General features: G+C 32.1%; 3 protein-coding genes, 2 long non-coding RNA genes and 2 other non-coding genes across 10 annotated transcripts; 4 read left to right on the top strand and 3 right to left on the bottom strand.

Moving 5' to 3' along the window:
* Positions 1-124,822: 124,822 nt before the first annotated feature.
* Positions 124,823-124,904, bottom strand: TRNAS-GCU (transfer RNA serine (anticodon GCU)). The gene has a single exon. It is a non-coding gene; the product is annotated as a tRNA-Ser (tRNA).
* A 30,012-nt stretch (positions 124,905-154,916) lies between these two features.
* TRNAS-GCU (transfer RNA serine (anticodon GCU)) lies at positions 154,917-154,998 on the top strand. The gene has a single exon. It is a non-coding gene; the product is annotated as a tRNA-Ser (tRNA).
* Positions 154,999-155,165: 167 nt separating this feature from the next.
* LOC148273932 (uncharacterized) lies at positions 155,166-169,032 on the top strand. 3 transcript variants are annotated; one of them, XM_088237895.1, is made up of 13 exons: positions 155,166-155,323; positions 159,735-159,996; positions 160,362-160,530; positions 160,616-160,770; positions 161,613-161,908; positions 163,399-163,652; positions 164,252-164,453; positions 164,821-165,096; positions 165,180-165,380; positions 165,659-165,808; positions 165,891-166,110; positions 166,283-166,461; positions 167,424-169,032. In XM_088237895.1, the coding sequence occupies exons 2-13, from the start codon at positions 159,749-159,751 to the stop codon at positions 167,567-167,569; spliced, it is 2,496 nt and encodes an 831-aa protein (XP_088094021.1). In that variant the 5' UTR covers positions 155,166-155,323; positions 159,735-159,748; the 3' UTR covers positions 167,570-169,032. The 3 variants fall into 3 exon arrangements, with proteins under 3 accessions (XP_088094021.1, XP_088094022.1, XP_088094023.1); XM_088237896.1 differs by lacking the exon at positions 155,166-155,323 and adding an exon at positions 158,495-158,561; XM_088237897.1 differs by lacking the exon at positions 155,166-155,323 and adding an exon at positions 158,613-158,742.
* Positions 169,033-170,040: 1,008 nt separating this feature from the next.
* On the top strand, positions 170,041-285,549 carry Roc2 (Regulator of cullins 2). The gene is made up of 2 exons (XM_088237900.1): positions 170,041-170,267; positions 285,158-285,549. The coding sequence occupies exons 1-2, from the start codon at positions 170,117-170,119 to the stop codon at positions 285,337-285,339; spliced, it is 333 nt and encodes a 110-aa protein (XP_088094026.1). The 5' UTR covers positions 170,041-170,116; the 3' UTR covers positions 285,340-285,549.
* On the bottom strand, positions 173,844-188,767 carry LOC148273930 (facilitated trehalose transporter Tret1-like). Of its 2 annotated transcripts, none has more exons than XM_088237898.1 (4): positions 188,283-188,767; positions 177,435-177,953; positions 176,550-176,672; positions 173,844-175,724 (listed from the first exon to the last, which is right to left on the bottom strand). In XM_088237898.1, the coding sequence occupies exons 1-4, from the start codon at positions 188,355-188,357 to the stop codon at positions 174,468-174,470; spliced, it is 1,974 nt and encodes a 657-aa protein (XP_088094024.1). In that variant the 5' UTR covers positions 188,358-188,767; the 3' UTR covers positions 173,844-174,467. The 2 variants fall into 2 exon arrangements, with proteins under 2 accessions (XP_088094024.1, XP_088094025.1); XM_088237899.1 differs by lacking the exon at positions 188,283-188,767 and adding an exon at positions 178,156-178,402.
* Positions 181,856-186,485, top strand: LOC148273931 (uncharacterized). The gene is made up of 2 exons (XR_015824423.1): positions 181,856-185,417; positions 185,464-186,485. It is a non-coding gene; the product is annotated as an uncharacterized LOC148273931 (long non-coding RNA).
* LOC148273929 (uncharacterized) lies at positions 242,281-248,656 on the bottom strand. Its single transcript, XR_015824421.1, has 2 exons — positions 248,401-248,656; positions 242,281-242,363 (listed from the first exon to the last, which is right to left on the bottom strand). It is a non-coding gene; the product is annotated as an uncharacterized LOC148273929 (long non-coding RNA).
* Positions 285,550-288,358: the final 2,809 nt, after the last annotated feature.

The following is a 288,358-nucleotide window of genomic DNA, read 5'->3' as shown; positions in this document are numbered from 1 at the left end:
AACATTGACTCTATTTCAGCATAAGAATAATTATCTCTCTCTAGTCTGAGCATCCACGCTATTTTTCGAAGCAAGCGATGTTGGACTGATTCAATGTGATTTATGCGATTGACATAGAATGGAGACCAGACCACTGAGGCATATTCAAGAAGAGGGCGAACAGTTGAGCAATAAAGAGTTTTGATTGTACGGACATTGGTAAAATCAGAGGATATTCTGTTAATGAAGCCAAGTAATTTCAGTGATTTATTTACTGTATTATCTATATGCTCGTTTTATGTCAGTTTATAGTCCAAAACAACTCCTAAATCTCTGATGGACTTGACTAGATGGTAGGTGGAAAGTAGACCTGAGAGTGGCTCGATGATTTGAGGACTGTGTGAGTTGAAGTACTTTCTTATGGTGGGAAGGGTTCAGAAGAAATTTCTTCGGTTGCTCTACATGAAGGAGTGCTGATATTTTACATGGCTTTATCCCACTAAGTTTAAAGACCAGGGCTGCAATTATGAATCATCTTTATGCCCTAAAGCTTTAGAGACTGGTTAATTTGGGGATATTTATTTTTTCGATGCGATTAATTTTTACTTCATATATGGCAACACATTATTACAACCTTAATCATTACCCAAAACACTAAATTTGGTTGAATTGACCAAACTGGATTAGTTTATTTCCGTTTTTGACGCAGTTTTATTCACCATCAGACGTTTACTCATCAGTGTGGCCATAATATGAAGCAAATTGTCGTCGCATTAAAAAAATAAAAATCTTTGAAACAATCACTTTCTAGGGGGTAGAGAAGATCCAGAATACCACCACTGTTTGTTGTAAATTTCTAATAAATCTATTTGAGTTAAAATGATTTACGATGCTTATGTTGATGGATGTAGAAAACGAAGAAGATCGAGAAAGACATGGCATGACTAAATCCAACAAATATCATAAAAAGCTAACGCTAACATGAACTCATAGCATGTGTCCTATCAGCAGCATGTTAGATTCTAAAAGCATGTGTGTAGTAACATTCCTAACGCTGGCAGATAGAGTTGCAGCTAACTTCCGTCGTCATCACCAACTACCTTTGAGATGACCAAAATCTTAACCTACATAGGTTTAAAATTCTAGGCTTGAAAAAATATAATATACGTAACCAACCCAAGCATCAAATGATATACTATTGTTAACAAACTACAACAGGGATGGAAAATACCTTAAATAAGGGAATATGGAAGTCTAGGCATTTCCAGGGCTTATGACCTGTCATTGGCTGGTTTAAGTGGCCACTTTACACACTGTGTAACATTCACCATTTTGCCTATGTTTGAACATCCATATTTCTTCAATTCTTCCATCTGTTGATTTTAGTGAAGTTAAAGAGCTGAAACCTTTATTGTTGTGAAGAGATTCATCTGACTGAATTATTTCACATACTAGGCAACGCCTGAAAACAATTTTCCAATTTTTAAACTTCTTCTTGGACCAGTTGGTTTCATTACAATACTAGCCAATGACAGGTCATAAGCCCTGTAAATGCCTAGACTTCCATATTCCCTTATTTAAGGTATTCTCTATCCCTGTTGTAATTTGTTAATCTTAATGACTCCCGAGGGGGTGAAATCCAGTATTTTGTCTACGAACATTTGGACAAACTCAAATATTGTAATATACTATTGTACTTATTAAGTTGTGACATTAAGTGTCAAAAAAAATTTAACCACTCTCATGTTAAGTTAAAGATAATCATCACATGCGTCGTTGTTCTACAATCATGACGATATACATATTACGAAAGAAGTAATTTTTCAGGATAAGGTATTTAACGTCCAAGTTACTTTGAGGAAAACGAAGATGAGCCTTTAAACTCCTCGTTATCGCTAAAGTCCATTAGGGACTCGGTAACCCACATAGCTATATCGGTTACCGATTACTGAGGACTAGGAACTGAGGACCGGGGACCCACATTAAGTTCCCATCAATGTTTTAGTTTAGTGTCCAAATTACCGCTTCATTGGGTTGCCATTTTTATCCGTAAAAGCATCTGATTATAAATTCTCATAAAATTACGTCAAGAAAATAACTCAAGACCCAATTTGCAACGCTTTTGCACGGCGAATAAACACATTATTGAATAACATCATAATATTTCAACAGGAATAGGAAAAACTTTTGATAAAGGCATATTAAAGTCAAGGCATTTAAAAGGATTACGATCTGTCATTCGCTGGTTATTGTATAACATTTTAAAACACAGATTTTTTTTTTGACTTAAAACTATAGAGTTTATCAAATTGTATCAGTGGAAATCATATTTTTATGATGTTATCATTTTTTACGATCAGTTTTATGATACAGGTGGCTGTCCAAAAACTATGAATTATCCTAGTGTGAAAACACTTTATTAATTAATAGAATGATCGGCATAAAAAAATCTTGAATTAATAAGAAAAAAAACACACAAAGGCATACTCTGTGCACGAATTCTATCAGTTTTAAGTTACAACACGATTGCATGTACAAAATTTCATGTCGACCAAAAAAAATAGAAGTGATATATTTTTTATAATTATTGAATGGATTTAATATTATAACAAAAATACAAAGTGTAACTCAACTTGAATCAGATGAAGGTAGCAACGATCTTTCTATTTAAAAAATTGTCTTAAAAAAAGTTTTCTTCAGAGTATTTCTTTTTGTATATAAGCCAATATTTTTGGTACTAAATGCTAAAATATTTATTTATTTGTCGCAAATAATAAACAAACAAAATATCAATAATGTATGTAAAATACTGATTGGCATGTGACAATAATTTAAATATGAACAAATAACACTACAACCTGTTATTTATTGGCACAGTGCCAATTTCTGATTTTGCACATATTTTTCTTTGTACAGTTGTCACCCATTAAAAATAATAATTTCATAGCAAAATAATCACATTTGATACAAAACTGCTAAATAAACATGTATTCAATCACTGGTAAACATAATATAGTTACCTTGCTGGAAATTAGAGTTTAACACAGATCTATCCTTAAAAAAAGTCAAAAGAAACTCTCGATTTCTCGCACGTTTTAGGAGAGCACATTGACATACGGTTTTAAATAGGAAAACAAACATAACAACAATTAATTTTGGCCAGTATTAAGGAATATAATTAAATTTTATTAAATTTAGTATTTCGTTTTCAATAACAAAATTACTAACCATATTTTTAGAGTTTGAAAAAGAGAGTGCCAATTACCAAAGGAATGCCGATAATTCTCTGGTTTACCCTATCTAATTTATTATTTTACATTGGTTTAATATGTACAGAAATTTTTTCGTTCTCTTTTTTTCTGATTACTTTATACTAGTTATATGACTGGTTGGATATTGCACTACCCGCCCAATCGAGCTGGAATAATAATTATTATTATTATTATATTACTACATCAGTTGATATAAACTTGTAATTTTATTATTATGCTTTTAAAAATTGCAAGAAATTTTAACACAAATGTTTGGTTCACATTTATAAGAATTAATTTATTTACCTTGATGCCATATATTTATTTTTACGTACCGATGTAAATGATTTATTCATCACTGACATTCGTTTAACAGTCAAAAATCCCATTTTCCTTCCTGTCAGCTTCAGTCTATATTGAATTTGGACCGATTTCACTCTAGTGTAGAATCAATGGACGCGGCATTCTTTAATTCAGTTTGGATTTCCCGAAATCGTCAAAGGATTCCCGCTTAGAATTTTCAAAATCTGATCTGATCCACATCAGAGTGGGAAATATAATACGTCCGGCCAGTAGCTACAAACCGAAAAAATGTTAAAACATTTATCGATCTTTGAAAAAACACAATAAAATTATTCGTATTTTAGTTACTTCCATGTGCCTTCTGCGAGATGTCCCATGCGATGAACACACTTTTTATTGTTATTCGATTTAGAAAACTCAATTTTCATAAAAATAAAATATCCGTTTTTTTTAATATGATACTCAATAGTAAAATTAGAATTGTCAGGTAAAACCTTATAATGTAAATTAAAACAAAAACAACCCGAAACAATGAATTATTTTACTGCGATTTTAACAGAATGATTTAATGCTTTTTCATATAATTAAAAAAAACTGCTTTCAAAATTCTATGTTTATCTAAAAATACTAGAGGACCCGACAGACGTTGTCCTGTCCGAACTTTCGTTTACCTGTTATTAGCTGGTCAGCTTATCAAATTCGAATTTTTGATAAACTATATACTAAAAGACATTTTACATTGAGATCGCAAAGTCATCTACCGGGTCCAATTGTAAATCTAAACCATCCCACTCAAACACAAAAAAAAATTAAACGCATTCTCGTCGAATGCAACCCTGGTATATCGATGAATAAAACATTTATGCTACTAATTTATTTTTTTTACATATTATTTTGAAGATTGTAATATCAACGAACACGCGCAACGCAAAGATCTACATTTTGCTGAAAACCGCATGTAAATCGGTTAAGCCGTTTAGGAGAAGTTCAGTAACATCACACGTATGTAAGAATTATATATATATATTAAGATATTATTTGGGATTAAAGCCAAAAACCTAGTATTTTCTAATTACCAATCTCCAAAAATAACATTACTCACATAAATTACAAGTCGTTTTAATAAAACACGCTGGTTTATCTAATTATAAACGAAATTTCTTAGAAACGTTGAATATGATACGTGACGTCATTGAAATCCATTTGGCACAAAATCAATGATTATATTTATAATTAATTCAATCTACTAGAAAAATCTGGGTAAAAATATAGTATCTATAAAACTCATATTTCTTTAAGTAGGCAATCGTTAATTTACTACAGTGCTCCATTTAAGTAAATAATGACGATACTGGTTTGGGATTAAGGAATAAGTTGTATTTTTATATTTATTAAACATTAACCACTACACCTCCTTAGTGTAGTGGTTAAACGGTCCCGTGGCTAGTGTCTCGGACTCACGGCTCAAAGGTCCGTGGTTCAAATCCCACTCTACCCCAACTTGATTCCCATTTTTTAACAGTGAGTTATTTATAACTCGTTGAAAACGGCCCTTAAAATAAAATATTTCGGTAAATAATAAGAACCTGTATATTTAATTTTCCCTTTAAAAAAGCCCTAAATGGTCAAATAAAAAAATGGTTGTGTACCAAGTGCTTTAAATGTATGACTTATATTAAAATATGAGTTATTTTATTGTTAATATATCAAGCACTGGACTAACAGAATTCATAAATGTATTTTGTGAAAACTCGGGCATAGCTTTGAATTATTTCCTAATTCTTTTTTTCAAAATGTTTTTTTCTTAATTATGTTAAAATAATATAGTTTTAAGAGCGAAAATCGGTTAGAAAGTTTGTTTTTTGTAGATATACCACTTTAGTACACTTGATACAACAAATAATGTGCGAAATAAAATATTTATCAACAGTTTTTATGCTGTAGAAATGACTGATGGAATTTCTGAATAAATGTTCGTTGATACACAATATTGAACGTTTTGAAATAAAATACTAGTGTCAGACACATAGAAATTTATAAACAATAATTATAATGCTACGATCGTATAAAATGGTGGAATGGTTAACGCCTTTGTTTCCTGTGTCTTGAGGACTACCATGAATTTCAATGCCCATTTCAGAACATTCTCATTTGTTTAAACTATTAAAAATATTTAAATCTCAATCCACTTCCGAATGCGAATGAATTTCAATACAAAGATCAGATCGTTCAATACAAAGATCAGATAGTGAACGTGTTGTTTTCTGCAGTAAATGATAAATAAATAAAAATTAAAATGTAAATTAAATTTGTTGCAGCAGAGAGGAAAAACATTTTTGCGAAAGGAATTTAGAAGTCTTTGCATTTAAAGGGCTTATAACCTGTCATTGGCTGGTTTATGTGACCCATTTTACACACTGTGAACAATCAACATTCTACCTATATTTGAAGATCCGCATTTCCTCAACTCGTCCATCTTCACACATTCCATCCAACTTGTACAACGATAAACTAATTTTACATTTTAATTTTTTGAAAATACGATGGTTATCGAAAAAGGATACAAAAAACTAATAAAACAAAACAGATGTACATTATAATACTAAGAATTAAGTTAATGTTATTAAAATATTTTATTTTTAAATATTTTAATAAAATATTTTATTTTCAAATGTCTTTTTACACTAGGGTATTTTTTATAGTCCTTGGACTGGTACCTGAAGCGTAAGACAGATCATTTTACCTTTATGTAACAAAAATGATCAAGATACACTGCGATTGGTGTACCAATACAGTTCCCTATGCACCATTAGGTGCGAAAAGGGTATGATGATGATGTTATCAAAGTCTACCATGCAATAAAATATCAATTTCTTTTATAAACATTAAAATTGTTAAATAACCAAAAGCGCTTTACTAAAAATATGTATTTGTCAAAATGTTCTTTAATCGTGTATTGTTCTTTATATCTTTTTCAAAAATCTGTTTACTCTCGATTTAACGCAAAGAATAATTGTCCGCTAATACAGAAATAATTATGTATAAGAGAGAACACGAATATCGGACTCATAACAAGGAAAACAAAGACTCTGTTCTGTGGCCAGTGTTTGTTTAAAATAGATTTAGTGGGTTATTGGTCGGACAGTGGTAGGGGATGCACGAATGTAAAATTTACTAGTTTTAATTTATTTTGCTATACCTGAGGTAAATTAAATGTTTTATAAAATATGGAAAAGAAATTATTTGACAGCAAGTCCCCATGTATTTTTTTAAATGTCTGAACATTAGTGTTGCCGACGTAAAAGCACATACACTAACTTGGCGGCCCTTCCTGGGGCTTTAATGTAGCATAGGGGGCTTCAGTATGTGTAAGCGATGTACCACCTCCTCAATAAATACTAGTATTTGTCACTTTCGGGGGTGGTCATCGCCATACTGAAGCCCACATATAGATTAGAATTTATGAAAATATTTGTATGCCCATAATGTGTTTTTATGTTGTTCTGTATGAGTGTTGATCGCCGCGCGGTCGGCGGGGAACTGCGGCCGGGTAGCGGGAGGGTGGGGACCTTATACGTGGCGCGAGAGAGACCGATAGAGCCGGCAAATGTGCTCGCTATCTCTCTCGCCGCGTGATTGGTCAACCTAGTACCGCCCGCTATTGGCCTAGCCCGCCGCCGCACGGCAAAAAATGTTGTATATATAGCCCCGCCGGGGAAAAATAAAGTCAGTCATCTCGTCACACTACTAAGGCTTTTTACTCTCCACTTCGTCTCCCTACCTCGCTTCAAACCGGACCTCATCGCCACCTGTATTCGAACACCGCTACCCCCCTGGACTTGGAACTCGGATACTCTTTGGACTGGATTTTGGACCCCGGATAATTTGGACCCTTGGATACTTCCCCGGAACACACCCCGCCGTTCCCACCGACGGAGAGATACCGGCCTTACAACCCGGTTGCCTGACTCAGGATTGCGGCCGCCAGCGCTACTCGCTAGCGACCCCGCAAGGGATCTCTAGGCGACGATACCTCCCCCGGAGCTTATCGTTCGTCGGCCGAGGCCCGCCTACGCCCGGCCACTCTGCGTTTGACACCAGCGCCTATAGAAATACAGTTCTTGTGACGGGCGCGATTGCTACGGACGAAGCAGTGATCCGCCGCGTCTGTTACAATTAGAGTATTCCGTCTTTTGCTTGTGATATCACGATGTTACATCACCGCGCGCAAATTATTGACCACAGTCTTCTAAGATTTTACACGTAATAGTTTAAATGAGTGCGTTGGTTTTCACGGTCACCGTTATCGATATGCATATTTTTAGGTGATCCCGTGGAAGTTGGATTCGTTCTGACGTTTTGTACAAAATATTACTGACAGGATATAGATATGTCAGTAAGATGACAAAGTGCTCAAGAAACAAAATATTTCTCTGTCAGTGGTAAAAATAAAAAAAAAACTACTTATTTGATCCGAAAGACAGGAACCTCCTGGAAACTGAAGCAGTTTATAAACTGAGCTGTCAATGATGTGACAAAGTGTACATTAGACAAACAGGGCGCACAGCAAAGAAAAGAATTTGTAAACATAAAAGAGCGTGTAATCTAAGGCACTCTGAATAATCTGTAATAGCGGAAGAACCGAAGATTTTGTATAAACCTAGAAATTACAGTGCACAAATAATCAAAGAGGCAATTGAAATACACAACACCCAAATAACACAAACAAAGACGACGGGCTGAAATTAAACTCGACATGGTTCCCGGCACTACGCACTACAAAAATGACACGGAACATGCCTGCTGCCGACTGCGACACAGTACAAATTACTAGTACATAAACACATATTTTTTTCTCCAAAGCACTCAGTTTACTCCGAAGATAGCTCCTCCAATGTAGCCGAAACGTCGGAACGAATCCAACTTACACGAAATCATCCAAAGTAGAGACATTTTGGCCCAATAGTTTATTTTAATTTTATGCCTTGACAACGAAACAGCCGTGTTTCGAAACTGGTAAGAAAACCGAAGCTTAATAGGCATAAAATTTTTATTCAATGTTTTGATAAGTCGTGTGCGTATACTGTTTAAACCTCTGATGAAACCTCATGCCATTCTGCTCACTAACGAATATCTTGGACATTGACACTTTCAGAATTGTCCATTTTGCTATTTTTTAGTAAGCGGCTACCTGCGGTATAGTATGCTGGGTATGGGGCACGGCGTTTATTATGAATCCCCTAATAAATGTACAAAAAATAATATTTGGAGTGATGCTTCGATGTCCCCTAACTTTTCCATCTGACACATGGTTCCAATTTACGAAGTTACTGGATATTAGACAATAAAAAAAAGAATCATAGACACGATTCTGATCATGCGGTTACAAGAAGAGATCCCAGCACACTGCTCGTACGAGGTTTTCTTGTAATTTGAATGATTTAACACCAAAAACTCGTACGTCTTTCTCTCAGAGAAATGCCTTTTTTGTGGCCTCAATACTTTTTAATATCTAGGATGAAAATATTAAATTCTCCAAAACGAAAGCCATTTTTAGGAGAAGTGTATAAGTTTGGATTTTGTCTAAGGGTAGTGGTCATTGCAGGAGCCTGCTGCGAGACATTGCATAGATTTAAAAACGATTGAGCGTGTTGTCCAGAAGTTGATTACAATTTATATTTATGTAATATTTTTTGTTTTAGTATTCTATTATAATATATATTTTTTTATCAATATTCCTACAGAGATGAGGTAGAATTTTTTTTTTTTTTTTTTTTTTTTCAAATTCAGGATTATCGATATTCGAGCGTTTACAGGGCTTATGACCTGTCATTGGCTGGGTTGAGTGGCCACTTTACGTTTTTAACAACATTCCCCATTCCGCTTATTAGCGAATATCGACACTGGTCTAATTTTGATTCTTGTATATATCTTATTAAATGAGAAAGCATTCACTAGCGTGTTGGAGCACCATCTATGTATTGATATTGAAGTTAAGTATTTTTAATTAGCATATTACTTTATTTTATGTATTTAAGACTCTTCCGAGTTAAATTAAGTACTGATTAATAGGAATTTCCTGGAGAGACTACATCACTAATGACGAGGCTCTCAGCAGAATCGAAAAAGGGAGGAACCTTATGAAAACCATCTTAGAGAGGCGTGCCCAGTGGATCGGGCACATTGTGCGCTATGAGGCTCTACTGCATGACATAAAAGAGGGAATGGCTGAGGGGAAAAATTACAGAGGGCGCCCCCGACGGGAGTATTGGAGCAAGTGTGCAAATATTTGAATTGCGTCTCATAGAGGACGAGATGCGGAACTTTGCTGCAAACCAATCCGCAGGATTAAGACTGCAAAGAAGAAGAATAATATGCATGTTTCTACTTTCTACTATGTTGTATCCCAATTCAACACAGAGCTCTTGGCCTTATATAGTTAGGAAAACGTTATTATTTTTTCATATGTATCTTCTTATGAATAAATAAATAAGTTAAAAGCTGCTCAAGGAACACTTTTTCATGTAAATCGTAAAAAGTACATAAATGCATTTATACTTTTATGTCCGCGCATCAAAGATTTGTGAGTGGATGAATTTAAACAATAATCTTAAACTTAACCGACGTTTGTAAACTTTCCAATCATTGAAGTGTTGCACCTTCTTTAAAACGCCCTACTTGCCATTAAGAGTGGTTAAGAAAAACAAGAATTAACGATTTTCCTCCCTCGTTCGTGCGTCGAAAAACTGGGTCCTTCTTTGCGGTAATTACAAAATTCTGGGTGCGGGACCTATTAATATAATGACCGGGTACTTGATATTATTTGATAATGATCACGGGGATTCCAGGGCTCGCAGTGCGCACGCCCCAGCGTTCCTATAATAAATCGTCTTCACCTGTAATGTGGTGAAACTGGGGGTGAGGTTTCGGAGGTGTTTCGGAAAATGATTACGAATTTAGACTTTAGCCCCGTGTAAAACATGTGGCCTCAGGGTGAAATATAGGGTAGGTTTTGTGGATCAGTAAAGTAGGGAAACGTAATTTTAAATGTTTATTCTCAATAATATTTTGGGTAACGATAAGATGCCTAAAAAAATTATGAATTAAAAAAAAAAAATGCCATGTTTACTGTAGTAATTTAGAATATATGTAAATAGTGCAAATGTTGGTTTATATATATGAATGTAATGAAAAATGGTAACTTAAGAAATAAATAAATGTTTACGTACTATAAGTATAATAATAAATTGGTGGCCTCTGTGGTGTAATGGTTAAGACGCTTTACTTTTTTTTAAGCATATAAAGGTTTTTAAATATATTTTATTGACGACATGTTATAACGCTATTTTATTGAATGTGCGTGCGATATAAACACGTGTAAATTAAAATATACACGTAGTTGTTATTTATAAAATAAAGAAATAAAAAAAAAAATCTGACAAAACTTTAATGAGTAGTATAATTTAATATTCCAAAATTCTTTACCCTTGCTTTTAATATTTCCAATAAATAGAAAAACTCACCATACTTTACCCTCTCAACCCTGCCTTATCCCCTCCAACCAACTCTATCAGTACCTAATTATTACTGTGTATTCTGTACTTTGGTTTAGTTAACAATTACACCTGATGACGGGAAATCAGAACACCTAAAGCTAACAATATTTTAAGTTTGTTCAAATTTTTGGAGACAAGTACTGGATTTAACTCTATAAGTGTTCAAATATAAGCAGAATGGTGAATGTTACACAGTGTGTAAAGTGGGTACTTAAACCAACCAATGACCGGTCATAAGCCCTGAGGATGGCTAGATTTCTATATTATCATCATCATCATCATCATCATTCCATATTCGCTCCCTAGTTGGAGCATATGGTATCCACAAAGAGCCTCCATGCATCTCTATCGGCTGCCAAATCATGTTCTCGTCCCAAAGCTCTGACATACATAAACTGCCGACGAACAGTCATCAGTGGACGTCCAGGACGTAGAGAACCTGATGCCTTGTAAAGTAGGCAAGCGTGGTTAAGGCTCTCAGGAGGCATCCGCATTACATGGCCAAGCCAACCGTATCGCCACCGCTTGATGACAGTTGTCACCGGAGTTTGCTGCATCCGTTCTCTTATTACTTCATTCCGCACAAAGTCAAACCACCGCACACCCAAAATTCTTCTGAGATACCTATTCTCAAAACTCAGTATTTTGCTGTTTTGGGCCCTATTAAGGTGCCACGATGCGGATCCGTAGAGAATAATAGGTATTTTGCAGGCGTTATATAGGCGGCATTTGGTTTTCACTGAGTAAATATCTAATCTCCAGACAGCTTTCATACTGTTGAACTTGGCGCCTGCTACACCTAACCGCACTCCCAGTTCTTTTTGAAAGCTGCCATTTTCTACAACATATACTCCCAGGTATTTAGAACTCTCGGCCTTTTCGATGATTTGGTTTGATAGAGTCAGGGGATTTTGAGCATCAAGGCACGAAGTATTACACAGTACATGGATTTAAGCAATATTGATTTTTAAACCCATGCATGCGGACTACCTATTTTGACTATCTACAGTGGCCTGAAGACCCGTGACTGACTCTTCAATTATAACCGCATCATCGGCATACTCTAGATCACAGAGTTTTCGGAAGGAGGAGATGGATATTCCTCGATCAAGTAGAATTGAATTCTCCAAAATGAAGTCCATAAGGATTATAAAAAGGAACGAAATTTCTATATTACCTTCTCTAAAATGTTCTTCACCTCTGTTGTAATATGTTAATACCTTAAACTAGCTGTGTTATAATAATTAACTTGTGTGAGTATATGCAAAGTGTTTTAATTCAAATACTTTTTATACACGTAGTTATGAATGCAGTGTAGTGTCTCGGGTTCGATTCCCGATATGCTGGATATTATTCTTCTTATCGTTCCTCTCCCCGATGGAGGTTGGACATCATCGTAGCAATTCTCACTTTGTTGGCAGCTACTCTGAACAAGGACTGAGTGCTGCAACGGAACCAGTCGCACAGGTTCTTTAGCCAAAAGATGCGCCTTCTACCTGCACTGCACCTTCAATTCTTCCCTGTAGAATAACTTGTAAAATGTTATATTTTTCGCTTCTCATCACATGCCCAAAGTACTCAAGTTTTCTTTGCCTTATGGTCTTCAGTACCTCTTTTTTTTTCATCCGTCAGAAAACGTCATCGTTTCTGTCTACAGAAGAGATTTTTGACATCCTATTGTAGCACCACATTTCAAAGGCTTCGATTTATTTTGATGTTAGTGGATATAAAATATCACTTGAAGCGTAAAACTTCTCAGTGAGAAGTTTCTGATTGGCCCACTCTAGAATATCCACCCTGTTCCTACCTTTTTAACTAATAATAATTAAAATGTATGAATAATTTATATGGCACCATTTTTGTGAAAATCACCTCAAGGGCGCTGTACAATAAATAAATATCCCAACTCGTCTTGCAGCTACGAGCGCATTGTCGGTTGGGATTCTAGTTCCTCGTCTCCAATTATGATATATAACAATGATGATATATATGAGCTAGATAACAGAACGTCTTGCAGCTACAGAGCGCATGGAAAATAAGAAATCTAGCCCCTATTTACATTTTTATTTTTTTTATTTGACAATGAGTTTAAGTGATATTTTAAAAACGAAATAAAAATCAAATTAATAAAGTTGGAAGTTAGATAACAACAAGTCTTGCAGCTACTGAGCGCACGGATGGTTGAAATTCTAGACACTAAATTAAAAGTAATTTAATTACAGAAAAATCCACTTGTTGAAATATAAACCTTGTATATCATAAGCGAGGTAAAAAATAACGCGACGCCATGAAAAAAAAAGCATTAGACTGATCGTCTTACCTTCATGTAACAAAAATGATCAAGATGTACCGCGATTGGTGTAACAATGCAGTGCCCTATACACCATTAGGTGTGAAAAGAGAATGATGATTATGATGAGTTATGCATACGTTGAGAGGTACACACATATGCTTATTAAATTCAGAGTCTTAAGTTTATTTTATGAATTAATTTATTTTTTATTATTAAATCATGCATTTTTTTGTACTACCAGTAGCTCAATCACAAATAACTATCGACGTGCTAAGCATTTGAGCTATCACAATGAACAATAAAGAACATGCTAAGGTTTTGGCAGTCATAAGTCAACGTGTGTGTAATCTCTAAGTCAATGCTAATAAATCCAGTTCACTGGCGAAAAAAAGACGTTTACTATAAGAAATAATACAATATATTGTATTTGCAAAATAAATGTAGTATCTAATGCAAAAAATTGAAAATTAAATAACAATTACTATCGCGACTGCTTTTCTTGACATTTGGCTTGCTAACCGTCGGCTAAATGCTATAAATAGCATAATAAATTAATTTATTAAAATATTTTCCACATTTACACCGGTGAAATTCAAATATGTGATTGTGCAGCAGGATTATATGTCGCGAAACGTAATAACATTATGTGTTCACGGATGTTCCATTGTGATCACGAATACGATAACAACCATGTTGAGAAATTGTTATCACGTCGTTTATTAGCACGTCGATAGTTATTTGTGGTTGAGCTACAGGAGTTACAACAAACTCAGGGTCGATTTTAAAAAAATATTTTATTAAGGTATAATAAAATTATGGTCATAAGTAATTAAATGTGCTAAAAACGTAAGTAACGTAAAGTAATATGGCAAGTTAAGTATATAATGCGAATGAAATTAAAAAAAAACAAAATAATAAACATTTACATATGAAAAGTATAAAGCCGGTATATTTTCAAAGAAGTAAGGCTCAATCACGCAGCCTGACTAAAATCCGCAACAGACAGTTGCTCGTAGTGCGTGCATTTGTTTCTCATGGATCTCGCGCGAATTATATTACCCTCAAATTCGACAATTTAGTTTGTTGACGAACCCAGTCAGATGAAAATGTACCTCATCGGTGAAGATGATTTGTTAAAAAAAATCGGCATAATCTTCATTTTGCTCCGTCACCCATTGAACGAATCGCCGGCTCTGTGCATGGTCCGCTGGTTTGAGCTCCCGAGTAAGTTGAATCTTGTATGGGTAAAGGTAAAGATCTTTTGTCAAAATTTGCTGCGTGGTGCTTTGTGAAATTTAAAGTTGTTGTGAACGATGCCGAATTGATGTTTCCGGGTTTACGGTAACACTATTGTTTACAGCAGCAATATTTTTAAAGACCGGCCGGTACGTCGACGCACGGTAGACTTACTGTCCATAATCGAACCAGTTTCTTCAAATTTATTGATCACTCCTCGAATTGTTGACACATTAGGTGCACTTCCGCGACCAAAAATTTCGCGAAGTTTGCGAGCGGTTTTAGCGTAACTTTTTACATTTTTGTAACGGGTTTTCACAATGATAACTCGTTGTTCAGTTGTGTAGCGCTCCATTTTTAATGATCGGAACAATCGTTGATGCCAGGTGTCAATTTTCAGAGCTGCAAACTGCAAACTAAAACAATGTCGTCAAATTCCAATCGTGTACTCTTGTTGGGTCAACCTTAGCATGGTGGAGCTACAAATACCCAATTCATAATTCCGTGCTACATTAACAGATAGATATTACCCCCACAAACCATCTGATAAATCACTATCACAATACGTGGCGTCACAGGTAGCTTAAGATAGAGATGGACGATTTACTTTATCCGAGATAGAGATAGCTGAAACAGTGGTGATGTTACAGTAAGACGGCCGTCTTTGGAAAGAAGTTTACAGAGATATGTCGCTACCTTACGACAAAAAGGTTTTATTTTTCAACAACATTTTAGTTTGTCCAAATATTTGTAGACAAGAACTGGATTCCACCCCCTAAAGAGCTATTAAGATTTACATATTACAACAAAGACGAAAACATTTTAGAGAAGGGAATATATGTTTCTACAGTATCTCTCTTTAAATGACGTCTGAAGAAACACCTCTTTTTCTTCCTTGATCTATCCGTCTTTTCTCTTTCATTTTTTCTCTTTATTCCCCTTTCCCATTGAAAAATAATGTTGATTTAAGGTAATTTACGTACAAATACAGTAATAAATATTTTTCTGTATTTTTAGCTTTTTATTTTATTTTCTATTAAATACGTGTTGTAACTTCTTCTTCTTTTCCACATCCGCTCTTAAGTGGAGCATGAAGCCATCACCAGTTGTCTACAGAAGACCCTATCGCTAGCCAGCATTTCGCCTCTTTCCACGTCAATCCAGCGCCCTTAGTTTCGCCGAATAAAGTCGAAAGATCGTCATCGACGGCCTTCCAGGACGGCGAGAGCCCGCAGGTTTAAATAAGAGGCAACTTGGATTTAGGTTCTCCTGAGGCATGCGCAGCACGTGTCTAAGCCAAGTCCACCACCGCATCCTCAAGACGCTCGTTCTAAGATGCTGGGCCTTCCATTCTCGGACTTCATTGTTAGTTAAATCGTAACTTAAATTAAACAAACAAAACTTTTATTCTATTGGTTGGTTGGAAGAAATTGCCCGCCTATGTAAAATTCACATACAAAAATTTAAATAAAAACATTGAAGTCTAGGCATTGACACGGTTTATGACCTGCCATTGGCTGATTTGTGCGGCTACTTTACACAATATATAATATTCACCGTTCTGCCTTTTTGTGCATCAATATTTCTTTAATTTTGACATCTGTAGATTTATTTAAAACTTTTTTTTTTTAGAGTTCTTAAGAGCAAAAACCTTTTTTAGTGCGTTTGAAATTCATTTGACTGAATTAATTCACTTTTTCACTGCAAAATCCAGTTTTTGCCTACAAAAGTTTGGACATACTTAAAATATTGTTGATTAAACCAACTGGTCCAAGAGAGAGAATAACAAATCTTTTTTAAGCGGTGTCTGGCATCAAGGTGTGTATAGTATAAAACAGCATTTATCGATATTATTACTGGCCGATTACCTTTCTTTCTTATCCTTCCTTAGACCCATTCTCATGGTACCTATATTAAATCAAGATAAAAAAAAAACAAAAATTTAATATTTGGATTTGAAATATTAAAAACAAAATTTTTACATAACATAAAATTGGAAAAGAATTCTTGGATTCGTTGTGAAAGGTATCATAAATCGTAACATAATTCTTAATGAGTTTCATCATCAAGTGCCCAAAATTAAAGAACATTCTCAACGTATCAAAGGTAGGTCCATTTCCGTGTTCCTTTCTTTTCTTCGAATATTTTCAATCTTTTTCAAAACTGAACAAAATTCATAAGTTTCGTTACAGTCCGCTTTTCGTTAACATTGTATTGTAACATTGTATTGTATTCAGTTAGATGAATATCACCCGCATCAATAAAGGTTTTAACTCTTTGGCTTCACAAAAATCAACAGATGGAAGAATTGATAGAATACGGATAATCCAACACAGTCAGAATGGTAAATGTTACACCGTATGAAAAGTGGTTACTAATGACAGATGATAAGCCTTGTAAATGCCTAGACTTCCATAATCCCTTTTCTTGTGTGTTTTCCATCTTTTTTATAATATGAGAGTGGCTTTACCTTTATTTTGAAGTATTAATAAAGGATTTTTGACAATAGCCATTCATAAAACTCAAATCAGATAGGAGCAGTAAATTTTAAATGTGTCTGTTAAACAACGACATTTTACCTCCAAATTATTTATTTTGGAGGTAAGTAATGGTTTACTTGAGAATTTCCCTAAGAAATAAAATAAACTGACAGCCTTAAAATGTCTGAGCGTTCTTGATTTTGTTTCATAAAAATACAAAGTATTCTCAGTGAAAATCTATTACACAATATCTGCTTAGAAATATTGTTTTATGGGAGGCTTTAGAACGAGGTTTTTAATTTTATTGTTCTCACGAACAATTTTGTTCTTAAGAACCTTTTTAAAGCAAGGTAAAGCTGTGTCATTGTTACTTGGGTATGTCATTATTGGTTAGGCGGGCCGACTTAGCTACTGAGGGGAGGTTTTTAGTACTTCAGGTCAATAGGCCCGCGCACTTCATCCTTGGGTTCTAGATGTGTTTGATTATTCATGAAACTAACTCCATTGTGCTTTATTTACCCGTATATAGTTGAATCTCGAGAAAAGGGACGGGATTTGATTGCAGTTTGTTTAAAATAGTGGGACCTTCGTGTAAATTGCCATTTGATACATGGTCAATGGGTAACTATGTAATACATATAAATATACAAGCAATAAGAAGGGGTCAACACTGTTCTAGCATCGAGACAACACTATAACGTAGTCAAAAAGGTCCATAACCTTTTGCCAGAATCGTGGAAAGACGGGAGTGTTGTCAAGTTACGGAAGGTGTTGACCTCGCTCTTTCATGACATTGGTCGTAGGGAGTCAGAAAAGTTGATGCATGCCACGGATTGGAGAACCTTACTGGATGTCAAAAATAAAATATAAAAAAAAGGAATAATTTAAAAAATGTATATTTATAGATGACAACCATGAAGTTTCGCATTAATAAATTGTCTATGTTTTTATGAATGTATGTATGTGTATGCGCATGGGTGTATGTACGTGTGTGTGTATGTACATGTGTATATATGTGTATATTTATATATACATGTGTGTATATATGTGTATGTCTGTATGTATATGAATCAAAATGTGTATCCGAATAAGTTTATATTTTGTTTGTCTGTACTCTATATTAATTTGTTAAGTATTATAATATATTAAAATGTAATTGCCTAGCTTGGAACGGGGTATGTACCCTTGTTAGCTGGGTAAAGTGAATATGGAATTGTATTTTGATAAAGAGTGTGAATAAATAAATAAATAAATAATTTATTTTTATTATTAATATCACTATTTTTTTTTAAAATATTTTAAAGTAATGCCTAGTAGAAGAAGACCCGTGCTTAGATAGACTAAAATATATGTTTATTTATGTATCTCCATAAGCATACACACACACGTTTGCACCCTTATAAACATTCATGCAAATACACACATACATACACGTACATACACACATATATACATGCATATATAATTATATTTGAACTTCAAAGGCCGACGGATGCAAATCCAAACGTCAAATGTTCAACAATAGTCTAAAGAATTTACTTTCTCTAAATGATTTCTAATAATTCAGAACATAAATTTTATTTTCAGTATCTTCAAATATTGTTTCTTTTTTTAAGACTTAGATATCTTCAAAATCAATAGACATGATAATAAGCTGGATACGAAAATTTAAATGTCATTTCATCAAATTTTGGATTTGCATCCGTCTGCCTCTGAGATACAGATATATGTGTTTATATATATATATGTATATATATATATATAATTATATACACATACATATACACATACAAATAAATATATACATACATACACACCCTTTCATACACGTACATTCATATATAAACATATATAAATTTTATCCTTCTTTTCTTTGTATTGCATAGTGTATAAATTTTCGTGGATAATGTTAATATTACTTACCTTCCAATGTAGTTAAATAAGCCTACAGTTTTTTTCTTCCTAACTTAATAAGCTACTGGGTTAGTTTATTCTTTGCACGGTAGTTACATCATGTTAGGTGAATAAAATATCTTTAACATTATTTTATTTTATTTTATTTTTATTTTATTTTTTCAAGAATTAACGGTACAAGTACCTTTTACATTAAATACATACATAAGTATTTACAGTGGAGTATATACAGTTACAACTTTTTCAATGCTTACTTAGAAAGAACATAATTAAAATATTGATTCCACACTAAAATGTTTTACAAGTAATTGTTTATGAGCTGGAAATTTAAATAAAAATATGTCACCTAAATCCGAATGTTTATTACCCAGCGCATGTAGACGATTCAGTACTGAATTGCTAGAATATATTGAGATATGATTGTTGCAGTGATAAAGTTGAACTAGCCTAGTCACTCTAACTGGTACTTTAAAACCAATGAGGGCCAAAATTTCAGGGCTGTCCAATACTGAATTAACGATTTTAAATAGAACTAATAAATCAGTAATAGTTCTCCTGTCTCTTCATTTAATCAAATTTAATAGATTTAATAAATAATCATAGTTACGAAATTCATTACGTATTCCTTATTTAAAATTAACATATCTCAAAAACTTATTCTGAACTCTTTCTATGGTAATTTGGTGAGAGGCATAATAAGGGCTCCATATTGTAGAATTATACTCCAAGATGCTTCTCACCAAGGAGGTGTATACATTTTTTAAAGTGTTTATATTTTTAAAGTCCTTAGTGATGCGCAAAATAAACCCAAGCGTCTTCAAAGATCTACTACTAATATCATTAATGTGACTGATAAAAGACAATTTCTGATCAAAAATCACACCCAAATCCCGCATCTCAGTAACTGAATCCAATGCAGTGTTACCGATTGAGTAGTCAAATAAAATATGATTTTTGTAAATTATTGTAAATATTGTAAATTCTAGGAGCCATAAAGCTAAATATAGCATATCTAATATATTTTCTTCGTTTCATAATTTATTTTAACAGTCAGTAAAGTATATATTAACAAATCATGATGGGGAACATTGACCTATTAATACACATAGACGCGCCCTAAAAAATGATGACACTTATCTGTAAAAAAGGATAGCGTAACTTTTCACTGGGAAGTACAGTAAAACTCCAATTCTCCGGATTAACAAGTGCCAGATTTGATTTCTTTTGAAATAATAGAGCGAAATGGAATCGTATTAAAAACTCACTTAAACAAGTCCAGCAAAGTTAATTGTACAATTAAACTAAAATTAAAAACGTCTCCTTTATTTTCTATATCCCGAAAACAATTTTGATACTAGGCAAATTGGATGACTGAAGTTTGGATAAATGGAGTTCTACTGAATTTGTCAATAAGTGATTAAACGAAGCTTAAAATAATTCGTATCGAAATTTAAGTATTATTTATTTAAAATGTCAAACTACGCCTAGTGGCATAAAACCAAAGCTCTTTTTTCCAACAGGGATGCAGTGGTAGGAAATACGGTTATAAAAAAACTATAAATGTGACTTAATATTATCTAGTAAAAATAAATAAATGCGTAGAAATTAAAAGAATTTAAGGAAAGAATCTGATTGGGATACATAAAAAATTACTGTCGTTTCGAAACATTTAATTAAAAACTTTATAAAAAAATGGATGTCCTCCCGGTTTTCGTAGTATATGCATTCTGCTCGAATGTATCCCTTTTGTCAATAAATAAACGCGGTAAATATGAGTACGTTTTTGTATGACTATTTTTTTACTACAGAGAAAAATATATTTATAGAGGGCGCGTCTATGTGTATTAATAGGTCGATGATGGGGACCCTTTTCGAAAATGGAATATGGATTTTTAGCCTTTTTTATATCTTGTCTTTGATTAGTCGAAGTAAACACTGTGTACGTGTACCTAACAATCATAATTTTATTCTGCCTATAAAGGTCCGAGGTTCGGACCCCACTTTACCACAACTTTATGTGAAATTTATAATTTTATTGATAGTTTTTCACATGTTTCACTAGTTAAACATTTTAATTACTTGTTTCAAAGAGCGTTTCAATCTACCGTATGTCAAAAAATCAATTCAATATTATGTGCAAATGTGTAGATGAGAAAATTGCAATACTAAAAAAACACGCTTCGATTCCCAGAAGTGTACCATTTCCAATGTGAGTCTTCTCGTAAATGAATGCGGTTGTAATTTATTTATGTCGTTTATGTATGAATATTGTGCGATCTGTTACGCAGCATATGAAATACACCCCCAGTAATGTCTTGTGAATAAATAACTCAAACATAAAACTCTCGTAAAAGTTCATTCCCTTTTTATGACAATTTCAATTGGGCATTGCATACTGTATATACACTTGAATATTTTATTTTTTTCACAAATGAGTCAGCGTGGCACCCAAAATAATCAATACTCAAATTGAAAATTTGTTGAATATTTTACCTAAGAGAGCGAACGAAAATAAAACAATACGATTTTAAAATATAAAATGTTAGTGCACCAAAAGAAATACCTAAAAACATTTTAAGTAAATGATGCCCATCGTTTTTTACAACTGTTCTCTTATTGGTGGTATGTTTTTAACCAGGTTTATTTATATTTTTATGGACTAGTTTTGCCCATTTAACAATGACATATATTTATTTTTTTATACACAGGTTAAAATACAACAAGAAAATTAAGCTAGTACAAAAGAAGAAGAAAACGGTCTCTAACCTAGATCTCGTCTATTTCAATGATTGTTTAAATCTTAAAAGTCTTACACCGAAAAGTTTAGATGATGTCTCGAGTTTACAATACCTTACATTGGTGCACGAAAGCCATAGTTTGTGCTGTGTTGGTCGAGGAACAGAATTTTTAAGATCTTTATTGCCAAAGGTCTACATATTACAATTTACATATACACCGCAAGACAAATAAATTTACGAGTTCTCAAAAAAAACTAAAATTGACATATAATGAATTATTCTTGATATTTAATTAGTTTTTTTTATATTGTTTGACATATGTGATGACTACTCGTTATTTCAAGGTTAAAATAAAAAATCTTACTCATGAATTGTACTTAGAAATTGCCATTATATATCAGGTATCAGATTACCCGAACCTTAGAGACCCATAACGGTTCATTTATGGTCGAGTGTTTGTGATGGAATAATAAAAGACATGTTATTTTTTAATTCATATTTAAGAAGTAGGTTCTTATCGCTTTATTTTAAATTAAAGTATTTTACATTTAAACATATTTATAACATTTAAAAATATTTAGTACTTAGTGAATTCACCTTTATTTTTTATAACATGTAAAATTCTATTATTAAGATAAGCGTAAAGCGAATCTAAAATTTCTGATGTTATTTCTTCTTCCCAAACTTGAATTAAGTTTTTTTTTAATTCCTCAATGTTTTTTGATTTTTTTTTCCCGACTTTTTTTTTCATAATCGCCCATAAATTTTCTATCGGGTTCAAATCAGGGCTATTCCCGGGCCACGTCAACGATTTTAAGCCAATTTTCTCCTTGAATTCATTGATCTATAAAAAAACAATAAATTATTTATCATGTGGTCACAAAATGCATTTAAAAATATATATATTTGTACTCACAGTGCGGGCTCTATGGCACGGCGCAGAATCGTCCTGAAAAATTGGGTCCGCGGTATACTGCGTAATGTCCTCGATTGTTGGAATAATATGTTTTTTTAACACTTTTTTGTACTGAATGGCATTCATCGTACCCTGTACAAAATTTAGAGGTCCTAAACCGTATGCTGTCATGCACCCCCAAATCATCACGTAGGGTGCATGTTTAACGGTTCGAGTGACGCACGACGGATGATATCTTTCCCCACGTTTTCGTCGAACTATCTTTCTGCCGTCTGGACCAAAAAGGTTGAATTTTGATTCATCAGAGAAAACAACATTTTGCCAATCCTCCAAGGTCCAATTCTGGTGCTCTTTCGCCCAATCCAGTCTAGCCTTCTTCATTTTGTCCGTGAGTAATGGTTTCTTTGCGGGACTCCGTGCTTGGAAACCATGCTCCAACAGCCGCCTGGACACTGTTTTTACTGAAAATGTTGATGTGCTGGTAGACTGCACCTCTGCGTGTATTTCAGGTGCCGTTAAAAATCGATCGCGCATAACAATTTTTTTTATTAAGCGATCATCTCGGGCAGATGTCACGCGCCCCCGTCCGCTTCCTTTTTTCCGTTCTATGGATCCAGTTTCTTGGATTTTTTTTAATAAAAACCTCACTGCACCTTCTGAATACCCAACTCGACGAGATATTTCACAATTAGATATGTTTTCTTGCGACAATGTGATTATTTTGGATTTTATCGCAATCGACATTTGCTTTGCACTTTCCATGATTGTTGTGTTATGTTCACTCAAACGCGGGTAAAACAAGACTGTTGAGACATTTTAAAATGTAAATATTGTAGAAAGGTGACACATAGTGTCCTTAATTTATTAAACAAAAGAAAGAGGTATCGATAAAGGATTTCTTAGAAAAAGGGTTCAGTAAAGTCAAGGGGCGCGGTAGCAGGTAAACTCGTAATTTTTTTTGTCTTGCGGTGTATGTATATCAGTGGCGAACGGTGATTTTTTTTGCAGGTAAGCTATAAAAAATATCATTTATTTGTACCTACATAGTAGGTACATAATATAATGTAAGTTATATATACCTACTATAAATTGTTATTTTTTTCTGTGGTTCTGTGTGATACAACAATTCTCATTTATGAAATCAACTCAAACGATGTAACTTTGTGATATATTATATTGTGTAGCAAGATTATCCATTAAGGTAAATATTTTTTTGTTTTGTACACCATTTTGCGAATAGGACGTAAATTATATTGTTAGGTATGGTATTTGTTACAATCAATTTAGTGTTAAGCTTCCGATCACCAAATTTTGTAAAATTTTCATTAAAAATGGTGAATGGTAATTATATTTATTTATTCATGCATTTCATAATATATACAGCTTTTTGTTCACTTTGCCCAGCTATATGAAACAGTACTTATGATTTTCTTGTTGTATTACTGTAGAATGCTTTATTATTTAAACTTTCTACTGAATATGCTGTATAATTTTTTAAATATAAATCTTGTATAATTTTTAGGTTTAATTTTTTTTTAATAAACCTTGGGTATAAGGAAATTTATGATTTAAAAAAAAAATACTAAGCCAAATATATTAGTATTATAAATGTTTGTAAAAGGCAGATTTGCCGTTTATTTTAATAAAATAAAATAAACTTAAAAATGGCATTTTTCAATAAAAAATGATAAAAAGGCCATCTATAAATAATTTGTTTCATATTTTCGTTTAAAATCACCTTAACGGGTTATTCCTTCTTCAAAAAAAAAGCTTAATATTCTAATTTAAATATAAAATGGTAGTAAACATACTAATACTGTTAAGTAAGAATAGCAGCATTGCCAATTTAATTGTTTCTCGATAAAGCATTTATCTCCAAGTCTACATGTTTTTATAATGTTTTATTTCCCGCTTAGTTGAAGGCTTAAAATCAATAGGTAAGGCTTCTTTGTATACGAGGCAATTAGGTGTAATGATAAATTATTACGTAGCTTAGAAGTAAGCATTAGAGCGATTAGATTATTCTGGATCAATAGATTACTCTACCTACCGCTTTATTCCTATGGTTATTACATTGTGTTGGTAGATGTAGAAAACATTTGCAAATGAACGTAGTTATGCAAAAAACAGCTAGCCATAGAAAAGTGAAACTGACATTTTATCACTTTTGTGAAATTGGTGAATAATCAAATTTATACAATAAGGAACTTCAGTCACTTCTTAGGCGGGGAAAAAATTAAAGCTTTGAGTTGCAAAGCTTCTTGAAAATGTACGAAATATTTTTAAAAATAAAAACGCACTACTTTGAATGACGTCACTGGTTCATATAAACCAACCAACGATATGAGAGCTGTGAAGGATATCCGGTTTACTTACCGTAAACGAAACAATCGGAAGAACTGACAGAGCAGAACCTCTAACGTCACAAGGGGAGTTATTTCAGAAATAGAAAACTTTAAGAAATCATTGCGCTGGTAATACAATATATGAAAACAAAAAAAAAAAAATTGTCTTAGTTCAATAGACAATTAACAAATAAAAAAAGACACTGAACTTCTTCATTTAATTTTAATCATTTGTATTGTTATTGTTATTTAAATTCGTACTTGAGTAATGTTGTATTGTATGTATTTTATATTAATGAATTAATTTTGTAAATTTTGTCTAAATATATATATTTTATTGGTGTTTACGTTTAATAAAATATAATATGCATTACGAAAAACACACAAAAAAAGCTTTACTGAGATGTCATAAACTCAATGTGGGTGTGGTATAGAAGAATATTACAATGAAGATCTATCGGTTTCTGTATAGCGAATTTATTTGTTTATTTTGTTCATTAACGCCCAAAAGGCATTTATGTATATTTTTTTAAAATACATGCTAACATACTAAATAATAAACATAGAATATACAGAAAAAATATGTCAAATTAGTTAGAAAGGATATAATAAAAAGTTTTACAAAGTAAAAAAAAAACAATAATAACAAAGGTATGCAAGAAAAAACAGTAAGCATATAAACAAAAAATGCAATTATATAAGCTTATGAAATGAATTCTGTAAAGCAAACACAATAAATAAAGTGTTACGGTAAGCAAGAAAGACAAATTTGAGTTAAATTATTAAGCAAGCAAGCATATATTATAGCGTAAAAAGAAGAAATAAAAATATGTTTATATGAAATGCGTATTTGCCAATACTACAATGCAATTTGATATAAAAGTAAAAAATAAAAAACAAGTATTAGGTAATAAAAATAAACAAGTAAGTATTTTTTTTAATTTATGGAATTGAATTCTCAAAAATAGTTTGACGAGCAGCTACAAATAAACTTGATATTGTGAATTTATAAGATAATAAAGAATTGGAAAGAATATCTGCAGCCGTTCCATAAGTGTTACCTAACCTATGCAGTCTCGGTATGAATGAATTGTTTTGTTGGTTGGAAGAAGTACTGGAGCAATGAAGCAATAAAGTCCTAGTGTTGACAGCAGGTACTCTAAAATTAATCAATTCAAGTATTTTTGGTACGTCAAAAAGAGAGTTTACAATGAGATCATTAATAGTTCTTCTTTCAGAAAGTGTTGTTAGGTTGAGCAGTGTCAATAATTAGTCATAATTCACATTTTGTATTGGAATGTTTAATTTGTAGTTTATATACCAAATGCCTGTTTTAAAGAAGATAGATAATATAGATTGATTATCTTGAGTGCAAGACTGATCACCTTGCCTTCAAAGTGCATTTGGTGTATCGGTGCAAAGCCTTGTGCACTATTGAGTGCGAAAAGGCGAAATTTTTAAATCGGAAATGCATTTAATTTGAAGTCTCCTACACTCTTCAAAAAAAAATTCTAGTCTCTTCAAATAACGTATTGTTCGTTTTTTCTCCCTTAAACCATAATGATAACTTCAATTTGTATAATATATACGAATTTCAAGCGTCTGGGGTAAGTCTTTATTTACTCGGATCATGTTTCACTTTCCCTCCAATGCCCAATGGTAACCAGCTCCGAAGCAGACTTAAAAACATATTTGTTTTTAAAACAAACTTAAGGGGAGTTCATACAATATTTTCAAATTGTAAATCAAAATAATTATCGTTTCCTACTATTTTTTTTGTCCAGGTAGATGAAGAAAACAGTTTTGTGTTAAAAATTGAACCAGAACCCTGGAAGGGTGCTTTCGAATCGATGACTCCTCTCAAATAAAAATCCTGACTAGGGAAATCGAGTGGTTGACGTGTTCGCTTACCATTCTTTAGGTCTTGGTTTCGATTCCTGGCAGGGTGGAAGTGAAATTTTGATATCAAAGGTTGTTCATACAGCAATATTTCATTGTTCCTGAACTGGCACCTGAAGCGTAAGATTAATCACCTTACCTTCATGTAAACGATGATCTAACTATGCTGCATCTGGTTTACCAATACAGTGCCCTATGCACTACTGGGTGCAGAAAAGGGGATAGGAATGTATTGATACACTGATTTTTTGGTACACAAATACACAATCATCGGTCTTACACTTCAGGCCCAGTCAAGGAATTATGAAAAAATATTGAAGAATAAAATAATAATTTTAAATTAGTGTTTCAAATCAACTATGGCGGGATTAAAAAGACAAGTAAATAACTTTGATGTAAATATCAACCGAGACTGGGGAATTATTTAAAAATATGGAAATTTTTGCATTTCCAGAGTATATAAGTCTAGGCATTAACAGGGCTTAAGACCTATTATTGGCTGGTTTAAGGAGCCAATATGTAACATTTACCATTCTGCCTATGTTTAAACATCTGTATTCCTCCAATTCTTCCATCTGTTGATTTTTGTGAAGTTAAAAAGCTGAAAGAATTCTACTGAATATGCTGTATAAATTTTAGGTTATTTTTTTAAATATGAATCTTGTATGATTTTTAAGTTTTTTTTTTTTAATAAATTTTGGGTATAGGAAAATTTATGTTTTAAAAAAAAAATGTATATATATTAAGCCAAATATGTTAGTATTATAAATGTTTGTAAAAGGCAAATTCGCCGTTTATAATGACTTGTTGGTATTAAAGGAAACGTCAAAGAACTTATTTTTAATGTTTTTTAAACTTATTTTTTAATGGTTTTTTTAAACCCTACTGCTACAAAAAATGTACTAAGTTTTTATTTACGAACGTACTTAAACTCAAAGTTTTTTTATTCTACGCATTTTATGAAATTTGAATTTGAGAAAAGTTGATGTGCACCGAGCTTTAAGTTTTATCAAGAGCCAGTGCTAGACAAATAGCAGACGTAGGCAGTCATTGCATTACGAAAAGAATGAAGCGTGTCTGTTATATGAGTATACTTCAAATACGAGTGGTTCTCCATTGTGAGCATACATTTAAAAAAAAAAATCTTTAGAATATATTTTAAAAAAAAATTTTTGACGGCTTACTACATTAATACACGTGATGATAAAATTAAAATAAAACAAATCACAATAAAAATTATACATTATACTAACCAAATTCAAAAGGAGAACAAAATTAATATGGAAAATAAAAATAAACATAAGACACAAAATACACTTGTATATGAAGAGAAAACTAAATAAAAATAACGGAAAATTATATTCTACAAATGTTTTTGCTTTGTGAATCACTCGTGTTAAAAATATCAACAATATAGCAAATCGCGGCTTCCATATGTGGAGAGACTGAAAACTCTCATCCTCACAACGCTGCGGGAACGGCGAGAAAGGAGTGACCTAATAGAGATACAATATACTCAACAGTCAATATAGCTGCCCAAATTTGGATCCCATGTTCAAGCATAAATAAAATTCTTGTCTTCGAGGCCACAGTCTAAGGCTGGAGAAAACAAGATTCAATTTAAATCCCCGGAAGCATTTTCTGAACAATGGGGTCATTGATGGTTGGAATAAGCTACCAAAACAGCTGATCTTAATGTGTAGTCCCAATGGGTTTAAAAATGGACAAGATTTGTTTCGGAAAAGTTAAAGTATGCCAACGCTTACTTTCGTTAAAATAGATTTGAGCACATCAGCTTTAAGCTGCTCGCTTGAAATTTACAAATTTATTAGAACTAGTTGCCAACTTATTGATAACATTATTGTTATTGACGTCGGTTCAACAGTTTTCTTTCAGAAATAACATTTGTTGCCTTGTACGTTTTTGAAGATATCTTCCTTAAGGAGTTGTCAATATCTAAATTGTTGCAACATAGAGGGAAAATATTTTTGAAAAGAAAACATGGAAGTCTAGGCATTTACAGGGCTTATGACCTGTTATCAGTATGCGAAGTGGCCACTCAAACCAGCAAATGAACATTATAACGTACTCCAAACATTGTGGATTAAACTAATTGGTTTGAGAAATACAAAAATTAACAAAGTGTTTTTAGGCGCGGCCTAGTAAGTCAAATAATTCAGCCTGATGAATCTCACCCAAGTCAATAGAGGTTTCAGCTCTTTTACTTCGGGACTCGAATAAGCTTTCGCTGTTTCCCAGCTGACAGTTTTATCTCAACCTTTTTACATAGTAAAATACTACCAAACAACTACAAACTAACTTCATCGTAAAGATCCACCATTAGGCTCAAAATCCCAGTATATAATTTTCCACCGAAATGTACACAATATTTTTTATCATCTCATTAAACATGTCGAGTTTCGTGCCAACAAAGAGTATTTAAGGGTAATTTCATTGCTTTTTTTTTATCTTCAGCTGAAGCACACAATATTTCTTGTAGAAACTTACGGCTACCATGCTCTGTTGGAAACATTATGCAGGGATTGGTTTCGACGCTTTATTACGACGCATAATGATTTTGATGTTGAAGATAAACAACGCACTGGCGCATCCAAAAAGTTTGATGACTAAGAATTGGAAGCATTACCCGATGAAAACCAATTTAAACGCAAAACGAACTTGCAACATTATTAGAAATTGATCTCACAACAGTTGCCAAACGTTTAAAAGCATTAAGAACGATTTAAAAGCAAGGAAATTGGGTGCCGAGAACTTTTTCAAGTCCCCAATATTTTTTAGACTCAAAATGTATGTCAAAATGTAGCTCAAAGTGCACGAAATTGAACAAAAATTAGATAAAAAAACCGAACTAGCAATATGTGTACTGTGTAGGTATGTGAATTATTTTCTATGCCCCAGTGCAAAAATCTAGTAATACTGGCGATGTGTAAGCTGGTTTTCGACCGTAGGTATATAAATTTTGTTTTGTCACAGCGAAATTGGAATAAGTAGGAAAGGAGTTGAGATGAACTGACTTTTTGTAGATTATTTTTCCTCTGGAAAACAGCAGCAAAACTTTACACTGATGGCCTCTTCTTTATCACATAAATTTAGTTTAAGTTTATTATTAATTATATTTTATCTTTACGCGATGCAATTATACCGAAATCGATTTGGCGATTGACGTGTATATTAGTTGAGTTTCAAGCGGGCACTGACCCCAGGTGACAAAATAATAAATTAAATAGTTTTTGGAACTTCATACAGGTGCGAAAGGGACAGGATTAAAGTTGGCGAGAGAAAAGGAGACCGGTATAGGAATTAATTTACGCTGTGACACCTTACCAAACGGCCTAACCAAATACAATTTCGTATTTGTAAACATTATAGATACTCCACCCTGATGCTGCAAAAAAATAAAAAAATAAATACAACCTTCGGTCAAAGAGGATTGACCTACTACTCAGTTGAAGTGTACAATCTACTTCCAATATCCATAAGGACAATTAGTTAGTTCTCACAATATACAATTGCTATTAAGAAATGGATAGTTGAGGTGGGTTGCGCACGGATCGACGACCGGATCAAGCCAAAAAGGTAAAATGTATGCACTGTTTATGAATTTTTTTCAATTGGTCTGTATAAATTGGTTTTGTTTTTTATGAATATTTTTATTTTTTATTGTTTATTATGTTAATTATAATCAAGTTAGTTGAATTAATTAGGTTTTTTAAAATTATTATTATTTTTATGTTTACTTTGTTAAATAGCTAATCTTAGGCATGTTTCCCTCGGCACGGGACCCCAGTGAGGGAACATTATTCCGTATTAAAAAAAGAATACAAACAGTGTAAAAGTATAAATAAATAAAATATAAACATCAATGAAATAGAACTTATTGAATTTTTTTTGTATCTCTTAAAAAATAATAAATCAAAATAAAAGTTTGAAATTTAGAAAAAATATATTTCTACGTTCCCGTATCTTTGTGTCCTATAATCTGGCCCATAAACCTTATCCCTAAAGTCACCATTTAAACGACCCCTTTTTTCTATATCAAGGTCGAATCAATCATATTGACGTCCCATATATTTTTTTATATTAACGACAATACATGACGCATAACATGCTCAAATTGTTTGAGAAAGCATAAAAGCTCTTATTCACTTTTTTCGAGTACTTTTAACATTCTTTGAAAGCTTTTACCGAAAATGCTTTAGAGGAGAATGCTTGTTCCTTATAAACCTGTTTCTCTTCAGAATATAAAAAGGTTTTAGATTTTATGATTTTTTGTTCCCAGTCGTGCAGTCGTGCCATTATTTCTATTTACAGTTGCTGAATAAACAGTATTTAAATAATATGATGATGATGATTAAAAATATGTAGTAAATTCTCGATTGCAAAGGGACCGGACGGTAAAAGTTTTACCGATGTTCCAATATGATAGATAAACTAGAATTTTACTGGCCAAAATTGTAGTATTCGTTTAGACCTTAAGATTAATACTATCTATGACATATTTTTAAAATTATTATTTTTTTATTTCATTTTATTTTTTAAATTTATACGAAAAATAACAATATCTAGATTGCGCTTTAGTTTACTAATAAAAAATAAAAGTTTATCGGCGCGTTTCTAATTCAAATAAAAATAACAGATTTTTTTTTTCTATGTAGTACTTAACCTACTTATGTTACCATATGCAAATCATAATCATTACCACTACCCTGTAGTACATACTGTACTGCATTGATGATTAGAGCGTATCTTAATAGTTTGATACATAAATGCAATATAATTGATCGTGAAATGTTATGAATTGAAGGGCATATTTGCCCTTCAATTCACGCTATTGCGTTCTCGTTCTCTATCTACAAATTTCTCAGTAAAATAAAGTTCCTTGATTTTAACTCTTAACTGGTGTCGTGGTAAAAAATTACGTTACTGGCGTCCGAGCCCCATTGGACCCACCATTTAAAAAAAATAAAAAATTTTAATGTCTTAAGTTCGATTTTAATTTTTATTTTCGTTAATAATTACATGGTTTATATTCTGTTAATTGGTAAATAAAACATCTTTTAATTACAAAAATATATACTTTAATCAGTCTGAAAGTGGTCTTAAACAACAATATTGACTAAATGAAAAAATGTAAAAACAGTGTTTAGTGATTTGACCGATAAAACATACTCCATTTTTTTTTTCTCAAATTGATCACATATTCTAATAATAGAGAGAATGCTTTAAAAAAAAAACAATTAAAAAAACATAAACATAGAAAAAACAATGGGTAAAATTAACTTTTTTTTACTAATTAGAGCAGATTTTTCATACTCTTGATAGTGTATGTGTTTCAAATGGGATTTTTAAACTTAAAATATAAATGAGTTGTCTTCGCACGCTTGCCAGAAAGACACACGAAACATCTTTTCCTATTATCGCGCTCCAGGATTTGTTGTCGCTCAGCCAATGGTGATGATGTAGGATAATTATTATTGAGTTATTCGAGAAGCCACTGTTCTATTTCGTCTTCTTGGTCTGTAGTATGAGCCCTGGTGCCGCTTGGGCCGGCAACTTGCTTGTCCATGGTGGATATATTACAACTAAAAGTTACGTAAATGACGTCTTAGCCCCGCTGGACCCACTTACTTGTTTAAAATGCTATTTTCACTGGTCCAATCGACACATGCTCTCATTAGTACATTTGCAACTCGACTTAAGGAAGGTGCTGAGGAGGGGGGGTCACTTCCGCAAATAACGCGAGATTAATGGAATAAACAAAAATCAACATGAGTCCAAAGGGGCAAGGACGCCAGTTAAGAGTTAATATCGGCTCCGGCGAAGTTAGCCGCCATTTTTTTATATTTATACCAAAGTAATTTTCAAATATTTAAAAAAAAGTTGGACAGTTACAAATCTATAATAAACTTCAAGATTTACAAACGAAAAGACGGCGTTTTTACTCAAGCAAATTTAACATACCGTCTACAATTTTACAATACCTATATTTCAAGTTGAACTTGTCGTGAATCAAATCCTGGCCTCAGGTATTGTAGATAAAAGTTCTTTCCAAAACCAAAGCCAGATTTCTGCTCGATTTCCCTTTTCAGGATATTTACCTGAGAGTAGGCAAGTAAAACACTCGTCACGTTGACATCACGTATTTCACAATTTATTGTTGCACCACACCTGGCCAAGAGGGCCAATTACAGTGATGAATTGCAGCACCAAACATTTTAGTAAAACACATTTAATAATTGTGATCTTACAGTCCATTATATATAAGAGTCTGAGATCCCTATGGAAAATAATGATTTTCTAATTAAATTTTAAAACATCAATGTTAACACAAGCAGCATCTTCCAATAAAATCAATATGCATGAAGCGTTTAGGTTTGTTAGTGAGCATTTTTGGGAAAGTTCAGAGGAATTTATTAAAGATATAAAAGACGAGTAATACTTCAATCAACAAAATTTTAATTACCAGTGAATTCAATGAAGTCGGCTGGTTATTATTTCATACTTTTAGATTTGTGATCCTTAATTTCAATAATACATTTTAATATGTAAATTTAGTTTGATAAAATAACAAAATAATTGTGATTAGACGATTACGTTAATGTAATAGTTCATGTTATACGTAGGATTTGTTACAAGCCATGTAATAAACTTAGTTTTGAAACGCCATGCTGTAAGCCATAAAATTGAGATCTTGAATTGAAAGTGGGAATGAAATCACCGGAAGTGGAAATTATTTGTTAAATTAAACAGCGGAAATACTTCACGAACGTTTATGCTAATTTAAAAAGATCCCTTTAACAAAAAACCCGAGAAATATTTACAATTACGTTTTTTAAAAAACATTCACATTAGCCTTTGAGAATTTTTGACCAATTGCCCCTTGTTTCCAGTCTGCTTATACTTTCATACTTTGGTTAAATGACCTTTTATTATGTCCTACCTTGAAATCAATTAAAAAAATATTTTATTGATTTTTTTTTCTATTACTATGCAGTTACGAAAAAAGTAAAACGATTCTTAAAATATACGAAATATAAATAGAAATAACTTTTTTAAGATTAAATATCCATTCCAAAACGATATAAACAGCATGCACGGGAAAATGTTTGCATAAATTCTATCATTATCAATCTTCTTCTTCTTCAGTCTTGTTCTCTCTACTGCTGGATAAAGGCCTCTTCCAAACGTCTCCATTTCTTCTTATCACCCGCTTTAATCATCCATGTTTTACCGACTTTCGAGTCAGTGTCATCAACCTCTGTTTTTGTGGCCTTTCAACACTTTTTTCATTTGCTCAATCTCTCCACTTTATTATTCCGGGTGTCCACCAGCCATCATTTTGCCTCACCAAATGTCCTGCCCACTGCAATTTTGATTTTGTTGCACGATCCATGATATCCACGACTCCGGTTCGGCGCCTTATTTCCACATTTCTTATTCGGACTCTTAGACATACACCGAGCATCTGTCTTTCCACGGACCGTTGCGTGCATTTCCGTTTTTGGTTACTTTTCTGGGTCACAAACATGGTTTCCAGTATATAATTTACACGATGCACGTTATTAGTGGTCTAATTAAAACATGTGTTTTTGTCGCAAAAACTGATAGATTTCTTCTTCGAGATAAGCTACGCTAATTATCACATTAAAAAAAAAAAAGAAGTAACTTACTGTATTCATACTTAATACATGTAGGCAAGGTACGTTGAAATCTTAAACTTTTGAGCCAACATGAAAATTCGATTGAGATGACACTAATGTTGTAAAATAATCAAATAATCAAATACTAATTTGTTGGTGTTGACATAAGTCGTGTCCGTTTTTTTGCAAATGAAGAGAACAAGAAAACATGACAAAAAAAATCAAAAAATCATTCAATAATGCATTCTTTTTTATTATTTTACAACAAATTAATCAATAATATCTCGTACTTATATACTGTACAACTATATACTTAAAAACATGCTTGTGCTTAAATTGCCAATGCTTTAAAGATACATATCCTGAATTTTTAGAAACATTGAAATTTATATTAAGAATGCACGAATTTGTTTCGGTTATATTTGATTTTGATGAAATATCTTGTGCAAGATTTCTTGCGACGTTCGAAAAATATTTGTTAAATATATTTGTAATTATTTGCTGGTGTTCATACGCATGTAATTTAGAATCTTCATGTAGTAGTGTCTTTATTCATTTTTTTGCATGTTTTTTTATATATTATTTTATTTATGATATTCCGCACATTCTTGCTATTTTTTTTAGACAACTCTAGTTTTTGCTCATAATAATTTACTTTTGTATATTTTACTTTACAAGAAAGCTTGTTTTTATATATTTTTTTAATATTTGCGCAAATTTTCGTCATTTGGTTTTTTAGAAGTTAATTAATAAAGCATATTACAACAGAGATGAAGAACATTTAAGATAAAGTAATAGAAGTATATAGAAGTCCAGGCATCTACAGGGCTTATGACCTGTCAATGGCTGGTTTAAGTGGCCACTTTACACACTGTGTAACATTCACCATTCTGCCTATATTTGAACATCTATATTCCTTCAATTATTTCAACCAGCCATTGACAGGTCATGAGCCCTGTAGATGCCTAGACTTCTATATTACCTTCTCTTAAATTTTCTTCATCTCTGTTGTAATATGTTAATATTAACAGCTCCCCAGGGAGTTGAATCCAGTCCTTGTCTACAAAAATTTGGACAAACTCAAAATATTGTTAATTAATAAAGCGTTTTCTTATGTCTAACAGATGATATTAGACCATTAGTAATCCGCGGTTTGATTGGCTTACACATAGATTTTTTAGTTTGATGTCGTGTCAGGTGTTAGGTTAGTACACAAAAATACATGTCGATTTAAGCCACAAAACAATGAATGTATCTTAATACAATATCTTTGTTCATAAGGCTTTGTACAGTAACATAATAATTTACTTTCCCCATTGCATTTTGATATAATTAGCACGTTGTCTTATAATAACAGATCTGTATGAACGGCATATAATTTACAACGCATTGACTATGAGAAATTCTGCGAGTTTATTGTTGTGAAGTTATACTGCCGAGAATGTTCTATGCAGTATGCATAAGCGTGAGCATTGAATATTTATTTTACTAAAGTACCTTTACCGCTGTAGGGTTTCGTTGAGTTTGAGAAACACATCATAATACAATATACCTGGCTGATCATGGTGAAGAGCAGATGTGATGATGATGTTTGATGGTGTTCCGACAGAGCATTGTCACTGTAAGTCTTCACAATAATTATATTAGCATCAGCTGCAGATTTTTTTTAAATGCAGTCGAATTCTCGGCAAATATTTTTTTGGTACAAAATTCGACATGTTTAACGCTATGAATAAATATTTGCTTACTTTCGACGAAATAACATATACTGTGATTTCAAGCCTAATGATAAAGCTTCACGATAAAGTTGGCTGCAGTTTTTCGCGATGTTAAAAGGCTATGATAACGCCATCAATCGGGAAACAGCGAGAACCCCTTTAAGTCCCTATTAATTAACAATATTTTGAGTTTGTTCAAATTTTTGTAGACAAGGACTGGATTCAACTCCCTGGGGAGCTGTTAATATTAACATATTACAACATAGATGAAGAACATTTAAGAAAAGGTTATACAGTAGTCTGACATTTACAGGGCTTATGATCTGTCATTGGGTAGTTTAAGTGGCGCATAAATAAAGGTTTCAGCTCTTTAACTTCACAAACTTCAACAGACGAAATAATTGAAGGAATATAGATGTTCAAATATGGGCAGAATGGCAATGAAATGTTACACAGCAAAAGTGGCCACCTTAACCAGCCAATGACAGGTTATAAGACCTGTAGATGCCTAGACTACTTTATTACCTTTTCTTAAATGTGATTCATTTCTGTTGTAATATGTTAACGCTATTAAGTAAATCCATTAGGGTGGATTACTTGGTGTAATGGTTCCGCGTTCGATTCCCAATGAGAAAACAAAAAAATAATGGTATTTTTCTCAAGCCTGGGTGTTCTGTGATGTAATTCATCGCTGCAATTGGGCTTTCTGGCCTGTTGTGATGCAAAAAAATTCAAATTAATTTAATTTAATTTAATTTTAAATCTTAAAGTAGGGCACACAAATCATACATATTGTTATGTGTGTTCTAATAATAACATTGCAAATATATTTAATTTATAAATTGTTTATCACATATGTCTTGACCATTATTTTAAATTTTGATATGTTTTTTTCTTCATAAATATTTTTTTCCATTTCGTAATACTTTTTAATTGCTTTAAATAAAATTGAATTTTGTGACTTTGCTTTTTCCTAAATGGAAGTCTAATTTTGTTCTTTTCTCTAGTATTGTGATCGTGTTCATGCTGGTTCCGATCAATTTTTTTCCAAAATTCTGTTTTTTTATTAGAGTTTATAATTTTATGAACAAATATCATTGTATTGTAAAATATTCTTTGTTTATATGTTAATAATTTCATTTCATTTACCATCGACTTTACCCTCGTATATCTGTTTTTTTTCAAAATGATTCTAAAGGCTTTATTTTGTAATACAGTTAGTTTATCTATGTTTTCTTTGTTTGATAAAAATAAAATGCTACTACAGTAGTTAACGTGTGGTTCAATAATTGCTTTGTAAGATTAAGATTCTACAGATATTTCAATACTGATATAAAACCTCTTTAAGAAAGAGAATATGTCATTTTCAGGTTATTTATAGAACTTCTTATTGACTGAAAGAAACAAAGATGTGATATTTTTAAATTCGCTGATTTATCTGAAAAAAATTATCTTAGATTGATGGAAATTTATTTTAAACAATTAACACTTTGAGCACCGGCCGAATACACATAAAATTTACCCTGTGCCCGACCCATTTCTGTGAAAATTCATGCTTTGTGAAGGGTTTCTTAAAAGTGTCAAATACTCGGTTAAATCAATTGAAACTTGTCATATTAATTTGAAACAATAAAAATAAGTCATTTTTGTATGATAGTTTTGCCAACATTGGTCTTTATGAAGACCTACATTGCAATGTTCGCACACATACAGGGTCTCACTCCTTTTTTTGTTCTTTGTATCCCGAAGCCGTGAAAACATGTAATTATAATAAACACGCGTTGTGTTTCGGTCCCGTGTTTTCACGTTGTTTGCAGCAGCGAAAAAGTACTAATAAAAGTCACAAGATGTCACTAAAATGCACTTTTTTAGACAGCTCTTAAACCACGTGAAAACACGGGACCAGGACAAAACGCGTGGTTAAATAATCACGTGTTTACACGGCTCCGGGATACAAAATGTTAAAACCACAAAATATTTTTGATACTCGTATGTCAAAAAACAAAGATAAATAAAACTCTCCAATTACGGAACAAAATTTATTTTTTATAACCTACGCCAACATTATAGCTGTACAAAGTATCATGACACCTAGAATTTACATATTTCATGGAATAAAATTTAGTAAGATGTTGTAATGCACATTTTATAATATAATTCAAATCAATTTGATTGAAGTTTTATAAAACTCCCTTTTTGAATTAGATTCGGCAAATTAAAATCATCGTGGTGATGTAATGAATGTTTCACAGTATATCGATCGCAGGGCTCAGTGAGTTAGTAGTTACTGCCATGTTTTATAATGACTCAGTGTGTTTCCCTCCGGAGAGTAGAATTAACCCTTTACCGCATGAATTATTAAGGACAGATATATGATTTTTTTTGCACTAATGAATTTTATTCACATTGCGTAATCGATACAAAGATATAAAAAAATATGTATTTTTAACGTTCTGTGTCCAGTCAGATGATGAATACAGTTCTATGTGTGATATAGAACCAGAACCCTGGACGAATGTTTTCGACTCGATGGTTGCTTTTAGTTAAAAATTCTGAAGAAAAAAATTGATTAATTGAGATAAATTGGCCTTTTTTGTAATTTTTGAGGCCCTGGATTTGATTTAACGTTCTGTGTCTAGTCAAATGATGAATACAGTTCTATGTGTGAAAGAGAACCAGAATCCTGGACGAAAGTTTTCGACTCGATAGTTGCTTTTAGTTAAAAATTCTGAAGAAGAAAATTGATTGATTGAGAGAAATTGGCCTTGTTTTGTAATTCTTGAGGTCTTGCATTCGATTCCTGGCAGGGCAAATGTGAAATATTGATTTCAAAGGTTTTTCTAACCGCAATGCTTAATTGTTCCTGGATTGGCACCTGAAGCGTTAAACTGATTATAACTCCTTCGTGTAACGCTTTTAATTGTCTACATATGGTTTATAAATGCAGCTTCCTATGTACCATTAGGTGCGCATAAAGGAATGATGAAATAATCTGAAAATATATCTGTCGTCATATGCATTCAAGCGAATTTACATGTAATCATATATTTCACTACATACCCGCACATACATGCATTCTCGTAAATAGACGCAAATACCATACAATAGGGAAATATAACTTTTAATAATGTTTAATTAATAAAGTTCTATGAAATACTGTCGAGTAAAGAAAAATATTCTAAGGACTATTTTGAATTCCCGCAAAAACAGTTCCTATTGGAATGAGTGTATTGGCCTCGCTCCTAATACGTCACGATTCTGTTAAATTTTGAACTTTGTTTATGACCGTTGAAATTCAAAAAGAACATCGTCACGAATCTGACATCACAATTGTGAAGGTCAAACATGTTGCGTTTTGGTAAAAACCTATTTTTATTTAATAATTCAAAACGTTTCTCCACAATATCCATAATCGTTCCAATTTTTAAAAATCCTTTTAAAATGTTTTTATTGGTATTCTTAGTATGTGAGATTTTTTGACACGCCGCAAACTCACATATGATGTAGTTTTTTGAATTACACCGTTTTACAAAAAACAAAAAAAACATTAAGATTATATCCTATAAAAAAAAATAAGCCTATTATGTATCCATCTAATTTAGTATTTAAAGAGTTTTGTGTAAATACGGTCAAAGAAAAATATGATTTCAATGGTAAAAAAGTTCCGTATTTTACAAAATTTCTGAAAGACAAGATTTGTCTTTTGTATAAGCGTGCATAGTATAAAACAAGTGAAGCATAAAATCCTTAAAAAAAAATAGTTTTAATAAATTACCTTCCGAAATTAAAAGTAAAAACAAAAAAGGATTCAAAACCAAACAAAATAATTATATGTAATCCCCTACATCTAAATTTCTATTCCGTATTCTTATATTCTTGTTAAAAACAACATGTTTTTAATATTTTTGTATTTAAATTTTAAAACACATTCTCAATTTATGTAACTTTTTTTAAAATAATTTATTTATAAGAATATTAAGATATATATATTAATAAAAGTGTTCTTATCTTTAAAACGATCATATGTTCATGCATTTATTACTATTTTTGTATTATTTTTATATGTTAATGAAAGGGAAAAAATGCAGAAAGACTGAAAATAGATAAAAGTTCTAGAGTAGAAAGGAGACACATAGAAATTGACTTGTTCACAGTAAAGCGACAAAATAAAATATAATGAATCTGGTTGTGGTCCCGTGGCTAGTGTTGTGGACTCACGGATCAGAGGTTCAAGGTTTGAACCCTACTCTACCTCGTCTCTCGTGTTCTAAGAGTGAATTATTTACAACTCGTTGAAAGTGGCCCCAAAACGGAAATATTTCGGTAAATCATAATAACGCAAATACTTATTTTTTTTAATAAATCAATTTTCATACATTTTATTTTTTTTTAAGTTTGATTTATTTTAACAAATCAGTCACATACATAATTGTATTTTTGTTCCTGCAAAGCCAAAGCTTGTCTGCGGGTTACATTACATTTTAAAAAAAAGTTTATAAGTTAGTTCATAGTTTCATAATAAATGAAGAATAAAATATATTTATGCACATTTTTTGACTATTTTTTCAAATGAATTTAGATTTTTCCCTCACGATTTTCAGTTACATAACATAAAATGATTAAAGGTAAAAATAAAAAAATACATTATAAAATTTAACCAAAAATGTCGTACATACAAAACACGAGATTAAAAAAAAGATAATGTTAACACCAATAAGGAGAAAAACAGAGTCTCAGAACTCATCGACAAGGGATTAAAACTTGACAATGAATTAACCCAAAAAAACAGAAAGATTTAAAACTAATTAGAAAAAATAAGTTTTTGAGAAATTAAGATAAAAAATTGTAAATAAATAAAGCATAAATAAATAAAATAAATACATGACAAAAAAATGCACAAAAAACTCTCTCTCTAAACACGAGCAACTTGCTCCATCATAGAAGTAGATATGTAATGGATATACTGTAAAAATATCATATTTATGCATGAACATGTTGGTTTCAAAACGAAATGGTTATTTGTTAAATAAACTGTGTCGCAAGCAAGCTGATTTTTAATATTTGTTCATTGATTATGTTACGAAAAATCTGAAAATTTCGGGACCTATATTGGTCGGTATGCGGTAAAGGGTTAATGTGTATGAATGTATAATGTCCACAACCATCGCCGTACTAAGTTCCCAGTCTAATGGGCGCCTTGCTTGTCTAAAAAATGAATAAGTTCGATTTTATAAAATACCGGGGGATTTGAGTTCATTGGCAGTAAAATATATTTTAGGCATTTGTTTATTCAAATGTAGTAAGTAATAAGATTTGTTTAAGGGTATCCGTTGTAAAACAAATAATTTTCAGCACCAGGTGTCCATTTTTTAAATCATTTTATGCTTAGTAATTATGAAGGATAATTGAAATAAGATATAGTAAGCAATTTCATTTTATTATAAAGGTTTGGTTCACCAAAAATAGCATACCTTGATCTTTTTTGATACAAAAAGTGCCAGTTCAGAGACTAGGTAATATTCTGTCGTCAAAATACTTTTTCAAAAAAATAAATAATGTCAGATATAATGTCAGATATCAATTATATTAAAAAAACTATGTCTGGTCTGCCAACTAAAATCATGTAGTTTTTTTTTTTTTTATTTTTAAAAAAGAAATATTTGCGTTCTTATAATTTACCCAAATATTTAATTTTGAGGGCCATTCTCAACGAGTTGTAAATAACTCACTATTAGAAAATGGAATCAAGTTGGGGTAGAGTGGGATTCGAACCACGGACCTTTGATCTGTGAGTCCGAGACACTAGCCACAGGACCACAACCCGACTGTATGTTGATTTTAAATTTTTGTGCAACAACTGTGGTGAATGTGTATAGTGGGTTTCGCATGTTGGTTTAATTGGTGTCCTGACGAAGAGAAGGGTACGTCTCGAAACGGGTAAATATAAAAATATTTTAAAACATTTAGTAAAATGTTTGACCACAAAGTTAATGCTTTAAATATTAATAATACAATTTATTTGACTTATATATTACAACTCACATGAAAAACATTTCTACAAAAGAGAATATAGAAGTCTAGGCATCCACAAGGCTTATGACCTGCCGTTGGCTAGTTTAAGCGGCCACTTTACAGCCTGTGTAACATTCACCATTCTGCCTATATATGAACATTTACATTCCTTCGGCTCTTCTATCTGTTGACGTTTGTGAAGAAGAAATAATTCAATCAGATAAATCTCACCCTCAACAATTAAGGTTACAGCTCTTTAACTTCGTTTCAAATAATCGTTTAAAACTAAGAAACTTTAAACTGAGAAGGGAATTTACAGAAGAAGAGGCCGTGAACGGCTTTGCACCCCCGTTTATGACAGCTGAATTCGCTCTGAACGTATCCGAACATCTCACAAAATTGTTACATTTCGATTATGTATCGCTATTTTTTTGTTTATTTATTTATATATCCGCCCAATGGGCATTTTAAGGGACATATGTATACATAGACAATTATTTTAAAAGAAAGAAGCATTACATATTGGTATATAGTAGACTTGGTGGGAGTAAAAGCGGAAGAGAGGAGTTTATAATTGAATTTGATTCAGTGATCTTTTGAAAGAAGACAACTTGTTATCAAAAAAATCAAGACTGGTTTTGTTGGCAGACCTAAGAGTTCTGGGCATAGGGTAATGAAAACCATAGTTAGTTCTATGGTTATCGGTATGAAAAAGTAAGTTTTGTCTGAGGTTTCTAGTTGGGATATTTAATTTTATGGAGCTCAGTAGTTCAGGCGCATCAACGAGTGAATTGAGCATTTTAAATAAGACTTTAAGGTCGGGTTTATTTAGACGGTCTTGAAGAGAAGATATATTTAAGCTAGTTTCCAACTCATTATACGTATATTGGTATCTGGATAAGCCCAACCTTCATCTTTCCTAAAAATCGATGTTAAACTGATTCAATATTTTTGATTTGAACATCATAATATGGAGACCAGATAACAGAGGAATACTCAAGGTGCGGGCGAACTAAAACGGGCGGGCTATTGTTCAGAAGTAGATACAATATTTGTCGCCTACTCAGACCACTTAATATTTACAATATTTGAGTTTGTCCAAATGTTCGTAGACAAAATACTGGATTTCACCCCCTCTGGAGTCATTAAGATTAACAAATTACAACAGGGATGGAGAATACCTTAAATAAGGGAATATAGAAGTCTAGGCATTTACAGGGCGTGTGACCTGTCATTAGCTGGTTAAAGTGGCCACTTTACATACTGTGTAACATTCACCATTTTGCCTATATTTCAATATCCATATTTCTTCAGTTCTTCCATTTGTTGATTCCACTTCCACTTAATATTTGATAAATTATAGTTCCCAGCAGTGTGGATCTTATAATCTTGCATATCGGAATTAGGCGGAATACCTTCATACGCAACATAACACTAACTTAAAATTAGGTAAATCTTCATGAATGAATATTTGTTCTGCATTAGAGCTTTAAGTGGATATTTTTGAAACTAAGTTTAAAACTGCTTTAAGAGTAAAATTCTTATTGGGCGGAATTAATGTTTGGTTCGAGCCAAGTTTCAGTTGGTATCAAAATGTCACGAGGGAGGGTGGGACTTGTTTATAATATGCAGAGTATCGATTTATGTAATCCCATTTCCCGATGTATTCAAACAAGAAATCTTTAACCCTCGACTAATAGTCTATGGGACAATGCAATTTGCTCACAGCGAAACTATCAGCCTTCAGTTTAGGGGCGCACGACGATTGTCTATAATTCACAGTACCTACATAATACGTAGGTAACGGGTGTTTTTTTTGTAGTTATAGAAATTTCGATTGGTAGAACTGTCTCTGATCAGATCAATTGAACTTAGTTTTGCAGAAAGCAGCCAGTCCACAATTTAGAAAAAATGAGATATTGGTTTTATATTTAGTAAGGTCAATTCTATGTTTTGCTAAAAACAACCAGACCGCTGTCATACAAACAACCGCAATAATCACCTTCTGAAAATAGTGTCGATTACAAAAATGGTATTTCTCGATTTGCAAAAAACACCTACAGGACTAAAAATATCTTACGGTAATTTAAAAATCATTTAAATTTGTCAAATACGTAATTAGATTATTGTTTGTAAAATTGAAAAAAACTCATGAATTCATTGTTTATCATTTGCCAAAGTCAAAAACTTTCTAACAGTTGTATAGATTTGATTATTCACTCTTTTCACAAAGGTGCTATTATCTCCGTTTCAATTTTTTATGGCTAGCTGCTTCCTACATAACAACGTTCAATTATAAGAGTTTTTTTTTGTTAAAGATTTTTGCTCCATAAAAATACTTAGATGAAAAATGGATCGCTTTACACTCGAACACCGCTTACGGTTTTATTATTTATTTTCTTGTAAAAAATAAACGTTGAAGTTCTTAAGATTTACTCAAATATTTTTGTTTTGGGGCTATTTTCAACGAGTTGTAAAAAGCTCACTATTAGAAAAATAGGAATCAAGTTGGGGTAGAGGGGGGTTGGAGACTCAGACCTCTGATCCGTGACTCCGCAACGCTGACTACGGGACTACAACTCGATTCGATTGTAAATCTACTTTAAAAATCAGCGTTCAGTCAGCCAAATGTACCTATAAGGCCGTTCGCGAAATCAAGAATTTACTGCGTGACAAGTTTGGCGACAACATTATTTCAAAAATGGTTATGTAAATCAAACTTCATGATCCGGTAATTTAAAATCATTAAACCATTTCTTATAAGTTCATAACCTATAGAAACAAACCAAAAACTTCAATCTTAAAGCATTGGAAGCCAATATAACACGAACAATTTAAAGAAATGAGGACGAATTTGTTGGAAAAAGTCGGCAAACGTTGGATCGAAAGAATGCGCTACATAACTGCTAGTCGCGAAAAAAATAGTCGTAAGTATATTATTTTCAAAGATCACATTTGTTTTTTTTTATTATTTGGAACACAGTAAAAACATACTATTTGTTTATTTTATTTATATTCAAAGTTCACGCTTAAAAAATCAGCCTGTATACATTCTATATATGGCGTCTATGCACGGAAATCTCATATTCAAGGAATGAAAAATTCAAGAATGAATGAATGCCTTCAGGTTTCCGGGATATATTTCCTTAAAACAAAGCGGCAGTCTCTTTGGAATTCTGATAAAACACCTTCATATATAATAAAGTGGGTAAATATATTTTCTCTCCTGGGGTTGAATATCTAAGATGGCGTCTCTTAAACTGGGAAAGACGGAAGAAATAAATCAATCTATTCGGTTTCTTTTTAAAGTGTTGGGGGCTTATTTGAATATAAATTGTTTTTTTTATGTGGCCTTGTGGATTGACTTGTTACTATATTTATTGTACTTCTAAAACAACTGTTTTACGAGCAAACCCATTTAAAATATTCCATCTTGTTTTGACGTCATTAACACGATATAGGTTGAACACATTCATTTAGTTCTGTTAACTTAGAATAAATGTTCTATACTGCAATATTTCATTTTTCCTAGACTGACACCTGAAGTGAAAGACTGATACTTTACTTCATGTAAAGGATGATCAAGAGACGCACACTGGCATATGAATGCAATGCCCAATTTAAGTTTTTATTTATTCATTGAATACGTTTAGGTACATAATAAAAAATATATTAAGGATATACAAAACGCGAAAAAAACAAGGATTCGATTTGAGGAAATGTAGCTGTCCTCTCCAAATCTTCTTTCAATAACATGTAAAATGTCGATATCCGAAATTATACAGTTTAGTAAAAGACATTGCTCTTCTTACTAGAATTACCATTGGCAGGCTGGTTTTGTAAGCAGGAAGATAAAACAGTTTGAGCTGCCAATGTCTTGGGTAGTCATTAGGAACACACAGAAAACTACTCTCCAATACACCCAAGTTGATCGTTATACCAAATATCAATTGGAAAAACACAAAAATAAATATCAACATATTACAACAGAGATAGAAAACATTTCAGAGAAGGTAATATTGAAGTCTAGGCATCTGCAGGGCTAATGACCTGTCATCGGCTGGTTTAAATGGCCACTTTACACACTGTGTACCATTCACCATTCTGCCCATATTTGAACATCTTAATTCTGCCAATCCTTTCATCTGTTGATATTTGTGAAGTTAAAGAGATGAAACCTTTATTTATTCGAGTGAAATTCATCTAATTTAATTATTTCACATGCATACTAGGCAATGCCTGAAAAAATATTTTTTTTCAATTTTTATACTTTTTCATGGACCAGGTGGATTTATCAACAATGTTTTGAGTTTGTTCAAATTTTTGTATACTGGATTCAACTCCATGGGGAGCTGTTAATTTTAACATATTAAAACAGAGATAAAAATCATTTTAGAAAATGTGATATAGAAGTCTAGGCATCTACACAGCTTATGACCTGTCATTGGCTGGTTTAAGTGGCCACTTTACACACTGTGTAACAAACTCCATTATGTCCATATTTGAACATCTATATTCCTTCAATACTTTCATCTGTTGATGTTTGTGAGGTTAAAGAGATTAAACATTTATTTATGCGGGTGAGATTCATCTAATTGAATTATTTCACCTACATACTAGGCAACACCTGAAAATTTTATTTGTTTCAATTTCTATACAGGTCATAAACCCTGGAGATGCCTAGACTTTTATATTACCTTCTCTAAAATGTTTTTTATCTCTGTTGTAATATGTTGTTATTACAGCTCTCCAGGGAGTTGAATCCAGTCCTCGTCTACAAAAATTTTGACAAACTTAAAATATTGTTCATAAATTAATGCGCATTTACTATTTTCTCCAAACTACTGTAGCCGAGCATTCCTAGTATGAAGTCTGACGGGTACGATCACGCAAAGTATCTGTACTCTCTTAAGCAAAGATACCTCAGAAATGTCGTCTGAACCATCTTCAGCATAACAGACTACTTCAACTAGTGGGGCGCTCAGATCAGAGATCCACACTCAAGTTTGCTTTGCACCGATGAGTTATAAAGAAGCCATATGCACCACTGGATGTGGGGAATGATGATTATATAATAGGAAATAATTCAATAATGAAGGTATTCCTAAACAACATAAATTCTAAATTTTTTATTTATTAATTTGTGCGTAATTTACCTTAATTTAATGTCCTTCAACCGGATTCAAGATCGGGATTTTTTGTCCGCAACGCGCAACCCGACGCAACGTCAACTCGGACAAGTAATTAAACGTCGTGCAGCGAAAGAATATGCACATTTCATCATGGCATTTCGTGTCGCCCGTCCACCAGTTCCTCGCCAGTGTTCGCCTTTGTCAATTCCTTCTGTACAAAATTGTAAGGATGTAACTCGTATGTATCTACTCAATAAATAACTTTAATTGTAATCCATCTTTTTCATTTAACTTAAAATAATTCACGCGCACCCATCCATATAATACTACAAGGTGAAAAATGTTTCTGATATTAATCAAATAAATTTTGATTTGTTTTACGTGCAACTATGTTAACAATGTTTTTAGTACACATAATTACACGTTATTATTCTAATTGATTAATTATAAACGAGTTTAATTGATGCTATTAGGAAATTCTAGGCCATTGAAGTGTAGCCAATAATGCTTAGGGTCCTAACAAATGACCCACTATAACTCCATACAATCGATATTGAGATGAATGTTGAATATTGCAGAAACTCTCTCAACAACAGGGTAATTATAAAGTTTATTCATTCTGAAATACGATAGTAATATTCCAATCAATTTTGTCTCAAATTATTCTAAATAACATTAAATTAACTCTTATGTTAACAGCAACACTTTTTATATAGGGTCTTCAGACAAAAAATGTTTGATTTAAATACCCCTAAATTATTTTTTTGATTAATTTTGAATGATTTATTTTTACTGATTTTGTATTAAATATACGTGATTTTATAATAAAGATACCAGTCTCCAAGACGTCACAAAATCAACAAAAAACGATATTTTATTTTTATAATAATTAATTAAACGTATATGTATTTACAAGGATTAAATCGATATAGACTTTTGAAAAAAAATATTAAAGAACGGTGCGTTTTTCCTGTATGTTTAAGTACTCCATGTTAATGTGTTAGTGTCCGTCGGTGAACCAAGTAAATATTCACATTTCATTTGTTAATAAGCACACTAGAATATTTTATTTGAAAACGTTCTGTAACGCAAGAGTAAGCAAAGTTTATTGAAGATTTGAACGAACTGTAGGTACGAGTAGACATGTTTTAAAGATTTTATAAAACTGAACTTTAGTCAAATTATTTTAAGTCCAAATCATTTACTATTTTTTTCAATTTCAGCCATCTTGTTATTTCATTTAAAGAGTTCAGTATCTCAACAGAGACGAAAGAAATAACTTTGATATAAATCTCAACTTAATGAAAGAATTACAGGAGAATCTGCGTATTTGCAGGGCTCATGGTTTTCGCCTTTGATCATCTATTTATTACATTATTTAATATATTTTATAATGCCTTTTTTTGTAAAAACCACCACAGGGGCGCTATGTGATATTTATTTATTTATTAACGGACATTGTCCATGTATACAGTTTAAAGGGTTTTAATATTATAATAAAAGAATATTTAAAAACATTTAAAAAAAGAAGAAAAGAAGCATTGACAAACACACGGGACATCAAGACAAGATCTGGACTATTTATTTAGTGCTCGTTTAAATCGTTGTAAACTTAAACCAAAAAAGTCCAGACCTTGTCTTGAGTTAACAATACGACAAAGACGGGTCATTGGAGAATTAAGGCCATAGTTTGTTCTATGCCGATCAATGAACTGTACTTCATTGTTTTTTAACCTACGAGTCGTTTATAATATTAAGGTAAAGTGGTCAGTCTTACGCTTTACGTGTCAGTCCAGGGCCTCAACACGTATAATTAAAAACGTAGGTATATGTATACATATTTTATTGCTTCATACGAATTTGATTAATATTCTTCATTAAAATTATCTAGCACCACGTATTCTCTTAAAATACGCTGCAGTTGGTTAACAAATGCTTAACCGTATGAACCTTTTCTTGGGGATGAAAGTAAGAAACAAAAAGCAATAAAACCGAAGGTACAATTTTTCTACAAATCTAATATTAAAAAACAATATTTATTTTTCTCGTAACCCGAGGCTTATTCCAATCAGTCTGTATTTGTATTGGTTGGTTCTTTCTCGAACGAATTTAGCGATAAGGGTAGAAGGGTCGGAACAATAAAACTCCCCCTTTAGTTGTACTGAAATCGATTTACCCACACTCTTAACTAAATATAAATATACATATATACTTACTATAACTGTGTGAAAGCAAATAACAGTAGTGAGAACACATTACTGAAGATTTTTTCTTTTACTTTTTTCTTATTTTATTTACATTTTTTTAGATCTTAATTTAAATATGTACTTTTAATTTTCTTATTATTTTTTTTTCTGTAGATATAAATTGAAATTTTCAATTTACTTTGTTTTATTTTTTATCTTGTTTTGATTACATTTATGAGCACACCCTATTTATATATGTGTTGATTTTTTTTTTTTATATTTAAAATATATTCAAGTAAATTGCTATTCTTTAATTTTAATTGTATTATTTTACTCTATTTTCTTACTCTAAAACAAATAAATTCTTCAAACTATTTTTTGTGTTTTTTATTTTACACGTATACAACATTATGTCTGTACTTTTTTTATTTGATTATTAACTAAAACTAATGTCTGAGCACCCGATGACAAACTATTATTGAATAGTTTATCGGGACAAATTATATTTTAATACTTTGTTTTCTTTATAATGTATTACTATTGTAATAATGTGTATATTTTATTGAATAAAGAATGTTTTAAACAGCACAAGAAATATGTAAGAACTTTAAATAAAGCTAAACCCTCGATCTAGTTAAATCGAAAGTTGACATTTTCTGATGGCATGGCGTAGTGACGAGATGTAGGTATAAAGGTGGTTTTTTTTATTTGAAACTTAACAAATTTTTAACGAGCATTTTCTATTTTTTCCGGATAACCTTAAACAGGGAGACAACTTTAGACAATTTTTCTCTTCTCCAAGCGAATATACCGGATATATTTGAATGGGGAAGGCGAAGTAAACTTAGATTTAATATTTCCACGCATTCGGTCACGTCCTTCACTAGGGCCCAAAAAACTTTATTTTTTCGCTACAAAATGAACGACCAAAATCTGATACAAACATTGAACGTTAAGGATCTAGGCGTTAAATTTGTAAGCACCCTGACACTTCATGGTCACATGGAGGCAATCAGTGGTAAAGCATTGAAGATGTTAAGATTCGTTCTGCGTACCGCCGGGGTTTTCGAAAATACCCGCGTATTGAGAACCCTTTACAACTCCTCGGTGCGAAGTAGACTCGAGAGTGGCTCGATTATTTGCGAGCCACATAAACTGAAGTACACTACCTAGATTGATAATTCAGTGGAGCAAACAAAATAATTTGATGTTAATATTTATGGCACTAACCTTGCTGTCATTTTTTTTCCGCTTTCAAAAGAGACATCCTCCAGTATAGTACTCGATCAAAAAATAACATTTATATTGGACCTGTGAAGTCTGCTGGTACAAGACCTTTGCAATTGGCTTCGAGGAATTTAATAAATTGCCATACACATTTAAAGTACCAATTTCAAAATACAGAAACAGGACGTGCGAATCGAAGAATTATTTCTTCCAGAAGAATTACGAATAAATAATATTAGTTGATCCAAATAATGCACATCGTGAACATATATTTTTTAATACTTTTTAAATTATTTTTATGCTTTTTCATACTTTTTTTAGCTTTTATTATGTAAATGTTATTTTAATACGCATTTCATACTCTATTAGCTTGTATTGGGTATACAAGTATATATTTTGATAATTTCAAAAGCTTTTTATTATTTTTAAATGTATTATGTATATTGTCAATAATTTTGAAGAATTTATCTCATACTCAATCGACCTGTTTTATGAAAAACATATAATATGACTTCATGGACAAAAAAACACGGACTTCTCATAAATTCAACAAAAACCCAAATTGTACTTGTTGGTAGTAAAAAAAAAAGTATTAAAAAGTGAATTTTTCCACACTTCCTCTTTTCAAAAAAGATGGTACAGAAATTCCATTCGTGACTTCAGTTAAAAACCTAGGTATTATCATTCATAAGCATTTAGGGTGGCACGATCAAGTTAACGAAGTTAGTCGTAAACTTTATGGCAGTTTGCACTCACTTAAAAGATTACAGAATTTCTCGCCAATTATTGTTAAGCAAACATTAGTCCAGAGTTTACTTCTTCCACTCATTGTTTTTTTAGATTTTATTATGTACGGAAAAAAATGAATTCATTTCCTTACCTTTTTAGCTAGTATTATTTATATTTTGTAATTGTGATTATATGATAGGTGCACAAATGTCGAGATCCGTGAAGTGTGTAAGGCTGAGACATGCATTATTGACAGAATCAAGAAAGGGGTGCTGCGTTGGTTTGGACATGTAGAGCGAATGGACAGCGAAAGAACGGCTAAAAGGATCTACGATGCAAATGTCGATGGATCCAGAAAACGACGAAGACATGGCACGATCAAGTCCATCAAATACTTGAAGATGGACAAGTCAAAAGTAGGAATAATCGGCGTGCGTGCATGAGAAGATGTATGAATGTAGAGGAAGCGAGGTCTGTATGCCAAGATAGAGTGTTATGGCGTTCTACGGGGAAACGGCGTGATGGTTTGTTGTTGTTGTTGTTGTTGTTGTTGTAATTTATTTAAACTTTTTTATACCCTTTACATTTGTATTATATAGTTAAACGTAATTTTTAATACTTATTCACTTACTTTTAAGCCGTATTACGTTTATGAAATTTTTAATACCTCATTCTGTTAACCTTGTATTATATATTGTATGTACTTATTCATACTCATAATAGTGTGGAAAATAGAAGATAAGTTTGTAAAAATATTTTTTTTGCGATAAGTTGTTGATTTATAAAGTATCATAATTTTTATTCTGCTTTTGTAAATAATTTCATAGTTTAAAATATAAATACGTCTGTAAATAAATATGTCTGCATGCCCCTTAATGAGTTTTTCCAAAAACTCCTTGAGAATAATATATTTTTATTCATTTTACTTTCTATACATACTGTACATTAACTGGCTTATTGCCAAATGGCAATTTCTTCCAACTAACCTATAAAATTAATGTTTCATTTTTAAAATTCAAGTAGCAAAACATATTCAATAGAAAATGTAAATTTATATAAAAATACACATTTATTCTCGTATAAATATGAATTCATTATAAAATTATGTATAATACGTTTTCTAAATGGAAAACAAAAATAAATACAAACTTGTACTAACATATATTTAATTTTGTTTGACTTTTTTTTATAAATGGGAATAAGTCGGAAATAATAAAACAATTTTTTAAAATTTCATTTGGCTTTTATTTTTTGAAGCAATTTTTTTTTATTTCTTGTTTATTTTCAAATCAGACTTGAGTCAATTTTTTTATTAAATGCTGTCATGAAAATGTTTCTGTAAGTATATTTTCTGTTTGTAAATACAAACATTATATTAACAGTATTCCACTTAGTAGTCGTGTATCGATTTTAATTAAACATTAGTAAATACATGCATTAAATAGCCACTTACCGACTTTTCTATGTCTGTTGGTTTTGAGAGGTGCTCGTCTCTTTGTCAGGACACTTATTAGACTAGCATGCAAAACCCACTAAAATAAACCCTCACCATAGTAACATCGTAACAGTGATCATTAGTGATTGCTTCTAATAACGTGTGTTCTATCAGCATGTCTGTTTTATATCTTTGTGCAACTACTATGGTGTAAGTGTATCTTAGTAAGTTTTACATGTTAATTTGACCCTTTACTTTTTAGGACACCTAGAACCGCTTAAATCTTATGACCCCTAGAATCTCGGAACCTCTAGAATCTATAACACCGAGTTATAAGCAATAGACTAAAATATTATACAATGACTTACCTCACAATATTTAAACAGAGACTATACAGAAATTCAAAAGTAAACTAAAACATATAAATCGGGTTGTGGTTCCTTGGCTAGTGTTGCGGACTCACGGGTCAGAGGTCCGAGGTTCGAACCCCACTCTACCCCAACTTTATTTCCATTTTCTAATAGTTAGTTATTTAAAACTCGTTGAAAATGGTCACCAAAATTGAAATATTTGGGTAAATTATAAGAATGTGAATATTTCTTAAAAAAAAAAAAAAAACCAACAAACTTATTTCCCGGTGATATATAAGTATAAACCGTTAGGGTTTTAATCAACCAATAAATAAAAAGTTGTACACAAATATACTAACAGAATTAAGGTATTTGTTAATTCTGTTTGTATATTTGTGTAATAATATGTATTATGTCACAAGAGTATTGTAATTACGAACACTGGTAAATCAGTCTTCCACTCAGCTTTTTCAAATGGATTAAGTTTAACATATTACAACAGAGATGAAAAACATTTAAGAGAAGGTAATATAGAAGTCAAGGCATCTACAGGGCCTATGACCTGTCAATGGCTGGTTTAAGTGGCCACTTTACACGCTGTGTAACATTCACCATTCTGCCTATATTTGAACATCTATATTCCTTTAATTCTTTCATCTGTTGATGTTTGTGAAGTTAAAGAGCTGAAACCTTTATTTATGCGGGTGAGATTCATCTAATTGAATTATTTCACCTACATACTAGGCAACGCCTGAAAATATTATTTTTTCAATTTCCATACTTCTTCATGGACCAGGTAATTTATCAACAGGTAATTTATCAACTTCTCTTAAATGTTCTTCATCTCCGTTGTAATATGTTAATATAAACAGCTCCCCAGGGAGTTGAATCCAGTCCTTGTCTACAAAAATTTTGACAAACTCAAAATATTGGGGATCAAGTTTATTGTCTTAAAAATGAACGTATTTTATGAGGTTTGTACGACGTAAATAATCACAAAATATGTTTACTTCAAAAGATTCATTAGGGTCCTGAGGAAGGGATAAACACGTCCGAACCGGTAAACATAAAAAAGTCGGTATGTGATGTGGTTTGATACAATTATTAACTAACATTTAATAAGTTATTTGAAACAATGAAATCGACAGTTTTTTGTTTCATAGTCCTCTGGTTTTTCCAAGTACCTATGCTCATAAATCGCACTGTAAAAGCATTAAACCCATCTGATGCTGGCTCGCGAATTTTCAGGGCCATTATGCCGCCCCAATGCACTCTGAATCGGGGCTCAAATAATAACGTGTCACCCCAAGCTGTTTAGTTGTTGCGCCTCCTTCCTACGTTCGGTTTGGAACGGGACTGGGCGCGGGGGTGGAGGATCAAACACTCCGATGCAGTGTGAAGGGTCAGTTATTATAACATCGATACATAATTCCTTTGAAAATTCACAAAAAAAAAACAAATTTATCATTTAATATTTTACCCCCATGGGAAAATATCGCATTTTCTACGATTTTAAATTAATGAGATTCTTTAAAAAACAGTCAATTTTTTTTGTAATTAGGAATTCATAAGGATATTTTTTTTTAAATTTATAATTTAAATTCCCGCGAAAATGGATCATTGCATTGGCCAAGTCCCTAATAAGTCACAATTCTGTTATTTTTTTTACTTTGTTTGTGACCGTTGAAATTTTAATGGATCATCGTCAAGGTCAAACATGTCGCGTTTTCGAGAGGCATTATTTTTCAAGAGCTTAATTTATTAAGTTGTGTATTTTTTTTACGAAAACATTTGTCCACAATATCCATATTAATTTGAAAATACAATTAATTTTTCTAAATCCATTTCACGTGTTTTTATCGGTATTCGTAGTATGTGATATTTTCCAATTGCGCGAATTTCGTCCATGAATATTGAATGAAGAAATCACGAGAACAAAAAAATATTAGACAGCCGCTCCCATTAGTATAACACTTTGTTTTTTAACATCACACACGAGTTTATTTAGGTGTAAATATAAAGTGATAATGGGTAATTCTCAATACCCGAACTTATTTATTTAACTTTTTGTACATAATGTTATTTGTACATTGGCGGGCTTATTGCCAAATGGCAATTTCTTCCAACCAACCAATAAAATAAAAGTTTTATTTTTATAATTCAAGTAACAGAACATATTCAATAGAAAAAAAAAAAAAAAGATTAAAAAGTGAAAAATATATAAAAATAGAAATAAACGTATTTGTTTATAAATTACCTTAAATCAAAACTATTACTCAATGGGAAAAAGGAAAAAAGCGGAAAGAGGAAAAAGGAAAGGAGGAGAGATTAAGGAAGAGAAAGGAGATGTTTCTTCAGACGTGATTTAAACAGAGATAATGTAGTAACATCTTTGATGGTGGGTGGGAGATGATTCCACAGTCGAGCCGCATGGACACTATATGAGTTAGAGAAGAAAGAGGAATTGTGTATGGGTATTAAGAGAGTGCCTTGAGAATGAGAACGAAGAGGTTAACCATGAACTGATAAGCGTTGAAATTTTTCACACAGGTATATAGGAGCGTTAGGACTATGAAGTACATTGAACAGAAGTGAGACTTATAGTGTTCTTATTCATCAGAGGTGGGTAAGACCCTGTCACTGAAAAGAAACGTGACACTTGATCTGTATCTTTAAAGTGACCGAATCTTTGAAGTTGTTCAATTGAACGAATGTATCTTTTGTTCATTTGTCTCATTTAGGTTATTATATCTCCGCATCTTTCGCATCTTCGTATCATTTGTATCATCGTATCTTTCGTATCATTTGTTTTTTTTTCAATATGAATAAACTAAATAAGCTAGAGATATAAACGAATGATACAGAAAATACAAAGATTCGAATGATGGAGAATTGCAACTTAGCAATATGATTTGCCTTTTGAATGAAATAATATAAAATTTAGTTTCTTTATCAGCACCGAAGTGATTTGTTTAAAAATACGCAGGAAGTCAAAACAACAGAACACATAATTATGTATACTATCACAATTCTGTTTTAATTTACATTTATAATGGTTTTATTATTATATAACTACGTGTATAATCGCCAACCACTCTTAAGGTCATAGGTTCGATTCCTGGCAGGAAAGACGTGAAATGTTTATTTGACACTTTATACATCTAAATACATATAAAGGCAGGCATATTGCCTTAAAGCAATTTCTTACTACATACCTAAACCGTTCAGTTTGAGAAAATTATAAATACATGGACATATTGAATCTCACAATTTTATACAAAAATTAAAAGCAAAGATTAACAAAATAAATATTTATAAAAAAATTAACACTTTACTATGAATAGAAGAGGGGATGAGAAGGAAAGAAGAAGAATAAAGGAACAATTTTAACAACTTTAAATACTGATTTAAAGTTGTTTAAAACACAATATTTCATGGTTCCTGTACTGGCACCTTTCTTTTACGTAACAGATGATCACAATACGTTGCATTTGGTTTACCAATGCAGAGTCCTATGCACCACTGGATGCAAAATGGAGATTGATCATGATGATAGCTTCATTAGTGTGCATTTAAAATTACATTTTTTTCTAAATATTACAATACCTTTATTATCATAATATCCAATCATTTAACAATGTTTGAGTATGTCCAAATGCTTGCAGACTGGCTGGTTTAAGCCAGCCTGCAAGCATTTGGACATCCTCAAACATTGTTGAATTAACTACCTGGTAAAAGAAGAACAATGAAAATTGGAAAATTGTTTTAAAGCGTTGCCTAGTAAGTGATTTGGTTCAGCCGGATGAATCTCACCCACGTGATAAAGGTTTCAGCTCTTTTTCTTCACAAAAGTCAACAGATGGAAGAGTTGAGGAAATGTGGATGTTCAAACATGGGCAAAATAGTGAATGTTACACAGTGTGTAAAGTGGTCACTTAAACCAGCCAATGACAGGTCATAAGCCCTATAAACGCCTAGACTTCCATATTCCCTTCTCAAAAATGTTTTCCCTCTCTGTTAAAATCCATTTATTTACATATTTTAAAAAATGAACATTTATCAAACCGCGCTAAGTTGAAATGTTAAACAAAAACTATTAGAATGTTTGTTTTACTATAGTATTTCATATTGACCGCAAATGAAACATATTTTTTAATACGGCAAATTTCCACTATTCATTGTTTCAGCATATATTTATTACAAAGTGTTTTATTTTAAACAAATTTACATATATTTTTCACCCTTAATTTTTTGCACATTGAATGTATCTAAAAAAACATTTTGTTGGCGTTTCGATGCAAATATTTGTAACCAGTACGAAATTTTATTAGACACGTGAAATGTATCCTTTGTTTCCAAACCAATGTTCTGCAAAATAGTTACCAGCTGATACGCAAATAAAAAAGGAATATGGTGAATGTAGGTGTTATTTGTTTTCGTCCCTATCTCCACATATTGGACAAAGTGAACTCCCTCCGGGGTCTTAAATACTTCCTAGCACTAGATAGTAGATTCGGGGCTTCCTGTCTTTTCCGCCCCCTATTACTATTTAGGGGATGATTATATGGAGGGCGATTTGCAATAATGTGACCAAGAATACAATATGGTCGCTCATTTTTTTACTTTATTCAGGTGAAAATACACTAGGTTCATTGACAGCTTAAAACGCATATATTCATCGTCATTTTCTTATCCACACTTCACACCCAGTAGTGTATAGTGTAACGATTATATTTCACCCTGCCCCATGTAAGCAGCGCGTAACTAAGCACAGGTCCGAATAATATTTTTTGGTACGTCAAAATTCGAGTATGGCAATACCGCGACAGCCGTGCATTTAGGAAAAGCAAAGACCGCCCGTGACAGGCAAAATTTGTGAATAAACGTGTAACCTAACAAAAGCTAAAATATAGTTTGTTATATCGTGGGAGCATCGCCTTACGGCATGCTTCCTAAAAACCCCATTATATTTTTTATATTTAAAATTTATGTTATATTACCATCTTTTTAACGGATCATTATTACATCTGTCAAAATCTTAACAATTTACGTCAAGTTTCAAATAAAAAACCTGAATTGTTTAACCTGATGCCGCATAAGACGGCAATTAGGTCGGTCTGGGTTTTATTAACAGGAATGACGCGGTCAGCTGTGGCTTGCGCTATGATGTTGCCCGGATGTACCTTTAAAAACTAGAACCTTTCACAAAATACTCCAGTTATTTGAAACAAAAAACTTCGAATGTCTACAAAGAAGATTTTAAGAATTTAACGTCGATGATTAGTGTCAAATATCAAATATTTATTTTATTTTTATTTAATTTCCAAATCATTTGCAATTTGGACTTTGGATGATTTTATATTTAGCTAGGTAAACGCATAAAACTTTATAATTTTTGCTTGTAAGAATAAAATTGTAATTTCGAGAAAATGCCTTTGTTGTTTTGCAATTACCTGGTCTACATATTTAAATTTGCAATACACAGTGATTATTGAGGCTCCGAGATTATTTAAGTTTTGAATCCTATTTTTTTATCTTGATTCTTCACACATCTTGTGTGAAGGTCGGACATAATTATTGTCCACATTTTGGAGAGATTCTCATCTTTACTGGTTGAGCGACACTGGTTAATAGCGTATATTTTTGATGGATTTGATCTGCATTTATTTGTTTGGCTCACTTTTTGCATTATCTCACTACAATGCACAGAGCGAAGCTGTCAACCAATAAAGGCACCATTTAATTTTTCTATATAATTGAGGTTCAATTTTTTTTTGTTAATCTTTGAAATCTGTTGATACATTGAGTGTTGACATTCTTTCGAAGCGTAGAACTGATCATCTTACCTTCATTAAACAAAAATGATCAAGATACGCTGCGATTGGTGTACCAATGCAGTGCCCTATGCACCATTAGGTGCGGAAAGGGATCGATGATGATGACGATGTAAAGAATAAGCACATTGGTGAATTTATTGCCAAAAGCAAAATCTTCCAGCCAACCAAAAAACAGACGGGTAAAAAAAATAATTAGTGAATAATTTGTATAAAAAAATATATCAAAAGATATATATATGAATAAATCTAATTAATTTTAAAAACAGCTGGTTCTTAATGGGGAGATAACATTTGCACATATAAACTCAATAAAAGTGCATTATGTTATACACATTACAATAAAATTTAAAGGATGAGAAACGGTTTAATCCTCGGACCGTGAGTGATCTAAATAAGAGAAGAGAAGAGTAACAGTTTTTTTTATATATAAATAATGGAGCTGAACCCGGCAATGCTTTGCTATTGCTAGATTTGAGTACATACTCGTTTATATATATTAAATGAACACAATCGAAATTTTGCTATCAATTGTTGTATTTAAAAATAGATATGTACATATACTCAAACATTATTGTTTTTGTGTTTCAGATTACATAAATTATGAGGATATGCGGTGCAAGGGAATTTTGATAAATATAAAGTTCAACATTATTTTCTTGTCACTATTTTGAAGATGCCTCCCCGATGCGTTGCAAAAAAGACAACTCCATTTCGTACCTTTTATGCCTAACTAAAATAGATAAAATTGATGTTTTGTTGACATGAAAAAAGATGGTGTAATTTTCGTTGATAAGAAGGAACCTACTCACTTATTTGTGATAGAATTCCAAAACATAAAATAATTAATTTTTAAATATAGAATTATTTTTGCAAATGTCAAACTCTGCTCTTTTCACCAACCAACAGGGGTGTATTGTATATTATTTTGGAATGCGATTTTAAAAATGTATTGAGTTTTAGTTAACATTATTTTAGTATTACCAAAAATCCAGTTAAAATCAATAAATGGGTAGAAATTATAAAGGATTTAAAGGAATTATTTGATTAGGATCCTTAAAAAACAAAAATTGTTTTATAAACATTCAAAAGCTAACTTTTTTTATATGCAAAGATAACATCCTTCCATTTTTTTGTAGATGCATTCTCGGTGAATGCAGCCCTGGTAATGATGAGAAAAACATTTACGCTTTCAAATTTTGTTCTACTATTAATTTATTAAAATTGATTATTTTAGGAGCTATGAATATGCTCATGACAAAGATCTACATTTCACTGAAAACCGAACGTAAATCGATCCACTAGTTATTCAGTCCGTTGAAGACACACACACGAATATTTCCTTTTATATTTATATATTTAAGAACTTTGTCTAAACATACTACGAATATTTATACTGTGGAAAAATATTTTATTTCACGGATTTACATAGATAAAAGGACACAATAACGCTCATATGGGTTAGATTTTGGCAATGACCATGAAAACTTGGCACCCAACAGAGGGAAGAAAGTAATTTGTATAATATCCCAGTACATAAGCAAACATTGCATTGTTCGCTTGTTTCAGTGCCAAAAGTCGTGAACTGAAAGTTTACTTTTATGGTAGGTGCTGTTTTGTCAATATTCCAAATCCGAAGTTTTCTTTGTTTTTCGTGCAGCTCACATGACTCATAAAGTTAATATTTATTTTAAACAAATACAGTCTTTTATCTGTCTTTGTTTACTATCTTACATTTACAGCTACAAAACAGGCCCATTGTAATGTTTTACATAGGTTCATAAAAAAAAATCGTCCATTTAAGTGAGACATTGCTAAGTAGACCGAACTGCATTTAAAAACAGCTGATAGGTTGCAAATGACAGCTTCATTTATAATTTATATCATACTTTATTCCCATACCCAGGATACAAAGGTATGGAAATCACTTTAAACAAATATTCAAAATTTTCAATACAAATTCGGTTAATGAATTGAATTAATTAATTAATCACTGAATCAAATTCAATTATAAACACCTCTCTCCCGCTTCCACTCCCACCAAGTCTACTATATACCATTGTGTCTTTCTACTTTCATTTATAATAATTTTAGATGGATAAATATGTCCTAAAAAATGCACATTGATCGTATATATAAATAAATAAATGTGATCTCACTGGTTATTTTTTGGAAAAGTAATGATTTTTAAAAAAAATATTAAATTAAACTTTGATTCCTTGGGTACGTATTTTTTTATTTATAATATGTATTGTACATTGATGGATTTATTGCCAAATGGCAACTTCTTCCAACCAACTGGTTAAAATAAAAATAAAGGTATTATTTAGATGATTTTAGTTTTCTTATTGCTCTAAAAAACTTCTAATTCATTAAGTACTAATGTAGTATTAATTTTCTTTTTATAAGATTTTTTCATGTTAATTGTTATCTTTTATTTAGAGATGTTGTTTCTTTTTTACTTTTTGCTATTTTTTTAATATTTTGTGTTCATTAAATTGCGTGGTTTTAGTTATTTTTTTATATTTCATATTACGTATTACATAATGAATTGTTCACTGCTGTAAAAGGTTCTTTGAACCGTTGGTGCCTTAATACATTATTCACAAAATCTTTACCCAATGCAATGTACTGGTGGATTTTTATAAGCTGGCGCGTGCGCTATACTTACACATACGCATTGTGTAGTATCCGTGAATAAGCCCATGGTATGACATCGCACGGCATATACATTATGAAAATAATATTTGTCTCTCTAGCGCTCAGACGCGCTTATGAGCGTGACGAAGACAACTATTAATTTATTAGTTGCTAATGCTAATGATATACAATATACACGGGATGATTTTGCGTTCGTCTTAATTTCGCTGCGATTCTTAATAGTAAAAATATAATAATATGTACGAGTATTAAGTTATGGATTAAAAACACTGGTTTATAAATATGTAGGTATTTTCATTTAATCGAATCATGAATAGGTCGATTATGTAGTGATGGCGCTTTCACAAAACTTACACAAAAACATTTTTAATGTACAGAATAGTGATTTTAAAAGCTTTGATGTTATATTAAATGTTTTGGATTAGAGTGGAAAAAAACAATTACTTAAGAAAATTTCATATATTTACGTTTCGATTTTTAAACAAGCGTGTTTTTTATTTAATATTTTGTGTTCATCATAATAATAATTAATATGGTGTAATTAAAATACACAGTACAAATTTTATCGGAAAAAATATGTATTCACACTTATTGATAAACAATAAATCTTGTTATTTATACACTTTAAACAATCTTCACATCTTCGCATTCTAGTTCTAGAATAATTGACTAAATAAAAATACATTTTTTCAAACTCGAATTGCCCCTTGTTCTTGAAAGGACTATAATTAGTAAAATGCAGCATTTAAAAAAATGATTTGAAAAATTAAAAATAATGAAACAAAGTATTTTAGTAAATTAATATTACATTTTCTTAACCCATTGTATTTTTTTTTATATACACAACCCTCTAATCCAACTGACATTTTTTTTAGTTAAAATTTAATACAAAGATTTTAAAATCAACATCCTGTAGATTTAAAATGCGTTAGTGTGAGTTTTCTGAACGCGCCAGCTTAAATTAAACCACCAGTAACGGGTTGGTGATTTTTTAAATAGTGCTAAAATAGTATTTTACATACTGCAGCTTTAATTTGTTTGTAGTTTTACAAGATTTTTTTTTATTCTTATTACTTTAAATCTTTCGAATATTAATATTATGTATAAATACATCATTTATAATTTGTTCAACACATACTCGTATATCTTAAAAAATTATCTATTTTTTATTTACAAATAGCTGTCTACTTGGTGTAGTGGTCAAGACGCTTGACTCACAAACGGAAGGTTCCGGGTTCGATTCCAGATGAGAACGCCAAAATTGTATCATTAAATGACTTATTTTTTATTAAATTCACCAGTTACTCTTATCCAGCGAATTGCAAATCAATATAGCGATGATTCATATTTATTTCATAATGAAATGCAAAATCAATGGATAATTAGATATTTACTGTTGTTTTTTGAATATTTATTATCTAAAACAAATATTCTGTTTAAAATTTCCCAGTGAAGTTGGTAATTACAAAATCAACATCTTCAATCGATTTCAATTTAAATTTTCTGCCCCCAGTAATCCAGTTTGTAGCCAAAATTATAAAATTATCAAACATAAAAACTTTTTTTTAACTAATTCTAAAGAAATGAAAATTTGAATTACAAATTGACCCGGTCAATCAAATTATCATCCCTCCCCGCTGTAATCTCTCGGGGGCGAGGAAAAATTAAACCGTTCCACAATTTCATATCCATGATCCATTAACATAATTAAATTGCCAACTAGGACAGTAAGGAAAGTAATTTTTTACTCAGAGGGTCCTCTGTAAAGTGTGTCATAAAATTTCAATTAAATTACTACCAAAGGGTGACCCGATTGGCACCCGCCTTTTATGCGTTGCTGTATTCCGAAATAGGGGATGATATATTAAAAGATACCCGGAGATAAAAAGATGTCGTAACATACCCAGTGTAATAAATTATTACTGTATAATAAAATCGTAACTAAATAACCAATCATTGATACGTTTTTTAAATGACAGTGTCAGCGGATGAATAATACGGTTCTGTCTGTGAAACGAGAATCCTGGACCAGCGACCTGTTAAATCGCTTTCGCGTCATTTTCAAGACTGATCACCGTCCTTTATTCTTTTAATAAATTAATTTCAATGAACTTCCACAAGAATTCTTACTAATAGACTGAAAAAAGAGATTTTAAGTTAAAATGTAAAAAGGCAAAAACAATTCAATTTAGATTATTATTTTTCAATTTTATTAATTGTAAAGCAACCATAATCCATAATCCGCTGGACCATTATTTGATTCTCATTTCTTAAAGTAGTATTTATGACGCAATAGTTGTAAGTGATTTTTAAATTAAAATTTGAAGGTAAGAATGCCTTTAATCTTTTCACCTGAGAAAAAACATTACGAAATGACAATCAGAAAAAGCTTTAAATTGAATTTACGACCATTTTTTACAACAGCATAAAATATACAATCGAGTTTGTTGAATTCTTAAAATCGATAAAATTTTCAGACAATGAAGCGTCATTCTTGCGTACATTCCTTGGGAGGATTAACTTCATCAGACATTTCAGTACAGGCATATACATCACAGGGGTCATCGCTTGGAGAATCCTCGAGCTGAATGCAGAATAAGGGTCGTATACCCCCGGAGTATTGGCCGTAATAAGGTTGTCTGAGGAGACAGCCTAAAGGAGGCCCTTATTAGATTTGATGTGGTAATTTGCAGGTACTTCAACTCGAGTGAGAGAGAGATAATCAGAATATTTGCCAACGATTGAATTTTTTTTTAAATACACGCCATTTAATTTGACGTGAATCAGCAATAATGTTAGCTTAAAGTACAATTTGGCAATAAAAAAGTAAACTTAAATAGTACATTTAAAACATATATTTTTTCGTGTTTCGTAAAATATATTCCATAGTATTATTAATATTCAAAGTCAAACATTTTACAAACTATAAGTACTCAAGTTTTCTTAAATGTTATAAAATATATTTATATACACTTACATACGTTTCTATGTCTACCGGTTTCGAGACGTACCCATCTTTTCAAGTTTTTTACAAAAACTCCTTGGGAATATTATATAAAATTATGTTTTCAAATTATTTATTTTTTTAATAAAAAAATATGCAAATAATAAACAGTTTTTTTTAAGTATCGAATTACATTATGCTTTATAGATATAAATAAATAGATAAAATAATGCATAAAAGTAGGTACGTACGTAACTAACTCTTCTCAAAAATTATAACAGATTTAGGCAAAAAAAATAAGCAAAAAGTAGTTAGGTAGTATTTAAGTATGTAAAACAAATTGCCATTAGAATAATGTAAGTTATATTGATTTTATCGCCGTAAATTTTTTATAAATGCTTTTTTCTTTCTTTAGTAAAATCATTGATTTCATACATTTATCGTTTTTGAAATTAACGATTCGATTATAAATTCATACACAAGCAGTTCAATTCTGAACGCTTTCTAGAGGGTAGAGAAAGTGTTGCTAGCACTTAAATATTACGTAAATTAAGTGCTGCCAATGCTTTCATAATTAGTATATAAATTCATCATCATTCCCTTTCCGCACCTAATGGTGCATAGGGCACTAAATTGGTACACCAATCGCAAAAAGTAAGATGATTAGTTATACGCTTCATGTACCAGTTCAGGGACTATGAAATATTTTAGTGTGAAAACACCCTTTTAAATTAATATTTCATATCAACCATGTCGGGAATCCAACCCGAGACTTAAATGGTAGGCAACCGCGCTGATCATAACATATATAAAACATAGCTTTGTTTAGAAACATTTTGACATACCCGAAACATTAATATTTTATGTTTAGGTACTCATTTACACTCGTGGAGTTGATTTGACGCCGCGCGAGTTTAAAATACTTGATTTCGAATGAAAGAATTTCAGTATAAAAACCGTGGCATTTCCGGAAGGTATTTCTTGGATGATAAACTCCAATTTTCCCTTGGTCCAGTGGGAAGTATTATGTTTATGTGACTTTTATTGCCAATTCCAAACCTGCGGTTAACCGAACATTTAAAGCCATATTTATGGTCTTCAGATTGCGAAACTGGGGGACCCTTCACCCCCTCGACATAGAAAGGTAACAATTACATATTCTACAACCACAGCGACACAACAAATAAAAAATACCCTTTAAACTATGAGCCGCATAAAATATTTGAAAATCTTTTTATAAAGGACCGTGAATACGAACATTGCTAATCGTAGGCTTCCTGGCCATGGCAAACAGTGGCTTGGGATTTAGAGAAGAATGTTTAAATGTATTGCCTTCACATTTTTTTAACATAGCATTTTATGCGAACAAAGGGTTTAATATGTAGAATGTACATCATATAATAGATTAAATATATCATCATAATCGTTGAACAAAGAGTCGCGTCATTTTCGTCAACTTTACATTTATAATTATTTATTATTATTTATTATTATTATTATTTGTTATGGGCAGGCAGCCTTTGCTGATGCGCTTATATCTCGTGTACCCCTTTTTGTCAGCGGTCTTCTTATTTCAAAATAGCATGTAAACGGTTTTTGAGTTGGTTGGTCGAAATGGAATGGACAATCAAATAGACTTGGCAATTTATTCCGGTCTAAAACTACTCTGCTGGAAAAGAAGTTTACCTTCGGATTAGGAAAGGTACAGCTTCCAGTTATAACTCCGTAAATTTCTGTTGAGATTTAATTGATACATCTCATGCAGAGGGGCAGTCATAGTAATTTTATTATTGAGTATCATATCCACCACGTCTCCTCTCTTCCGATGATGTAAGTCCTTGGGCTTTTAATCTACCATGGTAAGGCATCCTTTTGAGTAATTTGAGGATTTTTGTAGCACATCTTTGGACTTTTACCAATATCTCGATGTCTTTAGTAAAGTATGGAAATGAGAGCGATTATTTTTTTTAAAATCATTTTGTGTCATAACTTGATAAATATATTCAATGCTTTATGTTTCTTTAGATACATAAGTTATTTTCAATATTTATCTTTAATGTATGAAGATCTATCTTTACGTATTACATCATATGGAAAATAAAAAATAAAACTTTTAATGTTTGATAAAGTATATTAAAAAAGACTTATGTATATTTAATTATAGTTATTGGGGATATAAACAGTAATACATATGAAAAAATATAACGCATTAATTCTACAGAGAATATAACCAATAAACGATATCTACAGAAATACACGAAATTGCATGTAAAATATATCAATAGATGAAAAATAGATTATGAAGCTTTCATAGAACCTTTTCGAGATCATCTGTTATAGAAATTCTATGTCGCATTTTCCGCAAATCCAATCCAATGTTCAATTACAAGTTACCAACGAAGGTATTTTAAATTTTCATACAAATTTACACATTTTCGCACCTAAATATCGATTTTACTTTCTTTTTATCGTCTCGATGAATCAAGTAATTGTGGCCATGAGCTCGATCCTTGCAAGATGGACGTAAAATATTGATTTTATGGGTAGTTCAAACTAAAATATTTCATTGTTCCTGGACGTGAAGCGTAACTTTAACAAATAAATAAATAAATAAAATAAAAATAGTATTCAAACGTTTCATTAAGAACACAATGCCACAGGTAGGTGGAAATATTAAAATAAAAGTGTCGAAAAATCAACGAAGAGGGAGCGAGGTTCAGACATTCCTTGATTGTTATTGTAGGGCGGTGCATTCGTTAAGGGGGAAGATCATTTCACCGTAAGTCTCGCTGTCTGCATACTAAAATACAAAGAAATATTATGACAAGATGAGAAATCTACATTAAAGAACATCAGAAAAACTCTGTTTATCCGAACTTCAGTCTTCCGGATCGCCAAATATCTGGATCGCCACCAGGAAATAAAAAATAAAGGAGAAGTTTTAGTGACAAATGATAAACCTCGCTGCTCGTAGACCAGTTTCTTCGTCAAAGCAAGTAATTTTACTGGAACTGGGGATGTGGCGCGATAATACTCTTTTACAACTGCTGGACCAAACAATCCTTTTTTTAACAACTAAAATGAATAAATTCATTCACATGATAACTTACCTCATACAGTATAATAAAAAACCTATCTTAAACATTAAAAAAAGCAATAATAATTTATATTAAACTTCATTAAAAAAAAAACAATAGCTTTAAGTACTATATAATATTGCATTAATTTCTTATTTTTAATCATTTGTATAAATTAAAAAGAATTAAGAAAAAAATAAATAAAAACGCAGGCGACAAAAAATTCGATTGATTGATATTATATTAATAGGGATTGAAGAACTTTTTTAGAAGGAAATTCGTAAGTCTAGGCAATAATGTCCTTATAAACATGTGGCTCACAAGCCAAGTAAACCATGTTCATTCTGATTGATTTTGAGGTAACTGAGCTCAAACATAATTTGAGTGTTTCTAAGCCAATAGGGGCATTAATTTTTGCGTGTAACAACGAACCTAGTCTGTCAATAGTCGCACGGCGGCGGCGCGGCGTGTTGTGGATTTGGTCTGCTTTCGCGTGGAAGGATATTTATTATTTGTTCTGGCCGCTCCGACAATAACTTCCATCTTTTGTCAAACTAGTCAAATGTGGACTTGGTTCCTTTTGCTTTTAAAATTAAAAGCTTTCTGCTCATATTTCATGCAGTGATATCAAATATAATATTTTTGGACTTGGATTGGCTGACTTGGGTCTTGGCTTGACAAAAACATCTTTGAAAAATCACTTTTAAAATTATCGAAAATCAATTTTAGAAAATATACCCGACTGTGCATAAGTACATAAAACAGTTTCTCGATCATGTGTTACATGGAGTAAAGGTCATCAGTCTTCCGCCTTAGGTGCCAGTCCAGGGACAGTGAAACAATACAGTGTTAAACCACCTATAAAATTATTTCATATTCCCTTTTTTCTTTTTTATCATTTATTTTATTTAGTTTTATAGATTACAAAGCCTTATACAATATTTACAACACAATATTCAAATTTACACTTATTCTAAGATTTATCACTATTGTCCACTTATTGTCCCCATTTCTAATATTTAAACTGTTCTTTCGTAATATGTATTCCAGGATCTTCACATAAAAGCAAACAAAAAAAAAGTCAACGAACACTCATCCAGGATTTTTGTCACGCACATACCCATACGGTGTAACGTTAACCATGCTGTCGATGTTTGAACATCTTTATATTTCAGTTTTTTTGTTGATTTTCGCTCTCCACCTCTATTATAACGTCACTCTTAGAAAATTGCTGCACATGACTAGAAAAATTAATGATATGTTCCAGGCTATGCAGCGAATTAGTAATTTTTCTTTTGTATGCCTTTATTATTCACAATCTGTTAGTCTTAGAGTAGGCTATTGTCTAGTTGGGAAACAAAATGTGAATTACAAATGTAAAAAAAATATCCATTTAAATGTGAATTGTTTACTCTTTTTCCTTTATTGTTTCTCTTTTTCTTCAATATATATTAATATGTATGTACAAAAATTATTAATAATAATACAATTTTGATAAATTTCTTGTCTCAATTACATCAATAAACGGTTTTGCTCTATTAAGAAGGTTAAAGTGATTAAGAATTAAAGGAAATGGATTAAAACGTTTGCCAAATGCTAAATATCACATGATGTTGTGAAGGGCATAACGAACAACCGTGAGGTTGGCAGAGCTGAACACCGCTTTGGCTCGCAACGCGTAATCCGATGCAACGTCAGCTCGGACAAGTTATTAAAGGTTGTGCATCGGAAGAACATTCACATTTCATCTTGGCATTTCATGTCGCCCGCCCGTCCATCAGCTTTTCGACAAGTGTTCGCTATTGTAAATTCCTTCCGTACAAATTTGTAAGGATGTAACTCGTGTGTATCTACTCAAAAAATAACTCCAATTGTAATCCATCTTTTTTATTTAACCTCAAATCAATTAGAAAATACAAATCAGTAAAATGATCACTTAAACCACCCAATTTTATAAGCCCTATAAATGCTACTTTATTATTTTTTTAAATCAATAGTTCATGTCAACCGTGTCGAAAATCGAACTCGAGACGTTATTTATCTCTATATGGAGGCAAATGCACAAACCAGTAGGCCACGAGGCGGATTTGAAAATAAATCCTATAAATTAGTTTTACTGTTTAAATAACTATTTGTATTGACTGGAGGGGATATTAACGTCATTCAATAAATTAACAATAAATAAAAACAACCCCCCAAAATGAATTATCTAACGCTTTTAATGGGGCGGCCGTGTCAAGTATTGGGTACTATGCATTTGGAACTAGATCGTAATGGGCCCAACACGCGCCTTTGTAGTAAAAATGCGTTAAGTTCATTGAATCGAATATGGCATAAACCGAAAAATAAATCAACAGTATTTTGAGTTTGTCCAAACGTTTGTAGACAGAGGCAAAACTCAAAATATTGTTAATTATATCAACTGGTCTAAGAAGAAGTATAAAAAATGATAATTATGTTTGGGCATTGCCTAGTAGGTGTAATAACTCAGTCGAGTAAATAATCACATCGCCATGAATCAACAAGTAGAAGAATATAACATATATCCATGTTTGAACATACTAAAAAATACATTCGACCTAGATTACTAAACGTCGCGCCAACCATAACGTTCTTTTTGCTTAAAACTCAAAACTAAAAGGATGATGACATCTCACTAACGAAAGTAACTGACACGCACAACCACGACACGAGAACATGGCATCATTTCCATAATATACATCAGCAAAAACAAAAATAGAAAATTCTTGACTGCTAAACAACGGACTGAAACTGTGCAATTGCCTATCGCACAGACTGAAGTAAACAACCTTAGAGAGATTCAAGGCTGAAGTGAGATACATTTCAAAACCTTCATGAAATCACAGGAATCTATGTATTTTGTTTTAATTTTAATAGATTATTCAACAAATATACATACTTAACAATCGTTAAAACGTGTAACATTTTTTGATACCCGTCACGATTATTGCGCGATTTAAAAAAAACATTCGTTTTAAAATGGCAAAATCGTATGATTTCCTAATTTTGTGTTCTATTATTTTAATAATAGGATATGCTTTTGTGAATTCCGACTGTGAATCTGAGAAGGATAAGTTTTGGATAAGTGTAATGAATGTAATGAATGGAAAAAAAGATACTGAGAAAGTAATACTTGCGGGAGATTTGAATGGGTGGGTGGGAACTCGAAGAGACGGGATGGAGTCAGCCCTAGGCATGTTGGGGGATGGAAAGCAGAATGATAATGGAAGAAGACTGCTAGAGGTATGTCTGGAATGGAATCTTTTTGTGTCAAATACATTCTTTGATCATAAGAAAATCCACCAGTATACGTGGGAGAGAGGCAATGAAAGATTTATTATCGACTATGTAGTCATTGACTCTAGATTGAAGTCTGTGACAGTGGATACGCGGGTGTACAGAGGAGATGAAATGGAAACAGATTACTTCTTGGTGGTATCAAGAGTAATCTTGTTTCAAGGATGGCAGTTCAAGACCCGCAAAATGCAGGCGCCTTCTAGAGTCAAAGTTGAAAAACTCCAAAATGATTGCATAAAAGATAAATTTGGAAGGGCCGAAATAATTGCAACCAATCTTTGTAATTTTGTCTGTGGCGAACGCATCTACGAATGTTTTTTTTCTTCTGACCTTTCTTCCGTGATATAATCTGAACAGCGTAAATGGTTGTATAGCACTCTTCACAATAAGAATCTGCATTGAGTTTAAGTTCCACTGATTACTTTAATTCATGCCAATCCAATGTCTCTAGATATCCTATTAATATTTGAGTGAAATCCACAGAGTCCGTTTTTATTTTTTGACCTAATATCCTATATATATATATTTATAATGAAATATATCTCGATGTGATAATACAGTCACACGGGCAGTGTCACGTCAATGAAGTCTAATTGATTCAATATTAATGGATCAGGGTTCAGATTATAAATTAATTAAATGAAATAATCCATAAATTTACTATTACGCCATACTAAAAAGGCAAAAAAATGGATTTTGTCTCACTGGGAATGAAACGCATCAAGAAACTGTCATGTGGGTCAAAATATGGTTATGTTTTGAAAATCTTTCTGGGCGATGAGGTCTTGGCTTTTAAATGGGAGCATCAATCACTGGACCTGATGACAAATCCAACCAGATGAATCATGGCTTCAAATGGAATACTTCAGATTATTCAAGCAACCGGCTAATACGACATTTATCAAGACTCCGATTTCAACGCGTTTCCATTTTTTATTTTTATTCGTGCAAGATTTCGGTCATATCAGTAATTTAGTATATGTTCAACCAAAAAATGGTTTATCGGTATTGTAAATGGATTCTGGAATCAGGTAAAAATTAGGCTTTACAAAAATGTATTGACGTTATGTTATTAAATCCGTATGTTGTAAGAACCGGTGTTTATTTCAAACATTTTCTCTCTAATTTATTTCTGCGATTCGTGTCCATTTAGCCTGTCATGTTCTAGCCTTGTAGCTTAACCGATTGATTTTATGAATGGAGGATTGCGGGTTTGGGAATACAATTTCGGTTCAACTCTTTCAAACTTCAACATAACTTTTATTTTTTATCGATCCTCCACGAACAAATCGTTGCAACATGCAATTTGTAGATATTCGTCGAAACAATTCTACATCTTAAATCACAGAATTACATAGAAGAAAATTCCGTTTTATATTTTAGTATTAAAAAGAAAATATTTATTGTACGTATATTATTTGTATAAGTGTATTTATACTCGTAGAATATTATTGGTTATGTGAATTTTTAAGTGATTATTCATTAACGCTTGAAAAAGATCTTGAAATACGTCTATCTTGCTATTTCGGCAGTATATTCTATATTCCCGACACATGCGGGCCAAAGGCGTATGGTATGTTGCATTGCTTGAAAACGAACGCAGTTTGAATATATTCTGATATGTGAGTGCTTTTCATCCCGCATTTAATTGCATTTTATTGAGGAGGTGGTATCTCCTTCGTCGTTTATTATTTGAAAGAGAATTATCACGGCGTTTTACAAGGGAATCAAAATGAAAAAACTTCCTCGTAATTTGGATTCGAAACTTATTTAAAATAACTTTTAAATGTACTTACTGTTGATTAATGATAATAGTTTTTAATAATGTAATTCTTAACAAGTTTCCCAATGAACGATAAATAAATTAAAAATAAATAATATTTGCTTTTATAACATGAGACGATATTTAGAACGTACGTCTTTATTTTTCTCCATAATTTCAATATCAGATTTTCAACATTTGAACTAAATATTCTCGGAAATGTTACAAGATTATCCCATTTACATATTTAAGTATCCATAATAACGGGAAAAGGGGACTCCGGGCTCTATACATTTCGCTTATGCTTGAAATAGCGTTGCACGCAGTATCAGTAAGGGGAGAAATTGTAAAAATAAATTCACAAAATAACCGGGGATTGGGGATGAAGTGAAACAATAACAAACACAGCTGCATTACATAAACACTCTGTGTATTTTTACAAGCGTTTTCACATGTTTTAACTGTGAGTACCCAAATAAAGACAAATAACTTCAGCCGCCTGGTTATAATGACACATATTTGACGAGATTCAGACATATTGTATGAATGTATTTTCATGTACCTGTAGGATTAGGGTTATCATGGGTTCCTACCCCAGTTAGAAATTGACAGAGAAGACACGATATTGGTGTTTGATGTTTATTTATTACATGGGAAATAATTAATGAATTGTGTTGCACGAGTGTTACGACGATGATGGGTTGATGAGAATGCACTTGAACAACATGCTGGAACTGGGTGACGTCGTCGAGCTGGGCTGAAGTGAACTGAACTTGTTGGGCTAACTGACCGGCGTTGCATCCTGTGGTCGCTTTATAGACGACGTTCCTTTGTAGTTCATTTCTTCATGGTAAGGACGATGTGAATGTACTGCAGAACGATGCCCTTCGATTTCATGTACAATACTTATAGAGTTGCATTGTACGTATGTATTGGATTCGATAGCAAATGATGACATTGCATCGTCGGTCATTAGTCTACTTCAGGTGAACTAATTTAACACGCGTGTGTCATCGATTATGGACTATGGACCCTACATACCTACCAATTGTTCGCATTTTTATTAATTTTATTAATTTATTGTATTCTGATTAAACAAACTATTTTATTTTCTAATTATCTGCTGCACTTGGTAAGCCCCTAGTAAGGCAGGAATTACGCTTTTATTTTCGTTAAGTTGGTATTTCATATTTTTCTAATCCTTGCCCTCATGGCTGAGGATGGCGGGTGATTTCAATCATTATTTTTATGGTCTTCTTCTAGGTCTTCTAGTCACTAAAGACCCCAGCGTTGATTTCATTAAGTTACTCCATCGGGTAAGCGAGCGACCTTTGAATGAACTTCCCTCTACTCCGCCCTTCACAGCGAGCTTTTTGCGGCTGTCTGGTCTATCTTTCCTGGCGATGAGTCCAAAATACTGTAGGACTTGCTGTAACACATAGTTGACAATCTTTAGTTCATTCAGTATGGACACGTTAAAACACATCGCCGTGAATGGAATCCAGAGCATTTTTCTCCAGCATCATATTTCAAAGGTATCGATCTTTTTTCTCTCTGACTCTCTAAATGGTCATGATTTTGCTCCGTATAGGAATATGGAGAAAACCCTCAGAGTGATAATTCGATGTCGCTTATAGAGTCGCCCAAACAGACATAAACCATTAGATGATTATCAATAACGAAGTTAGCCACAGTTTACAGCAATACAGCGGGCCGTAAGAACTCGGGTCAGAATTGCAAATACAAACAGTTTGTTTTTAAACCAAAAACCAAACAAAAAATTTGGAACGCGGATTTTTTTTCTGCAACTTGCGGGAATCAAACTCACGGCGCTAGTTTCACAGTTATCCGTCTTACCAGCTGCGCCACGGCGCTTGTATTATTTATTTATAATAGGGGAAAGAATATACGTAAAACTTTGGTAAGAAAATTGGTTGTTGAAAAATATGTTTACACATTTAAAACCAATGAATAATAATTAGAATTAAAATTCAATAATGTCGTTAATATTCAATGCATGAACTTTGTAGTTATTTTTTTTACTAAATGTTATTAAATATTTGTAAATAACTACTTACCGACATTTCTATATGTACCGATTAATTTCAGTGCTCCAGAGCAGCGTCGATTCGGTATTTTTAAAAACAGATTACAATTAGTTACCCACTAAGTATAAATACATTTTGGTCGGACATATTTTTTAAAGACCGGTTTATCTTACTCACTTTTATTAATATTCATATTTATTTATAACCTGTTAACAGACCTCAGAGTAATAAAGCATGCGAAAATTTATACGTTAAATTCTTTAATGTCCTGCCGGTAAAACAACTTTATGACTACAAATTGATTGTGAATTACTTTGTTGATCCGGAATATTTTTAGTTTCCTACAGTCAAAATAAAAATAAAAATTAATAAATTCTAGATTAAAACTAAGGGTTCCCTTTGTCGTTCTCCGAATAAGAAATTAATTCGAAGAACAAACATTAAATTGCGTTATTCCAAGGTTATTCAATGATCTCCCGTAAACCACCATCAACATGAAAGTTCTTCAATTGAAAAAAAAGAACTGAAGAAATAACCGCTAAATACTTTATCGTCGCATTAGGGACACAAGGTTTTATGTAGATTTACATTTTTTTTGAGACATGAAAGTTTAAAATGAAGATAATATTTTTTGTTTATATTTTCTTAATAATCTTAATACCAATTACGGATTAATTTAGTTTTTCTCAAAAAAAAATATTCAGATAGAACCTTTTTTTAAATCTAAGTTGAATTAAAGTTAAATGTAAAAGAACAAATTTTGTTTGACAGAACCTTTTTTCCCCAATGCGACGTTATAGTATCTATTACTCTGGGCCCCGATTACAATGAGAAGTAAACAGAGTTATCTTCGACTGTCTATAATGAAAAACCAAAATTTTTGTACGAAAATTAGTATATTTGGATGAACATTGAAAGTATCTTTGTCGGTAACCTATAATTGAACATTTTTAGAAGAAAGAATGGTTTGGATATTTTGCTTTTCATTCAGAAAAAATAGTTTTACTTTAGATTTAAAATTGAAGATAAATGAATTAAAGAAAGAGACATAAGTCATAAGTCCAGTAAATACATTGACTTCCATATTCCTTTTTAAAAAGTCACATTAAAATATGTTATTAGAACGTAAAATAAAATATAAGAAAAACTTATGGTTGTTTACTTCTTTAAGGGAGAAACAAGGAGGGGGGAGTCTGATACACCGTCAACCGCGCGACCGCACCACGTTCGCTTCTCCCCTGCAGAAGTAAGAAAACATTTGTTTTTTAAAATTTTCTTAGTTCTAAATATTTTTTTAAATATGCTAATGTCTTCTTGCCCATACTGATCATCGTGGTGCCATGCTGATCATTCGGATGTAAGAGGGTTTAAAGATTATCCTGTATATACGAGTATGTATATATCAGCTATTTTAATATAACAGCTATCAATATTCTGTTTTTGTTGTTAACAATGCCCTTTTCAGAAATAAGAATAATCAATAAAAATATTAACTAACTAACTAACTAACTAACCATCACGCCATTTCCCCAGAGGGGTAGGCAGAGAGGATAGAACGCCACACCACTCTGTCCTGGCACACTTCCTTTGCTTCCTTCACATTCATACATATTCTCATGCACGCACGTCGATTATTCCGACTTTTCACATGACCACTTTCAAGAATTTGTTGTACTTGATCATGCCATGTCTTTCTCGGCCTTCCTCGACTTCTACAACCAGACACATTCGCATCATAAATCTTTTTAGCCGTTCTTTCATCATTCATTCGCTCCACATGACCGAACCATCGCAAAAGACCTTTCTTAATTTTGTCGATAATGCTTAACTCAGCCTTGCATTCTGCTCTAATTTCGACATTAGGGCACCTATCATACATTGTTTTTCCGCACATTCGCCTGAGGGATCGCATTTCAACAGCATTCAGTCTACTTTCGTCCCTTTTTTTTCAACTCCATGCTTCGCTTCCATACATTAGGGTTGGTACCAGAACTCCATTATGAACTGCTAATTTAGCCTCTTGCGATAGACACTTATTTGCTACGACAGACTTTAAGGCACCATTAACTCTGTTACCGGCACTAACCCTCCTTTCAATATCCTTGTCCATATTTCCATCTCTAGTAAACATAAAAATATTAAAAACATGTAATTATATATAAACCAACAACATTGTAAAACAATTGTTTTATCTTACATGTATTGCATCACCGCAGAAATAGGGTGACATCTGCCCCGTACATTTCAATCCATCAACCCTCGAAAGTGACCCTTATTAAGAATGATCTTCAGGTTACCTGGAATATTTAGGGCAAATGTGAATTATTCCTGAACTGGCCACCGTAACTTTCCCCCCCCCCCCCCTATGAGAGGGCGGAACCCTCGTCACAGCTCACTCCTCATTCTGATGCAAGGAGACTTATTGTTTACAAATAAAAACATGAATGTTATATTGTACGCACGGAAATAATAGTATAGAGCATTTCATAGGGAGATTGGTTCAAATTTACCCCTTTATTTAAACTAAACAACTGTATTTGTTATAGCGTTACAGACTCTAATAACTACATAAATATAATATTCATTCTTCGTCAATTAACTCATGTGTGGCTGTGATGTCACACTAGTCTACATACAATAAAATACTTAATATCTTTCTTATTTGTTTAAATGATGAAGTTGAATTTTTTGTAATCTTCAAATGGATATTTTCACACCGGATGTGGAATTTTTTTTTTGTTTAACTATGCTAGATTTAAATACAAAAAAAATTTGTTCTTGCTACGCGCAGAATGAATGTCCGCTAATACAGCAATAAATCTGTATAAGTGAGAGCACGAAAAAAGAACTCATAAAATCGAAAACAGAGACGCTGTTCTATGGCCAGCGTTTGTGTGAATCAGATTTAGTCGGTTATTGACAGTGATGGGGGGTGCACGCGCGCACGTAAGATGACCGGCGTGTTTATGATTATAAATATATTTTGCTTTAACAGAGCTGAAAGGTGTCATTTCTAGTGTATATATTCCTGAATTAATGCTCTTGTGTTTATGGAAAATTGGTTGAACATATTATATTTTATATTCATAATTTGTTTAGGGCTCAAAAAACAAACTAGCCGGCCGCCAAAATTAGGTATTTTGTATACTTACACAGACACACATCTAAATTTTATAATTTAAACCGACGTGCGTTCAGCTCAAAGTATTTCTACAAACTGAAATCTATTGTTTGAACTATTTTATAAAGCCACGACGTGTCGCGTTTCAAAATATTCTCAAAGTTTGATTGAATGACAGTGAAATTTTCATTAATTTAAAGCAGTTTTAATGCAGTTAGATTATTAACTTTTAAAAGGATTTTTTAATAAAATTTCTGTAATAGGCGCATAAAGCGTGACAGCGAAGACATTTTTTCGTTTTTACTTGAGGACCTTCTTGCATTTATTTCTCATGGTAATTAAAGAAATTAAATTTGAGATTTCAAACACTATACCGAACTTTCCGTCCAAAATCAAACAGTCCAATCAAAAGTATCATTGCTTCTGTTTGAATGACGTAAAACGATGTTTCTCATACCTGACTCTATAAAGTGATAGTACATTATATTTTAATCATTCAAGTGGTGCGTGAACAAAGAACTAAAGAAAAATGGCAGTTATGATAATAAACGGTGGCCTCAACATACAAAAAAACTTGTGTGAAATTACAAAAAAAGTTTTACGCAGGATAAGTTTAGGATAGTAAAATAATATAATATTTTAGTATGAGCTTATCTTGGTTTTTCATTATGTATATTTGTATTATTTAATTTAGTACATACTTTTATTTGGCATATTATTTATTACTCTTATTTCTTATATTTCTTACTATAGTATTGAGTGGGTTTCTAGAAAACATATCTCAATTATCATTTCAGTTATGTTTTTATATATTTATACTTTTTCTGTTTCTGATTTCAATGATGCTCTTATTTTGTTTTTTTAATACTACTATATTTTACTATTATTTGGTTGATTTTAATGATACCATTATTTTGTATTATGTGTGAATCTAAATTTGTATAATTTATATTTAAAAAAATATTCTTAAGTATTCTTTGAAATTTTATTATTTCTTACTTAAATCTTTTTTTCTACATTGTTTTTCTATTGCATCACATGTCACTTTAATTTTACTTTGTATTTTTATTGTTAATTATTATGGCTTGACACGGGCATAGCCTAAAAAGCCTTAGCACTTTGAGCACCGGCCGAATACACATATAATTTACCCTGTGCCCGGCCCATTTTTGTGAAATTACCTGCTTTGTGAAGAGTTTCTTATAGGATAGTTATAAAAATACTGTATTAAATCAATTGAAACTTCTCATTTTTATTTGAAATAATTTAAAACATTTTTGAATGATAGTTTTGTCAATATTGGCTTTTATGGAGAGCCACATTGCAATGTTCGCACATATACAGGGTCTTAGACCTTTTTTTGTACTTTGTATCCCGGAGCCGTGTAAACACGTGAATATAATAACCACGCATTGTGTCCCGGTCCCGTGTTTTTACGTAGTTTACCAGCAGCAAAAAATTACTTATGAAAGTCACTGGATGTCAATAATATGTACTTTTTTAGACAGCTGGTAAACCACGTGAAAACACTGGACCGGGACACAACGCGTGGGTTTATAATCACGTGTTTACACGGCTGTGAGATACAAAGTGTTAATAAGTTCATTAATATTTAAACTAGTGTAATTTTGAAAGAATAATTTAAAAAATATAATATAATATTCTAAGTTTTTTCAGCCAGTCTAACGATTTCGGCCACATTGAAACCCGGTCATTGCAAATATAAATTATATTCAGTAAAATTTTAACTTGTTAGTAATTGAAATGTATTTGAATAATGAAATACTTTAGCCAGATTATCCTTAAAATTGTAGAATGTGTTTATTTATCTTTTTAGAAAAGTCCGTGGGCTCTATTGGACAGAGCAAAAGCGATCCAAATTTTTGGTTTGGTTTTAGTGTGGTATTTAGTTTAACAATTAGCTTGCAATTCTCTACACATATATGGTTTTATTCTCAGTTTAGATATTATGCATTTACAAATTAATGTATTTGATATTTTGTAGTCACGCCACATTTATTCGACAAGGCAAAAAAGGCATTGTAAACTATAATGAAATAAATTATTGTAAAAATTAACCGCAAGATGTGAATTGTATTGATGTAACCGCAGTGAACTCACTTCCCAGTGAACTCTGGAGCAGCTGGTGACAATCTGTGGTCATTGACATTCCTCAGATTAAATTATCATAATTATTAAATTTATATCAAATCATAAACTATTGTAATTTCATTCTTATAACCGAGTGCCATTTTATGCATTTCGTGAGAATCACACACACATACACACCCTCACACTTCCTTTTCACATGTGGACATACACATGAACACAAATGTGAACTCTCTCCTTCTACAATGTTTTAAGTCTGTCTAAATGTTTGTAGACAGGCTGGATTTCCTCCTTAGGGAGTTATGTAGATCTAAATTTATTGCAACAGAGGGGAAAAACATTTTTGAGAAGGGAATATAGAACGACGCATAAGAACATCTTGTCATTACATAAAAAAGAACAAGCAATGTACTCTCAAATTTGTGTACGAATCCAGTGACCCGTGGTAATGAGATGATAATATAAAATGATTTATGCTTTGTTCATGCCCATTGTGCAACTCCCACCCAGTAAGCTACGCCTGACGGATGATGCATTTGATTCCAAAGTCATTGTACAAGTGCATCAATGATTGTTTACGCGTTTACACAGCACTTGACCTTCGCGTACGGGAGGTCATCGGTCATAATGTCCAGAGCTGCATCCGTCCACTAGACCTCACTCATATAATCATCTAATAGGACATAATTAAAATCTCTTGATTGCATTATCAAGCTAGAATATTGAACGCGGTACTTGCTAGACTGGCGTCATCACTTAATTCATTTAAAATTTAGTTCAATCGAAAAATAACTTCAATTTTAGATTTTTCATTTACGTATGTTTTCATATTATTACAATATTAATACATTATAAAAAGAAAACAAAGCATTAAAACAAAGTTTGTCCCGATAAACTATTGAATAATATAAATTTTATATTTTAAGCACTGACTTTGTGGTTATTCATTATAATAAAATAAATAAAACAACTTTGTTTATAACTACTTTTTTTACTCACCGACCGGTTTCAAAGCAAACAAGCCTCTTTGTCAAGGTTTACGTAACCAATTAATTATTTCCTATTTTATTTTATCCATGTTTACTAAATACTACACGTGGAGCTAGTAAATCGAGTTTTTTTTTTCTTTTAAAGGGTGGTAATTTGAGATACATATTTTCGAAACTAGACAGGAGTGGACTAAAAGAAATATGGTTTATTTGATAATATTGATGTTTTTGATAAAATTATAATTACAGTTATCAATAAAATTTCTTGGTTTAGTACGTTGTAAACAATTTATCAGTCTTGAAGATGCCTACTTAGGCGAAAGCGCTCGTTGGTCAAAATAATAAAAAAGTAAAACTAAACCAAGAAGCTTTATTGATAACTTTAATTATAATTTTATCAAAATCATTGTTTATTTGGTTTGTAATTATTTTTTTCTTATCATGAATTTCTTTTTTAATTTCTAAGATTTCCAAATTGTCTTATTTTAATATTACATTTTCAACAGGGAGTACTTTTAATCTAGTCTCTTTATTGAAATTATGATTATTTTCTATCAGCTGGTTTGCGAATTCAGAAAAAGTATTATTATTTAGGCACGCTAAGTGTTCTTTTACTCTAAAATAAATGCTTCTTTTAGTTTTTCCAATGTAGATTGAATCGCAATTATTACAGTTCATTTGGTATTTGTCAGATTAATTATATTTATGGACTTTGTATTTGTGATTTTTAAAAATGTTTCTATGTTATTAGTTGTGGTTTAATGTTTGATGGTAGGGAATTTGATAATTGTTTAGAAAAAAACGAAGAAGCTTGTTTGTTTTAAAACCGGTAGGTGGAAAAAAAAATAGTGGTTAAAAACAAGGTTATTTTGTTTATTTTATTATTAAATAATAGTTTGTCATCGGGTGCTTAGACATATGTTTTAATTAAGAATCAAATGAAAGAGTACAGACATCATATTGTACACATTAAAAAAAAAAAGGAGTATACATAATATTGTTTTTGATGAATAAAAAATAAAAAATATCTTTAAGAAGATTTCTGTAATAAATAAAAAGCAGGCATAATCGGCGGGCATGTTTGACAAAATTTATGAATGTGAAGACGCGTATGGCGTTCCATACTCTCCGCCTACCACTACGGAATTAGATTTAATTTTATTTGGGCTTTTCCAGATATTATACAACTATTGGAATAAATTTAAGTGTGAACAATATTTATTAAAGGCAATAAAAAAACGCTAATAAAACATTACATAGATGTAAATCCTGTAGTAAACATATGTATATATATGTCGGCCTCGTGGTGTAATGGTCAACGCATTTGCCTACCATGCAAAAAATCTCGGGATCGATTACAATATGAAATATTATTTTAAATGGTGTTTTTACACTATAATATTTCATAGTCCCTAGACTGGTACCTGAAGCGTAAGACTGATAACCTTACCTTCATGTAACAAAAATGATCAAGAACCGCTGCGTTTGGTGTATCGGTGCAGCGTAATTAATTAAGTAATAACCGTATATTGCCGATGTGACGGCAATAAGTAACATTTGAAAAAAATATGGAGATAATGAAAACGATGTACGAGGGTCCGTGAAAAACTAATGCCGCCTATTTTTTTCTAATTAAATAAATTTAGTTAAGTGAAAAATTGTTGGCGGTGATTTAGTATTTACATGTTAATGTGGTGAGAGTCCCGACGAAGGGACGGCTTAATATTAAAAAGTCGGTAAATCGTTATATACAATATTCATTAGTTGAAACGTTTAAACGCAAAGTTTTTTTAATTATTTTTAATATCACAAACATTTTTCATTTTGTCGTATAACATTATTTAATTATATTTTTTTGTAAACCACTTTAACTTTTGAGTTATATGTCGACCGGTTTAGAGGATACTTCCACCAGGAATTGAACTTACTTAGAATTACTCGCGTTGCTATTTATAAATTATTATAAAATATAGTAAGAAAAAAAAACGAGGATGAAAGAAGGAAATCTCGAAACCGGTCGACGTATAACTAAAAAAATAAAGTGGTTTATACAGATTTAAAAATAAATAAGTGTGCAAAGTGTATACAGTAAATATAATAATAAAATAACTTATAATTGTGCACAAAATAACACTGGGAAACATACAAAACGACGACATAATATTAGCCAAAAATCCTGACATACACAAATATAACACCAGACAACAACAACACTATTATATTGAAAAAGCAAAGACAAACACAGGACAGTCAAAAATACTACATAATGGACTTGAACACTACAACGACTTACCTTACTACTTGAAAACTTTTACTGGAGACAAATTTAAAATCAATCTGAAAAAGCACATGATGACTGAACTAACTAGACTAGACGAGACATAAAATGACTAGACAATATAAAATTTCTAATGTAACCGTGACGGGTTTTTTAAAATTGTAAATAAATAAAAATAATTCATTTCATAATACTTTGTAATTGAAATTTTAAAAAAACCTTTCGTTTTTTTTCTTTTCAATATTTACATTTTTAAACATTATACCTTGATAAAGGAGTAAATAGTAGCTCAGAAACTGGTCTGCAATTTAAAAAATTATAAGCGGTTAAAAACAAAGTTTTATTATTTAAATTATTTGCTTCTAGCCAGTAAATATGTGGTTGGAAACAAAGTGTTTTTATTTTAGCCTTAATTATATCATAAATAACCACCAAATATTAACGATAAGCAGACTGTATAGTGTAAAAACGAGCAATCATTCAATTTTGTAAACAGTTAGAGTATTTGAATAAAGGAAATGAGCATAGAAATGGACCTACCTTTTATGCGATGAGGATGTTCTTCAATATTGCTGCACTGGATGATGAAAGTTCACTCTGATTATGATATTAAACGATTTGTAATAATAACTTTATTAAGGATTGCGGATGGTAATTAAACTTCAACTATAATTACTTTATGAAACAGTACTTTTTATATTATACAGTAGATTTTCTTGTTATATTAAAATATCTTATTTTTAAATTCGATTTTTAGATTTCATCATCATCATTCCCTTTTCATTAAAAAAAAATCTCAACGACACGCGATTATTCTTTGAATTCTTATCAATGATTCAAATATAATATCTGTTCCTCAGAGGCAGACGGATGCAAATCCAAACGTCAAATGTTCAACCAAAGTCTAAAGAATCTACTTTCTCTAAGTGGTTTCTAATAATTTACCTTTATAGCATTCATTTCTATTTTCATTGTCCAAATACGTTGGTTCTTTCATTATAAGAATTACAGTTCTTCAAAATCAATGGACATGATCATAAACTGGATACGAATATCGAAATGTCATTTCATCAAAATCTGGATTTGTATCCATCTGCCTCTGAGGTACAAATATTTTCTAATTGTTTTATTTTAATTTTATAATGATTTGCCGCAATTTTAGGGGTTTAAATACATTTTATAGCAGTATTTTGTTTGAATTTTAGAAGTTTTTTTTACGGGGAAAATCTCCGAATATCATATCATCACAAAACCTCAGTTTTCAGGATGCTTTCTCTTTGAGAGTAAAACTCGAATATTCTTTGTCTTTTTCCATAATTCAGTGGTTCTGAAAGTGCAACTTTCATACAATTTGTTGCGAACTCGACAGACGGAAAGATGGAAACGGAAAACTGGGTTCCATTCTGGAAATACATTATGCAATAGCTATTCAAAATGCATTGCCACAGAACAAGACCCATAAAGGTTGAACCGACCAAAACGACTGAAATCTACCTTTGAATTTATGGATCCACTGCACGAAGACAAAGATTCACAAAAAAAAATGCTCACAAATACGTACTTCAGAGACAGATCTCAAATGTAATTTTAATTCTACAGAGATAAATTTTTACTTGTTATTATTAAAAACAGTTTAGTTGAAAAACATTATTAATTTAGGCCCAAAATGTTTGTTATATGAACAGTGATCTACGAGATGATGACAAAATAACTCCATGTATAGTTTTAGAGTTATCATCATCATTCCCTTTCCGCACTTAATGGTGCATAGGGCACTGCATTGGTACACCAATCGCAGTGTATCTTGATCATTTTTGTTACAAGAAGGTAAGATGATCAGTCTTACGCTTCAGGTACCAGTCCAGGGACTATGAAATATTCTGGTGTAAAAACACCTTTTCAAATAAATATTTCATGTCAACCATGTCGGGATTCGAACCCGAAACCTTTTGCATGGTAGGCAAATGCACTGACCACTGCACCACGAGGTTGACAAATAGTTATAATTGAGTATTTAATTATAGTGGAAATCTTTAGTATTTCAACGATATCAATATGATATTGCACGATGCCGGTCCGTCCGTCTCCCACGTGACCAGTTGTACTTCTTTTCGCCGCTAGGGGACACTGCAGGCGCGATATATTCTACCACGTGATCCGTAGTATTAGCGTTCATGTATATACTCTAAGTTCAAAACGCTCTAATAATCTGCTCGTAATAATAGTATGTACATATATCCGAAAAGTGCAAATGCAATTTTGTTTGTAGCAGACTCGCTGTACAAATATAATGAACTCATCTACATCATTAAATGACATTAATTAACTTAATGTAGATTGAAGAACGGAAAAAAACCAGAATATTAAATTAAAGGCACAATATTGAAAGTTTTGTTTATTTTAAAGAGACAAACAGTCGACAATGGTATCTTCTTCTTCTTCTGCAGCCTTATTCTCTCCACTGCTGGATAAAGGCCTCTTCCAGACGTTTCCATTCCTTCCTATCCCCCGCTTTCATCATCCACGTTTTACCGGCAATAGAGGCAATGTCGTCAACCCATCTTTCTGTGGCCTTCCAACACTTCTTTTGTTTGCCCGCGGTCTCCACTTTATTATTCTGGGTGTCCAGCTGCCATCATTTTGCCTCGCCAAGTGTCCTGCCCACTGCCATTTCAATTTCACAGCATGATCCATGATATCCACGACTCCGGTTCGGCGCCTTATTTCTTCATTTCTTATTTTGTCTCTTAGACATACACCGAGCATCTGTCTTTTCATGGATCGTTGCGTGCATTTTAATTTCTGGCTACTTTTTTGTGTTATAGACATGGTTTCTAGTCCTTATGTTTACACCGGCAATATGCACGATTCATATACTTGTCTTTTCAAGCATATAGGGACTTGTTTATTTTCAAAAATATAATTTAGTTTGCCGAAAGCAGCCCAACTTAGCCCTATTCTTCTTGGTATCTCCGCTATCTGGTTATCTTTACCAAGTTTGACTTTGTGTCCTAGATAAATATATTCATCAACCACTTCGATTTTATTATCGTTAATGAAAATGTCTCGTTTTGTTGACAATGCTATAATAACCTATAAGTAAATACGATTTTAAAGACAGACCAACGAAGTTTCTAAATAAGAATCATACATATTAAATTGTGGTACAACAAAAGGGTGTGTTTATGTGTATTATGAGATGCGTATTATGTATGAGAGTAAGTGTAGAGGTGTGTTTATGTGTATTTGTGTGGGAATCAGTGTTCAGGTGTGTGTAAGTGTGAGCATCATTAAATAGTAAGTGGGATCGTATCGCAGCCAGAAAAAATGAGTCTTAATTTATTTTTAAATATATTTAAATAAATTAAGGGCATATAAAATATATCAATAGATGAAAAAAAAGCATCATAGTTAGAGCAACTACGATAGAAGAAAAATTGTTGTGCATAGTTAATAGTTAGTACTACAGACTGGCAGATGCAATAAATACTTATTTAACAAAGAATCAAACGTGTAATCCGAATTTTCCATTTGTTTTACGCAAACTATTAATGATAAAAACGAAATTTTTATTACTTATATATAATTTTAGCTCCTCTAATTAAACATTTTTTTAATTCTTAATACATGCTATTTAGTACAAATCATGCTTTTTGTACTTTCAATTTGTTAGTTCCCTAATAAATACCTGAATAAGATGGTAAATACTGATTAAAAATAATAATTCGGTAAAATCTTTAAGCGTACGAAAGCGTCAAGTTGAAAGCTTATGTCTTCCGCTTTGAAACTTAACTTGTTTAAGTGTGGAGTGAAGATAGGTAATAAGGCTTTACTGTCTGTGACTCTTTGAAGGTTTCTACGCCAGGTAGGGTGCGCTCGAAAACTATTCAGAGCTTATATATTCCGCAAAGGAAATGTAGACAAGCTGAAATAATATCGCTGTGCAACTTTTCTCTTTTGTTTATAAACTGATAAAAAAAACATAAAAAATATTTTTTTCTACAACGAAGAATAAAGTTCTATGTGTGAATTAGATACTGGTATTCTGGATGACTGTTTTCAACTCGACTGCAACTCCCAGGTAAAAATCCTGAAAAAGAAAATCGAGTGAAGATAAGTTCACCACTAGAGGCTTAATAAAATAAAAATATAATCAGAGGTAATTTTATTTCAACGATGTTTTCCCCTTTACTTACATTTGGAATAATTTATTTGAACACATAATTTGACATTAGTTTTTTTCAATCTTGCAGATGGGTTGGTTGACCGGTTGAAAAAGGTCGATCAAATGAAATAGTTAAGGAAAAATAAGGGTAGTATAAACAAAAATAAAAGTACTTTTGGTCTAAAACAGCTATTTATCAATAAAAAACTTCAGCCCAATTGGAAATTGGATACAAAAAATGTTTTCTTACTCGCAGTAAAAATTAAAGCATTAAATTGTAATGCAAAGTTTTTTTTAAGAGTACCAAAAAAATAATCAAAAATTATTTTAATTAAAATGAACTAAACGACAATATTTAAGAGAAGGTAATATAGAAGTCCAGGCATCTACAGGGTGTAAATGTTCTTCATCTATGTTGTAATATGTTAATTTAAACAGCTCCCCAGGGAGTTGAATCCAGTCCTTGTCTACAAAAATTTGGACAAACTCAAAATATTGTTGATAAATTACCTGGTCCATGAAGAAGTATAGAAATTGAAAAAAATAATATTTTCGGGCGTTGCCTAGTATGTAGGTGAAATAATTCAATTAGATGAATCTCACCCGCATAAATAAAGGCTTTAGCTCTTTAACTTCACAAACATCAACAGATGAAAGAATTGAAGGAATATAGATGTTCAAATATAGGCAGAATGATGAATGTTATACAGTGTGTAAAGTGGCCACTTAAACCAGCCATTGACAGGTCATAGGCCCTGTAGATGCCTTGACTTCTATATTACCTTCTCTTAAATGTTCTTCATCTCTGTTGTAATATGTTAATAAAATGAACTACTTCGAACGCCGTCATTAGTTCATATAAATCAACCAATGGTAAGAGAGTTGTGGAAAATTGCCGGTTTACGGTAATTCAACGGACCAATCGGCAGAACGGACCGAGAAGAAACGGAAGAGAACTTGATACGTCACACAGTAATTTCAGAAAAACGAAGCTTTAAAAAAATCATAGCTCTGATGCGATTTATAAAAAAAAAATCGGTTTGGTTTAATTGTCTTTTAACAATTAAAGATATTTTTAATAAACTACTAAACTTCCTCATTTCATAATATAATGAATGTATGCTATATGGGTAAATTATTAGAAACCACTTAGAGAAAGTGGATTCTTTAGACTTTTGTTGAACATTTGACGTTTGGATTTGCATCCGTCTGCCTCTGAGGAACAGATATTATATTTGAATCATTGATAAGAATTCTCAGAATAATCGCGTGTCGTTGAGAATTTTTTTTAAACTTCACAAACGCCAAAATTGCATTTTACTAAACTTAAAATATGAACATATTTGGTTAAATTATTTTTTTTAAAATAGACAAAATAGAAAAACCTACCGCGTAATTCAGAACCATCTCTAAATCTTGCGAAAACAGATTTCAATTATACTACTTGACAACGCAAAACTTAGCATTCTCCATCATCGGGTGTAAATATAAACTGAACCCGATAATGGGTAATTCAGAATACCTGAAACTAGTTGTAAATATTCAGTGTTTCATTTCAAATAAATTCAAAAAATTGTTCCTCAAAGTAAATGCTGAAATAATAAATAATATAATTAACACTCTCCATTCTCCGTTAAAGCATAATTAGAAATCAAACAATTCTTTTTTTAACGTTTTTCGCAAATATCTCAGTAGCTCCTTTAATGGAGATTTCAAAGTTTGCTTCCAATACTCTCAAATGGCGAATGACATTAATCATAAACAGAAGAAAAGTAAAACGCCAAGATAAAATGTTAGTACACTAACTAAAGCTTATCCCATTGAAGCAGACTATCACGAAACTCTCCTGTCTTACATTTAGAATTCAAAATACAGCTTTTCATTTTCCATCTCTAAACACAAAGCCAACCAAAAACTTTCCTCTCAATATCATCTCCTATACACGGTATAGCGTTTGCATTTATATTTCTACTCTTGTCTACCGCAAAAGAACATTTTCCGTCTGATATTTCTAGTTTAGAATTTTATTTTGTCGCTGTTTTCTTTGCAAATATGTATACAGATTTTATAATGTATTGTTTTCATTAATTAATTAATATTGTTACAAAAATGACACTAATACAATTTTTATTTATTTTTTTTTTTTTTTACTGTATTATTTATTAACTTATTTATTTATTTACTGTGACTTACCAAAAAAGAGACTAGCTCTTGTGACTTGCTAATTAAAAAATAATGCGGTTTTTACTCGGGATCAAAAAATTTCTATAAATTAACATTAAATTCATTTATTTTCTATTATTTTTTTTAGTTATATATACGCCCAATGGGCATTTTTATGGACACATTTTTACATGGAAAATTATTATAAAAAAGTAGAAAAACTCAATGGTTTATGGTAGATTTTGTGGGAGTGGAAGCGGGAGAGAGGTGTTTATAATTTATTTTGATTCAGTGATCGTTTGAAAGAAGACAACTTGTTATCAAAGAAATCAAGACTGGCATGTTTGTTGACAGACCTAAAAATTCTGGGCATAGGGGAATAAAAACCATAGTTAGTTCTATGGTATCGGTATGAAAGAATAAGTTTTGTCTGAGGTTTCTAGTTGGGATATTTAATTTCATTGAGCTCAGTAGTTCAGGCGCATCAAAGAGTGAGTTGAGAATTTTAAAAAGACTAAAAGGTCGGATTTATTTCGACGGTCTTGAAGAAAAGATAAATTCAAGGTAGTTTCTAACTCATTATAAGCATTTATTGGGGAGATTTATGTAATTTTTTATATATTTAAAAACAAAACTATTTTGACCGTGACTGGTACAGAATTGATGGATTTGGATTTCAATTTGGTATCTGAGTGACTTATTCATCTCTAATTTGTTTATCTTTTACTTAGTTAATTTGTATAATAGAATTTATTTTGTAAGTAGTGTCTACTGAATGAACTTTAAATACTTTTTATAGGTTTTCGGTATTGAATTTTGCGGGTTTCTTTAAAATTACTTTGATAATTAATCTTTTTACTATTTTAAGAGCGTTTAATATATTGGCATATGCATCACTGCACACAACAATACCATAGTGTAATAAATATTTCACAATTGAGTAAAAAACTATTTTTAATGATTGATTCTTAAATTCAACAATGTTTGATTATGTCCAAATGCTTGCATATCCCCTTCTCAAAAATTTTCCCTCTGTTAAATTTAAATATGAACAACTTCCTAGGGAGGAAATCCAGCCAGTCTGCAAGCATTTGGACATAATCAAACATTGTTGAATTACTACCTGGTAAAAGAAGAAGTATAAAAGTTGGAAAATTGTTTTCAGGCGTTGCCTAGTAGGTGATTTGGTTCAGCCGGATGAATCTCCCCTTCTCAAAAAATTTCCCTCTCTGTTGAAATAAATTTAAAGATTCTTAAATTATTCCTTAATCTAATAAATATGTACATACCTTTACAAATACGTTTAATTAGTTCAATAATATAGTCTTTCCATTTTATGTTTTGGTCTATGTATACACCAAGAGAATCAATTTTATCTGTTGTATCTTGAATAACATTAACAGTTAAATAACATTATTTAGCTATTCACTATGAATATTGATATTTGGCAAGTACAGATGAACCCGAGGGGGTATTTTGCATAAATTTGCATTTTGATGTTTTAGAAATGTGTTATGCAGTTGAATGCATTTAAAACTACGTGCACGAGTGGAATTTTTATCTGCTGACTCAACTATCGCATGATCTAAAACAGACATTTTGGTTTGTCACTTGAAACTAATAGATACCGAGGCTTCCAGATTACTCAGAGCTCTTTGAGCCGCTTGATTTTGATCAGATCGGCATTTTTTTTTCCTTTGTATCCATTTTTTTTACACCACAACATACCAGGAGGCTCAATTACATCAGTGAATTAGAGCACAGAACACCCAGGCTTTTTCTGTTTGCGTTCTCACCGGGAATCGAAACAGAAACCATTCGTGTGTAAGTAAAGTTTCTTAATCACTACGCTACGGAGGCCGCTGGTAAATGAGTACCGTCATGATACTTATGTTCACAGATGCAGTATGTAGCAGTGGCGAGCAGTGATTTTTTAAATGGGTAACCTACAAAAAATGTTCATCAATTTGTACTTACATACACGTACATACACTGTAAAATTACATTATATCATATATAAGTAATTTGATTATATTTAAAAAAAAATTCTGTGGATTTCTGAAAATCCACTATAACATCAGTCATTATTCTACACTATTTTGTTACAAGACATATGCAAAAGTTTATTAAAAAATACCTTAAAAACAAATAATGCCAAAAACGGCCACTTTGAACGCGACATGTCCCATGTTATCGGTATTTTCTGTGTCCTATCAAAGAAAAATAGTATTTCGGAAATAATGTTCGAAATACTAGTTTCCCAATAGAGAATCTTCAAATAATATTTGTAATCTGCAAGCTTGTTTTAGTATTAAAATACCGCGACTGGGTCAAAGATGTCAAACATAATGTAAATGTAAAGAAATAGTCCGACGTGCAGTTGTCTTTTTCACGCAGTATCGGGGAGGCATTTGCAAGAGTGACAAAAAAACAATATTCAAATAAAATGGCATCGCATTTCCTCTTAATACGTTTTAAGGAATTTTATCTAGTATTGTGTACAATTTTTCTCTTTCGTGTGGTCAAATGAATATTTCAAAACGACGCGACTCTAATGCCACGCCGACGAGACGTAATCGTGCGAAAGAACTCTAATAAGACACGAGTGTCTCTTCGGATCGTAAACGTTGAGAAATATTCAAATATACATATTTCTGGCAACTTGCATAGCAAATTGTGCAGACTTGGGCTGTGGATCTGGAGCGCTTACAATACAGGACGAATAATGTACCATCTAAAGTTTAGTGACTCGTGGCTTTTCCAATCGACTACTAGAAATGTAATGTTTTATTTGAATCAATGTAAGTCACACTTTTGGTGATTTGGATATTTTTATGTAAGATTATTAAAAAAAAAAAATTTTTTTAGTCCTCATTCAATATCTAAAAAAATGGCTCTAACCTAACAAATTACTCGTAGAAAATTGTTAAAGCTTTTTTTTTTTTCAGTTCAATTTCATATATTTTTATCGGTATTCGTAGTTTGTGATATTTCCCTATTAACAACACTCACTGGCCAAAAGCCGGAACATAGTAAAGATCAATAGGCATAGTTTAAACGGCCAATCGTAATCCGACACATCCCGACCGAAGGTTTCAGCCAATTTTAGCCAAAATCAAAACTTCGGTATGTCACTACTCGATATGTACCGAGGAAGATAGCGTTTGTAATCGCGGCCCTGGTGTAATATTCAGTAGAATGTAATACCATTATTTTTGTCGTGTCGAATTTCAAGGTGTTTATTTCTGAGAAATTTAAAATAAATTTTTCAAGATTTTCGCAATGAAAATTCTCTCTTTTAGTCTATAGTACCAAAAAGCTTTTAGTTTAATGAGCTTTCTCAAGTGTGAAATGATCTGCATTCGCTAAACAATGAGTGAACAGCGCGGAAACGCGAATTCTCCATGTTTTAATCAAGGTAAAATAATATTCCGGTTTGAAAATGTCGGAACATGATCAGTTGAAAGATCATCCTGATTTGGAATGAATTAATTACAGTTACACATTCAAAATAAAATAAAAATCAGTGCTACAGGAAATTGGACATAGAGATAGTTTCTCACATGCGGTAAAAACTAGAGCAATATGTTTGGGGGTTAGATTTTTCATTTTATTGTAACTGTATCTTTCCATTTTAAATTGAGCATAAATAAGTTACAAATACAACAAAAAAACCATTCGATTAACACCAAAAAAAGAACCTACAAAGGCGTGGCCTGTGTGTGAGTATACATTTTATTTGAACAAACAAACCATCAGGCTGTTTCCCCGAAAATGTAGGCAGAGAAGATAAGGCAGATCTTGCTCCTTCAACATTCATATCTTCTCGTGCATGCGCATGCAAATTTTGTAGAAAACAGCCAGCCCTAGTAAAACCCTGATGTATATATGTTCTTTATTTTTTATGTGGGAGTTGCTTATTTTTTGCCTTGCTCATTATGTACAAGGCTTATATTAACTGCAAGAGGTATGACTATAGTGTGAGAACCTGGTGGGATAATTAGGTGTGACCTTGTTTAAGAACTTCTCCGCATTTGCTTTAAGAAGAGGAAACCACAGAAAATTCATTCAGGAGAAAACGGATTATTGACAGGCATCAACAGACGTTCCGTTCCACTTTGAGAGCGTTCGGCATTTTGTGTCCTATTTTTATTTATTTCAACCATCACCTTTTCTTTTTTTATCATGCATGATATACTGTAACGTTGTAAAAAACAAGTCCAACGTACCCCGTTTTGAAAGCATTTTATTACTGGATTATAATTCTAAGTTGCCTGATTTAGCGCCATCTGACGGCCGCAGTAGTAACTCATCCATACGATATCCGTGCATTAGAAGTAGATTTCTTTCCATTTGAAAACTCGGGACGAACAGTCCAATTGTCGCGCAAGGACTCAAAGAGACGCGACCGCACATTTCAAAAATGTAGTCCTTCAAAAAAGGGAACTTTCAACGTAACGCAAGCCTATTTTTTAAAAATTTATTACCAAAATTCTTGTAGTGAAAGATATCATATTCCAATGAGATTGTATTTTTCCAGGTACTTTTTTTCTCTACCTTTTTTTCTACCTATTTAGACCTTTTCTATCTTTTTCCATTTTTTCACCTTATTCTATTTTATTTACTCTACCTTTTATCTACTGTGTCTGATGATAAAGATTTTACAATGTAGTATATTGACTCCATAATTCGAATGGATCACTAATTATTACGAAGTTTATTCGTAAATACCTGGAAAAGTCGATGTCAGATTTTAAAGTTTTCTTCAAGATCATGAGACACAAATTTACAAATGCAACGAAGCAGACGATCATTTACTGAATTAAAATGTCGACAAATAATCTTCTAGGAAATCATCGACTGAGCCAACCACGAGTAAAAATACATCAACCGAAGACATCGTAAATCGAGTTCCATCTGCGGATTTTATTTTGTTAAATCAACATTATTTCATTTCATCTCGAGAAGAAAACAATCAAGAATCTATTTCACTTGTCATTATTACTGTTACGAATATTTATTTCTTAGATAAATTTACTGTCAACCACTTACTCATATTAGCTAGGCAGAATTCTAAATATTTATATTAACTCATCTGGGTACATTTGTAGAGAATTGCTTCTTTTATTAAAATTTTGTGTTTCACTAACGAGTGTTTTATTTCATAAAATCCAGATCTTTTAGTCATATTTGTTCCATTTTACAGTAAGGTATTTTATTTATAACGTTTTTGATTCGGTTCATACAATTAAATTTACACAACATAATCTTATTCTTTTGGAAAATTCTCATATTCTTGCCGATTTAGCGAAACTGGTGAATGGTAAGTGTTTGTAGGTACTTTATTTGGTTATCTGCATTATTCTTCTTAATCTTAAAAAATTGCTTATTGATTTTTGATAATCTATCTCTATAATGTCGCCCACCTGGGACCAAATGATTCATTTCAACCTACACTGACCGTTTACAATACCTTATGCGATAAGTCCTTATGACTTACTACTGTTACCATATCTTATAGGTCCTCATCCAGACTTCTAAATCACGCCTCTAGCTGCATTCGCTCTAAGCTGAAAATGGGGCAATGCATCAACAAATGAGGGACATCTTGGGGTGTCTCGTCATCACATTGACAGCTATTGATTTCTGAGAGCTTAAAACGGCAAAAATAGCTCATAAAACCTCCGTGGCCTGTAAGGATTTCAGTCAGTTCGTAGCAAACTTGCTGCGTTTTCCTTAAATCAAAGACATGAAAAAATGTTGGCAAAAATATTTTAGTTACCTGTCCAGTAGTTTCACTTAAATACCGGTCGTTCTATGTGTGTCGTACATGTATATATGTTGTGTCATTATGTATTGAAGATACATTATTTTATATTTCTATTAGGGTTCTCAATTGTAAAGAATTACCTAATTAACTTGTTACAATAACTTAAAAAATAATTTATTTACGTGTTAAAGGAATTTTGGTATTTTTTTAAAGTCAGACTGACCCTACAACTTAAAATATGCATTGATAGAATTACAGATCTAATATTGAATAATACCCCATTCAAACTTTTAATGAGGTGACATTCTGTATTAAAATGTGTTTTTTTTATTATATGTGTTTTTTAATTAATGAATTAATATGTTACAAATCAATATACTACCAAATACTTTACTGAATTTATCTACTTTAATTTATTTAAGAGAACTTGATTTCTGGAGGCATTAACCTTTCCATCAGCATTTATATATACTGGAAGATTTTTTTAATACTGTAAGTGTTTTCTGCAAATTAAGTCGTTTTGGTGATCGACACTATTTTCAGAAAATGTTATTTTAGTTTAACTTTGTGTATGAAAGAGACCTGGTTGTTTTTGGCAGTACACAGAATTGACCCTACTGCATCCGATAACACCAATATTTCATTTTAACAAAATTGTGGACTAGCTGCTTTCTGCATAATTCCGTTCAATTAATTCGGGTCTGAATTGGTTCATAGATTTCATTTTATTTTATTCGGTCTACCAAAAAGGCTTCCAAGAATTTCGGATATTATTTTCAAAGGTATCGTAAAAGCAGGCGTATATTGTCTTCTATATAACCATAAGAAAAGAAAAGAGTTTTGTGAAGAATTATTATAAACCACGTTCTAAATTAAATTAAACTTTTTTTCAGAGCACTTCAAAGCTGAATTTTTATAGAGCTTTACTGCCTCAAAGTCAAGCTTATGGATGGACGTAGGTACCTCCGAAAACGGTTCCTTCCTAATAAAATCAATCAAAGATTTCAAATCAGTTTCATAGATATTCAAGGCCTATCAGATACACTGAAAGCGATTTCATTTACGGGTTCTAAAGGTACCTACTATTCTATTATCATATGAAATAACTTTACGGATTAAATTTAAGCAAAAGAAAATTAATTAGAAATTAGTAAGGAGGATATGCGATGCCAGAAAAGATGAATCAGTATTTTACACAAAGTTTTTCTATCACTCTCTCGCAGACAACTGCATGTCGGACTGATTATGCCTGTCTGCAAAACCGAGATATTGTTGTCTTCTTTTTTTCGTACGGAAAATTGAACATACTTTGTTTTATTTTGAGAAAAAGTATCAGAATAAAATGTTTCGTGTCAGTATTTTTTAAGTCAAGTTTTACCAAAAAACCGAACGTCCAAAGACGGCAGATAAAACTGGGCGCTTTTAAGGGTTTCTGGATAGTCCTAGCTCCCATAAGAAGAATTCATCAAAAAAGTAAAACGAGCAAGACGCGCCAAAGATAAATATCTATAGTATGTAAAAAAATCACTGCTGTAGTTCCTAAATCCAGGCACATAATATGGGAATACGTTTGTATGAAGAAAAATCATTTCGCGTTTCCTCTTAATGCGTCTGATATTTCGATTTACCTACAGGGCTTATGACCTGTCAATGGCTGGTTTAAGTGGCCACTTTACACACTGTGTAACATTCACCATTCTGCCTACATTTGAACATCTATATTCCTTCAATTCTTTTATCTGTTGATGTTTGTGAAGTTAAAGAGCTGAAACCTTTATTTATGCAGGTGGGATTCAACTAATTGAATTATTTCACCTACATACTAGGCAACGCCTAAAAATATTATTTTTTCAATTTCTATACTTCTTCATGGACCAGGTAATTTATCAACAATATTTTGAGTTTGTCCAAATTTTTTTAGACAAGGACTTCTATATTACCTTCTCTTAAATGTTCTTCATCTCTGTTGTAATATGTTAATATAAGCAGCTCTCCAGGGAGTTGAATCCAGTCCTTGTCTACAAAAATTTGGACAAACTCAAAATATTGTTGACCATTTTATTTATTTATTTTTTCATTCAAAATAACAAATTTAAATATTTATGAACTTATTAAGGCTTTTTAGGCTTTGCCCGTGTCAAGCCACAATAAATAACAATAAAAATACATAGTAAAATTAATTAGATTAAATTATAATGACAAAGAATAACAATCTAGAAAAAAAGGTAAATTTAATAAATAATCAAATTCCAAAGAAAACGATGCAAAAAAGATTATAAGAAATAATTTTTTAAATATAAATTATACAAATTAAAAATCACACATAATCAACTATACAAAATAGAAGAAAAATCATTTCGCGTTTCCTCTTAATGCGTCTGATATTTCGATTTGCCTAAATGGTAAAACGATCGCTGTATACTTATTTAAATTTAGTAAAGTAATTAAAAACATACCACTTTTTCTGTTTAACGAAATACATCAAAAAATGGTCAAGGATTTTGCATTATGGGTAAATATTAAAACATTCAAATTTGTAAGTGGAAATTCTCGACGGAGTACATATTACATATTTAATACGTACATTAAATACAAACACATTTACATTACATATCATCATCGTCATCGTTTCCTTTCCGCACCTAGAGGAGTATAGGGCACTGCATTATTATCCTTGGCTTTACCCGACCGAGTTTCTCCCGGGTATGTATGCTTGGCTGCAACAGTTTAGAGACTAAAAGGAATGTGTATTTGACTGTACATTTTTATCGATTGTTGCGCGGTATGATCGATAATTCTGAGATTATGATGAGCATTGGTTTGTATGTTCCTGATAATTACCTAAGACAGCGTCAGCATAGATTGTTTCATATTCCGATATACAGGATCAACCTACCGATGGATATGCCCGATAGAAGGGCTACCGCTATGCTAAACAACATCGCTCTGGATGAAGATCTGTTTCATGTATCCGAAGGGGTTTTCCGGAGCAAGATTTTCCTACTATTTTGACAAGAGTGTCTTTGTGTATTTTGTGCTTTTTATAATATGTACGTTTTAAATATTAGTTTGTAATGAATGTATTGTAGTTTGTAATGTATGCTGTTCCAGTTGGCGCAGGACTGGAATGCCTACTCTAGAGTGATCGCCAACGTCGGGGAGACCTGATATGGCACAGAAATAAGAATGTATGTATTATTCAAAATAAATTTATTTTATTTGTACACTAAAGAAGTACATATTATTAAGTAAAATCATTTGGTATGTCTTGTGGTGATTAGTTATCATGTGCCTTTAAATTTCTATTTTATCCGATTTGTCTCCGATATAATCAAGTCGAGTCAAGTAAGTCATTGTTATGTTGTTGAAGTTCATTGTGTAAGGTTTCTTATTTTCCTGCATTTGTTCTTTCATTTAAAAGTGCTGTCTGGTATTATATTTGTGTTTGTCAGCATTTTTAGTGACTGTTAATGTTTGATCTTGGAGTGTGGAAAACGAAGAGTTAGATAGCAGATTTGATTTTGCACAAGTGTCCACTGTTGACAAAGCGTTTCCCTATTATTTGAAGAACGATGCAGGTTATTATACCGTGTGCCAATTAGTCCGAATGCTAGACGCTGCTTTACAGTTCGAAGCGTAAGCAAGAAGTACTATTTAAACGATACACAAACCAGAAAACCGATTTTATTTGCTCTTATGTTTTATTTTTACTTTCCCTAAAATGCATTCCTTTAGATCAGCAAACCAATTGTAAACAGAAATAAAAGTAAGCATTTCTTCTGAATTACGCTTTGGACAGGTATAACCCATGTTACTGGCCATCACTCGGAGTGCAGAATTTACCAACAAAGGGTACTGTCAAACATTATAAAATAAATAACACTAGACAGACGCCCAACAGCTCTCAGCGAATACGTTCCGTATAATTTTTAAGCGCTTACCTTGTAAACTCACTAAAAAATAAATCTCAAGTTAGTAATTATTAAGGCGTATCATTTAAAATTCGTGACCTTATTTAAAATTCATTAAAATTCTAAATAATTATAGTTAACTAACCTTAAATCGGAAAAATCTTCCATCGGATCACATTCCAAAACCTACAAATTTACCACTTTTCTACAAATAATAGATTGATAAATCAATAGAATAATTAATGATTTTTTTTATTTTTAAAAGGAATGTTTTTATATGGGTATATCAACTGGGCTTGTTTCTTATCATCGGCTAGTTTAGGTCATAATTTTAGTCACTGGGTAAAAATTATCATTCTGCCTATGTTCAATACTATTTCTTAGGTGTGTTAATTTTGGTAGTCAGTTTTTTCGTTCTTGGATTCAAAAATAGCAAACTCCTATGCGGCATTCAGTAATGTCCGCTTTTTATATTTTAGCGATTGTGCCTCTGTCTTAGATTGTTTATACAAAGCGCCTCTATTATATAAAACTTACCGTAAAATGGAGAAAAATACTCAGTACAAAAAAATCAAAGGAATTCACTGTAAATTTTTTAGGTGTTAAAATAAGTTTTGCCCGTTTTTTACCAAAATCAAAAATGAGCACCAAAAGCAAAAAAAATGTTTAAGGTTTATACATCATTCGAAAGAAAATTTTCTGCTGCAAAAGATATTGTTTTTACTTTACATTTGTTATTTTATTTCACTAAAAGCCTTCAAAAAGAAATGTACAGTAGACGAAGTAATCATATCCGAATATAAAAAAATGGATACAACTTATGTTAACTATTAACATATTACAACAGAGATGAAGAACATTTAAGAGAAGGTAATATAGAAGTCCAGGCATCTAGAGGGCTTATGACCTGTCAATGGCTGGTTTAAGTGGCCACTTTACACACTGTGTAACATTCACCATTCTGCCTATATTTCAACATCTATATTCCTTCAATTCTTTCATATGTTGATGTTTGTGAAGTTAAAGAGCTGAAACCTTTCTTTATGCAGGTGAGATTCAACGAATTGAATTATTTCACCTACATACTAGGCAACGCCTGAAAATATTATTTTTTCAATTTCTATACTTCTTCATGGACCAGGTAATTTATCAACAATATTTTGAGCTTGTCCAAATTTTTGTAGACAAGGACTGGATTCAACTCCCTAGGGAGCTGTTTATATTAACATATTACAACAGAGATAAAGAACATTTAAGAGAAGGTAATATAGAAGTCCAGGCATCTACAGGGCTTATGACCTGTCAATGGCTGGTTTAACTGGCCACTTTACACACTGTGTAACATTCACCATTTTGCCTATATTTCAACATCTATATTCCTTCAATTCTTTCATATGTTCAATTTAATTCGTTGAATCTCACCTGCATAAATAAAGGTTTCAGCTCTTTAACTTCACAAACATCAACAGATGAAATAATTGAAGGAATATAGATGTTCAAATATAGGCAGAATGGTGAATGTTACACAGTGTGTAAAGTGGCCACTTAAACCAGCCATTGACAGGTCACAAGCCCTGTAGATGCCTGGACTTCTATATTACCTTCTCTTAAATGCTCTTCATCTCTGTTGTAATATGTTAATATAAACAGCTCACCAGGGAGTTGAATCCAGTCCTTGTCTACAAAAATTTGGACAAACTCAAAATATTGTTGACTTATGCTAACGCCCAATATTTAAAAATAAATTTTTTGCTGTAAAATGACTTAAACTGATTGGCAGACCCTCGATCTTTAAAACGATTTCGGTTACACGGAGAGAGCTCTCAAAGTTCAATCATATTTCAATAAACATGCTGAATCCTTTATTAACGTACTCTGTATCTAGTTAGAGATTCTGCACAGATTTTCATACTCGTATGTCTATTTTCAAACAAAAAATACCTCATATAACCCAGATGCTCGCAATTATTATCATCCACAAAGTATTTTTTACTAAAATAAAATTTTGCGTCGCGAATAAGCTTTGAACCTGGTCGTCATTTTGCTTCCGAATCGCATCATATGTTCAGGGTAAAAATACTGTTGGTTTTTGCATAATTAAATAGCAACATGCTGGAACTGGAGTGCAGCGAAGCGGAATTAAAATCAGAGTCGTTAGGGTTTTCAGCAGTCAGAAAACGGTTTGCAATCTGCATTTTCAAATACGTCGCTTTTTTTATGCATGAAACAGATTCACCATAAATTTGAAATGTATGAGATCAAAATGGAACATAGTTCTGAAGTAGATCAATTCGTGTTTTAATAAATTCGATGCGTAGAAACGTACGAAAAGACGGGTAGGTCTATTTAACTTCATTTTTTAATTGACAAAACACAATAAAAAAGTGATTTTCTTTACTACCAATTTTTTTTTCATATATCAGTAGTCATCATCAAATTTCTCTTTCCTCAGCTTGTGGTGCATAGAGCACTGCATTAGTACTGCAATTGCAGATAATTTAGATCATTTGACACACGAAGGCATCATACTCGGTTACATAAATTACTCATCAGATCAAGTCCAGAAGTATTTATTTATTGTATTTTATACGGCTTATGCCAATTACAGCAGTTACGCGAGGAAACATTTGTATCAGAAACTGAACAAAAATAACATAAAACTATGGAGCAAAGACTAACAAGGGCAGTAAAATAATGGTATACAATATATTCGGCCTTCGTGGTGTAGTGGTCAAGACGCTTGACTCACGCACGGAAGGTTCCGGGTTCGATTCCCGGTAGAACACAAAAATTAAAATGTGATTTTTCTCAAGCCTGGGTGCTCTGTGATGTAATTCACCACTGTAATTAGGCCTCCTGGCCTGTTGTGGTGCAAAAAAATGTATGTAAAATGTATGTATTCATAAACACGAAAAAAGTACCCATATAAGACTTTGAGCTAAACCATGCTATTATATCTTCGTCCCACACTGTTTTTAGTGGTGAATATATCTACAAAAAGCTGGAAAATTTATCCTAAAGAATTCTAAGTCGTTTGACGAATTGACTAATCTAAGCATTCTGGACATTGGGGCATAGTAACAAGATTAGATAAATAGCAAATTTTGACTTCTAGTGACATGCAAAGAAATTAACGTTTATAAGTGAAAATTCTTGATGGAAGTTCATTGTAATATTATTGTGGCAATAAAAGACGTAGATTAAATTATCACTCGTTTTTTTATTTCTGTAATGAAAAGAAATTTATTGCAGCAGAGATGGGACATTAGTTATAGCATTAAGTATTTTGTAAATGTATATAAGATCCACCTCAGTTCTACGTTTCTCCAATGAAGACAGATTAAGAGAATGCTCTATTTCAAAATAGGAATCCCGTTACCCTTTTGCAATTCGAGCAACCATGCCACTTTTCTTAGAAAACGGTGTTGAACAGACTCGATATGGTCAATATGTGTCCTATAGAATGGAGACCAAATTGGAGAAGCATATTCAAGATGGGGTCGAACTAGTGAGCAGTAAAGAGTTATAATGGTATTAATATTTTTTAAGTCCTTCGTCATTGTATTGATAAAACTGAGAAGTTTTAGAGATTTGTTTATGAAGTATGAAATATTATTATATTTTGATAAATATTGAATAATTTTGTTTTTAACCAGTTATTTTTATTTTTTTACGAACCGGTTTCAAACCTGCGTTCTGCTAATTATAAAAATTGTTAAAAAAACACATTAATAAAGTTCTTAAATATAATATATACAGCATATACAAATTAAATTGTAAGGATTGTGATTCAATCTACATTGGAAAAACTAAAAAACACTTTAATATTTGAGTTAAATAACACTAAAGGTGCCTAAATACTAAAACTTTTTCTAAATTCGCAAAACTATCTGAAATAAAATAATCATTATTTCAATAAAGACACTGGATTAAAAATTCTTCATGTTGAAAATGAAATATTAAAATTAGACAACTTGGAAATTAAAAAGCGATTCAAAACAATAAAAAAAAATATTACCAAATAAGCAATATTGTGTTTAGTCCACTCCTGTCTAGTTTTAAAGACTGTATTCATTTCACTTTACAATTTCCATCTTTACAAGAGCAACATGACAAACAGACTTGATTTATTAGCTCCATATAATCTATGTTTATTCGATTATATTTATTTATCACTGTTAAAAAATAATAGCGTAAAATTAATAAGTTAAGTATCACATGATAAAGATAGTTTTTAAAACCAGTCAATCAAAAAAAAATAGGGTTAAAAAGAAAGTTGTTTTATATTTATTTTATTACGAAATATTAATTTGGAAATTTTCTTTTGGAGTTTATAATTTATTTAGACCCTGCCGGGAACCAATATCTTAAAAACAAGGTGGACTAATTTACACTCGATTTTCTTCTTTATGATTTTTATTAGAGATCTAAGATAAGCCAACGAAGCAAAAACTTTGTCCCGGGTTCTGGTTTTAGTCCAAATATAGTTTATTTTTAAAAATAAATAGTTTGAGAAAATTGTTTTTATTATTTAAGATTTAAGAATGATATTATGTCATAGAAGAGAAATGAACGATTTTTCAAGTTGCCTCACCCCCTATCGTTGACTTTTTGACATAAAAAATAAGTTATTAAAACTTACAAAAAGCGCTCTAAAATCGTAGCCACAATATGCAAAAAGCCTTTTATGAAAAATTCAAAGCTTTCAGCGCTTTTCCATGGCCCCAGGAAAGTTACGGCTTCGGAAAATCCTAAACGTGGTTCGGTTTATTCACGAAATAAAGGCATATTGTTAAGAAAATTATCCAAGTGAAGAAAAAAACTGGGTGAGCAAGAACAGACAATATACTAGTAAAAATTTAATCGGAATCGAAAACCTTAACAATTATTCTTATTTTAAATCGAGAAAATTTTGTTAAGATTTTCAATTTATGAAGTGACTATTATTATTTTCAATTTATGAAAGACTATTGTTATTTTCATATTATAATAGATGAAAGTCACATGTTTGTTAGTTTTTAAAAATTATTTTTAAGATATTTATGGCCAATTTTTAAATAGAGTTAAGAAATAACAATATTTTGAGTTTGTCCAAATTTTTGCAGAGAAGGACTGGATTTAACTCTCTGGGGAGCTGTTTATATTAACATATTACAACAGAGATGAAGAACATTTAAGAAAATGTAATACAGAAGTCTAGGCATCTACAGGGTTTATGACCTGTCAATGGCTGGTTTAAGTGGCCACTTTACACACTGTGTAATATTCACCATTCTGCCTATATTTGAACATCTATATTCCTTCAATTCTTTCATCTGTTGATGTTTGTGAAGTTAAAGAGCTAAAACCTTTATTTATGCAGGTGAGATTCATCTAATTGAATTATTTTATTTATTTTTATTTTATTTTATTTGGAACTTTTACAGCTATTACATAAACAAAATAATTAGAAAAATCTTAACAATACTAAAGCCAATTTAAAAAATCCACTGTAAATATAATGACACAAAATATATAAGAAAAGAAGTTTAGTAATTGTATTTGTGTGACGTTTGTATTCATGTGTATGTAAATGTGTGTATGAATGAGGGAGAGGATACATGTGCGTGTGGGAATGAATGAGGGAGAGGGTGCGTGTGTAAGGGTGCGTAAGTATGAAAATAATATATTTGCTTAAAATTTGTAAATTGTATTAAAATGGTACAATAAAGAGCTTAGTAAAAAGTTAGAAATCTTTTTGTTAAAATTCAAATAACGAAATGATATAAATTGTTTTTTTTTTTTTTAAGTATGTTAAATTTCAAAACCGTATTCTGAAAAAAAAAGCTTTTTTTTTTTTAAATTTAACTTATACACATCGAATGAATAATGTGCGACGAGTCCTATACAATACGGTAGGTAACCACAAAATGCAGTAAATACGAAATAATGACAACAATAAAATAAGGTTTGACAATACGCGAACGTTGATTCAAAACGAACACACAAATGCATATTATATGCACCTACATAATATATAAATAAGAATAACATATAAGTTTAATAGAAATGATTCGGATTATAAAAATCAGGTGTCACAAACAGTTGGCCTATTTCACCTACATACTAGGCAACGCCTGAAAACGTTATTTTTTCAATTTCTATACTTCTTCATGGACCAGGTAATTTATCAACAATAAATTGAGCACGACTTATTACAAAGTTTATTATGAATAAAAATATTAATGTCCTCTTATTTTTAATTGATAAATGTTTGTAGGTTCTATTTTTAAATTAGTAAATTACTATTATAAATTAAACAGAATTAGTAACAGTAGTATTAATACATCAATATTTTCAGTATTTCTAAATATTTATAGGCTTGCTCGTAGTTTAGAAGAGAAATATAAAAAAAGGATATCCAGGCGTTGCCTAGTGGGTGAAATAATCCAGGCAGATGAATCTTACATCAATAAAGGTTTCTGAAAACAATTTTCTGCAAGCATTTGGGCATACTCAAACATTGTTGAATTAACTACCTACTAAAAGAAGTATAAAAATTGGAAAAATGTTTCCAGGCGTTGCCTAGTAGGTGATTTGGTTTAGCCGGATGTATCTCACCCACGTGATAAAGGTTTCAGCTCTTTTCCTTCACAAAACTCAACAGATGGAAGAGTTAAGGAAATGTGGATGTTCAAACATGAGCAGAATGGGGAATGTTACACAGTGTGTAAAGTGAGCACTTAAACCAGCCAATGACAGGTCATATATTTGATTATTGAGTACATGAAAATAACATTTTCATATGTATAAATTGAATGTATTTATTTGATATGTAATATATTTTCTCTACTAACTTTGTATACTATGTGGAAATCTGTTATTAGTTCTGAGTTTATACACTTTATCTGTTTGTTTACTATAAATATGTATGTAGAACTGTTAATTTCCCAAATAAAATAAAATTAAATAAATTAAACATTACTTTTTATATATACAGATGGACCTTAAATTTATTTGAATAAATCACACGAACACAAATATTTATTTATTTAGTTTTCTTACATTTAGTACAGGAACATGTACACATCTGAAAAGAGTATTGTATACCCCTCGCAAATGAACATGATCGTTTTATTTTTAAAACGGAAGTGTGTTTTAACACCCTGTTCGACTTCTTTGTGGATAGCACCCTTGCGCTGTTGAGTATTCCTTTGACTTTCTATAGATTAGTGGGATAAAATCATTGAATAAAAGGTTATATACTATGTGGATAAAAATGATATTCAGGTCATTCATTAAAAAAGGATTAAGGGTTTATTGACAAACTTGTTTTTCATATTATCATAAACATTTGACGGCTTAGGCCTGAGTATTTAATTATTAGTAATAGTTAAAAATAAAAACTAACAGTAATTGTTTTAAAAAATATTCCTACAAATTAGATTCGGCTTATTTTTTTTTTGCTAATTCTTTTGATGTTTAACTATTCCTAGTGATCAAACAATCAGGTCTTAATATATTAGTTTAACAACGGAGAGAAATCAAATTTAAATGCAAAAAGCATAAATTTTGTACACTTAAAAAAAAAATATTTGGTGTTGTTAAGTAAATAATAGCATTTATCGATATTATTCCTGGCCGATTACCTTTCGTTCCCATCCTTCCTTTGACCCATCCTTATGGTACCTACCTAACCTTAAGATAGAAGATATTCAAAATTAGAAGATTCGGATTTAGAACAAAAACCAAACAGCATTTTTGACTTGACATAAAATCGGATAAAAAGTGGTTGGAATCGTCGCGCGTCGTGGAAAACATTGTTATATTTTAAAGTTTATTTTGTGATCCAGTGCCATAAATTGAAAAACATTCAGACCATATTAAAAGTAGGTATCTATTCCATATTCCTATCCTTTCTCAAATATTTCCCAAATCACAAAACTGAATGAAATTTCATTTTCATTTACGCCTTTTTGTTAACAGGTGTCACTTCAAACATAATAAAAAATATTAGTTTATCGTATTGAAAAACAAAACTTTAAAAAATGATACAGCTTACTACGCGATAAATGTTTTTTATAAAACTTTTTTGGCTTTGTTTAATTGTCTATTAACAAATAAAACTATATAATAAAAATAATTAAAATTCCGCATTATTTCAAAAATACATTTGATTAAAAAATATTTTGTATAACTTTTATGAAATATACTTTAATGAAATAAAGTTTCGCTTATTCACGTACTCGTAAATATTATATTTAATGTTATTTACTGTGTTTACAGACAATTGGTATAATTCCATATTAAATTTAGTAATGTATCCAAAATTAAATAATTATTCAAATCTGAAATAATTAGTTCCAACGATAGTTTTATGGACGACCTAGAAAAGATAAACGTTACCTATAAAAAAAATTTAAAAAAATAGGGAAAAATTGTAAAGTAAATATAGAAATTTTGGACAAAAGTGGCATTTGATGCCATTTATATTGGTCAATCAAACAGATCTTTCAATATTAGATTCAAAGAATATAAAAGAGCGTCCATTAAACAAAAGCCCGAAAAATCACGATTCGCAAAACACCTCGTCAATAATAAACATAATTTGACAAACAACAATACACCCGAACCATTACACATTGAAAATAAATGTTAAAGATTCAATCTGTTAGAACAATTTGAAATAAAAAAAATGACAATAATCCAGCTAATATACTCATAAATAAACAGTTAAACCTAGTTATTTCAATTATAATAATCAAATAAGTATAAGTATATGGTTTGACTCCATTTTTATTGTAAATAAAAGTGGAATAAAACTATATACGTATTTTTATATTATTATAATTAAAAATGCAGTTCCACCAAAAAATGTCAGTAGAAAAACTCAATATACTAGTTAATTCACTTTAGCTGAATATCTTCAAAAAATGAAAACTACATTATTTGTAATTGTATTCTTGTAATTGTGAATTTGTAATTTCATATTATGTACGAGTATAATACATTTATTATTAAATACCTTCTCAATAAATATCGTGGTGTAATGGTCAGCGCGTTAGCCTGCCATGCAAGAGGTCTCGGGTTCGATTCTCGACATGGTTGATGTGAAATATTTCTTTAAATGGGTGTTTTCACTCTATAATATTTTATAGTCCCTGGACTGGTGCCTGAAGCGTAAGCCTGATCATCTTACCTTCATGTAACAAAAATTATTTAGAAACGCTGCGATTGGTGTACCAATGCAGTGCCCTATGCGGAAAGGGAACGATGATGGCTCAATATATAAAAATTTGTCATGTTCCCAATCAATTAAATTAAAGTTAAATAATTTTATCAAATCTGAATATATTTTTACCTTAGTTGACATTGAACATAAATCTTAGTTTTATAATGAAACCCATATAAAACACCAATGTATAGTTTCAACAATATTTTTCAAAATATCCCTAAATTAAATCAAAATTACATAATTATTATATTAATATTAAAGTCATACTATTACAAATATTTTTTAATAATAAGCGGCTTTCCCTAATATAGCCAAAATATACTTCTAAGATATACTCAGTATACCCTAATAAATTTTTAATTACTTTACTTATTTTGGCTTGTATAGAAATCCACAATCATGAAACAGCAATTATTTTTAGTATATAAGGAAACTTTGTAAATAAGTTAGTTTAGTTGAAAATGTCCTTACTAAAAAATAAAGTATAATTATAATCCAATAAACTTGTTTTGTTTTGGATTCACTACCAAATTTAATATTATACTCAATTTAACGGTCTTTTTTTGTTCCCGGAAGACCACACATAGCACGTTCCACTATTTCACAGATAATTAAGTTACTTGTAACACTTGCTTCCTTCTACCTTAACTCGTGAATAGTGTGCAGTGTATTCGTAAGTAGATACACAATAACCTGGATGTCGATATGGGTACTGAGAAGCGATATAAGTTCATGCTATTTTTATTTCATTTCATTAGCATTTAAAGCCGTTTAGCGTGATATGCGAAATTCGCTATACTTAACAGTACAAACGATTTTTACAAAACTATCATATTCCACAGGATTACTGTATCTTGCAATCATCATTATTATCATTGGGGTTCGAACTGTCAGTAGGGTCGCAGTGAGTCACATCTTGCTGGAGGGTGTGATTCTATAAAATGCTGCGAACGCCCAGTTGCATTCCACCGGCAACACTACTGACTAGTCCGACTCGTTAGCGTCCACGTCGCGAACCCGGGCAATGGGATTACACTCAAAACGGTGTGATCGCAGCAGATAACGAGAGGATGAAAGCCGAGTTTTGGCGCCCAAAACCAACATCAACCAGCTAAGGGAAGGTAACCCCGACAGAAAATCCACCAGAGAAGGCAACGGGAAACCACTCTGGTCATCTTTTCCCAGGAATCACTGCGGCGAGTACATCAATAAGCAGTCGTCCTGGCTGCGAAATGTAAAATTAGCGCAGGACAGATACATATGCTTTCTCTGTAGTGATCGCCAACATCGGGGGGGGGGGCGACATGGCACTAGAAGAAGAAGAAGAAGAAGAAGATCATTAGCATTACCTTTCCGCACCCAATGGTGCATAGGATCAGTGCCCATTGGTATACCAAACGCAGCGTATCTTGATCATTTTTGTTACATATAGGTAAGATGATCAGTCATACGCTTTAGGTACCGGTCTAACGACTATGAAATATTCTAGTGTGAAAACACCCTTTTAAATAAATATTTCGTTTCAACCATGTCAGGAATCGAGCCCTAGACCTCTTGCATGGCCCTATTTTATATTATAGTGTTGCTTTTCACGCACATTGTTGCATTGCTAGATGCCTGCGTTCGAGGTGATTAATTTATCATTTTTTATTAAATATTTTTTAAATTTATTTATTTAAAATTGCACTCATTTACATATTTATGAGCTAATTAAGGCTCTTTAAGCTGTGCTCGTGTTAAGCCATAATAATTAACAAGAATAAAAAATACAAAGTAAAGTAAATTAAATTCTGTGATGCAGTAGAAAAATAATCCATTAAAATTAAGTATAAATAACAAAGAATAAATAAAAAAAACAATAAATAATAATAATCCAAAAAATATAACATAAAAAAATATCAGACATAAATGTTAAAATATAAATTATACACATTTCATTACATACACGATCCAGTATACAAAATAATAAAACCATTAAAATCAATAGAAAATAATACAAAAACACGATTGAAAAAATAATTGAGATATGTTTTATAGAGTAAGAAACTGAAGTAATAAATTATGTGTAATATTTTTCAACTTTAAATTGTTTGTTTATTGATATTTTTTTATTTGGTATGCATTTTATTTCTTTTTTATATTATTTTATATACTAGCAAAGCACAAGACCTTGACTCTTTTTTAGCGAGTTCAACCTGAAGTTTTCTATTATTTTTTTGTATTATTTTCATGCGAATAAAGATTTAATAAAAAAATAATAAAAAAATGCCAAATAACAGTAAGTACTAAATTAAATGATAAAAAAATTAATTATGAAAAACATCAAAATATCAAGGTATTTAATAAGCAAATAAAAGAATGGAAGGAAAACACATAAGTAAATTTTTACTAGTCTTGAACTTCAAAAGAATTGTATACATTTTTCTTATATGTGGAATTCTTTATGCATGTCGAAAGATGATTTAAAAAAATTACTCATTTAGCAATTGATTGTGGAAATGAATTCTCTCAGATGCAGTTACGTAGTGTAAAAAGTATTGATCAATTTATATGATAAATAGAAATGAAAAATTCATTTTATAAAAAAAACACGTTTCCACAAAAATTAAAACAATTTATTGATAATATTTTGAATTTAACATGTGGGGTTTGTCTTACGACTTTCAAAGCCATTATCATCACAACATACACTCAACTTTTTCACTTTAAGTATGTACGCAATCAACTTGAATTCACTTCTTTAGTATGGTCCCGTATAATGTTTGTATAAATCATCAGCCTTGAATATCGTTTTGGTTATATATACATAAATTGATTACAGCGAATATTTGATTCAGTTTAATATGGATTCATTTCAAAAATGTTCGTTTTACATGTGTTCGGACCAACTCATCTATGTTGCTCAATATATCTACCTACCCATCATTTCCATTTTTCGTAGCGTAGCTCCACACAACAATAATCACGTATTTACGTGCATGTCAAAAAAACATAATTAAACCAGTGCCAAACAACATCGAACAACCGAGCTGTGCCAGCGTCCATCTAGACCGCCAGCTCTACACAAGCTGTGCCAGCGTCATACGACTGCTAGCTTCTCCACCAGGTTCCAAAATCACGTCACGCCTCAACACAAAATTAGGTATGTGGACTTCCGCAACTTTCCCCTTCCATTCATATAACCATACAGTCCACTATAAAGTTTCCTCCTCCGGGACGAAATGTTACTTCACACCTCGTCCACTCCTCAACAACATGTGATTTAAGTTTTATTTTTAACCTCCATATTCTAAACCAGTCAATGAATGGCCTTGTAAATGCTTAGAGTTCCATTCCACTTCCATTCCGTGTGCTTTCTAGACCAACAAGACAAAATCTTCAGTTTTACACAGACAACGCGTCAACAAACTATTTAAAACAATCTACAATACCTAGAATATGCGAGCAATATAATAATAAATTTACCGAGGCTGATATTTTCATGACAATGTGTGTTATTTTAAGTAAAAAATCATAGAAATATTAAGAGAAGCAGATTTTTTATTATTTTTATTTTTATGAACATGTTTTTCATTTCTTATCTTTTATATTTATTTTATTTAACATAATTTAAATTATTTTCTTAAGTGTAAACAATTTTTTGGTGTGTGCATCAGTGTCCTACATTAATATACAAAGAAATAGTTGATATTTCTGTAATAAAATAAAATAAAATACTATCTTTCTGTGTAGATAAAACTTATTTTCTGCTTAAACATAAAAATGAATTCGCGATCATTTTGTAAGTATTTATATTTCGCGATGATAATAATTGCTTCATTTGAAGTGTCTCTGAATCTCGCGAAATTTTGCTTTCGGAAAAATCAGCAGTTTTTATCATTTTTTTAATATTTTTTTTTATTATTTTATCAAAAGCATACAAAAATTAACTTATAAATTATCAAGTCCTACTGAACTGCATAAAATTCAGTTCGTCAGCAGGTGCTTATAGTTAAGTTTTAATGTATATATATACATAATCTTATCTCTTAAATTCTATAAACATATAAAAACTCTTATTACTAAAGAAATAAAGAAAAATATTTACGTTGAAAATAAAAAATTGGCCAAAGAAAAACACTAAAACTTTAATATAAAAAAAAACACGTTCTTTAAGCCAGATTCTCAGCAGACGTCTTTCTCTTGAGCCAGATATTTTTTTGATATTTAATGGAAGCATATTATACATTTTTGGTATATTGTACTCTAGTGTTCTTTACCCATATTTATTGATGAATTTAGGGAGTGCTAGTTCATCTACATTAGTGAACTTAGTATTATATACGAGTACATACTCCAATTTATTTCTATATTCAGATAGAGACGTATGCTGAGAAACCAGCTTGGACCATAATAAAGCTGTAACGGATAAAATATTTATAGATATATACAATAAGGATATTGGAATATCGTGTAGCGAAACTGTCAGCGGACAGTACAATTAATTTTTAAATTAATAATTTGGTCATTTAATTTTGTAAGTTCTGAACAAAGTGTATGTTTGTATTACTGGAAAAAGCCTATTAGGTAAAATCGTATTTCAATATTTACATTTTACCAACCATTTATCTAAGTCTATTACACAATTTTTGTACGTGAGCATCCCATTTAAAACGGCAATCGATAGTTAACACTAAATAAACATACTCACTAATATTTTCTAATATATCACAATTGCAGGGTTCTATAATATTCTGATGAATACAGTGAAAACCATGAGAAATTATACAGGGCTTTATATCAAATTTGGCATTTGGTGATCTAATGTGCTAATGCTAAGTTGCTAATGCTATTAAAAATTCAATCTTATTTCACTCTGCTAAAGCAATAATTCCGTCACTACACTAGATACAGTCCCGTCCCTGTGACAGGATGATCTCTGTAATTATTTCATTAAAGCTCATCAGGCACGCTCTCGGCTCCTCAGATTTATTGCTAGTAATACTGGAATACCTTTTCCTAAGAATACTCGTACATTTAAGTCAATCTTAGAATCAAATTATACATAGAATATTGCCCTGTAAAGCCCAAAGAGAATATGGTAATTGTAATTCAGTAATAGATTTCGGTAAATCTTTTGTTAAATTGAATATAAAAATAACTAGTGATATAAATGAAAAATAATTTAACACAAGGTTTTATTTAATTTATTTTTTTTTATTAGGGAAATCAACAGTTCTACATACATATTTTTAGTAAACAAACAGATATAGTGTATAAACTCAGAACTAATAACAGATTTCCACATAGTATACAAAGTTAGTAAAGAAAATATATTACATATCAAATAAATACATACAATTTATACATATAAAAATGTTGTTTGAATTTAAAGTGTCTTTTTTCATTATGTAAGCTTTTCCAAGTAAAAAAAATCATATATATAAATAAATTAAATGCTAAAAAAATATGTTGTCTTTTTTGGGTGATCCCGTGTAGGTTGAATTCGTTCCGACGTTTTGGTTATCGTTACAGGAGCCATCTTCAGGGTAAACGTGTTATGCAGAAAAAAAAAACGTGTTTATAAACTAATAGTTTGTTCCGTGTTATTATTATTGGGTCCCAATTCCACACGAGGCTTTTAGTATCATAAAGCAAAGAATACGTTTTACTTTTATGTAGGTTATATATATTTATTCATTTTACAATTTATATACATATAAGGGCGGGCATATTGCCTTTAAGGAATTTCTTCCTACCTACCCAAACCGTTCAGTTTGAGAAAGTTACAAGTACATCGACATATTTAAACAGAATCTCATAAATTTATACAATTCAAAACAAAGGTTAACTAAAAAGTTTACACTATACTATGACGAGGGGAGAGGAGAGTTGAAAGGATGGAAAGAATAAGGAGAAAGAAACAAGTCAAATATTTGGATGATGGCATTTCAATATTGATTTAAATGTAAATAAAGAAAGGCCATCTCTAACATAAGTAGGTAGATTATTCCACAATAGAGCAGCTACTACTGTAAAAGTGGAGGCAAGAAAATTATAGATAATAATAATAAGGGGTATTAAAGGGGTTCTCTCATTTCTAGAGCAAAGAGTTAGTCCCTGTAGTGATAAAGGTTGGAAGAGCTCTCTCAGATAAAACGGGGAAGTGGGATTATTCAAAAGAAAAAGATACATACAGTGCAATTAAAAAAATAGTTCTTCTTCTTTTTTTTGACTCTTTGTCCCATTTACTTGGGGCCGGCCCTCCTAGTCTACACGCCAGAGTAGGAGATTTGTTGTTTGGTTTCTGTTTGATGGCAGGTTGCCACCTGACACCGATACAGGAATCCCTCTTGCCAACCGGGGCTTAGGAAGCCACCGTTGACTATTCCTCCGCTGCCATCCTCGACACAACGTCCTGCCGATGCCGCTGTCTTCCAACAGCCCGTAGCCCGAAGTATGTCTGAGAGGCCTGATAGAAGAGTTGTGCCTCTTTCGCCTGTTCCGCCGTACTGATGCGCTTTATCTCCGCCATCACAGCCGTTGAGATCTTCACCGTAGCCCCGGGCAAAAGATCGCGTTATACTCAATAATACTAGGTCCTTACACCTAAACACGTCGGTCTACTAAAGTGAAAGATGCCCACCCCCGCGACGTGGATGCGCTGAATGAGAATTACTAAAATATTTTATTCTCACTTCAATGGGAACTAAATATTATAGAATAATTAAAAATACTTGCTGGTAAAAAATGTTGCATTAACCTCCATTTAGAGTACTATGATTTGTCTTTGAATAGTTCAAGTGATATCTTCAATAATTAATACGAGTAATTGGCCGCTTCATAAACTTTTTTTTGATCCACGACATTAAACGATTTATTTAAAAAAATAAAAACTTTATTTTTGGCGCAATCTAATTTTATTATATTCAAGGAATTAGGATTGAAGAATATTAGTCGACGTCGACAGTTATTAAAACGTACAAATTTTTTATCATAAGATACACTTATTTATACCATTTTCACTTCTCGGTTAAAATTTCGTGAAGAAATAAGATACAAATTTTATCGACGAGTGCTGATGAAATTCTTTCGAATTTTTTGTCTATTAGAAAACTTCAGAACCATTTTTTTTACTTTTTACCAAATAAAAAAAAAAGTGTATTTACATATAAAATATACATACAAATTGAAAAATTATAAGTATATGAGAAGCAAATATTCGAAAAGTGATAGGTCACAAAAATATACAGCTTGAAAAATGAAGAAAAACTATGTTTTTACAAAACAATTTGTGTAAAAATATGAATTCTACGACGTGTTTTATTAGAAAAAAGCCTATTACATTTTTAAATTTCAACAAAATCACTTTTTGGATATTTGCTCCTAAAACTCTACAACTTTAAAAAAACTGTATTTACAATATGGAATGTTTAAACATTAGGCAAAATAGTGGATAATCTGCAGTGTAAAGTGATCACTTAAACCAGCCAATGACAGGTGATAAACACCGTAAATGCCAGACCTTATGATTCATTCTTCGATTGAGATATCCTTTGAAAATAATAATATCGTCTCTGTTGAGATTCTTGTATATTTTGAAAGGTCTTAACAGAGTTAAACACTGGTACCTGTCTACTAAAATTTGAACATACTCAAAACACTATTAAAAAACAAATGGATATAAATGTTGAGAAGACCCCCGGGACCATTCTTTAGAGATGTTATCACATCCGCGTATTAAATTTCTTTTCTTAACCCGGGCACATACATATTATAAACAGCCCCCGCACGCGACTACTAAACTTGTCTCTGAAGATATTCTATGTACAATGAGCGAGAAAACGGGAGCGGGAAAAACAAAAGGCAACCCCGTTTTGCCTATTATATCTTCGTACGATTTTGTTCCGGGGATGTGTTTATTTATTACTTAGCTAGGGTTGACACAAAAAACTAAAAAAATATTTTCGATTGAAATCTTAAAACATTTTTATTTTCCTAATAAACTGTATTTATTGGACTGGTTGTTGATATTAAGCTTAGGACATATGATATTTCAAGTGATGCATTGAAAAATTATATGTTGAGATTAAAAAGAATAGTGATATTCTTGTTTTGGTAAATAATAACAACTCACCGACTTTTAAATATCTTCCGGTTTCGAGACGCACCCGTCTCTTTGTAAGGACCCATACTAGTTATTTTTGGAATGTGTTTATGCAGCACAAAATGTCAGGAGACCCAAACACAGTATTGAATTACAGCACAAAACACCCAGGTTTGATAAAAACCGCATGATTTTTTTTTGTGTTTTAGCCGGAAATCGAACCCGGAACTCTGCCCGTGTGAGGCAAGCGTATTAGACATTACATGTTAATACTAATATAGACCGTCACTTTCCCAATCACCGCAATATACATACATTATATATGAGGCACTGCATTGGTAAACCAAATCAAGCGTATTTTGATCATCTGTTACCAGAAGGTAAGGTGATCAATTTTACGCTTCACGCGCCAGTCCACGAATAATGAAATATAACATTTTAAATCTGTATTTCACGTCCACTCTTCCAGGAACCTCTTTTCTGGGGCCTCAAGAATGTAAGGCGAACACTTCACAATGAGGCGGACTTATCTTTACTCGATTTACATATTTAGGATTTTTACCTGGGAGCAGCCATCGAGTCAAAAACACACACCCAGAGTGCGATACTTATACTAACATATAATCACTTAGCGAATCATCAGATATCCAAAAACCTCAATTTTAATTATGAGACAGGCGTAGAAATTGTGTATTTAAATAAAGTGCTCTTCATTAAGACAATCTTAAAGGATTATACAAGTACAGCTATAAACTAAAAATTTCTTGTACTAAATAATCAATTTCAATTTTAATTCGAGTCCTCTTTTAAAAAAACACCTGTTATAATTTATATTTTCTTCTCTCTCTCTCTCTCTTTTCATTTTTCTGTCTTTTCTAACAATATTTTAAAACCCCGAAACTGGTTGACGCACTACAAAAAAAATTACACATTTTAAAAAATAAATTGCTTTACTTAAATTTTAAGTCAAATTAAAGTCAGTATTCATATAAACACTTTGGAAAGCATCTTCAAGGTATTATGTTTCAAAATTGGCGCTGTGTAAGTAAGTTATCCATAAAAATAATATATTTCACTAATCATTCTTTATATTTTTATATTTTATGTCTTTTGTAATTCATATTATTGTTTCATTAATTATTATTATTATTATTATTGATTCGAATTGTTTAAGCATCAAACCTAAACACAAGAAATTCCTAGCTAGTCGGGGGCTGAAACAAGGAACCTCTTTATATTATAAAACAGACGAGCAAAAAATAATTAATAACAAAACTTGCTCAACCCTGTTCGGAATTTAGTATCTCCTCCTCCAACAATCTGTCACAATAGAAGTCCTTCCGATCCTCCTTCACATCTTGTTCCTACTCTCCCACACTTGTGACACCTGACACGTGACAAGGAAGTCCCGGGTGGGAGTTTCCTGCTTCGCTGGACATCAATGGGGCAGCATCACAAAGGGTTCAAGGATTCTATGGAAAAGTATTTACAACCTTACACTTTAATAATATGGTGGCAATAAGAAAACGGTAATGGCGACATCCAATTTGTACCTAAAACAAGACTTAACTGTGACAAGGAAGTTCAGTGATATTTTTTTAATTTTTTTTTTATTTGTCAATATTTCAATGGACTGTCAAACTGAGCCATTTTTTGTATCGTATAATAATCGCTATGACTTTGTAAAGTTTTGTTATTTTGAAATTACACTACCTGTGACGTCACGAATTCAAATTGGAGAGTTTTCCTGACATTAAAAATAAAAACCCCATACCCGTCAAAACGTTTGACGTCTCAAATAGATCATATTTTTTAAAACCATTTTGATAACTTTTTTCATACATTTTTATTTATTTTATTAATTCATTTATTTATTTATTAAAACATTTCATCAAAAATACAATTTTATGTTCACTTTGCCCAGCTAACAAGGGGACATACCCCGTTCCAAGCTAGGCAATTACAATTTAATACATGATAATAGTTTACAAGTTAATAGAAAACACAGACTAATAAAATATAAACTTACTTGTTTTCACATTTTGATACATATACATACACACATACACATATATACACACATACATACACACACATGTACATACACTCATGCGCATACACATATATACATTCATAAAACATAGAAAATGTATTTATTCATAAACACTTTATATACGTACAAATGTTATATGTGTTGAGGAGTGGACGAGGTGAGAAGAATACCTCGTCCTAGGAAGAAGACAATTTAGTAAGTGGACTGTATTGTTAGGAAGGAAGGTTGCGCAACTCCACTAACCTGCTGATGATGAGGCGTGATGAGTGTTGAAACCTGGCTGTTGAAGCTGGCGGTCGTGAGACGCTGGCACAGCTCGCTTGATGATAAATTAGTTGAGCACTTCACTCGTTAATGTTAAATTTTGTACTGATTTTTAATGTTGTTACCGGCACTCACAGGTAGTATTATTGTTACATTGAGTGCGCTAGGAAATAGGTAAGACGGGTAGGTAGGTATAGATTTGGTCCGAACAATATGTAATACAAAAACATTTTATATTTTATACAAAAAAATGTACAGTCAGGAATACAGTATATTTAAGAAAGAAGTAAAAAGTTACATTTATAATTCTTCTTTGTGTTGCACTGATTAAAAACATGGTTAATTTTTTTTTGTAATTTATATATGTTATCCTAAAAATATTAATAATTAAAAATAGAATAAACAAACTTTTATTAGACGTCACTCCTCATTATGTATACAAGAATTGTTTTTTTTCTTTTACGCAATGGAAAACTTGAATTTAAATATATGTATTTAATAAATTTAAAGAATGTATTTAGTTGTAAATGCACATATTTCAGGTTTGTTAATACATATACACTATTTTTTATTGAAACGAAAATTGACTAAGAATCTTCACTGTAGTATGAAGAGTTTATTTATTTTAGTGAACTTCGTAATAAAATTAAATGTTCTATTTTTAACTACGTATAGAAAAACATTTATGCACTATTTTTATTGTTATTTTTAATTCGACTCAAAAGGCAAGTATTAAATTTAAAGTAAAATAATTGTTACATTTTAGTCACACTGAAAAATCCCAGTCGTTCAAAGTATGTGGTTCGTTTTAATTAAAATCATTTTTGTTATTTTTTGCTTTATTATTATATTCTTAAGAAACTTCGTCGTATAACTTAATGCTTTAATTTTTACCGCGGGTAAGAAAACATTTTTTATATCCAATTTCCCGTAGCAATGAAGTTCTTCATTATGGTGGAGCAGGTCAGTGATACTAAAACCGTTATTTTTGTATTATTATTGATCTTTCATTTTGTTGTATTAAATTAAGTGCCATTGATTCGCGAACTGTTATTAGTAACTGTTTTTTTTTTTTTTAATTTTGTGTTATTAATACAATATTATTCTGAAAGTGTTTGTTCTCTTTTCAAATAAATACGAGATTCAGATAAACAAAAAAAAAATAACATGAGTAAGAATTAATATTACAGATAGATACAGTATTGCCTACATACCTATCAATTAATAATAATAATAAATAATAATAATATTATTAATCATAACGTTGTGTATACATAGTGCGGTGCGGAGATAAAGCGGATATTTATGAAAAACGTTTTGAGTTTGTCCAAATTTTTGTAAACAAGGACTGGATTCAACCCACTAGGGAGCTGTTAATATTTACATATTTATTTATTTATTTATTATACGGCAGTAGTGCCTTTTACAATATAACATATACAAAATAATGAGTTAGTTAGATATACAACAATTTTAAAACATAGGTATAAAAAGAGAAATAAAAATAACAAGAAGTTTATTCATATACATGTATGTATGTCAGCATACAAAAAATATAAAATGAATAAACACCAGATCATTAGCATAAGTATCTTTTGTAAATAATTCGTTACAACAGAGATGAAGAACTTTTTAGAAAATGTAATATAGAAGTCGAAGCATCTACAGGGCTTATGACCTGTCATTGGCTAGTAGAAGTGGCCACTTAAAACACCGAGTAACATTCACCATTCTGCCTATATTTAAACATCTATATCTCTTCTAATCTTCCATCTGTTGACGTTGGTGAAGATGAATGTAACACAGTGTGTGACCACTTCAACCAGCCTATGACAAGTCATAAGCCCTGTGGATACCTAGAATTCTATATTCCTTTCTCTAAAAAGTTCTTCATCTGTGTTGTTATATGTTGAGGATATTTATGAGTTCATTTGAATTTTTGTATTTTTACAAAAAACATAGGCTTTCACTTTCCATTATGTTGTATCCCAACTCAACATAGGGCTTTTGGTCTTATGTAATTTGGAATATGTTACTATTTTATAACATGTACAATATGTATTGTTATAATAAATAAATAAATTCTTCATCTAATTTAAGTTAGCTGGTTCTTGCTAAAAAATATTAATTTTCAGATTTGGGATTTGGGAGCGAAGTATGGACTTGGAAAAACAGGGATGAAAGTAAGCTGAATGCTGTCGAAATGCGATCTCTCAGGCGAATGTGTGGTAAAACTATGTACAATAGATGCACAAATGTTGAGATCCGTACATTATGTAAGGCTGAGACAAGCATTATCGACAAAATCAATAAAGGAGCTCTGCGCTGGTTTGGACATGTAGAACGAATGGACAGCGAGAGAACGGCTAAGAATATTTACAATGCGAATGTTGATGGATGCAGAAATAGAGGAAGACCGAGAAAGACATGGCATGACCAAATCCAACAAATACTTACAGATGGACATGTCAAAAGTCGGAATAATCGGCGCGCGTGCATGAGAAGATGTATGAATGTAGAGGAAGCGAGATCTGTATGCAAAGACAGAGTGTTGTGGCGTTCTATCCTCTCTGCCTACCCTTACGGGGAAACGGCGTGATGGTTTGTTTGTTTGTTTGAGGTCAGAAGGAAACAGCTTTTCTGGCTTCGAAACATCCGAACATGGACCAGGATTATAACTGTGGAGGAGCTGTTTCGAACTGCTCAGGATAGGGAAGCTTTCTCCTAAGAGATCGTCAACGTTGAGAGGACCCGACATGACACGAGAAAAAGTTTTAATAAAGATTTTTTGTCTGAATAACATTATTTTGTTCTTGATATTCATACCTCCAAAACACCTGTTACAATAGCGTATTGTCAAGTTGAATGATTTATTTCAAAAATAAAATGAAAAATGGTGAGGAAAATTTTCTTCCATGTGTTATAATAAACTACAAGTACATATTGGTGTTCACACATACGTATCATCATTCCGCTCCAACATGCAGTGCTCAGTGGCGCATAAGGCACTACATCGGTACTCTGATTGCGCTGCAGCGTGTTCCAATCATCTGTAACATGAGGGTAAGAGGGTAAATCTTAAGCTTCGATTCCAGTCCAGGAACAATGTAATATTGGAATATATTCCACCATTTATAAGAAAATGTTTAGTCCTTGATAGGAATCTAACCTGTAGCTCAATCACAAATAACTATCGACGTGCTCAAAAACATGCTAAGCATTTGAGCGATCACAATGAACAATAATGAACATGCTTAAGTTATCGCAGTCATAAGTCAACGCGTGTGTAATCTCTAAGTCAACGCACGTGTCGGTTTATTTTTTGTTTTTCTCGTAAATAAATACAGTTCATTGGCGAAATATCGGCGTTAACAATAAAAATTAATACAATATATTGCATTTGCAAAATAGTAAGGAGTAACTTATAGAAAAAGTGAAAATTAAATTACAATTACTATGATGACTGCTTTCCTTGACATTTGGCTTGCCAACCGCCGGTAAAATGCAATGAATAGCATGATAAATAATAAAAGAATAAATAAAAATAGCAGTTTCGAAATATTTTCCGTATTTACACCGGTGAAATTCAAATATGTGATTGCGCTGCAGGATTATACGTCGCAAAACGTAAATATTTTGACATATAATATTAGGTGTTCACGGATGTTCCATTGTGATCGCAAATACGATAAACAACCATGGTGAAAAATTGTTATCGCGTTGCTTATTAGCACGTTGATAGTTATTTGTGATTCAAAGCACGATAGGCAAACGTTCTAACCACTAAACTACAAGACAGACTTATTTCCCCTCGATTACTTTTTTCATAATCGAAACATTATAATGGGAAATTATGAGAGTTATCTTCAATTTGTCTATAAAATATAGTTGACTTTTTAATACAAAAATGTGTATATTTGTTTGGAAATTTAAAGTGTTGTCGTTGGAAACCTGTCATTTGATTAATTATGTTTAATTTTTCATAATGAAAATTCGATTTTACGCTATAGACGACTGAAGATAACTTCCTGTTGTAGTCGAAGCCCGGGGTCCTGGTTCTGTTTTAAAAAAAGATTCTCTATTCAGCTAATACAACGATTGTATATTTGCTTACCTTAGATTTTCACTACCTTTGAAATCAGGCAATGACAGGTCGTAAGCCATATAAATGCCCAGAATATATTCCCTTACTAAAAATGTTCACCAAAATCTCTTTTTATATAAATTTAAATGTATATGTAAATTTATACAGTCGGTTTCGGGTTAATAAACACTTCCTCTAGTCCAATATCTAAAAATGAATTTATAATTATTATCGAAATTTATTGTTAACACCATTTCCTCATTCGCACCTAATGATGCATTAGAACATAGGATACTGCATTTGTACTCCATGCCTAGTCTATCAACGATCATTTATTATAGACACAAATGCAAGCTGATTAGTCGTACGCTTTAGTCCCAGAGACTATGTCATATTAGGTTTGATGTTTCCAAGTGTTCGGTCGCGTCTTTCACTAGGGCCCAAAAAATATAAATTTTGCTACAAAATGAATAACCGAAATCTGATACAAACATCAAATGTTAAGGATCTGGGCGTTAGATTTGTGAGCACCCTAATATTTCATGAACACTTAGAGACAATCAGTGGTAATACATTGAATATGTTAGGATTCGTTCTGCGTACTGCCAGGGTTTTTGAAAATACCCGCGTACTAAAAACTATTTACAACTCTTTGGTGCGAAGTAGACTCGAGAGTGGCTCGGTGATTTGGGGGCCACATGAACTGAAGTACTCTCTTATGATAGAGAAAATCCAAAAGAAGTTTCTGAGATATCTCTACATGAGAAAGTGTGGATATTATCCTTGGCTCTACCCGACCGAGTTTCTCCAGGGTATGCTTGGCTACAACAGCTTAGAGACTAGAAGGAATGTGTATTTGACTACATATTTTATCAATTTATTTTTATACACGATATTGCGCGGTAAGGTCGATAATCCTAAGATTATGATGAGCATTGGTTTGTATGTTCCTGATATTTACCTAAGACAGCGTCAGCATAGATTGTATCATATTCCGATATAGAGGACCAACCTGCTGATGGTTATGCCTGTAAGAAGGGCTACCGCTATGCTGAACAGCATCGCTCTGGATATTGATCTGTTCCATGTATCCGAAGGGGTTTTCCGGATCAGGATTCTCTTACTACTTTGACATGAGTCTCTTTCATGTATTTTTTTCTTTTTTATAATATGTACGTAATGAATGTATGTTTGTAAAGTATGTTTGTAATATCTATGTTATTTTTTAATAAATAAATTTAATTGAATTGAATTACAGTAATGAAAAGTTCATTTTTCAAGGCTTTTACCTGAGCCTTCAAGTCAAAAACACTCATGCAGAATTACCTTAAATTAAATTAAATTACAGATCTGCTTTTTTCATTTCACACGGGTAATTTAAAAAACTGATTAAGGTAAATAACGAAAGATATAGTTTGAAATATCTACTTTACGCTTTTAAAAACTCCTTACATAAATACGACTTATGTGCATAATTACTAATCGCATAAAATAAAAATAACATAACATTGCTTTCTTGAATTCAGTGAGCGACCTTTTGTTGAATGTGTAAATATTTAAACTATTTATTATATTAGTTTTTGTCTAACAAAACTATCAAAAGTGTATTCCCGACGAGGATGGGATTCGAACCCACGCGTGCAGAGCACATTGGATTAGCAGTCCAACGCCTTAACCACTCGGCCACCTCGTCTGATAAGCGACGCGCCAAATTAGGTGATTATTTTATCAAAAGATGAGCAAAACGTTCTAACCTATGACGTAATACCAACTGATTATACAAACGTAATGAGATCGATGAAATCGTGACTTTTAATGAGGCCACTGAATATTGAATAGACAAAAAGATATTCGCATTATTCCTTCTTCTTATAGTCTTTGTTTTCTCTACAAATATAATAAATAAAGTACACAGGTAGAATGTAGACAGTATAGGTACTAAAAATTTTGATGATAAAGATCTAGGAAGAATTGTTTTTTTATTCGTCTTAACTTTTAAAACACGTTTTTTGTAGTGGGCTTAATGTCGTGTGATATGTGACAATTTATTCCAACCATCTTATAAAAAAATATGTATTAGTAAAGGTTAACAAATAATTCCAATTATCTAGTCGAAGAGGTTTGTTGTTTTTACTTTATAATATTTCATGATCCCTGGACTGGTACCTGAAGTGTAATACTGATCATCTCACCTTCATGTAACAAAAATGATCAAGATACACTGCGATTGGTATACCAATGCAGTGTCCTATGTACCTCCCGAATTACAGGTAGTTTTTAATACACTGACAAGGAATACTAGTGCCGACCTTTGAGTGTAAAGTATTGTGTTAGTTAATTATTTATTTTATTTATTTACATTTATTTTTGATACATTTGTTACATTTAATATAATTAGATAGTTATGTAATTTAAAGTGAGTATAATACTATGTTTTATGTTTTCTTATTATTTTGGATTGTATTAACTGATAGTATCTATTGTCACAGAGATGTTTTCTTTTTATGTACCGTCCCAAATGAATTTTCTTTTAACTCCAGGGAGTATGATATTTTGTTAATGCATTATATGTTTTATTAATAATAAAAATAAAAATAAATATTAAATACGAAAAACAAGGATGAAAGTAAGCTGAATGATTTCGAAATGCGATCTCTCAGGTGAATGTGTGCTAAAACTGTGCACGATAGGTACTCAAATGTCAAGATTGTGTTATTTCATGACTATTTCACAAATCAAGAAAGGAGTATGCGTTAGTTTAGACATGTAGAGCGAATGGACAGCAAAATAACGGCTAAAATTATTTTTGATTCGAATTTTGGTGGACGCAGAAAACGAGGAAGACCAAGACCACATACCGTGACCAAATTCAACAAATATTTGAAGATGGACATGTCGAAATTCAGAATAATCCCCACGCGTTTGTGAGAATATGTATGAATGTAGAGGAATCGATATTGGTCTGCAAAGACAGAGTGATATAGCGTTTTATATTCTCTGCCTACCCCTATGGGAAATGGAGTGATTGTTTGTTCATTTGTTTGCCTAAAAACCTTTTTTTTTCATTGATTTTTTTTGTCTTTTGAAAAGTATTAGATATGCCTAGCATTAAAAAAATTATCATTTATAATTTAAAAAATATTGCCTACTGAATAAAAACTTTGAACAATATTTACTCCAAATTTTATCTTTGTTAAACAATTTATTACACTTTAAACTGTCAGTAAGGGTACGATGTTTTTAAGAGTTCCAATAAACTTTATAACACCTAAGGGTATTTCATTATTTGTTCTAAGTTCCCACCCTCACAGGCGTATTAGCAATGGCGAATCAGACTGTCGAAAATATTGACAATTTCTACATACAACATACCTTGCCTAAGGGGAGTACGGCCACGCTCTGGCAAGAGGTACCTAGCCCAAAGAATGTCAAAACAATTACTGATTTTGGAAATAATTCAGCTATTTATGGAGGTTTTTAAAACAAATAAAAACATTTATTTCCAAAAAATTAGATATAATAAATATATAAGGTGGTAAACCTTCTGCTACAGGGCTGCCAAGTGATAAGGTGGAGTTGTTTGCCTTTATTAAAAAATATATTAACTCGGAGTTTGGCAGTCTTGACCGGTGTCCACGTATGTTAATCCATTTTTTGTTGTAAACGAATAAATAAATAATATCCCTGATTCTCGGGATTTATTTGCGAAGAAAAAACTGGCGAAAATTGGCAAAATTAAGTTATTTGAATTAAATTGTGCAATTCAAAATTAAATGTTCGCACTAACCCTTTAAATCAAATGTTAAGTTTTTAGAATTAATAAATAAGAAACTAATAATTAAAACAAATAGATCTATTTCAGTAAATCAGATACCGAAAACAATACTTAGAATACCCAAAATACGATAGTTAAAATCTAACCAATGCTAAAATTCGCTAGTATATACTATACGAGTACATAGTGACAAGATTATTTTACATATTACAAAAATAATCATTTTTATTTCTTTATCTTTTAAAAACGTGTAAAAACAAAACGTCATCATGCTGTTTCTATGTAGGGGTAGGCAGAGAGGATAGTACGCCAATCTCTCCGTCTGCATACAGACTTTACTTCCTCTACACTGATACATCTTCTCATGCACGTGCGCCGATTATTCCGGCTTTTGACATGTCCGTTTACAAGTATTTGTTACATTCAGTCAAGCTATAATTTCTCGATCTTCCTCGTTTTCTGCATCCGCCAACATTCGCATCGTAAATACTTTTTGCCGTTCTTTCACCGTCTGTTCGCTCCGCATGTCCAAACCAACGCAGCAGTTTTTCTTGATTTTGTCGATAATGCTAGTGTCAGCCTTTCACAATGCACAAATCTCGACATTAGTACACGTATCATACATAATTTTACCCCACATTCACCTGAGAGTTCGCACTTTGACAGCATTCAGCTTACTGTCATCCTTGTTTTACCAATTCCATACCTCACTCCCATACATAAGGGTTAGCACCAGGAGTCCATTGTGAACTTCTAGTTTTGCCTCCCGAGACAAACATTTATTTGCCAAGGTTGATTTTAGTGCTCCATTCACCCAGTTTCCGGCATCCACCCTCATTTTATTATCTTTTTCAGTCATTCCATCCCTAGTAGACATACTTCCTAGGTAAAGAAATTCCTCTATCTGTTTCAGTATAACCCAATCCACATTTAGTCATACTTTCATCTCTTTCAAAAACCATCACATCTGATTTACAAACATTCATCTACAAATCACTTTATTTGGCATTTATGCGGATGTTGGGCCACCGGGCACTGACAGTAGCTTGTTACTTGACCTAATGTCTGCACAGTAGTTAAGTATGTGAGCTGTACTAATAATATAATTTTGTTTTTTTTCTTCTTTTCTTTTTTTTTCTTACTATTATTTATGTATATATATCTGTGTGGATTAAAGTATGAACATGTATTATTTTATCTTTATTTTTTAGACACCATAAGTAAATATGTAATCATGTAAATGAATGCCTCGACATGGGTTTTGCCTAGTGAGGTATTCATATTTTAAAAAAAAAGTGTTTTGTAAAACTTGAATTAAAAAATATATATATCGTAGATTTTTGTTACTAATAATAATTAACCATTATAGTAAGTTACCAAGGATAATTTATAAAATTAATTGAAATGCGACAAAAATATTTTTGAAAATTTATTTATAATTTTTCAATAAAGATGAGGCAAAAAAGTATTTTATTTTATTTTATTTTATTTTAGTTTATTTTATTTTATTTTATTTGGGAAATCAACAGTTCTACAAACATATTTTTAGTAAACAAACATATTTAGTTTATAAACTCAGAACTAATAACAGATTTCCACATAGTATACAAAGTTAGTAAAGAAAATATATTACATATCAAATAAATACATACAATTTATTAAAAAAAAAATGTTATTTTCATGTACTCAATAATCAAAGATTTTTTAAAAATTTATTTTAAGAACATTAAGTTACTGTAAATTGGGCGGGATAAGGACAAAATGCTTGAAGAGAGGATAAGGAGGGGAGGGAAGATGTACATATTTATTATTATAATGTCTACTAAGTTACGTAAAACATTTTTAGTGTAAATTTTAAATCTGACAGCGTGATGTTTGTGTAATCTATATATCTATATTACGATATTCACATCAACCCTGTCAGGGAAAAATCAAAAAAATTCCGCAAAGTCAGTCATCCTAGTTTGAGCACCGCGGTTAAGTTCCCGCATCGTTGCTAAGCAACATCCACCCCTGCTTTATGATCTGAAGGAAACTCTTACAAACCACACGCAGCATATTTACTGCACTCTATTCTGATATCGATATCCATATAAATTCTTTAACTGTCAATAAATAAATGAAAAATGTAACTTTTAATTGGCCATGTACATTCCTGATGCTGTTTTTCAACTAAAAAGAAAACCACAAATTAAAACATTGTTGGCAAAAATCTTGAAGAGATAGTAATTAATCATCAAAATTGGATATCTTTCAGATTTATTGGAGGGTGTTTAGGATATATATCGAGCCATAATCGTCAGAATAACGTAAACGACAAATATTGAGTGCAAAGAAGGTTTTTTTAAATATTTTTTCCATGTTTATTTTTAAAAATAATTCGGCATATGGGATATATTTATAATAGTTGGTTACTAAATACCAAAATGACAGCCAAATTGTTTAAATATCTTCCGCTTTTAATATTAATTGATTTAACATATTACAACAGAGATGAAGAACATTTAAGAGAAGTCTAGGCATCTACAGGGCTTATGACCTGTCAATGGCTGGTTTAAGTGGCCACTTTACACACTGTGTAACATTCACCATTCTGCCTATATTTGAACATCTATATTCCTTCAATTCTTTCATCTGTTGATAAATTACCTGGTCCATGAAGAAGTATAGAAATTGAAAAAATAATATTTTCAGGCGTTGCCTAGTATGTAGGTGAAATAATTCAATTAGATGAATCTCACCCGCATAAATAAAGGTTTCAGCTCTTTAACTTCACAAACATCAACAGATGAAAGAATTGAAGGAATGTAGATGTTCAAATATAGGCAGAATGGTGAATGTTACACAGTGTATAAAGTGGCCACTTAAACCAGCCAATGACAGGTCAAAGGCCCTGTAGATGCCTAGACTTATATTTTACATTATATTAAATATTATTAGAATATTTCATTAGTACCTTATTAATTTTTTATTTTTTTTACGATATACATAAGAGGTAAAAAGAGTATTAAAAAAATAAAGGATAGTTATATAGCAATGAAATACATATTAACAGTAAAAATTGAAAACAAAAAATCCCACAAAGGCATGGCCTGTTCGTGGGTATACAAGAAATGTTTATAAAGTTTCGCTCTTATAATAAATAGACAGTTATAATATTTTTGTATAACATAAAAAAGAGAAAAGGAAATATTCTGTAAAAGATTATAACCTGAAGTGGAATACTGATTGACCTTTTTAATTCATTAAAAAAAATATTAAGATACGCTGTAGTTGGTTTACAAATGTATTGCCATATGCACTATTCGGTGCAGAAAGGGGGTGATGTTTTTTTTAAAAATTTAAATTTTATCAAATTTGGAGAAATAAAATTAAAATTTAAATTTTATTGATAAACCCTTACGGATTACATACATTTAACAAAATATTTTTACTTCAAAAATTCATATTCTACCGTTAATGATAATATATTTTTTACATCTTTTGTAAAGGTTGTCTGAGTCTTTTGTCTTATTTTGTCTGGTAATTTATTGTATAATTTCAATCCCTGGTTTATTAGTCTCGACTGTCCTTGTCTCATTTTAAACGGTTTTCTCGTATTGTGTCCACGTTTACTACAACTTTTTTCAAGTTTGAGTTCTTCCTCTACAATTACATCAGTGGCTAAATTGTAATTACATTTTAAGGCTTCTAGTTCAAAAAGTTCAGTAACATTTAATCCCTTAATTTTTTTAAAGAGTTCTTGAGTTGTTGTTAGATAGGGAAGGTCATATTCTAACTTTAATATTTTATTTTGCTGTCTTTGTAGTCTGTTTATGTTATTTTGATTTCCTGTTCCCTATAGTAGTTGCATATAACAAATTTTAGTTTTTACATAGGCTTCATACATTAGATTTATTTCCGTTTTTAGAACAAAGTTTTTGATTTTTAAAAAATTTGCTAATTTTTTTAAAATCAAAAACTTTGCTAATTAAATTATTGATATGAATTGTCCATATCAATTGTCTGTCTATTGTTAGTCCTAAGTATTTAACATGTTCAATTTCAGTTAGTCATTCATTATTTATGTAAGCATCTACTTCATGACATTTTTTTCTAGATTCAAAATGGATAATATTGCATTTTTTTTCATTAAGTATAAGTAAGTTTGTGTTGGTCCATTTAGTCAACAAAGTAAGGTCTTCGTTTATGTCATTGTTTGTTAATACGTCATAATATACATAATAATAAAAATTACATCTCCAGATTTCTAAATAAAGTATAAGTTTTTTCCTAAAAGATGAGTTTTGCGCTGGGTATGTTTATAGCTCAATAAAAAATATATAAAAAATTTAAAATATTGTATTATTAAAAAAAAACATACGCAGGTATCCCGTTTCTTCCTATAAATTAAAGAGCAAATGCCATCCATCTTTCTGAGGTGATTCTTTCCCTTAGTTCTCATTCTAGGGGAAAATTTATGTGGGGAAAGATAGAGAGATAGAGTGAATATAAAGTAGAAAGAAATGGGTATTGTTTTTCACTCATGAACATTCATTTGCTTTTACACCTATAAATGGTACTGGGAGTATTTTTTAAAGCAGGATCTAAATCACGAAAAGTACCATTTTGATACATATTATTATTCGATAAATTTACTTTTTTTTAACTTCCCTAAAGCTCTTTATGATATTTATTTATTAGTATGTTAACAATTCAAAGAACCCTTTACAAAAAAATATTTAACAGAAATAATCACAGCAGTGAACAATAATTATCTAGTAAGTACATTATATGAAATACAATATAATAACTCAAACTTAACAATTAAGTGAACTTAAAATCTTTGAAAAAACAAAAAAGTAGTAAAATGTCAAAAGTGGTATAAAGCCGATATACGTTACACATTAAAAAAATATGTATTGAAAATATTTGAATAATTTAAATCAATAAATTGAGTAATAAATGAATCAATGTGATAATGATAAAATAAATCAATAAATGAGGGTACTACTTGCAAACCCGGCAAAATCCATAATCTAAAAAAAGTGAGACATTAATTGAAACTCATTCAGAATACATTTTTTTTCAATAATTATAACATTGTCAGTTAAAAATATAGCTGTATTAGTAAGAATTTGACTTTTAAATTATTGGGTTTGTTGCAAACATGGCAACCTCTACTAAAGTATTGTAAAGTTGAAATGTATAAAATTAAATGTATTATTTCACTACTGTTCTTTGACAAAATCATGCTTATGTCATCACTGCTTACGTATAAAATATTTACTGATTATAATAAAAAAATTGATGTTTAAAAAATAGTTGAAGTTAAGTATTGTGACATTTTTTTGTGATTTGCTTAAAATAAAGAAAGATGGATTTTGCCGGGTTTGCAAATAGTACCCTCAAATGTGAAACTTCAGCCCTCCGGGAAATTGGATACAATAAATGTTTTCTTGCGCGCGGTAAAAATTGGAGAATTAAATTATACAGCAAAGTTTCCTGAAAACATACGAAAAAAAATAAATATTTTAAGCAAAACGTACTACTTTGAACGACGTCACTGGTTCATATGAATCGACCAATGATAAGAGAGTTATTGAAGATTTCCGGTTTGCTTGCCGTCAATGGACCAATGGTCAGAACTGATCGAGATTAAGTGTAAGGGAACCACTTAAACACATAAAATTAATTTAAGTACTATTAGTAACGCATCAGATGAAATTAAAAAAAAAACATAAATACGTAAGCTGTACCAAATATTTGACACTTTATGTCACAATTTGACAAGTTTAGTACAATGGTATATTTTGTAGACAAGGACTGGATTCAACTCCCTGGGGAGCTGTTAATATTTACATATTACAACAGAGATGAAGAACATTGTAGAGAGCAGTAATATAGATGTAATATGGGCATAATGGTGAATGTTACATAATGTGTAAAGTGGCCACTTAAACCAACTAATGACAGGTCGTAAGCCTTGTAGATGCCTAGACTTCTATATTTATTCATTTATCAATATACACGGCGCAAAAATACATATTGTGTAGAAACAAACACTTCAAATAATATACAGTAGATAAACGAGGAAAAAAAAGCATAAAAAGTTTAAATGTACATATTATACCACAATGGTTTTATTCAACGAACACGCTAACATATTATGCAAAAAATAAAAAGTCACTATTAGGAATAAAAAAAATCATTAAAAGAAAAAGTATGAAAAATATTTTTTAATTTATTTATTTTTAAGTTATTTTTTTTAAAAAGGACAGGATATTATCTTATCTAAAATATTATTTATCTCTTTTGTAATATGTTAAAATGTATTTTTGTAAAAAAGATTAAATTAAAAGATTAAGTCATAAAAGAGCGATTCGACACAAAAACAAGAACATGAGTGAAAATGACAAAGCTATTTGTAAAAGTACGTTCATAGCTGTAGGGTGTAATATGAACCTTTTCACAAAAGTCGAGATGATGCGAATACATATTTTACAATCTGCGGATCACAGTCCCCACCCCTTATTCTGCAACAGGATATCCGAGTAAATATTTATCTTCAAAGGCGGAAGATTGATGAAAGCAAACATTTCATTGTTGCGCTTTATTTTGCATCGGTCGAGACTAGATGCGTGCAAGTGTGTCAGTACGCATCCTGGAGCGTAGTATGAATAATCCAATGATCATCAAAAAGTGGGGATAGCAAATCATTTTCAAATTATCGTCATCATCAAACCCCTTCTACACCTGAGGGTGATGACGATATCCTATATTAAGGCTGGAGTCTGATAAAAAGTAAGGAAATCATTCGATTTGCCATTTTAAATCGCCGTTAATTCAAATTCACGCTCAAATCATTTTCTATGGTGATTCTGATAAAAAAATACACTTTAAAATTGTAGATAACTTATTTAACAAATTACAACAGGGATGGAGAACATTTTAGAGAAGGGAATATGGAAGTCTAGGAATTTACCGGGCTTATGACCTATATGTCTTTGGCTGGTTTAAGTGGCCACTTTACACACTGTGTAAAATTCACCATTAGGCGTATGTTTAAAGGTCCATATTTCTTAAAGTTTTCCATCTGTTGATTTTAGCTAAGTTAAAGAGCTGAAACCTTTATTGTTGTGAATTTATTTATCTAATCAAATTATTTCACATACAAGGCAACGCCTAAATCTATATAAAATATATTTACTTTTCGGCTGGGTTCGATTTCCGGGGAGAACAAAAAAAATGAAATGTGATTTTTTTAAAACCTGGATGTACTGTAATTCGCCACTGTAATAATTGATGTGTTTCTTCCTAAGACACAAAATTGAACAGGAGAGTTAATGAAGAAAAAACTTGAGTTTTTGTTTTTGAAAAGTAATTCAAGCATTTTAAATCACAATAATTATGTAGTATTTTTCTTAAATTTTACATTAAATTATGATTATATTGATTAAAAATAAATAAAAAAATGCTTTTTTCAAACTCTTTATAAGAAATAAAGTTTTTTGTTTGATTATCATCATCATTCCCTTTCCGCGCCTAATAGAGCATAAGGCTTTGCATTGATACACCAATCGCAGCCTATCTTAATCATTTTTGTTACATGAAGGTAAGCTGATCAGTCTTATGCTTCAGGTACCAGTCTAGAGACTATGAAATATTCTAGTGTGAAAACACTATTTTAAATAAATATTTCGGAGTGAGTTTTGATACTCTATTTTAAAAGCCATCTTATTTTACTGACGTTAATCGACATCTAATATTTCACAGGGCACCGCATCCGCACATTAATTGTAGGCAATATTATCAATTTTACGTTGTTTGACTCTAAAGCTGGGAAAATTACAACTGTAAAATCAATACGAAGAGGTGAGAAACACTTTGAGAAACACTGTGTAGGGAAGAAGGGGTAAAGAGAGGATTGCCTGTCACTGCATCAAGGATTTCATTCTGAATTCGGTTTCAAAGGATTTACCACCAACTTGACGTACTACATTGCTTATAACGGAACGAAATTGCTTCTTCAGATCCGTTCAATGTCACACTATCTAACTACTTCCTATATCAACAATGTTTTGAGTTCGTACAAAATTTCGTAGACAAGGACTGGAAACCAGCTAATGACAGGTTCTAAGCCCCGTGGATGCCCAGACTTTAATGTTTCTTTCTCTAAAATGTTTTTCATCTCAAGATCATAAAGAATGTTGGGTTTCATTATCAGAACCACTAAAGATTTAAAAGATATTGGTGCACTTAAAATAATGTACACGCCACTTGTAAGAAGCATTTTGGAGTACAACTCTACAATCTGGGCTCCTCATTATTCTAGGCACCAATATTGTATTGAAAAGGTCCAAAATAAGTTTTTACGATTTATAAATTTTAAATTAGGTGTTGGTATTGAATTTTTACATTATAATTTGTTACTGTTTATTTTGAAATTATTAAGACTGGGCGATAGGAGAATTATAACTGATTTATTAAATTTATATAAAATAATCCATTCTATGTTTGACACCCCCCTATTTATTTATTTTTTTTATACGCCTCCACTCCCCCTGCACTTTTATCACTGATCAATTTCAATGTACCAAAAAGGACAACTCGGCAAACCTACCAATACTGTGGCAACAATACTTCGACATCATATGGTAAAAATGCAGTCATCAATAGACTTCACTCTCTAGGCAATAAGTACCAGGACGTTGGTGACTCATTTCACATGAAATTTAGTACATATAGAACGGCTCTTCTTTATTTCATTGGTAATAGTTCTAGGTAACTATTTGTTACTATTGTTAAAAATTTGTTTTAAACTTCTATATTAGTGGTTTTTTTTTGTTTTTTCGTTTCTTTTCTAGAATTAATTTATAAGTAAAAAATATTTCTCTTTATCATTTTTTTACATCATTACATAGTTTTATACATAAACATATACTATTTACCTAAATATTATTTTTAAATAATAATACAATTATATTATTTTAAAATTAAATTCAATTTTGTTTTCTTAGTTTTTTTTTTTTAAATTTTTTTTTTACTGGTTCAAAGTATTTCTAATACCAAATTATCTTTTTTTTATCGATAATTCTATAACTGGTAATATTTTATTCTTTTATATAGTTTATATTTCTTAGACTTTCTTAATTTGTTAATTAATAATATTGTTTTAAATGCTCTGTATTACTTATGCTTACATGTATGTATATTTAATTGTATTTGTAACTAATATGTAAAAGGCACTAAGTGCCGTTTATTTCAATAAAATAAACATAAAATAAATATCTGTTGTAACATTGTAACATGTTAATATTAACAGCTCCCTAGGGGGCTGTATGCAGACTTTGTCGAAAAAACATTGTTGATAAATGCATATGGTTCAAGAAAAAGTATAAAAATGGAAAAATAATTTCCGGCGTTGCCTAGTATGTAGGTGAAATAATTCAATCCAACGAATCTCGCCAGCAACAATTTATTTATTTATTTATTTCACGTAAAACATTATATTTTTTCTTTTTTTATATAAACACCTCACTGGGCATAACCCGTGTCGAGGCATTCATTTATAATATTTAAATTTCATGTTCTAGTGCATGATAAATATAATATAACATACTAAATAACACTGTAATCATAGAGCTAAGAATAGTCCAGAAAGAATTCTAGAATCATATCTGAATACATCTGACTGTGTCCAATAATTCCCCCACTACGCTCCACTTTCGCCACGCGCATTTGTGACGTCGCCGCGTAATGTTGCACGATGGGGAAAAAAGTAATCATAACACAAATTTAAGGTACAAAAAAGGCAATCTGTTAATTTCTCTAAAATTTTATTGTGCACGTAGAAATATTTATTCACACAACAGACTAGATAAGTAAAGGGTAATTTAATAAGAGTAATTGAATTAATGAACTTTGAACTTAAAATATAAAACAAATTTTATTTTACATAAAATGAGAGTTGTTTAATCCGAGGTCAAATTGTCATTAGTTCTCTTATTAGATGAGCAAAGTAGGGTAAAAAAATTACTACCCTGGCAACACTAACGAAATTTCCATTTCATTTTTTCGACAATCTGACAGATGGAAAAATAATTCAATTTTAAAGTAATGCATTTGCTACTTAAACATTCGTTTGCTAATTACACATGAAATGTGATACTATCCTATTTCTTTAAGATCCTAGTAGTATTTCTACCCGTTAAAAGGACACAACACGGCATAGCTAAATTCAAATCAGGAGTTGTGTACTGAGCGACGTCTACAAAGACACTAATGGATCAAAACGTAAACCTACTCATTTATGAGTAGTTTAGTCGCCTTCTGTTTGATGTGCGTATGCGGTTTCTGGACTATTCTTAATTCTATGACTGTATTGATATAAACACAAAACATAAATAGCAGACATGCAACAATAATTCCGAGTTCGAATAGACTACTCTTTTGGTGGGGTGACCATCTCAAGACAGTTTTCAGGATCCAAATCCGGAAGCCATTTTTCAACAAATAAATTAAACTTCTGTTTATTTGTATTCAATTTTCAATCAATAAAGGTTTCGGCTTTTTTACTTCGCAAACATCAACAGATGGAAGAATCTATGTTTATGCGCACGTGATTGACAAATTCAAATAATATTTTAGTATACATACCTACGTATATTTATTTATGTATGCTTATTTCCCATTTCAATATTCTGAATATCAAGGTACCTTGGCCTTAATAGTATTTGTTATATACGCTGAAATCTGGATACTACTGTTCATTTTGAGTCCAATCGTAATGCAAATGTTTGAATTTCCGCGCACGCGTATTAAGGTTCGTAACGTTGTCGTATTGCTATAAGAGACTCATAGAGATAAGAGCATTCAACTCGTGTAATGCAAAGAAAAAATTCTTATAACGTATTTCATAATGTTTAAATGGCGTATTATTGTAATTTGGCCAAAATTTTAGAACATCTCGAGTTTTAGGTACTGTCCTTATGTGTACAGCTTCACTGCTGGTGCTGTGCTCCGTTAATTAATAGATGATAAACTATCAATTATTATTATTAAAATGGAAAACTTATAAAGCAGTCATTCGACTAGATATTATGTATGGAGCTTTATGATGCTAAAAGATCTCACGGTGGTCAGCGATTGCGATTTAAAGATGTCTGTAAACGTGACATAAAGACTTTTTGCAGTAACACCGATCATTGGGAAGATCTCGCCAGAGATAGAGATGTGTGAAGAGGTCCCGCAAAGGAGGGAAAAGCGGCACACGACGACCTCTGGCTGGAAAATCTGAGGCTTAAAAGACTGCGAGGAAGGCAGCTACCCACTGGAGCCCCCCCCCCCACAACCTGGAAGGGTGAGAAATGTGGCCGACTGTGCTGGCCCCGTATAGGACTTTACAGCCACCAGAAAAGCGGTTTTTCCCAGTCTTCAAATTAAGTTTACATCACCATCGTCTTTCAAAGACTAACGGTTACAATAAAGATATTAAGCACCATATTCGTAAGGTAATACCTCAAGCGCACTTTACAAAAGTAATTACATGCAATACTGATTTAAATTAGATGTCTATTTATATCTACTATCATATTTACTAAAAGTAAGAACATGTTTTTTTGTTGTCAGCATCCCATAATATTCACCGCACGCGCCTGGTACCTACATGCTGAATAGCTCAAAATCTAATTTAACTAGCTTATGAAATTTTTAAAAAGTATTTCCATATATACAAAAAATACTATTTTTTAATCATCCAAACTTGATTTTGATAAATACTAATTAGTTAGCTACCAGAGCCGCGATTATAAATGGTTATTTTCATCGGTATATACTGAGACGGTATAAACTAATATCGATATTTATGTACGAAAATGTATACGAGTATATCTGTAAAAAAAATCAAAGTATCTTTGTCGGTAACTGGTAATTAAACATGTTTAGAAAAATGAAAATGTAAACATTTTCTATTTTTTTATACAGAAAACTTGATTTTAATTTGTTGATAAAATTGAAGATAAATTTTAAATTTCCACCAGAATACGTACCCAGGCCTTATAAAAACAATATTTTGTGACTCACCGGTTTAAATCGATCTTTATTGAATCCCACACAATGGCAACAGCTAGAACAAGCCAGCAACAAGTAGTGTATTGTTCCTACACCGTGAGACGCAGGTCTCTACAAATTAGATTGACTTGACCATTCGGAAATGCCCACTTCCGGTCGCTGGAGTCGGTACTCACCGGAAGTGCTCCAATAAAATTGTTTCGACAAATCTCCACACATATGGCTGCATTCTGTTACTCTGGCGGATGTAGGGTTAAGCTTTAAATTGACTTAGTGCATTTCGAATGTCATTTGTTCAAAGCTCCATTGATGTGGTAATTCGATAAATCAATGTCTAAACTAACTAATTAAATTCTAGTATTCAAGCTACTTTACATAATGCTGCCTTCATTTAAATGGCGCAAAATTTAACAAAAAATCACCAATTCACATAATATTGAAACCTGAAACATTACTATACATCCATAAAATCCTAATCACCCTTAATTTTTTTTATTAAAATTTTTATTATTTCTCTATCCTGGTTCCTCTTCCTGTCCCCTTTCAAACTCATTACCAACATTTCACGGACAAACGAAAAACTATAACAACTCAACTAGTAAAATACATTAAAAATGAACCAGAGCTATAACTAAAGGTAGTTTGGCGGATCCACATGTGAAGAAATTACTTTAATTTTTTTTTTTTTTTTAAATTTTGAATTTGAATTTTAATTTTAGTGTTGGCGATAATTTTGTTTAGCAGCAACAAAACACAGCCAGATTGGTTAAAACGTATTTGACCTACAAAAAGGATGCAGGGGAAATTCTATTATTCGATTAGCCACCTCTGATCCCAGACTTATATCTAATGAAACATTTTTGGGCACATCTTGATAGGAAAAAATCTGAAAAGTGGAAAAAAATAAAGGTTGTACTCAGTGGCGGCTTTCCCTTATGTCCATTGGGTCAATGACCCCCAAAATTTGCCACCAATCAAAATAATTTACTTAAAATACATCATAAAGAAAGTATCTAATATAATGCAATTAGGATTTTTGATATTTTTCATTAATTTAAAATCATTCATTTAAATATATGTAAAGACTTATTATTAAACTTCATGTTTTACAGATTTTATCTAGAATACGATTAAGCACGTGCGCCGTCAAATATTCATGTTTTATCGAATGCGCGGGTCATTTTTGTAACTATCCCAAAGCGTATGTCTTATCTCTAGATTTTCTCACAAAAAAGAAATTGATGAAACGTCCCGTGCGTACATGAACATCGGAACATTTCGCCCAAAATTAATTCGAACGGGGGCATTGTCCCGGTAGAGATAACAATATGGTACGATGAAGATAAGAATAAGATTGATAATAATAATATAATATTGGCATTTGTCTAGACTGGAAGAGATACCCTGATAAATGAATACCTACACTTAAAAAGAACGAATTCATAATGGAAAGGATTATCATAAGTTTATATATTCTCGTCCCTTTTTACGAGATTAAAATGAGCTTTGTGTATGAATATTAATATAATATATGGTTTCTTGTACGTGTCCAATTACCTAGTGATTGTTAGGATCCTGTTTCGTATGCATTAAACTCATATTGACTTGTAAAATTGAAATCCTGTACATTTTTAGTACTTTGTTTGAGTTTTAAAAGTTAAATGGACTTGTAATTTTTATTTGTAGAATTATGATGACGAAAGTTGAGAGTGAAAGATATTTTTCGTCGCCAGAGCGAATTAAGACCTTTTTAAGAAACTCTATGTGCCAAGATAAAGTACACTCGCAATGTTAGGTATTTTGTAAATTTGTGTAACATATTAGAAAAATTGTATTTCTCAATTTTTATTTAAAAAAACCTGCATGAAAATTATTGTAAAATACACATGTATCTATTTCTATTTATTAAAAAAAAATTACACCCCCATTTTTAACCACTTCAGCCACCACTTCAGCCACCACTGGTGGTATTTGAAAAATACCTTGAGAAATCACAAAAAAACTTATTTTGAGCATTCTAAAAAGTTTCAAAGAAACTATTAAAAAAAAGGGTGGGCATATGAAATGTTAAATAAACAAATATTTTTAAATATAAACTTGAATATTTTTATGTAGGTGTAATATTATTTCAATGTGTACGTTTGCCTCAGTAAACAGTATGTGTAATTGATTTTTTTGCTCCCAGAAATCTTTATTTTTTCCCAATAATATTTTTTTTCTATGACTTTTCCTCACCACTGAGCGTTATTAATTTGAATTTTTCTGATAATATTTCGAACAATGCGTAAAAATATCGTTTTACACGTGTCTTTTAAAATACATACGTGAATAAAAATAACGCCAGTAAACATGTTGTTGTTTTGTTTTGAATCCTTTGTGCGTTTGAATATAATATGTAGGTTATCCTTAACTACGCGTCGTAGCAACGTGAGAAGAACCCAGAATAATATCTACGCAGTATTCCGTACAAATCAATAGTAAACCCTTTACTGAATGTAAATATTTAATGAACTATCATCCTTGGCATCAAATATAATATCTACAAACCATATAGAAAATTGACGCAAATATATTATTATTAACACTAGTAGTCATTTTCATGTGATCAAAATGATTTCAGATTTACTGAATTACTTTATTACTGGTAATAAAATAACACATTTAAAATGGTGGCTAACTTCTGGGCTAATATTTTAAACCCAAGGAACTTTAGACTGATAAAAGAATCTGCAGAAAGTGGCGTAAACGGAAACGGCTCTGCGCTCGTTTTTATGACATCTGAATTCATTCCGAACTTAGCCACGAATCCGATGTTACCAATACAAGAAAAACTTATATTAAATAATAAAATTAGTTCTTCAAGATTCGTTATAAAAACCAATCTACATAAATATTATGAAAACGTAATTTTTATTAATACATAATTTTTATTCAAAATCGATATTTTGAAAAGGGCGAACCTTTTTTATCTACTCATTTGAATGGAAGCATCGTCAAAATGAGTTAATATTTCGTTGGATAGGGGTTTTCAGAAAGGCGCGTTGTGAATCGTTTGGTATGAGCACTTAAATAGATGAAAGCTTTAAGCTGACTTATATGTGGCAATCGTTTTAAGCTTCCATTTGCTTTCGGAAAGGCTTCGTGTCAATCATTTTCCTCCCTTTACTATCTCTTCAAAGTAAATCTGCATTGTCTTACTAGTGTGTTTGAATTATGTATTTAAGCTTTATTAAGTCAATTCGTACCATCATAGGAACTGGATTGTATTATTCGAAAATGTGTTAAGCCACACCAACCTCAAACTGAGATAATAATTATTGATGTTAGACATGGCGTATTTAAAAAAAATACAATTTATAATTTAGCTTGGCTGTTAAGTTTAATATATAAAAAGCACTTAATAGAACAAAAAAGAAGACAACTTTTTTATATTTGTTATTTTTTCTAATAAAAATTTAACAAAAAGTGGGATAGTACATTTTTACAGACTACCTTTAAACTATTAACTTTGAAATTACAACAACGCAAAAATGTTTTAAACAATGTTAGTTCACAAAAAGAAAATATACGTTTGTGAATCTATAAAAAAAGGTGATTCATTAAACTGTGATAAATACCATGGTATCATGCTGCTTAGTGTACCGGGAAAAGTACTTGCATATAAAATACTGCAAAGAGTTCGAGGACCCATTATGCGAATATTAAGGGAGAACCAGGTGGGTTTTCTACCTGGTAGGTCATGCGAGGATCATATCCACAACATACGCTGTATTCTACAGGAGAACAAAGAACTAAATAGTTCCTTGGCTATGTGCTTCGTAGATAATGGAAAAGCGTTCGATTGTTCGCACAGACTCACACTCTGGAAAATACTAGAATCATATGGCGTGCCTATTGAACTAGTCGAACTTATTAAAGCCGTTCACTCATTCGAATCATAATAAACGATGATGTCACAGATTGCTTTGAGGTCACCGCCGGAGTTCGTCAAGGTTGCGTCCTTGCACCTTTCCTTTTTATAATCCTTATATACTTCATCTTAAAGAAATCAATTCCACTAGATCGTAGAATATCTATCTCCTCCTTTCGAAAACTCTGCGACCAAGAGTATGCAGAAGATGCGGTCACAATTTACGATTTGGTCAGGGGTCTTCAGGCTACTGTAGATAGCCTAAATAGGTACTCCGCATGCATGGGTTAAAAATCAATTTTACAAAAAACCATGTACTGTGTAACACTTCATGCCTTGATGCCCAAAATCCCCTGACTCTGTCAAACCGAGTCATCGAAAAGGTCGTGAGTTTTAAATACCTGGAAGTATATATTACGGAAAATGGCAGTATTCAAAAAGAACTGGGAGTGCGGCTAGGAATAGCAGGCGCTACATTCAACAGTATGAAGACTGTCTGGATATTGGATATTTACTCAGTGAACACCATATCCGAATTAAATAAGCGAATGAATCATTAATTGAATCATTCATTTCCGGTATACCATAGACAATAGACAGAAATTTATTTGGAGACAAACATTGTTTTTCGAGAGAAATATCCGTGCTTACTAAAAAGTAAGTACCTTTATTACTCATATTACGTGAAAATGACAAATTAGTGACATTCTAAAAATACGTGTTATTTTTTTTTTTCAAATATGTCATCCTCATGGTGTAATGGTCAGCGCGTTTTCCTATCATGCCAGAGGTCTCGGGTTCGATTCCTTGCATGGTTGACATGAAATATTTATTTAAAAAGGGTGTTTTTACACAAAAAAATATTTTATAGTCCCTGGACTGGTACCTGAAGCATGAGACTGATCATCTTACTTTTATGTACGTTCAAATTATCAAGATACGCTGCGATTGGTGTACCAATGCAGTGTCCTGTGCACCATTAGGTGCGGAGAGGGAATGATGATGATGATTTTTTTTCGAAATTACTATTGTTTTATATTTTAACATGTTGGAATGGCGAATATTGTAGTGGGGATGGTTTCATTCACGTTATCGCGGGGGATCAGACGCACAGGGGTAGCCGGTCAGCTGCGATGTTAGAAGAGTAACGTTGCGGGACCGAGACAACAAAACATGGGCAATAAATCGTAGGTACCCGTTTCGGCCACACGTTGCAAGTGTTTAAATAAATAAATTACCAATTTTTAAATAATGCATGAAAAAACTTTCTTTGTGTATTATCAGATGATGTCTGTCAGCTTCATATTACCACGCTAAAGTTTCACAAAAATGTATTAAACTTTCCACGCTTTTCGCTTTGAGGCTTTTGAAAAATTGACTGAAACTACATTTCATCGTATGTTATTATAAAACTTTCAGGCGAAAAATGTATAAGCAGTGTTCACGCTTTGTGTTGTGTGGATTTTTTGTAAATGTAAAGCCAGGTTAGTGTAATGTACTCAAAAAATAAATTTAGCAGCAAAAGGGGGATGATTTTCAATCAAATCAATTAAATGCTCAAATTTTCAATGCGTATAGGAAAACATGTTTTTTATACATTTTTTCGTAACACTAAACTTCTTCATTTTCAAATAAATAAATAATGTCCCATTACTATAATTATCACAATTTAAAAATTTTCACTATCATCAAAATTATTTTATAAAACTTTATAAAAGTAGACATTGTATTTATTTTATATTATGAAAACAAAAAGGTCTCTTTTCTATACCATTATTTCGAAAATAAGCGATCAATTTTTATGTGGAATTTTCAGGAAGGTACAATACAGCCCCATAAATAAGGGAAATTCTCCCCCTAAAGAAACTTTTCCTTGAACACACAATATTCAATATTATTTATGAACAATATCGTCCCATTATTAGTTTGAAATTATTTTACCGAAGATAATAACTTTTAAGCAAAATTTTGTAATTTACCCTTTTAGGCACTCTCTCATATCATTTATATTTAAAGTACATTTAATAATACAGTTCAGTGTGTGAAATAGAACCAGTACCCTAAACGAGTGTTTTAAACTCAATGACTACTCGCGGGTGAAAATTTCGATAAAAAAAACCCAGTGGAATCAAGCCCGCCTCGTGGTGAAATGGTTGAAGCTTTCCCTTGCCATGCTTGGGATCCTAGGTTTTATTCCTGGCCGGACGGAAATAAAATACTGATTTTGAAGTTTCTACACTACATTGTTTCATTGTTCCAGGACTGGCACCTGAAGATTTAAACTGTTCGCTGATCTAAGAAGTGAAAATTAATCGAAAATATTGTTGTTAACTCTTGTGTTGCTGTGATAAAACACGAGTATACATAGGATACAGGATATGATAAATATATCTCTTTTATTTATTTGAATGAAGAAGTTGTATTTTTTTAATCTTCAAATTCGTCATTTTTTCGTCGGATGTGGAAAGTAAAATTTGTATAAATATGCTGAATTTAATGCAAAAAATATTTATCCATACGCGAAGAATAATTATACGAATGAAAGTTATAACCAATACCACAATAATAAATATGTTTTACTGTATAAGAAAGAGCACGAGAATAAAACTTATGATAAAAAAGACCGCGACGCTGTTCTGTGGCTGGTGTTTGTGTGAAAAGGACAAAAACAAAAAAAGAAATTCGTTTAATCAGTCAGTTATTGGCAGTAGGTGAGAGTGCACGCTGGTTAAATGACCGGTGTTTTTATGATTTTTATTTTTTAATTGTATCCTTATTTTATATAAATTATGGGAAAAGAATTATTCAACAGTATGTCTCTATGTTTTTTTAAATTTTAAATGCCTAAACTTCAGAACATTCTGTATTTTGTTTGTGATAACACGATGTTACATCACCGCGTGTAAAGGAATTTCGTAGCAGAGCCTTTTAAGAGTTAAAATATATATGTTTCGAAGGTTGTAAAATCATTTTTTTTTTCTGTACTTCTGATGTCACTGAACATTTTTCCTAAACAGCTTAACCGATTTACGTGCAATTTTCAGCGAAATGTAGATCTTTGCGCTGCGTGTGTTCGTAGATACTAAAATTTTCAATCTAATCTGTAAAAATAAAGTTAGGAGAATAAATCTTTTTTCATCGACCTACCACGGTTGCGTTCGACGAGAATGCATGCACAAAAAAATTTAAGGATGTTGTTTTTTGTGTTTAAAAAAGTTTGTTTTTGAATGTTTACAAACAGCATTCGCTTTATATGGATCCCAATCATATTCTTTCTTTACACGCCTTATAATTTTTACCCATTTAATTTTTTTTCATGGATTTTCAGTAATGATAAAATAATATTAACTGACATTTAATACATTTTTAAAAATCACATTGCTACCTTAAGTAGACCCCCTTTGGTAGAAAAGCAGAATTTGACATATGAAAATGAATTATTTTAAGTTTTGTAATTCAACCATAAACAAGTATCTAGGAACCTACTTAAATGCAATGTTTAAATATCAATAATTTTTAGTTTTAGAATTAAATCATAAACAAGTACCTAGATACCCACTTATCAATGAAAAGGCTTTTTTTTTCATCTGAACCCGAGCAGTTTTTGTACGCTTTCACAACACAACCAGTCATTTTTATTTTCATTTCTTTTAGCTTCGAATTAAATGTCAAGATCACGCAAAACCAGTTTATCCTAAAATTCGAATATCGAAAAAACGTTTGTTGAAGCAACTAATAGAAGGCAAGCAAACGTTCGGGCAAGACAGCGTCTGTCGGTTTCGCTAGTAGATAATATTATATAAATAAAAAAGTAAATAAAATCTGGGCGTTATTATTCTCTCCAGAATCAAGTCGTTAGTAAGTTATCTTATTATAATTATATGTATACATTTTTTATTTCTTTTATTGCTTTTTGTCCAGAGATATCTGTATCGGACTTTTTTTTCCAAGAAACCAATTAAATTTATAGTGTACTAGCCATTTGTAGAAAAGGAAAATAAAGGACAGGAAAAGAGGAGAGATTAAGGAAGAGAATGAAGATTCTTCATGTGACAGAGCTACTGTAGAAAGAGATTTGTAAGTGTCGAGCCGTATGGACAGTATATGATTTAGAGAAGAAGGAAAAATTGTGGAAAGGAATTGAGGCTGCTTTGAGAATAAGAACGAAGAGGTAAACCATGAACTGACTTTAAATTTTGTAATTGAAAAAAAACTATTTAAATTAAGGAAATTTTTGTCAATAATTTCAGTTTTCGCACATGATATGAATAGGAAAAACAGGAATGAAAGTAGACTACACTGAATGCTAATCGCTTGTCAAAATGCGATCTCTTGATTGCAAAATCTTAGAGTAATAGAGCCCCCATACGGAGATAAACCATTCTATGATTATTGACCACGAAGTTAGCCTCAGATTACAGCAATACAACGGGCCTAAGGTACATGGGTTGAGAATTGCCCAGCGCTACCCAAAACCGCCTGTTACACGCTTGTTGTTGAACTAAAATCCAAACTAAAACCAAACCAAACATTTTAAACGCTTAAGGGCTTCTCTTGAGAATTATTACTCTGAGGGTATTACTCTGAGGACACAACTATGTACGATTGGTACACAAATGCCGAGATCCGTACATTATGCAAGGCTGAAATAAGCAATAACGACCAAATCAAGATAGTAGTTCTGCGCTGGTTTGGACATGTAGAGCGAATGGACAGCGCTATCGCTTTACCGTTCAATAACGGTAAAAAAATTACTATGCGAATATTGATGGATCCAGAAATCTTTATGATTTTTAAAAGATTTATGAATGTATAGGAAGCGAGATCTGGATGCAAAGACAGAGTGATATGGCGTTCTATCTTCTCCCTACCCTTGCGGGGAAACGGCGTGACGATTTTATTATATTATGAAGCTATTATTTAAAATTATTAGCAGGAAAGAACATTGTTATTATTATATACACGCTTAACCCTTCAGTTCTTCTCTCGTCTGTCATTTGTCACCCCACTTGCAAGTTGCAAGCAGTCATCCCTTTCATCGCCCGACGCCAGACGGGGTCCAATTAACCCGATGGGTAATTATCACCCCGTAAGAACGCCGTCTTTATGGAACTTTGAATGACTTTCGTTCCGTGAAGGGTTATGCACATAACTCGAAAGATCGCAAAAGGGAAACCCTTAATTAAGTGCAACCCCACGACCGTACCTGTGAATACTAATATGAGAATAATTTGTTCAATTTCGTGCGAGTATATTAAACATAAGCCTCGGTTTAATTTCGGATGTTAGTTGTGCAGCGACCTTTAGGTGATTTGTATCAAAAATGGCGCAACTTAATAATAATTGCAATCTGTCACGATCTAATAAATGTCTACTAAAAAACGCATGTATTTTTTGAACACCCATCGAAGAAATTTCACCTTTTTTACCATTTATTTATTACATACGCCCAGAGGGCTTTTACAAGACAGGTTTAAAATTAAAATGCACGTGTTTCATGATATGGCAAGACAATATTTTCATGTTCCCAACCATGTCACCAGAAGTCAAAAGTTGCTATTTGTTTAATCATCTAAGAGCAACTTTTGTTTTAGTGCCCCAATGTCCAGAATGTGTAGATTAGTCAATTCGTCACATAACTTGGAATTCTTTGGGATAGATCTTCCGGCTTTTCGTAGATCTCTTCGTCACTAAAACAGTGAGGGATGAAGATGGATTAACATGGTTCAGCATGTTTATCGTGTTTGTGAAAATATTGTATACCATTATTTTATTGCCCTTTTTTGTTTTTTGTTATTTTGATTCAGTTTCTTGTTTATATGTTTCTTCATGTAACTGTTATAATTGGCTTAGGCCGTATATATCGAGGCTTTACTGACATAATGCATTAAGTCATTAAAACAAGTTCCGAGATAATGTTTAAAGCTATTTTATTCTTTCAACGCATTATTTCTCCCACAATTTTTTTATTTTTTTATTTTTTAAGCTTTGAAAGAGTAATTTATATTCTAGGCATAGCAGAATATTTAAAATCAACATCTTGCACCTATATTTTAAAATACATAATGACTGTTGACTTAATGCATTTTGTCAAGTATAGCCTCGATATGCATGTATATAATACGTATATAAAAAACAGTTTTTTTTAATGTATCGAATTACATTATGCTTTATAGATACATACATGCATAAAAAAATATAAAATACTACATGAAAGTGGGTACATACGTAATTAAATGTATTAAAAAATTATAACAGTTTTCAACAACAACAAAAAAAAATACAGTAGATATTATTTAAGTGTCGGTAAGAAAAATACAAATAGTCAAAGTCATTTTTACAGCATTCGAATAAATATGTTAATTTGATTTTATTGCCGCGAGAATTTTAAATCTCAAAACTGACAATGAAAAACGGAACATATCAATTTCTCCGTGCTGCTTTCGGAGCCGAGATTACAAAATAATTATGTCTACCAGACGCCACAACAAAGGTAGATTGCAATCTTGTACATCTATTTGGTACTTTGATATTTATTAGTCCTGTCAAATCAGGGACGTCCAGTGTACAATGCGACATTTTATAAAAAAATATTGTATCATTAAAAGTTTTTCGCTTGGAAAGGGATGATAAGTTTAAAAGGTTAAGTAAAAAGTTATTTAGTTTTTATGTTACGTATTACAATATGTCAATTATTCTTCTTTTTCATATCCGCTTCTAGTTGCTAAGCAGGCCAAGTGGACATCATCAAACGCCTCTAAGAAACCCTGTTGCTAGCAAGAAATTGTGCCTCCTGTGAATAAAGACGAAATATACAAAATATGGATGTTGATAATTAATCTTACATAATCATACCATATTTCTTTTTAGTTTTAGTACGCAACTGAATAAACAAATTATATTAAATTAAAAATCATTGACGCTACGTTACGTCTACGATGTTATGAGTATGTCCAAATGTTTGGGGACAGGCATTTCGTCCCTGAGGAGTCATTAAGTTGTTTATTTGTTGCAACAGAGAGGGAAAACATTTTTGAGAAGGGAATATGGAAGTCTAGGCATTCATTAATAACACTCACTTTTAACACCGTGTTACATTATGGAAGAGTTGAGGAAATGTGTTTGTTTAAACATAAGCAGAATAGTGAATGCTATTTACTATTTTAAATTTAAAGTTACTACTTTAACCAGCCAACGACATGTCATATTTTTTTTTTTTTAAAGAAAAAAGAAATATTTGCGTTCTTATGATTTACCCAAATATATCATTTTCAGGGCCACTTTCAACGAGTTGTAAATAACTTACTATTAGAAAATGGGAATCAAGTTGAGGTTAAGTGGGATTCGAACCACGGACCTTCGAGCCGTGAATCCGAGACACTAGCCACAGGGCCACAACCCGATTTCAATGCTTAGGCTTCCATATTTCCCTTTTCCCTCTCTGTTGCAACAAATTTAGATCTGCACCTGAAGATCCCCGGTTTTAAGAGATAGTGCGGTTTTTTGTAGTCTCTGGTCCACTATTTTTTTTAATCAATCACTAGTGAAGTCCGGCTTGAAGTATAAGATTTTCTACTTTTTGGTCGACAAACTCTTTTATGTATGTTAATAAATGGATCACACTTCATTCGGTCCCTTTTTAGCTTGCTCTTCGTGGTAAAGGAACCAATTAATGTTTCTCCCAGTTCGATTCTCGGTGAAAACACCACAATAAAACAATGTGATTTTTATTGAGTCTGGGTCTTCTGTGCTTTAATATGATTTTACTGCGCCCCCTGGCCTGTTGAGATACAAAAACAAATAAATAAATTAATTAACTACCAAATTATTACTCCTGGCAAAAAAGTATTACCATGAGTGTGACTGTAAAAACGTCCAATATCCGGGATAAAGGCGTTTTTACAATCACACTTTAATTTAGCCCCTATAGTTTTGGGTATAAATGAAGTTTTGGATTATAAATCAGTGTTTTTTTTACACTCAAACAATGGATCTAACTATAATAATAACTTTTTATAAAAAAAGTTACCTTTGGTAAAATGTGGTGTTTAGGCTATTTTAACAATCATGCATACCTGTTGGGATATACAAATTACCCAGTATGCGTTTTTCAAAAGTATTTTGCTACTTGCGTAATAAAGTGCGTTTCAAGTCACCTTCGCCAAAAACCTGACTTGTGGGGTTTATCAAACGACCGATTAAATTTTTAGGGAGTTCCATGAAGGACTGAAATAAGTAAAACGTTGTCGGTCGACAGATTTTGTGAATCTGAGTATTGCATCTCCAGTTGCAGTGTCATCTTAATCATTTAAGGTAAGGAAATCAGTTACACGCTCAAAAAAATTACTCTGGATCGAGTCATTCCAATCCAAATTTGAACCCTGGACCTCATATATGGCAGCCTAATATTCTATCTTCGCAGCAGGAAGTGGACAATGATGGTGATGAACCTATTTAAAAAAACATGTTTTCGATACATAAGTACTAAATTATTTATTTTATTTATTTATTCATATTTTTCGCTTACAAACTATAAATTAATAATAAAAATAATGTGACCTCACTGGGGTTTCCCGTGCCGAGGACACTTAACAATTTAGTTTTTTTTTTATTACATTTGAGAATAAACAAAGAAGACTCACTTAAAAAACAAACATAATTAACAAATATTCAGACAGTTTTAAAAACAAGGTATTTATATACATCTATATTATTTATATTACAAAACACACAATGAAAACAACAAAAACCTAACATAAGCCATACAGTTGTGGAGCAGTTGATTCAGCATTGGTATGGGCGAATGAGACAATCCATTTTACTTCTACCTAGCTCCACTATCCATTTTTTTATAGCCTTTTTAAACATTTTCTCATTACTAATTGCTTTAATAGATAGTGGAAGTAGGTTATAGATTTTAATTGAATAATACTCAAAATCCCTTTGTCTGAAAGTGGTATTAGTTTGTATTTGTTTAAGTTGTTTATGTGTTGAGGATCTAGTTATTATATTATTTGTATGTGATGTATTGTGGGGGTTATGTCTTTCATTTGAGTAAGAGTAGTGTTTGAATCTATAAGTGAGTATTGTTTTAGCGTATAATTGTTTTGGTGTCATAAGTTGTGATTTATGGAATATTTCTTCAGTAGATGTCTGTATCGGGACTCTTGAGTATCATTTTAATGATGGATTTTTGTGCAACCAATACACTATTTAAAACTGTGTTAAACTGTGTGTATATTTTATATTTATATTCTCAATGGCATAAGCAGGTACATAGGTATTATATAAATAAAATACGCCTTACAAAGTTCTTTAGAATGCTTTTAACAAATGTTCGTAAATTGTCGTAACAGCATTGATATATTTTTCAAGTCAATCCTAAATAAACAGAATTTGTATTTGGTAATGGCTAGTTAACAAATGAATACAAATGCTTCCGGTCGTTCGTCACAGAGCCGGAAATAAGAAAAAAATGTACAACTTGTTTCAATGTGTTTTGGGATCTTGTAGGTGTGTAGAAGGTGGTCAGTCAAAAAACACAATGGGATTTGAGATTTCTATAATCTATAACAAAAGATGTCATTTTTAAAAGAAATCATTAAGTAAAGTGTGGGTAAAGGTTGGAAACATATTTATTTATTTAAACGCTTTGTACACGTATACAGTTTACATACATATGCATAAACGCGGGCTTATTGTCTTAAGGCAATTTCTTTCTACTTACCAAACCGTTAAATTTGATAAAATCAGTAGGATCGCAGTGATTCACATCTCGGGTGATATTCTATAAAATGCTGCAAACGCCCAGTTGAATCCCACCGGCAACACTACTGACTAGTCCAACCCGTTAGCGCCCACGTCGCGAACCCTGGGCAGTGGAATTACACTCATAACGGTGTGATCACAGCAGATAACGAGAGGATGAACGGCGTGTTTCTGGCGCCTTAAAACCAAAACCAACCAGATAAGAAACGGTAACGCCGGCGAAAAAATCCACCAGAGAAGGCAACGGGAAACCACCGGTTATCCTTTCTCAGGAATCACTATGGTGAGTACGTCCAATAAGCAGTTGTCCTGGCTGCGGAATATAAGAGTAGCACAGGACCGAGATGCTTTTGCTGTAGTGATCGCCGACGTCAAGCCGACCTGATAAGGAACCGCAAGAAGAAGCGACATATGAACATATTATAGTATTTTCATCATAAAACAAAACATTGATAAAATAAATTTTTTTTTTCTTTAGAAATAAAAATTGACTAAATGTCTACACTTTACTATGAAGACAAACAAACATTCTTCCTATCATAAATATTAACTTTTAAGACGGAAGAAAAAATCATACTGTCTGGTTTATCTAAAAAAAATATGCACGTTGACTGTTCCACATTCCAATATACAGGACTAACCTGCCAATGGTTATACGAGTACATGTTAGAACGGCTACCTCTATACTAAACCATATTAATTTGGACATTTATATTTTTCGCGTCTCTTAGGGTTTTTTGGTGCAAGATATTCTTGCCTTTAAAACTTTTTCTGAACATATTATAAATTGAACGTAGTTATGCAGAAAGCAGCCAGCCATAGAAAAGTGAAACTGAGATAATAGCACCTTTGTGAAAGGATCTGCAATTTAATCTGCACAACAGTTGGAATGTTTTTGACTTTAACAAATGATAAACAATGAAAACATTCGTTTTTTTTAATAAAACAAACAAGGGTTTTAGTATGTAATTGAGCAGTTTTAATGATTTTTAAGGATCGTAAGCTTTTTTTAGTGCTGTGGGTGTTTTTTGCAAATTGAGAAATACTGTTTTTGTAATCGACACCATTTTCGGAAGGGTATTATTTTAGTTTTTTTTTGTATGAAAGCGGGCTGGCTGTTTTTAGCAGAACATAGAATTGACCTTACTGCACCCGATAACATCAATATCTCATTTTCACAAAATTGTGGACTGGCTGCTTTCTGCATAACTACGTTCAATTTACCCGTCTGTTATTTTTATATATACCCGATTTTTAATTATATGTATGAATTTGAATTAAGATGCAATATTTTGTAATGTACTATAAAAATAAATAAATTTGAATTAAAATAGTATCGTAATAATAATACGCATGCTACCACTATCTATTATGTTGTATCTCATAGAGTTAGGTGTACATAATATATTTTTTTGTAATATGTATCTTTATATGAATAAATAAAAAAAATATATTAATAATAAACTGATTACTGCCAAACAATGGATAAAATCACAAATCTGGAAAACATGAAATAACTGTGCTGAATAATTTTTTTTTGAACTAAACTGTTTTTTGTTAAAATCCATTAAACCTCGTTAATGTCATAAATTGCCTACCTACATATGTATTTATTATTTTAACTCCCTTGACACTTGTTTTGAGAACGTATTTTTCATTTTCATTATTATTAGTAATTATAATATCTTTATATTCGTACTGATTATTGCCACAATAATAATTATTATATTCTTAATATAATCATTACTTATATTTTCACCATTATAATAAAACTACTAATCTTTGTGGGTTGAATCCCGTTTGCAAAATTTCTTATTTTACCGCAAACGTTTGTTGGCCGCTACAAACATATTTATGTGTTATTATTATAAAATAGTTTGATTTTTAAGATTAAATATTTTTTTGAGTAACTGTTTTGTTTATGTTAGTTTTATTTTCATCTATGTTATACATTTGGTCTTTATACACTCTAAACTAATGATGTTTTAAAGTGTTAATTTCGTGATTCATTATACTCGTACATATTTTAAAAACTTTTATTATCAATTTGTCACCTCCAGTCAAAATAGTTAATAGTGTTAACTAGCGCCACCTGGGGGAAAACGTCTCGAGGCTCTTCAATTAGTTCCATCATAATGTTGTAGATGTCACTAATAATTTGATTGTATTTATATTTATTAATTTCGACCATCTGGCGATATGACGAGGTGGCCGAGTGGTTAAGGCGTTGGACTGCTAATCCAATGTGCTCTGCACGCGTGGGTTCGAATCCCATCCTCGTCGGTATAGTTTTGTTTCTTATCGTTATTTTCTTATCTGTAACTTTTTTATCATTGATGAAATTTTGGAATCCGTTATATCCAGACTATATCTATTTCATTTCCACTTTGGGTAAAGTAGAGACAAATTATTTGTTATCATAACTGCCTTTTGTTATCTTATCTGAAAACTGTATAGGTGTGTTTTAAGCTTTTATTTTACTCATATACGTTTTTAGCCTCATATTTGGGAGAAAATACTTATTCCTCGTGTTTTAAAATAAAATTTGGTGTAAAAGTGATGGTTTTGTGTTTTGAAAAGTAATTTTTTTAAATAACCAATGTGTTGAGTGAGTAAAATATAGTAATTTTGAATTATTCGAGATTAGGAATTAATGTTTTTTTTATTTAGTCTTGATCTAATTTTCCAATAGTTCCCACATTTTTTAGTATCCTTATCATTTTATTAAAAACCAGAAATTTTACATTCTCTTACGTCATTGTTTTTTACAATGTATTCAGAGATGTAACAAAATGTCAACATGTTGTCTTACAATTATTTAGACATTATTTTGATGTCGATATTACCAATCAATTTAATTTTAACTGAAATAAAAGCAAAGTAATTCCAAATGAAGGAACCTACCAGAGAAGGTATCCCATTGCATTCCTCATGGCAATGCTGGGGACCAAAAGTTTGCAACTTAGAAATTCAAAAATCAAACTGACCCATTTTACAGGCTGATAAAAAGTTAAATCGAGAACTCGGCCATTTTGTAGAATATAATTTGTATGTTCCTTATGGATATCTCCGACAGCGTCAGCACCAACTGTTTTACCTCCCGGCTTCCAAAACCAACCTGCCTCTCTCTGGTTATGCTTATTGGAAGAGCCGTTAGGCAGCTGAACATGATCACTTTGGAGATCGACATATTTGACATCATTGAAAGCATGTTTAAAAGGAAAATACTCTTGCTGTTTGAGGGTATTATGCCTTCATAATATCGAGCTATGGCTCAAGGGTTCCTGGCCCCATATTTTGTCCTAATTTAACGCTTTAAATATTTTGTTTTATTTGAAATGTTATTTGGTTCAATGAATTCATTTGAATTCGAATAAATTCATATAACACATCATATAACTGTAGGTTGTTTCATTTATTATATTGTCGGTCGGCGTGCATCACTGCCAATCTATCAAATGAACTTTTTCTAGGAGACAGTAAAACCTGTTGTTAAAATCAAATGTAACACATTCCGCGGTACTGTTCTTCCTCAGAAAGCTCTCCTTCTGTTGGTCCCACGCTTATCGTATGATTAGGGAACATCTAATAAGAGTTAATGGTCCCCTCATATGAAAATATCATTTTTGACAAAATTGTAGTTTGGCGGTAATGCATGCCGACCGACGATATGGTGAAACTCTCAAGTGAACTCATTTAATTAGGTACAGTTTTCAATGAATAAAGAATCTTGAAGGTATCTTTATTTGAAGCCATTATTTCTTAGTATCTTATCTCATGATTGAGCAATGTTTTCTAAAATTCTAGTAAATGAACAATCATGGTGTTATCTAGATGATTTCACGTACTTGCTTATTCTAAACCTACTTATGTAGTTCCTATACTTATATAGTATTTTAGAAGCCATTGAAATGTATTAATTTATTCTAATACTATTTATTTCTAACGGATATTTTCTAAGTGAAAATCAAATGCCTCTTATATAGCTCATACCAAACACCTAATTTCCTCGACAGATGCAAATCGTGGCACCTCACTAGGGCCCAAAACAGCAAAATCCTGAGTTTTGAGAATAGGTGTCTCAGAAGAATCTTGGGTGTGAGGTGGTTTGACTTTGTGAGGAATGGCGTAATAAGAGAACGGATGCAGCAAACTCTGGTGACAATTGTCATCAAGTGGAGGCAATACGGTTGGCTTGGCCATATACTACGGATGCCTCCTGAGAGCCTTAACCACACTTCCCTACTTTACAAGGCATCAGGTTCTCACGTCCTGGACGTCCACTGCTAACTGTCCGTGGGCAGTTTATGTCAGAACTTCAGGGTGAGAACCTGACTTGTGAGAACGCAAAGAAAATGGCGGGCGATAGAGATGCATGAAGGCTCTTTGTGGATACCATACGCTCCAACTAGGGAGCGAACATGGAATGATGATGATGTTGATATTTCCAACACCATTAGCAAATTAATAACCCACAAATATTTTAAATACTACTCTGCTCTGTTTAATAGCATCAGTCCAAGAAGACATGTTGGATGTTTATACGACAGCAAATTTGACAGGTTTTGGGCTCATTCACTTAGTTTAATTTATAATAATTATTATTATTTTGATTGGCTAATTTATATTGCACGGTTTTTGTGAAAATTTAACACTTGTAACACTCTTCAGAAAATTGAGAATATGATTACCCGTTTTTTTTTTTTTTAAATAAATTTTTTCGTTCTTATGATTTACCCAAATATTTCAATTTTGAGGCCATTTTCAACGAGTTGTAAAAGAACTAACTATTAGGAACCAAGTTGGGGTAGAATGGGGTTCGAATCTCGGACCTCTGATTTCTGAGTCCGCAATACTAGCCACGGGATTACAACATGATTCAATTCTTCAAAATCAGTTTATCAAAAATAGTTACCAAGAGGTGTTTTAAATATCATATTTTAAATCACCACTGTAAAATTAATGTAAAACATGAAATATTTGTTTTGAAATTTGTGAAAAATGTAAGGCCAGATTATCTCAGCCATGCACACAAAATTAGTGAAAGATATCTTTGACGGTTTGGGCATGTGGAGCATAAGTAATCAAAGAATAACTACAAGTTATTATTTTGATTGTAGTCAAATTGGTCGATAGGTGCTAATGTTTATTGTTAAGATGCTACAAAAGTCATGCCATGATCAAGTTCAATAAATAACTGATTGAATGAGTTTTCAAAAGCTAACCTGCATGCTTAAGGAGACCTATAAATGGTAAAAAAGAAGCAAAGTCTTTGCGTAAACATTTTCCTTCCTAATGTTTGAAAAAAAAACACTGCCATAGTTAATTAATGATTCAATATTCATAATGTATTTTTTCTCAAAAGAATGCCTAAAAATGAATCGTGCTTATGATTTTGAATAATTTCCTTTGGTACATGCATGAAAAAAAACGAAAATGTATGAATACGTTTGAAAAATGATTCATCTTTGAAAGAAAAACATAATTACGCTCATCTCAATGAGTTCGACTAACATGACTAATTTCTTTAACTTCTAAGAAGATTATTCATTTAACACATTCACAGTTGTATAAAATGTGATAATACATGGCTTTTTTGTTGATGCGTAATATATTGTTTTCATAAAATTTGTAATACGAATAACAACCATATCACTGTGTATATGGCTATGATGGCAGGTTGTATCGAAAAATGTGACCACTCCCTATTTCCAATATGGTGAGTCAAGCAGGGACCTTATCATTTCTTATTTATCTGTTTTTATACACATACCTAATAGATAAAATCTATCATTAGCAATAGGTTTTACTCCAAATTATGTTAGTGGAAAGGTAAAATTTTGCAAGTGAGTCAGTTACTCGTATTTACAGTTTTTTTAAATAGTAAAATTCATAAAATATTACTAAAGAGACGTTTTTTAAGGAATTGAACTAAACCAGTAGGAACTGTAGAATAAGCAATAATCAATTGCAAGGCTTTCTCATGAGAATGGATTAATAATTAATTGCGTCATGTGTTTATTTTAGGTATATAGAAAATAAAGTCGTTTGTTTAAGTTATCAATTTGTATGATCTACATAAAAATGAAAATCTGTTTTGTCAGAACTCAAACCTAAGTTTTGTATATGTATTCTAATATTATTATGTTTGAATGACTAAAACTACCCGTGTACCACTATTAATTCTTTAGTACAAATTAATTTATTACAACTTCCGTAACCTGGTTTGACAATATAATATTTTAATTAGCTTAGAGAGTAAGTAAGAAGCTAAGATTATATGTCAAGATTCAAGATAGACATATCGAGCCATGATTGCCAAAACATTGTAACCAACAAAAACAATATTTGACAGCGCGTTACCAAAGTTTACTACCACTGTGTGATCTCCTTGTTTTGACAAAGGAGAATCAACTTCGCACTTAGCAAGATATTGTGTAGCCTCTTTCCAAGCCAAGAAAAGGCACCCTTTCCAACTGAAACCTTATGTAACAGAAAAGCCTTGGTTTTCCAAAGTGATTCTGAACAAATTTGAGACATATTCCACGTGCAGAATTTGATATTGCTGTATTGGGTACTGCTGTAATGGTTCTCACTTGTTTACAATCCATGTCTGGGACTCTGCCATGGGACTCTGCCATTTAAACCATGTTTTTTGATGCTCCATAAATGATTGTTATCCTGAGTTCCTATCTGACATTAAAAATAGTGATAATAATCTCGCCATAATTAATAACCAAATTGAAGATGTAAATAACAGTTGTTTACTTAAAAAATCTCAATTAAAAATATAATTTAATCTTATACTTACTATTTACTCCTTTTTCCTTTTCTGAGAATCTGTAGCCTGGGCTTAAAACACCAAACACATGTAGCTGGTGTATTTTAGTTATCTACTTATTATTTCGTAAGATTTCAAATCTTAGGTGTTACTGAAACCGGTCAGCATATTAAATTTATTTGAATGACTTTAGGCAATTATATTATTTTTAACATTGAAAATCATAATTTTATTTCAGAAACATTTTCCAAAATGTATTCACTCAAGGAATTGCTATTTTTTGTGATGTCAATTGTTGCTTTCACGCAAGCACAAGAAAATGCACAAACCGGAATCCCCGATTCCCTTATTGATTGTTATGTCGATCCTTTGTTAACACAAAGAGATTACAGACTTCCTATGACTATGAATATGCTGATTGATCTTATAAGAAAAGCAGAAAACAACAATTTTGGGAAGAACATGGACATGAAGAACATAGTCATTAGTCTTATTCACAGGTAAGAGACAATATTGTTAGATTCATATATGTCTAAATAATTATAAATAAAGACCATAGTAATAAAAATACGTATATGGTATTATTCCACATTTATTTACATTTTTTTTGCCAGTGACCAGGTTTCATCGTGACCGACATTGTCAGACTGGTCTGACGAAACAGATGTTGGTCACTAGTAAAAAAAATATAAATAAAATTGAAATAAAACTATACGGAATTTTATTATTATGATTAAAATGCAGTTCCACCAAAAAATGTTAGTAGAAAAACTCAATCTGACAAATTAAGTCGTATTATCGTCATCAATCTTAAATAAACTTTTTATTATTCCTTTGTTTATTTAATTTTTGCATTTGCTTACAGGTTTCGATTGGACGGCATTGTTCGAGCTGACAACATTGCAGCATCTTCTAATTTCATTCCCTATAGCCCTCAAGGTTATCAATTCGATAAGCATAGAATACTTTTAATGAATCTTGTTCCCGGAAGTGGTTCTCAATTTCCAAATGCTTCTTTGACACCAATTGAAATTGTAAATATACTAGAGTCTGTTTCAAGTAATTAATAATTTAACAGATATTTTATTAGGTGATTTCACATGGTAATATTTTTTCCAGTGCTCCCTTCATCATATGATGTCTAGCACGATTGAAAAACAAATCCGTGGAGATGAGGGAACAGTGTGTAATAAACTTTCTCAATACAGAACAGAGCGGTTACCTAGACAAGTACGTCAACATTCTGATGTCGAGGTGATGGATCCTAATCTTGTGTAAGGACAATCCTCTTTACATTTTCGTAACTCAGTATTATTTGTTGTATCAGCTTATACTTGAGATTAGTGGTAATTCTATTTTACAGAAAAGAAAAGGGTTTTTACAAAGAGATGTATATATATGTCAATCCCAAAATAATAGGTGAAATGTACACGAAATGGCGAAAATATTTTGTTCATCTTCTTTGCACAACTCTCATCGTCATTTAACGCTAATCCATACCTGATGGTGCATCAGGCACTGCATTGATAAAGTACAAGCAGTATATCTCGATCATGTGTTATAGGAAGGTAAGGTGTAAAACGAGCATATAAACAAATATTTTATGTTGACCCCAGCATGAATCGAACTCAGGATCTCAAGCATGGTAGGCGAATCTTCAATTACTACATGATGATACGGACATTTCTCCGCTCAAATACCTTTTTCAGGATTTTTGCCAAAGAGTAGCCATCGAGTCGAATTCAGTCATCCATGATTCAAGTTCTATTTCACACAGAATTGTGTTTTTTATCCACCTAGACAAAGACAGGACACAGTACACATTTAAATAAAAAGAATGATCCCAAAACCTTGAAATATCTATAGTGTTATAAGCTCAGTGCCTCTTCAATGTCTCAATAAGTTATTTAAATAAATTATTAACCATTGAGAATTATAGAAGTTAAAAACAACCCAGATTTTATCGCAATATTTATTCAATTTGCAAGAGAAGTTTTAAGAAAGAAAATAAATGTATTAAACTAAATATAAATATTTCAAATGCATTTTTTTCTAACATAATGAATATGTTTACATTGTATGTAACAAAAGTAAATTTAATATTATTATTTTTCAGAGAGCAAATTAATACACGAGGTCATCTAAGAATGTCGTCTGATATCTCAATCGATGACGTAAGTGTGGATGTTTTTCCTGGAATATATGCAAATGGTGACACTCCAAAGAGCCAGTGTCCCGTTGAAGATGGGGTGGTGCAGACGCTTTGGGGAGGTGTCGCAGTCGGACCTCTTTTAGCAGGAATAGCAGCTGGATTAGAACCACAAAAAGTCACTATGCGGAACTTAGTCAAAGGAGACATATCAGATATTTCAACCATAAGTGTTGACAATAAATTTGCTGCCACTCTTGCTGGTAAGTGTAACATCAATTTGAGATATTTGTGTGTTTTTCGTTATTTATTTACAACAAAAAAGTATGAATGTACAATATACAAATTTTTTTTAAATTTACAATTTATGTGGATGTAGTTACTCCACTGGCACATTATGAAGTGCCAAATTTACTATTTTGAATTATCAATATCAAAAACAGTCCCAATGATGAGGTAGTAATTTCGAAACCAGTCAAGATATGACTAAAAATCGAAGTGGGTTGTACAAATTTATGAAATGAAATGATTTTATTCATACAAATACATATATATTTTTTAAAAAAGGTACCCTCAACTCTATAAGGCCAAAAGCCCTGTGATTTATTTAGAGAGATGTAAAAAAACTTAAGCAACTAGTTGTAACCTACATTGTAATCAATATGTACAAAAATAATTTCAGTTACTTTTATACAAGTTATTAAATTATTTTTCCTAATTTTTCCTAATTTCCTCTTTCCTAATTTTATTTTCGTATTTACCATACTTCATTTAATTTAATTCTTTGTGGAACTTTGTATGAGTCCTTGTTTATGAAATTCACGCAAGGGTTGTTGTACACTGTTATTGGTTACTTTTCTTATATATTATTTATTTGTAGGCATGTTGTTATTTACTTTTATCACAAAAAGATATTTTCCATCATTTACTTTGCATATAAATTTTTAAACAAATAAGTAATTTTATTTTATTTTTAAGTGTACATATCTCTCACATTAATTATGAAGTAGTTTATGTGTGCCCTATTTCGAGATTCAAAATAAAATAAAAAATACTAATATGAATGAAAAAAAAAAAATTTAGTGCATAATTATTTTTATTATATCGTCGGTCAGCGGGCATTACCGCCAATCTCCTAAATTGACTTTTTCCAGGAGACAGTAAAACATGTTATTAAAATCAAATCTAACACATTATTTTCTCTCATCTGCGGTACTTTTCTGATGAATCAGAAAGCTTGCCTACTATTCGTCCCAAGCGTTAGTATGATTAGGAAATATCCAATAAAAGTTAAAAATCCCTCAATATGAAATAATTACTTTTGCCAAAATTTTAGATTGGCGGTAATGCACGCCGACTGACAATATATAAAAATACATTTTGGAAGATTCGTGATTTTGACATTAACTTGGTAGTATATGATAAACTCCCTAGGAAGTAAAATCCAGCACTTGTTTAAAAACATTTAGACATGCATAAAATATTGTTGATGATACATATTTCATAAATAATAATTGTTTCGTTATAATTTGTAATGGTGTTGGCTAAGGAGACTCTTTAATGATAACCAGAGTATTAGATACAGTTTATTAGGCTGTTTATTAATAGTTATTTACACTATCGTAGTCTATTGCACAATTCCGGTCCTTGCCGCTGCAGAAAATGCAGACTGCCCAACCTATCTCACTATTCCCTTCCTCTACACATACTTTATATTTTGTACATGATACTAAAAAATCACTTGTAATTCCAGGTGACTTGGCAGAGGTTGCACTGAGACAAGGCCCTGTAAAGCAGAAGGTGTTTAACGTCGGTGCTGCCGGAGGATGGAACAGCACCCAAGCCCCCAAATGGTATTTTGTCAACCAAGCCTCAGACCATGAAATGACAGATGCTGAGATAAGAGGCGGTCTGGATGGCCTCATATTGGCCTCCAACATACAATCATTTATGAACAAAGCACCATCTATGAAGTTATCTCAACTTTTGGATAGTTACTACTCACAGGTGATTGAAAAATATTTATATTTATTTACAATTTTTTTGTTTACATTTGGAACATTTTTTATTACATAATATATCACTTAATTCATGAAAACAAAAAATCCCACATAGGTACAATGATATGATATATTATAATACCTCTATGCATCGGTATGGCCAGTAAACTAAATCTAGAATACATTATGAATATTATAATATTTCTTTCATATAATACCCTTTTGGTGAAACAATATTAAGCTAACTATGGAAGGAATGGAAATAAATAGATAATAATGACAAAATAATGCCTTTTATTCTTAGCAAAACATTGTTTTTAAGCAGCAACTGTCAAATAATAATTTATTGTTGAAAGTTTAGAGTACCTACCTATCTTATATATAAAAGATATGACAAATAGAGGGTCAACTTACTGTTCAGTACCCTCTTCAAACTCAATTGTCTGTTTTTTGAGCGAGTATCAGTGGCAGTAAGTGGTCAACAGTCAGTGGTCATGCGTAGAACAAATTTAGTGGCATGTGATATAAACTTACGCTACGAATTATGAATGAAAGTAAGTAAATGTATATTTTCAACTTTTTCAATACCCATAAATATACTTTTAGCGAGGAGTATTCACAGATAAAATACGAGCATGTAATCGTAAATCACTTATGACTGAAGTTGCTCCAACTGAAACACTCCTCAACCAAGCTATTGGTTTCTCATATGTACTGGATAAATCTATGGTACACCAAGGCACTATACAAAAGACTGGATTTACAGAATATTCTACCACTGCAGTTGAAAATCTTCTCGCCTATATACGTAAGACTATATCCTTAATATGTATTTTACTTCAGCTCTCATATTCACCAAATTTATTTAGAAATTAATGAACTTATTCAGTCTATTCAAAAATGGAAGACACATTTTCTTATAATACATACAGGCACAATTGAAATAAAATACAACCAAAGAAAATTAAACCTTGATAAAAAAACTGAATAATAATAACCACCTCAAGACAAGATCTAGTCTATCTAAGTGATTGTTTAAATCTAGAAAGACCATCACCAAAAAAGTCCAAATCTTGTCTCGAGTTTACAATGCGGCATAAATAAACATTATTGGCTGTGTTTAATTCTACAATAAATATACAAATTTGGCTAAAATGGTTTTGTTTAATTTTCAGCGAGCAAGTTGAATGATTTGACATGTTCAGCCTCTGCTACTACTGATCTCAATAATAAAGTAGAACCATCTACCGACTTGTATTTGGTATTAGATACTTCTTGGCCCTTCGTAAATATTTATCCATCAATCACCTATTTGTTGGAAAATTTAAATATTAGTCCAGTTGGATCAAACGTTACCTTACTATCAGGGAAGGAGGGAAAAGTAATTGTTAATTCTACTAATTCCCTGGCAACATTTCAACAGCAGTATAATGAATCAGTTCATCAATTAGGTATGATTTCAATAGTAAGCTATATTAAAATAATTTATCTTGTTTTATCTTAACAGTACATTATATCTTATTCATATTTTTAGTTCCCGTTGGCTTAGATATTCCAAAGGTACTGGCTTCAGTTAAGGATCTTGGTAAAGCAGAGCTAAATAATCAAACTGTCACTAATGAAGCCGGAGGTAGATCATCAATAGTACTTATTATCACTGGATCATCAACTGTTAGCGATGCTGATGTTAATTATGCTATCGATCAACTGCGTTTAATAAACCAGGAAATTCCAGGTAATTTGGAAATATTTTAATGTAAAATCTTTAATAAACAATTTTGTGTTGGCTATTTTTTATGATGAATATACAATATGTTATTGTCTTAGTTCAATCAAATAGGTTGCATGAAAAACGAATGGCAAAACAACCATTTTGAGGAAAACAGAACATTTATTTGAGTCTAAACATCTTTCAACTTAACTTTTTGTGATGCAACTGGCTCTTATTTACTAATTTTATTTAAAATTAATATTCTTATTTTTTTGTAACAATATTATTGGTTCTCTTTTTAGATCTGAATTTCTTTTACCTTGTGTCTGGTTCTAAGGACAGATTTAATCTTTTGGTAAAGAACCCGACAAACGATATAATGTCCTTGATGGTAAGCGGGACGGATAGCACTGCTTCACAGATAAATGGGGTTGTCAAGCGAATCAAAGATGGTAAGAAAATTAATCATTTTGAATGTTGGTTTTTGGGATAACAATGTTGACTCTTCATTCAGGATTTCTTGTAAACTTTTAGTCCCACGCCGTTTGACAAATCACCGATGTGGTGAAAACTGGAAAGCAACATCCTCTGGAAGCAGTGTTCATTATGGTTATGTTACTCCCGGTAATGTTAATTTCTACCGTCTTGTATCCAATTACTTCTTCCGCCCTGGAGGTAATGCAATGGTTAAAGTACAAGGAATGGGATATGGATCATTAACAGTCTGTCATTCAAGAAATGTTGAATTGCCTAGGTACTATTTTCAATAATATAAATCTAATTATGACATATAATTTAGGTATTTATGACACACGATTATTACTCTTCTTTCTTGCGCAAAGATTTTTTTTTACTCTTTAATTAGTTATACTTTTTACTAGTTTTCAATAGTACCTAACTAAAATATTAAACTTTTTTTTTTTAAGGGCTAACTCAACGAATGGAAATGATGGTGTTACATGTGTTCCTGTAACAAGTAATACAGTAGAGATTCCGTTACAAAGTGCATGCTCCAGTCATGACTACATTATGAACTGTCCCCCTCTATACATATCTGTGGAAGCGTCGACAGCTGTCGATACATCACAAAATAGCAGATGTTCTGGTAAGTCTCTATTAGAAAAACGTATTATCTTTTTAAAACATCAAAATCACAGGCAATAGTGGCATTACATATATAGTATTTAATGTAAAGTTAATCACTTTAAATTATATTCAATACCTACCTGATTAAAACAAATTAATGTGAAATTATTTTTAAACAAAATAAATAAAACAACTTTGTTCTAGTGCTACAAATATAAACTTAATATATTTATAATTTATTTTTTATTAATAAATTTCATAAAAGGCACATGTTTTAAAAAAAATTCCATACAGATCTATTTTTATACATCTAGTAAATGTTATCACTGTAACTCTCAAAAAAAGAGACTAACTTTTGTGCTTGAGAGTGACTAACACTGTTGTAGTTGTTTATTTATAAGAGTTCACATAATTTTAAATATATAAGTACATGAGAAAAAAAACATAGGATATATAAAGAAAGAAAAAAAAAACAAAATAAAATATATATTTCATGACATATTAGCTAACGAAAAAAAATTATACACATAGTTTAAAATAAATCAGGCATAAAAAGTTTTAAAAATGCCACGAAAGAAGTCCCGCAGACTCAGTGCAGAAATCGCCTAACTAAATGTTGCTATGGTAAATGATTTTATTCTCCTAATAAATGACCCATATTAATTCATTTAATATTTGCAGGTATTTTTATTTGTCATTTCCTATAAGTTACTGAAAATACAATAGAATCATTTGAATGAGGGATATGCGAGTTTGAATAATATATATATTGCAAGATTATTTTTTTTGTATTTACAATAAATTATTTTACAAATAACCTGGAAAGTTAAAATTTATTAAAGAGTAAAGAGTTACAAGTCACTATTAGCTAATTGAGCAGGAAAGCCATTGAAATTTTCCCATAGATTTAATTCTCTAAAATTTCTGAGTTAATATATTATATTATATTATATTTTTAAAAACATTTCAATTTATTTCTAGATCGTGACTGTCGTTATGTTGACAGTGTTAAGTTTACTGTTAATCTTCAGGAGTTGGGATGCTTCAGCGGTTCAAGTCAACTGGTCATTAACTTAAGTTTACTATTTATTTCACTTTCAATAATGTTCAAATCAGTTTTCTTTTAAAGAATAAACTATAGAATAGATAAACAATTAAGCTGTTGCTACTGATAAGATCTATAGTATTTCATAAACTTAAGTTAACTTCATATATTCTGCATTCCGTATTACTTAGTAATTTATGACATTAAGTGTAACACAGTGTTTGTGAAAATCAGATAATATTGTGCTCTAGAATAGGCTATGGCTGAGAGTATAAATAAATCATAAAATGGGATTGTAACAAATATAAATAATTTGTAATTAATTATGAATATAAAGAAAACTAAGTATTGTAGTGGTTATATAATTTAACAGGTTGACTGTTGGTTACATGTTTGTGCATGATGAATTTTTCAGATGTTTGATTTACGCGTTATAACAATGTATTATTTTTATTTGTCAATATTCTGTCAGCAATTGTTGTAGTAAGATGTTTATTTATTGGCACTGCCCTTTAACATTGTTATATTACATTTTTTAAATAAAGTTTTAGCAAATTATATGTAGATAGTGAAGAGAGCCCTTCAAGACCTAAGAGAATAGAAAATTATAATAAATTATTATATTGAATTAAGCAAAATATAAACAACCAACGTCATAAATATGGTATTAAACTAAATGAATATGTTGACTGAACCATAATTTACATGGTCTCATTCTAAAGTTTCGTTTACCTATACATAGGTTGAATAAATGATAATTTTCACACACTTTTTAAATAAACATTATTTTATTTCATTTGTAATACTTTAGATATTAACTTATTTAAAAATTTCATCTTTATACTTATTTCTTATAAACTTTTTTCTTTTTTTACGGTGCTACTACACAATGGAGATTGGCTATCATCATGGCAATTTTTATTTATCCGATCTAAATAAGGATTTGCAGCTGCAGGGAAACCACTAATTTAAAACGGGAAATATGCCGTCTTTGTACATTGCCTTTTCCTTCAACTTCAACCTTGTAATATGATAAGAACTATTTTGTACTTCTCTCCGCACATAAAATGTTCAAAGTACTCTATCTTTCTTTTCTTATTGTATTTACTATTTCAAAAACTACTTCTCCGTCAAAATATTTTTATTGTGAAATAAATCATCACGCGTAAGTGCGTAATTGGCACTGTGAATGAAAATTTCAATCCCAATCACGCACAAATGCATAATTATTTTGTTTTGTTTTCTGATGATACATTGGAATATTTTAAATCATAAAATACTTTACTAAAAGTATAAATAAAAGTCATAGAAAGGATTTTGCTAAAACATTAATGTGGCATTCCCTTCACTTTAATTTTGGCATAGTGGCAGTCAACCTGTTGAATTCACAATGTAAATTGCGAAGTTTTTTTTATATTACACCTATATCTCGCTTAGTATGTTATTTTAATCAAAAATTGATGGTATCAAAATATAATGTATTAAATATATTTTTTTCTTCACACCAAATGCATTTTTTTCTGATGTTTACATTAGGTTTATAATATTTTTTATACTCTACCATTTTAAAGTATTAATAATATAAATAAAAAAAAATAAATACATTTATGCATTTTTAATTGTATTTTGTGTTGTGAATAATTTAGGGTAGGTAATTGAAATTGGAATTAATTGCAATTGCACCTTATAATTACCTATCTTTGGACTATGTGCTTGTAATCATGTTCCTTTATTTATTTTCCGATAATAAGGGCTTTTACCATTTTGAGGTAAAATTGGCCAGATTTATAAAAAAAATTCAGAGGGAGCAAATAATTACTACAGCAAATAAAAATACATATTGGTATTTGAGAAATAATATTTGAAAAACGCTGTGCGAGAAGAATTAAGAAATTCTGTGCATATATGGAATAAAAATAACATAATTTAGAAATAAAAAAGAAATCAAAGAATACATATTATCTAGAAAAAGAACCAAAAACTTGGACATACATTTAACAGCGAATGGTATTGTAAACTTATTTGATATATTAAAACAGAGATGGAGCTCGTTTTTGAGAACTTTTTCTGTCATATCAACCATATTATCTTTTACAATAAATTTTAGCATGCTATGAAATAGTTAATTAATATTCACAATAAAAAAAAAAAACAGTAAAACTATTTACTTACTTCATCAACATACCAATGACTTACTACAACAAGAAACATATTTTTCAAAATTACAACATCATTGATTGCCCAGCTCAATTTTCTGAACAGCATTGATTTGTACAAAATTTTATATGATATTGTTTGCTTTCCATATTTGAGTTATGCTCACCAACAGTCACTTGCACATTTAGAGCCTAGCAACAGTAAGTAATAGCCTAGTAGCATCTTTCTTTTCTAAACAACTAAATACAATTCATGCCTATCTATATTTTAGGTGTCTACTTTTTTATTAAATAACTATTGTTTATTTACAAAATTACCACGATAATATTTATTTTATTTAGAGACATCTGTTGATTTGTTCTGTTATATTTTTTTCTTGGTAAAAGTGCACACTGCTTTACCAACACAGGTAAGAATATTTTTGACACTTGTTTTGAGTTTATAATTTTGACATAAAGTTGTTGTTGCAACAATGTCAGATGATTTGGAAATTTACGATCGAGGGGATGGAGACGGCCAAAAACCCGAAAAAATGTTTACTCTAAAAAAATGGAACGCTGTTGCTATGTGGAGTTGGGATGTAGAATGCGATACCTGTGCAATTTGCCGAGTTCAAGTCATGGGTAAGTGTCTCATATAATTTGAGGTTATGAATTTTAATTGAAGTGTTTTTAAAATTGTTTTTTTTTTACGTTTATAACATCATATATAATTATTTTTTTTAATTAATCTCACGATTTCTTATCTCTTATGAATCTATGTAACATCTCATATTTTTATGGTCATGTTATTCCTCCAATTTTCTTTCTGTTAGCATTCTAATAAACATATTGTCGGGATCGTAAAACAGCGACAACGTTTGAAAAAATATAAATGTATGACTTACCCAAGTATCAAATGGCACTTATCAAGTTATGACCTAAAGTGTCGAAAAAATTCAAACCGCTCTCATGTAAAGTTGAAGAAAATTACATGCGTCGTTGTTCTATGATCCCGACGATATTATTTGTTATTTAACCTTGAAATGAATCGACAATGTTCAATAACGTTTTGTTGTTCAAATGGTTTTACATTTTTATGTTATCAAAATGAATTATGTTTATGGTTTTACATATATATATTCTTTTTAATTAGGTACTCTCATTCTTATTTGTTTTTTCTGTAACAAAAACAAAGCTTTCAATAATATCTGTAAATTTTCAGTTCTTTAAATACATGATAATTTTAGTTTTTCACTTCAACACCATTAATATATATACATTATGGTTAAGTATACATGTTCTTTTAACAATGTTAAAGTCGTAGACAATTTATTTACAGTTTTTATCCGCCTCGTAGTCTAGTGGTTGGCACGTTTACCTATCTCATGCATGAGCATGATCCGAATGGTGAGACATTTACAATTTGTTTAAAAGGCCCCCCAAAATTGAAATATTTGAGTAAATCATAATTAAGCAAATATTTATTTTCTATTATAATAAATTAAAAACTTTTACTAAAAAACCGTTACTTAGTATTTTTACTTTTATTATAATTATCTTTCTTTTTCATTGCTTTCCATATTTTTAATATCAACAATTTAGTCCTCGGAAGTCCCTTCATGGGAAAATCAATATATTTATTATATTGTTGTTTTGCAACTATATAACTTTCTAATTCTTAAACTGTCAGCCCATGCCAGCTGAAACTTATAAAAATCAGACATAATTTGAAAGAAAATTTAGACCCTACTTTTCTTGTTTCATTATTTATTGAGAATTTAGATCCCTCTTGCGATTGAAAAGAAAGCAGAGCTTCATTTAAATCAATCTGTTTACCAAGAAATTGTAATAGAAAAGGAAAATGAGTTTGATAAAAGTTTTCAGAACTCACAGCTCACAGGAGCTGGACGTTACAGTTTGCGTTTAGCTATTTTATTTTTATTTTTTTAGATCAAATCAGTTTTTTTGTAGAAATACAAAAATCTGAGATCAAAGTCTTAAAACATTTGGTAGTGTGATGGCAAAATATACTTTTTTGCATAAAATGTGCTAAAATCTAATGCTCTTTCATAACAAAAGATTATATATCTCTCCAGAGCTTCTTCAAAATGGCCATTTTAAAATATGAGATTCAACTGTTCTTTCCAACACTTTAAGCCATGTGAAGGTAGGAATTATTTGCTTGTTCTGTACAGATAAGAAAATGACAAGATAAACCCTTTTGCCAATCCACTCGTCATCATCTGTAGCACTGGGCTCCTCCAGAATCTGTCTCCATTCCTCCCTGCACCCTTCGGCTCTTCTCCAGTTCGTCAGGCCAATTTCTCTCATTTTTCTTTTCACATCCTCTGCTTTCCGGAGTGGTAAAAAGAATCTTATTGGGGGTACGATTATTATTCATTCTGTGCACATGGCCCAACCATTGTAATCTTCTTATTTTTCTGAATTGTACATACAGTGCCTCTAATGGGTGAGTAAACTGTTTTCTCCACACTCTTTTTTGGTTAATAGCACCAAATATCTTCTTTAATATTTTTCATTCAAATACTAGTACCATATTTTCATCTCCTTTGGTCATAACACAGCATTCGGCAACATATGCTACCGGTTTGAGGAGAGATTTGAAAATAATGGTTTTTTGTTTTTCTGGGGAGCAATTTGAATCCCAGATGTTTAAGTAATCCATAATAACTTTCGTTTGCTGCCCATAGCTGTGCTCTAATTTTGGTACGATAATTGTTTTTATTAGAAAATTTCAGTACCTAAGTATTTTAAGGAGTTGACACTGTCTATGTGGTGTGACCCAACGTCAATTGCCTGCTTTGCATAATTTATTTGTAACTTTATTGCTAACATATATATGGTGTTAGATTTATGTATTTTAAGACCCATGTCACTTGCAGCCATCTCTAGCTTTAGGAAATCATATTTTTATCCAGGAATAGTTCTGGAGATTAAGTCTAGGTTATCTACATAGGCTAATAATATCTGAATGGTATTTCTAAAAATAGTTCCTGTTGTTTCTGCTCCCACATCTCTCATAAATTTTTCTAAGACAATATTAAACAACAGACATGCCAGTGCATCACCTTGCCTTAGATTTAGACCGTTGTACGTCTGAAATAGATCTGATTTGCGGTTTTAGACCGTCACCAAGTATTGTGTTTTTGCATTCATCCCTCTACCGGATTGTTATATCAAAATGGTATCAACTTTCATGAAAATCATTTAGTAAATTTGGATTATTGATATATTTATTAAATTGCTACCTTCTCTTACATAAGTACCATAATACACATACACATATTATTGAATTTTTCTCTATTTATTCTCTTTTAAATGCTGTTTATAATGTCTTTTAATAAGTAAACACACATAATAATATGGACCTATTTTTCTGTACATTTTGGCAGTTCAGCTATCTGCTTTCTATTCATTAACTTTACTTCTACAACCCGTAAAGTAATGCAGATACAATTTTCAAATAAATGCACAAAATACATACAAATGTACGACCAATTTACTTGGAATGTTCTTACTTTTATTTTATTTAAAATATTTGTGCTCTAAATAAATTCTAATATTGATGTTAAAGCCTTTTCAACATTTATATTGTTGGATAAAAATAAAAAATAAGTAAATTTACATATTTTTTAATTTAATATATTTTTTTGCACCACAATTATGTAATTGGGCCCGCAGGCCCAATTACATTTATGAATTACAGTACAGAACACCCAGACTTAAGAAAAATCACACATTAATTTTTGTGTTCTCACCGGGAATCGAACCCAGAACCTTACGTGAGTGAGTCAAGCGTCTTAATCACTACACCACGGAGGCCCCCAGAGTATTAATTACCATTTATCTATTTTTGTTTGTAATACAGTAAAACTCACATTATCAATTAATTAATGAGTGCCATCCGGATTAATAAGTGCCAGATTTTATTGCTTTAAAAATAAAAGAGCGTATTGGAATCACATTAAAAACTCACTTAGACATTTCCAGCAAAGTTAATTGCACAATTAATTTAAAATTATAAACATCTCCTTTATTTTTTATTTCCTTATAACGATTTGGATATTTGGCAATCCGGATGACTGGAGTTTGGATAAACGGAGTTCTACCATATTTAAATGTATAGATACTGGAAGGATGAGGAAGTACGTGGTAGACACAATATTCATAGTTAGGGTAAAATAACAACGCAACAAAGAATTTTAGGGACTACTCATTTATTTGCGAAGTCGTTTTTCATTATTATTGCTCACTCATAACGTATGAATGATATTTAACATATAAAAATAGAATCACTTAGAATAATTACATCCTATATAAAAATTTACAGCCTTAAATTATAAATATATAAAAATAAGATTTGTCATGTAAAATAATAAAATATGTTTTAACATTATAATAATTAAATATCTTTCAACTTATACAAATATCTAACACTTATAACGAATAAATTGTTGAGTGGGTTGATGTTGACGAGTTTCTTATTCTTAATCTCCAAAGTTAGGGAAACTCAAGTCTGTATCATTGTATCATTACTAATACACTTAAAGCTAATAGTATTGCGAGAACTTTTACTATTGTTTTCGCCCTAATCTCACTATTACAGTTACATTATAAAAATAAGCGTAAAATGGAATAAATAAAATGACGTATGAAATGCAGAGATTCATTGGTGGTATATTGAGGGGAATCGGTTCAGCGTGGAAACATAATTTTTAATTCAAAGTTTAGATTTCAGCAAAGAATGATGTAATAATGATTAAAAACCTTTGTACCATTCAATTTACCACTGTTTACACTGAGCCTCACTAAAGATGTAACTTAACAACCAATCGTCATCTTTTTTATACTGGCCAGTTGGTCTGCCTTACTCTTTCTTCCAGAAAGTTTCTTTTCAATGTCTTCTAAACTCTTTCCTTTCGTCTCCGGTACCCAGATGTAAGTGAATACCATCGCAAACATGCAGATAACTCCGAACATCCAAAAAGTACCGTGGGTTCCGATGCTCTCAATGATATCCGCGAAGGTCTTAGTGACGATGAAAGTGCAGGACCAGTTGAAAGCTGTAGCCACCGATGCCGCTGTTCCCCTTATCCTGCCGGGCAGAATCTCACCCATCATCAGCCACGGGATGGGGCCGAACCCGAGAGAAAAGCCGATAACATATACCACAAAACTTACAAGAGGAATCCAACCGTAATCGGTCGTGTCGTAGAAGTTTCTCAGATAAAAGAATGTACCCAATGTCATCAGAGTGAATACCATCGCGGCACCGGAAACGAAGAGTAAAATTTTCCTTCCCAAACGTTCGATCAAAATCGTCGCTACGAAAGTGGAGGCAAAATTAACGATCCCCACGATAATAGTGCTCAAATTCTCGTCGATCGTGCTTCCGGCGTCCTTAAAGATGGACACAGTATAGAAAATTACAGCATTGATACCACTCATCTGTTGGAAAAACATAAGTCCCAGAGATATGAGTATAGCTCTGGTGTGTTCCCGTTTGAAGAGTTCTCGGGCGACAGATCCTGTGGCATTCCTTTCGGCGTCTGTGTGTGATTTGATGATTTCTCGAAGCTCTTCTTCCACGTCTGCATCGCTGCCTCTCAGCCAGCGCAGGGCCTGGGCCGCTTGCTCTCCGCGGTCGTGAGACACGAGCCAGCGGGGAGTTTCCGGAATCAGCATCATGAGCACCATGAAGGGAACTGGGAGAGCGGCTCCGAGCCAGGCGAGGCCGGACCAATCCAGGTAATTGCCAGCTACGAAGCATACGAGGATGCCTATGTTTCCGAAGGCCGTAGGGAGCAGACCGAGCTGGCCCCGAACTTCGGGTTGAATGATCTCCCCCAGGTAGACGGGAAAGGACAGAGAGCCGATGCCCACGCACAATCCTCCGAAGATACGCCCTACGTACACAATTGCCACACTGCCAGCTGTGGCGATGATGATCCAGGATATAATGAAAGGGATGCTGATAGCGAGAATCGTATTTTTTCTTCCGAAATGCTCTATTAACGGTCCCCCTATTACTCCACCGACCAGTGCTGCTAGGGGCATCAAACCTCCCACCCACGAACCCTAAAAACAGAAAAAAAAAATATGTAATCATTTTAACACTTCACTCAATTAATAAATAAACTAAAATAGTTCGTCGGTTTATTTTCGTAGCCGATTACAATAAGTATTGTTTTAATTAAGATTTTCGTTCTGCTTTGTGTTAATTTATGCCTAGATAATAGATGTAATAATTCATATAACGTCACTGCATAGAAACCAGAACTCATTAGGCGATTTAAAAAAAATAGTCAAATGAATTTCGAGTTTAATCAATACTTTGTTATCCGAACCCATTTTAGAATATGTAAGCGGTGTGAGGTCTCGTAATCAGGACTTTGAACGCGTACGTTTAGACCGGTTGGCAATAATAATTAAATGCGTACTTTGTATGTTATACAAACGCTAAACGGAGAATTTATTAATGAGTAACAATTTTCGACATTCAAGATTTTGAACTAAAAAATCCGAAATTCAAAAAAATATATTTTAAGTATTTTCTTGATTTACATTGCTTTATGAGCATACATTTTAAACATAGATTAAGTACCTACATAACTTCCCCTTTTAAGTTTCATTAGTGCACCCATTAGCATCTTAGTCATTTGCAGTAAGATAATTAGGTGGCGCATGCCCAGCTCGGGCCGATACCATAAGCGGGCAATTAGAAAAGCATCGAAATTATCACCAATCATACTAAAAATACATTCTAATTCTGAGTCTTTCCGATAGTCAATTATTTTTGTACTTCTCTCTGATTGTCACCAAAAAAATTAACCCTTTTCCGTTTTTATATATATAAGTTTAGCGGTTAAAATATTTGAGTATTTTCTTCTTCGGTCAACTTACCTCTGCTTTAGTAACGGATATTGTGCTGTTTTCGTGATACATAGTCGCCAGAGCCGGGGATGTGTATGCCGTACAATATCCCACAACCAATGACCCCAGAGATACCGCTACAGCAGCCAAAATCTGAAATAAAGAAATAACGTAATGAAATATGGATGTTCAAACATAGGCAAAATGGTGAATGTTACACAGTGTGTAAAGTGGCCACTTAAACCAGCCAATGACAGGTCATAAGCCCTGTAAATGCCTAGACTTCCACATTCCCTTATTTAAGGTATTCTCCATCCCAGTTGTAATTTGTTAATATTAACTATTGTTTTAATGAACTTCCTGATAACGGAATATGAAGTGTAAGGTACATACAATAATATAACTAGGCAAACACCAATATCACCTTAGTGTCAATAGCTCCTGTAAATGTTTTTATGAGTTTAATATTCAAGAAACGGACCAATATTTGCTCTAGCACTCATAGTTGTTTTATCTGTACTCCGATAAATATTTGGCTTATAAATCTTTGTTCAAAAGTGATAAAATTGTGTCCTCATTTTGCCGAACTGGCATAAAATTCATGCGATTCTCAAGCTGAAATTATCCTTTAATTTACACTGTTGAATTATACAGTGCGCACCCTTTAATCGAATAAGAAAAGGACAATCTCCATGCTTGCAGCACATTATCAATCGGAGGAATTGACCTGCCGTGTGAAGCTTTTGTGATATTCAATGGAGTTTATATTCTTTATCATCAAATTGAACATATCATCGTGTGTTTAAAATTAATGAGAAATGTACTCGATAACACGCTCAATTCAGGTGACGGACCGTATTTATAAGTGGTTTTGGAGATTTTTTTTACAAGACCTACTAAATCAATGCCACATACCTGCATTCCAATATTGAGTTTCTTCGTTGTTGGCAAATATGGCGAGGAATCCGACTTGCTGGAATAGTCTTTGTTCTTCCCGGTATCCGAGAGCGCCTCCACAAAAGGCACCGCATTCCGCAGGTTCTCATCTTTGATTCCCTTGATTTCCATCTCCATTTTGTACTTGCTTCCTCCGCCCAAACTGATTTGCCTTTTCTGCTGGAAGTGTTGCCTTATCTGCTCGTAGTCCTCTGGCTCCAGCCCTCCGTGTTCCTCTTGCGTCAACGAGCGTTCCTCCTCGTCGCCCTGCTCGTCCTCCTCCAGGTATTCTTCCTCGTAAGGCTCGTGGGAGAAGTCGTGGGGAAAGAGGCCCCTCGGCAGGTGGAGTTGGGAGCCGGAATAGTCTGTCACGAGACTGGTGCTGGTGGTGCTGGCGGAAATGGTGGCCTTGGATGGGACGCGGGCGTACCCTCTCCCTGGACCGGAGGAGAGCGCCAGCAAGCGGCTCTCGGCTCCGCGTTGCTTTGAATCGTTCCCCTAAAACAAAAAAACGAACACGGTTAACTAACAAGTTAACTTACAAATTGGCTTATTTGTATACGGACGATCCTTGAAATGAATTCTCCTTACTATGCAGTTTTTTTTTTGCATTTTTTGGGAAAATTTAAAATATATATATATATATATATACAAATCGATACCATTTTTCTCACGTATTTAATTGTGTATTTTTTTATACCTTTTTCACTACTTTTTATCCAGGAGCAAAATTACGCTTTTTGCAAAATCTTTTCTCTAAAATCACTACACAGTTTATTAACACGATCAACCCTTAGTATTAACGCGGAAAAGCTAACTGTCAAAGTGACAGCTGTCAAGTGTTCGCAGATGATTCAATCGAATATGTATAAGTACACACTAAAATGTGAGATATTTGATGGTTTTATGAGTGAGACGTTGTGATAAATGTCATATTATTAAGTATTTGCTCGTATTTATAATGTTATCGTTATTCCAGGCAAGGTCATTATTTTTAATGATATCTCTTGACCGGCGGCTATACTCTGAAAAATGTAGTGATGATCGCTAGGAAACGTCATTTTTCCCCACAAGCGTTGACTTGTTGATAACCCCTGACCGGAGACTCCCTAGAAAATACACAATATTTGCAAATCGTTTATTGATCACGTGTTTCCTGGTTTAATATTGTATGCACCCAGAATTTTATCAATATTTCAAAATAATTTTATAAAATCTAAATCCAGCCTGAAATGAATTATGTATTTTGGACACCTTTTTCGCAACGTCTCCTCTAACTAATACTATCTCATATATTAACTAGAGAAGACGTTGCTACGCTGGTTCTTAGCGTAACAGATTTTTTTTTTAATTAAAAAATATGACTATTCGTCAGTAAAATCTACCTTTATTATGTATTCAAACTTCAAACAAGTGATTATAGTTGAGTTACTTACGACAATTATTGTTATTATTATTATGATTTTAGTTTATCTTATATTATTTAGTTTATAATTAATTTATGATATTACGCAAATGTTCACAATTCAATCATCATATATTTTAGTTTAGAATAACATGAAATGTTAAACCTAAGATTTACCGTAATTAATTAATCGCAGTGTTTACAAAATTTATGAAAAACATGAATTATTATTAATATTATTATGTCTGCCAAAACGAATGAAAGACTTGAATTAATTGCAAAAATATTAGGATAATCAAAGAACATTTAAAAACCATTTGGTATATTAGTACTAGGTAGATAATCGCAAAAAATACTTTGTTTTATGCATTTTTTAAAATTTAAGAGTTGCATGCTTATACAAGATTTATATTTACTTTTAAAAAAACAGTTGTGTATTTGTCAATATCATGACGATGGTGATGAATTACTAGTAATACATTTAGTTATTGTAATCTTACTAAGAATCCCGGGACCCTCGTGATTGAGGCAAGCGTCTCAACCCTTAACCGTTACACCACGAAACCGCCATTTTACGATTGTATAGACATACTTTTGTCAATTTTGACAATAACGGTAATTTAAGTACTGAATTGAACGTTCCGGAGATTTTATAAAGATATGTTGATCTGGGATCAGCATTTATGAAAAAGTAACTGAGTTGGATGTTCGAATATATGCTGAATGTTGAAAGTTACACAGTGTGTAAATTAATCATTTAAACTAGTTAATGTCACATCCCTGTGAATTTTCAGACTTTTCTCAAAAAATGGTCTCTGATAGATATATACATTTATTGCCTATATGTCATAGCTTTCGTTAAAGCTCTAACGCCCGTGACACCCTACAATAAGATGTAACGGATCTACCAATCCCAATTCGTTAACGACGCCGACGGCGCCGTGTGCTTATTACAAGTTAATATAGTTTTTATTCGTATGAAGCCGAAACGAGTGCGAATACAATTTCGTTACGGAGTGAGATAGTTATATGGGATGCGAACGAACTTTCGAAATGAAGGCAATACAATGACATTTTAACTACTCTTTTGCATCGGCGCGGTGCCCCATATTTTCGTTTTCGTCATTAAAAATGCAGCGTCGATAACGGCTGGATGTCATTTTTTCTTACACAACGTCCTTGACACTGATAACTTTTCGAGTATTTTTTACATTGCATCTCTTTTGTTTTTTTTTATTTTAATATTTAACTTCTTTTACACGCATATTTGTACGTTGGCTCTCAGTTATTGCCAAAAAACTGTCAATTTCTTACAACTTATGAAATAAAGGGTGTTATTTATACTTATTTAATTTTGGTTTCAAAACGTATGCGAAAAAAATCAAACAAAATAGATACAAAAATAGAACTAGCATTACGTGTATATAAATTAATTTATATCGATGCTAGTCTTCAATGGAAAGGGGAATAAATAGAGTGGAAAAGAGGAAAGGTTAAGGAAGAGAAATAAGATGTTTCTTAAATAGTGTACCGTACATTCACTGAGACTGGACCGCTGTGCACGTGCAAACCACGAGCCCACTGCGTGATATCGCATGATTGGCCCAATTCACACCACGGAAAAAATCTTCACGGCATGATAAAATACAATACGGTGGAGCGATATTTGTTGTTTTACAATTATTTATTTATTTAATACCCGGCAAACGCAATAACCAGAACACCATGAGACCGACTAATCTCCAGTCGATTTTCTTTTGCAGGATTTTTACCTGAGAGTACTTGCTTAATTTAAATAATTATTTCGATAAAATGATCATTAAAATGTGTTTGGTTAAGTTGTGCTATATTATTTGAATCGAGTTGTGGTCCCGTGGCTAGTGTTGCGGACTTACGGATCAGTTTGATTTCCATTTTTTAATAGTGAGTTATTTACAACTCCTTGAAAATGGTCACCAAAATTGAAATATTTGGGTAAATTATAAGAACGCTAATATTTCTTTTTTTTTGCCGAGGCGTTTTTATTGATTTTTTTATTTAAGTCATTAACTATTTAGTTTTATAAAAAAAAATATATGTAAATATTATTAAATCTAAATAGGTACTAACGAATCTAATAAATGTCAACCCACTATAATTTTACCGTGCCGTTTAGATTAAGATGATAGGTGTGAAATAGGCTATTCTCCATCGGGTATCACGCGGCTGGTTTGTTTACTTGGAAATTCTTGTAATAATGAACAGACCTTAGGAGCATCTTCGATAGTAGATGGGAGATGACTCCACAGTCCAGCCGCATGTGTACTATATGAGTTGGAGAAGAAGGATGAATAATTATTGTGGATGGGGATCAAGAGGTTGCTTTGAGAATAAGAACGAAGAGGTAAACCATGAACTACTGATAAACGTTGAAATTTTACACGGAGGTATCTAAGAGCGTTAGGACTACAAAGTACAGTGAGCAGAAGTGGCGGGTGTGATTGTCTCTCAGCTGTCTAATTTTAAACACTTTTGCCTGGTGAATAATTTATATATATATATATATATAATATTTAATATAATATTTAATCACTGCATTGGTTTAAAAAACAAAAAAAATCATTTCCGTCATTCCCGTATTCACCTAATGGTGCAACTATCTCTGCATTATTGTACCAATTACAATATATTTCAAAAATTGGCTTCATAAAGGAAAATTCAGTCTTCGCTTATGTGCTAGTTCGTGGAATTTGAAATTGCGCTGAAAAGACTCCTTACCAAATAAATAGTTAACGTCGACTTGTCTGTAATCTAACCCAGGATCTCATTTATGGTAGCCAAATGCGCCAACCACTATTATAATGACCAGAAATAATAAGTTTTTACATTGTATGTATTCTCTATTATCAATCTATTATTTCTATATTGATTGTATGACAATTAAATTCATTTTACTTGGCGTGTTGTGTAATACTTTGGTAGCAATGAACCCTAGTCAAATAATATTCATCATCGTCATAATCAAACCCTTTTCCATACTCGACGATGCATAGGGCACTGCATTAAAAAAAAAATGCAGCGTATCCCGATCGTCTGGTACAGGAAGGTAAGGTGACCAGTATAACGCCTCAGGTACAAGTCCAGGGACAATGAAACATTGCAGTGTAAAACCACCTTATAAACAAATATTTCGTGTGGACCCTCCTATGAATCCGATCCAGGACCCCGAGAACGGTAGGCCAACCACTATATTACGAGGAGGACTTTTCTCTACTCGATTTCCCTTTTCAGGATATTTAGCCGAAAGTAGCAATCAAGACGAAAACACTTGTCAAGGATTCTGATCATATTTCACACACAGAACTGTATTGCTAATCCGCCCAGACACATTCTACAAGAATATAACTGTACAATGAACCTTTATTTTTTTACTAATCTCAAGATTCGGCAAACATTATCCACAGATTCTGTACAAAAAAAGCTTATTTACAGATTTTTTCTCTTGCAGTATCGGGACTAATCGTATTTACTCATTTGGATAAACATTTGATTTTCTTGTTGTTGTAATATTGAAAGCGATAAGGAAAGACGTCATTCGTTATTGGTATCCTTAGTTGGAGTAAGTAATATGGAGATTTGTCCGGAGTCGTCCGGAAACTTTCTGATAGTTAACAGAAGTTTAAAGGTTATATAGATCGACAGACTTTTGCAGACTGTTCTTATTGAGCCCGATCATAGAGATCAGAAAATTGAACAAGAAATTGATCGTACGGCAGTATGTCAATATTGACGCATGTGGCGTTCTATCCTCTCTGCCCATATCTACAGAGAAATGGCGCGATGCAAGTAGGTGTAGGTGTTGATTCAAATAATAGGCATGTAAAAAATGCAAAATTAGCCAATGTACTTACTAAAACTTCGACACGAAAGACGAATAGCAGACGGCATAATATGTTAAAGCTAAACTATGTCATATGATCCCATTATGATGGGGTATAGCAAATATATTATACATAGACTACAATGCCAACAAAACAAAATTTCAAAACTGACAACCGGCTTACCATATTAAACTCCAGCGGTAGAAGTATACGAGTGTAAAATCCGCAAATTCGTTTCAAAAATCATTCGTAAATAGAACCTGCAGTATGTAATCCATTTAATCATACTGATATTAATAATATATCTAAAGTTGCAATATAGGTGGAAAACATTTTTGAGAAAGAAATATGGAAGTCTAGGCTGATTAACGTGGCCGTATTCACCATAAGCTAGACTTGCATTTAATAAAAGGTCAAAAATAATTGAATCAAATAATATAGACCTAAAACTAAGAATACTCCTAATCAAGACCTATGTATGGAGTATCTTGATGTATGGCTGCGAGACATGGTGCCTATCCGAAATAGATAAACGGAGACTAGAGGCTTTTGAGATGTGGTCCTATAGAAGACTACTAGGTATTTCCTGGAGAGACCACATTACAAATGAAGAGGTTCTCCAAATAATCGAAGGTGGAAGGCACCTGCTCAGGACCTTGTCCGAAAGGCGAGCGAGATGGATCGGCCATGTGATACGTCAAGAAGGCCTCCTGCATGTCATAATGGAGAGGATGACCGAGGGGACAAATTCTAGGGGACGCCCACGCCGAGAGTACCTGGAGGACCTATTAGAGGACGTGCGCTGCTCATCATATGTTGACTTTAAAAGAGCCGCACAAGACAGGGAGGAATGGAGGAGAAGAATGAATGTAATTGCTGCCAGCCAATCCCAGGACTGAGACCAGAGAAGAAGATTCACCATTCTGCCTATATTCAAACATCCACATTTCCACAACTCTTCCATCTGTTGACTTTTGTGTTGACAGGTTATAAGCCCTATAAATGCTTAGACTTCCATATTCCCTTCTCGAAAATGTTTTCCATCTCTGTTGCAACAAATTTAGATCTAAATAATTCCCTAGGGAGGAAATTCAGCCTACCTCCAAACATTTGGATATACTCAAAACATCGTTCAGAACAGAAATCAAAATATGTTATTTATCAAATCTTCTAAGAACAACTTTTGTTTTTTTGCCACAATGTCCAAAATGTGTAGATTAGTCAATTCGTCAAATAACTTTGAATTCTTTGGGATAGATTTCCGGCTTTTCGTAGATCTCTTCGCCATTAACACATTGTGGGATGAAGATGGATTGGCAAGGGCTAGCTCGAAGTCTTACCTACATGTTGTGATGCTTTTGAATATATTGTATACTAATATTTTACTGCCCTTGTTTGTCTTTGCTACGTATTTTTATGTTCTTTTTGTTCAGTTTCCTGTATATATGTTTCTTCATATAACTGTTGTAATTGGCTTAGGCCGTATATTTGATAAATACGTAAAAAGGTCAGTTTTACTTCAAATAAAATAAGATTTCTTATTTAAAATTCTGACCCATTTCTTATTCAACTTGATCCATTTAAAACGGACTTCAATCAAGTATTTATTTGATTACGATGGTTATAGTTTACACGCACAGATGTTCCGACAATAGCGTGTTTCTTGTTGCGATGTTTCGGCCATGATCTTGGATCTTGACCACTGTCTTTTACTATATATGAATGAATTTTTTTCATTGATGATATTTTTTTGATCAATGTTTTATTAGATCTGCGTGCCAGACATTGTCACGTGTTACTCATTATTTACCTTTAAGCAAAATAACATTTTAAAGCCTGTTTTAGATCTCTGTTAATAAAACTTAATATGGTTATACCTATCATAATTTACGATAGCTAAAATCGCGTTTTTCTTGCTTTGACAACTTTACTGTTTACTAACAAATGTTTTTTTGTCGAAATCATTGCATTAATTTATTTATTTACAAAACAGTTCACAAAAAAAGTATACAGGTAATCACACGTAAATAATATAATAAAATATTTATTTACTTATAAACAGTTTATCACACATTTTTTAAAACATAGTTCCCAATGGGACCAAAATAATACAAGCAAAGAGCATATTATGCAACCATTATATCTATGTATTTTTTTTTATATTGTATTATTGCCAGTCTAACCAGGGTCATTACCCCGTACTAAGACCGACAAGTGTTTTTTTTTATAAACATAATAATTTATTTATTTTTAAAAATTAAGTCAACATGAAATACCACAATTTTTTATTTTTACTTTTATTGTTTCTTCGAACTTTTTTCAGACTTATTTTATCAACAAAAAAAGTTTTTTTTTGCAACACGACATATTTCTATTACACGTAAATATTACAAGCGCTTAGACGTGAACTGATGTATTTGTTGCGACAATTTTTGTCTTCCATCAATAGCCATTAGTTCCTCCAAATTTTCCCAACCAATGAGTTTATAGTTCATTCTAATTATTTGCAGTATTTTGGGTATGTCCAATTTTTTCTAGACAAGGCTGGATTGCTCCGCGGTTTATGGTATCGGGTTTACCTTTGTGTTTCCACGAATATAAAATCTACGCGGTGTTTCTGCAATCTATTTTTCAACCAAATTTCATAACGTCATAATCGGTATAATTATTTTATAATAAAATAGTCTTCAAAAAATAGTGAATAATTGTTCAAAATATTTTTAAGTTTTCAAAATGTTTGTAGATTTTTACAGAGCTTATGACCTATCGCTGGCTAGTTTGAGTTTCCACTTTACGCATTGTGTAAAATTCACTTTAATGTATATGTTTAAACATCCCCATTTCCTCAACTCTTCCATCTGTCTCAACAGCTGAAACCTTTATTGATGTGGATAGGATTCATCGTGCTGAATTATTTCACTTAACAGGCAACGCCTGAAAACTATTTTTAATTTTATACTTCTTATCCAGGGACTGTCCATGAATACTTCTAAAATATTATTATTTAAATATGTCTATAATTATGTCTACCAGAGTTGACCTAATATAATGATATCTGTATTGGTTATTTTGAAAAAAAAAGTTATTGGGTTATCTGTACAGTTCATTGCTAAAAAATAATAGTTTATCCTCGAAAACTTTGTTTTCAACAAATTAATGTAATTACCATCATCCTTATCATACCCTTATCCCGACCCGATGGTACATAGGGTACTGCATTGGAAAACTAAATGCAGTGTGTCTCGGTCATCAGTTAAACGAATGCAAGGTGATCAGTCTCGCTCTTCAGGTTTCAATCCAGGGAGAATGAAATAGTGCAGTGTAAAACCACCTTCAAAATAATTAGTTTACGCCCACGCTGCCGGGAACCGAACCTGGTACCGCAAACATGATAGGCAATCTTTTTAACCAACATTCCGTGTAAACCTTGCCAGGAATCGAACCCAGGATCTAGGCGACCGCGCCAACCTAAAAACTTCGAGGCGGACTTGTCTCCATTCAACTATCTTTTCCAGGATTTTTACTTGAGAGTAGCCATCGAGTTGAAAACACTCTGTTAGACTTTTTGAGTATTTTCAAATGGTTCATCTCATTGTTTCCCTTTGATTGAGGAAGTTCAGTGCTACGGGAAATTGGATGTAAAAAATGTTTTCTTACACGCGGTAAAAATTAGATCATTTAATTGTAAAGCGAAGTTTCTCTAAAATATATTTTAAATAAACTTATTTAGATGACGTCACAAGTTAAGTTAAATCAACCAATGATAGAGTCTTGTGATAGATTTCCGAATTTCGGGAAGCCAACCCGCCAATCAGGACAATTCACCGAAGAGAACTGGTGACGTTATGTGCGGAGTGATTAAAAAATTAGAGAACTTAAAAAATCAAAGCGAAGATTATACGATACATAAAAATTTTTTTTTGCTTAGTTTGATAGTGTATTAACAAATAAATAATAATAAAAAACACTGAATTTCCTTATTTCCTTATAATCTATTTTTTTAACTTTATTTACCTTTTCACACTATTAAAGTATTTTTAAATTATTATCATGTTTAACCAATTCTACTTAAATGTATGTTTAATGGATTATTCTCCTACTTGTAAAAGGCACACTACCATTTATATTATAAAATACAATAACATGTACTCAACACTAGGCTTTAAAAAAACATGATAAATTGAGATAAAGTAAAATATACAAAAGTATAAAAAAGACGTATAGAGATACCTATGAAAAGAAATAAAATTAAATTTAAAAAAAACATTAATCAAATTTACTATGCATTAGCGTCATCTGTGGTTCATTTTCCAAATTAAATAACACTTACTATTTTCGTTATATTTTAATTTGATTAGTCAACTATCAATCAGAAATAAATCTTCTGGTTTGTTTCTTTGATGAAAGCAAAGGCACGCGCGCCCTCTGGTTATGATTTCCATTATATTTATTTTCTATAGTGACTTAATTAAAGCATAAAATAATGTTAATTAAGGGTAATATTATTATTTTTTTATTCATTATCATATGTTGACTTATGTATTTTCATGATATCATAATACATAAACTAATGTTTACATTGCGCTTGTTACATTTAGGCAAACTTAAATCTTCTCCTATTCTCCTAAAACTTTCCTTTAATTTATCTAAAACATAAAAATAGTTTGTTCTTTATTTTTTTTACGCATAGTAAATATGTATACGGTTTAAAATGATTTTTAAATAGAATTATTTTTATTTTCTATTGTTTTTTTTGTAGATACTTACTGCTATTAAAAAAAACTCTTATAATTTTAGTCAAATTTTCTACTTTATTTTCTAAATTATGTTTGTAACTCAGTATGGGTAATATCCAATATTAAAAACAAGTATTTAATGTTTTTTTGGATTGCTACTGTATATGTTATTATTATTATTGATGTTTTTTGTTGATATTTCTTGATAAAACTCCATAGTTAATGATTATCATAAAATTATAAATAAACTTATCAATGAAACTTCTTGGTTTAGTTTTACTTTTTATTATTTTGACCAACGAGCGCTTTCGCCTAAGTAGGCATCTTCAAGACTGAAAAATAATAAAAAGTAAAACTAAACCAAGAAGTTTCATTGATAAGTATATGTTATTGTTTCTTCTAATTTATTATATTTTTTTCCTTCAAAATTATTAATAATAATAAGTTCACAAATATATTGAAATATAATGTAATTTAATTTAAAAATAATAAAATCATTTGAATAAAATGAATAAATTACAATATAAAGAAAAAGATACAGAAAATATATTGCTTGGAATAAATTATTTTTAATAGTATCCTATGTACGTTTGGGACATGTGCCTTAGGGGCATTTCGCTATATCTTGCAATTAATTTGACGTGCACATTGACATTACCCGTATATTGAGTTTTAAATGCATCCACGGCCGAGGAATTAAAACTGCATTCACTCTCATTTCGAACAGGTACCTCAATGCCGTAAAGGTTTCTAAATCTGTAATGGTTCTAGAGAAGGACGCAACCGTCCACAGGGCAACAACAACATATCCTCATTACCACCTTACCTTTTCCGACGACATTTGCCGGAGCATGTCCATAAACTTGGCCATGGCGGACGTGTTCTTCTTATTGAAACTCATCTTGAACTGGTAATCAAAACACTAGCGTAGTCTTTAAAATGTGGGCTAATTATTGCCTCCCACAAAAATGTCCACACACTTTACGGCACGTTAAAACTGTAACAGTTGTAAAAATATCCCTTTTGTATCGTATACTTTTCACACCGCACTCCCGGAATGGTAAAAGCCAGGATAATTGGCTCCTTACTTTGGCAAATAGTCCAACTTTTTCTAAAAATACTTAATTATTATCACAGGATTCTTAAATTATCAGCCCTTGCTGAAATTAATGCGTTTTAAAAAAACTAGCCCGATTTTTCGTCTTGCGCTAAAAATGAAATGTTTGGTCGCCTTCTAGATCCTTCCAAATCTGAATTTCGCGCCGTATTACCCTGAGAAGAGGTCTGCCGTTTGGCGGTTGTGTTCCGTTTAAGTTCTCGCAGATGTCAGTCGTGTCTTATATACTAAACCACCTACAGCCCCCCCCCCTCCCTCTCCCCTTCCCCGCCGCTTCTCTGATTACCATTTTCAGTTTGCTGGTGTGAGTGTAACTAGTACATAGGCATACTTCGATACAAATTTTAGGAAAACTAAAAACTTTTCACTTTTCGTGAATACTATTGAATAATTTAACTATTTTAAGAAGTTTCAAATATAACCCGCTTGTTATGTATGTTTGCTGTTGTATTCGAACATTTATTTGTTAACGTAAATTATAAACGCTTGCTTTTTTCCGAGGGTCAAAGGTTCGAACCACGACAAGTGTTTTGTTTTTCTTTAGTTTACTGAGTTTTTTTTTCGAAGTTCAATATTGTTTGAGAGTTGACTTCACCAGAGAACGATTATTTGATTGCTTATTGTATTATTGTGTGTAAGTATTATTCAAATTGCTAAGTATTTTATTTACTTACGTTATTATATAAAATGTAAATATCGTTGTAATATTGTTTTTTTTACAATAAATCTGCTTTTTTGTCATTCTTCATACATAATGCAGTTATATACAGTAAAATTTATATTATCCGGATAATTTAGTGCCTTATTTTTCTACTTTTGAAATAATACGACGAATTGAAATCACATTAAAAACTTACGTAAACATGTCCAGTTAAGCTAGTTGCACAATTACATTAAAATAAATAACCTCAACTTAATTTTTTATTTCCTAATAACGATTTGAATATTTAGCAATCCGGAAGACTGGAGTTCAGATAAACGGAGTTCTACTGTACATATTTATACTTTTTTATATGTACAGTACTTTGTTTTCCCTTAGTACCAAACAAATTTCATAGATTTAAAACACAACTTCCTCAATGAGAATATTTTTAGTATAAATAATAAGGATCGTCATTATATATTATGGAGAAGTGACTCATGTATGCAGGTTTACTACAAATGGTACTACCCGCCTCCCTTGACCATACTTGTAAAATGCTTCTTTCTTTATTTTACTTTTTTATTGAGTACTTTGTATGTTGGTATTCTGCATAATATTAACATCCCATGTTATTCTTTAAACGTGAGAAATGTTATAGCTTTTTTTATTTTTGTTCATTTTATATTGTCTTTTTGTCAAATAAATAAATTGCTAAATTTACCTCTTTAAAAATTTGTTTTTTATATTGGAATGATTTAATAAGAGTGTTTCTGTGTGTGAGCCGACAAAGAATAACTAGAACCCTGGACGAGCGCTTTCGACTCGATGGCGGAAAAAAATCCTGTGAAATAAAATCTAGTGGAGACAAGTCCCCTTCGTAGTGTAGTGGTTGGCGCGATGGCCTACCGTGCTATCCTAGGTTCAATTTCTGTCAGGGTGGACGTCATATATTGATTTTAATAGTCGTTCTACGCTGCTTGTTTTATAAGCCCTTCATATATTTGTAATTGGCCAAACTCAAGGCGAACACGACACTGAAAGCAGTAGTGTTAATTAAATTAAAATCGTGGTTTACGATTTTAAAAAAAAAAGTTATTTGGTTTTTGACGGAAAAAAATGTTTTTTTTTTAGAATTAGCCAAATAATAAATACCTGAAACTAGTTGTGTTATATTATTGAACTCGTGTGTGGTCTATATTTACAAAGTGTTTTATTTTTAATTTATTAAAAATGTTATTCCACAAAGTAGATGCTGAAACAATAAATAGTACAAAAGGAAGACCCTTGGTTTTTACAACGGGTTTCGTGTATGTGGAAGGAGTGCTTTCACCGTTGTGTTTCATAGTTCCTGCACCGTCATCTGAAGCGTAAGACCGATCACTAGAGACCGGATTCTATGCAAATGCATATTTTACTGAGTTGATAGGGCATATTCGCGCATTTTTTACAGATCTTAATAGTTGTAGCCAACTTAGAGAAAAGTTTGAAAATATTTTAAAAAACAACCCTGGCTGCGAGCGATTCTTTATGTAAAATGCGTAGTTTTATTAATGGCACGAGAGAAGTCATGAGGGTAAGTGCGCTAATGTAGTACCCAAGTTTAAGCACTGCTCAGTAGCTTCGATGGACGTAGATTGTTCATTTTTAGTTTGTAAAAATTCGTCGGCCTTGTAGTGTAATGGCCAGCGCGTTTGCCTACCATGCAAGAGGCCTCGTGTTCGATTCTCAATATGCTTGATATGAAATATTTATTTAAAAAAGTGTTTCTACTCAATAATATTTATTATACAGACACACCTATAATCTTATGAACTATATCATGTAAATTAATCATAATTGAGGGAAAACCCAACGGTTAAGATTATTTTTATTTTCTACTTAAGAACCTTGAATTATAAAACTATATAAGGAAATTCAACCCATCTAATCTTCAAATTCGTTTGAAAATGCCCTAACAAGGCGAAACAATTGTCACGAAATTTTTGTTTTCATAATTTTTATATTTGTAAAAATAAAATAAAGTGTTTAGTAGACTCAAATCAGTGTTTGATTTCTTATATTATAAGTTTAAATATAGAGTTCTACAAAGTAAACACCAAATCAATCAATAATTCAATAATAAATGTAAAAAACAAATTAAATAATAAAATATTTTAAAGTAATTTAACAAGAAAATCATAAGTACTGTTTCATACAGCTGGGCAAAGTGAACAAAACGTTGTATTTATTACGAAATGCATAAATAAATAAATATAATTACCATTCACCATCTTTGAAAAAGTTCAAAAGGTTTGTTCTATAGGAACCCATACACTAAATATATCAGATACGTGGGAATAACTATTGCCAAGTTCATCAAGTATGTTTAATACGGCATTACAAGTATACACTGTCCGTGAATTGTTGCTACAAAACGGTGGCACCTGACTAGTCATTCTTCCAGGCACCCTGAAGTTGATGAGAGATAACAGTTCAGGGCAATCCCATATTGAATTTACAATTTTGAATAAATTAAAAAAGGTTTATAATTTTTCTTCTATCGTTAAGTTTTAACAAATGGTACATTTTTTAATATATATATATGTACCAATGCATCATAATTTAATATGTTTGATTTTTATTTAGAGACTTCGCTGATCAGTCTTTAAACCTTATCTTTACTATGTAATTTAATCATTGTTGACTGTGTGTTTCTGTAAAATAAATAGTCCCTGCACTGGTACCTGAAGCGTAAGACTGATCATCGTACCTTTATTTGACGAAAATGATAAAGATGCACCGCAATCGGTTTACCAATGCAGTGTCCTATGCACCATAAGTTGCGCAAAAGGAAATGATGGTGAATTTCTAATAATATTTTGGCTGATAGAAGCACAATCTTAGAACAGAAAATTGAGAAAAATACAAAATTGTTTCTATTTTTACTAATAAAAAAAAATGAAAACATCATTTTTATTATTCATTTTATGTTGCGTATTTTAAGCATTTTTTATTCATATTTCACCCATTTTATGCTGCACATAATGTCTACTATTCATCTTACCTCTTTCCACGATCTGCCAATAAGTATGTTTCTTAAAGATAAACACGCATCTAATGGTACCGACATAGCTAATCTTTTTGCAACGCATTTTTCTTCAGTATATGTTAATAATTCTTCCAATGTTAATTCCTTATTTAGCTATACTAATACTGTAGACCTGAATAATTGTGAAGTGTCAGCTGAGGATGTCAGAATCGCTCTAAGTAAACTTGGTAATGGTAAATGTATTGGTCCAGATGGTATTCCTGAAATACTACTATCAAATTGTAAATCTAGTCTTGCCAAGCCTCTGTCTTTACTGTTTAATATGTCTTTAACAACGAGTGTATTTCCTGATATTTGGAAAATTTCTATAATAAGACCGATATTCAAATCTGGTGATAAATCTAACGTAACTAACTATAGACCCATTTCAATGATATCTCCTGTACCTAAACTATTCGAATCAATTATTACAAAAAAAATAACACCTATATTTAAAAATGTGCTGATTGAGGAGCAGCATGGATTTAGGACAGCCAAATCAACGACGACCAATTTGCTTTCTTTTACTGATACTATTTTTACAGCGTTCGAGAATAATCTTCAAGCTGATGTACTGTATACAGACTTCTCCAAGGCCTTTGACAAAGTTGATCACAACATTTTATGTGCTAAACTTCGTGCTGTAGGCATTAGAGATCCCTTTTTATCGTTTTTAAAATCCTACCTCTCACATAGAAAACAAAGTGTAAAAATCAATAACTTCATATCAAATAGCTTCCTAGTAACTTCTGGTGTACCACAGGGTGCCCACTTGGCCCCTCTTCTATTTAATCTGTTTGTTATTGATGCTGCTAATGTTTTTTCTTTTACAAAATTCTGGCTTTTTGCTGACGATAACAAGATACTTAAGCTAATTAAAAATATTGATGACTGTGTCAGACTCCAAGAAGACATAAATGCATTTCATACTTGGTGCAAAACTAATAACATGGAACTTAACATCGATAAATGCAAAATTATTTCATACCATAAATGTAAACATCCTTTTATTTTTGATTATAAACTTAATGGCCAAGTTCTTTCGATTGTCACCTCTATAAGAGATCTTGGAGTGATCCTAGATAATAAACTAACTTTTCTGGAACACTTTGATAATATAGTAAACAGATCCTTAAAAATTTTAGGCTTTATTAATAGAACTACGTCTGATTTCCAAAGCATGCTTACACTTAAAACACTTTATTGCTCTTTAGTTCGCCCTATTCTTGAATATGCATCTGTAATCTGGTCCCCTCATTATGCTGTTCATATCAAGCGCCTTGAATCAGTTCAACATCGTTTTATAAGAAAAATTGCATGGAAGATGGGATTGGAAAGAGGAGACTATTCATATTCTGATATGGAGAGGTTTTTAAGCATATCAAGTCTTGAAAAACGCAGATGCATTGCAGATATAATCTGCATGTATAAAATTATGAACTGTCTCATTGATGCCCCTGAAATTTTGCAAAAGATTCTTTTTAACGTTCCCACCCGTAGACTAAGAAATAATGAAATGCTTTTCCTCGGTCACTACAGGACCAATTATGGTGCACAGTCGCCTTTGCCCAGAATGATCAGGCGGGTGAACGATCATCAAGATCTTGATTATTATGGTGTAAGGATGTCTTTCTTTACAAATCAGCTAAAGAATCTGTATAGTTAGCCTATGCTTTTTACTTAATCTAAAAAATCTATCATCTGTCTTTGCTGCTTATTTCTGTTCCTTATATTTTTTTATTCCTTTGTAAAAATTTCTTTTAATTGTAATGTTTATAATGGACTTTGTCCGTAAATAAATAAATAAATAAATAAATAAATAAATAAATATGCAAAGAAATTATCAAGAAACGCTGAACGTAAAAAATCCGTGTCCTATGCACCACTAGGTGCGAATAGGAATATTATGATGATGAATAATAGTGTTGACCCTAAAATTTATTTTTTATTTTTTGATATGTGTATTTTAAGAATTGATTGCACTTGATTAGAAAAGAAAAAAGAAAAAGTTTTATGTAAAATAAATAAATGAATAAAATTTCCACAAAGCAACATAATTTCCGCGTATGTAGTGTTTATTGCCTTTCTTCGATTACTTTTCTTTTATATGCTTTTTTATTGTAACTATTAATAACGTTTAACATTTATTGTTTTATTTTACGTTTTTTTTTATTGGTTTCCGATGTTTGCTCAACGCAATGGTTGCATTAAAAAAACGTTTTTCTGGAGGTTCGTGACAGAATTATTGAAAAACATTATAAACACTTTATTTTATGACAACTTTACTTTTGTAATTATAAAACAGGTGATTTTTTTTTTTAAATATTGGAATAAAAAATAAAAAAATCAAATACATTCTGAGCATTTTCAAATGTTTGTAGACTAGGCTTAATTTCATTTCCAAAGGAATTATTAAGATGAATATTTACTGCAACAGAAAGGGAAAATATTTTAGAGAAGGAAATATGGAAGTCTAGGCATTTACAGGGCTTATTTTATTTATTTATTGAGAAAAACAAAAAAAGTTTTTTAAACAATTCACGTACTAATAGTAATATATTAATCTAATTAAAGTTTTTCACAACCATACAACATTTTTTGTGAACAAAAAAATCAATTATATATCGAGTTACAAGATAATAATTACGTTCCCAAGGCGTTAGGAGAAATGTAAAGGATTTTTATGACAAAAATTAACAGATATAAGAGTTAAGGAAACGTGGATATTCGAAAATACGCTGAATGGTGAATGTGGCCAATTAAACCAGCCAATTTACGGGTAATAAGACTTGTAAATGCCTATTCCATTCCCTTAAGTGTTTTTTTTCTGTTTGTAATATATTACAATCTCGAGTACTCTGTGGAGTAAAATCCAACTTTATCTACAATCATTTAGACTTACTCAAATTATTCTCGATTAAACTAACTGATATAAAAAGTAATAAAATAACTGTAAAGTATTGTATTTCAGGCGTTGACTAGTTCGTGAAATAATTCAGCCAGATTAATCTCATCCGCGTCAATAAATAAAGGTTTCAGCTCTTTTTCTTTACAATAGTCAACAGATGGGAGAATTTGTGAAATGTGGACATTCACAGTGGGCGCTTAAACCCGTTGATGATGGATAATAAGCCCTGTACATGCCTAGACCTTCATATTCCCATTTCAAAAAAAAAATCCGCTCTGTTGCCATCAAATAGTAGTTTATTTTTTTCTAATGTGTATTTTTAATGCACAACAGATCACTGGTTTTACATTTTAATTTTCCGGTTATTTGTATTGCATCTAATAAAAAAATTATGGTCAAACTTTATATCGTTAACGTCCGTGATACCAGTGGCACCTATAAAATTATGTATAAATAACCTAGATGACGTATTACCTGACGTACTTCATTTACCTTATTACGAACCTTAATTTAGTGGCCTGCACCTTGAAATAATAACCTTCTGACAAAAACAACAGCCTGTTATATATATATATATATATATATATATATGCCAATTTACATTTTACTCATACCCCATAAGAACAATAATCGAGGCTCAGACTATATCTGTACTAGTGATGCAACAGACGTCTGCTTCTGCTTCCGCAACTGCGGAAGTTCTGCACGTTTTTTGACATCTTTGAAATTTAAGCGGAACTTCACGCGAATAACGAGAATAGCAATCTATTTTTGGAGACAAAGTCACAACTTCAGGAGTAAAAAAAGAAACCCGATTGGCTTTACACGAGGAACCCCTTATGTGGTGGAAATTAAATTCATGCAAACATAATAATGTTTTGCCATTAGTGCGCCAATATTTATCAGCTCCTCCCAGCAGCGTTGCTAGTGAGCAATCATTTAGGGGAGCTGGTCTTGTATATGAAGAACACCGGAACAGGTTAGGGTTAAAAGCGGCCAAACTGCTTTTCATAAAATGTAATTTACCACTACTTAATTTTGAATATTATTTTCACTAAAAATTGTATTTGTAAAACATGAACTTTTTTACATAGTATTTACACTCCGCTTCCGTTTCTGTTTCTGTTTCCGCCAAAATTTACTTTTGACATCTGTTTTTGTTTCTGCTGACACTTCCGTTGCACCACTAATCTGTACCTTAGAGGATAAATACGGGAGTTCACTTTTTGCCGGTTTAAAATTAAAATGCAGAAATTATCGCAATAAGCTATTTTATACGTGAATATAACACCAAAGTCTAGAACATTTCGTTCGATGTGACTCCCGCTATCCTTCAAGGTATATATGAATTTCCATTCAAACAAATTTTGTCTTTTTCGTGATGTTTGACCATCATGCACCTTTGTTCCTGAATTATATTCCTGCTTAGACTACACGAAATGTTCATTCAAGCGTAGTTTTTCCACTACAAGATTTCATTACAGTTTCCTTCACCCTAAAGCATAAGACTGATCATTGCTTTCGGTCATGATAATTTTCTTTCCACACCCAGTAGTGCACAGGGCACTCTATTTGTAAACCTAAAGCGGCGTATTTAGATCACCTGTTACATAATGGTAAGGTAATCAGTCCTACTTTGCAAGTGCAGTCCAGGAACAATGAAATATAACCGTTTAAACAACATTCAGAAATCCATATTTCACGTTCACCCTGCCAGGGATCTCACTCAGAAGACAGTAGCCGCTGAATAAATTTTAGATAAATACCAAAGAATATTTTAAATATCAATTCACCCTTATTTTACCGTGCCGTGTGGATTTAGACAATACGTGTGGTTACATACTTGTGTATTTTTTTATAATACATATTATTATTATGCGTACTGATGTACAAAGCTATCTTTTCATTATGTTTCATATCAAACACAAATAATCAGGCGAGTAGTATGTGTGTACCATTGAATAAAAATAGGGTGCTTTTTGCGTACTACATTCGCTCTTTATAATATTTATGTTGGATTTTGCGTTTCTTTTTGTTAGTAAAAAAACTTGGGAATGTACCAGTAAATAAATGCAGGTATGCCTCAACGGGAGTTAAGTGAAGCTATATTTTCTCAATACTCTGTCGGTACGAGTACTAATGTTTTAATAACGGGTAACCGGTTTTATATTTATAGGTATAAAAATAACTCACAATGTACTCATTTTGCGTCGAGACGTTTTTTGTCACCTGTAGATACAATTTTATTTAATTTATATATTTATTAATTTATTTTTAAATAAATTAAATGACATTAAATATTTTCTTAGTCAGTCTCGTGATGTTAGCGAGTTCGGCTATCAAATATTTATTTATATAAACTCATTTTTAAAAGCAACAACTTTCGGCAAATTAAAAAACAGATTCGTAAAAATTGCTCTTAATTTGTACTTAATTTAAAAAATATATCAATAAACCTTTTTTCGAATTACAGCTGTTTTTTTAATGGGCAGATAGAGCTTGTGCATATGCATTTATGTATTAATAAAAATACTTTCGTTATATGATAAGGAATGTGAGATCATATGGTCTGGATTTGATTCCCGATAAGGTTGGCATAAAATATTATTTTAAAAGGTTGGGTCTTTTAGTAAAAACAATCTTACATTCTTGACTCATGCACGGAAGGCTTCTCGTCAAGAACACGAAAACCAATTGTGATTTTTCTCAAGCCTGGGTGCTCTGCTCTATGATTCACCACTGTAGTTGGGCCTTTTGGCCTGTTGCGGTGTAAAAAGTATATCTGAACAGGTATTTTTAGTGTTTGTTTATAAATCTTGCCTTCACAATTATTTGCGATTAATAAAACCAGCGCATTGTCCCAAGCATTCAGTTGCGGTTAAGAATAATATAAGAAAATATTTTCACTTTCAAAATATTTATTTTTATAGAGCAACAAAAACTACTTGATCATGCTAGCTAAAAAAAATGTGGCAATTTTTATCTTTAGAGAAAACTGTGCAAGCTATGAAAAGCTGGAATTTGAACAAATAGAAAAGTGACTCATTTTAACGCGAGTTACTTCGTTACTTTTATGTATGGATTGTCACACGAAAATACGATATTCAGTCCTACGATTCGGATAAGATTTGAATACGGGGTTTCATATACTAAATAATATTTTTAATTTAACGCTTAAATTATTCAATGTGAATCAAACTCTGAACCTTTCTTTTCATTCCGATTGCATCATTATTTTTCGATAAAAACATTTGCGATTCTTATCATTTTGCAGGAAACGCTTAATTCGTCGGTTTTATTGCATTACATATCCGATAAAACAGGTTCGCTTTATCTTTTTTACAAATAAAATATTTTCTCCTCTACGTCACAATACATCATCCCAGGAGGTGTGTCATGACGTCAAGTCAATTTATCAATGAATGACTAAAAACTGCGACTCTTATGCAGATTTAACCATTTTTTACATTGAAGGCGATTCCGTGACTGAATATTGTTTTAGTGTCGGTAGCGAATTCCTAAGGACAATCTAAAACACCTTCGTTAGTGAATACCAGAAATATAGAGATAACGGCCGCGAAAATATTATCAATGCATAAATGTTAACCGCATCCTATAAAATATTACTTTATAACATCGATCAAAATTTTTCAAAGTTGTTTTCTTTTGAATGCAACTGTAAATTTTTGCATGAATTTAAGTTTATTTTATCTAGTTTTTTTGGCCCGTTTAATTAACACGAAAGGTTCACATTGCCCAAAAAAAAAATGTTAAAAACTAAGTTATCTATCGCAGTTGCTCCAAATTGAACTTACCGTCCCGTCCCCGTTTAGAAATTTTTTACTCTAAATTTTGCGAAAAAAAAACTTTTTTGAAACACTCTAAAATGAAACATTTATCTTTCCTCATCCCCAACTTTCTTACAGTGCTGTACTTTTCTTTTCGTCTTTAATATTTTATATTTTCTCTTTATTTTGTATCATGATTTATCATCATTTGAATCGGGTTGTGGTCCTATGGCTAGTGTCTCAGACTCAAGGATCAAAGGTCCGCGGTTCGAACCCCACTCTACCCCAACTTGATTCCCATGATCTAATAGTGAGTTATTTGCAACTCGTTTAAAATAGCCCTCAAAATGAAATATTTGCGTAATTCATAAAAATGCAAATATATTTTTTTTAAATATTTATTTGTGAAAAACTTGATGTACTATTTTTTTATTATTAATATTAACATCTGTTGTTTTTCCCCAATAAAAAAAAAAAGAAAAAAAAAATTGTAATGTTTCTTGGTGGAACTGCATTTTAATTAATTTGTATTAACCACTAGACTGTAGCTTTGACCACTTGTTTATATTTTTTTATGTTGCCCGGGACTCAAATCAAAAGCGTAAGAATTTTAATTTTAACTTAATTTTATTAATATTTATGTATCGCGTACGTTACATATATGTAATTCTTGATATTTACCGGCTTTTTAGCTTGTATTATGTATAATATGTCATTATCAATCCTTTTTACTTACTTATACAGCTTAGAATTTTTGTTTCGCGATTAAGTTTTATTTATGATATATTTTTATTCTGCTTTTGTAAATAATATTATAGTTTGAAGCATAAATACTTCTGTAAATAAATATTGTTATCTGCATCTCCGAAATGAGTTATTTCCAAAAACTTCTTGGGAATATTATATCAAATTATAGTTAGTATGTTTTCTAAATGAAAAGCAAAAATAAACACAAATTTGTACCAACGTATGTACGAGAAGGCATATTTGATTTTGTGTTACTTTGTATTTTATAAAAGGCAATAAGTCGTATATAATAAAACATTTTTCTTTTTCGAAGCAGAAATAATTTGAGTTTTTGTTTATTTTTAAATGAAACTTGAGTAATTTTTTGTATTAAATGCTGTCATGCAAATTTTTCTGTTATCATAATTTCTGTTTGTAAATACGTGTGTTATATTAACAGTATTCCAATCGATGTAGTCTGGTATCGATTTCATGGCAACGAAATTTATCTCGCCCTATATTATCATAAATATACACATAGTAAATACAACATGGCTATTTTTATTTGTTGTCCGTTTGAAGTATCAGCTAACGTCACACCCCTTTAAAACCAACAAAGCCACCTTACCTTAACCTCAAATTAATCGAATGTAACCGGCTGTAAATAAGCACAAATCATGTTTTACATTTGTTTATATTCACCAGTGCATTGTAGATTGTCTTCATTTTCTTTCCCACTTAAGTAGATATAATTTAACACTGCTTTTGAAAATTGGCCCAAAAATCGACATTTCAGCCATAATTTTCACGTAATATTCACCACCCTTTATTATTGTATTGCTTCTACGTTATGCACATTAAATTCAGTATCGTATATTAAGTATTATACCCCTGAAATTCATGCCGGTCCACACGCCTGCCTCAATACGAATTTAGTTTTCAGGGGCTTGACCTGCGCATAACCTTCCGTCTCCGAAACTGATAGAATGTTCTACGCCGCGGAAATCGTCTCCACCCTCCACCTCCTTCATATTATAATAGGGTGGTGATTTCCACGGAGTGTACTGACCGCGGAATAAACATTAAATTATTGTTGAGTTCAGTTATTGAGAACAGAACTGACGTTGTGTTATGTTACTAAACTTCTTCTTTTTCTTTTGCCGCTCATAGCGAAAGTTGGCGACCATCATTCTGTATTTATCACGATCCTGGATCAGTCTATCAGCGCTGCTGCATCCGGCACACCGAATCGATGTCTAAGATTTCTGAGCCACGATGCTTAAGTGTCAGCTGGGGGTGTTTTGGTGCTCCAGAGAGTAGTAACTAACGTTTCCTATCACTGTCGACATAAGGAGGTTTGAAACGGGTAAAGGATTTATTTATTTATTTTATTTATACTTCCCTTTGCTCCTACCTTGTAGACGATGAGGGGTGGTTTTAGAGCGACAGTGAAAGGGATATTGAAAATTGTAAATGTAAATATTTTTTCGCACTTTTCCTTACTGAATTCGGTTAGTAAAGGATGAAATATAATCAATTCGTAATGGAAAAAAATAATTTCTTGCTTGTATGAGTGAATTCGAAGACAGACATGTAGTCTTTAAAACGGATTCGGGTATGTGGTGGATGCTTTCAATGAGCCATGATGCTCTTTTCCGTCTCATACCCCGCTTGCCCTTTATCTTTCTTTCCATTATAATTTGGATAAGGACATACTTCTAATTGCGGAATATGCGACCAAAATATGAGGCTTTTCTTCTTTTGACGGTGGTCATTAACTCCCTTTCTTTGTTTATAATGCTTAAAACCGCTTCATAGGAGACGCGATCAGTCCATGAGATTCGAAGCATTCTTCTGTACAACCAAAGTTCGAAAGCGTCAATTCTGTTCATCTTTGAAACTTTGGGAGTCCAACCCTCCACTCCATGCAGCAACACTTACTTACTTAATACATAAGCTTTTATTGCAGTCCATATTATGCTTAATCTCAGATCTCAGTTTCACAAGAGTTTCTGCATTTTATAGAAGGTTGATCTCGCAATCTCAATTCTGGTCTTTATTTCTGAGTCAGGATTCCACTCATCGTTTAGCCAGAATCCTAAATATTTCAAACGGGTAAACTGTTCTATCCCACTTCCGTCTAAAGTGAAACGGATTCAATGCCTCTCCGTTTGCCGGCCACCATAGCTTTAGTTTTAAGAGCGTTCATTTTGAGTCCAAATTCCTTGCCTGCATTATTTACCTTGTCGACAAGTTTCTGTAGATGATAAGCAGTATCAACTATAATAGCAGTATCATCAGCGTAACTTATGTTATTGATTATTTTAACATTTATTTTAATTCCTATTTCAACATCTTGCAAGGCCTTTCTAAATACAAATACGAAGTATAAGTTAAAAAGCATTGACGAAAGTATGCAACCCTGCCTTACACCTTTCGGGATATGTATGTTATCAGTTTCAATGTCATTTAAACGGACGTGTGCAGTTTGAGTCGAATAGAGGTTATAGATAACTCTTATTATATCTTTCCCATCCAACCCAAATATGTTTAGAAGATTTAACAACTTATCGTGTCTTACATTATCGAATGCCTTCTCATAGTCGATAAAAGACATATCGACATCGCTTATATGGAAGTCTAGGCATTTACAGGGCTTACGACCTGTCATTAGCCAGTTTAAGTGGCCACTTTACACACTGGGTAACATTCACAATTCTGCCTATGTTTAAACATCCACATTTCCTCAACTTTTCCATCTGTTGAATTTTGTAAAGTAAAAGAACCGAAAACTTTATCACGCGGGTGAGATTCATCCGGCTGAACCAATTCACCTACTAGGCAACGCCTGAAAACAATTTTACTATTTTTGTGTTTCTTCTTTTGTCAGTTTTGAGTGCTCTAAATAACTGCCTATGAAGGTAATCCAGCCAGTCTGCAAACATTTGGACATGCTGAAAACATTGTCGTCGAACGCATTCAATTTCTAAGAAAGAACACTCACGAATAACTGTTACATTTTTTCCGTATTCTGTTGTTTAATTTGAAACCTTGAGATTGCGACTGATTCAACAACAAGCCAATGGAAAATTTCCGTTTTTTGCTTCACCTATTATGCTGCTACTTATCTTTCTGGTACCTCCGTCTCGTTCGCTCGCATAGAGGCCGATGCGGGAGCGGCAGAGAAGAGCGAATGTTTTTGGTTTGACTCGCCGGTATGACCGTCTGGCTGACTTGAGTTTTTTCAACGGAGTTGATGCGCGAAAACATATTGCAAAACGCGTCCTAATTCGCAGGCCTTTGCAAACATTCAAAACACTTAAATGATGGTGAAGAAAGTCTTAGATGGTAGCGAAATGTATTACGGCAATAACATAATATTATCGGAATGGATAGCAACTTTCTCTGCGATTGAGTTATCGTTAAGCTGGGTGGCTTTTCTATAACCTGCATCAAAGTTTTAACAACACTTATGAATTAATTCTTCATTGATGTTAAAAAAACACGTAATGAGGAAGTTCAGTGTCTTTTTAAAATTGTTTTATTTGTTAATAGACTTAAATTAGGCCAAAAAAAAAAAATATATTTTTATACATCGTATTATCAGCGCTATGATTTTTTAACGTTTTGTTAATCTGAAATAACTCCGCGAGTGACGTCAGAGGTTCTCCTCTGTCAGTTCTTTCGATTGGTTCGTTTACAGTAAGAAAACCGGATATCCTTCACAGCTCTCACATCATTGGTTGGTTCATATGAACCAGTGACGTCGTTCAAAGTAGTGCGTTTTTATTAAAATATTTTTTATTATTATTAGAAAATCTATTTTCAAGAAAGGAGTTAAGGACTTGATTTTCCTTAGTGGGAAAGGTTTGAGTAGGAAACTCCTTGATGATTTTCCGAATGTTTGAGTTTACTGTTTACCATATTGATGGCCATATATATGTTTTAAAAAAAATAAATTGAAAAAGGTTTCTGATATTATATTTGTGGTGATATACTCATGTGTCTATGTCAACTAATTGCTCGTCACATCTTAACACAGGACTTTTAGTCCCATGAAGTTGGGACATATGTCTCAAACAATGTACAATTAACTTATGTATGTAAATAAATAAATAAAAATAAAAATAGATGCGAAGGTTTTCACGGTCACTGTTATCAATATGTTTCTTTACACACTCAGTTTACTCTGAAGATGGCTCCTGCAATGGTAGCCGAAACGTCGGAACAAATCCAACTCATACGGTATCACCCAAAAAGAAACATATTGTTTAAAAATAAAAATATTTTTTTCTTTCATTTTCAAGAAATTTTGCCGTAAAATTGAATGCTCTAATTTTTACCGCGCGCAAGAAAACATTTTTTGTATCAAATTTCCCGTAGGGCTGAAGCTCCTCATTAAAATAATGTTGACGGACGGATGACGAATTCAGTTCTGTTTGTGAAATAGAACCGGAACCCTGGACGAGTGTTTTCGACTCGATGGCTATTCTCAGGTAAAAAAACTTTAAAAGGAAAGTAGTGGCCGGTGCGTTCGCCCACCGCGCCATCAAATATTGGTCAAAACCAAAAAGTGTTTTTTTACTGCAATATTTCATTGGCCTCGTGGTGTAATGTTCACCGCGTTTGCCTACCATGCAAGAGGTCTCGGGTTCGATTCCTGACATGGTTGATATGAAATCTTTATTTAAATGGGTGTTTTTACACTAGAATATTTCGTAGTCCCTGGACTGGTACCTGAAGCGTAAGATTTTTTTTTTTTTCGTGCAACAAAACTGATCAAGATACGCTGTGAAATGCGATCCCTCAAGCGAATGTGTGGTAAAACGATGTATGATAGGTGCACAAATGTCGAGATCCGTGAAGTGTGTAAGGCTGAGACATGCATTATCGACGGAATCAAGAAAGGGGTGCTGCGTTGGTTTGGACATGTAGAGCGAATGGACAGCGAAAGAACGGCTAAAAGGATCTACGATGCGAATGTTGATGGATGCAGAAAACGAGGAAGACCGAGAAAGACATGGCACGATCAAGTCCATCAAATACTTGAAGATGGACATGTCAAAAGTAGGAATAATCGGCGTGCGTGAGAAGATGTATAAGGAAGCGAGGTCTGTATGCCAAGATATAGTGTTATAGCGTTTTATCCTCTCTGCCTACCCCTACGGGGAAACGGCGTGATGGTTTGTTTGTTTTTGTTTTTAACCACTAATTTTTTATTTTTGTCCATTCCTGTCTAGTTTCGATAATACGCATTTCAAATTACCTCCCTTTTAGGAAAAAAAGGCTTGATTTATTATCTCCACGTGTAGTATTTAGTAAACATTAGTATTTAGTAAACATGGATAAAATAAAATAGGGAATAATTCATTAGTTACTACGTAAACCTTGACGAAGAAGCTTGTTTGCTTTGAAATCGGTCGGTGAAATAAAAAAAAAAAAGTGGTTGAAAACAAAGTTGTTTTATTTATTTTATTAAAATGAACAACCACTAAGTGAGTGCTTCAAATATAAAATTTAAATTAAATGTGTATTTTTTATGAAATCAAAATTTACTAATTATCTACACTATACTATGAAGAGAGGATTTATGTACCATATGTATCATTAGCTGTGGAAAATGGAATGATTGTGACCTTTGCTTTACTAGGCAGACAAAAACGAACGAACTCACCTTTGTTAACATTATGTTTCCCATATAAATATATTTCTTTTTTTTTTATTTAACTTTAGCACATAATTTTAATTGTACATTGGCGGGCTTATTGTCAAATGGCAATTTCTTTCAACCAACCTATAAAATCAAAGTTTTATTTTTATAATTCAAGTTCAAACATATTAATAGAAAATAACGATAAAAGAAAACCTAAAGATATATAAAAATAGAAATAAATGTATTTGTATATAAATTACCTTAAATCAATGGGAAAAAGGGGAAAGAGGAAAAGAGGAGAGATTAAGGAAGAGAAAGGAGATGTTTTTTCAGACGTGATTTAAACAGAGATACTGTAGTAACATCTTTGATGGTGGATGGGAGATGATTTCACAGTCGAGCAGCAAATACACTATATGAGTTAGAGAAGAAATAGGAATTGTGGATGGGTATTAAGAGAGTGCCTTGAGAATTTTTTTTTATTTATTTACAATTTTAAAAAACCCGTCAGGGTTACATTAGAAATTTAATATTGTCTAATCATTTTATGTCTCGTCTAGTCTAGTTAGTTCAGTCATCATGTGCTTTTTCAGATTGATTTTAAATTTGTCTCTAATAAAAGTTTTCAAGTAGTAAGGTAAGCCGTTGTAGTGTTTAAGTCCATTATGTAGTATTTTTTACTGTCCTGTGTTTGTATTTTCTTGCTTTGAACGAAGAGGTCAACCATGAACTGATAAGCGTTGAAATTTTTCACGCAGGTATATAGGAGCGTTATTACTATGAAGTACATTGAACAGAAGTAAGATAGGGTGTGTACTTAGGGTGTATAATTGCAGGGGTCCAATCAATATGTAAAATCTAAATTAGGTATGATAACCAGTTGCAATTAGTTAAGTCAGTCGGTCCGCTTACAAAATTGAGGTTAGATTGATTTTCCTTACGATTGAATATTCATATTGTATCAAACTAAACGTCTACTGAACGCTTGATTTTTCTCTGCTTATAAAAATATTTTAACTATACGCACTACATTTAACTTAAAATATTTTAAATAACTAGTCAAAATGATTACTCAAAAATACTTACTATCGAAAATTACTAACATGCGCAATCACGACACGAAAACGCTACGTCATTGCCATACACAGAGAGCAAAAACAAAAAAGACCATCTCGACTGCTTAACAACGGACTGAAAATGTACTAGTAACCTGCCGAACATACTGAAGTTAACAATAACAGAGATTCAAGACTAAAGTGAGACATATTTGGAAACTTCCTGAAATTACATGAATCTACTGTAAATCTCAAATCATCCAGATTAATGAGAAACCGATTTTATTGTTTTTGAATACAGCGAATTGGATTGCGAGATGTCTAGATTGTACAATCCTATTAAAAATAAATACTTCTCCCTTATTTTTTATTTCCCGATAACGACCTGGGTATTTGGCAATCCAGATGATTAGCGTCCGGATGAACGGAGTTCTACTGTATTTAAAATGTTTTTTTTTACAACATAAACCTTATTATTAGTCCAGAGCTTACTTCTTCCACTCCTTGACGACGCGGATGTATGTTATCTAGATGCTAACTCTGAACTACTTGATAAGTTAGAACGATTGCAGAATATTTGTCTACGTTATATCTTTGATCTTCGCAAATTTGACCACATTTTTTTTATTTTTGATTTATTTACAATTTTAAAAAACCCGTTAGGGTTACATTAGAAATTTAATATTGTCTAGTCATTTTATGTCTCGTCTAGTCTAGTTAGTTCAGTCATCATGTGCTTTTTCAGATTGATTTTAAATTTGTCTCCAGTAAAAGTTTTCAAGTAGTAAGGTAAGCCGTTGTAGTGTTTAAGTCCATTATGTAGTATTTTTGACTGTCCTGTGTTTGTCTTTGCTTTTTCAATATGATAGTGTTGTTGTTGTCTGGTGTTATATTTGTGTATGTCAGCATTTTTGACTAATATTATGTCGTCGTCTTGCATGTTTCCCAGTGTTATTTTGTGCAAAATTTTTAAGGTCTCAATTTTAGTCAAGTAGTTTATGTCAAACTGGTGTGTTTTTTGTACAGTTCAGTCGTAGAAGTCAGGTCATAACCGAGTATCGCACGCAACTACACTGGCTCAGTATCAGCATAGAAGAAACATTCACATTCTATCACTTCTTCGCAGTACCTTAAATAATCCCACTTCGCCTGTTTATCTGAGAGAGCTCTTCCAATCTCTTTCACAACACGGACTATCTCTTCGTTCTAGTAACGAGATCCCTTTTAATACCCTGTCACCGCTCTAATTTTCTTCTCCCCTCTTTCACAGTAGTAGCCGCTAGATTGTGGAATAATCTACCCACTAATGTTAGAGACGCCTTCTTTATTTACATTTAAGTCAAGATTGAAATGTCACTATCGAAATATTTAAATTGTTCCCTTATCCTTTTTCCTTCCCATCCCCTCTCCTCTCTTCATGGTATAGTGTTATTTTTAATAATATATTTTTATTTTGTTAATCTTTGTTTTTAATTTTTGTATAAAATTGTAAGATTTAACATGTCCATGTATTTGTAATTTTCTCAAATTGAACGGTTTGGGTAGGTAGGAAGAAATTGCCTTAAGGCAATATGCCCGTCCTTATATGTATATATAAATATATATTGTATATATATATATATAAAGTGTTAAATAAATAAATAAACCTTAAAAGGTTTCTATAATATAAACCTTGACAGTATTAAGCGATTTTACTTTTCAATAATGTTTTGAGTATGTGCAAATGTTTTTAGACAGGCTGGATTTCTTCCCTAGGGAGTTATTTATTATATTGGTTCAGCCGGATGTATATCATCCACATGATAAAGGCTTTAGCTCTTTTATTTCATGACAGTCAACAGATGGAAGAGTTGAGGAAATGTGGATGTTTAAAATGGGCGAAATGGCGAATATTACACAGTATTAATGTGACCATTTCAGCCAATGACATGTCATAAGCCCTGTTAATGGCTAGACTTCCATATTCCCTCCTCAAAAGTGGTTTCTTTCTCTGTTGCAACAAATTACGATTTTAATTTTTCTTGATCATTTCGCTTTTTTTCTCTTGACTAAATGAATACCCAATTAAAACTGCATTCAGTTAAATCATCAATTTTCTTCGTCAACAAATTGTTACGCATTCATTAATCCTTAAGATTGTTGAAGTAACGCGAGTGATTTATTGCATTTAATGGTGCATTTTGCAAATGAATAGACGGCTATATTTTTTGTATTAATTATATCGTAACGTTATAAAGCAGACGACCTTTCTTTTCATCTTAGTGACGTCAAAGCTTTGAAATAAGATAGCTTTGTTATTGATCCTTCGCCACACATAATTACCTGTCGGATTCTGTTACACAATCAACATCCAAGGTGCACTGCAACACTCCATAACTTCTATTTCAGTCTCGCCATATTATAATATCTTACTATTCCCTTAGCGGAGGATATGCTCAGCTTGATATAAGAACGGTGACAAGTCGTTGAATTTAATTTAAATACCCACAGACTTGTTTAAAAACGTATCATAAATTTAAAAATAGTTTGGAATAAAAAAATAGTAATATTTCATGAAAAGCGATGTACAAAAACGTATTTTTAGTTGCCATTGCTGACGATGCGATGTTTTGGGATGGTTTGCAATATATTTTAGACCAAATAGTATACTTTGGTCCAAGTAATGTTATCCAAACGGCAAGAAGTACAAACCATAATATAAGTATACAGTATACATACGTATTTGAATAGTATTTTTTGTTAACTAAATCCTGGAGATATTTATTATTTTAAAGTGTAAATGTTACCACCATTTTATAAAAACATTGTTTTTTTTGCACCACAACAGGCCAGGAGGCCCAATTACGTTAATTACGCACATTGATGAATAACAACACAGAACACTCAAGCTTCAGAAATCACATTTATTTTTTGTGTTCTCATCGGGAATCGAACCCGGAACCTTACGTGCGTGGCTCAAATATCTATCAGCGATTACACCACGAAGGTCGCCTAATTCTCGTTATAAATTTTCTTTGTTTGTTTTTGATTACTGTTTTTATATTGTGACTGTCTTAGAACGTGGTTTTTTACCCTAGTTAGACAGTCAAAGCAGGTAGGAGCAGATAGGTAGGAACGGAGACGTTTGGGAGAGGCCTTTATCCAGCAGTGAAGAGAATAAGACTGAAGAAAAAGAAGAAAGCAGTCAAAGCAACTTTATATTAATGTACAGTTTTATGCGTATAGTGTGAACAAATAAATAAATATATGGATAGAAATAGAGAATGGTTAATAAGATGTTTGTTCATTTAGAAAATGGACTGTTTTTAATATTAGTTTATATTTGAAGCCCCAAAAAGAAGGAAATTATAATTGAATCAACTGTAATTCAGTGATTTGTTGTCGAGATTTTTATATTAATTTTGCAATTGTTGGCTACGTCATTTGATCAATGACAAAAATATCATATTTGAGGGAAAAAAGTCTCCGCGATTTAGTTATATAATTTTACACGGGACTCCTTAATCCGACTGCTTTCCTATCGAACCTTCTCCTACACTAGTTTTCTTTACTTTCCTTCCTTATAATCATGAAATTTATCTTAAAAAGAACTAGTGTATAAAATATATATGATTTCTATTTGATGCGCATTTTATATTTTTGAATAAAAAATCTTCTACTGGTTAGAATACGAGTACATTATGCAGCAACAATCCCGCCCACTATTATTACGAGTACCTTCTTTGTATGAAATTGCTCATAGTGAGCTTTTAAAATAGTTAATTTAAAAATAAAATGTGACCAGCTTTTCGCGTGGGCAATGAATTTCTATTCGGAGCCGTGTTGAAGTACAATTGAAGAGTCATTTTTCAAACAGTCCTATGTCAAAGTTTATGAATTTTAAATTAAGAATGCCATTGTAATCACAATAGTAATTATAAGCTGCAAATTTAGCAAGAATCCAACAAGGTTCCCATCTTGGTCCATTAATTTATATTTTATATATTCATGACATTATTGAAGAACTCAAACACTCATCTATATTACTCTATGCTGATGACGCCAAAATATTTAAACCGATAAAATCACCAAGCCGATGAAATCACCAAACTATTGTATGTGTCTACAAGAATATTTGGACCGCGTTTCTCTATATTGTACTCGTAATAAATTATATTAAAACATATTCAAATGCTTTCATGTCACCTTTACTCGAAACATTAATATCACTCGTCATCAATATAACCTTGTTACCAAATCTTTTAAGAATGTTTAAATAATTCGGGATCTCGGTGTTCCTTTAAATAGTAAACTCGACTATATCGAACATGTCAGGCATATTACGGGTGATGCATTCAAAATGTTAGGTTCTGTCACTAGAGTCACTAAACTTTTTAAATCTATAAATACCCTAAAAATTTTGTATTACGCATTTGTAAGAAGGCGTCTTGAACATGCAACTTTAATCTAGTACCCATACTATGAAAGTCATTAATATAAAATAAAAAAGTTCAAAATAAATTATTAAAATGTCTATTATACAGAAATTATGACGAATTCAATAATTATAATGAAGCGAGAGTACATTTTAAAATAAACTCTTTGGATAATAGACGACCGATTGCTGACTCAATGTTTCTATTTAAGCTTTTAAATTGCATTACCGACTGCCCCAATTTACACAGTTTAATCAATTTCCATGTACCTTTTAAACGTACCCGTTACACCAAATTATTTTATTGCATTGATGTAAACACTAATGCAGCAAAAAATTCAAGCATACATAGAATTTGCAACTTGTATAATGATATTATTGGAGTGATATATTCAACTTGAATAATAATAAATTCAAAAGGGAAATCAGCGACAGCTGCAGGCATTGTCGTCGCAGATGAGTAGAGATAGGTAAATACATTTTTTTTTTCATTTTATTTTAAGTTTACAAAGGTAAACATGTACAAACATTTTATTTATGGCTTGCCAAATTCTTTTCTTGTATAATATAACATTATTTATGATACATTGCGTATATTGTTAATTATAAGTTTGAAATCATTTTTAGTCTAGTATTAAGTATATATTATATTATAACCATATTATTATATATATGACTGTAGATTTTAATAAATATTTTTTTTTTTAAAAGAAAATTCATTCACTTGCTGAACTACCTACGAAGTCCGATCCTATAAAGCTTTAAAATCTTCCATTTTCCCTCAAAATTGCTTTTTATAATACGCATTTTAACGATGAAAAATAACATAATTAAAATATTAAATATAAAAAAAATACATGATCTGATAAAAACAAAAACGAACAAAACACGAATAACTTTCTCTAAATGATATTTTTTGACTTATGCCGCTTTGAAAAATAGCTCTTCAATTGTTCAAATTCCACGATGTTTTAAGGTCACATTTTGCTGTTTTTCTCTTAATTCCAATTGCGTATTTCTCTTTGAGTCCCAAGTCGCAACGTTTCAATAAATATGGCGTGTCCCTTACAATAAAGTCAGTAATCGCGTGATGTGCATTTGATTACTCTTCTTGGGATTATATGTAGCGACCGCAAACAGCCTTCACACACCCCCGGATATGATTTCTTGTGACGATATTAATATTGTTATTTATCAAAGCTGCTCTGATTCTAGGTAACATAGTTATAATTACATTCTTCGTGTCGTATATATTTCATTGTCACACGTGTTTCTATTGCAACCGTCTTCGCAAACATAACAAGTCGTAAATTTATAATGGAATTGAATTATTTTTATACCACCTCGTGATCGTATGTAATCAAAAATGCATTCCAATAATCGGACTTTGTAATCAACAAACTTATTAATTTTAAGGCACATAATTAAAAAGCGCTTTGTAAAATAACATTTTTTGTTTGTTTTATATTTTTTAAATATTAACACTTAATAAAATAATATTATAGTCAATATGATACCTGTTAAATAATCACATTTTTTTAAAATTACTGTTTCAATGATTAAAATAATTTATTTATTTAACACTTTATAAAAACAATAAAGACTGTGGACTTAATGCATTCTATCAGTATAGCCTTGATATATTTCAAATATTTAATATATGTGTAAGATGTTGATTTAAAATTTTATGCTATGCCTAGAATAAAGATTACTCTTTTAAAGTTAAAAAAAAATAGAAAAAAAATTGTCGGAGAAATAATGGGTTGAAAGATTAAAAAGGCTTTAAATGCCATTATCCCGTAACTTGTTCTAATGACTTAATGCATTCTGTCAGTAAAGCTTCGATATACTACAATTTATATACGTATAATGGCGTGCAGATTGCCTTAGGTCAATTTCTTCATACCTACCCAAATCTTTCAGTTTGAGAAAATTACAATTACATAGACATATTTTAGTAATTATACATTTTATACAAAAGTTTAAACAAAAATTAACTACAAATCTACACTATACAATGAAAAGAGGAGAAGGGATGGAAAGGAAAGAAGAAAGAGAAAGGAACAACTCATTTAGATAGTGACATTTCAATCTTGATTTAAATGTAAAAAACGAAGAGGCGTATCTAACATTAGTGGGTAGATTATTCCACAATCGAGAAGCTACTACTGTGAAATAGGAGCCAAGAAAATTAGAACGGTGGATGGGTATTAAAAGGGTTCTCTCGTTACTAGAACGAAGAGATAGTCCATGTTGTGATTGAGGTTAGAAGAGCTCTCTCAGATAAACAGGCAAAGTGGTAATATTCAAAATATTGTGAAGAAGTGATAGAATGTGAATGTTCTTCTATGCCTGATGCTAAACCAGTGTAGTTGCGTGCGGTATTCGGTTGTGTGATCAAATTTGCAAACATTTAAGGTATAACGTTTAAATTATAACTGAATCATCGGATAAAGTTTCGGTACTCCAGTGGTATAGTGGCTAAGACGTGTATTAGGGTTCCGGGTTCGATTCCCAGTAAATTCACAATAATTACATTAGATTTTTTTCAAGTCTTAGAGTTCCGTGCTGTAATAAATGCCAAAATAAAAAATCTATTAGAAGATAAAGTTTTAATTTATGCTATCACTTTTGTAAGCAGGGTGATAATATATAGATTTAAACAAATAAAAATATCCAGATTCCTAAACAATAGTTTTGTTTCTACAATGTTTTGAGTTTTAAAACACTTTTGCTAGATATGTGCAGCGTTAAGTCTTCTCAAGTTACCAAGACATTGTCACACCGGCTTAAGCAGTTAGTTTGACAATAGGGAAATATCAAATACTACGAATACCGATAAAAGTATATGAAATGGGCTTAAAAAAATTAATTATATTTTTAAAATCAATATGAGTATTATAGAGAAATGGTTTCATACATAAATGTCAAAAAGAAATTTCATAAAAATATGTTGCTAGAAAAACGCGGCATGTTTGGCCCTGGTTGTTGTGACATAAAGATTCGTGATATTGTTTTAAACAAATTATGAATGACCTTTTTTTCGGAATTCAAAAATACAAATTTGAAAATATTTGTTTACTGTACTAAGAATGGCATTTTATTTTTTACTGGACATTATTTCATAGACTTTTATTACTTTAAAAATTGTTTTAAAAAAAAGTGATATTTCCCTGTAGCGCCACTGCACTTCGGCGGCGCTGCGCGACAAAAAAAATTATGGAGTGCCGCGCATGTAGCGCAGCTGTAGTACTCAACAGTGTTTGAGTACGTCCAAATGCTTGCAGACTGGCTGGATATCCTCCCCAGGGAGTTATTTATATTTGAATTTATTTCAACAGAGGGAAAAAAATGTTGAGAAGGGAATTTTTTTTTATTTTTTATTTTATTTTCTTTTATTCAGGAAACATACAGTACAGTTACAAAGTTTAATATTTTACACAATTGGACTTAATTCTAATGGACCAGTGAAGTTTCCATATTAAAAAGCAATTAAATCTAATGTTAATTATGAAAGTATAAAAAAGAGAAGGAAAAAGAAAACATAAATGAAAGTTGTTTAAAAATTTGAATTTAAGTGAAAAAAAAAAAAATATTTTAAGGTTTGTAGTTTGTAGTGAGTATTTACAAATGGAAATAATATTAAAAATGAAGAAAACTTGTAAGAGTAATTAAGAATTAAGAATGGAAATAAAGAATGAAAAACATACTCAGATGTAAAAATAAAATAAAATAGTAATAACATTTTTTTTTAAAAAAGGAAAAACATAAACACATATTTATTTTAAGGGATTCAAAGAAACGATGAGAAGAATCTTTAAGTGAAATATAAGACAGTAAATTTAAAATTAGGTCAATTTAAAAAACATCTTCAAAATTAATGACATATTATAGTAAGAGCAGCAATATATTGATTTTATTAACATATATAATATAAGTAATTAAAAGTTGTTTAAAAGTATAACAAGTATAAAAACATGCCAATGGCAGCAGAGAAAAAAGAAAAAATAAAGAAGGAATAACAAGTATGGCAAGTAATCATTTAAAATTTGAAAAAGCAATATAAGGAGAAGATTTTAAACCAAGAGAAGTCGATAAAATTTCATTAAAGCGATTTTAGAAGTAATACAAAATTTCAAAAGAGAAATTTAATTATAATAATAATATGAATGTATGTAATTTGAGTGATATAAGAGAAAAAGGGACCAACCGGAGTTTTATTCAAAAGTTTTCAATACACTATTTTTAAATAATTGTAATCCTGTATGATATATATCTATATGGTTAAAAAAGCTGTTAAAAGTGGAACACGATCTGTGTAAAAACGAATTCTGGCAATAGTTCGTATTGACACTAGGTATTCTAAAGGTTGGGTGATTTCGTAGGGCACGTGATGGACAGTTAATTTGAATTTTATTTAGGAGCTGGGACGAATCAGCTAGACTGTTAATAATTTTATAGAGGAATGTGAGGTCCATTAATGTTCTCCTTTTTTCGAGGTTAATCAGTTTGTGAAAACGTCTAGATAAGTCATGATTTGGAAATATAAGAGAGCATCGGAAATTCAAATGTTTTAAAAATTTGTTTTGTACTTTCTCCAGCCTGTCAATATAAGTAATGTATTGTGGATTCCAAACGATAGACGCAAATTCAAGATGGGTTCTTACATAACTATAATAAAGATTTTTTATTGTTAGATCATTTTTAAAAGGCTTAGATACTCGTATAATAAAACCTAACATTTTATATGCTTTTTCAATAATTTTATCAATATGTGATTGAAATGTCATTTTTGAGTCCAGAACTACACCTAGATCTCGTATTTCTTGGACACGGTGCAAGACTGTACCCGATAGAGAATACGAATAATCTATCGGATTTTTTATTCTCGTAAAGGTAATTGTTTTGCATTTAAGCGGATTTAATATGAGCTGATTATTTACACAGTAAGTAGAGAAGTTTTCAAGATCTTCTTGCATATCAAGACAATCTTGTAGGGAAGTAACTTTCTTGTATATTTTTGTGTCGTCGGCAAATATTTTGTATTCGGAAAATTTAAAGACGTTACCCATATCATTAATATAAAGAATAAACAATAATGGACCCAAGTGGGATCCCTGGGGTACACCGGAATAGCATTGTTTAAATGAAGACTGATAGTTTAATAGTGCAACTGATTGGAGGCGATACTTTAAATAAGATTCAATCCAACGTAGTAGATTACCGTGAAAGCCATAACATTTTAATTTGTGAAGAAGGATTTTGTGACTGATTTTATCAAAAGCCTTATAGAATATGGAAGTCTAGGCATTTACAAGGCATATGACCTGTCATTGGCAGGTTTAGTGGCCACTTAAACTGGTCATAAGCTCTGTTAATGCCTAGACTTCCATATTCCCTTATCAACAATGTTTTCCCTCTCTGTTGAATTATATTCAGCTGTAGTACTGTTTATTTCATCCAAAACAGTGAAAATAATATTTCGGTTTGGCCCGACGCGCCGCACAGAGCCGCTCTAGTGCTGTTTGACCTAAAGCCTAAACTTCGTATCGTTTTTGCGGTTTGGTGCAAAATCGGTAAATGAATTAAAATTAAATAGAAAACCACAATGTTTATGTTGTTTGTTGCAATGTTGACACCTTGTTGAATTTATCGCATAGTTTTTTTCTTAACAATAACACCGATTTTTTAAACGGAATTCTGAGGTCCGAGGCCTCAAACCCTACTCCACCAGAACTTGTTTCCTATTTATTAACGCGGTTTTTATTCGATCGTAAATATTTACCTTTCTTTTAAAAAAAAAACATCCGTGTTTTTCCGATTCCTCAAATAAAAAAGTGTATCGGTGTGTATTTCAGTAGATCTCCGTTTTATCCGAACTCCAGTTATCCGGATTGCCAATTATTAATATCGTTATCAGGTAATAAAAAATAAAGTATTTAATTAAAATTTAATTGTGCAATTAAGTTTTTCTGGATATGTTTGAGAATTTTTTTAATGCGATTCCAATTCGCTGTACTGTCTCAAAAGCAATCAAATCTGGCACTCACTGATCCGATAATTGGAGTTTTACTGTATTTTTCTCCCACTAGGAATCGCCTAAGATGCTTTTCATTTCTGAAACTTTATCCAAACAATGACAAGAAGCCGCGCTTCGGCCTTCATATACCCTTCTTAAGTAGTGTCTTCATTTTTGTTGAATTATTTGTAAATAATAATTATTTTTTGGCATCTCAAAAGACCAGAAAACCCAATTACAGCAGTGAATTTCCCATAACACCACGAAATTGACACACGGTATCACCCCAAAAAGAAACATATTGATAACATGTATATAAAATTATTTTGACTGTCTAACTAAGGTAAGTAACTTTGTTTTAAGACGGTCGAAAATATATTGTTTTATTAGCCAAAAGCACAATACGTTATATACATATTAGTACGCATGGATGTAAAAAAGAATACTTTTATAAAAAAAGTGGCTACATAATATAAAGGACCTTACAAATAAATTAACAAACAAAAAACTATTTAAAATTTAGGCGGCCTCCGTGGTGTAGTGGTCAAGACGCTTGACTCACGCACGGAAGGTTCTGGGTTCGATGATTCCCGGTGAGAACACAAAACTTTAAATAAGATTTTTCTCAAGCCTGGGTGTTCTGTGATGTAATTCACTACTGTTATTGGGCCTCCTGGCCTGTTGTGGTGCAAAAAAATAAAAAATAATAAACGAACACATTAAGTTGACCATTTATCAGCTATCATCAACCTCTTAGGACTCTCTGCGACTAATTTTACTAAGGAAAGCAGTAATCTTTTTTGTTTGAGGCTCTAACAAAATTTCCACGGCTTTTGCATTATATTGTATACATATTTTGTGTCCAATGTAAGAGTATTGTCTCTAACCATTGTTGATAACTATTTACGTTGATAAGCACTAACTATTGTTGATAATATGACGTATTTGTGTGTATGCAAGGTGCTAGATGAAAATACCCATTTTCTTTTTTTTTATTCATTTATTTTCATTGAATTCATTACGTCAAATGACGCCCGACATTTTTACAATATGCTGTACGTAAATGTCTCATAGACTAGTTATTATGGAGTTGTTACAGATTGAAATCACGTTGTTGAACACAATACGATTTATCGACTCGCGAACTCGTAGCATAACACAATAATAAAGTCGTTAATAGTATTCGACACTAAAAAATATTGATTGTAATCAATCAAATAAATAACGTCATGGTGAATCGAATATTTGCATGTCCACCCAACTCTGTATTTATTTATTTTTGTACATGTGTATAGTTATTGTTTTAATAAGAAATATATCCATTCTTATGACTGAATAAAATATTTATGTTTTGTATAATTCCCGATTTATATATTTTGACGTTTCGTTCTATACAAAAAAAATATGTACCGTTATTTTCGTGCATTTTTGATTACTTAAATTTACACTTTATGTACCAGATATAAATTATTATAACAATCATGTTTTTGTAATATATTATAATGGTTATTATTTTGTATACTGGTTTATGTTTGTTACTTTAAAGGTATGATTTATATTCTATTAGTTTTTTAAAGTTTTTAATGTCTAATTGTTAAATTATTATTTTTTATCAATTAATTTATTTATTTTATAAATTGTTTGCATAAATGAGTATACATATTTAATACCAGGGAATCTATATAAAACTTGTGGATTAGAAAGTGAATGATGATGATGATGATTAATAATTTAATTGTTATTTTTAATTAAGTATCATAAAATATATTAATTTTAAACTTCATATTCCTGCTGCTTTATTTAATTATAATCAATTGTTGTCTTCAGCAAATCTTTTAAGACTTTCTGATAGAAGAATCCTAACTGACCTAATATTACTTTTTAAGGTGATCAATTCATTAATTGACTGTCCAGATTTGCTGGAGTTGGTGTGTTTCCGTGTACCTGGTCGACATACCCGCCACAGATCTCCTTTTTGTTCTGCAAGTTCTAGAACCAACTATCACATGCACTCGCCTATCCCTAGGCTCCATAGATATGGCAATCAGTATGAGGACAAGGCTGATATATTTGGTTCTGGACTTGATAGTTATAAAACGAGTCTGATTTCTTTTTTTCTCTCGCAATATTTTTCTTAAACTTTTCTTTTTATTTAAAAATGTTTTTTACTTTTTTGTTTTTTCATATTTATGTATTTATTTCGTTATTATTTTTGGTTGCTTTTGTGTATTTACCTGCTTGTTACTATTGTTATAGTTATGCAATTTTTATAATTTTTTGTTATGTTTCTATATATGTATTTTTTAATTTTTTTTTTCATATTTATGTTCAATATATGTTAAAGGCAATTTCTGCCGTTTATGTAAAATAAATAAATAAATAAATAAATAATATGTAATTATTATTATCAAAATATTTCATGTTATTTCTTGTATTTGGATTGTTTTTTTATTAATTTTATATTGTATCATAAGTAATTCTCAATTATTTTAATGTACTTTTATATTTTGTTGTTGTTAATTATTATGGCTTAACACAGGCACAGCCTAAAAAGCCACAATATATGAATGAATTAATAAAAAATGGTGCATCAAATAATTACTTTTCGACCGGCAGTATAATTAAATTACTTTCAGTCAGCCTCGTGGTGTAATGGTCAGCGCATTAGCCTGCCATGCAAGAGGTCTCGGGTTCGATTCCCGGCATGGTTGATATGAAATATTTATTTAAAATGGTGTTTTCACACTAGAATAGTTCATAGTTCCTGGACTGGTACCTGAAGCGTGAGACTGATCATCTTACCTTCATGTAACACAAATGATTAAGATACGCTGCAATTGGTGTACCAATGCAGTGCCCTATGCACTATTAGGTTTGGAAAGGGATCGATGATGATGATGATTACGACCGGCAGATTACGCCTCTTTAAATTTAGACTAAACTTAAGAATGTACATTTGTACTCACAATATGAAGACAGAGTATTTAACTAAAATTTAATCTAATAATTTGAAGATAATGAATCCCGTTTTTTTGCCTTAAAAATTGACCAAATTTTAGAATAGAATTTAATTAAATTTAATGCATTAATTTATTTAAAACTTCACGTACAAAGAATAAGTAATTTGGCGGACTTATTGCTAAAAGCAATATCTTCCAACCAACCAAAAAACAGATTGGACAAAAAGAAGAGATTGGTCAAAATTTTGTACTAAAAAAAAACATCGATTTTTTACCAAAGATAGGTTCATACATAAAATAAATAAAAAAAACTAATTAATAAAAAATTACCTCTGTTTTTTTATTAAAAGATAAGGCTTGCACATATTAACTTTAATAAAATTAAAATAATACATTATGTAAACAATATTTTGAGTTTGTCCAATTTTTTTTAAACAAGGTTTATTATACATGTTAAATGATGAGGAATGTGGGATCAGATTGTGTGTTTGGAAAAAGAGAGAAAGAAGAACTTAGGAAAGAAAAAAGGGATAAAAATACATATTTAAGAAAAAAGACAAAAAGCAGTAAAACTCAGGGCGTTCAGGATTCTGGGGGTATATAATAATGTTTCAGGCGTTTTTTGAAAGAGGCTAGAGGAGGTGCATTTTTTATATGAAGAGGTAGCTCATCCCAAAGTCTGTAGTTGGACTAAAAAAGAATAGCTGAAAAATGATATGCTGTGTCGACGGATGGAAAGTGTTCCCTCCTGAGAAGAGCGAAGCGAAAGACCATGATCAGGAAGGAAAATGAAATTCTCCACAAGATATTTTGGAGCGCAAGGATTGTGAAGAATATTATGAAGAAGTGAGAGAGATTGAAAGTTTATGCGCCGATAAAAAAATATTTATCAAATTAGCGCAAGTTGTTGCATCCTATAAACGATTTATTTCTTTACTTTGTAATAATTGTAAAATACATATATTGCATTTATAAAGTCACAACGAGGAGATCAATAATCCACAGTGCAATAATTACACGATCTTATATCCACGGCAACAAGATAAACATGGTGCATTATTGTTTATTGCCTGTAATTCATAAATCAACATATGTGTTGTCATGACCCTTATCAAGCCTATATTAATGTTACCTTAATTCCACAGTCGAGTGTAAAGATAGGAAAATATTTTGTCACAAAATTTTATGCAAATACATCTGTGGAAAATTTTATATAAAGATGCATCAAAACCTCACCATGTTACATTTTTTAAGGATGGGATTTAATTTTCGTAATGATTGCAGTTCGGTTGTTATTATATTTATAATTTTACTAAGTATTAGCTTCGATTTATATTCTCTCAGACAGTCAGGCTACTCTAAAAGCACTGAACTGTCGTCTGCCGAGATCAATTCTAAATTAACTTTGAAATGCCTGCGGGCGCTTAATTGCGTCGGTGAGTGTAACAGCATGACGTAATTTGGGTACCTGGGCACTCAAACATCGACGGTAACGAGGCAGCTGATGAATTAGCAAGGCTGGGAGCTGACACAGCCCCAATAAGCCCTGAGCCCTGCTGTGGGTTGCCCAAATGTGCTCCTCGTAACGAGCTTAGGTCACGGGCCATTGCTCTGGCAAAATGAACTTGGTCAGCACCATGGGAAGGAACTGATAAAAGGGTACTCGCAAAGGTTTGTCTTCGACCTAATAAAGATCAGTCGAAATCAAGTGAGGGTTATCACTAGAGCTCTTACAGGGCACTGCAGATTAAACAAACACCTTGCTAGAATAAACCTTTCTGAAACTTCTAGATGTAGGCTCTGGAGTGCAGATGAGGAAACACCTATCCACATTCTATGCGAATGTGATGCTTTACATCATTAAAGGAGCCAAATCCTCGGGGGACCACTGGTTAAACCTGAGGATATTAAATAGCTCGCCCCCTACCTAATAGCCCGATACTTTACGTATCTGAGCATAGAAGGGGAGATTTCCAGACAGTAACCAGGCTCTTTATAGACCTGGGCTTAGAGGACGAGAACTATTCACGGGTACCCGTCACAATAGATCTTCACAGGTCGCAGTGACGTCAGGAGCTTGAATAGCACTGACCCCCACCTCTAAGAATAAGCTTAATATCATTTCAACAACAACAACAACAACAAACCATCACGCCGTTTCCCCGTAAGGGTAGGCAGAGAGGATAGAACGCCACATCACTCAATCTTTGCATACAGATCTCGCTTCCTCTACATTCATACATCTTCTCATGCACGTGCGCCAATTATTCCGACATCTGACATGTCCTTCTTCAAGTATTTGTTGAATTCGGTCATGCCATGTCTTAGCAGCTCTCTGCATCCATCAGCATTCGCGTTGTAAATATTCTTAGCTGTTCTTTCGCTGTCCATTCGCTCTACATGTCCAAACCAGCGCAGAGCTCCTTTCTTGATTTTGTCGATAATGCTTATCTCAGCCCCTCATATTTACGTATCTCAACATTTGTGCATCTATCGTACATAGTGTTACTACACATTTGCCTGAGAGATCGCATTTTGACAGCATTCAGCCTACTTTCATCCCTGTTTTTCCAAGTCCATTCTTTGCTTCCGTACATCAGGGTCGGGACCAGGACTCCAATGTCACCAAATGGACTCCAAATCAATCAACCTTGGCAAATAAAATGCTTGTTGCAAGAGGCAAAATTAGCAGTTCATATCATTTCAGCTTTATGTTATTTGGATTCCGTACATTTAAATTACTTTTAAGGGTGTGTAAATAATAATAGCTACTGTGATAATAAAAGTAAATCTTGTTATTTTTTATTTTGTTTTAATCTTTAATCCATTGCCACTTTTCAGTGTTGTGTTGAGATGAAACAAACGAGATATTCAATAAATCTATACTCATGTTTTTCGTGGTAGTAATAATAATAATAACCGATTATAATCGAACCCGACTCTACCCCAACTTGATATCCATTTTCTTATAGTGAGTTATTCACAACTCGTTGAAAGTGGCCAGTAAAATTGAAATACATGGATAAATTCTAAGAACGCTAATATTTCTTTTAAAAAATAAAATTATAATATACACCCAATTGTATATATTTTTTTACATTCCTTTCATAAGTTCATTTAATTGCGTAATTTGTACACAAAATATTCGTGATGCACTCATTCTTCGTTGATTTTTTTGTAATTATTTTTAAAAATTATCACATATACATAATATCTAAATTATATCAAAAACACAAAAACGAAAAATGCTACACGTTGGTTCCAACGCACCAAGGCGTAAAACCTGTTCATCATCATAATTAAAGTTCTCAGTCAAAAGTTTTTTATGCCTGAAGGACCAATACTTTTGGGTATTTTCTTATATCTGCTATCTTTTTTTAAACATTGAAAAAAATAGCACTGCAGTATTGCTTTTTTTAACTTATTGTCTGAATGAATCGTTATGCAGTCTTGTCATCGTTTTGTTTCATTTGTATGAAAATTGCACATTGCCCTTCAAATTTATTCATTTATATATTCATTAACAATTATTTACATTTTTTAACACATTCGCTAACTTATTATGGCATTTTAGGCTGTTCCCGAGTTTAGCCATAATGATTAACAACAAAAATATAATAAGGTAATTAAAAATAAGTCATAATTACATATGACAAAATAGTATACTTAAGAATAATAACAAACCGAAAAAAGTAGTACAGATTAGAATTACGATAAAAAATTACATTATAAAAATTCAAGGAGATCCATAATACCCATTAAATTGTCTTTGGAGTGGTATATTTTTGTAAAAAATATCAATGGGGTGCAAAAAAATAATTTTATTCATACCATGATCAAAAGATTCTTCCTCTGGGTGCCTTCCAATAATTCCGTCTTTTCTCCCGTTCCGTTAATCTTATTTTCAGGCTGCTCCATCGTACTCCTTAATATTCACCACTTTGTAAACGAAAGAGTTTTTAACTATAAACACTCTCCAATTACCGAATTTTCAAAATCCTTATTGAGTCTTGATACTTGTTTATGAATTCGCACTCTGTGATTGGACAGTACACTTTTCACTTAATTTCTTAACGACTGTTTTTAGTTTTATTGTAACTGATTTTCATCATGAGTACTTTTTTTACTCGTCTATACTGACAATTACGTTATGCGTTTTAGGGCGTTTCAATAAGTTGTGCGTTTATTATCTCTGAATCCTCCTAGAACTCTAGTACGAGAACTGTAGTTATGATTATAATTAGTTTGTGTACTATTAAAACAATTTCACCCCTTTTCACGGATCGTTGGTAAAGCTTTCGCAAACCAGTTCAGGTATAGAGGTTCACTTGTTCTGCACGTTGCACTTGCTCCTCGCGTCTCATACAAGATTCTCAACATCTTTATCTCTTATCGAAGATGCAATAAATAAGCTATCATCGTAAGTGCAAACTTGACTTTTTATTAATTATTGCTCGCGAGTGATATTTACGATAGGTGTTTAGTTTGGAGAGTGATCACCGCATGAACAACTGACTTCCTTATTACCGATGTCTAGTGAATCGCAGGCTTTTATGTGCCTTAGGTAATGTCACCTTGATGCTTTGGAAAAGCGATATGTATGAATACAAAGCAGGTACCTACGCTATTTTCCGATCCAATAGTTTTCCTCGGTGTGCACCTACATGTTCACATGTCTTCTTGTGTGTTTACACAAAACAAGTACTTACAAGTATCTACTATTTGAGTACATAGGAGCAAGAGTGTACAGCGTATACCATATTTTTTTATTTACACCGGAACCTCTTTTTACACGGGGGATATGTTTCACGCAGTACGTACCGTGTTAAAAAGTATTCCAAAAAAGAACCATGTTTGATACGTTTTCTTGTATAAAAATGATTTCAGGATTTAAACAATATTAATTGCTTACTATTAACTGTACTTTAATTTGATTTGAATATATGACACAACAACAAAATACCGTATTATACCGAAAACACGCGGCCTCCAATACGACGCGAACTAAGTATTTGAAGCAGGGATGAAAGGAAAAATTCACTAACCCCAAATATAACGTGAATGTTTTTTTTTCGAAAAAAAAACATTTCGAAAAAAAAAATCGCGTTATATTCGGACTAATACGGATCTTTAAAAAAGTCGTAACCATCCACTATCACCCTTGCCTTGCGCATCCCTGTCTACGCCTATTAAGTAAAAGAGATATATATACATTATATATGTTAATAAAATCAATATATTGATGCTCTTACTATAATGTGTCATTAATTTTGAAGATGTTTTTTAAATTGACCTAAATTTAAATTTACTGTCTTATATTTCACTTAAAGATTCTTCTCATCGTTTCTTTTAATCCCTTAAAATAAATATGTGTTTATGTTTTTCCTTTTTAAAAAAAAAAATGTTATTACTATTTTATTTTATTTTTACATCTGAGCATGTTTTTCATTCTTTATTTCCATTCTTAATTACTCTTGCAAATTTTCTACATTTTTAATATTATTTCCATTTGTAAATACTCACTACAAACTACAGACCTTAAAATATATTTTTTTCATTTAAATTTTAATTTTTAAACAACTTTCATTTATGTTTTCTTTTTCCTTCTCTTTTTTATACTTTCATAATTAACCTCACATTTAATTGCTTTTTAATATGGAAACTTCACTGGTTCATTAGAATTAAGTCCAATTGTGTAAAATATTTAACTTTGTAACTGTACTGTATGTTTCCTGGATAAAAGAAAATTAAAAATAATTTTTTAAAAAATACGAAATTCCAAAAACGAATAACGTAATATTACATTACTATTTCCCCGCTATTTCGAAACCTTGTAAAAAGAGATTCCGCTGTATTTACAATTTTCACATAATTTCAGCAATAAAAACTCCCTGTAAATGTATCAAATATCCATATTTTTCTATTTCTATCAAACGTGTACTTTTAAAATAATGTAATCTATATATTTAACATAAGTTCTTCCGTTGTTGGATGAAGATGTCCGGTATTAGAATTCGGACAGGAACGCGTCACAGTATTGTCCTTTTTACTCTGTTATTTCTTTCCCCGATGTTCCCCGCGAGGACAGTAAGTTGTCATTGAAGCTGTCTAATGCTCGCAGCATATTTGTTTTGTTTATTACGCACCGGAGTACCTAACTGCGACAAGATTCTTTACCTACATTGTAATACCATAATAATTTCTATTAGATGCAGAAATATGCACAATGTCCGATACACCTTACAACTAACACTCGTATTCTCTTTGGGAATTTTCCATTGGACTAAAAATTCTATACACGTTTACCCAGCCTTCGTACGTTTGCATACTTTCAATCGTGCAATGTTTTAATTTCCGTTGACCGGTGCATTTTGCACTATCGTAGATTCTAGATTTTTTTGACGAGTATGAAACTGAAATACTCGTAAATAATATTAAACGTCTTTTGCTTTCAGTTTCGTCGTTTTATGTTCGTCTTGTTTTGCATAAATCTAACATTTTATTCACTGGTATTCTTCTGTGGAGACATTTGCGGTCAATAAAATATACTGCCAAAGTGTCTTGTATTTAAAATGGGCTATTGTGCTGGCTTAACAGCTTGTGGGGAATTTCATCTGGTCTATCTATATATTTAAATAAATCACAAAAAATATATTGGATACCACCATGGGAGACACCGCATTATTACTCAGACTGCAGCGTGTCTGATATATTTTTGTAATGTTTCATTTAAATTTTTTATTGACAATTCTCGATGGAATTCCATTGTAATGATGTAACAACTTATATTTACATATAAGTTATTAATTTAAAATATACTTGGTGCACTTCCACTTATTTATTTTGACCAATTAGCACATAAGATAATATTGAGTTTTATATAAATTATCCTTATACTGTATAATATTCACCAGTCTGAAGATGCCCATTAGAGGATGAAAGAACTAATTTGTCAAAATAAATAAGTGGAAGTGTACCAAATATTTTTTAAACTAATAACTTATATGTGAATATAAGTTATTACATCATTTTTGTAATGTATTGAAGCTCTTTCACTTACATGAATCTGTTCTAGACGTTTTGTGGCCTGTTTTCAGATCCGCACTTTGCAAAAACAAATTTTAAGCTTCGACATATGGTTAAATACTTTAAAAAATATTCTTTGTTTATAAAATATTCGCTTTTTTATTAACATTTACTTCTTTCAGTGACCCTGTCACCATCAGCGCACCTCAGTATGCACAGTAAATCTGTCTGCTACCATCAATCTCATTTTTAAAAGAAATTATTCATTGTAGTAACATATTTGAAACCTGTATTTCACGTCCACCTTGCGAGAAATAAAATCTAGGACCTCAAATATGGTAGGCGAACGCGCCAGTCGCTACACTACGAGGAGGATATATCTCAACTCCGTTTCCGTTTAACTGAGAGTAGCCATCGAATCAAAGAACACTCGTAAACATTTCTTTTGGTTGACAAATTACAACAGGGATGGAGAATACCTTAAAGAACGTAATATGGAAGTCTAGGCATTTACAGGGCTACCTGTCAATGGCTGGTTTAAATGGCCACTTTACACGCTGTAACATTCACCATGTTTGATCATCCATATTTCTTCAATTCTTCCATATGTTGATTTTAGTGAAGTTAAAGAGCTGAAACCATTATTGTTGTGAAAAGATTAATCTGACTGAATTATTTCACATACTACTGAAAACAATTTTCCAATTTTTAAACTCCTAGTATGTGAAAAATTGGAAAAAGTGTTTTTTCTTGCAACTGGCCGGAATCGAACCCGTGACGCCAGTTTTATAGTTGGCTGCCTAACCAACTGCTCTACGGCGTCTTTATTTTTTCATTAAAGAATTCAAAATACTGATAAGTTTACTGTGCCTGTTTGTTTGCTTTGTTTTTGTACCTATACATATATTTTTTAATTGGGTCTGTCGATTGATATTATTTCTGATTGGGCACATATTCCATATAATTCCGGCACAATGTTTTATTATACTTCCTCTATCAAATTGACATTAAGTGAATGTTTTATTTTACTTTAAATTATCTTTGATTTTTGTCAAAAAAATATAAATTTATGTTGAACATTTTCATCAAATTTTCTGGAAATTCATTTTAGCACTTAAACAAAAAGTCCCGTTGTCATAATTTTTCCATGACATTTTTTTTTTCAAAATCCAACCGTTTGTTTTTCACGGTATAATGTGTTATCATGCATTCGAGTAAGGGTTTTACGGACCAGTAGATAATTATTAAACTGATAATAATGATAACATGCTTTTTTCATTTTCAAGTTCAAGAAGTTATTTACTTAGTGTAAGAAACTGCGATGCATGTTTCCTATAAATGAGCGCATCCAAAGAGTTTACTGGTGCACTTTATAAAATAAATATAAACAATTTACTATTTTATTAATGAATATAAATAAATCGCTTTTAAAATTTGTGCTCGCGGATCGCACAGCACATAACCATAACATTTTTTTAATCGTATTTTTTTATTTATGTTTTTATTTTATTTAATTTGGAAAACAAACAGTTTTGCATACATATTTATAAACAACGGATAAATTTTATGAACTCCGAACCAATAACGGAATGCCACAAATTGTACATAGTTAGTAAAGAAGTTATACTAACAGAATGCATTGAGTCAACAGTCTTTATAGAGGTCAAATATTTTTTTTAAAATAAAATCAAGATGTTGATTTCAAATTTTATGTGATGCCTAGAATAAACGTTACTCTTTCAAAGCTTTAAAAAACATTAAAATACAATAAAATTGTGGAAAAAAAAATGCGATGAAATAATTAAAAAGCTTTAAATGCTATTATCTCGTAACTTGTTTTAATGACTTAATGCATTCTGTCAGTAAAGCCTCGATATATAGTTATAATATGACTTTTTTCTTTTTTTTTTTTTATAATGACAAAAGATATGTATTTTTTTTTTTAATGAACTGTAAATCTATTACTTACTACTACCATCACGCCATTTCCCCGTAGGTATAGGCAGAGAGAATGGACCGCCACATACGTCTGTCCCGGCAAATATTCCTCCTAGCTTTTTCCACATTCATACATCTTATCATAAATGCCCTCTGGTTCTGCGTGCTTTTGACATGACCCGACTTAAGATTTTGGTTTACATGATCACGCCACGTCTTCCTTGGTCGTCCTCATCCCACGTTACCGTTCATTCTCGCCATATGTGTTTTACCATTCTTTCGTCATCCATTCGTTCTAGATGACCAAACTATCTCGGAGACCTTTTCTTAATATTATTAATTATACCCGACAAATTCTGCCTTTTTCGTATAATATCGACCGTGAAAAGGCTAAAATTACTAAGCGATATGTAACAACTTCTCAGAAGAGCCAATTACAATTTGTTTTTTGTTTATTAATAAAAAAAAAATCGTTCTTTTAGATTGCAAATGTAAGTATGAGAATTCGCAAAACACGCGAAACCTACTAAACACATTTACCATAGTTGTTGCACATAAATATAAAACCAACATGCTATGTTTTTTGTTGGCAACACTTACATGCGTTGATTAGGTTATAAAAAAGTTTTGGTGGGAGAAATCGTTGAAAACAGAGGGAGGGAATGAAGGGAAGGGCGTGAGTTTAATAAGTATAGGGTGACCATTGCATCATCATCAACATCGTATAATGGGCTATATTGAAAGGTTGTTTGATTATTGATCAATTGAATGTTGGTTTAATTAATGTCCTGACGAAGAGACGGGTACGTCTCGAAACCGGTAGACATTAAGAAGTCGATAAGTAGTTATATACAAATATTTAATAAAATGTTTGACCGCAAAGTTAATGCTTTAAATATTAATAATGTATTATTAATTATTTAGTTTGGGTGCTAAGTTTAATATTTAAAAAAGTACTTGATAAAACAAAAAAGGTATTTTTTTTTATTTAATATTTTTTACTATCCAAAATTAACAAAAGAGTGGGATAACACATTTTTACAGAACGCCTTAAAAAACTACCTTTGTAATAACAATAAATCTTTTTTTAAAACAATGTTACTTCCCAAATTAAAACAAATAGATATCCATAGTTTTTATTTTTTTTTTAAATGTAAAATTAATTATATTTTTATTTTATTGTGATGGAAAATTTTGAGTAAAAAATAAATAAAAGCTTTATGTTCTAAACCCGACGTTAAAATACCTTGGGATTTACTTCCAATATTTATTATTTATTTATATATTGCAAAAAAATTATGTACGCCGATGTACGCCGATGACGCAGTCCTCCTAGCTGACAGCGAAGAGGAACTGCAATCCTTGGTTACAAAGGTTTACGAAGTGTGCAAGGAGAGTGATTTGCTAATGAATGTGCAAAAGTCGAACGTCATGGTCTTTGAAAGAAATGTAACTATGACTGAATGTAAGATTGTAGTAAATGGAGATAGTTTGAAACAGGTCGAAGAATTTGTATATCTGGGTAGTATGTTTACTAGAGATGGAAATATGGACAAGGATATTGAAAGGAGGGTTAGTGCCGGTAACAGAGTTAATGGTGCCTTAAAGTCTGTCGTAGCAAATAAGTGTCTATCGCAAGAGGCTAAATTAGCAGTTCATAATGGAGTTCTGGTACCAACCCTAATGTTTGGAAGCGAAGCATGGAGTTGGAAAAAAAGGGACGAAAGTAGACTGAATGCTGTTGAAATGCGATCCCTCAGGCGAATGTGCGGAAAAACAATGTATGATAGGTGCCCTAATCTCGAAATTAGAGCAGAATGCAAGGCTGAGTTAAGCATTATCGACAAAATTAAGAAAGGTCTTTTGCGATGGTTCGGTCATGTGGAGCGAATTAATGATGAAAGAACGGCTAAAAAGATTTATGATGCGAATGTGTCTGGTTGTAGAAGTCGAGGAAGGCCAAGAAAGACATGGCATGATCAAGTACAACAAATTCTTGAAAGTGGTCATGTGAAAAGTCGGAATAATCGACGTGCGTGCATGAGAAGATGTATGAATGTGAAGGAAGCAAAGGAAGTGTGCCAGGACAGAGTGGTGTGGCGTTCTATCCTCTCTGCCTATCCCTCCGGGAAAATGGCGTGATGGTTAGTTAGTTAGTTAAAAAAATAATTTACATACTTAATAACAGGGAATCTATATAAAACCAATTAATGTAAAATGAAAACGGAGTGTTCTCTGTTTATGATAGTCTCCATCTAACATGGCACAGCCTGTTCTAAGATGGAGATTTTCTATCTTTAGAGCGTACGTAGTCCTATATTAATAAAACAATAACATAAAAAAGAAAAAATAAAACTACTTAATTATAAATGCCTAGCTAATCAAATGTAAGAAATCAAAAATCATTATTATACAAATATAAAGTAAATATATGTGCAAAGAATACATGTTACTTAAACATAAATAATATAGTATAATATATAATAAAACATTAATCAATGAAATACATAAAAATATAAATAATATGTGTACCAATTTATATAAAGTACTACGTTTATTGATTTACATATATTTTTCAAAAAAATCTCTCGCTTCACTATTTATACGTGCAGTTATTTTTATTTTGAAATTTGTTTTACATTTTGAGTCTTTTATATTTGGCAATAAATCATTAAATATTTTTGGAGCAATAACATTGTTTTGTTTTTTACCAAAGGCGGTTGATAGAAATGAGACAATACAGTTAATTTGTGTTGCTGAACGAATGTTTATATTCTGTTGGGTTATTTTGACCTCACTTAATTTATCATAAAATTTAAGTAGTAGGCACCTTACAAACAATTGTCTTACATCCAATATATTTAACTCAGCGAATAGATCTTCCGTTGAATACCTAAAGGGTTTTTTGAGAATATGAATCCCCATATAACAAAATATTAGTTTTCGTTTGTAAAAAAAACTTTTTTTCAAGCAATATTGTTATCATGTTAGCCCGAATCGATGTTAATTCCCAACAATACGTTTGCATTTTCTTTAGTCCAGTTGCATGGTTTTTGGTTAACACATAAAACTTTTACAGATAATTTGCAAGTTTAAACTCTTCTTACTATTTAAAAAAAAAGAATATCACATTTTAATTAATATTAATGCTTGAACAATATGTTGCCAAATGGATTTGCATGTATATTTGATGAGTTTAGCATAAATCTATTATGCAACTAATGACAGATCATACGCCCTGTGAATGCTAAGAATTCTACAATTCCTTCTCAAAGATGTTTTATACCTCACTGTTGCAATAAATTTCAATCTTGATAACTCCTTGAGGGGTTGCATCCAGCCTTGTCTACAAACTTTTGGACGTATTCTTGATTATTTATCAGTATTTAGCTTCAGATGCTAGCTTACGTATTATTTTATTCTATAATAGTTGTCACTTCTGCTTATTATTTTGATACAATATAAAATTTAATACGCTTTGTTTTATGGTTAACGATTTATTTTATTTATTTATTTTTTTCACATTTTAAACAATTGTTTATAAACAATAATCAATAATTAAAATATTGTGACCTCACTGGGGTTACCCGTGCCGAGCACACTTAAAATCTACTTTTTTTTTCCTGCATAGGATAAATAGATATGTAAGTATTATTTTATATTATTATATCGGTACCTATTTATATTTCCGGACATCACCAATACCAAAATAATCGTTCTAATTTTAAATGGGCAATGACGATATGAAAGCCCTTTAAGAAATTCTTCCTATGTGCGTCAGGATTCCGCCCTCGCAAAACTAAAGGCTCTTGAGAAAAATATGCGTAACTTTTCGTCAATTTGACGTAGTGTTTACTCGTATTTCAACGTTTCAAGTATCAGGTACATAATTATATATCTTTTTAAATGGCAAAATTTATGCCAAGTAAAAAAATCACAAATGCAAATATTGACTAAATGTGTTTTGTATAAATTATTTAATTTAATAAAAAAAGTACTTACGCTAAATTTTGTAAACACCTTTTTGTATTGAAAACATATAAATTTATTCATTTATTCTATTTTATTTCCATTATAAACTATGATTAATAATAAAAATAACCAAACCTACATGAAATTAAAATGTATCCCAAATTCTATGAAACTAAAAGCAGAAAACGAAAAATATAAAAACCCTGTGTTGAATTGAGATACAACGTAATAAAAAATGGAAGCATGAATATTATTTTTTTTAAATTAAAAAAACTGTAACAAGAAAATCAACATGTTTTTGCATCAAGACGTCTTGGAAATTGCAGTTCTTGGATAATGCATGTTTTATATATGTTAAAATATTACAACAGAGATGAAGAACACTTAAGAGAAGGTAATATAGAAGTCTAGGCATCTACAGGGCTCAGCTCTTTAACTTCACAAACATCAACAGATGAAAGAATTGAAGGAATATAGAAGTTCAAATATAGGCAGAATGGTGAATGTTACACAGTGTGTAAAGTGGCCACTTAAACCAGCCATTGACAGGTCATAAGCCCTGTAGATGCCTAGACTTGTATATTACCTTCTCTTAAATGTTCTTCATCTCTGTTGTAATATGTTAATATAAACAGCTCCCCAGGGAGTTGAATCCAGTCCTTGTCTACAAAAATTTGGACAAACTCAAAATATTGTTTTATATATGTTGTAAAAAAAACAATACCATAAGTACAATGTCAATTTAAGCAAAAGTCTATTATGTATTAATATCTACTTCCTTCAAAAAAAATTTTTTTTTTTTATTTTTCACTCTCATTTTCTTTCCTGATTCTACTGGCAAAATTAAAATAAGGGACGAAGAAAAACAAATCTTATGAAATAAATAATACAATATTTTGAGTATATCCAATCTCTGAACATTTTCTGGATTTAAACCAGGGGGTCGGTCGTCTGTACTGTAAATGCCTAAACATTTGAATTCTCAGTGTTCATTGTTTTCAGTTTTTTTATTCATTTTATTCGGACATTAGCATCACACTCGGGAACTACTTGACTCTTTTCTTTTACAAAAACCTGTTCAGCCCGAGTGTAAACTGCCCCGTCTAGAATATTAAACTCTTAATTATAATATTTATTGCGTGAAAATTGTAGACTAGTTTTGTATGAAAGGTCTAGAAATAATTTCGCAACTTAGTAAAGAAGTTCACGTTATGTAATATCGCCACGTTCATCAAATCCTATTTGCCATATCTGATACGCACATACTACATATCTACCGGGGGATTACTAATCCGATCGTCATTCGTTCAACTTTCGATATTCAATATTTCTTCCATTACTTATTAATCTTCGTATCTTTATGTAGGTACTATAAAAATTCTATAATTTAAACTCTTGGAAATAAATATCCCAAATGTTTTACTATTTTTGTTTAAAAATGTACTGAAAAATCGCTAAAATTTTATTAAATTAATGCAATCTACTTTGGCAAACAAATGTTTGTCGTAGGAGCCAAAACTAGCAGTTCTTAATGGAGGAGCGCCAACCCGAATGTATGGGAGCGAAGTATAGAATTGAAAAAAAATCATGAAAATAGGTTAAATGTTGTCAAAATGCGACCTCACGGGCGAATGTGTAGTAAAACGATGTATGATTGTGCACAAACGTCGAGATCCGTGAACTATGTAAGGCTGAGACATGCATTATCGACAGAATCAAGAAAGGGGTCCTGCGTTGGTTTGGACTTGTAGAGCGAATGGACAGCGAAAGAACGGCTAAAAGGATCTACGATGCAAACGTTGATGGATGCTGAAAACAATTTCAAAAAACAATATCAATTTTTTTTGCTACGTTTTTTTACTACATTTTTACTATGTTTTTACTACATTTTATTATGTTTTTACTACATTTTTACTATGTTTTTACTACAATTTTACTATGTTTTTATTACATTTTCCTATGTTTTTACTACATTTTTTACCACGTTTTTACTCCATTTTTTACTTTGTTTTTCACTTTGTCCTGTATCTTTATAACTGTTTCTATAAATTGATTACTGTTTTTTATATTTTTTTGACTGTATTAGAACGGGGTAAATAACCCTAGTTAGACAGTCAAAGCAACTTTACATTTTAATATAATTTTGTGTATGTAATATAATGATAATAAATAAATAAATAAATAAATATTGACCCTTTATCCATTTTTAAAATACGTTTCAACCGTGTCACCAGAAGTCAAAATCTGCTATTTATCAAATCTTCTAATAGCAGCTTTTGTTTTTATGTGCCAGTATCCAGAATGTGTAGATTAGTCAATTCGTCACGCTTGAAATTTTTTGGGATAGATCTTCCGGCTTTTGTAGATCTGTTCGCCTCTAAAACTGTGTTGAATGAAGATCGATCGGTATAGTTTAGCTAGAAGTCTTATATGTTAATCGTGTTTTTGAATAGATTGTATACCATTGCCTACATAGTTTTATGTTGTTTTTGTTTAATTTATTGTACATATGTTTCTTCATATAAATGTTACATAATAAATAAATAAATATTTAAAACAAAAATACAAACTTTTTTTTGAATAACGAAATATCACACCATAAGCGAGGAAAGCTCTTGTGCTTTGTGTGGGATTACATCGTTGGGATCGTAGAACAACGACGGATTTGCGAAAAATGGGATATTGACATTCTTTTATATTTGATATTGAAAAAGTTATACACAGTGTTTCAGGGCCACACTGCGAAACTTCAGAGGATCATTCCTCACAGTAAGATTTAAAACAAATCATTATATTTTTTTTCCAAATATTTAATTAAATTATTTTTTTTAATGTATTTTTTTATAATCTCAAAATGAATTAAATCTTTAATTTTTCGAACCAGCATCCCTTCCGCAAAAACACTTTTTTTTAAAGATAAAAACGTATTTGACCAACGAAGCGATACGCACCAGACGCGGACAAGGAAAGCGGCCGGGTAGGAGAGGGATAGGGGATTGTGGAGTCCATTTTGAGATTGTGAATTATGATTCATTTTTGAAAATTCTATTTGGAAAAATTTCAAAAGGATTTCTTAAAAGCTTACCATGAGAAATGTTCCTCTGAAGTTTCACGGTCTGGCCCCGAAAAACCGTGTGTAAAGTCTTTTTTTCCAGGTTTGAATATACATACCTATATATATATAAATTTATTTATTTATTAACAGACATTGTCCATGTATACAATTTATAGGGTTTAAATATTACAATAAAAGAATAGTTTAAAACATTTAAAAAAAGAAAAGAAGCATTGATTAACATAAGGGACATCGAGACAAGATCTGGGCTATTTATTTAGTGCTCGTTTAAATCGTTGTAAACTGAAACCAAAAAAGTCCAGATCTTGTCTTGAGTTAACAAATCAAATGTATACTTCTGCTCTTATCAAGTTGTGACATAAAGTGTCAAAAAAGTTGTAATTGCTTTGGCCGTATATAATATATTAATAAATGAATAATAAAGGCAGCATTATTTCCTTTGGTTTTTGTATTCTACGAGATCCTATTTTGTTTTCTACTGGGTAGACTATCGAACAAACGACGATAAGATTTGAACCAACCCCCTGAGACGATGTGTCTTGCATCCAATGCGCCGCAAATGAAGTATTCTAGAGCCATTTGTGTTCCCAATGAACAAGTCCCTGGCCATAATAATGTGAAGTTCTAACATCACCTATGGCGATACGCGCCTTCTTCGTAGCGCGATTATTGCTCGCGGTATTTATATCCTTCTGGTTTTACCTATCGTTTACTTTCTACATTCCGCTTACAACTTTTCCACTTATTCCGTAACTTGCCATCGGTTTACTTTATTGTAAAAGAAAAGGCATACGACACTTTACATAATACAATGATTTATTTATAAATACTCGTCACGGTAATACTGGGCGAGTCCACAATCATTTTCTAACTGTTGTATTTATTTATTAATGATTAAATAAAATAGTAATGATAAAGTTTAAAGACAGACCAGTTAAGTTTCTAAATTAAAATTATACATTTTAATTTATGGTGCATTTTTAAATGTGTTCGTGCGTATATATATATATATATACAGGGTGTTCTTTAGACCCTGTCACATCCAAAACCACGATGATCAGTATAGGCAAGAAGACATATTAGCATATTTAGCACGAAGAATTTTTTTTAAATAAAAATATTTTTAAGAAACAAATGGTTGCTTACTTCTGAAGGGGAGAAGCGAGAGGGGCGCGGCTGTGCGGTTGACGGTGTATCAAACTCCCCCTTCCCCCCTCCTCGTTTTTCTTCTGCAGAAGTAAGAAACCATTTGTTTTATTCTATATTTTATTTTTTAAGATTTTTGTTGTTCTAAAAAAATATTTTTATGTGCCAATATGTCTTCTTGCTCATACTGATCATCGTGGTTTTGGATGTGACAGAGTTCAAAGAACACCCTGTATATATATATATATATATGCAAAAGGGTGTTTGTGTGTATTTGTATGAGAATAAGTGTAGAGGTGTATTTGTGTGAGAGTAAGTGTTCTGGTGTGTGTAAACGTGGGGATCATTAAAAACAAATGGGAGAGTATCGCAGCCAGATAGGATAAGTCTTAATTTATTTTTAAATCAATTTAGGGGCATGTTAAATATATCATTAGATACCATGATAAACCAGCCAATGATAGGTCATAAGCCCTGTAAATGCCTAGACTTCTATATTTCCTTCTCAAAAATATATTCCGTCTCGGTTGCAACAAATTTAGATTTTAAATTTAAAGTACCTTAAGTACCTAAGTAAAATACTTAAAGTACCTACAAACAATGCAGTTAGGATATTATACTTCGTTACGATCGTAGAACAACGACGCATGTGATTTTCTTCAACTTTTCATGAGAACGGTTAATTTTTTTTTGTCACTATGTCATAACTCGATATTGGGGAGTACCGCTTTACCCACCGTTAAACTACTGGGAGTCTTACTTAATTCTGACCTTTCTCTTGACGCTCAAATCAGTAAAACGATAAGTTCATGCTTCTACCAGCTAAGACAAATTAAATTTACACGCAAAAATTTGCCGGTTGAAGCCGCCCGTCAATTAATAAATGCGTTTGTAGTGTCTAGAGTAGATTATTGTAATGGTATCTATGCAGGTCTACCAATTAACAAAATGACTCGCTTACAGTCTGTATTAAATGCTGCAGCGAGACTTATTTATGGAATCTTTAAGTGCAATCATATCACTCCACCACTTCGGAAATTACACTGGCTACGTTTTTTAACAGAGGGGGACTAATAACTCTGTTGGCTTATGTATAAATCACTGCACAAATCTGCTCCGGAATATCTAAGGGAAATATGCATTCCAGATGCACTAGCTGACAGGCGTCTTACGCTTAGATTAGCTACGTTTTACGCGAGAGAAAAGGTTACTATACCTCTACGCAAACAGCGCACTAAGTTCGGTGAGCGCGGATTTGCGGTCGCAGGCCCTATGGCATGGAATGCTCTCCCAGCAGAGGTGCGAGGCTGTGAGAGTGAAGTGATGTTTCGGAAAATCCTTAAAACCCACTTGTTCTCTAAATCATTTGAATAAATCCGTAGCATGTGATAACAAAATAAATTATTTTAATTAAATGACAAATTTAAAAAATTCAATTAAATTCATTAATCTATAGAATCACTTTGTAAAGCGCCCCTGGGGTATTATATTTCAAAAATGGCGCTTTATAAGTTGTCCATAATAATAATAATATCTTCTGATATTTGGGTTAGTTATATACTGTCGGCCTCGTGGTGTAGTGGTCAGCTCGTTTGCCTGCCATGCAAGAGGTCTCGGGTTTAATTCCCGACATGGTTGATGTGAAATGTTTATTTAAACGGTATTTTAACACTAGAATATTTCATAATCCCTCGACCGGTATCTGAAGCGTAAGACTGATCATTTTACCTTTATGTAACAAAAAACCAATAAAAAATTATCAAGATACGGTGCGATTACTACTTCAATGCAGTGCCCTATGCACCATTGATTACGTAAAGGAATCATGATGAAACTATATTTTTCCCCATCACTTCGAAATTTCAATTTAGATTGAACATTTTTTTGTATTTTTTTTATTTATATATATATATATATTATTGATATAGAAATATAATTACAAAAATACGCTTTAGAAAAAAAATATCTCAAAATGAATCTATAACATAAATTGAAAAAAATGTCCACAAAGATTTCAGCGTCTGAGCGTGGGCCATTCCTTTTTTAATTATTAAAAAGTTTATAGCACATAAATTTGGTATGACATGACCATGAAAAGAAAAGAAAAAGGAAAGAAAAACTAAACTAACATATGCTGATATTACGAAAACATGATTTATTTGCGGTATGCATATATTTTTAATTTAATTTCTTTTTTTTTAAATGTGTTTATCTGTTCCTTATAAATACGAGATCTCAAGTCGATTGGAAACTGTACCAATTATCCTCAATTTAAAATATTAAAATAATATCTTCGTATTTTTTAGTGTTGTAAATCTTATTTTGGAATAGATATGTATATTTCACGCCTTTCTTCTTCTTTCTCTTACCTTATCTCTCCTCCTTTTCTCTTTCCTCTTTTTTCCCGTTGAGTAATAGTATTGATTTAAGGTAATTTATATACAAATACGATTATTTATATGTTTGTATATCTTAAGCTTTTTTATTTTCTATTAATTGTGAAATAATTAAACTTTTATTTTATCGGTCGGTTAGAAGAATTTGCCATTTGGCAATAAGCACGCCAACGTACAATTCACATTATGTACAAAAAGATAGAAAACTAAAAAATACATTTTAAATTACTATAAATAATTTCTGAAAGATGTTAATCAGCAGATAAAATATATAAGTGTTAAATGATGAGTTTGGTGTTATGGATTATGGATACATTTATATAATTGTGAAATTTTACACAATAGACTTACAATTAACAGCTCCAGATTTCAGGATTTCATTTTTTTCCACTTTTGAAAATCACTTTTTAATCGCAATTATCCGAAAATGCTTAAAATCAACCTTTAATTAATTAACGTTACCCATAAGCGTTTACGTATTCCTCAAAATTCATCTAAAACGTATTCGCACTGCCTTAACCAAAATCAACATTTTTATGGTAGTTTCTTAAAATATTGTCTATTTTTCTCGACCACTCCAACGCGTTCCAGGCTCCTTATACGCCATTTTAGTATAGAGCTTTGTCCACCCCGTGCCGGTTTTTATAAGCAGACTACCGTAAAAATCTCGCTGCCGGAAAAGCCCTTGAATCTAGCCGGTAAATATGACCCATATTTACCCACCACCCCAACGTCAACCAGTACTGAAAGCTTATTAAAAACGCATTTTTCTTTCTTCTACTCCTTCAGGCACAAGAAAGGAAAAAAATGTAGCTTTTGATACAGTGGTCCATTGTTACCCGCTGGTAGAACATGGTATTTTGAATTTCAGGATAAGCGTCAATTTATCCGTCATACACAATGTCAAGTTCGCGTCTTCTCATATTTGCTATGCAATTTCATGCACCGTTTAATCCAGGAGTCAGCAACTTTACTATAGGAATTTATTATATTTTTTAACTTCTAGATTAAAACTATAAATAAATGGAGTCTTCTTCTTCTTTTTCACATCTGCTCCTTAGCGGAGCATGTGAATATCACTAACGCCTTCGGGAGACCCTATCGCTAGCAAGCACTCTCGCCTCTTCTTACGGCAATCCTTCTTCCCTTACTCCTGCCGAATAAAGCCGAAAGGTCGTCATCTACGTCTTACTGGACAGCGGGAGCCTGTAGGCGTGAAGAGTTGAGGCTCGGGTTAAGAAAGCACGTGTTCGAGCCTGGTCCACCACCGCACCCTTAAACGTTCGTTATGGGAGTCTGTATGTATTTTATCTCTTGGAGTATTAGTGTACCAGTAGTTTAAATAGAACATTAATATCAAAAATAATGTAGTAATTTGTCCGCCTGTTATTAATTATTGTAAATAAATAGTATCTTAAAACCTTTTCAACACCAATATCAATAACACCTTCCCTTTCACTTCTGGTCTAATATATAGAATAATGTCCAGCACCATCTCAATACAACCGCTAGCGCTACTGGCAATGGTCCAGTTAAGAGATGAATCTGTACCTACCCATGTTTGTTGAGTGCACTGTGCAACTTGCAATGTCAGTTAACTTCTGGTGTACAAGATAGACTTGTTTTCCTCATTTATTTTCCTTTCGTCAATCACCTGGATCGTCAATCCTTTTATGCGTGTGAGAATTTACACTGTTTCATATCTAGATTGGTATCCGTAATACGAAGTAGCAGTAACTAATAATAATTATTTGATAAATTGCTTACTGTAACTTCAGACATTGTTTTAAAATCTCAAATGTCACAAACCGACAATTTTTCAGGAGAGTGTTTAAACTGAATACTACGATTTTCCTATGGTTTTTATGTATTTTAATTAATTAAAATCATAGATATATTTCTAAAGCAGTGTGCGGAGCTTGAAAATTTTATAAATATTGCGTGTTTATTTAAATATTGAATAAAATGTATTGTGACACTTGCTGTTTAAAGACAATTTTTGGACTTTTGTAGTCCAAACCACGAAGAAATCAGTATGAATGAATGAATTGAAATAGCTGTTTATGAGAAACGTGTTTAGTCGATGAACTCTTCATATTTAGATTTGTAAAAATATACTTGCTAAAAACGTATATAATAGACTATCCAAAACACCTTTTGAACTGTAAAATAATAAGTGATAGTGGCGCTATATAGTGGTAGTAATGCTAATTTTTGGACATTTTCTGTTTTCAAACCAATTGAATATGGACAATTGGGGTTTTTACAAAAACATCGTGTTTTTAAAGGTGAATTTAAGATACATATTATTTTTTTGGAAATATTTGAAAAGAACAATGGTATGTACTCATACACAGTGAGTAATAATATCCATTGATATCATTTTAGAAATTTTTGGACATTCCATGTTTTTAAAATGAGGTCTTTAATTTTTTATTGAATTTGTCTTTGTGTCCTTTTTTTATATGACAATCTTCCTTCTCACACGTTATAACGATTTCTTTTATTCTTTTCCCGCTATTCACCTTGTCATTAGAAATTGCAGTCAACGTCAATAGTTCCAAGCTCTGACTTTGTCAGCTATATTTTTTCAGCTCCCCTCGACTTAAAAGTCTGTTTCCTACATGTTATGTTGTAATTTTGCACACTGTGTAAAGTGGCCAGTTAAACCAGCCAATGACAGGTCATAAGCTCTGTAAATGCCTAGACTTCCATATTTCCGTCTCAAAAATGTTTTTCCTCTCTGTCGGTTAAAGTAAAGAGGTTAATTTACACGTAAAAAAAGGTTTTAGGATTTTTTTCACGTTTTATTATAAATTTTCTTTCATCCTTTTACCAGCAATTTCTTCGCTGTTTTCGCTATTACTGCATTCTTATTTTAAATTGTATAAAATAAAATCATACAATACTTTCATACTATATCCTCAGAATTTAAGTATTTTTACCTTTTTCCATCTTGCTCTCTTCGCTTCCCGTTTCTCATCTCTTCTTGACCCGGCGAATCTAAAATAAAAAAAGCAGTTAATCAAAATATATAAGTAATTCATTGATATTAGTAATTTATCGTGGTTTTGATTGTTTGAGTTTGCAGTAAATACCGGATTGTTTAATTGTATCTTGAAGTGATCAACTAAATGACGGTAAAGCGTTTTAACTTTGGGTATGCTGTGTGGCACGTAGCGCCGTCCTGCTGAAACCACATGTCGTCTAGGTCCATATGTTTCAATTTGGGCCATAAGAAATCGGTTATCGTCGTTCTGTAGCGCTCGCCGTTGACGGCAACCGCCTCACCAACGTCGTTTTCGAAAAAGTACGGAACAATGACGCCGCCGGCCCAAAATCCACACCAAACGGTTACGTTTTGAGGATGCATTTTCACCTGGTGAACCTCGCGTGGATTGGTGTTGTCCCATATACGGCTATTTATTTATTATACAGCCATTCATCCAAAAATGCACCTCGTCGCTAAAAATTATTTTTCGGCATAAATTGGGGTCGTCTTCCAAACCCGACGCAATATTCGCCCAGTTGAAGTCTGCGAAAAGCCGAGTTCTTGTGCACGGCGAAGAATCGACTGCCTCGGGTTCTGCTGTACACTTTCTCGGACAGCGGCGATGTTCTCGGCCGATCTTGCGTTCCTTGAACTCACGAGTGTTGGCTAATTGATTACCGAAGCGGTCGTCTCAAATTTGGCTACCAAACGTTGAAGAGTTGACTGTGAAGGGTCACTACGTCTACCGTAAAATGGGCGCAATGCACGCAAAGTTTGCACTAACGAACACTCATTTGATAATAAAATTTTATCATTTGAACGTGCTGTTCAATTTTGTAACTTGCCATGGTGATTTGGCATAAGTAACTAAATAATAAAAAAAATATTTGACAGATGTCATCAAAACAAAATGGCCGCCACGGGCCGTCAAAATCTACCCGCGCAAATTGAAAAACCCTTCTTTGAGATAGTGTAATTTCCACTTGAAAATTTCTAATGATTTTCTTATTTGAAAATGTATATATTTACCCTTACGGATTATTACATTCATTTAACAAAAATAATACATAATTTTTTATTCATACTCTATTGTCGATAATAGTATTTTTTACGTCTTTTGAGAAGTTTGTCTGTCTTTTGTTTAGTTTTGTCTGGTAGTTTATTGTATAATTTCAGTCCCTGATTTATAAGTCTCGATTGTCCTTGTCTCGTTTTGGAATGTTGCATGTGATATTGTTCTGATCTTCTTGTATTATGTCCATGTTTATTACTATATTATTAAAGTTTTAGTTCTCCGTCTACAACGATATCAGTGGCTAACTTATGAATAAATTTAAAAGATTCTAGTGGAAAAGGTTAATTAACATTGAATTGTTTAGTGTTAGGAATTAATCTCATTATCATTTGTTGCATACAATTTGTTCATATATTTAGTTTGTTGTTCTGACTAACAAGAAGTTTCTTCTGTTAGGTAAAGACTTTTTTTAAAGACGATAAAGATTTTCTGCAAAAGAAGATAAAAGTAAAAGCAAACCACATAACTAAATATTTTTACGATTACGGTAGTCTCTTGGTAAACCGGCAAACATCGGACCAGACCACTGCCGGATTACTGGAAATCAATAATAATTACGCATTTAAACGGCATAAAACATGTTTTATTGTATACATATAAATATGTTATACAGTATTATACACCACATTAGTACATACACGCAATTGAAATTTGACCAAATCGGGGCGCATTAGGGGCGTGGCTAATGCCATGAACCGTTTTCGCGGGAATTCAAAAATATTTTTTAGGCTACTAAAAAGTCATCATCATCATTCCCTTTCAGCACCTAATGGTGCATAAGGCACTGCATTGGTACACCAATCGCAGCGTATCTTAATATTTTTTGTTACTTGGAGGTAAGATAATCAGTCTTACGCTTCAGGTACCATTACAGGAACTATAAAACATACTAGTGTAAAAACACCCTTTCAAATAAATATTTCACATAAACCGTGTCGGAAAAAGACCTCTTGCATGTTCTTGCAGACGCGCCGACCATTACACCACGAGGCTGACTAATAAGTACAATCAAAAATATTTTTTTTACTCGACAGTATTTCATACACCCTTTTTAATTTAAAATTGGTTTATAAAAATCTGATGTTTCACTTTTACCGAGCTACTCGCTTGGTAGCTGCCTGCGTAAAAACGCCGGATTACTGGCAGCCCGGAGAAATCAAGTGCCGGATTATAGAGGGAGTACTGTACTTCGCTTTCTCCACTATTATTAGACGTTTGACGTGTCGATTTAAAAAAGAAATGTGTTGTCAATATTCCTAAATACAATTATAAAATATTGTAATAGCATAATCGGCGTAAAATATTATGCTGCACCAGTAAAATTATCAATAAATTTGTGTCTCACCTGCCAAAGGTTATAATTTCGCAGAGCAGCGTAAAGTACCCCAAGTATTTATGGTGCAGCTCGTGTGGTGTCAGTATTTACCCATCTGATATAAAGGGTAATTTGCAATGGCGTGCGCATTGTTTTATCCTTTGACAAATTAACTTTTATGGCCCTCGCAAGTATAATCGATTCTCAATAATAACGTCATGTAATTGCTTTTGTTAAAATTGAGCTACGAGTATTTCAACTGAGGGTACGTGTCGTGTCCGCCTCGAGGTGCGTTTGCCTACCATGCAAGAGGTCTGTGGTTCAATCCCCGACATGGTTGACATATTTTTTATTTTTTTTAAGGAATAACACGCTAAGTCTCTATTTAGAAGCTTGGTCAGCAGGTAGGATAGGGGGAATATGAAAGGAGGTAATTAAATATACATCACAACACCCTGACCGATTGAAAAAATCTTTCTTGGATTATTTCGTTGCAACTGGCGGGAATCGAACCTGCGACGCCTGTTTCATAGTTGGCCGTCTAACCAAGAACGCCATGGTGCCGGTCGATTTAAAAAAAAAAGTTTTTATTCTAGAGTATTTCATAGTCCCTGGACTGGCATCTGAAACGCAAGACTGATCATCTTACCTTCATGTATTAAAAAATGTGCAGTACCCTATGCACCATATCCCTTTCCCTATATCTATGATTACCGAATGGAGCTTCTCGCTACTATCCGTGGCCCTGTTATAAGTCCTGTTGGATATACAGATCTGGTGGTTTCCAAAAAACAATTTCAACGCTTTTAAATAGTTTTGTAATCATTTTGGCGAATTGATCATGTCCAATCAGTTTAATCCCAGTCAGTGATGAGATCACTTTCCTTTTTTCTCAATCTGATGAAGTGCATATTATATACTTTTGGATTTTTAGCACAAATATTCTAAGGCTGCTAGAATTACAAAGAGCTCCTTCGGGCAGCTTAAGCAAACAAATAAGTGACATACATAATTGTATTTTTGCTCCCGCAAAGCCGAAGCTTGTCTGCGGGTTACATTACATTTTTTTTTAAATTTATAAGTAAGTACATAGTTTAATAATAATTAAAGAATAAAATATATTTATACACTTAAGTTTCACTTGCTGTTTAATAATTTTTTGACTATTTAAGTGCCCATTTTACACACTGTGTAACATTCACCATTCTGTCTATGTTTGAACATCTACATTTTCTCAACTCTTCCATCTGTTGACTTTTGTGAAGTAAAATAGCTAAAACCTTTATCACGTGGGTGAGATTCATCCGGCTGAACCAAATCACCTACTAGGCAACGCCTGAAAACAATTTTCCAATTTTCATACTTCTTCTTTTACCAGGTAGTTAATTCAACAATGTTTGAGTATGTTCAAATGACTGCAGACTGGCTAGATTTCCTACCTAGGGAGTTATTCATATTAAAATTTATTACAACAGAGAGGGAAAACATTTTTGGGATGGGAATATGGAAGTTTAGGCATTTACAGGACTTATGAAGAATTGAGGAAATGTGGATGTTCAAACTTGGGCAGAATGGTGAATGTTACACAGTGTTAAGTGGCCACTTAAACCAGCCAATGACAGTCATAAACCTTGTAAATGCTTGGACTTCAATATTCTAATCTCAAAATGTTTCTCTCTGTTTTCCCCCTCTGTTGAAATAAATTTAAATATGAATAACTCCCTAGGAAGGAAATCCAGCCAGTCTGCAAGCATTTGGGCATACTCAAACATTGTTGAAACTATGTTTGTTCATATTTATTATACCTATAACTATTTGTTTTATTTTTTACAACTATCTAAATAAATACATTACAAATATTTTAATGAACTGTAAATATTTATGTTTTTACTAATGTTTTATTTATTTATAAAAAAAAAATCGTGCTTCTATAATACTGATATTTCCATCTACGAGTATTAGTTATATTATAATAATCAAAATTATTTTGTTTGATGTTGTTCCACTATTAAAAATAAAATATGTCAGTAAAAATACTCAATATGTTAGTAATATTTGTGAATTTTTTGTTTTATGTTTAAAATTTAAGTCACGGAGTTATTACGTTACTATCACAAAAAGTGTCTTGGTGGGATTTAGTTTTTAAAAAGCATATCTTAATTTGTATTTTAATGTTTAATAAAAAATAAACAAATTCAAAATAAATGCGTGTAGCAAAATGGTTAAAGGACATCGGCATCTTAACGCAAGTGTTGCGAAAAAATCAAAAATTGAGACCGGTGTTAGACTTGCAACCTGCAATTTATTTTATTTATTTATTTATTTATTTATTCACACTCTTTATCAAAATACAATTCCATATTCACTTATTATTGTGATATCTGGCATTTATCCTTCCGATGGCAATGCTTAGTTGCGTGCTGTAACGCCATTTAATATTTATTTATTAAAATGAGATTTGAGATAAACCCTCGAAGTATTTATGTAAGTACCTTACCTATCCAGGTACTTCCTATCTTAAAATGATTCACAATACCCGTCGGAGGTTTTGTTTAAATCATGCAACGCAAAATGTCGGTTATCCAACATATCGTGGGGTAATTGTGTATGGGGAGCGCCAGATTTCGACAAGTTTTTATCTGCCTGAATCGAATGATGATCCAAGAGTAGATTTTCTTTCACATGTATTTCCCCTAATACAAAGGTCCAATAGGTATCTTGGAACCATTTCATGAAGGGATTTGAATACTGTCCAGCAAAGCTTGTATTTTATTCTCTCTGGGCTTTTCAACCAGTGCAAATCTCGTAGATGTTGTGAGATGTGAGAATATTTTTTTACTCCCGTAATAAGCTTTGCTGCTGCATGGAAATTTTAATTTAATCAATTAAGAAGATTTATACCAACTTTTACAACAACGCTCGACGATTCCAAAAATACCTATCCAATGTGTTTTAATGTCAAACTTTTGTTTATAATGTTCCAAATCCAAATGTTATATTTTAGTAAATCTTTTCTTGATGTTAGGTAGGTACTATAAGGGTGGCTCAAGAGATAACCGGCCAGGAATAATATCGATAAATGCTGTTTTATACTTAACAGTTTCCCTATCTGCACGGCAGAACCTTTATTTAGAAGATTCGGAAAGGTTTTTTTTTGTTTTTTTTTTAAATGAAAAATTAATGATTTTTCATTTTGGGGGCCATTTTCAATGAGTTGTAAATAATATACTGTTAGAGAATGGGAATCAAGTTGGGGTAGAGTGGGATTCGAACCACGGACCTTTGAGCCGTGAGTCCGAGACACTAGCCACGGGACCACAACCCGATTCATCGCATAACACGTGTAGCTCTTTTTATTGTGCGCTGTAAATAATTAAATTAATTAATTAGAACAGATGTTACTCGTCTCGAATCCCGACTCAAGGCCAGCAGGTATAATACAAAAAAAAATACCATGTAATAAACATATGGATTTTCTGAGCGCCATTAGTTATTTGAAAAACAAAACCTTATACTTAGGGAGCTTTTGTTAATAATACCGCATGTAACTTTAACTAATACAACGTAGATGGAATCAACAGTGCACACTGTGAACTAAAAACGTGCCACTACATATTTATTAGTATTATAATAAATTAAAAATAACTTTTAAAAATACCTGCAAAACGCAGCATCTGCAGTGAGTATTGTAAAAAATAAAACAACGTATGAATCATTGCTTTTACCAATAAATTCTATTTACCCCCGTCTTTACAAGGACGCAGATGGTATTCATTATTCAAAAAGATCACAGCGAAAGACTCGCGTTGTTATTTGGCTGCATCATTTGGTAGAAACTTTTTTACTTTCACGTAACTTTTCCCCGCATTTTTTTCGGCCTTTGCACTCGCGCATCCTGATTTTTTCTGCACCATACATACAATATGCCCATGTCGATGTTTAATTACGAAATTATTTCTATAAATAGCCACGCGAAACCGAGTGTGAGTATAAATATCGGGTTCGGGTGTGTGCGTAGAATATGTATGCGCCAACACTCACGCACCTCTCATCATAATAAAGTTATTGATAGGCCCGCGGCCCGTCGCTGCTATCCAGACGGAGAGGGGACGGGTGCGGTGAGGCGGGCGCGGGGGGTGCGGAGGTGGGGTGCATTCCGCGGCCAGTGGAAAAGTACTGGCTGTAACGCGGCGTTAGCAGGCTTAATCCAATCGCGAACCGCGGCCCTAAATAATAATTCACGTATCATTTTTATTTATTTTAGAAAACATAATATCTACATAAACCTGATTTCACATTTCACGTCCTAAAGTTTTACCAGTGGTCCTCCAGAAATGCGGCTTTTTTGTAACTTAAAGCATCACATTGACATACAATGCTATAGGTTTATCATCGGCTGCACTGCAGATTCTACATCTAGAAGTTTCAGAAAAGTGCATTTTAGCAGGGTGGTTTATTCAATTAACCCTCACTTAGTTTCGGCTTAGTTTCATTAGGTCGAAAGCAAACCTCCGCGAGTACCTCCTCTTTCAGTAATTCCTTCGCATGGTGCAGGTGCTTTTTGCCAGAGCATTATAATCTGCATCCGGACCCACGACCCAATTAATTCATTAATAGTAGCATATTTGGGCTTCATTATTCTTAGACTAAAATTAAAATCGTGTGAACTGTTTTATGATAGTTGTATTTATTGATTCAATAATTACTTGACATCCTTAAATATAATTTCATCAACGACCTTTACTACCCGTGCATTAAAATATATTTATCTATATATTTATTTACAATCCGTCTTCATAAGAACGGTTCAGTATAATTTTCTAATTAAATGTAATTCATAAATGCAAATATCGTCGGTTGACAGGTAAAACTCATTAAGTACTGATTTATGGTAAAGCGACTTTATGTTACCTAGTTCTATGTTTTTCAACAATCTCTTGCATAAAAAAGTCCATTGAGCGATCCGAAACTGCTGTTTGTGATCGTATAATTTCACTGCGTAACATGTGATGTTAACGACCATATCTCCCTTAGTCCTAGATTTGACACTACCTTTATTCTTGAAAGCGTTTTTATTTATTTTGTTTCTGTAAGACACTGATCAATGTTTTTGGTTTATGTTTTGTTGTGATATATTTAGTTATAAAAATGTTTAACTTCCTGTGTTTCTTTGTTGTTCTGAGTATGTACTCGTACTTCAAAGGTATCAAAAATTACAATAATCTACCTAATGAACTAAAAACTATTAAAACTAATATATCAATAAACAAATTCAAAGTAAATTTAAAGAGATTTTTTGAACCCGTGTAAAAACTGCATTCTATTTTAATTAGTATTGATGTATTATTATTTTCTGTTTTTCTTTTTATATTCTGCAAGTTTTTTTTCTCGCATGAACTCGTATATTCAAAACTATATAAATTCTAATAAATAAATAACTATAACAGTGTAAGTCAATCTCCAAGCACAAGAGCTAGGCTCTTTTTTGGGAGAGTTACAGTTATAACATTTACTTGACAAAAGTAGATATGTATTGGAAAAAAAACATGTAGCATTTATGAAAATATATTCATTCATATATTTTTTTTAAAGTTGTGAGTATTACTTTAGTCCCTACTTGACTTGTAGTAACTCCGAGGAATATATAATTAATTAGTATTATACTTTGCAATAAAATTTGTATTATATGCTTAGTAAATATATTTTTTTAAACTCCTATAGTTTTGCAAGATGGTTGAAAAATATAGAACTTGGTGATATAAAGTCATTTTACTATAAATCTGTACTTAAGTTTTACCTGTCAACCGACGATTTAATCATATGTATTGCAAATTCAGCGAATAATTATTGGTAAGGTGTTCACAAATAAAATTTTTTTTTTGGATTAAATCGACGTTTATTATTTTAATATACAGGAGTATGCTGTGTGATGCGTGACGCGTTTTTATAATTCCCTAATACGACGAAATGCTTCAAAGTATGCAAGAGTTTACCAATTAATGAACGTTGTTAGTTAATGAACGTGGAATTTAGTCCAGTAATAATAGTTTAACCCTTAAAATTTAAAAAAAAACTCCGTGTTTTAACATCCGCTATAGCAAAATCATTGTAATCTCACCTTGGAGGCTTGTCTATTATCCAAGCTTTGAAGCTTTCACACGGGCTTAATTTTATTTGAGTAATCTGTGATACACATATGTATATTTATATATATGTATAATATTTGAATTATTTAATACCAAAAACACGTACGACTTTCGGAAGTTAGGATTTCCTATTTGGTGGCCCCAAGAATGTTCAATGTCCTGAATTGGAATTCTCTAAAACGATAGCCATTTTCAGAAAGAGTGTACACGTTTGGATTTTTTCTAAGGAAAGAGACCATTGCAGGAGACTGCTCAGAGATTTATATACTATTAAGCGTGTTGTCCATATGTTTATTGAAATATATGTTTATGTAATAATTTTGAATTTTTATTTTTGCTATTATTTAAAAATGTACATGCTTCTACTTTCCAATATGTTGTATCCCAACTCAACACAAGGCTCTTGGCCTCATAGAGTTTAGTATAAGTTTTTTTTGTAATATATATGTAATTGTATGAATTAATAAAATACGAAACATTAATATAAATATATATTTATATATTTACCTTCAAGATTAAACAAAAAAATATAATATCAACTCACTTAAATGGTTTTGAACTCATGATGTAACTTTTGTCAATGCGTCCACCGGCTCTTACAGAATATTACCATATTATTTATGACTTTCGGTAATTTTCCACTCGTCGGAATAAACGAAACCATTTAGTCCCTAAACCAAATACCATACCTATGTAGACTGTAGACCGCAGACAAAACTTCGGGCGATAAAGTTTCATAGATTGATGTTTTTTAATGCGGCCATAATGTAAGTCAGTTATATTAACAAATAATGCTGCCATCTAATCGTGGTACAGATAAGCAAATGATAAAAGTTCGAAATGAAATCATTTGCACACAGTAATTGTAGGTATTAATAGATTTGCTCCGTGGTTTGTCTTTCTATTCATAAATTCATACTATTATAACTAACGTACGTAATCAACCCATGTGTATCACGTAATATAAAAATGATTAATGAAATCATATATTTCAAACAATAATTTTGCTGTCAAACATTTTACTAAATGTAATTAAATATTTGTATACAACCACTTACCGACTTTTCTGTGTCTACCACTTTCGAGACGTATCCGTTTCTTCGTCAGGACACCGTTAGACATAGACATGTCGGTAAGTGGTCATATACAAATATTTTATAACTGATTTTGATAAAATTATTAATAAAGTTGTCAATAAAACTTTTTGTTTAAGTTTTACTTTTTTATTATTTTGCCCATAAGCGCAACCAGTCTTGTAGATGCCTACGTAGGCGAAATCGCTCGTTGGTCAAAATAATAAATAATAAAACTAAACCAAGGAGTTTTATTGATAACTTTATTTACTATTTTATCAAAATCATTAACTACGGAGTTTTATCAATAAATATCATAAAAAACATCAATATTATCAAATATTTAATAACCTTTAAGAAAATTTTACGTCATGTCTGACAATTTTATTCATATTCTACTTACTAAGTTTGCATTTTCCACGTGAACGAATTTGAATTGATTTATTATATGTATCAGCATCATCCCCTATCCGTACTCGATGGTGCATAGGGCGCTGCATTCGAACACTAAATGCAGCGTACCTTGATTACCTGTTTCATAAGGGTCAGGTGATCAGTCTTACGCTTCAAGTACTAGTCCAAGGCCGCTATTACAAACGCTTTCTTTACATATCGAGACGGTATAAAGTAAAATAGATGTTTATGTACGAAAATGTGTATATTTGCATGAAAATTTAAAGTACTTTCTTCAGTATCTTGTCATTTAACATGTTCAGAAGAAAAAATAATATGTATATTATATTTTTCACACAGAAAACGTAATTTCACTTGGTAGGTAAAATTAAAGATAAATGCTAACTCCCCATTGTAATACAGGCCCAGGAACAGTGAAATATTGCAGTGTTAAACCACCTTTAAAACAAATATTTCGTGTCGACCCTGCCAGAAATCGAACTCGGGACCTCAAGCGCGGTAGGCGAATGCGTCAACCATTACACGAGGCCGACTTATCCTCATTCGATTTTCTTTTTCATTATTTTTACCTGAGAGTATCTATCGAGTCGAAAACACTATTTTAGTTCTGTTTTATTTCACATACAAAACTGTCACGTCTTCATCCGCCTGGACACAGCTTTATGTGTAATATTTATTTAAATGCCTTTTAGGCTTTTACATGTTTTACATACATATATACAAATAAAGAGAGACATGTATTTTACTCAGAAATAGCAAAAGAATATATAAATGATTTTTAGAAGAAAAATAAAAATATTAAAAATATCGTTTTTACATATTAGTATAAAAGTGGAAAGAACAGAAATGCATTTTAAATATAAAGACAGAAATGCATTTTACACAAAAGAGGAGCAAAAAATAAAAATGAATTATGAAGAGAAAAAAAAATATTAAAAAAAATATTAAATAATCATCATTATATATTAGTAGAAAATATATGGGGATACATAATAAAACATACATATATTGCAGTAGAGAACAGAAGTACATTTATTCGTATAGGTTATATTAAAATAATCTTTAATTTAGAAGAAGTTAGAAAAATACTAACGAAGTATACAGATATAAGTCAATAAACGGTAAAGAATTGAAATCAACATAGTATTATTTAGATATTACAATTTGAAGATAGTAAATTGATACACTGCCTTTTAAAATTCGAAAGTGTTATATTAAATATATCTACGTTATTTGCGTATTCATTCGGGTTGTGGTCCCGTGGCTAGTGTCTCGGACTTACGGACCGAAGGTCCGTGGTTCGAATCCCACTTTACCCCAACTTGATTACATTTTCTAATAGTGAGTTATTAACTCGTTGGAAATGGCCCTCAAAATTTAATATTTGGGTAAATCATAAGAACGCAAATATTTCTTTTCCACAAAAAAAAAAGAAAATTGCAAATGTATGAATTCTTCTTATTGGCGAGTGTGCACTGTAGTTTGTTGTAGACACATTTACAAAGAATAGTTTATGACATCGGGTAACCCGGCACCCGGCCCGGAACTCGCAAGGTTATAAGTTGTAACAGTTCGGAACAATCAAATATTGAATTTAATATTTTAAATAAAAATAACAAATCATTCAGTTTTCTTATATTTTCTAATGTTTGTACATTTAAATACTTATTTAAGGATGAGTAATTTATATGTTCAACTGAAATACCTAATTTAAAATTAACGAAACATAAAAAATTATGTTGAACTCTTTCAATATTATTTATATTTACTTTATAATATGGTGACCATATAACCGAGTTGTATTCAAGTTGGCTACGTAATAAAGCAATATATACAATTTTCATAACATAAACCGAGTCAAAATCTTTGATCGTTCGCAACAGAAATTCCAGAGTTTTCATGCTTTTATTAGCTATGCCCTGTATTTGTTTAATGAAGTTTAATTTTTTATCGAATATATTAGTAATATGTATATTTGAATGTAATATTTTATTTCTGTGACCTGAGGGTAGTGTATAAAGATTTTATTTTGATTATTGAATTTTATTTTATTCAAATACAGACGAGTTACACAGGGGATACCGGGGCGGGCTAGTTGACACACTTTTAATCGAATGATTTATTTGTCAATTTTTATATATATATATATTTTGTCACACTAAAATATTTAACAGTGTTTCGTACATATGTTAAAACCATACAATGTGCATTTTACAGTGGATTTAAATATGTTATAACCACGTTTAAAACAGCTGTCTCACGTGTCAACTGACCCCGCTTCCGGGGCTAGTTAATACATATCATGCGGTTACTAGACACGGGCAATGAAATAGTTTGAATTGTTGAAATTTATTTCAACAGAGAGGGAAAAATTTTTTGAGAAGGGAATATGGAAGTCTAGGCATTTACAGGGCTTATGACCTGTCATTGGCTGGTTTAAGTGGCCACTTTATACACTGTGTAACATTCACCATTCTGCCTATGTTTGAACATCCACATTTCCTCAACTCTTCCATCTGTTGACTTTTGTGAAGTAAAAGAGCTGAAACCTTTATCACGTGGGTGAGATTCATTCGGCTGAACCAAATCACCTACTAGGCAACGCCTGAAAACAATTTTTCAATTTTTATACTTCTTCTTTTACCAGGTAGTAATTCAACAATGTTTGATTATGTCCAAATGCTTGCAGACTGGCTGGATTTCCTCCCTAGGGAGTTATTCATATTTAAATTTATTTCAACAGAGAGGGAAAAAATTTTTGAGAAGGGAATATGGAAGTCTAGGCATTTACAGGGCTTATGAACCAGCCAATGACAGGTCAGTCCATTAAAAAATGGCAAATACATACCCTTATAATACACAATTGAAATAAAGTACAAATAAAGAAAATCAAAGCTAGGACAAAAAAATAAATCATAATTACTAACTCAAGACAATATCTGGTCTATCTTAGTAATTGTTTAAATCTAGAAATACTGAAACCAAAAAAGTCCAGGGGTGGTATTTCAAACGCTCTCGCGGCCGTATTATCTCGTGAATTTACATACAAAATACACTAGAAAAACTGTTTTCTCGTGCCGCGAGAGCGGGTCAGAATAGCACCCCAGATCTTGTCTCGAGTTTACAATGCGACACAATCGTTCTCATGTTTTTTGTTGTTATGTTGTCGTTCATATGTGTTTTTTAATTACATATTCATAATTAAAAATTTACTGTAGGTAAACCTATCATAAATTAACAAATTACAACAGGGATGGAGAATACCTTAAATAAAGAAATATGAAAGTCTAGGCATTTACAGGGCTTATGACCTGTCATTGGCTGGTTTAAGTGGCCACTTAACACTCCGTGTAACATTCACCATTTTGCCTATGTTTGAACATCCATATTTCTTCAATTCTTCCATTTGTTTATTTTAGTGAAGTTTAAGAGCTGAAACCTTTATTGTTGTGAAGAGATTCATCTGACTGAATTATTTCACATACTAGGCAACGCCTGAAAACAATTATCCAATTTTTAAACTTCTTCTTGGACCAGTTGGTTTCATTACAATATTTGAGTTTGTCCAAATGTTCGTAGATTATTTATTTTTCAAGATAAAAACGGCCTCCGTGGTGGAGTGGTTAAGACATATTGACTCACACATGGAAAATTCTGGGTTCGATTCCCGATGAGAACACAATAAAAAATGAAAAATGTAATTCACTACTGTAAGTGGACCTCGAGGCCTGCTGTGGTGCAAAAAATATTTTAAAAAACGTTATTAGACGCACTTTTATATTTTGGACAACACCATTAGTTAAACTGTATGATGAGATGCCTGAAAGTATGAAGAATGAAAGAAAACTTACGGATTTAAAAAAAAAATGTTATGTTTATTGTAATAATGTAGTTGTGTAAGAAATATTTAATAAGTATTTGTTATAATTGTAAATATATTAGTTAATATACAATGTAATATTAACTAACTTAAGTAAATAAATAAAATAAAATAAAATAAAATAAATTAGTTCACTACAAAAACGAATAACTTAAATATAAACTATGAACATTTTTAGCTAATTAGTCAAATAAATAAGTCGAAATGTACCAAGTCGGCCTTGTGGTGTAATGGTCAACGCATTTGCCTGCCATACAAGAGGTCTCGAGTACGATTCCCTACGTGGTTGATGTGAAATATTTATTTAAAATCAGTATTTCAACACTAGACTATTTCATACTCCCTGGACTGACATTAGTTATGGTAGCAGTTTTAATGCAGATTTAATCTGCATCTTTAAAATACCTATTGGTTTATTTAGTATTCTTAAACAAATACTGCTTCATGTTAGCGTAAGACTTATTATTTTATTTATTTATTTTATTTTTATTTATTTTTCTTTCTGTTGACGCCCATGGGGCTTTTACATTATACATACTATATAATAAGAAAAAGTTACACATTAAACATAATTAACATTTTTTCAAATATAAAAATTTAAAAAATATATTTTTAAAATTTAAAAATAAAGTTACATAGTTAACATAATACACTATTAAGACATAATACATACATTATATTATGTTTATAATATAAGGCATAACAGGATTCAAATAAAACATAATTATTTTATTTTTTTCCACCGTTAAACTAAACTTTAAAGTCAAGTTATTTAAAATGTTGAAAACTGAAAAGGGTTTTATAAACTAAAAATATAAAACATAACACGGGCTAACTTTTAAGCATACATAAATACGATCGAAGATTTATTGACTAGACTCCGTCGCGTCGGTCGCCTGTAGTACTTTGGTCTTGAATATGCTCATGTAACAAAAATGATCAAGATACGCTGCGATTGGTGTACCAATGCTGTGCCCTATGCACCATTAGGTGCGGAAAGAGAATAAAGATAAAAAAGTACCAAATATTTAATTTATTACTCATAATCATCATCATTTCCTTTCCGCACCTAATGGTGCGAGGGGCACTGCATTGGTGCACCAATAGCAGCGTATCTTAATCATTTTATATTACATGAATATAAGGTGATTAGTCTTACGCTTCAGGTGCCAGTCCAGGGCTATGAAATATTCTAGTGTAAAAACACCATTTTAAATTAATATTTCATCTCAACCATGTCGGAAATCGAACCAGAGACCACTTGCATGGTAGACAAACGCACTGAAAATTTGACAATGAACCGGATTAAACAGAAAATTAGTACGCAAAGTGTGAACTTCGTAATTTAATAGTCGTAGTTTGATTTTGTGTTGTATTGTATTTATTTTATATAGTTGAACAAATAAAATTTGAACTTCTAGTTATACCTTAACCAATAAACAATATACGAGTAAATAATACATATTAAAAAAAAAATTGTCTACAAACATTTGGACAAACTCAAATATTGTAATAAAACCAACTGGTTCAAGAAGAGGTTTAAAAATTGGAAAATTGTTTTCAGGCGTTGCCTAGTATGTAAAGTTATTCAGTCAGATGAATATCTTCTCAACAATAAAGGTTTCAGCACTTTAACTTCACTAAAATCAACAAATGGAGGAAATGAAGAAATAAGGATGTTCAAATATAGGCGAGATGGTGAATGTTACAGTGTGTAAAGTGGCCACTTAAACCAGCCAATGACAGGTCATAAGCCCTGTAAATGTCTAGTCTTCCATATTACATTTTCTAAGTTATTCTCCATCCCTGTTGTAATTTGTTAATAAAAATAATTTCAAAAACAAAACATTGTTATAAAATCCAAACGCTTTCAGACTATTATTACAAGTTTGAGCGTATGTTACCGAAAACCTGCAAATGGGGCATATTGGCACCATTTTAAGAAATCTTTAAAAATATGGATGTTTGTTTTTAACAAAAGTCATCGCCATCTCACCAAACGATGCAATAGACCCAGCATCCCTAATCTAGTATTTCTTTAATAGTCCTTTTTATATGAGAATATGCAAGTTTATGCATTTACAGGGCTTACGACCTGTCATTGGCTTGTTCTACATTTTCCTCCCTTAGGAAGTTTATGAAGATTGGTTATACTCACCATTCTTACCACGTCAAAACATTTTCTTCTTCTTTTCCACATTCGCTCCTTAGTGGAGCAAGTGGGCATCACGAGACGCCTCCAGGAGACCCTATCACCAGCCAGCCTCTCGCCTTCTCTCGCGTCAATCCCGCGTCCCTTGGTTCCGCCGAATAAATCCGAAAGATCGTCATCGACGGCCTTCCAGGACGGTGGCAGCCTGCACGTGTAAAGAAGATGCAACTTGAGTTTAGGTTCTCCTGAGGCATACGCAGCACGTGTCCAAGCCAGGTTCTCCGCCGCATACTCAAGACGCTCGTTATAAGAGGCTGCTGCGTCCGTTCCTGGACTTCAATGTTAGTTATGAAATCGAACCCGATTATGCCTAATATTCTCTCCTCGAGCATTTACTATCAAAACTTAGAAGCTTGGTGTTTTGAGCTTTGGTAAAGTGCCAAGATTCGCACCTATATAGGAGTACCGGCTTTGTACAAGAGTTGAATAATCGGCATTGAAAATAAACTCTTTGTCATCTATTAATTTTTCGGCTTAACTTTTTTCTAAAAAAATTGACAAAGTGACGAATTTTGGATGCTCAACATGGACAGAATAGTGATTGTTACCCAGTGTGTAATGTGATCTATACTTAATCTTAAACTGGCCAGCAATAGGTTATAAGCTTTGTAAATACACAAATCTACATGGCACGGTAAAATTAGGGTGGATCGACAATTGTTAAATTATTGTGTATTTTAAAAATATGTTCAGTGGTTATTATCAGGTAAAAATCCTTTGAAAAGAAATCGAGTGGAGATTAGTAGCCTCATGGTGAACTATTTAGTGCGTTTATTGCCATTAAATAAATTAAAATAGTAAAAATGTATTATAATTGAATGAAAATCAATCCTCATTATTTTATTTTATCGTGACGTGTGGATTTTGACACTCGCTTAAAATGGCTCGAAGAGCTCATTGTCATTTGCCAATATTTGTAAAAAAATATTTAAGTCTGTTAACCCTTTGCTCCCTGACAGTACAAATTTGTCTAGGTGTAAAATAACTCCTATATCTTTTGTACGAGATTGCATTTGATGTAACTGATCACTGTCGGTACATATTTGGACATTTTTTAGTGGTTTTGGCTATTTTAAAATAGTTAATTTTAAAAAATGACTCCAGGGGATCAGTTTTGCGCAGAGCTCTCACCCGTTTGGCTGGGTGAAATTACTACTCTTTTACACTCTTCAATATTATAATTATTATGGCATTCTCTTTTTGCAATATTTTTGTTTTTTTATTACAATGATGGTTTTTTTTTAATCTATCGTATTGAAAAAATATTAACTTTTTGTATTGCAATTTCTTGACGGTTCAAATTCGTAAAATCATTTAAATTTTTTAAAGAAAAATATGTAATTAATAAGTGCGTAGGTTTTCTTTCTTTTCGTTTCATTCTCTCTTGGACAAACTATGTGGCGCACAGTTTACCCTGAAGATGACCCCTACAATGGTAACCAAAACGTCGGAACAAATCCAACTTACACGGGATCACCCAAAAAAGATACTTAATGAAAATATGTAACAGTTTTCAAGCTATAAATAACATCATTCAAAAAGAAAAGGTTCAAAAACTGTACTAAATCTATGTTCGGGGATCGAAGGGCTTATAAATTTATTTATTTTTCCTTCTGTAAAATTGCAAATTGCAACTTTGGCGTAGACTCGACCATCCTATGTTTATATTTCAAATATGTGTTCTATGCGCGGTCAGTCCATGGATTGGATGAAACCAATGCTTCCTTAAAATTTGATTTCTAAAAAACAAGTCTCTATTTTTTTTATGTTTTATAAAACCGGCTATAAGTTAACTTATCTTTTGAGTAACTACAACTAATATTTTGTCAATTAGTTTTTTTTTTTAATCGTAGCGAGCCTACACTCAACCTTTCGACCTCGCAGTTATGCGCTTACTGAAGTAAAATACACTTACGCTCCGTCTAATTCTGGAACATGGAACTGCGCAAGTCTTTAAGTTCCTTTAAAGCGGTCGCCCAGTACTGAATTCACAAGTTCGTGCATGCGCAAATTGAGATCTTTAGTAAATCATCATTTTTCCCTTTCCGCACGTAATGAACTGAACAAACCAATCGATTTAAATTTGTTTCAACAGAGAAGAAGAACATCTTTGAGAAGGGAATATGGGAGTCCTGGCATTTACGGGGTTAATGCCTTGTCATTGGCTGGTTTAAGCGGCCACTTACACACTGTGCAACATTCACCATTCTGCCTATGTTTGAACATCCACATTTCCCCAACTCTTCCATCTGTTGACTTTTGTAAAGTAAAAGAGCTGAAACCTTTATTATGTGTGTGAGATTCATCCGGCTAAACCAATTCACCTACTAGACAACGCCTGTAAATGCCTGGACTCCCATATTCCTTCTCAAAGATGTTTTTTGTCTCTGTTGGCACACATTTAAATATGAACAACTCCCTTGGGAGAAAGTTCAGCCAGTCTGCAAGCATTCGGACATACTCAAAACATTGTTCAACTAACCGACGTTTAATTTTCATATATTCCGACGGTTTTGTAACAAATTTAGCACTTAAATCGGTTAACACGATTGTGTTATAACACTAAACTATGAAATCGTGGGTATGCTGGCAAAAACATTAACTCTCAAATCCCTCTTTCGAGAATTCAAGCATTTAAGTTTTGTTCCAATTTTATTTTGTTTAAATGTAGTAAGATGATAACAACCCGATTTTAAAAATATCCCCATAATTATTTTTTTAAACTACAGATATATGAAATTGAATATGACTTAGTGTATTTTTCCAGTTTGTAGAGCGTTAAAAACTATACACTGTTATGCTATAACTGCATCATAAGGTCAAATCCGCAGATTTATAGTTTTCAGAACTTACAAAATTCAATGATCAGAGAATTAATTAAAATAATATTGTACTATCAGCGACACGATATTCCAATATCCTTATTGTATAAATCTATAAATATTTTATCCCTTACAGCTTTATTATGGTCCAAGCTGGTTTCTCTGCATGCGTATCTATCTGAATATAGAAATACATTGGAGCATGTATATAATACGCGGTTCGGTGTAGATGGACTAGCTCTCCCTAAATTCAATTATATATACGGGAAAAGAAAACTAGTGTACAATATACCAAAAATGTATAATCTGGTCCCATGAAATGTAAAAAATCAAAAAAACTTTTCTGGCTCAAGAGAAAGACGTCTGCTGAAAATCTGGCTTTTAGAACGTGTTTTTTGCATTTAATTTTTTTTGTGTTTTTTTTTTTATTTAGACATTTTTTTCAATTTTTATTTTCGATTTACGTGGGAATATGTATATATATAATTTTTTTCCATAGTAATAAGAGTTTTTATATGTTTATTGTATTGTTGACTCCCCTTCGTGCTGCTGCAGATATCCTAACCAATCTTCTGAACATCCTGTGGTCTTGTCCTTTCCCCTTCTCTATGATTACCGAACGGAGCTTCTCGCTACTATCCGTGGCCCTGTTATAGGTCCTCTCGGATGTACAGATCTGGTAGCTTTCAAAAAGAATTTCAAGGCTTTAAAAAGTTTTGTAATCATTTTGGCGAATTAAACACGTCCGATCAATTTAATCCCAGTCAGTGAAGAATTCACTTCCCTCTTTGCTCAATCCAATTAAGTACATATTTTGTACTTCTGGATTACTTTCTTTCAGCACAAAGATGCTAAGGTTACCGTATTTCAGAGAGCTCCTTCGGGCAGCTTTTCTCGTTTGACAACGAACAAATTTTTCCGTGTATGTGGGCACCGCAAAAGAGACTTATGTCCTCAGATGCGGTGTGTGGTATGTGGTGGGCAAGTTGTTTATAGAATTTAAGGGTTAAGATTATGTAAATATACAATAACAACAACAACAAACCATCACGCTGTTTCCCCGTAAGGGTAGGCAGAGAGGATATAACGCTACATCACTCTATCTTTGCATACAGATCTCGCTTCTTCTACATTCATACATCTTCTCATGCACGCGCGCCGATTATTCCGACTTTTGACATGTCCATCTTCAAGTATTTGTTGGATTTGGACATGCCATGTCTTTCTCGGTCTACCTCTATTTCTGCATCCATCAACATTCGCATTATAAATAATAATAATAATAATCAAAGTTTATTAACAAAAATAACAATTACTTTATCTACTACAGTACTTTTCCGATTTTTCGACCTAAACCCAGTAACCAATTTTTTACAAATTTAATAAATTGAATCCGGGTAATGGTTTTGCAATCTTTGGGTAACATATTGAATATTTTGGGGCCCAGAAACCTGAAATTTCTTTGACGAATTCAGAATTTGTGATAGACCCCATGACCCATCCTCTAGTTTGATTTCTGGTAGTGTGGGAGTGTTCCTTTTGGGATTTGAAAAAATAATTTACTTTCACAAATATTATTATTTTAAAAATATGTAAATATATTAGAACTTAACTATAAGCACCTGCTAACGAACTGCATTTTATGCAGTTTAGTAGGACTTGATAATTTATATGTTAATTTTTGTATGCTTTTGATAAATAAATAATAAAAAAAAACGTCTTTTGCCAGTATACCCACGAAATATAACTCTTTTATGCCGAAATTACGGCATAAAATTGCTTTTTAGTTTATTTCAAAGCACTTACTCGAATTACTGTAGTAGGTACATATTTGACCTGTGTACCTAGTACCTAGCGACTGTTTTCCTGATTAAAAACCTCACCGCACGCAAATGATGTGTTCGTTACCGCATCGTTCTGATTTTGTACATTTTTTCCATTCATATTTCATCATACATTGTTGCTATCTTTATTGCACTGTTATCTGCTCTCGTGCATATAATGTTAAAGGCTTTAGTCTCTAGTGTTAGTGGGGATACAAATACACGTGCATCGAATACATTAGATACATACGCATACGTTCGTACGCCACAATGTTTGCATCCAAAAATAGCATCCACGAAAAGGTTCCATTTCAACTTTGTTGCGAGGAACTTGCTCCAAGGAGCATTTTAAAATCGAAAATATACCTCGACGCCGACGGCTCGAATTCAGTGATTCTCAATTTTTTTGGATAAAAGCAATTTTTTGTTTGATTGAATTTGACGTATTAGTATGTATAAAAAAATATTTTTGGGTTTATTATAAAAAAATCACCACTAGATAACTTAATTTAAAACAGTCTCGAGGCAGCAAATTACCACGAAGCGAGAACCTAAACCATCTTCAAAATATGCTGTGAATCAAAATCTCGCCACAAAATAAAATTCTTTAAATTAATCACTCTCTAGGGGTTGAGAAGATCCAGAATATCAGCCCTGAGATGGGTTCGACGGTCATTAATAACTTCCTAAAAATTACGACAACCTCACACACAATATTTCGACCTAGTATGATATTGCAGTCTTTTAACAATATGACAAAAATGAAAATTAATTTTCCTGTAGCCATCTCCGTCGGCTGCCAGCTCCTGCGCATCTTCCCAAGTCAGGTGCGCGTCCCGTAGTTCTGACATGAACTGCCCACGAACTGTCAGCAGTGGACGTCTGGGGCCTCGAGAACCTGATGCCTTGTAAAGCAGGCAAGCGTGGTTAAGGCTCTCGGAAGGCATCCGCAGTACATGGCCAAGCCAACCGTATCGCCTCCGCTTGATGACAGTTGTCAACGGAGTTTGCTGCGTCCGTTCTTTTATTACTTCATTCCGCACAAAGTCAAACCACCAAACACCCTAAATTCTTCTGAGGCACCTATTCTCAAAACTCAGTATTTTGCTGTTTTTTTTTGGGCCCTAGTAAGGTGCCACCATTCGCATCCATAGCGGAGTATAGCGGGCGCGTGCGGTGACTTTTATCAGTAAGGATGCTGACAAAAAATCATATTCTTAATTTTAGTAGGTTTATTCAGAATTATTTAATACGCTATATTAGTTGTTCATTAGAAACTAATAATTACTAGTTCACAAACAATAAATTGACGGAGCACAGGCGCGTCTAGAGGTGAAGCTGTAATTTTTCTTCTTTTTTTCTTCTTTTTCCATTCCTAAGTGGAGCATGTGGACATCACCAGACGCCTCCGGGAGACCTTATCGTTAGCCAGCACTCTCGCCTCCTCCAACGTCAATTCCGTGTCTCTAAATTTCACCGAATAAAGCTGAAAGATTGCTATCGATGGTCTTCCAGGACGGTCCCCGTAGGTGTGAAAAGGGGGTAAACAATATAAACATCAAAACACCTAAAACAAGACCCGAGACAATCGTTCTTAAATTCGGGCCAAGTGTCGATAATGCGCTACTTCAAACTTTATGATAAACGTTATTAGAGTCGTTTTTTCTTTGAACTATACAAATTGGATGCTTCTTATCTCTCGGAGTCTCAAAAGAGAAATCTAAAACATTATGAACATAAAGCGCGTGCGCGAAAATTTGGACAATTGCTATGGGAACTAGACGCAACTCGACAAGCAGCATCCCGCGTATACAAGAAATACTATCAAGAACAAGATACGTAGATATTCAGTACGTACGTTATTATAGGAAATACGCATAATATGTCGCTGGGTATGTATACTGAAGATATTGTTTGAATCGCGTGCACCCGAACGTTCTCAGTGAGAATTTTAGGAATACATATTTGAAGGTTTTATTTCGTATTTATAATATATTTTTTGTAAATGTCATGTTATTTTTTAATTTTCAAGGGATGCGCCGCATCCACAGTATCTATGGACGGGACGCGCTTAGAGTATAGGTGTTATATCTAATAATAATATTATGGCGACCACAAATTCTTTCTGATTTCTCTGTCGGCGGCAATTTTCCTTCACTTAACTTAAACGCCATGTATAGCAAACAAATGTATTTCAGTTTAGTTACCTTTCAGTTTTTTCTCAGTCTGAGTTGACAAGGCCTGGTCCTGACCATACCACATAATATTGACACCGAACTCCGAGATTGCGATCTCGCTGACCGGGTCTACGTACCGAGTACTCTGTAGGTACTCCGTAGGTACTCTGTAAAGTATAGCACGGGCGTAAAAGGCGTCTCGGTTTACCTTATCCATCAATCTTCGCCTCCATTAACTGATTTAAACAGATCACTTAGCGTCTCAACGCGTCACTCGCTTATACTATACAGTATTGTGGGAATTAATGTAAGCACAGGCAGATAAATTTTAAATATAGCTTTTTTAAAGAAAATGTGTATGTTTTAGTGTTATTCAATGGAAAATTTGTTAATACGTCTGAATAAGGAAGTTCAGTGCTACGGAAAATTTGATTTAAAAAATGTTTTCTTACTTGGGGTAAAATTAGAGCATTTAATCGAAAATGTATGAATAAAAGTCGAATAGAAAATCTAAAAGTGTCGCAATTCAAAAATATTACTTAAATCTTTTTGATAGTGATAGTTAATTATGTAACTTATATAGATGGTGTAAAGTACTGTGTTTAGTGTTTCTTATATAGTGTTTTCTTACTATTTCGGATGTATTAACTATGTATGATATTATGTATTGCCACAAAAATGTTTTCTTTTTATGTACGGTTCCAAATGAGTTTTTTAAAAATAATAACTCCTGGGAGTATACTATGTAATTTATGATATTTTTTTTTATTAATAATTAAAATAAAAAAATAAAAACTTAATTTAATTTCGTTTTAATAAAAATGAACTACTTTGAAACATCACAGGTTCGGGTTAATACTTCTGTAGAATAGCCAATAAATTATCTTCGGCCTCTTGGTGTATTGATCAGCGCGTTTGCCTGCCATGCAAGAGGTCTCAGGTTCGATTCCCGACATGGTTGTTGCGAAATATTTATTTAAAATGGTATTTTAACACTATAATATTTCATTGTCCCTGGACTGCCACCGGAATCGTAAGACTGATCATTTATCCTACATGTTACAAAAGTTATCAAGATATCTTGCGATCGGTGTGTCAACGGAGTGCCCTATGCACCATTAGGTGCGGAAAGGAAGATTGCGAAATGTAATAGATGTAAAGAGTAGTGTTCTTATATATAAAACAAGCATATGTCCACACATAAATTACTGTTCTTCTATTCTTTTTTTATGTAATGAAGGAGAAATTCAAAATATCCAAATTCTTTAAAATAGAGCGATGAGGATTATACTCAAAAGAAATATCTATCCTAATGTAGAAATAATGCACAGATAAATTGGCTTGCTCACAGTTAAGCAGCAAATTAAATATAAAATAACAATTTTTATCCATAAAATAATTAAGCGGATGAATAAAATAAAAACAATAATAAAATTTAACCAAAAATGTCATACATATGATACAAGGGATAAAAAAAATAAAAAAATACCAATGAGGAGAAAAACGGAATCTCAAAACTCATTGTACAAAGAATTGAAGCTGTACAATGAGTTACCTGAAGGAATAAAGGAGATAAAAAAGATCGAAATATTTCAAATTAATTTGAAAAAATATGTTATTGAGTAATTTTGATAAAAAAAATTGTAATGTTATTAAAAGTTTATATTAGTTCTTAAGAACTATAGATGTTATGAACTAACTTAATAAAGTATAAAGAAATAAAATATTAACTTTTAAAAAGTACGTTATGTTATACATATTAAAGGATGAGTAATGTGGAATCAAGTAATGAGCATGGACGGGAGAGAAAGAGGAACCAAGGAAAGAAAAGGGATAAAAATATATATTTAAAAAAACATCAAAATACAGGAGTTCAGGATTCTGAGGATATATATAGTACTATGTTTCAGGCGTTTCTTGAAGATAACTAATTTTTAATCTACTTCAAATATTAAAATTTGACAGACCCTTTGCGCACCTCAAATGTCTGATAATCTCAGAATACGATCTTCAGCGATACCTCACTGTTGCTTTGGACCAGCGATATATGAGTAAATAATTAGAACCAAGTACATTGTGGTTCTTAATTGAAGTATTTCATTGCCCCTGGACTGCATCTGTAGCGTAAGACTAATCATCTTACCTTCCATGTAGTAAAATTCTTCCAGATACGATGCAATTGTAGTCCCAACGCAGTGACCTATGCATCACTGGGTGCGATTGGTGAAATGACGATGATGATGTATTATGATTGACCACAGTGTTAATAAAATTCTCATAGATACCAAGTTTCGATAATATTGACATAATTTTACACATTTCACACAATATGTAAAAATATAGAATTTCTATGTTGTGTGCTAATGGATTCTGTGTTTACATACACAATTATCGATATCTACCCGCCACAAACACTTATCTCGGCACTTATTAGCCAATTATTCATAAATTTTCTTCGCCATTACACTTTTTAACACATTTTGCGTGTCCTACGTCACTAATTACCGTATTTTATATGTTTATTTATATCTCTACATGAGAGAGTGCGGGTATGCGGGCTTTAACCTGGGTCCATTGTTGTTTTCATTTTTCATTAATAATATTAAGAATGTAATTTTGAACTCGCGTTTTCTGTTGTTTGCGGATGGCTTAAAACTATTCTCAAAGGTGACAACTTCTGCAATTTTGGTTTTCTCCAAGCGGATATATCTAATATATCTGAATGGGGGAGGCGAAACAAACTTAGGTTTGTTTTCAAGTGTTCATTCACGTCCTTCACTAGGGCCCAAAAAACTATATTTTTTCGCTACAAAATGAATGACCAGAATCTGTTACGAACATCGAATGTTAAGAATCCGGGCCTTAGATTTGTGAGCATCCTGACATTTCGTGAACACATAGAGACAATCAGTGGTAATGCATTGAAGATAATAGGATTTGTTCTGCGTACTGCCAGGGTTTTTGAAAATACCCGCGTAAGAGAACTCTTTACAACTCCTTGGTGCGAAGTAGACTCGGAGTGGCTCGATGATTTGGGGGCCACATGAACTGAAGTACTCTCTTATAAAAGAGAAAATCCAAAGTAAGTTTCCGAGATATCTCTACATGAGAGAGTGCGGGTACTATCCTTGGCTCTACCCGACCGAGTTTCTCCGGGGTATGCTTGACAATAACAGTTTAGGAACTAAAAGGAATGTGTATTTGACTACACATTTTTATCGATTGTAGCGCGGTTTGGTCGATAATTTTGAGATTATGATGAGCATTGGTTTGTATGTTCCTTATAATTACATAAGAGAGCGTCAGCATAGATTGTTTCATATTCCGATACACACGAGCAACCCGCCGATGGTTAAGCCTGTTGGAAGGGCTACCGCTATGCTGAACCACATCGTTCTGGATGTTGAACTGTTACATGTATTCGAAGGGGTTTTCCGGAGCAGGATTCTTCTACTATTTTGACGAGTCTCTTTATGTATTTTTAGCCTTTTTACAATATGTACGTCTTAAATTTTAGTTTGTAATGTGTGTGTTATTTTTAATAAATTAATTAAATTGAACTTTTATGTATGATTATATTTATTTATTAAATGTTAGAAAATATTTTAGTATATAGTCGGCATCGTGTTGTAGTGGTCAGCGCTTTTGCTTACCATGCAAGAAGTCGCCGGTTTGATTCCCGACACGGTTGACAAGAATATATTTTTTGAAATGTGTTTTTTAACTAGAATATTACCCATAGCGTAAGAACATCTTACGTTTATGTAACAAAAATGATCAAGATACACTGCTATTGGTGTACTAAAGCAGTGCCCTATGCACCATTAGGTGCGGAAAGGGAATAATAAAAAATAACCACTTACCGACTTTTCTATATCTGCCAGTTTCGAGAAGTAACCGTTTCTTCGTCAGGATTTCAACTACAGTAACATGCAACTCTTCCTGTTTTTTAAATATTTTTATTTTATAAATTTATTGCATAAATAAGAATACATAATTAATACCAGGGAATCTATATAAAACTAGTGAATTAGAAAAAGAAAATGAATTCTTTGGTTAGAAAAGTCTACATCTCACATGGCTCTGCCTGTTCTAAGATGGTAAAAATAGGCCTTTACCTTAGTCATCGTCATCATCCCCTTTTCCGCACCCAGTGGTGCATAGGGTACTGCATTGGTAAACCAAATACAACGTTGTTTCATCATCAGGAGGTAATGTGATCAGTTTATTTATTGTGGATAACTTATATAGCGCCATTTTCGTAATAAAATACCTCAAGGGCGCTTTACATGGTGATTCTACTGTTGATTCTACATGTGATTCTACATGTGATTCTACTGTTGATCTAATGGTGATTCTACAGTCTTACCCTTCAGGTGCCAGCCCAGTAAAAATGAGGTATATATTTGAAATTAATATTTTCACTTCCACCCTGCCAAGAATGGGAATCCAGTTGTGGTAGAGCAGGTCGCGGAGCTCGAACCTCTGATATGTGAGTCTACGACACTTACTTATCATGGGACCACCACCCGATTAAAAATGACCATATTCATAGTGGCTAATATTTTAAAGTTCTTTGAAAAAATGTTCATATTTGTTTGATCCTAGTAATTTTGTCAAAACAGAACCAAAACTTTGGATGAGTATTTTCAACTCGATGGCTGCTCTTAAGAAAAGTCCTGAATAAGCCAACTCGATGGCTGTTCTTAGGAAAAGTCCTGAATAAGATCGCCACGTTTTGTAGTAGTTGACACGTTCAACCACCATTTTTCAGGTTCCTGGTTCGTGGACATGGAATGATGATGATGATGATGACTTTTGGTAGATTAACTATCAAATAATTAGTAGAAAGTTAGTGCTAATAGCGCTTTTCCGCTATTTCGATAAAATGTATTTGATGTTCAAACGTGTATCTTGGAAAGTATTGATCCTACGAAAAAAAAAATAAGTTCGATTTTTAAGTAAATTTAATTTTTTAAGACTTTCGTATATTTTTTTTCTATAAAACCTTCAGGGACGTAATTTTACACAAAAAACTGATTTAAAGCACCATTTTTTCAAAATTGCGGCACGAGCGGTGTTCGTTCAAGGTCACAAACTTAAGGTTTTACCAAGGACCCTATGTCTACCGATCCTGTTAAGTTTTAAAACATAAAAACCCTTTTTATAAAAAAAAAGTGAAAAAAGTACATACCGAATGACCTTGAACGTCCCATACTTCTAATAAATCTCGACAACCACTAGATGGATCTAAACCTGGTTTTTGCATGTAAAGTTTCCTAAAACAAAGCTACTCGTATTTGTAATATCTTTCAAAAATAAAAATAAGTACGTCAAATTCGTTTCTTACCGAAAATTACCGTAAAATACCGTAAATTACGGTATTTTACCGCGACTTTTGGTAAAATTACGTAGTTTTACATCCATAGTCACAACTCGATAAGTACAGAAGTATATCCCTTGATACTTGGATTAGTTATATATACTTAAAACTTCTTGGGTTTATTAACAGAAGCACAGCTGACTTAAACAATATCAATACCCTTAAAACTCTCTTCTGTTCCCTAGTTCGCCCGCACCTAGAGTATTCTTCTGTTATCTGGTCTCCATATTATGATGTTCACATCAAGAATATTGAATCAGTTCAACATCGATTTTTAAGAAAGATAGGCTGTAGGTTGGGCTTATCCAGAGACCTATATACGTATAATGAGTTAGAAACTACTTTGAATATATCTTCTCTTCAAGACCGTCGAAATAAATCCGACCTTATAGTTCTATTTAAAATTCTCAACTCACTCACTCTTTGATGCGCCTGAACTACTGAGCTTAAAAAAATTAAATACCCCAACTAGAAACCTCAGACAAAACTTACTCTTTCATACCGATAACCATAGAACTAACTATGGTTTTCATTCCCCTATGCCCAGAATTCTTAGGTCTGCCAACAAACATACCAGTCTTGATTTCTTTGATAACAAGTTGTCTTCTTTCAAACGACCACTGAATCAAATTCAATTATAAACACCTCTCTCCCGCTTCCACTCCCACAAAGTCTACTATAAACCATTGAGTCTTTCTAATTTTGTTATAATAATTTTCTATGTATAAATGTGTCCATAAAAATGCCCATTGGGCGTGTATATAAATAAATAAATACTTTAGTTTTTTCAAACCTGTAATATAAAGCCTGTGTGAAACCTCTTCAAGATCAAATATAAAAGAAAGTCAGCGTCGCATTTTTCGCACATCCGTCGTTGTTCTACGATCACGACGATATAAAAGATCTGTTATAAAATAACCGTAAATATTGGTACCTTTCGTGGTTATCACGGGATAAGATCAATTCGAAATTGTGTTGTTTTAATTAATTGCAAGAAGCAATAGTCCCACGGTAGCTCTTGACACAATATAAACAATTTCGTGATAATTAAATACGAATATAATTAACATCGTATCATATAAATAAAGGATTTATCGTTGGGTATGTACTGCCTTTAAACGAGTTATACTAATTGGAGATTTTAACTACACAGCATTATAAAGTATTTGGCTTACCAGAGTCGGTACGTTTATTAGTCAAACGTATAAATAATGGCGAAACTTAATAAATTGAATCCATAAAAAAAACACATCGTAATTGAATGAAATCTTCTAGAGACCATTGATTTATGTCTTAGTTAGTGGCCTTACAAAATTATGATTCAAGATGTTTTTGATGTGTTGATAGGCACGGCTACACTACGAAATGGTAGATAAGTTCCTATAAAATGCCGTGTTATAAAAAACTCAAAGCCAGTATAAAAAGGGGGTTTAGTTCCCGAAAAACGAAAAACATTTTTTTTGTTAGTAAAAAATATTGTACATGTGTTGAATCTTGAGTAAACGATTGTCTTTCTCATTGCTGCTCGATTCATTTAAATATAATCGATTTTTAGATTCCACAATGTTTGTGTATATCCAAATGCTTGCAGACTGACTGGATTTCCTCCCTAGGGAGTTATTCATATTTAAATTTATTTCAACAGAGAGGGAAAACATTTTTGAGAAGGGAATATGGAAATCCAGGCATTGACAGGGCTTATGACCTGTCATTGGCTGGTTTGAGAAGCTACTTTACACACCGTGTAACATTCACCATTCTGCCCATGTTTGAACATCCACATTTCCTCAACTCTTCCATCTGTTGACTTTTGTGAAGTAAAAGAGTTTAATTTAGTTTAAAGTAAATAACAGCATATATCAATGTTTTTCCAGGCCAATTACCTTTCTTTCGTATCTTTCCCTTGACCCATCTTTATGGTACCTACCTAACATCTAGATAGAAGAAATTCGAAATTAGAAGATTTGTATTTAAAACAAAACAATATTTTTGACAGTACATTATTACAATTACAATTGACAGTACAATTGCATAAAAATTTATTGGATTCGTCGCGCGTCGTTTTAAACATCGTTACAATTCATAGCAGAGATAATGTAGAACTATAACTAATTCATAGTGTATTTCATCATCCAGTGGTTAAGATTGAACAACATTTACAAAATATCAAAGGTAGGTATCTATTCCATGTTCCTATCCTTTCTTCAAATATACCCAACCTATCACGAAACTGAATGAAATTCGTTTTTCCATTACAGTCCGCCTTTTTGTTAATATTTACAATGTCCAGAATGTGTAAATAAATCAATTCGTCACACAACTAGGATTTTTTTGGGATAGATCTTCCGGCTTTTCGTAGATTTTTTCGCCATTAACACAGTGAGATTAAAATGGATTGGCATGGGTTAGTCTTATATTATGATCATGTTTATTGTACACCTTTATTTTATTTATTATTTCTTGTACAAATGTTTCTTCATATAACTGTTGTAATTGGGTTAGGCCGTATGTATTATTAAGAAATAAATCATCTTTACTCAATGTTTTTCTTCATTTGCGCTTTCCGCCATATTTAAAACGATGATTTTGGTTTGCTTCCTGCTCCTTAAAAGATCCTTGTAGAATGTCCTGTACGAAAAAAGGCACTCTTTTAACTCATTTGGTTTATTTCAGCGGAAAAATAGTATCTATTTTTTTTGCAAGGGTGGGCCTTTTTGCGATTTCTTTGAAGTTTTTTTTTTATTTCACAATCTTCATCACTGATTTTCTCCTCGAAATGATTTTGTACTTCTGAATCCATTTCCAAAAAATCTACTGCGCCAATTTAATGTTCTATCAATATAAATATTTAACGTCCTGAATACTCATGTTGCCAAAACCGTCACCTCCGATCCATTTCCCAGGTTCCAATATGCCAATAATTTAATTTTTTGATGATGTACAAACCTATATATGCACAAACGTGTTACAAGAAGCCGTGTTGTAGGAGAGTTTCCGCAAAATGTTAATAGTGTTAGAGCGAAACTGTGTTGTTAAAGATCGTGTTATCGGAGGGTTACCTGTACTCTTTAATAATATTTCAATTATTTTATTAACATAATCGGCAAATCTGCCTTTTACAAAAATTTATAATACTTACATATTTGGCTTAGTAATTTTTTTTGTTTTTAAAAACATAAATTTCCTTTTACCCAAGATTAATAAAAAAAAAAACCTGAAAATTATACAAGATTTATAAAAAAAAAAAAAAATATTTTAAAGTAATATAACAAGAAAATCATGAGTACTGTTTCATACAGCTGGGCAAAGTAAACAATAATATGCTTGATTGTTTGGTGTTTTTTTTAAATTTTTTTATTTTGTCTTTAAATAGTACAAACATAATAAATGAATGTCCTAATATTAACTTATATCTAATTATTATTAAAACGTATACTAATTATTAACATTTTTCAAACGATATACGTGCACTTAAAAAGAAAACTTCTATAAAGCTAACACGAATAAGATTACTTTTTAAAACTTATCTGCTAAACACATGTTTTTTTAATTGACATTTAAATGTAATTTTTTTTTTTGCTCTCTTATTTCTAATGGTATTTCCTTATAATATAACTGTACAGCTCGGTGCATCAACGAGTTCCGTGTATTTGTTTTCCTACGAAATGGTAGTCTTACTTCATGTTTATTTCTTGTTTTATATACGTGTTCACATTGATTAGAAAAAACCTTTTGAGTCAACTCTTTTGATGTATAACCATTAATCATTTTATGAACAAAAAACATTACATTAAAATATATTAGTTGACGTACTGAAATAATTTTTGCTTGTTTCAGCATCAACTTTATTCTGGTGCATTTTATTTTTTCTCAAAATTACTCTCATTCTGCAGAACAGTAAGTTTTTTTTTCCCCTTCAGTTGCCAAAAACAAAATACTACTACAATTATTTATATGAGGTACAATAATGGAGTTATAAATCATCCTGCACGAATTTGCAGTTATATATCTTTTGATTCTTCCCATAAGAGAAACCTTCCTTGCTATCTTATTTGTCACATATCTTGTATTCTGGGAAAAAGTCAATCTAGAATCTATTATAATCCCCAAATATTTTATCTCTTTCACTTCCTTTAATATTTCTATGTTGATTTTTATAATATATCTTAAGGAGTCTTACTTATTAAATTTCCTTATACTAAAGAATGACTATACCTGGTGTAACTATTTATACCCGGTATATGAAAAAGGTTACTAAAAAAAAAACATTTACGACGTAGTATAACTATACTAAGCTTATTCCATCGTTTATTTTTTGACCATGCCACATTTCTACGTATATTTATAAACAAGCTGCACGTGTGCATGTGCAGCTACTAATATTAACGCGTTATTTGTATTTGTATTAGTATCTAAACAAAACGAACTAAACAAATAACATACGAAATCCAAGTAAATAAAAAACGCTAACGAAATTTATTTATTTATGTTTTATTTTATTATTGTGGTGTTTAAGACTTAGAATTCCTTTTAAAATAACAAACTGTAAATAAGCTATATTTTCTGGCATTATATATATCTTATAGACTTTTCTGAATAATTTTTACAGTCATATTTCACTTTAAAATCTCTAAAAAAACGGCATGTTTTCTTAATTGTTTAAATTGGAGATAAATGATCGATTTTACTACTGAAAAGTGCGACAGATGACAGATCTCAGGGTTGTTCCAGTGTTATACCATGTTATATTCAGGAAATGACATTTCATACCTGATTTAAATGTAAATAAAGAAAGGGCGTCTCAGACTTTAGCGGGTAGATTATTCCATAATCGAGCAGCTACTACTCTGAAAAGGGTAACGTTTTGTCAATAAAGTTACTCGTTTATTGACAAAACGTACCTTTTTGTATGAACGAACCCGATAGAAATACCTTCGGTCCTTAAAACGGTTTTGTCTAGTGTGTGGAGTGCGTACTTTTACTGCAATATTTTATGCTCCTGGACTGGCATATGTAGCGTAAGGCTTATCGCCTTACCTTAATTTAACATATAATCAATATGCGCTGCATTTCAGTGTACCATTGCAGTGTCCTATGCACCATCGAGTCCAGACATCGATATGATAATGAACTTTGATTTTTTGACATAAAAATGTTTTTAGTTTGGGAAACACCAGTAGGAAGAAGACCCTTACGTTTTAAAATGTTTTTTGAGTATTTTAAGGGAATGCTTTTCACAGACGATAAAGAATACGATAATTTAAAAAAGGGTTGCAAAAATTCCTACGATTTAAGTCATCCAAACGTAAGTCACATAATATTGTTTTACGGATAATTATAATAATTTCTACCGAGATATAATTAAAAGCTTATTGTTTGATTGCTTTAATTTTTACTTTGCAAAATAAATACGTTTTTCTAGGCGAATTTGATTTTCATATGTTGAAGTTCGATAAACCCTGTTTGAATTGGGCAGCAAAATGCATCTTTGGATTTATTACGAAAAATAAATATAAGATATATTATTACTATAATCCGCTTATTTGCCCACTGCAGCTTTATTTAAAAGCTTGTTTGAAAGAGACTCGCTGATCCCTTATTTTATACACAGTGTTTAATCTGTTATATACTAGCGGTGGCCAACTGCTCGATCGCGATCGTCTGATTGGTCGTCGCTATTTGGACTGTCAATTGCGAAAAGACAAATAGGTTTGGTTAAAAAATAAGGTTACAGAGAGATGAAGACTTACACGCTTTTTTAAGCTATTTATTCATATCGCATAAGAAACAAAATTGTTTTTGTAATCAAATGTTTGTTAAAGTTAAAAAATATAGTTCATGTATAGAGTGTGAAAATGTCGTCGTAATCGTAGAACAACGACAGATTTGCGAAAAATGCGATTTGACTTTCTTTTATATTTTATCTTGAAACGGTTATATGAATCTAGAAAAAAATGTCATAAAGTAGAAATGACGAACGACTAACTGAAATCGAACATGTTAAATATTCAAAACTAACAATAGACAGACAATTGACATAGACAATTCATATCAACAATTTAATTAGCAAAATGGCGACATTATCGAGTCTTTTTTAAAATCAAAAACTTTCTTCCAAAAACGGAAAAAATCTTACGTACGAAGCCTATGTAAAAAGTTAAATATGTTGCATGCAACTACTGTGGGGAACAGGATATCAAAATGACATAAACAGACTACAAAGACAGCAAAATAAAATATTAAAGTTAGTATATAACCTCCTCTATCTAACAGCAACTAAAGAACTCTTTAAACAAACTAAGAAATCAAATGTAACTGAACTCTTCAAACTAGAATCCTTAAAATTCATTCATAAATTAGCCACTAATGTAATTGTAGACGAAGAACTAAAACTTGAAAAACTTTTTTTTAAACATGGACACAATACGAGAATATCAGAAAAATATTATAAACAACCTTCTAAAACGAAACAAGGACAGTCGAGACTAATAAACCAGGGACTAAAATTATACAATAAACTACCAGACAAAACTAAACAAAATACTCAGACAACCTTTACAAAAGATGTTAAAAATATTATCATTAACTTATGTTAAATATATGTAACCCGTAAGGGTTTATCAATAAAATTTAAACGTAAATAAAAATAAATAAATAAAAAAATTAAAGAAAATAAAAAAAATGCTTAAATATATTCCAGGTTTGAAAAAAAAGTCTGTGTAACTTATCTTAGTATCAAATAATATGCTTTTAAGTTGTAACATAATGTGTAAACAAAATTAAACCGCTCTTGTGTAAAGCAGAATTAAATCACATGCTTAGTAGTTCTACGATCATGATGATATAATATTTTCGACTCCTTGAGTTTCAAGGTTCGAATCCTAGTATAGTGGATGTGAAACATTTGATTTTACAAAGCAATATTCCATAGTCCCTGGACTGGCACCAGAAGCGTACTGATCACCTAACCTTTTCTGTAAAAAACATTATCTAGATACGCTGTAATTGGGGATCCAATGCAGTGCCCTATGCACTGGGTGCTGATAGGGAAATTATGATTGGTCGAAGTTAAGATCGCACGTACACCGAACATAAAAATATGATCTCGCGTGTGATCTAGTTGGCCACCTCTGATATAATTACAACACGGGTATTATACATTAGAAAACCATTTTCATACAATGCCACTAAAAAAAAACATTTTGATACGTCAAATGGAAAAAAGTATTATCATTAGTAATTATAAATTTTAACTAGAAATATCGCAATTCGTTACGTGTGTTTTTTTTAAATAATGACGTTGCACAAATCACTCTTTTATTACGAAATTTAACGTTAAACGTCACTTTATGAATTTAGCGAAGCAGGTGTTGCTCTATTCAATCAAGATTGCATTAAAATTCATAAATTACTACTAAAACTTTGACCAAGTACAGTCACCAAGAAATTTCAAGAACCCATTTTAAATTCATTGCCCATTTCAAGAAGTGTCGAGTACACGATCTTATTTTATCTATTCTTAGGTATTCATATTAAAACCAATGTATCCCCTATAATCTCGCACATGTGCAAAGTACATATCGCGCCTTATATGGATTATTGACACTACTGAAAATTTCTCGTTTTATGATAAGATTAATCATTAAAAATGGTAGTCAAAGGTTCATATTTAATATTCATATTAATGTATTTATTTGTACAGAAACAAAGACAGATTTACTGAAATGTTTTTATAGACGCATGTATGTATGCAACATAAAACATTCATCATTCCCTTTCGCACCTAATGGTGCATAGGGCACTGCGTTGGTACTGCAATCCCACCATATTGATCATTTTTGTTACATGACGGTAAGATTATCAGTCTTTCGCTTCAGGTACCTGTCCAGGGACTATGAAATATTCTAGTGTAAAACACCCTTTAAATAAATATTTCGTATCAAACATGTCGGAAATCGAACCTGAGACCTCTTGCATGGCAGACTAACGCGCTGACCATTACACCACGAGGCCGAAAATAAAAAATAAATAAAACATTACTCGGTCAGTAATCCTTCATAACTGTCAACATCATGCAAGTTACAAGGAAGATACGGAAATGGATCATAAAAATATAAATCTCGAATATTCTAAATAAAAAAATTTAAAATTCGCATTTCAGGAATAACAGTGCCACATTTAAAAATAAACTGATCAGCAATTACAAACGCGAAGCTTGTTCAATCTATTTTTTTATGTTTTCAGGAACATTGATGGCATAATTATTGTGCCGCTATTATTTCTTGAATTTGATCAAATATTATCGTATAACTTTGACATTTTTTCTTTTCGGGCCACATACATATTTTAAAGTATTATACTGTTGATTGCGTGGATAGAAAATATATTCAGGATCATTTCTGCATACTTGACTCAACATCGTCGCCCAGGTGCGAATTATGCATACATTTAAAAATGTGAACACTAACGCAATAATGCTGAAATATTGCAAAGATATTATTGTTTCTCTTTGTTTGACTTGTACCGTTTAAACGTACGAAATAGAGGATTATAATTGTTTATATTCAAAGAGAAATAATAATCACAGATTAGTCAATTATTTGTGAAAATAATATTCCCTTTTTAAATGTGTATTCACCCGATGCAATATTTCGATTGGCTGGTGGGAAGGGGCATAAAAATCCTTGAGCACCTTTTTGCCGCCAAAATAAAATCTTTATTACCTGACCTCTTCCTTTTTCTGTACATATTTGCACTGCTTGTCAACTTGTGCACTTATGATTAGTGTATGTTGACAATATGACGTATTTATTATCTTCAATTTACTATAATTTATGAAACTTGAGACGTCTCGCATGCACGAATGCGTGATGTATTATTGACACACCTGGATAAATAAAGAATACACCATTTCATTGATTTGAAATTTTTGCTCATTAATTCATCAAGTGTCGTGTAAAAAATCAAATGGATGCCGGTAATAGCATTTTATTGGTAAACTATAACATTTAATGGTAGAAAGCTTAAGGCTCGTAGTGTAGCTGTTTCCCGTTTCAGCGTGCATGAGGTCCCGTTTTCGATCCCTGTTAAGAGGTTGTCCTTGATTTAAACTGTCCCTTGCTGTTCTTCCTGCCCTTGATTCTGCCATTCTGGTCACCTTTACCGTCTCCATCTTCCTATGTCCCCTATTTCGTTTATCCTTCAAATCTCTGTGTTTCGTATTCCGTCTGGTAATATGAAATGAAATAATGAAATATTCTAGTGTTAAAACACCCTTTAAAATTCAATTTAATTCAATTAATTTATTTAAAATAATACATACACTACAAACTAAAATTGAAGACGTACATATTACAAAAAGACAAAAAATACATATAAAGACTCTTGTCAAAATAGTAGGAGAATCCTGTTCCGGAAAACCCCTTCGAATACATGGAACTGATCCACATCCAGAGATTTTTTTTTCAGCATAGCGGTATCCCTTCCAACAGGTATAACCACCCGCAGGTTGGTCGTGTATATTGGAATATGAAACAATCTATGCAGACGCTGTCTTAGGTAATTATCAGGAACATACAAACCAATGCACTGTATTCCTCCACTGTCATACTGGGAAATTAGAAAAAGGTGATTGTGCTGACCATGTGTATTTGATTGATCACAAACTGACAATACTGCAGTGAGGGGTACAATGAAAGTTTTTAAAGTTTATTGGTTTTGTTATTTTCGTGGTTTGATTGTAAAGAAATATTAAATTTTCGCTTAGTTAGTTTTTTAAAAATTGATATTGATATGCGAAACTGAAGAAAGACTCAAGTCTTTATGAACAGTTTCGGGAAAGGGGTGGATGCTTTCATTGTAAACCAATGCTCATCATAATCTCAGAATTATTGATCATACCGCGCAACAATCGATAGTAGTCAAATACACATTCCTTCTACTCTCTAAACTGTTGTAGCCAAGCATACCCTGGAGAAACTCGGTCAGGTAGAGCCAAGGATAATACCCGCACTCTCTTATGTAGAGATATCTCAGAAACTTATTTTGGATTTTCTCTATCATAAGAGAGTACTTCAGTTCATGTGGCCCCCAAATCATTGAGCCACTCTCGAGTCTACTTCGCACCAAGGAGTTGTGAAAAATTCTCAGTACGCGGGTATTTTCAAAAACCTTCGCAGTACGCAGAACAAATCCTAACAACCTCAATGCATTACCACTGATTGTCTCCATGTGTTTATGAAATGTCGGGGTGCTCACAAATCTAAGCCCAGATGCTTAACATTCGATGTTCGTATCAGATTCTGGTCATTCATTTTGTAGCCAGAAAATATAGTTTTTTGGGCCCTAAATAAATATTTTATATTTACCATGTCGGGAATCGAATTGCATGGCAGGCAAATGTGCTGACCATTTCAACACAAGGCCGACACCTTAATGCAAATCGGTTTGTGTTACTATTTTTGGTTTTTTCATTATTCCTGGACTGATCACCATATCTTCGTTGTAGCAAAAACGATTTAGTTACCCTGCAATTCCACTGCCGATGCAACGGAGCCAATGATGTTTCATTTTCCTCGATCATTGAAATTTCTCTGCTGCGTACTTTATTGGATGAATTTGTCCTTGATAACAATTTCCAATCAATAAAATACTTTATGCTGAATGACACCCAACTGACTGTCGATCAATAGCCATAACTGAACTATGAAGTTATTTTCCTTCACTCCATTAAAACCGTGATATTCGCGATAACTCGACAGGTTTATTGCATGGCAAAGTGCGCCTTGGAAACTGCGGTGCACGGGTCACAATCGCAATTAGGAATCAACGTCACCACACACCCACCGATGTGATAAGGTTTTACGTAATGCATGCATAAATGTATATTTATAGTTAGCTGGAATGTAGTTTCATAGGTAAATCAGCTTGTATATTTCAATTGCAACTTACTTCCACTGTGATTGTATTAATGGGATGCATGCATAACTTCGAATAGATTTTTTTTTAAACTTGCTTTTAATACGACAGACCAGACAGGCAAAACGTTTCAAGAAAGGTGTATGAAAGACTAGGCATTCACAAAGTTTAATTTATTTTATGTTTTATTTATTTAAAGAAAATAACAAAAAAATATATGTAAAATGTATATGGAAACCTAAATTAAGTTGGAAAAAGATGTATGGATCAAATATTTGCTCAGCAAAATATGACAGAAAATTTTCTGGCTAAACACCAGAAATTTTTCCAAGCATTTGTCGATCTGCAAAAGGCATTTGATAGAGTTGACAGAGAGAAATTGTGGAAGGTTTTATCGGAGTATGGAGTGAATGATAACCTGACAAGGGCTATTGCGTCTGTACAAGGACAGCACAGCATGTGTGAATGTGAATGGGTCATTCACATCGTGGTTTAAGGTGACTAAAGGAGTCAAACAGGTATGTGTAATGTCACCATGGTTGTTCAACATATACATTGATAACTGTATGAAAGAACTGATAGATTTAAGAATCGAAACAAAAATCGGTGATATAATTGTTACTGTCTTCTGTATGCTGATGATGCCGTGCTTCTTGCTATCAGCAAGGAAGACCTTCAATTTTTGGTAACAAAAGTCTACGATGTATGCAAGAAAAGCGATTTGCTTATGAATGTTGATAAATCGAAAGTTATGGTTTTTGAAAGGGATGAAAATATAACTAAATGTGAAATCAGTGTGAACGGAGATATTCTGAATCAGGTAGAAGAATTTGTGTATCTAGGAAGTATGTTTACTAGGGACGGAAAGACTGAGAAAGATATTGAACAGAGGGTGAGTGCCGGGAACTGGGTGAACGGCGCACTGAAATCTACTTTGGCAAACAAATGTTTATCGCAGGAGGCAAAACTAGCATTTCACAATGAAGTTCTAGTGCCAACTCTAATATATGGGAGTGAAGTATGGAATTGGAAAAACAATGATGAAAATAGGTTAAATGCTGTCGAGATGCGATCCCTCAGGCAAATTTGTGATAAAACGATGTATGATACATAGGTGCACAAATGTCGAGATCCGTGAAATGTGTAAGGCTGAGACTTGCATTATCGACAGAATCAAGAAGTTAAAAAACTTAGGTAAAAATCCTGAGAATGAAAATCAAGTGAAGATAAGTCCGTCTCGTAAGTGTATTGGTTGGGGCGTTCGTCTACCACGCTTGGGGTCCCGGGATCGTTCCTGGCAGGGTGGACGTGACGTGAAATACTTGTCTCAAAGATGGGTTTACCCTGCAATATTATTTATTTCTTTTTCTATTTCTTTGCACCACAACAGGCCAGGAGGCCCAATTACATTGGTGAATTACATCACAGAACACCCAGGCTTGAGAAAAATCACATTTATTTTTTTGTGTTCTCTCCGGGAATCGAACCCGGAACCTTCCGTCAATATCATTGTCTCGCGTAAAAAGGATGCAGATACGCTACAATCGGAGTACCAATCCAGTGCCATATGCACCACCATAGAGACATTACGATGATGATGATGGAACGCACCCAAATAAATTAGAACTTATTTCCATAAAGTAAGTAGCTTTTTTAACGTTTTCTGCATCTCGTCTTCATCAAACCTTTGGCACCGATTCGCCTTTTTGTCGAATCACTGGTTCTAATTTTTATGTCTTATTATTTTCTATTAACAACGCGTTCATTGTGTAATATTAATTATTTGTGCCAACAAATCTTCACCGACATATTCAATATATTTCAATTTGAGTTCGATTTGTTCTGAGCAAACGATAATTGGCTACCCATTTGCGTGCTAGAAAATAATTTACATACACACATGTGCGTAAAAAATGTAATCATCCGATACCATCGCAAATCAATACCTTTTTTTACAAACGATACATTGGTAATTTTATTTTAATTCAATTTTTTTATTTAGATTTTTTATTTTATATATGATATGTAATTACTTTACACGTATTACAGTTTTTATAACTTAATAGTATTTTGTTTCTTTTTTTTAATGTTGTTCTTCTCAAATATGAGACAAGCGCTTGTGCTAGGAGAGGGACTTATTCTGAGTTTATAGTAAGTACGGGTACATCGACATTTTTTATAAGTCCTTTTTATACCATCAATTTTGATAAAAAAGTTGTTTGATACAAATACTGAATTTCAACCTTTAGGGAGTTATACGAGTACAGAGTGGCCGGAGAAGTGACGTTCAAAGGTTAAATCTAGGTGCTTCATATTGAGAAGTATCCGAATCACCCCACGTATGTTCCGCGATTTTGCGTATTTTTGTAATCCATTATTTTTCATAGGTTACAAAAAAAATCTAAATTGCTAATTTAATTATTTATGCCCTTCGATTCTTTTAAACTTTTGACCTGATCGTAGTTTAGATTCATCTGATCCTGTCAAGTCTTCTTTAGCTGTCCACGTCCTACGTTTCCATTCGCGTTTCCTACATATCACACATGAGCAATAATAATGGCACAAGTACAAAATTGTTTTGAGTTAAGTATACAGAAATGTTCCTGGATATATTTCCTATCCGCACTATTAACGGCATAATTCTTTAAAATATTTATGCGACCTTAAAGAAAAATGAAAATTGAGACTTTTTGTTTTTTTTTCATATTTAAGAAATACTAATGGCACATTTAAAACTAGATAGCGCAAGCGAGTAAAGATTACGTTGTTCTTTTGTTTTTGCAAATAACGCTGGTGTTGGTAAAACTGCTCTCCTGTAAAATTGAGTTTCTTGATTTGTGCCACTAGTATTCCGGAGGCGCGATATTTAAACTGTCTAAAATATTATTTTATTATTAATTTGTTCCGTAACATACTTATCTTAGTGACCTTTTCTTAACATTTCTGTATTTACATAATTATATCCGTCTCATATTTGAACTCTCTTCGAATTCATTATTTTAATCCATTCATATAAGTATTGTAATATTGACATATCTACTATATCAATGTCTTCTTGGCAGAAATGTCTAGTCTTAAAGGCCGTTCACACGTGGACAATACAATAGATATTACAATATAGTCTTTTCCGAGCTTTGTGAACTGCCTCGACCGCGCAGTTCAGAACGCTGCGCTGGGACAATACGAAAATTCGGTCTTCGTTCACACGTGAGGGCTGCGAAAATGGCGTTTATTACGAGCGAGTTCATGCAAAATATTATTTATTTTATAACAAGATGTATTGCAATTGTCAAAGGACAAACTAAATTTTAAAAATATGTCTCCATTTTCGCCAGCAAAAGTGCGCGGGAGCGACATGTACTTGTCGAGCAAATCGCTATTGTCATAAGGTCTTGTCCGTGCGCGTTCACACAAAAATAATACGACCGCGTGCGATGGTGGAGGCAATCATTGTTCCCCGGAGATAGCCTGCTCGTCCTGGGATAGGACAATTTTGTATTGTCCACGTGTAAACGACATTCGCGGAATTGAATGTAAGGTATTAATTTATTTTTTGTTTTGGTTGCAGATGCTTGTCTCCGTTGCCAGGCTGAGAGCAAGAAGGATTCCTACGGCAAGCAGGACTGCGTGGTTGTCTGGGGAGAGTGCAACCACAGCTTCCACTACTGCTGCATGTCCTTGTGGGTCAAGCAGAACAACAGGTGCCCCCTGTGTCAGCAGGAGTGGTCTATCCAGAGGATGGGCAAGTAAGGAACGACGAAGATGGAATACCATGGAAGAAGGAATCGGACTGAACTATTAGGAAACTCCTGGAAGGGATAGAAAAACTTGCAGGTCTTGATGTTCAGTACCATCATTGGAGCACTCAAAAACCGAGTCGTAGAATATCATTCAAGAAAGAGTGCTGAAAATGGTAATGTGTTGTACTTTTACTTGTAAAATAAAATCATTTTGGAAAAAGCTGTGTAATGATTTATGTAAATAAAATGCTGATTATTCAACTTTTGTATGATGCCAGTACAAATAAACGTCGTTTTGCGCCGGTTCGATTTACGCCGATTTACAACTACGCCGGTTGGTGCTGGCGTGGAATTCCCCAGTCCCCCCGACACCAGACGACAGTGTAGGCGCTGCGATTCTAATAGCAGACACACTTTTACACGTTGTTTTATTCTATTACCGTTTTCGCTAGCAGCCTGTTTTGTGTGTGAAATTGTTTCTGAGTTTTTTTTATTTATTTTTATTTCAAAATACACAAATGTACAATAACTTAATTGTATTCCCATGAGTTAGCAAACTCATTCTGGGATAGATACAATTAAAGATTATCAGATAAAAACATATTTAGTAAAACATAATTAAAACAAAAATGTACAAAGCGTTAAATTTGAGTTTAATTTATGTTGCAATATTTGTAAAATAGTAAATGCTTTAGGAGAATATTAGGCATAATCTGGTTTGATTTCATAACAAACATTAAAGTCCGAGAACGGACGCAGCAGCCTTCTATAACGAGCGTCTTGAGGATGCGACGGTGGACCGGGCTTGGACACGTGCTGCACATGCCTCGCGAAGACCTAAACCCATGTTGCCTATTCTTTACACCTGCGGGCTCCCGCCGCCCTGGAAGGCCGTCGATGACGATTTTTCTGCTTTATTCGGCTGAATTAAGGGACGCAGGATTGACGAGGGAGAAGGCGAGAGTGCTGGCTGGCGATAGGGTCTCCTGGAGGCGTCTTGTGATGTCCACATGCTCCGCTTAGGAGTAGATGTGAAAAAGAAAGAAGAAGTAAGAATTATTTAAAGAATGTATATTGAGTATAACGATGCGCGGTATAACTTTTCGGCATACAAACGTATTCTCTTATTTCCTCCCTAGATTATAGCATTAGAGTGACTAGAGCAATAAATTCTTTACACGCTTTATCTAATCGATTTTTTTTATATTTTTACACACACATAAACATATTAACATATAACAATGACATACATTTAGATCTAAATTTGTTGCAACAGAGAGGAAAAACATTTTTGAGAAGGAAATATAGAATTTTAAGCATTTACAAGGCTTATGATCTGTCATTGGCTGGTTTAAGTGGCCATTTAACACATTGTGTAAAATTCACAATTCTGTCCATGTTTAAACATACACATTTTCTCAACTTTTCCATCTGTTGACTTTTGTGAAGTAATGGAGCTAAAACCTTGAACCATGTCATATCAAGCCGAACCAATTTACCCTACTGGGCAACGCCTGAAAACAATTTTCCTATTTTTATACTTCTTATACCAGTTAGGATATTCGACAATATTTTGAGTATGCCCAAATGTTTGCAGACAGGCTGGATTTCCTCTTAAGGGAGTTATTTAGATCTAAATTTGTTGCAACAGAGAGGGAAAACTTTTTTTAAAGTTGTTCAACACATATTTCTCAAACTTTAGTTTGTATTTTGAATTTTTTTTTTTAATGAATGTTTCTTCCCATTTAATATTTTTTTAAACTTTCTTATGTAAAATAGAATTTTGTGATTTCGCCTTTTTTCTAAAAACGAGTCTGATTTTTACCTTTTGATAATTTATTTTTATAACACAATTATTGCACTCAATAATATCTACATTTTTTTATAAACTCCCTATGGGGTCAAATTCAGTACTGTTGTACAATTAATTAATTAATTTAACGTCTTGATTTTTATCGCTAGGTTCAACAACACGTTACATTCATAAAATATTTGCACTGGCAGTTTGCCATCATAACGCACGTCCAGAAGTACACTGTAGTATGTCTAAATTTGCCAATTTGCAAGAGAGCTAAAATAAACTATTTTATAATTTATTAATGCTCGCCAAATAATGTATTTCTGGCCATGGTTTTTCGCTTCGCTCTTCTCAGGAGAGCACACTTTCCATTCCTCGACATAGCACATCATTTTTCAACAATTCCTTTTTTGTTCAAAATGCTATACGTTGAGCTCCCTCTCTTCATATAAAATTGGTATCTTTCAGTGGCAAGCGGTGATTTTTTTATATGTAATCTACAAAAAAATACAATTAATTTTTACCTTCATATAAGTACATAATATAAATCAACAATATTTTGAGTTTGTCTAAATTTTAGTCAGTCAACTTTCCGGGAAGCTGTTAATATTAACATATAACAACAGAGATGAAGAACATTTAATATAAGAAAATATATAGAAGTCTAGGCATCTACAGGGCTTATGATCTGTAATTGTCTGGTTTAAGTCCATAGTAGAACATCTATATTCATTAAATTCTTTCATCTGTTGATGTTTGTGTTGAAGTTAAAGGTAAAGCTCTTCAGGGAGTTGAATGCAGTCCTTGTCGACAAAAATTTGGACAAATTCAAAATATTGTTAATAAATCCACCTGGTCCATGAAGAAGTATAAAAATTGAAAAAAGTTACATTTTCAGGCGTTGCCTATTATGTAGGTGAAATAATTCAATCAGATGAATCTCACCCGCATAAATAAATATTTCAGCTCTTTAACTTCACAAACATCAACATATGAAAGAATTGGAGGAATATAGATGTTCTAATATATAAGTGAAATGGTGAATGTTACACGGTATGTAAAGTGGACACTTAAACCAGCCAATGACAGGTCATAAGCCCTGTAGATGCCTCCTATACTTCTATATTATTTTCTCTTTAATCTTCTTGATCTCTGTTGTTATATGTTAACATAATAAATAAGTAATATAATTATAAATATAAAAAAATTCTGTGGTTCTGTGTAAATCAAC

Source organism: Micrasema longulum, unplaced genomic scaffold, assembly GCF_059751315.1.
Source record: "Micrasema longulum isolate JH-2025_06_02 unplaced genomic scaffold, ASM5975131v1 h1tg001802l, whole genome shotgun sequence".
In the NCBI taxonomy this organism is placed as follows: Eukaryota; Metazoa; Arthropoda; class Insecta; order Trichoptera; family Brachycentridae; genus Micrasema; species Micrasema longulum.
The sequence above is the reverse complement of the archived record's forward strand: the minus strand, read 5'-3'. Positions and strand labels throughout refer to the sequence as shown.

Bases quoted from the DNA above. Each gene is read 5' to 3' on its own strand.
- LOC148273932 (XM_088237895.1), top strand. From the start codon at position 159,749: ATGTATTCACTCAAGGAATTGCTATTTTTTGTGATGTCAATTGTTGCT. The intron at 159,997-160,361 runs GTAAGAGACAAT...ATTTGCTTACAG, and splicing joins GTCATTAGTCTTATTCACAG to GTTTCGATTGGACGGCATTG. The intron at 161,909-163,398 runs GTAAGTGTAACA...TTGTAATTCCAG, and splicing joins ATTTGCTGCCACTCTTGCTG to GTGACTTGGCAGAGGTTGCA.
- Roc2 (XM_088237900.1), top strand. From the start codon at position 170,117: ATGTCAGATGATTTGGAAATTTACGATCGAGGGGATGGAGACGGCCAA. The intron at 170,268-285,157 runs GTAAGTGTCTCA...TTTTGGTTGCAG, and splicing joins TTGCCGAGTTCAAGTCATGG to ATGCTTGTCTCCGTTGCCAG.
- LOC148273930 (XM_088237898.1), bottom strand. From the start codon at position 188,357: ATGAGTTTCAATAAGAAGAACACGTCCGCCATGGCCAAGTTTATGGAC. The intron at 176,673-177,434 runs GTATGTGGCATT...TCTTTATTTCAG, and splicing joins AACTCAATATTGGAATGCAG to ATTTTGGCTGCTGTAGCGGT. The intron at 175,725-176,549 runs GTAAGTTGACCG...TTCTGTTTTTAG, and splicing joins TATCCGTTACTAAAGCAGAG to GGTTCGTGGGTGGGAGGTTT.